This window comes from Salmo salar, chromosome ssa07, assembly GCF_905237065.1.
Source record: "Salmo salar chromosome ssa07, Ssal_v3.1, whole genome shotgun sequence".
Taxonomy (NCBI): Eukaryota; Metazoa; Chordata; class Actinopteri; order Salmoniformes; family Salmonidae; genus Salmo; species Salmo salar.
Genome location: NC_059448.1, coordinates 30,649,150 through 30,917,984, shown reverse-complemented (window position 1 = coordinate 30,917,984; position 268,835 = coordinate 30,649,150). Strand labels below are relative to the sequence as shown.

The 268,835-nt window shown below is 42.5% G+C and overlaps 2 protein-coding genes and 1 long non-coding RNA gene across 3 annotated transcripts; 1 reads left to right on the top strand and 2 right to left on the bottom strand.

Moving 5' to 3' along the window:
* Positions 1 to 61,233: 61,233 nt before the first annotated feature.
* On the bottom strand, positions 61,234 to 143,497 carry tnfsf10l (TNF superfamily member 10, like). Its single transcript, XM_014207390.2, has 6 exons — positions 143,006 to 143,497; positions 112,422 to 112,571; positions 68,744 to 68,780; positions 68,335 to 68,442; positions 65,662 to 65,825; positions 61,234 to 63,659 (listed from the first exon to the last, which is right to left on the bottom strand). Exons 1-6 carry the CDS (start codon positions 143,228 to 143,230, stop codon positions 63,369 to 63,371), a joined length of 975 nt encoding a protein of 324 aa, XP_014062865.1. The 5' UTR covers positions 143,231 to 143,497; the 3' UTR covers positions 61,234 to 63,368.
* On the top strand, positions 140,196 to 141,011 carry LOC106609049 (uncharacterized). The gene is made up of 3 exons (XR_001329626.2): positions 140,196 to 140,284; positions 140,557 to 140,643; positions 140,920 to 141,011. It is a non-coding gene; the product is annotated as an uncharacterized lncRNA (long non-coding RNA).
* An 18,749-nt stretch (positions 143,498 to 162,246) lies between the features above and the next one.
* si:dkey-171c9.3 (uncharacterized) lies at positions 162,247 to 167,285 on the bottom strand. The gene is made up of 2 exons (XM_014207446.2): positions 167,197 to 167,285; positions 162,247 to 164,088 (listed from the first exon to the last, which is right to left on the bottom strand). Exons 1-2 carry the CDS (start codon positions 167,197 to 167,199, stop codon positions 162,748 to 162,750), a joined length of 1,344 nt encoding a protein of 447 aa, XP_014062921.2. The 5' UTR covers positions 167,200 to 167,285; the 3' UTR covers positions 162,247 to 162,747.
* Between the last annotated feature and the right edge of the window lie 101,550 nt (positions 167,286 to 268,835).

Below are 268,835 nucleotides of genomic sequence, written 5' to 3'. Positions count from 1 at the left end.
TTTTTTGTACTGGCCCCCCGTGGGAATCGAACCCACAACCCTGGCATTGCACACACCATGCTCTACCAACTGAGCCACAGGTGTGCACACACACACTCACACAGATACACACACAGTGCCTTCGAAAAGTATTCAGACCCCTTGACTTTTTCCACTTTTTGTTACGTTACAGCCTTATTCTTAAATGTATTAAATAAGAAAAAATCCTTAGCAATCTACACACCATTCCCCATAATGACATTTATCAAAATTAAAAACAGAAATACCTTATTTATGTAAGTATTCAGACCCTTTGCTATGAGACTCGAAGTCCACCTGTGGTAAATTCAATTGATTGGACATGATTTGGAAAGGCACACTCCTGTCTATATAAGGTCCCACAGTTGACAGTGCATGTCAGAGCAAAAACCAAGCCATGAGGTTGAAGGAATTGTCCGTAGAGCTCCGAGACAGGATTGTGTCGAGGCACAGATCTGGGGAAGGGTACGAAAAAATGTCTCAAGGTCCTCAAGAACACAGAGGCCTCCATCATTCTTAAATGGAAGGAGTTCGAAACCAACAAGACTCTTCCTAGGGCCAAACTGAGGAACTGGGGGAGAAGGGCCTTGCCCAGGGAGGTGACCAAGATCCCATTGGTCACTCTGACAGACCTCTAGAGTTCCTCTGTGGAGAGGAACTCCATCCCTGCAGCACTCCACCAATCAGACAGAAGCCACTCCTCAGTGAAGGCACATGACAGCCCACTTGGAGTTTATCAAAAGGCACCTGAAGACTCTCAGACCATGAGAATCAAGATTCTCTGGTCTGATGAAACCAAGATTGAACTCTTTGTGCTGAATGCCAAGCGTGATATCTGGAGGAAACCTGGCGCCATCCCTGGTGGTGGCAGCATCATGCTGTGGAGATGTTTTTCAGCGGCAGGGACTGAGAGACTAGTCAGGATCGAGGGAAATATGAACGGCACAAATTACAGAGAGATCCTTGATGAAAACCTGCTCCAGAGCGCTCAGGACCTCAGACTGGGGGCGAAGGTTCACCTTCCAAAAGGAAAACGACCCTAAGCACACAGCCAAGACAACGGAGGAGTGGCTTCAGGACAGATCTCTGGCTGGACCACTCAAGATGTCCTTGAGTGGTCCAGCCAAAGCCCGGACTTGAATACGATCGAACATCTCTGGAGAGATCCCCATCCAAATGGGAGGAACTCCCCAAATACAGGTGTGCCAAGCTTGTAGCGTCATACCCAAGAAGACGCAAGGCTGTAATCGCTGCCAAAGGTGCTTCAACAATGTATTGAGTAAAGCGTCTGAATACTTATGTAAATGTGATATTTCATTTATTTATTTATTATTTGCAAAAATGTCTAAAAAACTGTTTTTTGCTTTGTCATTATGAGTTATTTTGGGTAGATTGAGGGGAAAAAACTATTTCATCTATTTTAGAATAAGGCTGCAACGTAACAAAATGTGGAAAAAGTCAAGAGGTCTGAATACTTTCGGAATGCACTGTACGTGTGTATGTATTTACTTATTTTTTTACATTTTTGTTTACTGTATTCCCTACATAGTGCACTACTGGAAACGATGGGTTGGGACCAATTAAGGGGTTCCAAGCTTCCACACAAGTAATCCAAACTTCCACAAGTAAAAAGATATCCACTTAGTCATGCATTGATGTCAATGGGAAACTTAAGTGAAAATGTTACTCTTCGGTGGAGGTTAGGATTCACTGCTAATTCTAGACTTATACTGCTGTGTATTTTCTGATATGTATTTTTTATTAGATTTATTGCAAAAATCTTTCAGTAAAAGACAAGTGAGACGAGTACCATAATTAATAATACTATTTTAAACTACCGTGTGTTTAAGAATCGGGATATGTGTAGTGTCTGTGTGTGTTCATGGGTGGTGATTTATTTTATGTCCTGTTAGGTAAAGCTTTGTTTGTTTCATTTAGTAACATTTCATTCACTTTGGAGTAATAGTTAGGTAAACAGAGCGGAAATGAAGAATAGCAGGAGAAAGAGGGAATGAGAAACTGTGTGAGTGTGTGTGTGTGTGTCTGTGCGAGTGTAATAGTTAGGTAAACAGTGCATACAGCAAATGGAGGGTAACATATGAGCTGCGGATAGCGAAGGATAGTGAAGTGAAGGATAGCAGGAGAGAAAGAAAGAGCCAGACAGTTCTGTGTGTGTGTGTGGGGGGGGGGGGGGGGGGCATGAACGTGAAGAAGCACCATTAGAGTAACAGGGTGTGCATTCCAGAGTTCAACCCAATTCTGCTCTTCTTGGCTAAAGAGAGAGAGAGAGAGAGAGAGAGAAACAAATAAATAAAAAAGAGGGATAAAAGAAAGCATTCCCCCCTGGACAAGTTTGACCCTTTATGGGAGGCAAGGTGGATAAATATTTATATTTTCTAAAATGTGGGCAGGTGATGGAGTGGAGCAAGAGAAAGGGAGGTAGAAGAGGAAAGAGATAAAATGAGATGAATGAAGGAGGGAGAAAAAGCTGATTACACATCCATGGACACAGACATGAACCAGGCCTCGTGCACACTGTCTCTCGCTACCTCCCTTTTTCTTCTACTCCTCACCTATCTTAAGAAAGAAAGAAAAACAAAGAAACACTAAACAGACCAAAGACTCCTATGCAGGGACCACCAGACCATGGGAGAAGCTCAGTTGCATTTCCTTGACTCCTCGAGTCCTCTCTCCCGCCTCCTTCTCAAAACCCATTGAATGACAAAGTCTTAATTCCCCAATGAGTTTTGAGATGTAGGCAAGGAGAGAGGATGTGCGGAGTCAAGAAAATGCAATTGAGATTCTCCTCATGACCACAGAAGAAGAAGCCTACCATTCCCACAAGGTGTCACTATGTAGCTTCTCTTACATTAAGAATGTGAATCAACAGCTATATTGGTACTAGCAGTACATATATGTTCGGTATTACAGTTTCTTGAAGAAAAGTTGTCATGTTATCATATTCTCTGAGGTCATATTCAATACAGTGGAATAGATTATTAAATGCACATCAATAAATAATAATAAGGTCTACTAAATTACAGGCTAGATGTGCCATTGACAATAGCATAATCAAATGTTATTTATAACAAGCATTTGCCAACAATTGTTTGCATGTTTGTTGTAAACCAGATACCGTGAAGAACTAACCTAATGTACTGACAAGATCCCTTTAGTTGACCTGACTAGACTAGAGGATCACAGATAACCCAATCTGTTCCACTAACCCAATTCCTGCAGTTTAGCTCTGTCATTGGCTGTCTTTTCTGGCTGCTTGGAAACTGTCACAAAGACATCGGTGTCATGTTCATTAGAAACCAAACAGAAGAGAACAGGCTGAAACAGGGAGGGATTTACCTTAACCTGTGCAACAAGAAATGCAAAAAAGAAAGCAGACATTGAATATCCCTTTGAGCATTTTGAAGTTATTAATTACACTTTGGATGGTTTATCAATAAACCCAGTCACTACAAAAATACAGGCATCCTTCCTAACTCAGTTGCCTGAGAGGAAGGAAACTGCTCAGGGATTTGACCATTTGGCAAACGGTGACTTTAAAACAGTTACAGAGTTTAATAGCTGTGATAGGTTAGTATCCATCCTCAGTTTTCTCCTAACTGACAGAGTGAAAAGAAGGACACCTGTAAACCAGTGGTAAAAAAAAGTACTCAATTGTCATACTTGAGTAAAAGTAAAGATACCTAATAGAAAATGGCTCAAGTAAAAGTCACCCAGCAAAATACTATTTGAGTAAAAGTTTTAAATGTACTTAAGTACAGTGGTGTAAAAACGAATCAATTGTCATACTTGAGCAAAAGTAAAAAAAGTTCAAGTAAATGTTATATATCAAATTCCTTGTATTAAGCAAACCAGATTACTTAATTTTTTTAAACATTTTTTTATTTTATTTACGGACATCCAGGGGCACATACAACAACACTCAGACATAATTTACAAACACAATATTTGTGTTTGTACTTCCGCCAGATCAGAGGCAGTAGGGATTTTGTTACATTACAGCCTTATTCTAAAATGGATTAAATAAAAAACATCCTCAGCAATCTACACACAATACCCCATAATGAGAGCAAAAACAAGTTTTTAGACATTTTTGCAAATACATACCTTATTTACATAACTTTCAGACCCTTTGTTATGAGACTTGAAATTGAGCTCAGGTGCTTCCTGTTTCCATTGATCATTCTTGAGATGTTTCTACACCTTGATTAGAGTCCACCTGTGGTAAATTCAATTGATTTGACATGATTTGAAAAGGCACACACCTGTCTATATAAGGTCCCACATTTGACAGTGCATGTCAGAGCAAAAACCAAGCCATGAGATCGAAAGAATTGTCCATAGAGCTCCGAGACAGGATTGTGTCGAGGCACAGATCCGGGGAAGGTTACGAAAAAATTTCTGCAGCATTGAAGGTACCCAACAACACAGTGGCCTCCATCATTCTAAAATGGAAGAAGTTTGCAACCACCAAGACTCTTCTTAGAGCTGGCCAACCCCTGCCAAACTGAGCAATCCGGATAGAAGAGACTTGGTCAGGGAGGTGACCAAGAACCCAATGGTCACTCTGACAGAGCTCCAGAGTTCCTCTATGGAGATGGAAGAACCTTCCAGAAGGACAACCATCTCTGCAGCTCTCCACATATCAGGCCTTTATGGTAGAATGGCCAAACGGAAGCCATTCCTCAGTAAAAGGCACATGACAGCCCGCTTGAAGTTTGCCAAAAGGCACATAAAGACTCTTAGAACATGAGAAACAAGATTCTCTGGTCTGATGAAACTGGTCTGATGCTTCAATATATCCACAAAATGTTCCGCCTCATGATGCCATCTATTTTGTGAAGTGCACCAGTCCCTCCTGCAGCAAAGCACCCCCACAACATGATGCTGCCACCCCCGTGATTCACGGTTGGGATGGTGTTCTTCAGCTTGAAAGCCTCCCCCTTTTTCCTCCAAACATAATGATGGTCATTATGGCCAAACAGTTCTATTTTTGTTTCATCAGACCAGAGGACATTTCTCCAAAAAGTACGATCTTTGTCCCCATGTGCAGCTGCAAACCGTAGTCTGGCTTTTTTATGGTGGTTTTGCAGTAGTGGCTTCTTCCTTGCTGAGCGGCCTTTCAGGTTATGGCGATATAGGACTCATTTTACTGTGGATATAGATACTTTTGTACCTGTTTCCTCCAGCATCTTCACAAGGTTCTTTGCTGTTGTTCCGGGATTGATTTGCATTTTTCGCAGCAAAGTACGTTCATCTCTAGGAGACAGAACGCATCTCCTTCCTGATCGGTATGATGGCTGCGTGGTCCCATGGTGTTTAGACTTGCACACTATTGTGTGTTCAGATGAACGTGGTATATTCAGGCGTTTGGAAATTGCTCCCAAGGATGAACCAGACTTGTGGAGGTCTACAATTTTTTTTCTGAGGTCTTGGCTGATTTCTTTTGATTTTCCCATGATGTCAAGCAAAAAGAGGCACTGAGTTTGAAGGAAGGCCTTGAAATACATCCACAGGTACACCTCCAATTGACTCAAATTATGTCAATTAGCCCATCCGAAGCTTCTAAAGCCATGACATAATTTTCTGGAATTTTCCAAGCTGTTTAAAGGTACAGTCATTTTTGTGTATATATGCTTCAGATCCACTGGAATCCACAGTGAATTAATTATTAGTGAAATAATCTGTCTGTAACAATCTGTCTGTAACAAACAATTGTTGGAAAAATTACTTGTGTCATGCACAAAGTAGATGTCCTAACCGACTTGCCAAAACTAGTTTGTTAACAAGAAATTTGTGGAGTGGTTGAAAAATGAGTTTTAATGACTCCAACCTAAGTGTATGTATACTTCCGACTTCAACTGTAAATACACAGGGCATAATGGGGAAGATGGGCGACACCTGGAGGGGAGGTAGAGACAAGCAGAAAGACAAGTGAAGCAGATCAGGGCGTGACAATTCCAATACATTATTTTGATACATTGTAAAAAGTGTGGTATTTTCCCACAATCTACCCCAGCCAGGTGCAAATTGGGGGAGGGACAAAAAAAGAAATAGCTTTGCATGTGTGACTCCTTACCACAATCAATCAGTAAGGCAAAAATTATCTCTGCTCAGAGGGCCTTAGAAATAACCCTGGGCCCAACGTTACTGTTGATAAACAGCTTATGCCATTTTGGGGCAGCTGCCCCTTCACGTAGTATCAATCAGTGAAATGTATTTATAAAGCCCTTCTTACATCAGCTGATGTCACAAAGTGCTGTACAGAAACCCAGCCCAAAACCCCAAACAGCAAGCAATGCAGGTGTAGAAGCACGGTGGCTAGGGAAAAACTGGGTACAGCAAGGAGTCAGGTAGTAGTCAGGCCAGGTAGTCTTGAGGCATGGTCTTAGGGCTCAAGTCCTCTGAGAGAGAGAAAGAAAGAAAGAAAGAAAGAAAGAAAGAAAGAAAGAAAGAAAGAAAGAAAGAAAGAAAGAAAGAAAGAAAGAAAGAAAGAAAGAAAGAAAGAAAGAAAGAAAGAAAGAAAGAAAGAAAGAAAGAGAAAGAGAGAGAGAAAAAAGAGATACCATCTACATACTGTCTAAACCTGCAAAATATGGAATCAAGATCTGGGCTGCCTGTGATGCTGCTTCAGCATATGCGTGGAACTTGTGTGTACGGGGAAGCCTTGTCTTTTTTTTGTCATCAAATCCCTGCCAAAAGTCAGGTGATCTAAGTGCTTCCAAATATGTATTTGCAGGTCGGCCATATCTGGCATGTTTGTGCATATCTATGTGCAAATCTTTATGGCAGTCATTTTACTTAAGGCCCTCGATTTACAAATACAAATCAAAAGGTGTTTGTTTGTGGACAGTGAATTGCATTTGTGGATAGCGATTTACATTTGTGGAAAGTGATTTACATTTGTGGAAAGGGATTTACATTTGTGGATTGGTGATTTACATTTGTGGATTGGTGATTTACATTTGCGAATACATTTGGCATGATATTGACCCCATAGAGGAGAGCCAACCAGTAACAGCACAGCCCTCTTCATTATCGACGCATTGTGCCAACAATCTCAAAGAGCCATTCCATACTCTGAAGTCGGGAGGACTTCGATAGTTAGGTGTTTGCCAGACTAATGATTAACTGCAATGTAATTGTTTGTCTGGCTACAACATAACACAATTTTAAGTCATATGGGGCAGTCTTACAAGCATTAGAAACAGCATTGAGTGTGAATACAGTGGCAACATGTGGATCTGAGCAAGTATGATGTCATTAGTGTTTGTGGATATGTATGTAAATGTTAAGTTGTCTATTGTTTTGTCAATGTATGTTTTTGTTTATTGTCCCCCAAAAATAAAATGATAATAATATTTTAAAAAGTAATTGTTTGTCTGCTTTACTACAGATTGCTCAGGACTTCTACATGTTAAACTCGGTCTGCTCGAGGAAACTCACTGATAACTGGATAGCGGTCTTCAAGGACAAAAAACTTTGCTTCTCCAGCCGAGAGAAGCAGGCCCAAGATCTTTTCTTTGAAGTGCAGGTAGTTGACCCTGCTGGTGATGCCTCAGATGCTCCTAATTTTTTTTGCCTGAAATAATCAAGTTATTAACTAAATATTATTCTCTCCAGATACACAAGGTGCAGTGGCGACCGGTCATTCAGGTCAGGTGGGGCTGTTTTGAGCCCCACCTTTTTAGCTAAAGATAATTGTAAAAAAAAGTATTATAAAATTGGGTTTGCCTTTTTGCATGTTATTTTGGCATTAGTACGTGTCACATATCAGTTTGCAAACAATGTAAATAATGTTTAATAATCATTGAGTTAATAAAGCCACACACAAACTTGGTCTCTTTTTTGATTTCTTGAGTAAGGCAGCTCCAAAATGCAGGTGTTTCAGCCTAGCTTAGTTCTTTCTGTGGTGGTGGGGCAGCCAGCAGAAAATACTGAGTGTTGGGGTTGGTAAAGTTCTCTAGTTGCACCGTGATTTGGTCATTGTTCTGTCACTTATGGGGACACTACGTCACCGCCAAATCTAGGGGTAGAGCTAAAAAATTCATGCCCCTTGTGTGTATCAGTACCATTTCTCGCATAAATAATTTTAACGACACAAAAGATCCCACTGTGAGGAAACGAATACTGTCTGTTGGCATTTATAGAATTGTACTGGCGTTTCATGTTTCCATCAGTCCGGTTGTGACATTTTTCATGTGTCAGGTAATTCATCCGCATGAAATGGTTGGATGGAAATGTGGTTGGTGTTGTGTAACTGAAGATTTGGCCATCAAACTTTCAGTATATTTTGTTATGAATTTGTGCCTGCTTTTTGCTTACACTACAGAATGTGGCTCATTTGCCTTTAGTTAAACTACTGAAGTGCGTTTTAGTACACTTTCATTCTAGCACAACAATTTATTTTAAATAGAAAATGTTATATTTTGGGGATTGTGTAAAGTGCTTTACGAATGAAACACAGTTATTTCTTAAGTACTGACAGTCATTAGTCCATGTCCTTAGTAGAGTGACCTTCAAATGTCATATTTTACACTTGTTCTCTGTCTAACAATGTTTTAACTCGACCCAAATGTAGACTATTATTGTATGGCAAAACAGCATGATGTGTGTGTGCTGTCACCTAAGATATCTGAAGTGTGTCAGTGAATGTCAATATCTATTGATTAGCTCTGGCACTGTCTGATAGACAGATCTGTGTTAATACAGACAGTATTAATACACAGTATTAATACTGACAGTGTCACACACATGTTTGTTTTTCTCAGATTGCAATCTAAGTGTGCTAATCAAGTTCAGCCTGAGGCTTTAATCTGATGTTTGGAGTGTTTGGTTCATTAAATAATATACAGTATATACATTTTAATAATCATTCCTATCTTATGAAATCTTATCTTGTGAAATAACACATACATAGACAATAGGGCTTTGTTTCAATGTGCTATTTAAAAAAAGTATATATTAAGTCTTTGACGTGCTGATATGTACTGTATGTTCTGAAATGCAGGCAATGCAAATACATTATTTGAAATTCTTGATTGTGTAGGAAAGGGAGAGGTGGGGTGGTAGAGAAAGCAAATATATGACACTGAAAATAACCCAAGGTTTACATAAAACATTACTCAGTTGATGGGTCAGTCCCCCAACCCAATGTGCTGGGTTTATGTCACAACCCAACACACTGGTTTGTTTTAACCCAGCCATATACTCTAATTTACCCAGCAGTTGGGTCATGTGCTCAACGCAAGTGGTGGGTTAGAAGAACAACCCATACCCACTGAGTTGAATTAACCCAATGCTATATTTGTCCAATATTGACCCAGCGCTGGGTTGTCCAAATTACCCAAATTGGGTTAGCAATTTTTAAGAAGCAATAATTAATTTTGGAAAAATAATATGAATTGCCATATTAGGCATAACAAAATATCTACCTATTAAGAGGTTTTCAGTATCCTAACTGTGTTTGTTTTGTTTTCTGATTGTTTCAGGGCAGGCATTCAACTGGCTTTGGATGAAGGATTTCCAATAGGCCACCATCTCCAAAGTTCACTCAAAATGGCAATAGTTCTGAACTGGGTTCGATTTAGTTGTTGTTGTTTTAATTACTTATATGTTTCTAATTATTTTAAACTTCCATTGGTTTAAATCTATTGCTCAGTTATCACTTGGCTCATGTAAATAACTATGTAGTTGTACTTTTAAACATCCTAAGGTCAACATCCCCATAGTGTTCACATTTCTCTCATGTAAATGATTGTTGCTACATAAAAAGATTAAACATTTTATTTGGGAAATATCCAGTCTTTGCTAATGATTTCAAGTTGTATTGAATTTATTTTGATCTGTTAAGACATTGAATACATGTTGTTTAGTATATTTACTAAATTTAGTATGTTTAGCTTTTTCTCTGTGAAGTAAGTTGAAGTTATGTGATTTGGTTTCTGTAAATACATTTCAATGTTAACACACAGTAACCAGAAACATGATCTAATTTGCATATTCATACCGAGTTTGCAGCAAATTTGCAGCAAACAGTAGAATGTTCGCCACAAATGTCCTAAAATTGTTTGCCAGAAATTCACAAGTTTCACAGTTTTCCACAACTAATTTTGAAAACATGAGCTTGCTGCTAAATTTGCGGCAAATTGGCCAAAGGTTTGCCACAACTGTTGTCAGAAGCCAGTTTTTTCGGTAAGAGTTGGGAAAGTTGTCCTAGTCACTGTTGGCCAGGGTCGGGTTTTCGAAACTAAGCATTCAGTTACTGTACTGACCATGTCTTTTCCCCTGTTTTGCCTGTAGGGTGTGGCAGCAAACATAGTCAACTATCTAATGTTCATGTTCTGGGCTCTACTGTTCCCTTTCCTGGCTGTTATATTGGTCCGGGCCTTTGCATCTTACGCCTGCGGATCAGGAATACCAGAGGTGTGCGCACAAATGAATGGTACACACACATGCACGCACACACACACGCACAAACACACACACAGTCACTGAACTATGTTCTGGCTAAGGAGTAAGCTCACTCCGAGGACTATCAACTTCCAAAGTGAAAACCTACGTTTTAGTTCAGGGGTTAACCCCTGGTCGGGCTACATCCAGCGAAAAATCCTATCCCATTAGCATAACAAAATGTAATAATTTTTTCTTTTCATTTTTTTTTCTAATTATATCGTTTTATAGATACACCTCTCCTGAATCGAACCACGTTGTCCGATTTCAAAAAGGCTTTACAGCAAAAGCAAAACATTAGATTATGTTAGAGGAATATATCGTAAAAGTAGCCACATAGCCATTTTCCGACCAACCCCATGCATCACAAATAACCAAAAAACAGCTAAATGCAGCACTAACCTTTGACAATCTTCATCAGATGACACACCTAGGACATCATGTTACACAATACATGCATTCTTTTGTTCGATAAAGTTCATATTTATATATAAAAACAGCATTTTACATCGGCGCGTAACGTTGACTAACTATTTTCCCTCAAATGCATCCGGTGAAACAGCGCTACAATTTACTAAATTACTATTCGAAAACATTTTTAAAATGTAATATTGTCATTCTAAGATTTATAGATGAATATCTCTTGAAAGCACCTGTAATGCCAGATTTAAAAATAACTTTACTGGGTAATCACACTTTGCGATAAAAGGGGATGCGATACTCAGAACAATAGGCTAGCAATACAGGTCAGTGCCATCTTGGAACAATCGCATATCAAATCTAGTCTTGTATACTATTGTCAATAATCCCTTACCTTTGATTATCTTCATCCTTAGGCAATTCCAGGAATCCCAGGTCCACAACAAATGTATTTTCGTTCGAAAAAGTTCATCCTTTATGTTCCAATAGCTTGTTGTTGTTAGCGCGTTCTGAAGGCTGCACCAAAAGCTCCGTCGGCCGCGGGACTACTCTTTCAACAAAATGCATTTTTTTCTTATTTATGTTCGTTCAAACATGTCAAACGTTGTATAACAAAAATCTTTAGGGCCTTTTTCAACCAGAGCTCCAATAAGATTCAAGGGGGACGATTGCATTGTCTTTATAAACGTTTCGAAAGGGGAGGGTAGCCAGGGGCGCTGGCGTCATAATGGTGATGGCCCTCCTCATGTGACCACGTTCCACAGCGTGTCATTCAGGCAGTTTTCACAGTAGGAGACTCAAACCACTTTGTAAAGACTGGGGACATCTAGTGGAAGCAATAGGAAGTGCTCAATGAACCATTGCTCACGGTGTGATTTATAGACAACGAGATGAAGTTGAGTCCGCAATTCAGAATTCCACTTCCTGTTTCGATCTGTCTCGGGGTTTTGACTGCCATATGAGTTCTGTTATACTCACAGACACCATTCAAACAGTTTTAGAAACTTTAGGGTGTTTTCTATCCACAAGTATTAATTATATGCATATCCTAGCTTCTGAGTTTGAGTAGGAGGCCGTTTAAAATGGGCACAATTTTTTTTCAAAAAGCGCTGTAGCGCCCCCTATCCTAGGCGACCGTCAAGAGGTTAACACTGTTGCATTTAACTTCTTAGTGATCCCTTTGCGCGCCAATCCCGTTAACGGGATTGATTTGACAACACCCAGTGAAATAGCAGCGCGCAAACTTCATAAATCATACAAGTGTTATACATCGGTTTAAAGCTGAACTTCTTGTTAATCCAGCCACAGTGTCAGATTTCAAAAAGGCTTTACAGCGAAAGCAAACCATGCTATTATCTGAGGACAGCGCCGAGCACACAAACACATGAAAATCATAATTCAACCCGCCAGGCACGACACACAACTCATAAATAACGATATAATTCATGCCTTACCTTTGAAGATCTTCTTCTGTTGGCACTCCAATATATCCATTAAACATCACAAATGGTCCTTTTGTTCGATAAATTCTGTCGTTATATCCCCAAAATGTCCATTTATTTAGCGCGTTTGATTCAGAAAATACACCGGTTACCTAGCGCAACATGACTACAAAGTATCTAATAAGTTACCTGTAAATGCTGTCCAAACATTTCAAACAACTTTCCTAATCCAACTTTAGGAACTTTAAACGTAAATAATCGATAAAATTTAAGATGGAATAAACTGTGTTCAATACCGGACGAAAACAAAGTGGAGCGAGCTTTCAGGTCGCACGCCCCAACCACAGCAGTACACTTGGCTATCCACCCAGATAGGAAATGGCAACTTCTTCATTTCTCAAAGGAAAAACATCAACCAATTTCTAAAGACTGTTGACATCTAGTGGAAGCGATAGGAACTGCAAGTGACCTCAATAAATTTTTTCCTGGATGGTTTGTCCTCGGGGTTTCGCCTGCCAAATAAGTTCTGTTATACTCACAGACATAATTTTAACAGTTTTAGAAACTGTAGAGTGGTGTCTATCAAAATCCACCAATTATATGCATATCCTAGCTTCTGGACCTGAGTAGCAGGCAGATTACTTTGCGCACACTTTCATCCGGACTTGAAAATAGTGCCCCCTAGCTTTTGGCAAAAATGTTTATTTATTTATTGTATTACTCTTTCACTTCTGCTTCCTACAGTCTCATCGATGTTCATCCAACTCTATTTAAAGCCAGACCCTGAACTCTGTTCTTTCTACTTTATGGGGGCCCATAGGATAAATGTAGTAAACTATATAGGGAATAGGGTGTCATTTGGGATTCACACAGTTTGTTTTGGAGTCAAGACTATATCTCTGTTTTTGGAGCTGTCACTGGCTTGTATTGTCCTTTGGAATTTGGCTAAAACACTTTCTGCCACAATCACTAGCAGACACACACACTAGCATACTGACGCTGGCAAAAACACTGTCCTATAATATCTGTTTGGCATAGTCAGATCTGTTCATTGTTTGGGCAGAGCACAATACACACACAGTTCTAGACCCACAAGAATAGCAAACAGAACCACTGGCAGATGGAGCTACGGCTGTATATCATTCATTAAAAAAAATTTATGTACCAATCACAGACTGCAGCTTTAGGAGTCCCATTGAAGTTCACTAAAAACATCTAACTGAGGGAACAACATTGTGAAAGCTTAGTCAAAGGTCCCATATTGAGAGGATAGGTTTACAACCATCATTGATACGTTGGAATTGTATTGCAATCACACCAGCTGAAGTAGATGAGCACATTTACATCTCTGAGTTACTGTAAAACTCTATGGCTTGGCTGTGCTTTTGGCTTAGTGTGTTAGCCTAGAACATGCTACAATATTATATCTGCAGTCATTGTTTTGTTGAAGAAGGATAGAGAAAAAAATAACTACGGTCACTTTCTGTTTACATCCATCCAAAACAGGCAGAGCCCCACCTGTTTTGAGCCCCATATTTTTAGCAAAATATGTTTTGGATGGATGGAGTAAACAGAAAGTGACCGTAGTTATTTTTCTCTCTATCCTTCTTCAACAAAACAATGACTGCAGATATATACACTGCTCAAAAAATAAAGGGAACACTATAATAACACATCCTAGCCTCTCTAGGGTAGGGGGCAGTATTTGCACGGCTGGATAAAAAAACGTACCCGATTTAATCTGGTTATTACTACTGCCCAGAAACTAGAATATGCATATAATTGTTTGATTTGGATAGAAAACACCCTAAAGTTTCTAAAACTGTTTGAATGGTGACCACAAGAACTTGTGAATTCAATATAGACTTTAATACAGAGTAGCAAAGCCGAGCCCTTTCATAAAAGGACCCTATTACACACGTAACAGAGCCAAGCCCCTCCATGGAAAAGACTAAATTCTCATATTACAGAGTCCTATCTTTATAGGATTCTGTCTTTGCATAACGTATAGAGTCCCCTCCCTCTATATAAAAATAGCTTCCCTTGACCGTTCTTTACCATTATCTCTCCATATCAGTTTTTGCTTGTTAACGCCCACATCTGACAGCTGTATAGGTTATAATGCTAGCAGCGCCTCCTCATGTGGTACAAAAATAATGCATGCACTGCATGCTCATGTGTGGTCCTCTTGCCGCCATCCTTTTCTCTGTGCCCCTTTGTCTGACTATCTTGAATGTATTTGGGGCCCTTTCTGCATAACTCAAGGAGAGTTGTCAGGTCGCTATGCCTCCCACCGTGGCCTGTTGCTCTATTGGAACCAGATGTCATCTTCTCCTCCTATAGCCAATGTATTTATGTTCTTTCTCCTTCAGCACAGCTGCTTATCTCCCACATAAATCCCTCCTCTGGGACTAATTAGTCCCACACCAAAACAATACCTAAATAAAAGCAACAAGGATGGAGGCAAAATGATAACAATACACACACAGAATAATGAACATTGAACGAAATGTGAAATAAAGCATAGACATATACTGGACCAAACATCTCCAATCCATATACAATGGAAAGAAATAAAAGATCCAATACAAAGTAAAATCAAACTGAAAATACAATGTAAAAGCATTAGCATGTAATACATAGCCTTCCCTGAGGTTATCTCAGTTATTTAAAACATAAAGAAAATAAGAAAACCGTTATAAAGTCATTCTAAATACGACACTTAAACAAGATCCTTCCTTGCAGACACCTCTGTAACAACAGTGAAATCACAAATGAAAACACCTGCTAAAGGACTAAGGACATGGTCCATGGACACTTGTAACCGGAATTTCCCCATTTTACCCACAAGTTTAAGTATACAAAATTCAGAAGTTCTAACTTAATTTATCCCTTGTCAAAGGTAGAAAGGAAATAGACAATACACTCCATAGTAAATGATTACCAGGTTATACATATTGCATCAGTCCAGTTTTCAATCAAGCACATAATAATCAGGAGCTTTACTAAAACAGGAAACCCTTGAACACAACCATGGGTTCATTGTCCTTAACCTCTTGTCACAATCCCTTCAGTTTGGTCATAGCTAAAGGAAAAGTTCCATCTAGTACATTGTTATTATTAGGTGTTATCCAAAGAAATATTGATTCAAAACCTGACTTAACCTCATCTCTTGGTTTGTATTCATCAGGAACTCCTCTCACCTGTCCAATCGCATCTAGATATACCTTGGGATCTGATTCATAGGCTTCCCTTACTCTATGCTTTACAGACTCATCCTGCTGTGATTTAATGATAGACACCTGTTGTGTTACTCTAATCAAGGCACAGTCCAGCCTTCTGGTAAAACATTCAAGAGTTTGTTCTGCCCACACATCCCGAAACTATCAGCTATACTTCTGTCCTGATTCTTTAATATTGCAAGAGATAGTGTTACTTGAGTTATATTACCACATGTACCTTTGTGATCCATAATCATTCCTTTATCATCAAATGTACTAACTCCTGCAGTTTCTAACACCCAAATAGTTTAACAATTAACTGTAGTGTTTCTCACATCTATCCCATTATCTCCATAGCTGTAGAAACATTCATATCTACTTTTTACAATAGTAAACCTATCATTATGAGGACCATTTAGTTCAGTTCTTAAGTCATATGTTGCACATTCATGTTCTCCCAACATATTTTTGTTTAATTCACTTCTACCTTTAGTGCTACCTAATGCCAAGCTGCATTCTATGGTACACAAAGGTATTTTTGAGCAGTATATATACACTGCTCCAAAAAATAAAGAGAACACTTAAACAACACAATGTAACTCCAAGTCAATCACACTTCTGTGAAATCAAACTGTCCACTTAGGAAGCAACACTGATCAATACATTTCACATGCTGTTGTGCAAATGGAATAGACAACAGGTGGAAATTATAGGCAATTAGCAAGACACCCCCAATAAAGGAGTGGTTCTGCAGGTGGTGACCACAGACCACTTCTCAGTTCCTATGCTTCCTGGCTGATGTTTTGGTCACTTTTGAATGCTGGCGGTGCTTTCACTCTAGTGGTAGCATGAGACGAAGTCTACAACCCACACAAGTGGCTCAGGTAGTGCAGCTCATCCAGGATGGCATATCAATGCGAGCTGTGGCAAAAAGGTTTGCTGTGTCTGTCAGCGTAGTGTCCAGAGCATGGAGGCGCTACCAGGAGACCAGGCCAGTACATCAGGAGATGTGGAGGAGGCCGTAGGAGGGCAACAACTCAGCAGCAGGACCGCTACCTCCGCCTTTGTGCAAGGAGGAGCAGGAGGAGCACTGCCAGAGCCCTGCAAAATGACATCCAGCAGGCCACAAATGTGCATGTGTCTGCTCAAACGGTCAGAAACAGAGTCCATGAGGGTGGTATGAGGGCCCGACGTCCACAGGTGGGGGTTGTGCATACAGCCCAACACCGTACAGGACGTTTGGCATTTGCCAGAGAACACCAAGATTGGCAAATTCGCCACTGGCGCCCTGTGCTCTTCACAGATGAAAGCAGGATCACACTGAGCACATGTGAGAGAGTCTGAAGACGCCGTGGAGAACGTTCTGCTGCCTGCAACATCCTCCAGCATGACCGGTTTGGCAGTGGGTCAGTCATGGTGTGGGGTGACATTTCTTTGGGGGGCCGCACAGCCCGCGATGTGCTCGCCAGAGGTAGCCTGACTGCCATTAGGTACCGAGATGAGATCCTCAGACCCCTTGTGAGACCATATGCTGGTGCGGTTGGCCCTGGGTTCCTCCTAATGCAAGACAATGCTAGACCTCATGTGGCTGGAGTGTGTCAGCAGTTCCTGCAAGAGGAAGGCATTGATGCTATGGACTGGCTCGCCCATTCCCCAGACCTGAATCCAATTGAGCACATCTAGGACATCATGTCTCGCTCCATCCACCAATGCCACGTTGCACCACAGACTGTCCAGGAGTTGGCGGATGCTTTAGTCCAGGTCTGGGAGGAGATCCTTCAGGAGACCATCCGCCACCTCATCAGGAGCATGCCCAGGCGTTGTAGGGAGGTCATACAGGCACGTGGAGGCCACACACACTACTGATCCTCGTTTTGACTTGTTTTAAGGACATTACATCAAAGTTGGATCAGCCTGTAGTGTGGTTTTCCACTTTAATTTTGAGTGTGACTCCAAATCCAGACCTCCATGGGTTGATAAATTGGATTTCCATTGATTATTTTTGTGTGATTTTGTTGTCAGCACATTCAACTATGTAAAGAAAAAAGTATTTAATAAGATTATTTCATTCATTCAGATCTAGGATGTGTTATTTTAGTGTTCCCTTTATTTTTTTGAGCAGTGTATAACAATTGGGGGCTTGCCTGTTTTGCACGTTATTTTGGCATTAATACGTGTCACATATCAGTTTGCAAATAATGTAAAATAAATAATAAATCATTCAATTATTAAAGCTGCATACACACATGATCTCTTTTTTGTTTTCTTGAGTAAGGCATCTCCAAAATGTAGGTGTTTCAGCCTAGCTCAGTACTTTCTGTGGTGGGGGGGGGGAGCCAGCAGAAAATAGGAGCATTGCGCCATGATTGGCTCAGTGTTCTGTCGCTCCTGTGGACAGTACGTCATCGTCAAGTTTAAGTCCTTAGTAAGGGTAGACATCCAAAATGTCAGCCCTTTGGGTCCTGCCATAGAGTTATAGTACAAGTGCCCTTCCAAGAAGGCTCAAGGTCATTGGTCACAGATCAAATGATGTCAAATCACATTATATGTACAGTTGCATTGATTGGACTGATCATGTAAACATCTTACTTTCAAAGTCTTAGCTAGCCGTCATCATCATGAATCAAGTCGACTATCTACTGGAATCGAGTCGACTGTCTACTCCTTTTTAATCCTTGTCATATGAAGAGAAATAATGAATAGAAAATGTAGATAAAACATATCGGTGCTCATCGGCCATTGGACATAAAGATTACATAACAAGTTGGAAATCTCAAATTGAATCAGTGGCTGAATGCAAGAATTGCAAAGCAACCACTAACATTAGCCTGCTATTCAATGGGGTGGCCACCATAAATCCAGAGAATGCCAGACTTTAATGACAAAGTTTGATAACAAAATTTGCCCATAAAGGACTGCATCACCACCTTCACAAAGTGCGTCCAAAGGGTAGGCAGAGGTGGGACCCAGCACCTCTCCTAAGGGCCATAACCCTCCCAGTCAACCAGGTGCTGGAACCCCCTGCTCCGAAGTCGAACCTTCAGGAGACGCTTCATCATATTAGCCGGTTGGCCATTGATGAGATGGGGAGAGCGGTTGGCCTGGAAGCAGGAGACAAAGGGCTGTGAGACATAGGTTTGACTCTGGACACATGTATATGAAGGGTACGGGGCAACAGAAGACAAACAGCAGAGGGGCTAATAATCTTGGAGATGGGAAATGGGCCGATAAACTGGAGGGAAAGTTTGTGGGATTCCACCCGGAAGGGCAGATCCTGGGTGGATAGCCATACCTTCTGCCTAAGATGATACCGGGGAGCCAGGGTCCGATGTCATCAATACCTGGAGATGGTCTTGAGGAGGGCCGACCGGGCTCTCCTCCAGGTACGACGACAGTGGAGGACAAACATCTGGGCAGAAGGTACGCCGACCTCTTCCTCCTGCTTGGGGAAGAGTGGGGACTGATACCTAGGGAACACTCAAATGGAGATAGGTCCGTGGCAGAGCAGGGAAGGGTGTTGCAGGCGTATTCAACCCACACCACCTGCTGGCTCTAGAAGGTGGGGTTGGCGGAGACCAGGCAGCGCAGAGTAGTCTCAAGATCCTGGTTGGCTCGCTCCGACTGGCCATTGGACTGGGGGTGGAATCCAGAGGACAGGCTGGCCGATGACCCAATGAGGGTGTGGGACAGGCAGTGGTTGCAGAAGGAGCCGGAGCTTGCCGAGGGGTCTTTTTCTGAGCACTGACTTTGCAGGCAAAGACAAACGCAGCGACATTCGGAACCATCGTAGGCCACCAAAAGCATTGTTGCACTAAGGCCAGGGTCCAACGGGAGCCTGGGTGGCAGGCAAGCCTGGAGGAATAGGCCCACTACAGGACCGCAGAGCGGACAGTGTCAGGCACAAACATCCGATTATTAGGGCCCCACCCAGGGTTCGGCTGGGATTGCTACGCCTCCTGGACCTGTTTCCCTATACCCCAGTTGAGTGCCGTCACCAGGCACGAGGTGGGAAGGATGGTCTCGGGCTCCAGTGAGGTACCAGTGGGGCTATAGTGGCGGGACAGTGCATCTGGCTTGACATTCTTGGATCCTGGCCGGTATGAGAGGGAGAAGTTGAACCGTGTGAACAGCAGGTTCCATCTGGCTTGCCTGGAGTTGAGGCGCTTGGCGGTGCGGAGATACTCCAGGTTCTTGTGGTTGGTCTACACAATGAATGGATGTTCCGCCCCCTTAACCAGTGCGCTCCTTTCCTCCAATGCCATCTTCACCGCAAGAAGCTCACGATTCCCCACATTGTAGTTATTTTCCGTGGCATTGAGGTGGTGGGAGAAGAAGGCATAGGGATGTAGCTTGAGGTCCAGGGCAGAACGCTGGGACAGGACCACTCCGACATCGAAAGCATAGGCCTCCACCATGAACTGATGGGAAGGGTCCAGATGAACCAAGATGGGAGCTGTGGTGAAGCGATGTTTGAGGTCCTGGAATGCCTGATCAGCAGCTGGAGACCATGTAAACAAAACCTTGGGTGAGGTGTGTGCGGACAGGGGGGAAGCTAGGGTGCTAGAAGTTGGTGAACCCCAAGAAGCATTGCAGCTGCACCCTGGAAGTAGGCTGGGGCCAATCCACCACTGCTCTCACCTTCCCGGGATCCATTTGCACACTCCCTGCGGCGATGATGAAACCCAGAAAAGGGATGGTGGAACGATGGAACTCGCACTTCTCTGCTTTTACAAACAGCTGGTTCTCCAGGAGGCATTGGAGAACCTGTTGGACGTGGAGCACATGTTCTTGGGTGGAACAGGAAAAGATGATGATGATGTCATCTTGGTAGACAAAGATGAACTGGTTCAACATGTCGTGGAGAACATCATTGACCAGAGCCTGGAACACAGCAGGGGCGTTGGTAAGGCCAAATGGCATGACCAGATACTCGTAGTGACTGCTGGCCATGGTGATGGCAGTCTTCCACTCGTCCCCTTCCCATATCTGCACCAGGTGGAAGCTCGAAGACGAGGGCACACTGAGCTAGGAACGCCCGACAGGTGCTCGACTCTCCATTGAAGCATTCCGGAGGAGGTAAGAGGGGCTCCCGAGAAGGTGGGGTGACCGATGAGATGTCGCTGCTAGCAGCTGAGGAGCTGTGTGGTTGCCAACGTGGTAGGCGGCCTCCCAGACAACCCGTGGAATTGCTCCAGCAAACTGGCCAATGCCCAGTAACGTTTGGACCCCCTCCACAAGGCCACAAAGAAATTCCTTGTGCCTACCGATGGTGGCTCCTTGGGTGGAGATGGCGTTGCGCAGCTGGCCCGGGTCTGCTGGGTCAGTCATGGCCAGTTCGTACTATCAGGAATCAAGGTAAGACCCAGATGCAGACACGTCAAATTAACACTGGTTTAACTTCTTATGTGCAGGTGGACGGTAGCGTCCCACCTGGCCAACATCCGGTGAAATTGCAGAGCGCGAAATTCCAAAGTACTAAATTCAAATATTTTACATTCTTGAAAATATATGTGTTATACATCAAAATAAATCTTAACTTCTTGTTAATCCAGCCGCTGTGTCAGATTTCAAAAAGGCTTTACAGCGAAAGTACACCATGCGATTATCTGAGGACAGCGCCCCACATACAAACACATGAAAATCATTTTTCAACCAGGCAGGTGCGACACAAAAGTCGGTAATAGCGATATAATTAATGCCTTACCTTTGAAGATCTTCTTGTGTTGGCACTCCAAAATCTCCCAGAAACATCACAAATGGTCCTTTTGTTCGATAATATCCTTCTTTATGTCCCAAAAATGTCAATTTATTTGTCGCGTTTGATTCAGAAATACACCGGTTTCAACTCGCCCAACATGCCTAAAAAGTATCTAATAAGTTACCTGTAAACTTGGTCCAAACATTTCAAACAACTTTCCTAATCCAACCTCAGGTACCCTAAAACGTAAATAATTGATCAAATTTAAGACGGAATAAACTGTTTCTAATACCGGATAAAAACACTGTGGAGCGCGTTCCTGTTCACCCGCACCAAAACAGTAGAGTCCACCTGGAGTGACACTTACAATGAATAGGACTACTTCTTCATTTCTCAAAAGAAAAACATCGAACAATTTCTAAAGACTGTTGATATCTAGTGGAAGCCATAGGAACTGGAAAATCTGGAAAATCCTATGACGTCTTTTTTTCCCTGGATGGTTTGTCCTCAGGGTTTCGCCTGCCAAATCAGTTATTTTATACTCACAGTTTTAGAAACGTGACTGTTTTCTATCCAAATCTACTGGGCCTGAGTAACAGGTCGTTTACTTTGGGCACGCTTTTCATCCGGATGTCAAAATACTGCCCCCTACCCAAGAGAGGTTCATTATCTAACAGGGGTAGGCAATAGACTGACCCCAAGGCAAGCAGGGGTCAGTAAACCAGTAAACCAGAGGTGGGGCAACAGTACCGGACAGCAGGCAGGCTCAGGGTCAGCAGAGGTCAATAATCCAGAGGTGGGGCAAAGGTACAGGTCGGCAGGCGGGCTCAGAGTCAGGACAGGCAAGTGTCAAAACCAGGAGGGCGAGAAAAAGAGAGACTGGGAAAAGCAGGAGCTGAGAACAGAAACGCTGGTTGACTCGACAAACAAGACGAGCTGGCAATGGACAAACAAAACACAGGTATAAATACACAGGGGATATTGGGGAAGATGGGCGACACCTGGAGGGGGGTGGAGACAATCACAAGGACAGGTGAAACAGATCAGGGTGTGACAATAATATGCAAGGGAGATATGTATACTGTAGCTAAGAAAGTAATACTAACTGTATGTTGTGCAGTAAGCTGTTAGTAGCCCATGTGCCTCACCCTAATAATTTGGTCTATTTTCACCAACGCGGTATTGTAAACACATCGTTCATGGCCAGTGTGTGCTTGTTTTGACAACTTTTTGTGTACAGCTTTGACAGTGCTACCGATAGTAGTGGTGACGCTTGTTTTGCACGTGCAAATTCAGCACACACAACATTCTACAATAGAATTGTGTTATTTGACGTGTCAAATTAAAAGCCTATTTAGTGTGTCAAATCATGTTATATGATTTGTATCTTTTTTTGACATGCAAAGACCCAAACGGCGTTCAATGTGTCTCACCCTAATAATTTGGTCTATTTTCACTTCTTAATTTTGCCTACTGTTTTAATTTGGTGGTGAACATGTAGCCTATTACCTGTTTTAGAGAAACGTAATCATTGAATATTGTAAAAGCTGTCATTGTCTGTTTATATGCCCCCTTTACTTATGCTACGGTTCTGACTTGTTGTACACTGTAAGAACGGCCCATGTTCTGAATTCTGTTGCTGAACATTTAAGATTTTCGTAACAAATAGTTATATAGACTACATCTGTTGTCGCTCGCTCTCTCATTAATGTCGTAATCAAAATTACGGATTGCCTCTTATCCACTTGTCGTCCCCTTATGCCATAGTTTGTAAATCTCAATTGTCAGTAGAAACCACATTTGTTTAAGCAAATCTGCCATATCAGCTATGCTTTTTTAAAAGGCAGTAACTGGGGCTGAATTAACTGTTTCGCTGCCAGACAAGGCTCTTCTGAAAGCCAGGTGTAGCAGTGATAAGGTGTTGGGACTGCAGTTGGGTCTCTGCTGTTGGGACAGGTTTATGTAGGCCCTAACAGTTTGTGGGCACCGTTTGTCACATAGTGCAATTATTGTATTGTTTAGTGTTGTGTTGTGTAGTGGCTTTGATGGCATGCATCCCACATTTTTATTTTTTTGCCCCACCAAGATTTGCATGCTAAAATCGTCACTGGTTATAGCCTTATTCTAAAATGGATACACTTTTTAAAAATACTCAGCAATCTACATACAACACCCCATAATGACAAAGCGAAAACAGGTTTTAAGAAATGCTTGCATATTTATAAAAAAATATATATATATACCTGGGGTGATAGAGTCCGCCCCTGGAGAGCAACAGCCCTTGAAGATGACCCTGTCATGGTGGTTTAACACCATCTGTTCCATGGCAAAACAGAAATACCTTATTACATAATTATTCAGACCCTTTGCTATGAGGCTTGAAATTGAGCTCTGGTGCATCCTGTTTCCATTGATCATCCTTGAGATGTTTCTACAACTTGATTGGAGTCCACCTGTGGTAATTTTAATTGATTGGACATGGTTTGGAAAGGCACACACCTGTGTATATAAGGTCCCACAGTTGACAGTGCATGTCAGAGCAAAAACCAAGAGATATGGTCAAATGAATTGTCTGTAGAGCTCCAGGACAGGATTGTGTTGAGGCACAGATCTGGGGAAGGATACCAGTATTGAATGTCCCCAAGAACGTAGTGGCCTCCATCATTCTTAAAGGGAAGAAGTTTGGAACCACCAAGACTCTTCCTAGAGCTGGCCGCCGGGCCAAACTGAGCAATTGGGGGAGAAAGGCTTTGGTCAGAGAGGTGACCAAGAACACAATGGTCACTCTGACAGATCTCTAGAGTTCCTCTGTGGAGATGGGAGAATCTTCCAGAGGGACATCCTTCTCAGCTGCACTTCCCCAAATCAGACCTTTAAGGTAGAGTGGCCAGACAGAAGCCACTTCTCAGTAAAAGGCACATGACAGCCCGCTTGGAGTTTGCCAAAAGGCACCTAAAGAAGGTCTGATGAAACCAAGATTGAACTCTTTGGCCTGAATGCCAAGCGTCACATCTGGAGGAAACCTGGCACCATCCCTACGGTAAAGCATGGTGGTGGCAGCATCATGCTGTGGGGATGTTTTTCAGTGGCAAGGACTGGGAGACTAGTCAGGATCGAGGTAAAGCTGAACAAAGTAAAGTACAGTGAGATCCTTGATGAAAACCTGCTCCAGAGCGCTCAGGACCTCAGACTGGGATGAAGGTTCACCCTCCAACAGGACAACGACCCTCAGCACACAGCCAAGATAACGTTTGAGTGGCATCGGGACAAGTCTCTGGATGTCCTCGAGTGGCCCAGCCAGAGCCTGGACTTGAACCCGATCGAACATCTCTGGAGAGACCTGAAAAATAGCTGAGCAGCAACAGTCCCCATCCAACCTGACAGAGCTTGAGAGGATCTGCAGAGAAGAATGGGAGGAACTCCCCAAATACAGATGTGCCAAGCTTGTAGTATCATTCCCACGAAGACTTGATGCTGTAATCGCTGCCAAAGGTGCTTCAACAAAGTACTGAGGAAAGGGTCTGAATACTTACGTAAATGTTTATTTTTATGTTGGGTTTTTTTATGTAAAAAAAAAAGTTTTTTACATTTGCAAAAATTTCTAAAAACCTGTTTTTGCTTTGACATGGGGTATTGTGTGTAGGTTGATGAGAAAAAAAGCAATTTAATACATTGTTGCATAAGGCTGTAGCGTATTTTATTTTGTTGTTGAAAAAGTCAAGCGGTCTGAATACTTTCCAAAGGGACTGTATATACAAAAGTGGACACTACTTCAAATTAGTAGATTTGGCTATTTCAGCCACACCCGTTGCTGACAGATGTATAAAATCGAACACACAACCATGCAATCTCCATAGACAAACACTGGCAGTAGAATAGCCTTACTAAAGAGATCTGTGACTTTCAACATGGCATCATCATAGGATGCCACCTTTCCAACAAGTCAGTTCATAAAATGTCTGCCCTGCTAGAGCTGCCCCGGTCAACTGTGCTATTATTGTGAAGTGGAAACATCTAGGAGCAACGACGGCTCAGCCACAAAATGGTAGTTCACACAAGCTCACAGAACGGGACCGGTGAGTGCTGAAGCGCGTAGCGTGTAAGGATCGTCTGTCTTCGGTTGTAACACTCACTACCGAGTTCCAAACTGCCTCTGGAAACTACGTCAGCACAAGAACTGTTCGTCAGGAGCTCCATGAAATGGCTGCACAGAAGTCTAAGATCACCATGCACAATGCCAAGCGTCGACTGGAGTGGTGTAAAGCTCTCCGCCATTGGACTCTGGAGTAGTGGAAACGCGTTCTCTGGAGTGATGCATCATGCTTCGCCATCTGTCAGTCTGACGGACTAATCTGGTTTTGGCGGATGCCAGGAGAACACTACCTGCCCGAATGCATAGTGCCAACTTGAAAGTTTGGTGGAGGAGGAATAATGGTCTGGGGCTGTTTATCAGGGTTTGGGCTAGGTCCCTTAGTTCCAATGAAGGGAAACCTTAATGCTACACCATACAATGGCATTCTAGACGATTCTGTGCTTCCAACTTTGTGGCAACAGTTTGGGGAAGGCCCTTTCCTGTTTCACCATGACAATTCCCCCATGCACAAAGCGAGATTCACCCTAACCCTAACCCAAAAGGGGGACCAACTCCATACTAATGCCCATGATTTTGGAATTAAATGTTTGACGAGCAGGTGTCCACATACTTTTGGTCAAGTAATGTAGTTAGATAAATCTGACTTGAATTACTCTGTCTTTTCAGGGCTGAGTCTGGGCAAGGAAGGCCCCCTGGTCCATGTAGCATGCTGCAGTGCTAACATCCTCTGTCACTTGTTCACCAAGTACAGACAGAATGAAGCTAAATGACGAGATGAGAGGTGGAAATAATGGGGAGGGAGGAAAAGGTAAAGGGAGACTGGGAGGGGGATGTTGGGGAGGAGGAGAGGATAAATGGAACTAGGAGAGATGGAGATTTATATGCATCTCAACAGCAATGATCTCCTGTTATTTTTTTGCATATCCTTCATATCCTGAGTGGCGCAGCGGTCTAATGCACTGCATCGTATCGCAGTGCTAGAGGCGTCACTGCAGACCCGGGTTTGAGGGTTTGGCCGGGGAAGGCCGTTATTGTAAATAAGAATTTGATCTTGCCTAGTTAAATAAAGGTTAAATAGGTTATCATGTCAACCACAACAAAAAATATGGTGTCATATATACTGATCATACTCCTGCTCTATATGTTTGTGTAATGAACGGCTATGTCTCTTGCTGTTTGTGTTGTCTGCAGCTGCATCAGTGGGTGTGTCTGTAACCTTTGGAGCGCTCATTGGAGCCGTTCTCTTCAGTCTGGAGGAGGTACGTGATATGGGACTATTTAGCGAGACCAGTAAGAAACAGACCAAATACTTTAAGCGTTTGCTTTAGCCTGCCTGAAGATTTGCAGTTTTGTAACTATTTCACTGCTTCCATTTCTCCAGGCAAACTCAACCAAACCCAGATAAAGTATTTGAGATTAAATAGTATTTGAACCCAGGTCTGGTAAAGAAGTCAACAATTAAAGGGATAATTAGACATTTTGGCAATTTAGACCTTTTTTCTACATACCCGAGTCAGATTGTCTGTGTGCACTATGAAGGAAGTTGAAGGAAGTTTCTGGAGCCATTGCTAACTAGCATTAGCGCAATGACTGGAAGTCTACAGGAGCAGCTAGCATGCTTTACTGATCTCTCTGAAGAACCTGTTGAGGTTGTTCTTCGCTACGTTGGTGGCAGCCTTCGCTCTGCTCCATCAATCCTTTCAGGCCTAATTATTATTATAATAATGACTATTAATATTATTATTATTATTATTATTGTTGTTGTTTTGTCATGGTTTTGTCTTGTTTCTGTTTTGTTTTACCGATAACAGGCAGTTGGTGTTATTCTATTTAGAGTTCCATACTCCCTGGAACTCGTCCCCTTTGTCCTGCTGGATATATTTGATGGCCTCTGGGAGGCGCTCTTCATCAAGGCTAATATCACATGGTGCCGAAGACGTGAGTAGTGGACTGTCGTTCTTTTTCAGATAGAGAGGGAGAGAGAAAGAGAGAATGACACAGAGAGAGAGTGTGTCTCTATACTTATTTTACTTGTAATGAATGACCCTCTCTGTTTTTCTCCTGTTTTGATTGTCTAAGTAACTGATTGATTGGTTGATTAATTGATTAACACAATTATTAAGTAATTGATGAACTTACTGACTGATTGACTTCCTCCAATCCCCCCTCATCTTCCCAGGAAATAACACTCGTCCTGGCCACTACCCGGTGCTAGAGGTCCTGGTTGTAAATGGAGCTACAGCCCCACTATCCTTCCCTAATAGGTAGTAGTTATAATGTGTGCCAGTATAACATGTACTAATGCACTACCAGTGTGAAATAGCACACACATACTGTATACACATTATAAACAATTTGCTGATGTTGGGTTACCAAGTAGCTTTTATTAATGAATAAAACTAAAAACAAACTTCAGTTACACCTGCTTTGGCCTGGATTTGTCAATATATAGTTCATACATGCATAATCTATGAGCAGAATTACTCTCTTACTGCAATTATCCACAAAATCTGTAGTTTGACCTATTTCTGGAAGCTGTGCGATGCCATTTAACCTACATGTTCCCTCACGTGGGCCAGCCACCCAGCAATTTGAGTTTCAGCCAATGAGCTTCAACCCCCTCGCCATTTGAGTGACAGTTAGCAAGATGCACACACAGCAAAGTGAGCTCAATAACGTGGTGCACATATCTGTACATACAGTGCCTTCGGAAAGTATTCAGACATTTTGTTACGTTACAGCTTTATTCAAACATTTCCCTCATCAATCCACACACAATACCCCATAATGATAAAGCAAAAACTTAAATTTTATTGTTACTAATTTATATATTTAAAAAAAATTAGACCCTTTACTCAGTACTTCGTTGAAGAACCTTTTAGCGATTACAGCATCGAGTCTTCTTTGGTACGCTACAAGCTTGGCACACCTGTATTTGGGCAGTTTCTCCCATTCTTCTATGAAAATCCTCTCAAGCTCTGTCAGATTGGATGAAGAGCGTTGCTGCACAGGTATTTTCAGGTCTCTCGAGAGATGTTCGATCAGGTTCAAGTCCGGGCTCTGGCTGTCCCAGTCTGAGGTCCTGAGCGCTCTGGAGCAGGTTTTCATCAAGGATAGCTCTATACTTTGCTCTGTTCATCTTTACCTCAATCCTGACAACTCTCCCAGTCCCTTATGCTGCCACCAATATGCTTCACCGTAGGGATAGTGCCATGTTTCCTACAGTCGTGACGCACAGCATTCAGGCCAAAGAGTTCAATCTTGGTTTCATCAGACCAGAGATTCTTGTTTCTCATGGTCTCAGAGTCTTCAAGTGCCTTTTGGCAAACTCCAACTGGGTTGTCATGTGCCTTTTACTGAGGAGTGGCTTCCGTCTGGCCACTCTACCATAAAGGCAGGCCTTTTTGGTGGAGTGCTGCAGAGATGGTGGTCCTTCTGGACGGTTCTCCCATCTCCATAGACGAACTCTAGAGCTCTGTCAGAGTGATTATCGGATTCTTGGTCACCTCCCTGAACAAGACACTTCTCCCCCGATTGCTCAATTTTGCTGTGCGGCCAGCTCTAGGAAGTCTTGGTGGTTCCAAACTTCTTCCATTTAAGAATGATGGAGGCCACTGTATTCCTGGGGTCTTTCAATGCTGCAGAAATGTTTTGGAACCCTTCCCCAGATCTGTGCCTCGACACAATCCTGTCTCGGAGCTCTACAGAAAATTCATTTGACTTCATGGCTTGGTTTTTGCTCTGACATGCACTGTCAACTGTGGAACCTTATATAGACAGGTGTGTGCCTTTCCAAATCATGTCCAATCAATTGAATTTACCACAGGTGGACTCCAATCAAGTTGTAGAAACATCTCAAGGATGATCAATGGAAACAGGATGCACCAGAGCTCAAGTCCGCGTCTCATAGCAAAGGGTCTGAATACTTATGTAATAAGGTATTTCTGTTTTGCCATGGAACAGATGGTGTTAAACCACCCTGACAGGGTCATCTTCAAGGGCTGTTGCTCTCCAGGGGTGGACTCTATCACCCCAGGGTTGAATGACATGGTGGGGGCTGCTGCATGTTTGGGTAAGGAGATCACTAAATGGCCATGATGGGAGGGTCAACAGGGTTGAGCTTAGGGATAGGTGTATGGTTGGAGTTAGTAGGGATGTGCATCATTCCCTTTCAAGACGATTCAATATGTATCTCGATACCTGGACTCTGAAACAACACAGGAAGAATACGTTTTTGTTTGAAACGATTCGGGTCGATTCGGTTTGATTAGAGGAACGAATTTTGTTTGATGCAATTCAATGGATTAGCATTTGTTGATGCACTAACACATGATGCGCCCTACATGGTCAGACCCTCCCTTGGTAGTGCTCAGGAGGGTATGAGTGTAAGGACGGTGGAGGGGATGGTAGCAGACACAGGATTCGTCCTGGTGGTCTCACAGGAATCTCAGAGACTAGTAGTCTTTGTACTGAGGAGGGTCCTGGTCATATCTCTGGGGTGGGGGGTGTGTGAGATGCAGAACCAACTATCTCATTATTTTTCTTTCTCACAGTAACCATTCTCTCTGCTACTCACCCATTGTTTGTCTGTCTCTTTTTGTTGGTCTCTGTATCTCTGTCTGTCTCTCTCTCCTTCGCTCATTGTGTCTATGTTTGCTTTGTGTTTGCCAATCACTGGCACAGGTGATGTGTGTGTTTGCCAATGGACATGTTTGACAATGAGGTGTGAGGCAATGTTGTGAGCAATGTTGGACTGTGTGGCTGATCTGTACTTGTTAACGTGTGTCTGTTAATTTGTAATCTTCAGCCATGTGTGTCCGTGAGGCCCATTACAAATCAGTATCTGTTTGCATATCGCTGTGTGTATGTACTTTAGTTGTATGCATCTATGATGAAATCCTCCCCACTTTCTCTACATCCTCCTTCCCCACGTTCCCACCTCCATCCCCCCTCCCTCTCCTTCCCCTTTTAGACAAGGCTCGCATGCGACAGGAGGTGGTGGTCAGTGCCTCGTTTAATGTTCTTCAAGGAACACGTGCCCCCTCCGGACCCCCCCCGGGCCCCCTCCGGACCCCCTGTTGTCAAACTGAGGGGTAAGGTCTCACTCACATGGATAGTATGTTATATAATATTATGTTTAAAATATGTTATATTTCAATAGGTATCCTGGACCTTAGTCCCTTCCCAGTGACAGACCATACCCCCATGGAGACAGCTGTGGACATCTTCAGGAAGCTGGGACTCAGCCAGTGACTGGTCACACATAACGGGTGAGTAGGGGAGAGGGTGTGTGTGGGTCAGGGTTGGGGTCAAATCAATTTAAATTCACTCAATTCAGGAAGTAAGCGGAAATTCTAATGTACATTTTTCTCAATGCTTCTCCATGAGCAAAATTTTGCATTTGAACTTCAGTTGGGACTGAACTGAAATGGAATTGACCCCAACTCTGGTGTGTTTACTGTAGCAAGTTTGGTTTGAAAGAGCCTAATGGGGAGAGAGCAAAACGGAGAACAGCTTGATGGCAAGGAGGGTTGTTTCTCAGAACCTCAGATAACTGAATAGAATGATGCTCTGTAATCACCAAAACATTCCATTCTATTGTCTTTACAACATACGAGATTCCATGAAAAATTACTGGTCTTGGTGGTTTCAAACTTCTTCCATTTAAGAATGATGGAGGCCACTGTGTTCTTGGGGACCTTCAATGCTGCAGAAATGTTTTGGTATCCTTCCCTAGATCTGTGCCTCAACACAATCCTGTCTCAGAGCTCTACGGACAATTCCTTCGACCTCATGGCTTGGTTTTTGCTCTGACGTGCACTGTTAACTGTGGAACCTTGTATAGACAAGTGTGTACTTTCCAAATCATGTCCAATCAATTGAATTTACCACAGTGTACTCCAATCAAGTTGTAGAAACAATGATGATCAATGGAAACAGGATGCACCTGAGCTCAATTTCGAGTCTCATAGCGAACGGCATTTTTTTTTATATTTTTAATACATTTGTTTACATTTCTAATACCTGTTTTTGCTTTGTCGTTGTGGGGTATTGTGTGTAGATTGATGAGGATTTTTTTGAATGTAATATATTTTAGAATAAGGCTGTAACGTAATAAAAAGTACTTTCTGAAGCCACTGTATGTAAGAATGCTGTTCTTTGACTATAGCTCAGCCTTCAACACCACAGCTCCCTCCAAGCTCATCATTAAACTCAGGGCCCTGGGTCTGAACCTCGCCCTGTGCAACTGGGTCCTGGACTTCATGACGGGCCGCCCCCCAGGTCGTTAAGGTAGGAAACAACACCTCCACAACCCAAGTGTGCACGCCTCCAACTCAATCATCAAGTTTGCAGATGACACAACAGTAGTAGCCCTGATTACCAACAATGACGAGACAGCCTACAGGGAGGAGGGCCCTGGTGGAGTGGTGCCAGGAAAATAACCTCTCCCTCAACGTCAACAAAATGAAGGAGCTGATCGTGGACTTCAGGAAACAGCAGAGGGAGCGCGCCCCTATCCACATCGACAGGACCGTAGTAGAGAAGGTGAAAACAACAGAGCCTCTTCAAACTCAAGAGGACATCAACCACCCGAGCCATGGCCTGTTCACCCCGCTATCATCCAGAGGGTGAGCCAGTACAGGTGCATCAAAGATGGGACCGAGAGACTGAGAAACAGCTTCAATCTCAAGGCCATCAGACTGTTAAATAGCCATCACTAGCTGGCTTCCGCCCGGTTACTCAACCCTGCACCTTAGAGGCTGCTGCCCTATGTAAATAGACATGGAATCACTGGTCACTTTAATAATGACACTCTAGTCACTTTAATAATGTTTACATACCGCTTTACTCATTTCATATGTATATACTGTACTCTATCCTACTGTATTTTAGTCAATGCCACTCCGACATTGCTCGTCCTAATGTTGATATATTTCTAAATTCCATTCTTTTACTTTGAATTTGTGTGTATTGTTGTGAATTATTAGATACTATTGCACTGTTGGAGATAGGAACACAATAATTTTGCTACACCCGCAATAACATCTGCTCTCTCTATATATGTGTGACCAATACAATTTGATATGGCCGTTGTTGGCAAAAAAGCATCATTAAATTGTTGCCAGCAGCACAGTTACAGTCACCAACAATCTGGATAACATGAAAACAACCTAACCAGCTCTGCTAGAGTGAGTGAAATGGTCAGAGGTGTTCTCTCATTTGTGTCTGGAAGTAGCTAGCAAGCCCAGTTAGCTTGGGTGCTTGACAGCAGTTCAGAAGTCTCAGATCAACCCTTCTCCTCGGCCAGAGCGTCCAGTGCGCTCTGACCGCTCCGATAGCGAAACGCTATGAATTTACGAACAGACAATCTGAAAACGCTCTGAATTTACGAACGCCAAGAGAGCACTCTGAGCGCACTCTGGCACTCCAGATTGAGTTTACGAACACACCCATAGACTGAGCAGCTGAATCCAGGTAAAAGCTATGATCCCTTGTTGATGTCACCTGTTAAATCCACTTCAATCAGAGTAGATGAAGGGGAGGGGACAGGTTAAAGAAGGCTTTTTAAGCATTGAGACATGGATTGTGTATGTGTGCCATTCAAAGCTCGAATGGGCAAGACAAGACAAATATATAATTATTTAAGTGCCGGGGTATGGTAGCAGGTGCCAGGTGCACCGGTTTGAGTATGTTAAGAACTGCAACGCTGCTGTGTTTTTCAAGCTCAACAGTTTCCCATGTGTATCAAGAATGGTCCACCACCCAAAGGACATCCAGACAACTTGACACAAGTGTGGGAAGCATTGGCGTCAACATGGGCTAGCATCCCCGTGGAATGCTTTTGACACCTTGTAGTCCATGCCCCGACGAATTGAGGGCAAAAGTGAGTGCAACTCAATATTCGTGTTCCTAATGTTTTGTACACTTGTATTTTGTCTATTTGTCTCTCTCAGAACATCAATAGATACATTTAGGGTATACAATAGAAAAGGAAAAGTGTGTGTTTGTGTGCGCGTCTGTGTGTCTGTGTGTCTGTGTGTATGCGTGTCTGCGTGTGTGTGAATACATCCTCATCTCCATTCCCAGAGAATGAGTGACAGTGAACATCCCTCTCTCCTCTCCTCCCTCCATCCCTCCATCTAAACAACATCATAGCCTGATTAGAGAGAGGGTGGAGTCTGTCAACAGAACAGAATCTTCACTACACACACACACACACACACACACACACACACACACACACACACACACACACACACACACACACACACACACACACACACACACACACACACACACACACACACACACACACACACACACACACACACACACACACACACACACACACACACACTTAGACCCGGAAACCTTGTATGGTGATGTCAGTGTGTATTGTTTGGTTGTCTAGTAGGATGGCTCTTGTTGATTTGAACACAAAACCAGACCTTTGAATTGGATACAAGTTTCCTCTCTTTCATAAAGATCTCTCTTATGTGCAATTTAAAACTCTCTCTTTCCCTCTATCTCCACCTCTCTCTTCCACCCGTCCCACTCTCTCATCACCCTCTCTCAGGATGTTGTTGGGAATCATCACTAAGAAGGACATTCTGAAGCACATGGCACAGATGGCCAACAGAGACCCACACTCCATCCTCTTCAACTGACCTCCTCTCCTACTTCCATATCATGCACTCCTCTATGGGACTAGAAAGAGGATGACTGGCTAATTAAGACTGTCTCCATACTCTTCAACTGAGCTCCTCTCCTCCTTCCATCCCTCATGCACTTCTCTATGGGACTGGGAAGAGGACACCCACCATTTTGGACACCTCCTTTCCTCTGTCTCCTTGCATCCCGCCATCTCTCCTTTAATCCACTGCCCCATGGGAATGAGAAGAGGACACCATCCCCATAGGAGCGAAGATACATGAAGACTGTCTTGCTGCCCTAATAAAAGTGGGGACTCTCAAGGGAGGGAAGGAGAGATTGTGGAAAAAGAAGTGGCTACAGACAGAAGATATCATAATGGCAAATCATGATGGAATATTTATGATGCATTGATACCACTGACACAGACAGGATGGGAAAATGAGGGGAAAGAGAAGGGTAGGGATAAGAAGGGTGAGGAGAGGTGGTGGGAAAGGGCTGACTTAAGTGTTACTGATATTAGCCACAGTTAGAAACATAGCCCCAAGCTAGCTTCCTCTACCCTCAGGGAAGGGATAGGTTGGGAAAAGAGGATTCAGATACTTGCGCACACAAACAAACACACACCAAAGACTCTCTGGCTGCCTGGGAACTACTCCGAGACATATTCAACAGACTGCGAGAGCTGCAATATCGCACACACACAGAGAGAGAGACAGGCCAACGCTGTAAACACCAATCTGTGCCTTCTTCAGGAATTTATTAGACAGATGTCTATGGTCATAATCTCTGTGAGAAGGTATATTTAAGGTATCTTTAACAAGCAAGAAGTGTGTGTGGGTTGGGGGCGGAGGTGTGTGTGTGTGTACGGACTGTGTGTCAAAGTGTTGTGTGTGTGTGTGTGTATGCATGTGTCTAAGTGTGTGTGTGCAAGTGTGTGCTGAAGTAAAGCTAGAACACAAAAGGGAAACATCAGTTTAGTATTCCTCCTAAAATAGTCCCCATTACTGCATAGGTATGTTTCCATGACAACCTTGTTGCCTTCGTCAATTTGATACGCAACAGGCGTGGGAAAAGGATGACAACACACACACACACACACACACACACACACACACACACACACACACACACACACACACACACACACACACACACACACACACACACACACACACACACACACACACACACTCACAAACTGTCCGGTTATTTGAATACAATGCAGTTAATTACAGGTGACTTCCACAACTACAACAGAATGCTAGAGAGCTAAACGGACACAAAGAGACTTCACATGGTGATCAGGTTACTGACCTGCTCAGATTCACACATTCCTCAAACACTTACTTGTTGGAAGACACACACAGGGACACACACGTGTGCGTGTGTTTGTGTCTGCGCATATGTGTCCTCAGGTGTGGGAGTATTTTACAAAAAGTGAAAGATTGCCAATATGGAACAGTTTCTGAGTTGAAAGATTTGACATTAAGGAAGTTCACACCCATGTTCCAAGTTAGTCAAGTTGTCAGTTTAACCTTGTCAGTTTAAATTGTTTGTCAAGTTGCCGATTTAATATGGTCAGTTTAAATTAGTCAAGTTGTCGGTTTAACCTTGTCAGGAATCTCGTGGTCTTTTCTCTTCTCTTTTTCTGATCCTTAAATCTTTTTTGAATTGTGAATCAAATGGGAATCAATTCTAAATCGAATTGTAATGAAATGGAACCCAACAAACTGTAGTGCAGTTCTTTGATCCAACGACTAAGGGTTACTCGTGCACATACACATAGACGCAGTATTGCTGTACTGAAGGTACTGTTAGTAAGGTAGAGGTCTCACAAAACTGTGTGTGTGTGAGAGCTGGGGTGTCAGTGTGTGTGTGTGTCGATGAGTTCTTGTGATGTCTTGTGTTTATAATCAACAATGTTATCGGATTATCTCATAATCGTATCCTTATGTTCTTGTAGGAAAAACCATTTTAATCACATCTTTCATATCAAATCAAATTTATTTATATAGCCCTTCGTACATCAGCTGATATCTCAAAGTGCTGTACAGAAACCCAGCCTAAAACCCCAAACAGCAAGCAATGCATGTGAAAGAAGCACGGTGGCTAGGAAAAACTCCCTAGGAAAAACTCCCTAGAAAGGCCAAAAACCTAGGAAGAAACCTAGAGAGGAACCAGGCTATGAGGGGTGGCCAGTCCTCTTCTGGCTGTGCCGGGTGGATATTATAACAGAACATGGTCAAGATGTTAAAATGTTCATAAATGACCAGCATGGTCAAATAATAATAATCATAGTAGTTGTCGAGGGTGCAACAAGCACGTCCGGTGAACAGGTCAGGGTTCCATAGCCGCAGGCAGAACAGTTGAAACTGGATCAGCAGCACGGCCAGGTGGACTGGGAACAGCAAGGAGTCATCATGCCAGGTAGTCCTGAGGCATGGTCCTAGGGCTCAGGTCCTCCGAGAGAAAGAAAGAAAGAGAGAAAGAGAGAATTAGAGAGAGCATATTTAAATTCACACAGGACACCGGATAAGACGAGAAATACTCCAGATGTAACAGACTGACCATAGCCCCCCGACACATAAACTACTGCAGCATAAATACTGGAGGCTGAGACAGGAGGGATCAGAAGACACTGTGGCCCCATCCGATGATACCCCCGGACAGAGCCAAACAGGCAGGATATAACCCCACCCACTTTTCCAAAGCACAGCCCCCACACCACCATATATTCACTGTTTCCTTTTTATTATGGCATTATTGCCGTCATTCATCAGTTTATCCACCCATCACTCCCACATGCTCACTTCCATCTTGGTATGTGTCCCAAATGGCACCATATTCACTATATAGTGCACTACTTTTGACCAGGACCCATAGGGAAGTAGTGCAGCATGTAGCGAATAGGCTGCTATTTGGGACGCAAGCCCTGGTCACTCCTTTTTATTGTCATCCCTCTATCCACCCATTCAATCTGTTTATTCCCCCATCTTCCTCATCATCACATCATGACATAAAGACACAAGGAGTTTGTTTTGGCACCTGCTGTGATTCTCATGCTGTACTTGTCCACTCATTTCTCTCTCCATCTTAATGTGATTCTCATGTTCACTGTTCTTGGACACTCATTTTATCACTAAATCTCACACTCACCCATTCCTCCATCCATCCTATCCTCTATTCTTTTGTTCTCTCAGTCTCTGTCCTCAGACAACTCTCTCTCTTCCGTACTGTCCCCACCGTCCCTCTCTCTCTTCCGTCCGAAGCGACAAAACATTCCAAAGATGATTTCTCTCTCTCTCTCTCTCTCTCTCTCTCTCTCTCTCTCTCTCTCTCTCTCTCTCTCTCTCTCTCTCTCTCTCTCTCTCTCTCTCTCTCTCTCTCTCTCTCTCTCTCTCTCTCTCTCTCTCTCTCTCTCTCTCTCTCTCTCTCTCTCTCTCTCTCCCCCTTGGAACTGGAAGTGCAATAAGATAAAGGGTTGGGTAAGGTTTTGAGCGGGGCACTGGACAGTTTTTTCCTTCTCTCACTGTAGGGGCCACTTCCTCTGCTACTGCCAACCTTTGTGTGCTTGGCTGGGGTTTAAAGCCTTATCATTGAGACGGATCACTGAGACTGTGCTTACAATGAGCACCTCCATACTTCCTAAAAACCTTATCAGAAGTTTAATGATTTTTCATTCTGAATGTGGAATGTTGCATTGTTTTCATGCCCTATGAGGTATTCCAAAATTCCGTGTCCCTCCCAGAATTACAAAAGAGTCCAAATTCCTCTGAAGTCTGGGCAATGTGCTCGTTGCACTCGTATTGTTCTGTGTGTGTGTGTGTGTCTGTGTGTGTGTGTCTCTGTCTCTGTCTCTGTCTCTGTCTGAGCCACACACACACAGTTGTCTGGCCCCAGTTGGTCTATCCAGGATGTTGTTGGTTTGTTTCCTAGACCTGGCCACAGACAGAGGGTGTAGGGGGTGAGGAGGGGTGTGGGCTCCAGTCTTAGAAAGCCAATTTCCTGACTGGCCCTTAGAACAACAGAGAACTCTATAGACTAATAACACTGGAGAGAATGGAGAGAATGTCAACGTTGCAGATACGAAAAAGTGTGTGCGTGTGTATATGAGAGAGAGGTGTGTGTGTGTGTGGCAGGATGGGAGGTGGTGGAAAAAAAGGGGGATTAAAAGAGGGATTAGTCCTTGTTCACACTCCTTAGAAAATAATGAACGAGGGAGGAGGGAAAAGAGAACGGTTAGTCAAACAAGACCCTAAGACTCACATAGCCTTCACTGGTCACCTCAATCATACCACAAGTGTGGGCATAGAAATTGAATGATGCGGTTCAATGTCTTACATGTAATTGACATGCCTTGATTGAACTCTGTGGATCATGTAATTGTTTCACTAATTGTAATTATCTCAACGTTGATCAGAAGTAAGAACTCCTAATGGCCAGTTGGAGTTAAGCATTATACAGAACAATACGAATAATTTACCTAAACCACTTGGCTGTAAGTTCTAGAACTTGGCCATATTTTAGAACTGACCTAAACACTGCTGGGGAACTCTATTTGGCCCCATCCAAGAGGACCACATGCGCGCTTACACATGCAAACACACACGCACGCACGCACACACACACGTTATGATTTTTTTTGCAGGATGTAACACATCATACGAAATGGATGACGTAGTACACAATTGGATGACGTAGTATACACAAAAAAGGGACCAGTTTTGGCATGTGAGACCCACTTTAAAAACTACTGGCTGAAATTATACAAAAGTTCTGGAGCATCACTTCAAGATTCGATTTAGCTGGCCCTGGTGGACGGAGATTGCACCAGGTGAAAAGTGATTGCATTTGTTTTTAAATCGGGCTAACTCCCGGGTGTGAGCCAGGTGCCACGTTCAAAGCCCACGTCAAAGTCGATTCAAAACAAGGTGAGGTATGTCAAGCACGTGGAGTAATGATTTAGAATGCAAGTGTTCACATACAAAAGTTGTTTGCTCTTGATAATAACACATGTGTGATCAACTGACTCGATTTGGTCTTATGTAGCAAAATTTGAAATAGTTTTTTTTTTACATTGGATAAAAGTAGAGAATCAGAGCTAGAAAATGGTATAATCATACACTATACACACACAATGGGAAAGAAATTGTGCTTTGAAAGTTGATGAACTTGTAACCCCACTTTTGAGAAAATGGCCCTTGAATGTTTTGGTACACCTACTGGAGAGCTCTTTGTTTACACCCATTCAGCATCGTTCAAACCCTCTTAAGCCTTAGTCCCACCCATCTCTTTAAGGATTCACATGCGAGGCCATGTGCTAAACAGACCTTGGACATCACATTACCGTCTCTGGTAAACACGCACTATATCAAATAAAATCAACATTTATTTGTCACATGCACAGGATACAGAAGGTGTAAACGGTACAGTGAAATTGTTACTTGCATAATGTAGTCTTGTTTAGCCGTGAGTTTTTTTGTAAAGCTAACTAGCTAAACAATGAACCACAATCCAAACTCATAACATTACTACCCTGCATGAATCTGCAGGTACCTAACCAACTAGGTTCAATGTTAGCTAGCTAGCTAACATTAGGCTATAACTAGCAATGCAAATAGTTCTGAGATATGAATACTATTACTATACAGATCATAGCGAGCCAGCCAGCTAACATTAGCTAGTTAGCTAACAGTACGCTTTAACTTGCAATGAAAACAGCTTTGACAAAATTTGAAACATTTAATTTTTGAAAATGTAACTCACTAGACTCTCTTACATGGATGAACGCTTCTCCCTCTGTCACGTATGCTATGGTTGCACTTAGTTTAAAGATGTACTGCGGAGAAAGGTGTTTCATATAACAGTATGTTCTCTTTTTGACTCCCTCCACATATTTGCAATCAAACGGCAGAATTTTCTCCATCTCCTTAGCTATCATACTCTGCTTCCACCGGGCTTTCCAGTGATTTTGTCACTCGGCCCTCCAGAAAGTGGAGAGCAACACTTCTGCAGTTCTTTGTGATGTCTTTCAAAAAAGCCACGTTAGAAAGGATTACCAACACATACTGAGCAGCTCATGTTATAGACAGAAGCGGGCTACATGGCAGACCAATCCGAACTCATCTCGGAATGACCAGCCCATCCATTAGCTCAGGTAAGGCTAGCGGAAAGGTTCCTGCCTCTCCTGTCAAGTAGTGACGCGTGACATATGCCTTGTTTCCTGAAATGAGTCACATGTACTTTTAAAAGTAAAACTAGTTTGAAAATCTGAACATAGACACTTCCGTTCAAAAGTTTTGGGTAACTTAGAAATATCCTTGTTTTTTAAAGAAAAGCACCTTTTTGTCCATTAAAATAACATCAAATTGATCATAAATACAGTGTAGACATTGTTAATGTTGTAAATGCCTATTGTATCTGGAAACGGCAGATTTTTTGTGGAATATCTACTGTACATAGATGTACAGAGGCCCATTATCAGCAACCATCACTCCTGTGTTCCAATGGCACGTTGTGATGGCTAATCCAAGTTTATCATTTTAAAAGGCTAATTGATCATTAGAAAACCCTTTTGCAATTATTTTAGCACAGATGAAAACTGCTTTGCTGATTAAAGAAGCAGACTAGTTGAGTATCTGGAGCATCAGCATTTGTGGGTTCGATTACAGGCTCAAAATGGCCAGAAACAAAGAACTTTCTTCTGAAACTCGTCAGTCTATTCTTGTTCTGAGAAATGAAGGATATTCCATGTGAGAAATTGCCTAGAAACTGAAGATCTCGTACAACGCTGTGTACTACTCCCTTCACAGAACTGCGCAAACTGTCTCTCACCAGATTAGAAAGAGAAGTGGGAGGCCCCGATGCACAACTGAGCAAGAGGACAAGTACATTAGTGTCTAGTTTGAGAAACAGATGCCTCACAAGTCCTCAACTGGCAGCTTCATTTAATAGTATCTGTAAAACACCAGTCTCAATGTCAACAGGGAAGTGGCGACTCCGGGATGCTGGCCAGCAAGACAGAGTTGCAAAGAAAAATCCATATCTCAGACTGGCCAATAAAATAAAAGATTAAGATGGGCAAAAGAACACAGACACCGGACAGAGGAAGATTGGAAAAAAAGTGTTATGGACAGACAAATCTAAGTTTGAGGTGTTCGGATCTCAAAGAAGAACATTTGTGAGACACAAAAAATGAAAAGATGCTGGAGGAGTGCTTGACGCCATCTGTCAAGCATGGTGGAGGCAATGTGAAGGTCTGGGGGTGCTTTGGTGGTGGTAAAGTGGGAGATTTGTACAGGGTAAAAGGGATCTTGAAGAAGCAAGGCTATCATTCCATTTTGCAACGCCATGCCAAACCTGTGGACGGAGCTTAATTGAAGCCAATTTCCTCCTCCAACAGGACAATGACCCAAAGCACAGCTCCAAATTATGCAAGAACTATTTAGGGCAGAAGCAGTCAGCTGGTATTCTGTCTATAATGGAATGGCCAGCACAGTCACCGGATCTCAACCCTGAGCTGTTGTGGGAGCAGCTTGACTGTATGGTACGCAATTTAGTGCTCATCAAGACAATCCAATTTGTGGGAGGTGCTTCAGGAAGCATGGGGTGAAGTCCCTTCAGATTACCAAATTGACAACTAGAATGCCAAAGGTCTGCAAGGCTGTAATTGCTGCAAATGGACGAAAGCAAAGTTTGAAGGACACAGTTATTATTTCAATTAAAAATAATTATTTATAACCTTGTCAACGTCTTGACTATATTTCTTATTCATTTTGCAACTCACTTCATGTATTTTTACGGAAAACATGGACATTTCTAAGTGACCCCAAACTTTTGAACTAGTGTGTATGTATTTATATATATCCATTGATTATTGTCTATTAAACTGAGTGTGGTTACCTTTCTCCAGGCCCATCCCTCAGCTTTTTACCAAAACAGAGGCAGGGCGAACATTTTGTTATTGTTTCATCTGTGGATTTGCCCTTTAAACAGCTGCATATTATCAAGATATCAAAGTGTCACCAACAAAAAGGTAAACAAAATGCCTACAGCAAATGCAGCATATGGCATTCATTTTTCACATGTAAATAGCACTTTTCAGTAGTGATCAAAGCATGCCATTCCATGATTGCAGCGTTTGTTTTTCAACTTGAATCAATGAGCCCAATCAGTCCTCCATGACAACAAAATCCTAAACAACAGAGTAGGGCTGGCTAATAAGTCCTTAGTTTTGGGGCTATGGTCAGGTAAAACAATTTGGCTCATCTATACTTCTGTCACACCCTGATCTATTTCACCTGTCCTTGTGATTGTCTCCACCTCCTCCAGGTGTCGCTTATTTTCCCTGGTGTATTTATCCCTGTGTTTCCTGTCTCTCTGTCCCAGTTTGTCTTGTATGTTCAAGTCAACCAGCGATAAAATGTATCACTTTGATCTTCATCAGATGGCACTCATAGGACTTCATGTTACACAATACATGTATGTTTTGTTCGATAAAGTTCAAAATCTCAGTTTACATTGGCGCGTTATGTTCAGTAATGTTGTGCCTTGAAAACATCCGGCGAATTTGCAGAGAGCCACATCAATATACAGAAATACTCATAAACTTTGATGAAAGATACAAGTGTTATGCATAGTATTAAAGATAAACTACTCCTTAATGCAACCGCTGTGTCAGATTTCAAAAAGCTTTACGGCAAAAGCACACCATGCTGCAAATGGACGACACCATCTGAGTACAGCGCTCAGCCACCAAAACAAGCCATACAGATACTCGCCATGTTGTGGAGTCAGTAAAAGTCAGAAATTGCATTATAAATATTCACTTACCTTTGATGATCTTCATCGGAATGCACTCCCAGGAATCCCAGTTCCACAATAAATGTTTGTTTTGTTCGATAAAGTTAATCTTTTTGTCCAAATACCTCCTTTTTGTTTGCACGTTCAGTTCACTAATCCAAATGCACAAGACGAAAAGTCAAAAAAGTTCCATTACAGTTTGTAGAAACATGTCAAACGATGTATAGAATCAATCTTTAGGATGTTTTTTTTATCATAAATCTTCAATAATATTCCAACCGGACAATTCCTTTGTCTTTAAAAATGAAAGGGAACGCAGCTCGCTCGCAAGACTTAGCTCATGGCATTCTGCCCGACCCCTGATTCAAACAGCTCTTATTCTCTCCCCCTTCACAGTAGAAGCCTGAAACAATGTTCTAAAGACTGTTGACATCTAGTGGAAGCCTTAGGAAGTGCAATATGACCCCATTTACACTTTATATTGATAGGCAATCACTTGAAAAACTACAAACTTCAGATTTCCCACTTCCTGGTTGGATCTTTCTCAGGTTTCCGCCTGCCATATAAGTTCTGTTATACTCACAGACATCATTCAAACAGTTTTAGAAACTTCAGAGTGTTTTCTATCCTAATCTACTAATTATATGCATATTCTAGTTTCTGGGCCTGAGTAACATGCAATTTACTCTGGGCACGCTTTTCATCCAAACTTCCCAATGCTGCCCCCTATCCCTAAAGAGTTTTAATAAACCATCTCCTGTGTCTGCATCTGGGTCTCGCCTTGTGCCCTTATAACTTCCATATTTCAAAGTCCTATTCTTGAAGATCAAGGGGTATAAGATTTATTGGAAAGACTGGAATTCTGATATACTTTGGTTTCTAATGTAAAGATATAATTTAATCGTATTATTATATGTAGTAGAAAGCGATGGGTTAGAAGAAGCCTACATAACCAACCCATAAAGTAAAGTGTAACATCTATATATGGCCAGCTATGTAAACTTTAACATTGATTTATGCTCCAATAGATGTCGTTCAATTGGTAACATACATTTTTGTCTTCTAATGCATTTTAGGGGGAAAGTCATCTAACACCAACTGAACGTAATCAGATTACGTTACTGAGTTTGGGTATTCCAAAAATTACGTTACTGATTACAATTTTGGACAGGGAGCTAATAACAATAATGGATTACTTTTAGAAAGTGACCTACCCAACCCTGTATTTTGTAGAGAGTTGTGTTTACTGTTTTGCAAAATAAAAAATGTGTAGATTTTTATTGTATGTGAGAGCAATGAGCAATTACTTAGTTTTGCTAAAAATAATACTATCGTGCTCATTAGGTTATGATGGAGATCAAGTCGACCCCAGTTTTATTAAAAGTGTCTTAGCAACCGAGAAAAATTGTAACCATTCCATCAATCAAATGTCCCACAGTTATGAGGCAAAGGTGTGGGCACACACACGACTCGAATTACACAAATTCCTTCAGCACATTGGACTCATAAACACTGACTGAGGGACCAATAGGAATGTGTGTCATTCGAGTCACAAGGCCAGGGTGGAATCCTCTCTCCCTCTAACCATGACTTATAGGACCAGTCTATACAGGCCAGGGTCAGTACTCTAATACATGGTTTCCCTCTCTCCACCTCCCTTCTTCCCTCTCTCCTCTACTACAGTATAGGACTTTAGTAATTTATTTGGCTTCCCTCTCTGCTCTCCATACTGCGCCTGTGTAACAGAAGTGGTTTGAACCCAGTGAAATAAAGCAAAAACAAGAAGCTGAGAGACAAAACCAAAGTTAGGGTGGCAATTACAATGTGTTGTAGCTGGCTTCAAAAGTGGAAAACCGTCTACCCCGGGCAGCCTTGCGTGCCAGCCTCTACTAGGTCAACCCTGAAAGACAGATTGTCCACATCAATAGGACATCCTGGTTTAAATAAAGTTGATATCTTAATATTGGATTTGTTATGTGAGGTATCCTGCCGTTTGTATCTGTTTCTACTTTTGTACTAAAACAAATACATACCAGCAGCCAAACCAGATGATGGTCGAGTCTCCACAAGTTCAAAGCGGACAAATGTTACAATACATATTGGTTTGATACATACTGCATGCCACGCACACACTTGAGTTCAAAGCAGACAAAAGGTTTGATACTGGTTTGATACATACAGTACATCTAATGCAGCCATGAAAATAGACAGAATACTATTTATAATATCATTGGTTGCAGAGCAACTGTGGGTGTGTCCCAAATGGCACCCCACCTGTAACTGCTGCATAGATCATGGAATCATATGGACATTGGGCTTTACACATCACAGTTCTAAGGGGAGAATATTATTTTATACATAGAAAATATATTTTATACATAGAGTACGTAGCCTTAGCCATACATACATGAGGGATACACTTTCCTACATTTGGTCAGGCATGGGAACCGTCAGAACACCATTTGTATCATGGCAGGCAGCAATGGAACCAATTGAATAGTCCCAACCTAACTTCTCCCATCTCAATCAAATGGGCGAGGTTGCTCAAAGGCCTACTTAAAAGAAAACAACATTTGAACCTGTGAAGGACTGGAAGGGCTTAGACAACATAATTGACAACACACTGGCCCTCACTTCACGCCTTTGACTGATGAGAATTCAGTTTGGTAGAAAAAGACTGGTAAACCCAGCTAACAATTCTAGGAAAAGAAAATGTTTTCGTAATGTTACCTGTAATGTTACCCTGATGTTTGAGGGTCCAGTTTTCCGTTTAGTTATGGGAACATTCCATGTTATCAAAAATCTTCTGAGAACCTATTTAGCACGTTTTGGTGTTAGAGTTAGAAACATTTCCTTAAATGTCAAACACAACTTACCCAGAATGTGGTTACCATGTTCTCAGAATATCCTATATTAACTTCTGGACACGTTTCATAAGACGCTGCAAGAACATTTGTGTGTCCAGGTTTCAGAGAGTTAGGCGAATATTTCATCAATGTCACACCAAACATACACAGAAAATGGTTGCTATGTTCTCCAAATATAAGATACTGTTCTAGACAAGTTTCATTGGAACGTTGCAAGAACATTCCTGTGATCAAAGAAGTTTTTAAACATAGGACATTCTGTCATGGTCCCCTGGAGGTTTTTGTCTAGTTCCCAGCTTGCTCCGGGGAACCTCCCTAAAGACATTTTTAAGACGTCGCCTGATGGTCCCAAAGAAGCGCTCTCCTCCCAAAAAATGTTCATTACACATTACCCCTTGCTACTGTTGCTGAGCCTATTAAGGTTCTGATTGGTGAACCAGTGATCCATTCACAACTCTTTGTTTGTTGGCAAGGTTAGCGACCCCAGGAAAATACCCTTGAGGTTAGAAACCTGGAGTTGTGTGTGTGTGTGTGTGTGTGTGTGCCAGATACATTAATACATCATAAATCGTTATTATTCCCGCCGTCATTTTTCATGTGGTATTGATATGATTGATATGATGAGATGTTTACGATAGGAGCGAGAGGTCAGTGGTTAGAGCCCTCGTCAGAATATTCTCCAACGGTTTGGCCTGTTGGCATGACTCTGACCGGTTGACCACAGTGGGCCGGCTGAGATCACTGGATTGGCGTCACCAGGCATTTGCTTCTTTATCTTTCCATTCTCAATTTTGTCCACATCATTTCAGGAAAAGCGCAACCAACTAAAACATCCAATGCGTGCTTCCCCACCAAATGATGACAATCTGTGGCATTTAGGAAGACTAAATTGGTCTTGTTCCAAAACGCATCCTTCCTCCCTTTATTGAAGTAACCACTGAATTGATATGACCACTGATCTGATATCAGTCAATCAGTCAATCAAATGTATTTATAAAGCCCTTCTTACATCAGTTGATGTCACAAAGTGCCTCTACAGAAACCCAGCCTAAAACCCCAAACAGCAAACAAAGCAGGTGTAGAAGCACGGTGGCTAGGAAAAACTCCCTAGAAAGGCCAGAACCTAGGATGAAACCTAGACAGGAACCAGGCTATGAGGGGTGGCCAGTCCTCTTCTGGCTGTGCCGGGTGGAGATTATAACAGAACATGGCCAAGATGTTCATAGATGACCAGCATGATCAAATAATAATAATCACAGTGGTTGTTGAAGGTTCAACAGGTCAGCACCTCCGGAGTAAATGTCAGTTGGCTTTTCATAGCCGATCATTCAGAGTATCTCTACCGCTCCTGCTGTCTCTAGAGAGCAGGTCTGAAACAGCAGGTCTGGGACAGGTAGCACGTCCAGTGAACAGGTCAGAGTTCCATAGCCGCAGGCAGAACAGTTGAAACTGGAGCAGCAGCACGGCCAGGTGGACTGGGGACAGCAAGAAGTCATCAGGCCAGGTAGCCCTGAGGCATGGTCCTAGGTCCTCTGAGAGAAAGAAAGAAAGAGAGAATTAGAGAAAGCATACTTACATTCACACAGGACACCAGATAAGGCAGGAGAAATACTCCAGATATAACAGACTGACCCTAGCCCCCGACACATAAACTACTGCAGCGTAAATACTGAAGGCTGAGACAGGAGGGGTCGGGAGACACTGTGGCCCCGTCCGACGATACCTCCGGACAGGGTCAAACAGGCAGGATATAACCCCACCCACTTTGCCAAAGCACAGCCCCCGCACCACTAGAGGGATATTTTCAACCACCAACTTACCACCCTGAGACAAGGCCGAGTATAGCCCACAAAGATCTCCGCCACAGCACAACCCAAGGGGGGTGTCAACCCAGACAGGAAGATCACGTCAGTGACTCAACCCACTCAAGTGACGGACCCCTCCCAGGGACGGCACAGCAGAGCACCAGCAAGCCAGTGACTCGGCCCCTGTAATAGGGTTAGAGGCAGAGAATCCCAGTGGAGAGCGGGGAACCAGCCAGGCAGAGACCGCAAGGGTGGTTCGTTGCTCCAGTGCCTTTCCGTTCACCTTCACACTCCTGGGCCAGACTACACTCAATCATAGGACCTACTGAAGAGATGAGTCTCCAATAAAGACTTAAAGTTTGAGACCATGTCTGCATCTCTCACATGGATAGGCAGACCATTCCATAAAAATGGAGCACTATAGAAGAAAGCCCTGCCTCCAGCTGTTTGCTTAGAAATTCTAGGGACAGTAAGGAGGCCTGCGTCTTGTGACCATAGCATACGGCAGGACCAAATCGGAAAGATAGGTAGGAGGAAGCCTATGTAATGCTTTGTAGGTTAGCAGTAAAACCTTGAAATCAGCCCTTGCTTAACCTCTTGCTTAACCTTAACCTCTGCGTCTTGTGACCATAGCATACGGCAGGACCAAATCGGAAAGATAGGTAGGAGGAAGCCTATGTAATGCTTTGTAGGTTTGCAGTAAAACCTTGAAATCAGCCCTTCGTTCCGCTAGCGGAACACCTGCTCCAATATCCAATGATAGGCGTGGCGCGAATTACAAATTCCTCAAAAATACAAAAACTTCAATTTTTCAAACATATCACTATTTTACAGCATTTTAAAGACAAGACTCTCCTTTATCTAACCACACTGTCCAATTTCAAAAAGTCTTTACAGCGAAAGCAAAACATCAGACACCCATTTTTCAAGCTAGCATATAATGTCACAAAAAACAAAACCACAGCTAAATCCAGCACTAACCTTTGATGATCTTCATCAGATGACACGCCTAGGACATTATGTTATACAATACATGCATGTTTTGTTCAATCAAGTTCATATTTATATCAAAAACCAGCTTTTTACATTAGCATGTGATGTTCAGAACTAGCATTCCCACCAAACACTTCCGGTGAATTTACTAAATTACTCACGATAAACGTTCACAAAAAACATAACAATTATTTTAAGAATTATAGATACAGAACTCCTTTGTGCAATCGAGGTGTCCGATTTTAAAATAGCTTTTCGGTGAAAGCACATTTTGCAATATTCTGAGTAGATAGCCCAGCCATCACGGCTAGCTATTTTGACACCCACCAAGTTTAGCCCTGACCAAACTCCGATTTACTATTAGAAAAGTTTGATTACCTTTGGTGTTCTTCGTCAGAATGCACTCCCAGGACTGCTACTTCAATAACAAATGTTGGTTTGGTTCAAAATAATCCATCGTTATATCCAAATAGCGGCGTTTTGTTCGTGCGTTCAAGACACTATCCGAAGTGTAAATAAGGGTCACGCGCACGACGCATTTTGTGACATAAAAATTCTAAATATTCCATTACCGTACATCGAAGCATGTCAACCGCTGTTTAAAATCAATTTTTATGCCATTTTTCTTGTAAAAAAGCGATAATATTCCGACCGGGAGTGGTGGTTTTCGTTCAAAGACGAAAGAATAAAAACATGGAGTCGACTCGTGCACGAGCCTCAGTCTCATAGTACTCTGACCGGCCACTATCCAAACGCGCTAATGTTTTTCAGCCAGGGCCTGCAAAGCCACGATTCAGCTTTTTGCCGCCTTCTGAGAGCCCATGGGAGCCGTAGGAAGTGTCACGTAACAGCAGAGATCCCCTGTTTTGGATAGAGATAATCAAGAAGGCCAGGGAATTGTCAGACAGGGTACTTCCTGTACGGAATCTTCTCAGGTTTTGGCCTGCCAAATGAGTTCTGTTATACTCACAGACACCATTCAAACAGTTTTAGAAACTTTGGAGTGTTTTCTATCCAAAGCTAATAATTATATGCATATTTCTGGGCAGGAGTAATAATCAGATTAAATCGGGTACGTTTTTTATCCGGCCGTGAAAATACTGCCCCCTAGCCATAACAGGTTAACAGGAAGCCAGTGTAGAGAGGCTAGCACTGGAGTAATATGATACAATTTTTCGGTTCAAGTCAAGATTCTTGCAGCCATGTTTAGCACTAACTGAAGTTTATTTTGTGCTTTTTCCGGGTAGCCGGAAAGTAGAGCATTGCAGTAGTCTAACCTAGAAGTGACAAAAGCATGGATACATTTTTCAGCATAATTTTTGGACAGAAAGTTTCTGATTTTTGCAACGTTATGTAGATGGAAAAAAGCTGTCCTTGAAACTGTCTTGATATGTTCGTCAAAAGAGAGATCAGGGTCCAGACTAACGCCGAGGTCCTTCACAGTTTTATTTTAGACGACTGTACATCCATCAAGATTAATTGTCAGATTCAACAGAAGATCTCTTTGTTTCTTGGGACCTAGAACAAGCATCTCTGAGTTTAAAAGTAGAACATTTGCCGCCATCCACTTCCTTATGTCTGAAACATAGGCTTCCAGGGAGGGCAATTTTGGGGCTTCACCATGTTTCATCGAAATGCACAGCTGTGTGTCATCCGCATAGCAGTGAAATTTAACATGATGTTTCCGAATGACTTCACCAAGAGGTAAAATATATAGTGAAAACAATAGTGGTCCTAAAACGGAGCCTTGAGGAACACCGAAATTTACAGTTGACTTGTCAGAGGACAAACCATCCACTGAAACAAACAGATATCTTTCTGACAGATAAGATCTAAACCAGGCCAGAACTTGTCCGTGTAGACCAATTTGGGTTTCCAATCTCTCCAAAAGAATGTGGTGATCGATAGCTTCAAAAGCATTACTAAAGTCTAGGAGCACGAGGACAGATGCAGAGCCTCGGTCTGATGCCAATTGTGTAAGGTCAGTGTTAGGGAAGGATGGAAAGACGCAGTTTTTTAACTTTTTGATCAGACCACGGGGCACCACAGAGCAACAGCTGAATGGTATCACTAGGTGGAGATGACTCAATGTTGAAACACAACACATCTTCGGTTGGCATGCTCACTGTCTACTCCTTATCTCTGGTCTCTCATAAAACATTTTTGCATAATGATTCTTAGTGAGATCACCATGGTTACATAAAGATAGATAAATACAGAAATGTAATATCATGAAAGTACATTGTCAGCAGATGAGGTGAGTTTGTCAAATAATCTTTGAAAATACTTTGAGAACCAGAGGGGTCCAATACTACAAAGCAGGATCAACGCATGAGCCAGCTAATTTGCTTAAATATTCTGAAATAACAGTTTTTTAAAGATAAGTTTGAAATGAGCATGGTCTAATTGACTCAACAACTGAAAACACATCAAAAAGGACCAAGGCACTCTTCATATAATTCATTAAAATTTCAAACTAAAAACAAATATCTCATTTTGGATTTCTTAATTAAATCAGAAACTCTATAGTTATTTCTGGTTGTTTATCAATATAAGCTGGCTAAGGCCTCGATTCAATCAGATCAAATTAAATAAAAATCTATAAAATGTGTCACATGTTTCGTAAACAACATGTGTAGACCAACAGTGAAATGCTTACTTATGGGCCCTCCCCAACAAAGCAAAGAGAAAAATATAAAAATAATTGAAAAATTTTGGAATAAATACATAATGAGTAACAATAATTTGTCTATATACACGGGGTACCAGTACAGAGTCGATATGCAGCAGTACACGGTAATTGAGGTAGATATGTAAGTATTGGTCAAGGTAAATTAACTAGGCAACAGGATAGATAAACAGTAGCAGCAGCTTATGTGTTGAGTCAAAAGAGTTACTGCAAAAAGGGTAGAATTGGCAGGCTGACTGCTAGGAAGGTCCACCAGAGCTGTTGCCAGAGAATTGAATGTTAATTTCTCTACCATAACCCGCCTCCAACGTTGTTTTAAAGAATTTGGCAGTACGTCCAACCGGCCTCACAACCGCAGACCATGTGTAACCATGCCAGCCCAGGACCTTCTTCACCTGAGACCAGCCACCCGGAGAGCTGATGAAACTATGGGTTTTCACAATTGAAAAATGTCTGCACAAACTGTCAGAAACCGTCTAAGGGAAACTCATCTGCTTGCTCGTCGTCCTCGCCAGGGTCTTGATCTGACTGCAGTTCGGCGTCCTAACTGACTTCAGTTGGCAAATGCTTCACTTCGATGGCTACTGGCATTCTGGTTTCAACTGTACCGGGCAGATGGCATCGTGTGGGAGAGCGGTTTGCTGATGTCAACATTGTGAACAGAGTGCCCCATGGTGGCACTGAATTTGAATTTGAATGCACAGAGATACTGTGGTGTGATCCTGAGTCCCATTGTCGTGCCATTCATCTGCCGTCAACACCTTATGTTTCAGCATGGCCCCATGTTACAAGGATCTGTGCACAATTCCTGGAAGCTGAAAATGTCCCAGTTCTTCCATGGCCTGCAAAATCACCAGATATGTCACCCATTGAGCGTGTTTGAGATGCTCTCAATCGACGTGCACAGCAGCGTTTTCCAGTTCCCGCCAATATCCAGCAACATCGCACAGCCATTGAAAATGAGTGGGACAACATTCCACAGACTACAATCAACAGCCTGATCAACTCTATGCGAAGGAGATGTGTCGCGCTGCATGAGGCAAATGGTGGTCACAACAGATACTGACTGGTTTTCTGATCCACGCCCCTACCAACAAATGCATATCTGTATTTCCAGTCATGTGAAGTCCATAGATTAGTGCCAAATGTATTTATTTCAATTTGTATTTGTATTTATTATGGATCCCCATTAGCTGCTGCCAAAGCAACTTGCTTGTTCCATAAGGTGTTTTTTTATCTGTTTTTTTTATCTAATTTTACTGCTTGCATCAGTTACTTGATGTGGAATAGAGTTCATGTAGTCATGGCTCTATGTAGTACTGTGTGCCTCCCATAGTCTGTTCTGGACTTGTGGCATGTCTTCTGGGGTATGCATGGGTGTCTGAGCTGTATGCCAGAAGTTTTGACAGACAGCTCGGTGCATTCAACATGTCAATACCTCTCATAGATAAAAGTAGTGATGAAGTCAATCTCTCCTCCACTTTGACGCAGGAGAGATTGACATGCATATTATTAATATTAGCTCTCTGTGTACATCCAAGGGCCAGCCGTGCTGCCCTGTTCTGAGCCAATTGCAATTTTCCTAAGTCCTTTTTTGTGGCACCTGACCACACGACTGAACAGAAGTCAAGGTGCGTCAAAACTAGGACCTGCCTTGTTGATAGTGTTGTTAAGAAGGCACGGCATCGCTTTATTATAGACAGACTTCTCCCCATCTTAGCTACTACTGCATCAATATGTTTTGACCATGACAGTTTACAATCTAGGGTTACTCCAAGCAGTTTAGTCAAATAATTTCCGCGTTATTTATTACAAGATATAGTTGAGGTTAGGGTTTAGTGAGTGTTTTGTTCCAAATACAATACTTTTAGTTTTATAAGTATTTAGGGCTAACTTAGGGCCACCCACTTTGAAACTAACTGCAACTCTTTGTCAGTCATTTCAGTCGCTGTAGTAGCTGACGTGTATAGTGTTGAGTCATCCCCACACATAGACACTCTGGCTTTACTCAAAGTCAGTGGCATGTCGTTAGTAAAAATGTAAAAAAGCAAGGGGTCTAAACAGCTGCCCTAGGGAATTACTGATTCTAACTGGATTAAATTTGAGAGGCTTCTATTAAAGAACAGCCTCTGTGTTGTGTAGACAACTCTTTATCCACATTATAGCAGGGGGTGTAAAGCCATAACACATACATTTTTCCAGCAGCAGACTATGATCAATAATGTCAAAAGCTGCACTGAAGTCTAACAAGACAGCCCCCACAATTATTTTATCATCAATTTCTCCCAGCCAATCATCAGTAATTTGTGTAAGTGCTGTGCTTGTTGAGTGTCTTTCCCTATAAGCGTGCTGAAATTCTGTTGTCAATTTGTTTACTGTAAAATAGCATTGTATCTGGTCAAACACAATTTCCAGAAGTTTACTAAGGGTTGGTAACAGGCTGATTGGTTGGCTATTTGAGCCAGTAAAGGGGGCTTTACTCTTCTTGGGTAGTGGATTGACTTTAGCTTCCCTCCAGGCCTGAGGGCACACGCTCTCTAGTAGGCTAAAATTGAATATGTGGCAAATAGGAGTGGCGTTATCGTCTGCTATTATCCTCAGTAATTTTCCATCCAGATTGTCAGACCCCGGTGGCTTGTCATTGTTGATAGACAATAATAATTGTTTAACCTCTTCCACACTGACTTTACGGAATTCAAAAGTACAATATTTCTGTTTCATAAGTTGGTCTGATATACTTGGATGTGTAGTGTCAGCGTTTGTAGCTGGCATGTCATCCCTAAGTTTGCTTATCTTGCCAATGAAAAAGTAATTAAAGTAGTTGCCAATATCAGTGGGCTTTGTGATAAATGAGCCATCTGATTCAATGAATGGAGCCGAGCTGGATTTTTTCCCAAAAATGTAATTTAAGGTGCACCAAAGCTTTTTACTATCATTATTTATATAATTTATCTTTGTTTCATAGTATAGTTTATTTTTATTTAGTTTAGTCACATGATTTCTTAATTTGCAGTACATTTGCCAATCAGTTGGTCTGCCAGACTTAATTGCCATACCTTTTGCCTCATCCCTCTCAACCATACCATTTTTCAATTCCTCATCAAACCAAGGGGATTTAACACGTTTTACAGTCATTTTCTTAATGGGTGTGTGCTTGTTAGTAACTGGAATAAGTAGTTTCATGAATGCGTCAAGTGTAGTGTCTGGTTGCTCCTCATTACACACCACAGACCAGCAAATATTCTTTACATCATCAACATATGAATCACTACAAAACTTATTGTATAACCTCTTATACACTATATTAGGCCCAGCCTTTGGAACTTTGGTTTCCTAGATATGGCTATTATATTGGGATCACTACATCCTATGGATTTGGATACTGCTTTAACACAAATTTCTGCAGCATTAGTAAAGATGTGATCAATACATGTTGATGATTTAGTTCCTGTGTTGTTTGTAACTACCCTGGTAGTTTGACTGACAACCTGATCCAGGTTGTAGGCACTGGTTACAGTTTTACGTTTTTTCTTGAGTGGGTAGCTTAATGATAGCCAGTCAATATTTAAATCAGCCAGAAAATATACTTCTCTGTTGATATCACATACATTATCATGCATTTCATACATTATCCAGATACTGACTGTTAGCACTTGGTGGTCTATAGTAGCTTCCCACAAGAATGGGATTTTGGTGAGGCAGATGAACCTGTAGCCATACTATTTGACATTAGATCGTCCCTAAGCTTACTGGAATGTGGTTCTGAATATAGACCGCAACACCGCCACCGTTGACCATTTCTGTCTTTCGGTAAAAGTTATTAACCATGTATTGCTACCACTGTATCATCGAAGGTATTATCAAAGTGAGTTTCAAAGATAGTCAGAATAGGAATGTCATCTGTTAAAAGCAAGTTATTGACTTCATGGACCTTGTTTCTTAGGCTACATATGTTAATATGGGCTATTTTTAGCACTTTTCTGGGTTGCTTAATTGTTTTTAATGCTTTACTGGGAAGCTTATCAGTGGTAGACCTACTCATGTTATTTACATCATTGGAGCTGATGGTGAGCTGCATAAAGTGGTCTTCCTACCAGTGCACACCGCTAACAGTGTAACTCTGGTTTATAGGCTCATGATTACTGCTGTAGAATAAACAGATGTATTCGGTGCAATTAGGGGTGCATACATTTAATTACTTCCATTGTGTTTGCCAATGCCTCTAAGACCCCTAAGATCATGTACTTGACTTCTCCTTATATGAACTGTAACTCAGTAAAATCTTTGAAATTGTTGCATGTTCCGTTTATATTTTTGTTCAGTGTATTTAGCAGTCTTATGGCTTGGGGGTAAAAGCTGTTCAGGGTCCTGTTGGTTCATGACTTGGTGCAGAGATCGTTAACCTATGTTTGGAGGTGTTGGAGGTTTAACTGCGGTATGAGCTGACAAATAGGTGAGCGGCTGCTCGTGTGTGTCACAAACCACTCCCTTCCATATGACTGCTACTGCGTTAGAAGCTCAAAACGGCAATCGAAGGTTCATTGCATCCAATGGCTACCGATAAAGTAACACAAGGAGCTGCTTGTGGATTTGACAGCTCTAACAGAGTTCCACCTCCGACACCACCAAAACATCGACTATGCGGCTGTGAGCAAGTGTGGATCTGATTAGAATCTAGTCTTAACTAATTGATCCGGTTTTGTAGTATACCACTCTGGTAATAAGGAATCCAATCCATTACAGTATTACCATTATTCAGCACTTTATTTAACACACATTTAACATCATAGTCAAAGGAACATCAGAATACAATGTATACACGTTCCACAAGTGGCCTATCATTATCAAACGAGTTAAAACAGAAAAACATTTGTAAAGGAGTGTAGGAAAGGATAGGATTGTTTCCCAAATGGCACACCATTTTTTATTTAGTGCACTTCTTTTGATCAGGCCAATAGTGGCCTGGTCAGAAGTTGCACACATTGTAGGGAATAGAGTGCGATTCGGGACACAGTTTAGGAGAGAACGTATGGTTGAAGCATGTAAAAAAAAGAAGAAAAAAAAGGAAACAATACACCTTTTGTTCTGAGAATGTGCCCTTTGGTTTTATAATGGTTTTCTCCTCTCTCTGTTTCTCTTATACACACCACAGAGAGAGAGAGATTGACACACAGAGAGCGCAGTATAGCTATGTAGAATAAGATCTCAGTCTTTATCACATTTCACACCCATCCCTTACACATGCAGCTACTACACCTCTCTCAACACCCATGCGTACACGCACGCACACCTAGAGTTCACTGAACCATATTCCCATGAAAAAAAAAAAAACTCTAATTTTACAACTGAACTGTTACAATATACTCTGTATCTTTTTCAAGGACAGGGAGAGACTTTGAAAGTAACCAACATAGTATCTGGCAGTGATTACATTTATGATTATAGTGTATCAATTCAGGCTTTCAAAGGCATATTTACATATAAAAACACACACAGGACCCAAGGTGCAAATCTTCTATAATGGGTATTCCCAAACTGAATTGAGAGACGAGCTTAAAGTTTTCCTAACTGACCATAATTTTCACTTGTCTGACCGCTGTCATGATGACGAGTTTCTCACACGACTGGCCTATCTGGGTGATGTTTTTTCTCGCCTGAATGATCTGAATCTAGGATTACAGGGACTCTCTGCAACTATATTCAATGTGCGGGACCAAATTGAGGCTATGATTAAGAAGTTGGAGCTCTTCTCTGTCTTTATTAAGAAGGACAACACACAGGTCTTTCCATCATTGTATGATTTTTTAGTGTGAACTCAAGCTTACGGACAATGTCAAATGTGATACAGCAAAGCAGCTGAGTGAATTGGGTGTGCAATTATGCAGGTACTTTCCTGAAACGGATGACAGAAACAACTGGATTCGTTATCCCTTTCATGTCCTGCCTCCAGTCCACTTACCGACATCTGAACAAAAGAGCCTCATTGAAATTGCAACAAGCGGTTCTGCGACAATTGAATTTAATCAGAAGCCACTGACATATTTCTGGATTGGGCTGCGCTTAGAGTATCCTGCCTTTTGAAATCGTGCTGTTAAGACACTGATGCCCTTTGCAACCACGTAACTGTGAGAGTGGATTCCCTCACTAGCATGAAAACTAAATACAGGCACAGACTGTGTAGAAAATGATTTAAGACAGACTCTCTCCAATACAACCCAACATTGCAGAGTTATGCACATCCTTTCAAGCACACCCTTCTCATTAACCTGTTGTGAGTTATTCACAATTTTCGGTGAACAAATAAGGTTTTATATGTAAAGAGCAAAATTATTGATTATTATTATTATTTGTGCCCTGTTCCTAAAAAGAGCTCTTTGTCACTTCCCACAAGCCGGGTTGTGACAAAAACTCACACTCATTCTTATGTTTAAATATGTATCACATAGTGTGTGTGTGGTAGGCTTACAATGATGGCAAAAAAACAACATTTGAAAGTGCGCTGACCCTGGTGCTAGAGGGGGTATGTAGCTGGAGGTTGTTTGAAGGGGTACGGGACTATAAAAAGTTTGGGAACCATTGTTCTATAACACAAAAAATTTCATATTCACATAACCAACATGCTACAACGTAGAGAAATTGAATTTGCTGGACTGAATATGTATGTAATAAACGTACAGCTCCAATGTGTGTGTGTGTGTGTGTGTCACAATTGTCGTATTGATGAGACCAAAACGCAGCAGGTATGTGTATGCTCATCTTGACGTTTTAATAAATTCAAAATGAACACAAAAGTAACAAAAAAGAACGAACGATCAACAAAAGTCTGGTAAGGCACAAGGCTAAACACAGAACAATCTCCCACAAATGACAAACAAACACACCCTAATATATGGGACTCTCAATCAAAGGCAAATAGACAACACCTGCCTTCAACTGAGAGTCCCAACCCCAATTAACCAAACATAGAAACAGACACACTAGACTAAACATAGAATACATGAAAATCAAACAGTGCCCAAAACCCCCGGAATACTTAAATCAAATGCCCCTTCAACAAACACACCCCCCGAACCACATAAAACTAATACCCTCTGCCACGTCCTGACCAAACTACAATGACAATTAACCCTTATACTGGCCAGGACGTGACAGTACCCCCCCCTAAAGGTGCTAACCCTGGAAGCACCTGAAGAATAACAAAACCCCAAATAACAACAAAAAAATCCCCCTAAACTAAAGGGAGGGAAGGGAGGGTGGCTGCCGTCACCGACGGCACTTGTGCTACACCCCCCCTCCCCAACCCACCTATGCAGGTGGTGGTTCAGGCTCCGGCCTATTGTCCTCCAGAGTGCCGACCGACCCGATCAGCCTCGGACCGTAGGCAGACTTCCCCTGCTCCGGATCACGGGCAGACCTCCACCTCTCCACCCTGTATGCAGACTCAGCATTTAAACAGTTAATCTCTTTAAGTTCTGAATTGTCAGGCTTACTCAGTTCAAGGTTGCTGCTAGACTCCCTTGGGTTTTGGTCATCGGCAAACTCTGGGCCGATGGGCCACTCTGGCTGATCCTGGCCGATGGGGCACTCTGGCAGCTCCGGGCAGTCTGGCCACTCTGGCAGCTCCGGGCAGTCTGGCCACTCTGGCAGCTCCGGGCAGTCTGGCCGCTCTGGCAGCTCCGGGCAGTCTGGCCGCTCTGGCATCTCCGGGCAGTCTGGCCGCTCTGGCATCTCCGGGCAGTCTGGCCGCTCTGGCATCTCCGGGCAGTCTGGCCACTCTGGCAGCTCCGGGCAGTCTGGCCACTCTGGCAGCTCCGGGCAGTCTGGCCACTCTGGCAGCTCCGGGCAGTCTGGCCACTCTGGCAGCTCCGGGCAGTCTGGCAGCTCCGGGCAGTCTGGCCACTCTGGCAGCTCCGGGCAGTCTGGCCACTCTGGCAGCTCCGGGCAGTCTGGCCGCTCTGGCATCTCCGGGCAGTCTGGCATCTCCGGGCAGTCTGGCAGCTCCGGGCAGTCTGGCAGCTCCGGGCAGTCTGGCAGCTCCGGGCAGTCTGGCAGCTCCGGGCAGTCTGGCAGCTCCGGGCAGTCTGGCAGCTCCGGGCAGTCTGGCCGCTCCGGGCAGTCTGGCCGCTCCGGGCAGTCTGGCCGCTCTGGCAGCTCCGGGCAGTCTGGCCGCTCTGGCAGCTCCGGGCAGTCTGGCCGCTCTGGCGGCTCCTGACTGACTGGCGGCTCCTGACTGACGGGCGGCTCCTGACTGACGGGCGGCTCTGGCGGCTCCTGACTGACGGGCGGCTCTGGCGGCTCCTGACTGACCGGCGGCTCCTGAATGATGGGCGGCTCTGGCGGCTCCTGACTGACGGGCGGCTCTGGCGGCTCCTGACTGACGGGCGGCTCTGGCGGCTCCTGACTGACGGGCGGCTCTGGCGACTCCTGACTGACGGGCGGCTCTGGCGACTCCTGACTGACGGGCGGCTCTGGCGACTCCTGACTGACGGGCGGCTCTGGCGACTCCTGACTGACGGGCGGCTCTGGCGACTCCTGACTGACGGGCGGCTCTGGCGACTCTTGACTGACGGGCGGCTCTGGCGACTCTTGACTGACGGGCGGCTCTGGCGACTCTTGACTGACGGGCGGCTCTGGCGACTCTTGACTGACGGGCAGCCCTGGCGATGTCGGACTGGGATGACGCACTTGAAGCCTGGTGCGTGATGCTGGTACTGGACGTACCAGACTGGGAACACGTACCTCCAGGCTAGTGCGGGGAGCTGGCCTGGGGCTCCATTCTTGCCCCGCAAAACTGCCCTTGTGCCCCCCCCAAAAAAAATTATTGGGGCTGCCTCTCGAATTTCCTAAACTCTTCCATCGCCCTGGAAACGCTCCTCCTTAACTCGGCCCATGTCCATCCTTCCTCCTCGTTCCTCTGCTGCTTGGTCCTGGTTTGGTGGGAGATTCTGTCACAGTTGTCGTCGGTAAAGGAGGACCAAAACGCAGCAGGTATGTGTATGCTCATCTTGACGTTTATTATCTCAGAATGAACATACAAAAATAACAAAAAAAGAACAAACGATCAACAAAACAGTCTGGTAAGGCACAAGGCTAAACACAGAACAATCTCCCACAAATGACAAACACAAACACACCCTAATATATGGAACTCTCAATCAAAGGCAAATAGACAACACCTGCCTTCAACTGAGAGTCCCAACCCCAATTAACCAAACATAGAAACAGACACACTAGACTAAACATAGAATACATGAAAATCAAACAGTGCCCAAAAACCCCGGAATACTTAAATCAAATGCCCCTTCAACAAACACACCACCCCGAACCACATAAAACGAATACCCTCTGCCACGTCCTGACCAAACTACAATGACAATTAACCCTTATACTGGCCAGGACGTGACAGTGTGTGTGTGTGTGTGTGGTGGTGTTGTATCTAAGCCTAAAGGTCCATGTTCATAACTGTTGTCAGATTGTGTGTTGGGAAACCTTGTGTGTGTTGTACTACACTGTATGAAACTGAACTACAATGATATATCAACCCAAAGAGGAAATCTATAGAGGAACAGAACATGCTGGGGAACAATGTATCTATAACATACTCTGTCTTGTTTACGGTTGCAAAATTACAGTTACTTTCCCAAATTCTCAGGTTTTCCAAAAAAGACGTGTTTGGGGTCCTGTGTGGCTGTGTTGGTAAAACATTGACGCTAGTAATACCAGGGTAATGGGTTTTATTCCCGTTGGAGCTACTAATAGGAATATGTAGCAGGTTGACATGAGTCTTGTCCTGGAGGCAGGTCATAGTATGTTACGATTCCCGGGTTTCCTACTTATTCCCTCCTAATTCTAGCAATCTTCCAACATTTTGGGAAAGTTATCGGAATGAACTTAACTGGCAGGTGCCTTGGTACCGTTAGTGGGGTGTAGTGTTTTTTTGGGTCTCCTTACGATATTTTTGCAACTAGTAGGAGTGTCTATGTATGAGCGAGGGTCCAGTGAGAAACAAATGTTGGAAGTGACAGGATTAAAACAGCAACCAAACTAATAAAGATGGCTGTCACACTTGTGAAAAATAAATAAAAAATGATGGTTCACTTGGTGTCTCCACCCTCTCCCTCAACTTTACACAGTATAATAACTATACAGATGGAGGCTCTTAATTTGCAGTGCAGGACATTTCTAAATTGTTGTGTATTTGAGGTTTAAAAAGGCTTCTGAAGTTTGTAATTTCCACTTTGAAATTTCAGACTTGATTTTCCCTTACGAAAAATGTATCAACCCCCACAAAAATGTCCATGAATTATAATATAATTATAATAATTCACATTTCCTGTTGCTGCAGGATTATGTTCCTGCTGTAGCAAACTGGATCAAATTAAGATCCTACATCTGTACATACACTATAAACACAGATACAACCCACCACAGATTCTCTGAAGCAGAGGTTAAATTGTACGTCACCCAGCTTTGTGTGTGTGTGTGTGTGTATATGTGTAAGAGAGAGAGAGTGTGTGGACGTGTGGGTTGCATGTGCTGCGGAGTCCCTATCATGTGAATGTCTATGCATTTGAATGTGTTGCGTGTTCTGCGGTGTCCCTCTTGTGTGTCTGTGTGTTTTTCTGCATGTGTCTCGTGTCTGGTGTGTCTGACTGTGTGTGTGGGTGTATTTCGTGTTCCTCTTTGAGAGAGAGAAAGTATTTGTGTGTGTGTCTGTGTGTGTATTGTGTGTGCCTCTTTGAGAGACAGAAAGTGTTTGTGTGTGTTGCATGTTTCTCTGTAAAACAAAGAATACAAAGCTGGCAGGCGCACCCCCAAACAAGCCCTGCTGTATATTTGTTTAACCTTTCCTCCGAGACAACCACGGAGCCAATGAACACTGAAGACACACACACACACACACACACACACACACACACACACACACACACACACACACACACACACACACACACACACACACACACACACACAGCCTCCGCTTGTGCACTTACAATTACCAGACGACAAAGGGAGGTGTTGTGTGTGTCTCAGAGAGAGAAGTGAAGTGTGTCTGTAGGGCAGGGAGCAGTGCTGTGCTGTGTATGGTTTGTGTTTAGATTAATGTGTGTTTACTTTCTGCCGATTGTTGCTGACTGGCATGGGCTTAAAGTAGGTCCGACAGTGGGTGTGTGTGTATGTGTTTCCCGGCATCAGTATGCTGTTCCACAGGTTACATTGGACAGACAGGTGAAGACCAGAGAGATTCCAGAGAGAGAGAGAGAGATTTCAGAGAGAGAGAGCAAGAGAGAAAGAAAGACAGAGCAAGAGAGACAAAGTTTATTTAAGAGACTGGTAGGGCCGCATACCCCTCTTTTGCGCACTCTCTCTATGTCCTTTCTTTGTACTGTCTGTTCCATTCCTCTGCCCTTTCCTTATCCTCCTCTTCTTCTCCTTTATCCAATCCATAACTGTGTTCAACAGTGTCCAATGTCGTTTAAACAACAACGAAACAGAGTCCTCTTCCAATCTGTCGTACATCCAAAGTTTAAAAGTCCTGCAGCAAGCAAAAGTCATCCACTCTTCTTCTTTCTCTAAATGGTCTTGTATACAACATATTAGTAATTTTTCTAATTTCCCAAACTGCCAAATGTCCAGTTAGAACCCTTGGAACAGACAGTCAACTTCACAGAACTAGAATGATTAGAATATAATTGATTCTAGTTCTGTGCTCAACTCCTTTCTATACAGTCAGTATGTAATGTATGTATAAATGGCACAGATACAGTGAGCATACTGCACCAGTCTTGGCTATCACATCATCACATTTATTTCTTTGTCCTTTTTTTCTGCTACCGTTCTGTTCCATAGTTCCACAGTTCCACATTATATGATGTGAATTATAAAGCAATACATTCTTCTGTCTTTTGATTCTCTGTGTCCATCCAATGTTTTCAGGTTCATAACTCCCTCCTTCACATGTAGAATCTACAGATCTATTTACAATTCACTTTGGAAAGAACGGGGGAGTTAGTCCTTGGGGTCTCAACCTTCCCTCCTTCTCTCCTCTAATCCCTCCTTTCACCCCCTTTCCTCACTCTGGCAATGTCCTCACCCTGCCTCCGTTCCTCACCCTCTCCTTTTCATCCCACCCCATACCCTCTTCTGGCAGTGGTCTCCCCTATCTCTCCCCTCCATCTCCCCCTCCATCCATCTTTACAGATCCAAACGGAACGCCCCAAAATAACTTGATGACTCCTCTGCATGAACCATGGTGGGGGAAGAGACTGAGACGAAGAGCTCATCCCCGGCCCTCAGCTCAAACAGCCCTCCCTGGTAGACAGAGTGGAGGGCGTACTCTGCCTCTGGGGCCCAACACTTAGTGCCTACGCCCTTCAACAGCTGGATGGGCCGCAGGTAGGACGTCTTCTTGTAGACACACTGGACCAGCTGGTGACTGGCTGTTGGCTGGTCCCCTTCAGTGGGCGATGGGTAGCGAAAGTAGACCTAGGGATGGAGGGACGAGGGAGGGAGGGAGGGATGGAGGGAGAGAGATATACATATTACTCAGCGTGATAAAATGAATTATGATATGATTATAATGCAGTAGAAGACTTGTCTTAAGGATGTATCACCACTTAATAGTCTTATTATGATCGCATTTGATGCTCACTATATTAAAAAAAAACTTTGAGTCTCATACCTGGTCCCACAATTATACAGTGCCTTGCAAAAGTATTCATCCCCCTTGGCATTTTTCCTACTTTGTTGCATTACAACCTGTAATTTAAATAGATTTTTATTTGGATTTCATGTAATGGACATACACAAAATAGTCCAAATTGGTGAAGTGAAATGAAAGTGAAATCACCCCCTTTGCTATCAAACCCATAAATAAGATCTGGTGCAACCAATTACCTTCAAAAGTCACATAATTAGTTAAATAAAGTCCACCTGTGTGCAATATAAGTGTCACATGATCTCAGTATATATACTTGTTCTGAAAGGCCCCAGAGTCACTACTAACACTACTAAGCAAAGGGCACCACGAAGCAAGCGGCACCATGAAGACCAAGGAGCTCTCCAAACAGGTCAGGGAAAAAGTACAGATCAGGGTTGGGTTATAAAAAAATATCTGAAACTTTGAACATCCCATGGAGCACCATTAAATCCATTATTAATAAATGGAAAGAATACGGCACCACAACAAACCTGCCAAGAGAGGGCTGCCCACGAAAACTCATAGACCAGGCAAGGAGGGCATTAATCAGAGAGGCAACAAAGAGACCAAAGATAACCCTGAAGGAGCTGCAAAGCTCCACAGCGGAGATTGGAGAATCTGTCCATAGGACCACTTTAAGCCGTACACTCCACAGAGCTGGGCTTTACGGAAGAGTGGCCAGAAAAAAGGCATTGTCTAAAAGCATGTGGGAGACTCTCCGAAACATATGGAAGAAGGTACTCTGGTCAGATGAGACTAAAATTGAGCTATTTGACCATCAAGGAAAACACTATGTCTGGTGCAAACCCAACACCTCTCATCACCCAGAGAACCCCATCCCCACAGTGAAGCATGGTGGTGGCAGCATCATGCTGGGGGGGATGTTTTTCATCAGCAGGGACTGGGAAACTGGTCAGAATTGAAGGAATGATGAATGGTGCTAAATACAGGGAAATTCTTGAGGGAAACCTGTTTCAGTCTTCCAGAGATTTGAGACTGGGATGTAGGTTCACCTTCCAGCAGGACAATGACCTTAAGCATACTGCTAAAGCAACACTCGAGTGGTTTTAGGGGAAACATTTAAATGTCTTGGAATGGCCTAGTCAAAGCCCAGACCTCAATCCAATTGAGAATCTGTGGTATGACTTAAAGATTGCTGTACACCAGCGGAACCCATCCAACTTGAAGGAGCTGGAGCAGTTTTGCCTTGAAGAATGGGCAAAAATCCAAGTGGCTAGATTTGCCAAGCTTATAGAGACTTACTGCAAAAGGTGGCTCTACAAAGTATTGCCTTTGAGGGGGGAGGGGGGTAAATAGTTATGCATGCTTAAGTTCTGTTTTTTTGTCTTATTACTTGTTTGTTTCACAAGAAAAAATATTTTGCATCTTCAAAGTGGTAGGCATGTTGTATAAATCAAATGATACAAACCCCCCAAAAATACATTTTAATTCCAGGTTGTAAAGGCAACAAAATAGAAAAAATACCAAGGGGGGGTGAATATTTTCGCAAGCCACTGTACATGCACTGTGTGAATTGGAAATGTGTTTTTTGCATATCCCAACTCTCCTTGGGACAATCTCGGAGAGTGGGGTCAACGAAAGGGTCAGCCATTATCAATGGCAACCTTGGAGCAATTAGAGTGAAGTGCCTTGCTCAAGGATACGTCGGCAGATTTGTCACCTTGTCGGTTTGGGGATTCAAACTAGCTACCTTTACTTGCCCAATGTTCTAAACGCTAGTCTACCTGCCGCCCTTATACAGTATACTTCAATGTCAAATGTGTTTACCTGAGAGTACATGTAGTAACGCCCATCCTGGGGCACACGCAGCCTCCCATTGGCTAAGGTCATGTTGTAAAGGTGGGCTCCGAAGCTCTGATTGGTCCATGAGCGGACTGGGTGGCGACATGATTGGTGGAGGTCGGGCTGCGGGGTGGGATACACGGGAGACCCTGTTGGAGAGAGAGAGTGTGCGCAAGAGAGAGAGCGAGGAAAGGAGAAAAATGGGCAGCAGCGGGCACAGAGAAAAAAACGATGCGAGGGTGAAACGGAGGGAGAGGCAGAAAAGAAGGGAGCATAGGAGGAGTAACCAAACAGACAAGTAATATTCCTGCAGGAAAATCTATATCAGTTAAGTGTGAATGTGTCCCAAATGGCACACTATTCCCTATTAAGTCCTATTGGCCCTTTATAAGGTACACCTATTTATTAAAGGGTCGGACCCCCCTTTGCCTCCAGAACAGCCTGAATTCTTCATGGCATGGATTCTACAAGGTGTAGTTCAAACATTACTCAATTGGTATCAAGGGACCTAACATGTCCCAGGAGAACATTCCCCGCACCATTACACCACCGCCACCAGCCTGTACCATTAACACCAGGCAGGATGGGACCATGAACTCATGCTGCTTACGCCAAATCCTGACTCTGCCATCAGCATGACACAACAGGAACCAGGTTTCATCGCCTCCTAAATTGTCCAGAGTTGGTGATCGCGTACCCACTGAAACAGCTTGTTCTTGTTCTTAGCTGATAAATGTGGAAGCCGGTGTGGTCGTCCGCTGCAATAGTCCATCCGTGACAAGGACCGACGGAGTTGTGCGTTCCGAGATGCTGCTCTGCCCACCACTGTTGTACTGCACCGTTACTTGCCTGTTTGTGGCCCGCCTGTTAGCTTGCATGATTCATGCCATTCTCCTTCGAGCTCCCTCATCAATGAGCTGTTTTCACTGCCACTGACTGGATGTTTTTTTTTCTCCAGACCCCTTGACTTTTTCCAAATTTTGTTATGGTACAGCCTTATTCTAAAATGGATTCAATTGTTTCCCCCCCCAACCTTATCAATCTGCACACAATAGCCAATAATGAAATAGCAAAAACAGTTTTTTTTGTGCAAATGTATTAAAAATAAAAAACAGAAGTACCTTATTAACACAAGTATTCAGACCCTTTGCTATGAGACTCGAAATGGAGCTCAGGTGCATCCTGTTTCCATTGATCATCCTTGAGATGTTTTTACAACTTGATTGGAGCCCACCTGTGGTAATTAAATTGATTGGACATGATTTGGAAAGGCACACACTTGTCTATATAAGGTCCCACAGTTGAGCAAAAACCAAGGCATGAGTTCGAAGGAATTGTCCGAAGAGCTTCGAGACAGGATTGTGTTTTTGATTTGCATTATGTGGTATTGTTTGTAAATTGATGAGGGAAAAAAACGATTCAATACATTTTAGAATAAGCCTGTAACGTAACAAAATGTGGAAAAAGTCAAGGGCTCTGATGCAAGATGTCTTTAATTTGAACAAACTGATTCCTAATGTTCCTATTTGTTAAACCAAACAAATGCGCTTGCATGGATGCACACACAAACACACACACATTCATAGCCCTTTGAAGTGTGTGTAAGTGTGCATGCACGCCTGCGTGCGTGTATGCATGTGTACATTCCTGTAATGTCTCCTAGGGCTTTTTGGCTGGTCTGGAATGGACTTCCTTATTGCCTTACAAGAAGAGCCAGGAGTTTTGCCAAGACAGGAGACCTTCCAGATCAGGATAAACTTCTGGCACTCATAAGGAATTAAAGTGACTTATTTCCTTATGAGAAAACTTGACTCCCTCTCTTCCTCCTGACTGTTTTTTTTTATTTTTTATTTAACCTTTATTTAACTAGGCAAGTCAGTTAAGAACAAATTCTTATTTACAATGACGGCCTTGGAAAATTTTTTTACCTCGTCAGCTCAGGGATTTCATCTAGAATACTTTCGGTTAATGGCCCAACGCTCTAACCACTAGGCTACCTGCCGCCCCTGTTGCCTAGCAAAGAGACAGGCCTTGGCCTGGATGGCTAGAGGGAGAGAGGGAGAGAGGGAGAGAGGGAGGGAGAGAGAGAGAGAGAGAGAGAGAGAGAGACCGTGCCCTGAAGAGCAGTGGATGCTGCTAAGGGGAGGACGGCTCATAATAATGGCTGGAATGGAGTAAATGGAATGGTGAAAAACAGATGAAAACCATGTGTTTGATACCATTCCATTTACTCCCTTCCAGACATTATTAAGAGCTGTCCTCCACTCAGCAGCCTCCACTGCTTTAGAGCTGATGGTAATAACACCAGAAACGCAGGCCAAACCTGACTACAACCTGCTGTAGCATTTCAAATAATTTCCCATAAATAGCCTACTATTTGAAAGTATTTTCAAATACTTACTTCTAATACTATTTCTAAATACCTGGGTTAAATCCTTTGGAGTGTATTTGAGTATTTTCAAATACTTTCCAATTGTATTTCCAAATACATTCAAATATTAAACTAGCTGTCTTTTCAAACAACAAATATCTAAATTACAAATGTAAAAGTAACTGAAAAGTAAATAGAAAAGTAATTGAAATACCTTAAATAGTATTTGAACCCAGGTCTGGTACACACACTAGCACAGACAGAGAGACACACACACACACTCTCACCTTGAGTGCTGCTGTCTCTGAGGGTCAGGTGGGCTGACGGCCGCTGGGGCACAGAGGTAGCGAACTTTGAGCCCGAAGTGTTGAAGGTGTGAGGTAACGTTCTCGCATCTGACAGAGAGAGACGCATAAACATGACATCATCATCATTACCATCATCACCACCACTATCGAGGTCATGACAGATAAAGACAAAATGTAGTTCCAGATTCAACACCACGATAGGGGGTATACATGTACTGCATGTATAGATAGTTTTGTCATTGTTTTTTTTTGTCACACAATAGGTCATGCAGGTAGAGTATGATAGGAGATAGGTATTCCGGTTGATAGAGTTTTAATTGTTGTCATTGTTACTGAGCGTCACACAACGGTCATACAGACAGGTACAGTATTTGAGAGATTGACTCACCTTGAAATGTCTGTTTTGAGATTATGTTCTCTGTCACCTATAAAATTAAGATAAAGATGTCGTATGAGAACAGTTGGCATTGGTGCTGGCAGAGACTAGATCAGCATCATTATCTTTATGATAGAAACTTCCAAAGTATAGACATCGAAAGTAAAAAAAAAACAACCAGCATCATCATTATCCCCATCTTCATCACTATCAGTCACGTGCTGAGGTTAAGTTTCTCCCTTATGCCGTTTCACTGGCATGTACTGTAGTCTTGACTTACTCAAACTTAAGACACTGATACAGTCAAGCTTTCATTTCATAACACACTCCATCTCGCTCTCTTTCACTCCTTCTCAAATCCCTTACTCCTTTGACGGAGGTTTGGTGGGTACGTGCGAAAGATAAACAAACAAAATAAAAAGATCCAAGAAGAGATATCACTTATTTGTTGGGCAGAGTGTGTTTGTGGGATAGATTCAAGATGCATTGCTGAAGTTCTGCTCCGGGCATAAAGATATTGTAGGAAAACGTCTCAGGAAAGCCCGTGTGATGGTATTTACACAATGCATGTAGGCAGTGGAAAGACGGATATAGACATTGTGGGAGAACATAGCAGGAAAGCCAGTGTGATGGTATTTACACAAAACATGCTGACAATTGGCAGCAACAACCAGTGATATTTCAAACTGTACTCTGTACTTTGTGTACGGTATGTGTATATAGCCTTGTTACTGTTATGTTATTGTGTTACATTTAGAATTTTTTACTTTAGTTTATTTGGTAAATATTTTCTTAACTCTTCTTGAACTGCACTGTTAAAACCTCTATGGGCTAGGTGGGACGCAAGCGTCCCACCCGTGGTGCACTCCATCAACAGCAGGTGCATTTCAAGAGCGGCAAATTTGAATCCAAATAAATGTCAAAATTCAAATTTTTCAAACATACAACTATTTTACACCCTTTGAAAGATAAACATCTCCTTAATCTAACCACGTTTTACGATTTCAAAAAGGTTTTACGGCGAAAGCATAAATTTAGAGTATGTTAGGACAGTACATTTACAAGAGTTGTGTGTAATGTTTTGTCAATTCAAAGACAGGGTCACCAAAACCATAAAACCAGCTAAAATGATGCACTAACCTTTTACAATCTCCATCAGATGACACTCCTAGGACATTATGTTAGACAATGCATGCATTTTTAGTTCTATCAAGTTCATATTTATATCCAAAAACAGCGTTTTACTATGACATTGATGATGAGGAAATCGTTTCCCTCCAATAACCGGCAGTCAAGTCAGCAACACAAATTAAATAATTAAAATTAGAAAACATTGGTAAAATATTATATTGTCATTTAAAGAATTATAGATTTACATCTCTTGAATGCAATCAACTTGCCAGATTTAAAAATAACCTTACTGGGAAATCACACTTTGCAATAATCTGAGCACTGCGCCCAGAAAAATAAGCGTTGCGATACAGACAAGCCGTCATGTTGGGGAGATCTAAAATCAAAAATACTATGTAAATAATCCATTACCTTTGATTCTCTTCATCAGATGTCACTTCCAGGTATCACAGGTCCATAACGAATGTAGTTTTGTTCAAAAAAGCTCATCATTTATGTCCAAAAATCTCCGTCTTGTTAGCACATGATCTAAGCCCGCCGGACTTCACTTCATGAACGAGGGGAAAAAATATATTTCCGTTCGTTCAAACATGTCAAACGTTGTATAGCATAAATCATTAGGGCCTTTTTTAACCAGAACATGAATAATATTCAAGGTGGACGAATGCATTCTCTTTTATAACGTATTGGAACGAGGGTACCCAACATGAACTCGCGCGCCAGGTGTCTAATGGGCCATCATCGTTCCATGGCTCTTGTTCGGTCAGATCTCCCTCCAGAAGACTCAAAACACTTTGTAAAGGCTGGTGACATCTAGTGGAAGCAATAGGAAGTGCCAAAATATTCCTTAGCCCCTGTGTTTTTCAATGGCATAGGTTTAAAGGTAATACAACACATCAGGTATCCACTTCCTGTCAGAAAATGTCTCAGGGTTTTGCCTGCCAAATGAGTTCTGTTATACTCACAGACACCATTCAAACAGTTTTAGAAACTTTAGAGTGTTTTCTATCCATATATAATAAGTATATGCATATTCTAGTTACTGGGTAGGATTAGTAACCAGATTAAATCGGGTACATTTTTTTATCCAGCCGTGCAAATACTGCCCCCTAGCCCTAACAGGTTTTAAGGGCCTGTAAGTAAGCATTTCAAGGTAAGTTCGGTGCCGTTGACAAATAATGTTTGATTTGATTTGTTGTTAGAAAGACCCTGTTCTCTGTCTGTCCGTCTATGTACACTACCGTTCAAAAGTTTGGGATCACTTAAAAATGTCTTTGAAAGAAAAAATATTTTTTTGACCATTTAAATAACATCAAATTGATCAGAAATACAGTGTAGACATTTTTAATGTTGTAAATTACCTTTGTAGCTGGAAACAATAGGCGCACAGAGGCGCACAGAGGCCCATTATTAGAAACCACCACCCCTGTGTTCCAATGGCACGTTGTGTTACCTAATCCAAGTGTATCATTATAAAAGGCTAATAGATCATTAGAAAACCCTTTTGCAATTATGATAGCACAGCTGAAAACTGTTGTTCTGATTCAAGAAGCAATAAAACTGGCCTTCGTTAGACTGGTTGAGTATCTGGAGCATCAGCATTTGTGGGTTCGATTACAGGCTTAAAATGTCCAGAAACAAAAAACTTTCTTCTGAAACTCATCAGACTTTTCTTGTTCTGAGAAATGAAGGCTATTCCATGTGAGACATTGCCAAGGAACTGAAGATCTCATACAACGCTGTGCACTACTCCCTTCACAGAACAGCGCAAACTGGCTCTAACCAGAATACAAAGAGGAGTGGGAGGCCCCGGTGCACAACTGAACAAGAGGACAAGTACATTAGAGTGTCTAGCTTGAGAAACAGACGCCTCACAAGTCCTCAACTGGCAGCTTCATTAAATAGTACCCGTAAAATACCAGTCTCAAAGTCAACAGTGAAGAGGTGACTCTGGGATGCTGGCCTTCTAGGCAGAGTTCCTCTATCCAGTGTCTGTGTTCTTTTGCCCATCTTATTCTTTTCTCTTTATTGGCCAGTCTGAGATATGGCTTTTTCTTTGCAACTCTGCCTAGAAGGCCAGCATCCAAGAGTCGCCTCTTCACTGTTGACGTTGAGACTGGTGTTTTGCGGGAAGAACAAACAGGACAATGACCCCAAGCATATAACCAAAGCAACGTTGGAATGGCTTCAGAACAATGTGATGGTCCCATGTTTCATGGAACTAACACTTTACATGTTGCGTTTATATTTTTGTTCAGTGTATGTTAGTTCAGCTATACGCCCAAATGTTGAGCAAACTCACAATCCTATTGCAACTGGTTACCTTACAGTTGTACGTTGAGTAAACTTCAATGCTATTTTGTTGAGAAAACTCACAATCCTATTGCTGCTGGTTGCTTTACAATTGTACATTGATAACATTTTATTTTACAGTGCACGCATACATACACAAAACACACACACACACAAGACAATTGCTTTCACATTGCAGTTTTGGTTTATAGCGCGAAGATCTGTGTTCTAAATGTGACCAGGGTTAAAGATTGAGCACCGACTGCAACCATAACAGTAAAACCACCAGCTGCAATAACAACAACAAACAAACAAAGTCTTCAACCTTTCACCCTTTTTACAGAGGCCCTAGTACAGTACAGACCCTGTAGAGAACGAACTGAGACACAGGGTCCTGATTCACTTAAAGGGATAGTGCAAGATTTTCAGACGAACTCGGATACCATTTTTATATCTCTGCATCCAAGATAAAGGAAGTTAAACGTAGTTTCGCGAGTCAATGCTAACTAGCGTTAGCGCAATGACTGGAAATCTCTGGACGCAGAGACCTAAAAATGGTATCCACGAGTTCATCTGACTAGGGAAGTAGATAGAGGGCTTCAATGCCAAAATCTTGACCTATCCCTTTAAAGTTCTTAAGAACGAATTTGAAAAAGTTCTTAAGATGATTCTGCACAGAGCCTTACTGGGCCAGTAATCAAACTAGGTGTGCTGATCTAGGATAAGTCCCCCCCCCCCCATGTAATCTTATTAATTACGATCTATGAGGGCCAAACTGATCCTAGATCAGCAGAACTACACCGTCATGCTTCGTGAATATGGCCACTGATATCAGAAAAAGCAGATAAACAGGGTCTTGATTCACTAAACATTCTTAAGAAGGAATTTGAGAAAGTTCTTACGATTTTGTGTACGTACTTCATAACTTCCTTAAGAACTTATTTGCGTTTTTTTTGTTACGAAGCTTCTTGGATTTTTTTCTCTAGAATGTTTTACTGAATCCATGCCCTCGTTATTCACTGGAAAAGATAGTGAAAAGGAAAGAAGGAAAGAGGGAAAACAAGGGGAGAGGGAAAGAGGGAAAGACAAGTATGCACATGAACAAGTATTAGGCCTACTCTGGGAGCTTAGAAGAAGATTGAAACCCAATCCTTTAATATGTGTGTGTGGTGCAGGTCTGGGCCAGTCTAAGCTCTCCATAGCTATGTGGTGCAGAAAGGGAAACTTATCTTGCCATAATCTACTCAAATAAGTTACCGTTTCTCAGTTCCTTCAGCAGGGCTGATGATTAATATGTAACTTATATCTCATTTAAGAGACAGATATAGAAATATGATAGATAGAATGAACATGGTCTGAGTGATATACACATCTGGATCTATGGAACGGACAGGGAACCTTATCTAGGTCTGATCTAATCTAATAAGTTACTGTTTTCCCGTTCTTTCAGCAGGAGTTAACATTAATAAGTAACTTATACCTCCTGTAAGACAGTTCTAGAAATACAGTAGAATGGTCACAGTCTGAGTGATATACAGATCTGAGCTAGTGGTCTTAAAGTGGGTGAATCTTAACTAGTACTAATATACTCGAAGAAGTTACCATTTCTGTCTTTCAGCACGGCCAATGCTGTAATAAGTAATTTATACCCTCCTATAGGTATAGAATAGAAATATAGTATATTGAATTTGTATTTGTATTTATTATTGATTCCCATTAGCTGCTGCCAAGGAAGTTGACAAATATTACAATATTACAAACATTACAATACATTCAGAACAGATTTCACAACACACTAAGTGTGTTCCCTCAGGCCCCTACTCCACTATCAAATATCTACAACACAAAATCCATGTGTACTTGTGTATAGTGCGTCTGTTATCATGTGTGTGTATGCATGTGTCTGTGTGTAGGTTTGTGTTGCTTCACAGTCCCCGCTGTTCAATAAGGTGTATTTTTATCTGTTTTTTTAAATCTGATTCTACTGCTTGCATCAGTTACCTGATGTGGAATAGAGTTCCATGTAGTCATGGCTATATGGAGTACTGTGCTCCTCCCATAGTTTGTTCTGGACTGTGAAGAGACCTCTGGTGGCATGTCATGTGGAGTATGCATGGGTGTCTGAGCTGTGTGCCAGTCGTTTAAAATGACAGCTCTGTGCTTTCAACATGTCAATACCTCTCACAAATACAAGTAGTGATGAAGTCAACCTCTCCTCCACTTTGAGCCAGGAGAGATTGATGTGCATATTATTAATGTTTGCTCTCTCTGTACATCCAAGGGCCATCTGAGCCAATTGTAATATTCTAAAGTCCCTCCTTGTGGCACCTTTTATTTATTTTTATTTCACATTTATTTAACCAGGTAGGCCAATTGAGAACAAGTTCTCATTTACAACTGCGACCTGGGTAAGATAAAGCAAAGCAGTGCGACAAAAAACAACACAGATTTACACATGGGATAAACAAACGTACAGTCAATAATGCTATAGAAAAATATTTATACAGTGTGTGCAAATTAAGTAAGGAGGTAAGGCAATAAATAGGCCAAAAGTGGCAAAGTAATTACAATTTAGAAATTTACACTGGAGTGATATATGTGCAGATGAGCATATGCACGTAGAAATACTGGTGTGCAAATGAGCAGAAAAACAAAAACAAATATGGGGATGACGCCTTGATAAGTTCCTTTCCTGAGGATGGCTCACCTCTCACAGTTCTGGGTGACTTTAACCTCCCCACGTCTACCTTTGACTCATTCCTCTCTGCCTCCTTCTTTCCACTCCTCTCCTCTTTTGACCTCACCCTCTCACCTTCCCCCCCTACTCACAAGGCAGGCAATACGCTTGACCTCATCTTTACTAGATGCTGTTCTTCCACTAATCTCATTGCAACTCCCCTCCAAGTCTCCGACCACTACCTTGTATCCTTTTCCCTCTCGCTCTCATCCAACACTTCTCACTCTGCCCCTACTCGGATGGTATTGCGCCGTCCCAACCTTCGCTCTCTCTCTCCCGCTACTCTCTCCTCTTCCATCCTATCATCTCTTCCCTCTGCTCAAACCTTCTCCAACCTATCTCCTGATTCTGCCTCCTCAACCCTCCTCTCCTCCCTCTCTGCATCCTTTGATTTCCTCTGTCCCCTATCCTCCAGGCCGGCTCGGTCCTCCCCTCCTGCTCCGTGGCTCGACGACTCACTGCGAGCTCACAGAACAGGGCTCCGAGCAGCCGAGCGGAAATGGAGGAAAACTCGCCTCCCCTGCGGACCTGGCATCCTTTCACTCCCTCCTCTCTACATTTTCCTCTTCTGTCTCTGCTGCTAAAGCCACTTTCTACCACTCTAAACTCCAAGCATCTGCCTCTAACCCTAGGAAGCTCTTTGCTACCTTCTCCTCCCTCCTGAATCCTCCTCCCCCTCCCCCCCCTCCTCACTCTCTGCGGATGACTTCGTCAACCATTTTGAAAAGAAGGTTGACGACATCCGATCCTCGTTGCTAAGTCAAACGACACCGCTGGTCCTGCTCACACTGCCCTACCCTGTGCTTTGACCTCTTTCTCCCCTCTCTCTCCAGATGAAATCTCGCGTCTTGTGACGGCCGGCCGCCCAACAACCTGCCCACTTGACCCTATCCCCTCCTCTCTTCTCCAGACCATTTCCGGAGACCTTCTCCCCTACCTCACCTCGCTCATCAACTCATCCTTGACCGCTGGCTACGTCCCTTCCGTCTTCAAGAGAGCGAGAGTTGCACCCCTTCTGAAAAAAACCTACACTCGATCCCTCCGATGTCAACAACTACAGACCAGTATCCCTTCTTTCCTTTCTCTCCAAAACTCTTGAACGTGCCGTCCTTGGCCAGCTCTCTTGCTATCTCTCTCAGAATGACCTTCTTGATCCTAATCAGTCAGGTTTCAAGACTGGGCATTCAACTGAGACTGCTCTTCTCTGTGTCACGGAGGCTCTCCGCACTGCTAAAGCTAACTCTCTCTCCTCTGCTCTCATCCTTCTAGACCTATCTGCTGCCTTTGATACTGTGAACCATCAGATCCTCCTCTCCACCCTCTCCGAGCTGGGCATCTCCGGCGCGGCCCACGCTTGGATTGCGTCCTACCTGACAGGTCGCTCCTACCAGGTGGCGTGGCGAGAATCTGTCTCCGCACCACGTGCTCTCACCACTGGTGTCCCCCAGGGCTCTGTTCTAGGCCCTCTCCTATTCTCGCTATACACCAAGTCACTTGGCTCTGTCATATCCTCACATGGTCTCTCATATCATTGCTATGCAGATGACACACAATTAATCTTCTCCTTTCCCCCTTCTGACAACCAGGTGGCGAATCGCATCTCTGCATGTCTGGCAGACATATCAGTGTGGATGACGGATCACCACCTCAAGCTGAACCTCGGCAAGACGGAGCTGCTCTTCCTCCCGGGGAAGGACTGCCCGTTCCATGATCTCGCCATCACGGTTGACAACTCCCTTGTGTCCTCCTCCCAGAGTGCTAAGAGCCTCGGCGTGACCCTGGACAACACCCTGTCGTTCTCCACTAACATCAAGGCGGTGACCCAATCCTGTAGGTTCATGCTCTACAACATTCGCAGAGTACGACCCTGCCTCACACAGGAAGCGGCGCAGGTCCTAATCCAGGCACTTGTCATCTCCCGTCTGGATTACTGCAACTCGTTGTTGGCTGGGCTCCCTGCCTGTGCCATTAAACCCCTACAACTCATCCAGAACGCCGCAGCCCGTCTGGTGTTCAACCTTCCCAAGTTCTCTCACGTCACCCCGCTCCTCCGCTCTCTCCACTGGCTTCCAGTCGAAGCTCGCATCCGCTACAAGACCATGGTGCTTGCCTACAGAGCTGTGAGGGGAACGGCACCTCCGTACCTTCAGGCTCTGATCAGGCCCTACACCCAAACAAGGGCACTGCGTTCATCCACCTCTGGCCTGCTCGCCTCCCTACCTCTGAGGCAGCACAGTTCCCACTCAGCCCAGTCAAAACTGTTCGCTGCTCTGGCACCCCAATGGTGGAACAAGCTCCCTTACGACGCCAGGACAGTGGAGTCAATCACCACCTTCCGGAGACACCTGAAACCCCACCTCTTTAAGGAATACCTGGGATAGGATAAAGTAATCCTTCTAACCCCCCCCTTAAAAGATTTAGATGCACTATTGTAAAGTGGTTGTTCCACCGGATATTATAAGGTGAATGCACCAATTTGTAAGTCGCTCTGGATAAGAGCGTCTGCTATATGACTTAAATGTAAATGTATATGTAGGTAGGTCGTTGGTTGGTTGGATGGGCTATTTACAGATGGGCTGTGTACAGCTGCCGCGATCGGTAAGCTGCTCTGACAGCTGACGCTTAAAGTTAGTGAGGGAGAAATAAGCCTTCAACTTCAGTGATTTTTGCAATTCGTTCCAGTTATTGGCAGAAGAGAACTGGAAGGAAAGGTGGCCAAAGAAGTGTTGGCTTTGGGATGACCAGTGAAATATACCTGCTGGAGCGCATGAATCAAAGAATCTCCAGCAGCCAGAGCGGCATCATTGATATATACAGAGAAAAGAGTTGAACCCTGTGGCACCCCCATAGAGACTGCCAGAGGTCCGGACAACAGGCCCTCCGATTTGACACACTGAACTGTATCTGTGAAGTAGTTAGTGAACCAGGCGAGGCAGTCATTTGAGAAACCAAGGCTGTTGAGTCTGCCGATAAGAATGTGGTGATTGACAGAGTCGAAGGCCTTGGCCAGGTCGATGAAGACGGCTGCACAGTACTGTCTTTTATTGATGGCGGTTATGATATCGTTTAGGACCTTGAGCGTGGCTGAGGTGCATCCGTGACCAGCTCGGAAACCAGATTGCATAGCGGAGAACGTACGATGGGATTCGAAATGGTCGGTGCTCTGTTTGCTCACTTGGCTTTCGAAGACTTTATAAAGGCAGGGCAGGAAGGATATAGGTCTGTAACAGTTTGGGTCTAGAGTGTCTCCTCCTTTGAAGAGGGGGATGACCGTGGCCGCTTTCCAATCCTTAGGAATCTCACATGATACGAAAGAGAGGTTGAACAGACTAGTAATAAGGGTTGCAACAATGGTGACTGATCATTTTAGGAAGAGAGGGTCCAGATTGTCTAGCCCAGCTGATTTGTAGGGATCCAGATTTTGCATCTCTTTCAGAACATCAGCTGTCTGGATTTTGGTGAAGAAGACCCGGGGGGGGGAGAGCTGTTGGCCGGGGTTGGAGTAGCCAGGTGGAAAGCATGGCCAGCCGTTGAGAAATGCTTATTGAAATTCTCGATTATCGTGGATTTATCAGTGGTGACCGTGTTTCCTAGTCTCAGTGCAGTGGGCAGTTGGGAGGAGGTACTCTTATTCTTCATGGACTTTACAGTGTCCCAAAACCTTTTGGAATTAGTGCTGCAGGATGCAAACTTCTGTTTGAAAAAGCTAGCCTTTGCTTTCCTAACTGACTGTGTGTATTGGTTCCTGACTTCCATGAAAAGTTGCATATCGTGAGGACTATTCGAAGCTAGTGCAGTACACCACAGGGTGTTTTTGTGCTGTTCAAGGGCAGTCAAGTCTGGAGTGAACCAAGTGCTATATCTGTTCTTAGTTCTACATTTTTTGAAAGGGGCATGCTTATTTCTAATGGTGAGGAAAGCACTTTTAAAGAACAACCAGGCATCCTCTACTGACGGGATGAGGTCAATATCCTTCCAGGATACCCGGGCCAGGTCGATTAGAAAGGCCTGCTTGCTGAAGTGTTTTAGGGAGCATTTGACAGTGATGAGGGATGGTTGTTTTACCGCGGACCCATGAAGGACGCAGGCAATGAGGCAGTGATCACTGTGATCTAGAACTAGAACCAAAAAATGTGATCATATTACTCCAGTGCTAGCCTCCCTACACTGGCTTCCTGTTAAGGCAAGGGCTGATTTCAAGGTTTTACTGCTAACCTACAAAGCATTACATGGGCTTGCTCCTACCTATCTTTCCGATTTGGTCCTGCCGTACATACCTACACGTACGCTACGGTCACAAGACGCAGGCCTCCTAATTGTCCCTAGAATTTCTAAGCAAACGGCTGGAGGTAGGGCTTTCTCCTATAGAGCTCCATTTTTATGGAATGGTCTGCCTACCAATGTGAGAGACGCAGACTCAGTCTCAACCTTTAAGTCTTTACTGAAGACTTATCTCTTCAGTAGGTCCTATGATTAAGTATAGTCTGGCCCAGGAGTGTGAAGGTGAACGGAAAGGCTGGAGCAACGAACCGCCCTTGCTGTCTCTGCCTTGCCGGTTCCCCTATTTCCACTGGGATTCTCTGCCTCTAACCCTTTTACAGAGGCTGAGTCACTGGCCTACTGGTGTTCTTCCATGCCGTCCATGGGAGGGGTGCGTCACTTGAGTGGGTTGAGTCACTGACGTGGTCTTCCTGTCTGGGTTGGCGCCCCCCCCCTTGGGTTGTGCCATGGCGGAGATCGTTGTGGGCTATACTCGGCCTTGTCTTAGGACGGTAAGTTGGTGGTTGGAGACATCCCTCTAGTGGTGTGGGGGCTGTGCTTTGGCAAAGTGGGTGGGGTTATATCCTGCCTGTTTGGCCCTGTCCGGGGTATCATCGGATGGGGCCACAGTGTCTTCTGATCCCTCCTGTCTCAGCCTCCAGTATTTATGCTGCAGTAGTTTATGTGTCGGGGGCTAGGGTCAGTCTGTTACATCTGGAGTATTTCTCTTGTCTTATCCGGTGTCCTGTGTGTATTTAAATATGCTCTCTCTAATTCTCTCTTTCTCTCTTCGTCTCTAGAGGACCTGAGCCCTAGGACCATGCCTCAGGACTACCTGGTATGATGACTCCTTGCTGTCCCCAGTCCACCTGGCCGTGCTGCTGCTCCAGTTTCAACTGTTCTGCCTGCGGCTATGGAACCCTGACCTGTTCACCGGACGTGCTTGTTGCACCCTCGACAACTACTATGATTATTATTATTTGACCATGCTGGTCATTTATGAACATTTTAACTAACATTTTGACCATATTCTGTTATAATATCCACCCTGCACAGCCAGAAGAGGACTGGCCACCCCTCATAGCCTGGTTCCTCTCTAGGTTTCTTCCTAGGTTTTTGGCCTTTCTAGGGAGTTTTTCCTAGGGAGTTTTTCCTAGCCACCGTGCTTCTTTCACATGCTTTGCTTGCTGTTTGGGGTTTTAGGCTGGGTTTCTGTACAGCACTTTGAGAATATCAGCTGATGTACGAAGGGCTATATAAAAATACATTTGATTTTGATTTTGATCCTGGTTGAAAACAGCAGAGGTGTATTTAGAGGGCAAGTTGGTCAGGATGATATCTATGAGGGTGCCCATGTTTATGGATTTGGGGTTGTACCTGGTAGGTTCCTTGATAATTTGTGTGAGATTGAGAGCATCTAGCTTAGATTGTAGGACGGCCGGGGTGTTAAGCATATCCCTTGGCCTCCCGGGTGGTGCAGTGGTCTAAGGCACTGCATTGCAGTGCTAGCTGTGCCACCAGAGACTCTGGGTTCGAGCCCAGGCTCTGTCGCAGCCGGCCGCGACCGGGAGGTCCATGGGGCGGCGAAAAAAATAAATAAAAAAAGCATATCCCAATTTAGGTCACCTAGTTGTACGAACTCTGACGATAGATGGGGGGGTGGGGCAATCAATTCACATATGGTGTCCAGGGCACAGCTGGGAGCTGAGGGGGGTCTATAACAAGCGGCAACAGGGAGGGACTTATTTCTGGAGAGATGGATCTTTAAAAGTAGAAGTTCAAACTCTTTGGGCATAGACTTGGATAGTATGACAGAACTCTGCAGGCTCTCTTTACAGTAGATTGCAATTCCGTCCCCTTTAGCAGTTCTGTCTTGACGGAAAATGTAATTGGGGATGGAAATTTCCACATTTTTGGTGGCCTTCCTAAGCCAGGATTCAGACACGGCTAGGACATCAGGGTTGGTGGAGTGTGCTAAAGCAGTGAATAAAGCAAACTTAGGGAGGAGGCTTCTGATGTTAACATGCACAAATCCAAGGCTTTTACGGTTGCAGAAGTCAACAAATGACAGTGCCTGGGGACACACAGGGCCTGGGTTAACCTCTACATCACCAGAGGAACAGAGGAGTAGGATGAGGGTACGGCTACAGGCTATAAGAACTGGTCGTCTAGTGCTTTGGGAACAGAGAATAAAAGGAGCAGATTTCTGGGCGTGGTAGGATAGATTCAGGGCATAGTGTACAGAGAAGGGTATGGTAGGGTGCGAGTACAGTGGGGGTAAACCTAGGCATTGAGTGACAATGAGAGAGGTTGCATCTCTGGCGGCGCCAGTTAATTAAGCTACAGTACCTGCCTTGGGACCTGCTTTGTTGATCGTGCTGTTAAAAACCTCACTATTTTCACCTCCGGATGAAAAGCGTGCCTAAAGTAAACTGCCTGCTACTCAGGCCCAGAAGCTAGGATATGCATATAATTGGTAGATTTGGATAGAAAACACTCTAAAGTTTCCAAAACTGTTAAAATAATGTCTTTGAGTATAACAGAACTGATATGGCAGGCGAAAACCTGAAAGAAATCCATCCAGGAAGTCTGATTTTTTTATGTTTGTAGTTTTCTATTGAATGCCATTGCAGTATCCATTGACTTAGGACTCAAATTGCACTTCCTATGGCTTCCACTAGATGTCAACAGTCTTTAGAAATTGTTTCAGGCTTGTATTCTGAAAAATGAGGGAGTAAGACCACTTTGAATGAGTGGACACTGCAGTGTCCCAGAGGTTTTCATGCGCACGACCGAGAGCACGCCTTTCTTGTTTTCCTTTTATATTGACGAAGCTATTGTCCGGTTGAAATGTTATTGATTATTATGACTAAAAACAACCTGAGGATTGATTATAAACATCATTTTACATGTTTCTACGAACTTTACTGATACTTTTGGATTTTTCGTCTGTCTGTTTTGACTGCCTTTGAACCTGTAGATTACTGAACAAAACGGAGGTTTTTGGATATAAAGAGGGACTTTATCGAACATTTATTGAGTAAATAGGAGTCTTGTGAGTGCAACCATATGAAGATCATCAAAGGTACGTGATTAATTTTATCACTATTTCTGACTTGTGTAACTCCTCTACTTGGCTGGTAACTGTTTGTAATGATTTGTCTGCTGGGCGCTGTTCTCAGATAATCGCATAGTATGCTTTCGCCGTAAAGCCTTTTTGAAATCTGACACCGTGGTTGGATTAACAAGAATTTTTATAATGAGAATTTCTCTTTTTGTATTTGGCGCTCTGCAATTTCACTGGATGTTGGCCAGGTGGGACGCTACCGTCCCAGGTACCCATATGATTAAGAAGGTAGAGCTGCGCTTTATTATGGACAGACTTCTCCCCATCTTAGTTACTGTTGTATCAATGTGTTGTGACCATGCCAGTTTACAATCGAGGGTTACTACAAGCAGTTTAGTCACCTCAACTTGTTCAATTTCCACATTATTTATTACAAGATTTAGGGTTTTGTGAAAGATTTGTCCCAAATAGAATGCTTTTAGTTTTTGAAATATTTAGGACTAACATTCCTTGCCACCCATTCTGAAACTAACTGCAGCTCTTTGTTAAGTGTTGCAGTCATTTCAGTCGCTGTAGTAGCTGATGTGTTGAGACACACTGGCTTTGCTCAAAGTGGCATGTTGTTAGTAAAAATGTTGTTTGACCCTTCCAGAACAACCACCTTGTTCACAAACATAGAATCATTCACAGCCTAAAATATCTCAAATTCATTCTATAATTTTTTCTATGATTTCAGACAGTCACAAACACAACATGGTATTGCCTCTATTGTGACTTTTTCTCTGTAGGACACTGTGGAGCAATCACAGCCATAGACTTCACGCCTGACATCCAATCTCATGATAACCCCTATACTGGAGTTTCCAGTCCTCTATATGCTTCACCTGCATTCATGGGCCAGGGAGGGGCAAGACAGTGCTGAAGCCCTCTTTAGAATAGGCATAGCACCTCTTTAGAATAGGCATAGCACCAGCAAAAAACAATCTATAACACATCCTACCCTAAATTGTTTGTATTTATTGGAGGTATTGCCTAAGAAACAAACAACTCCTCTACATTATTCACTGTTATATCACATTGGCAGGCACTCACTGGCCTGTCCAGCAGCCAAAGTGTGAGTGTGTGTGTGTGCACGTACACACATTTACCTGTCCAGCAACCAGACTTGAATTATCAATCCCTGGATGAGCCGCTCCATATAAACACAATCCATTAAAAGACATTCCTTAATCAAAAGTGGTGCTTTACAAAGGGAATAGGGTGCCATTTGGAACACATCCTATGATAAAAGTTTGTAAATATCTCACCTCTTAAAGTTTAGGATAAACTTGTCCAGAGTTCACAGTTTGACAATCTTCTGGTTCTACATGTTATATGTTTACTATGAATGTCATACACTGAATAATAAGTATACTAGATCAGCATACCAAATGGCACCCAATTTCCCAATATAGTGCACTACTTTTGACCAGAGCCCTATAAGCCTTGGTCAAACGTAGTGCATTAAATAGGGCATAGAGTCCTGTTTACTATGACTGTCATACACTGCTCAAAAAAATAAAGGGAACACTAAAATAACACATGCTAGATCTGAATGAATGAAATAATCTTACTAAATACTTTTTTCTTTACATAGTTGAATGTGCTGACAACAAAATCACACAAAAATAATCAATGGAAATCCAATTTATCAACCCATGGAGGTCTGGATTTGGAGTCACACTCAAAATTAAAGTGGAAAACCACACTACAGGCTGATCCAACATTGATGTAATGTCCTTAAAACCTGTCAAAATGAGGCTCAGTAGTGTGTGTGGCCTCCACGTGCCTGTATGACCTCCCTACAACGCCTGGGCGTGCTCCTGATGAGGTGGCGGATGGTCTCCTGAGGGATCTCCTCCCAGACCTGGACTAAAGCATCCGCCAACTCCTGGACAGTCTGTGGTGCAACGTGGCGTTGGTGGATGGAGCGAGACATGATGTCCCAGATGTGCTCAATTGGATTCAGGTCTGGGGAATGGGCGGGCCAGTCCATAGCATCAATGCCTTCCTCTTGCAGGAACTGCTGACACACTCCAGCCACATGAGGTCTAGCATTGTCTTGCATTAGGAGGAACCCAGGGCCAACCGCACCAGCATATGGTCTCACAAGGGGTCTGAGGATCTCATGTCGGTACCTAATGGCAGTCAGGCTACCTCTGGCGAGCACATGGAGGGCTGTGCGGCCCCCCAAAGAAATGCCACCCCACACCATGACTGACCCACCGCCAAACCGGTCATGCTGGAGGATGTTGCAGGCAGCAGAACGTTCTCCACGGCGTCTCCAGACTCTGTCACGTCTGTCACATGTGCTCAGTGTGAACCTGCTTTCATCTGTGAAGAGCACAGGGCACCAGTGGCGAATTTGCCAATCTTGGTGTTCTCTGGCAAATGCCAAACATCCTGCACGGTGTTGGGCTGTAAGCACAACCCCCACCTGTGGACGTCGGGCCCTCATACCACCCTCATGGAGTCTGTTTCTGACCGTTTGAGCAGACACATGCACATTTGTGGCCTGCTGGAGGTCATTTTGCAGGGCTCTGGCAGTGCTCCTCCTGCTCCTCCTTGCACAAAGGCGGAGGTAGCGGTCCTGCTGCTGGGTTGTTGCCCTCCTACGGCCTCCTCCATGTCTCCTGATGTACTGGCCTGTCTCCTGGTAGCGCCTCCATGCTCTGGACACTACGCTGACAGACACAGCAAACCTTCTTGCCACAGCTCGCATTGATGTGCCATCCTGGATGAGCTGCACTACCTGAGCCACTTGTGTGGGTTGTAGACTCCGTCTCATGCTACCACTAGAGTGAAAGCACCGCCAGCATTCAAAAGTGACCAAAACATCAGCCAGGAAGCATAGGAACTGAGAAGTGGTCTGTGGTCACCACCTGCAGAAACACTCCTTTATTGGTGGTGTCTTGCTAATTGCCTATAATTTCCACCTGTTGTCTATTCCATTTGCACAACAGCATGTGAAATTTATTGTCAATCAGTGTTGCTTCCTAAGTGGACAGTTTGATTTCACAGAAGTGTGATTGACTTGGAGTTACATTGTGTTGTTTAAGTGTTCCCTTTATTTTTTTGAGCAGTGTATATTCATGCTGTTTCACATGTGTACTTAGAGGAACAAAAGTTAATATATGCCACCTATACAACAACATAGGCCTATATATCCTTTAAGCAGGGTTCATACAGACATTGGGAAGTCAAATTCAAGGACTTTTTCAAGCACTTAATTGTATTTTTCAAGGACCGAAATGTTATACAATTGTATAATTTATATAATAGTACATATAATGCCTAATATAGAACCCCTCCCTAATAATAATATTTTTTATTTTTTTTATACCTTTAATTTAACTAGGCAAGTCAGTTAAGAACAAATTCTCATTTTACAATGACTTTAAGACGCCAACACTTTTTTAGGCCTTGCCATTGTATTGATATTGTAATTATTATTACATTATAAAATATGTGAGAATAATGTGGACATTGCCTGACTAAATAGGATGCATGCGTGGTAATTTTTCAGTAGCCTATGTGGCCGACGCAGGCAGAGATAAGCCATGGATAACGGTAGCATTAATCTCACCATCACTGTTTTTATAATGAGAAGGTGACCAAAAACCAGCTTTGTTTTTTAATGGAAGTATTTGTATGAAAAGCCCAGTTGAAGCCAATATTAGATGTTGTCGTGCTCATAATAACAGCACATGCTTTTACCGCAAAAAGAGCAGCACAACACACTTCAGTTAAAGCGGCAGGAAACAAACAAAAGTGGCCACATCTCTCACAAAAATCGCGGATAATTGTAAGGGAGCAGGAGAACAGAAATTGGCTACAATAATTACAATAACTTTTCAAGCACCAAATTGAATAAATATTTGATTTTCAAGGTAGGCCTATTCCAGTACTTGATTTTCTGAGCTCCAAATTCAAGTTCATCTAGGCTACTTCAAGCCCCTTGTATTGTTTAAAATTGCTGTTTGTTGTCATTACATCCAGAATAATTAATAGGAATGGCTTTGTATGTTGTGCAATAGTCTATCCTATACCCTATTGCTCACAGTAGACTCGGTGTCCAATCCGAGGCACAAAAACGTATTAAAACATTAACTCAATACCTTGACGCTTTCTTTGTTAAATCTAATGAGACCCTGCTGTAAATCAAGCAGACAACAGATGATCTTATAATAAAAAGCATGAGCTGGCGCACACCCACAAAAAAGTTGATAGAGGTGCTGACTAATGGCGAGTAAACGGTATGCTATAAAAATAAAAAAATATAGTCACACTATATACAAGCTCCCAGTTATTTATTGGGTAACCACCAACGTTTCGGCATCACTGTGTCTTCTTCAGGTTGAAGAAGGCACAATGATGAAGAAGGCACAGTGATGCCAAAATGTAATTACTGGAAGCTTTTATGTAGTGTGTGTGACTTTATTTATTGTTATTGCAAACAACAGATGATCAACATTAATTCGCTAGGGATATTAGATACAACGTGGATCCAGGCACAACTGTCTTCAATGGGGTACCGAATGAGACACCAATATATTCTGAACATTAAATCATGAACACCTTTTTTTCCAGCACTTGGCCTGTTGTTGCATCGCAGGCGCTATCACAACAGCTGTTGTTCACTTGACTGTCATTTGGAAAATTCCTTCCAGGATCAGATGATGATGCGTAAAAATATAATGGCGTAACTAATCAGCTGGACACCAAATGGCATCCAACAAGTAGTATGTATAATTATTGAAGAACCACGTTAACGACAGTGTCGATTTAGGTTTTACGTATCAAGGTATGGTGACCCAGTTAGAAAAATTCATTTTTGCAATGCATACATTGTTTTGGATTTGTGTGCCCATGAAAACAGTTTTCACCCAATAACATAAGGATACAGGAAATTATATGTAGTTACACTGCATTTCTGGGATTTCTACACCAAAAAAACTGTAGGACAGCTAGATCCAGGATTCTTACATGGTTCAAGTTTAATGGCTAATTTAACTGGTTAATGCTTAATATATGATATAAAGTAATTGCCATAAATGCAAGGACAGAAAAGTAATGTTTTATGTCACACAATTTTTGGACAAATCTGTCAAGACACCAACCATGATAAAGGGTTAAACATAGGTTTTAAATCAACTTGTGAATTTTATTGAAAATAGCAATGATCCATCCTTATATCTTAATGTAATGACATGAAAACAATTGGCAGATTACTATCAATGACTTACCAACAGCTGTAACAAGTTGTCCAGTGTAGGGAATCTTCACTGGTACCTTAGCTTATAGAAAGACCCATGTAAAATGAGTGCACAAAACATTATGAACACCTGCTCTTTCCACGACATAGCTTTTACCTGGATTTACCTGGATTCACCTGGTCAGTCTATGATCCTTTATTGATGTCACTTCTTAAATCCACTTCAAATCCGCGTAAATGAAGGTGAGGAGACAGGTTAAAGAAAGATTTTTAAGCCCTGAGACAATTGAGACATGGATTGTGTATGTGTGACATTCAGAGGGTGAATGGGCAAAACAAAATATTTAAGTACCTGGTATTGGTATTTAAGTGCTTGGTATGGGTATGGTAGTAGGTGCCAGGTGTACCGGTTTGTGTCAAGAACTACAACGCTACTGTGTTTTTCACACTCACTGAGTAGATGCAGTTTACTCAGTGTGTGTGTGCGTGGTACTCAGTGTGTTCCTATGTGTGGTGTACTCAGTGTGTGTGCGCGCATGTGTTCCTACGTGCAATACTCTGTCCTCTCCACTGCACCGTAACCTAAGTATGTAACCTGACTCTCAGACATACCAACTCTGACTGAGCTGCTGCACATTGTTGGCAGAGAGAGAAAGAGAGAGGGCGGAGAGAGACCAGTTTACAGTACACAGCAATACTACCACCACAACCCCGCCATACCAACTTGACCTTAGCTACTTTATTAACCAGCCTCCGTCTCTCCCTTTCCCTCTCTCCGTTTCTACACACTCTGCTTCCTTGTTCTTTCTCTCTGTCCCTATAACTCTACCTTTTTTCACTCTCTCTCAAGCTCTCTCTCTCCCTCTCAATCATTCCATTATTTTATTTTCCTCTTCCAAACAGTCTGCTTTGTTCACAGGTTATGGAGCAAGACCCCCGTAGCACGCTCCACTCCAAGATAATAATTTTCCCCCTTTATTTCTTCCTCTCTTTTTTTCTCCTTTTTTCGCTTTTTTTAAAAGACACAATGGGCAAACAGACAGACAGACAACTCCGAACTGGGTGGAACGCAAACCTTGACCCAGGACGGAGACAGGGATGGCGGGAGCAAGGGACGATGGAGGGACGGATGGAGAGCAAAGAGAGGGGTAGACACTAGACAAACAGATGCCTTTTGTGACCCCCCACACCTGGCTGTCATTCGTTATTCATTTTTAACCCTGTTGAATATAGCCCACTTTGTTGGTACACATCACGTCCCATACCTCCTCATCCTCGGGCAGGTGTTGAAGGGAGGGAAGGAAGAAAATAACACAAAGAGCACGCTGTTGTATTCGGCGAATGTGACAAATAGAAATTTGATTTGATGAGTGTGTGCATGTGTGCTCTTTGATGTGTTAGATGGTTAAGCAATGTATCTACAGTAACCAAGATCTAGACAAAATCTATCTACAGTTACTACATATTCCCCTCTATTTACTTCCTTCCCTCCCTACAACCCATGCCCGAGGACAAGAAACTTCCGAAATTAACCAGCAATTTGTGTGTGTGTGTGTGTGTGTGTGTGGGGGGGGGTTAAAAGAAAGGATTGGAATGAGGAAGAGGGAGGGAGGGCGGACAAAACGAGCCATTGAGACTGGGCAGCGGAAGAGGGGATAGTGAGGATTATCTACAACGTTTGGAGAAGGCTAGCTGAGGAGGGGGGTCACGTATAACACACATGCAAGGAGCAGAGGAGAGATGGATAAATTAACAATTTGGATGACTATGGATCAGATGAGTGGAGGAGAGAAGGAGAAAGGAGAGGAGGATGGATGAGATACGAGGATGACTATGGGTCAGATGAGTGGAGAAGAGGGGGAGAAAGGAGAGGGGGATGAATGAGAAGGACTATGAGTGCTGTATGGTCTCCTTGTCTCTAAGGTGTTAATAATAGATTATACCAGCCATGTCTGGTTAAAGCCACATGTGCCTAAGAGATTAGAATGAATGAAGGAACACCAGTGTTCTCTTCAAGTTGACCTGACATACTTGTTCCCTTCAAGTAAAAAAAAATAAAAATCAACTTATTTAACCAGATAGGCCACTTGAGAACAAGTTCTCATTTTCAACTGCCAACTGGCCAAGATAAAGCAAAGCAGTGTGACACAAACAACACAGAGTTATACATGGAATAAACAATCGTACAGTCAATAACACAATAGAATAAAATCTATATACAGTGTGTGCAAATTAGGTAAGATTAGGGAGTTAAGGCAATAAATAGGCCGTAGTGGCAAAGTAATTACAATTTAGCAATTAATCACTGGAGTGATAGATGTGCAGAAGATGATCTTGCAAGTAGAGATACTGGGGTGCAAAGGAGCAAAAAAAAACAAAAAAACAATATGGGGATGAGGTAGTTGGATGGGCTATTTACAGATGGACTATGTATAGGTGCAGTGATCTGTGAGCTGCTCTGACAGGTGATGCTTAAAGTTAGTGAAGGAGATATGAGTCTCCAGCTTCTGTGATTTTTGCAATTCGTTCCAGTCATTGGCAGCAGAGAACTGGAAGGAAAGGCGGCCAAAGGAGGAATAGGCTTTGGGGATGACCAGTGAATTATACCTGCTGGAGTGCATGCTACGGGTGGGTGCTGCTATGGTGACCAGAGAGCTGAGATAAGGCAGGGCTTTACCTAGCAAATACTTATAGATGACCTGGAGTCAGTGGGTTTGGCGACGAATATGAAGCGAGGGCCAGCCAATGAGAGCATACAGGTCGCAGTGGTGGGTAGTATATGGGGCTTTAGTGAGAAAACAGATGGCACTGTGATAGACTGTATCCAATTTGCTGAGTAAAGTGTTGGAGGCTATTTTATAAATGACATCGCTGAAGTCAAGGATCAGTAGGATAGTCCGTTTTACGAGGGTATGTTTGGCAGCATGAGTGAATGATGCTTTGTTGCGAAATAGGAAGCCGATTCAGATTTTGGATTGGAGATGCATGATGTGAGTCTGGAAGGAGAGTTTACAGTCTAACCAGACACCTAGGTATTTGTAATTGTCCACATATTCTAAGTCGGAACCGTCTAGAGTAGTGATGCTGGACGGGCGGGCAGGTGCGGGCAGCGATCGGTTGAAGAGCATGCATTTAGTTTTACTTGCATTTAAGAGCAGTTGGAGGCCACAGCAGGAGAGTTGAAGCTCGTCTGGGAGTTAGTTAACACAGTGTCCAAAGAAGGGACAGAAGTATACAGAATGGTATCATCTGCATAGAGGTGGATCAAAGAATCACCAGCAGCAAGAGCGACATCATTGATGTATACAGAGAAAAGAGTCGGCCCGAGAATTGAACCCTGTGGCACCCCCATAGAGACTGCCAGAGGTCTGGACAACAAGCCCTCCGATTTGACACACTGAACTCTATCTGAGAAGTAGTTGGTGAACCAGGCGAGGCAGTCATTTGAGAAACCAAGACTGTTGAGTCTGCCGATAAGAATGTGGTGATTGACAGAGTCGAAAGCCTTGGCCAGGTCATTGAAGACGGCTGCAGGGTACTGTCTTTTATCGATGGCGGTTATGATATCGTTTAGGACCTTGAGCGTGGCTGAGGTGCACCCGTGACCAGCTCGGAAACCAGATTACATAGCAGAGAAGGTACAGTGGGATTCGAAATGGTCGGTGATCTGTTTGTTAACTTGGCTTTCGAAGACCTTAGAAAGGCAGGGTAGGATAGATATAGGTCTGTAACAGTTTGGGTCTAGAGTGTCTCCCCCTTTGAAGAGGGGGAATTTGACAATTTGTTTATCTTCAAGTTGACCTAACTTGTTCCCTTCTAGTTGACATTACTGTACTCTTTACAGTGAAGCATCAGTGTCACTGCCCTTTAGTAGCTCCCATGGAGGGTGTCTAGCAATGGAGCATTGGTCTTTAATGGTCTCCAACCCTGGTACAGGAGAGCTACTGTATGCAGGCTTACACTGGCACATCTGATTCAGCTAAACAACTAATCGTCAGGAGCACAAAAAGGTTTCAACCTTTTGGTCTTATCTAAGGCTATAGGACTTCCGTTTACATTCCTAAGCACTAATGCATACATGCCATCACTAATCCCTCTCCTGCCTTCTCTAAGTTTTCCTCCCCTCCCTCTCCTTCTCCATACACTCTCCTCTCCCTCTGTTTCAGCCATCTCTTTTCAGAAATGTGTAATCTCTCTAGTTCAAGCCACTATCCCCACCTGCTTCAAGATTTCCACTAGCATCCCAGTGCCCAAGAAAGGGAAAGTAACTCAACTGAATCACTACTAACCTATAGCACTCACCTCTGTTATCATGAAGTGCTTCGAGAGGCTAGTCAAAGATCACATCACCTCCTCCCTCCCTGACACACTTGACCCTCTCCAATTTGCCTATCGCCCTTACAGACCAACTGACGACGCAATCGCCATTGCACAATGCCCTCACCCTTCTGGAAAAAAGGAATGCATATGTGAGGATGCTGTTCATCGACTACAGCTCAGCCTTTAATAACATAGTACCCTCTAAGCTCACCACAAAGCTCATGGCCCTGGGTCTGAACTCCCTATGCAACTGGGTCCTGAACTGCCACCAGGTGGTGAAGATAGGCAACATTATCTCCTCGACACTGATTCTCAACCCAGGGCCCCACAAGGGTGCGTCCTCAGTCCACTCCTGTATACCCACGACTGTGTGGCCTCATTCAGTTCCAACTCCATCATCAAATTCAGAGTTCCAACTCCATCAAATTCGCTGATGACCTGAAAGTTGTAGGCCTGATTACCAACAACGACGAGGCGGCCTACAGGGAGGAGGTAGGCACTCTGACGGCATGGTGCCAGGTAAACAACCTGTCCCTCAACATCAGCAAAACAAAGTAGTGGATTGTGGCCTTCAGGAGGAACCAGGCTGGGCACGCGCCATCCTCATCAACAGGGAGACAGTCAAAAACTTAAAGTTCCTTGGCTACACAACTCCAAGCAGCTGAAATGGTCAAATTACAAGGACACTGTGGTGAAGCAGGCATGACAGCGACTCTTCAACCTCAGGATGCTGAAGAAACTCTGCCTGTCCCAACGGGCCCTCAGTGTTCTACAGGCGCAACATTGAGAGCATACGGTCGGGCTGCATCACAGCCAACTCCATCGCCGCGGATCGCAAGGCACTACAGTGGGTGGTACGCTCAGCCGAACGCACCATTGAGTGCACACTGACTGTCCTCCAGGACACCACCAATATTTTATTTATATAATTATTTAATATTACATGTATTGCTTTAATTTCATTTTGACCTTCATTGTTGGAGCGTGGACCTTAAGATGTTCCCTGTAATTACACCTGCAACCCTGTACATGTGACTATTCAAATTATAATCTAATAGCTCTCGTTCTCTCCCTCTGCTTCAGCCCTCTCTCCATACCCCACATCTGGAACCACAAAAAAGGTGTTACATCTAACACACACAGGAGGTCCAGCGGACACGAAAAACACTGTCCCCTTTCTTTTGTTGTCTCCATTCCTCTATTTCTCTCCATTCCTTAGTCTTCCTCTCTTTCCCCTCTATTCCACTCTCTCTCCTTCCCTCCATTCCGCTCTGTTCCTCTCCATACAGTAAATAAGTCTGTGTTCCACGGTCAGGAATTCGACTACGTCATAGAAACTTACTCTCTCTCCCAGTGATAATAACTACCAGGTGTGTCCGCTACATGTTCTAAAGAATGGAATGCCTTCGTGAAAAGTAGGTTGAGTCTTTTCTTTCTCTTTTTTCCTTTTCAATTTCCCTCCTCTGTTCTTCTCCCTCTCTCTCGCTCTTCCATCATTCCCAGACTCTTCCATTTATCTCTCCTCTCCTCTTTTCATCCATCAATCTCTTTTATTTAACTTATCTCCATTGATTAACCTCCCTCCATTCTCTACCACCTTTCTTCATCTATCACTCACTTTTCTTTTTCTCTACCCTGCCTCTCCATCATCAAGTACGAGGACAGATTTTTAATTGCGTTATTCATCGTTGTGGCAATAGGCCTAACCAATCACAGCATTCCGTGGATCTATGTTAATACACTTCATGTCTCCGAGTGTGATTGTGTGTGCCCGCAGTGTGTGTTTGTGTGCGCGCGTATATGTATGTGTGTATAGTATTTGTGTGTGTGTTGTTGTCCATGTGTTTCACATTAGGATCTAGAATGCCTCTGTCTCTGCTGACAGATAATGGACTACAGCCGCTCTCAATTAGCACACAGATTTGATGACCCACTGGGAGTGTGTGTGTGGGCGTATGTGGGAGAACCCCAAAATACTTTCTTACAGACAGAGAGAGAGAGAGAGAGAGAGAGTGTGTCTATAGGAAAGGCAATGCATTACACCGTGTCTTAATGACAGCTATCGAGAGTTCAAGCTAAAGGGCGTATGTGTGATTGTGTGCATCCACTTGCTCAATCGCTCGAATGTGTATCTTGGATAGGGAGATATAATATATTCCATATTAACAGTGGCTATGTGAGGGCTCTAGCAAAACGGTTTGGTTAAAGCTAGGCCAGTTTTTCAGCTCAAGTGTTTTATACAAAGACAGAATCTAACACAGACCAGCCAAAGCTCCACAGAAAACCATTGGCACTCATTAGCCTGAGTATTTTCATGCAAGAACACGGAGCAGAAAGAGCAAGCCAAGTGCTGGGTTTGGCTTACGCTACCCTAATGTTAGCCATATAGCCTAACACTTGTTAACCCTAATTGAAAAAAAAAAAGCCTTGCCCTAGTTGCATAGAACATTAAGTGTTTCCCTTAAGGATTTACCTTAAGGAATAATTTTCCCTTACCTTAGGGAATTGTTTAAAGTGGAACTGACAAGAGTTTTAGCAACATAAAATCTGTTCATATACACACAGGTAGAATAGGACACTTTTTATTTAAAAAAATTGACAAGCGAACACTTAGATGGTCATTTTCAAAAAAAATTCATAGAATGTTTGGGAATGACTTATAGTAAGGCATTTGTGAAAATTCAACATGCAATGTAGAGTAGGAAAGCGGCCATGCGTTTGGACAATTAATAGACACTGCAGTAAATAAAACCTAACAAACTTGTCCAGGACCGGAGTCTAAGCAGACATAGCCAATCAGAGCTACAGTAGGCCTATATGCAAATAAGCCATTTGCCACAATGGCCTGAAATCAATCATTTGAACTGGAATGTGTGTTTACAGGCAGTAGCAACAGTTTGAATTCAGCTCATTAGAACGCATTTGCCAAAAGCCACCTTCATGGATATCAGCAAATATGTGAATACTACGGGTGCCATCTTACGTGTGGGAACTTCACAGTTCTATTGATCATACAACCGGGAAAAGGTAGGCTCTCTCCCCCTCAGCTACCTATAAACATCAACTACGAGATCACCAACTAATGCTAGACAGAGAGAGGTAAGCTAAAATCTAACCAGGGAACATTAGATAAATCCACTCAAACATTTTAAACCGAAGTCAGAGTGCAACATTTTCATAGCGTAGCTAGGACTATTGCATGTACACTTTCGCCCGCTGCATGCTGTAAATGGGACAAACGAAAGCAGCGTAATTTAAGTTAAATTCACAGATGCGCATCAGGCTGTAAGTTCATATAGTAGATGACTCAACTGTTGACTCATTTATACTCGCTTGTGTGTTCTATTCGGCCTGCGAGGCCTTGTGTTTGACACGTGTGCTAGCCTATTAGCCATGTTATGACTGACTTGTGATCATTGCCCTTGCTAGTTTGATTGTATTGACATCCCCAGCCTTAGTTACAGTCGTCCATTTTTCTTCAAAATATTGAGTCATTGAAACTGAAACGGTGCATCCCGAATGGGTGGAGGCAGCAAACAATGTACAAGGCCAGCTGTGATTTACAACCTGATAGCAATATTTTTGTGACAACCAAGAAATGTATTGGTGAATTAAACTCAGCAAAAGAAGAAACGTCCTCTCACTGTCAACTGCGTTTATGTTCAGAAAACTTAACATGTGTAAATATTTGTATGAACATAACAAGATTCAACAACTGAGACAAACTGAACAAGTTCCACAGACATGTGACTAACAGAAATTGAATAATGTGTCCGTGAACAAAGGGGGGGGGGTCAAAATCAAAAGTAACAGTCAGTATCTGGTGTGGCCACCAGCTGCATTATGTACTGCAGCGCATCTCCTCCTCATGGACTGCACCAGATTTGCCAGTTCTTGCTGTGAAATGTTACCCCACTCTTCAGCCAAGGCACATGTAAGTTCCTGGACACACCACACCATGACGGACCCTCCACCTCCAAATCGATCCCGCTCCAGAGTACAGGCCTCGGTGTAATGCTCATTCCTTCGACGCTAAACGCAAATCCGACCATCACCACCTGGTAAGACAAAACCGCGACTCGTCAGTGAAGAGCACTTTTTGCCAGCCCTGTCTGGTCCAGCAATGGTGGGTTTGTGCCCATAGGCAACGTTCTTGCCGGGGATGTCTGGTGAGGAGCTGCCTTACAACAGACCTACAAGCCCTCAGTCCAGTCTCTCTCAGCCTATTGTGGACAGTCTGAGCACTGATGGAGGGATTGTACGTTCCTGGTGTAACTCGGGCAGTTGTTGTTGCCATCCTGTACCTGTCCCGCAGGTGTGATGTTCGGATGTACTGATCCTGTGCAGGCATTGTTACATGTGGTCTGCCACTGCGAGGACAATCAGCTGTCCATCCTGTCTCCCTGTAGCGCTGTCTTAGGCCCCTCACAGTACCGACATTGCAATGTATTGCCCTGGCCACATCTGCAGTCCTCATGCCTCCTTGCAGCATGCCTGAGGAACGTTCACGCAGATTAGCAGGGACCCTGGGCATCTTTCTTTTGGTGTTTTTCAGAGTCAGTAGAAAGGCCTCTTTTGTGTCCTAAATCTTCATAACTGTGACCTTAATTGCCTACCGTCTGTAAGCTGTTAGTGTCTTAACGACCGTTCCACAGGTACATGTTCATTAATTGTTTATGGTTCATTGAACAAGCTTAGGAAACAGTGTTTAAACCCTTTACAATGAAGATCTGTGAAGTTATTTGGATTTTTACAAATTATCTTTTAAAGACAGGGTCCAGAAAAAGGGACGTTTCTTTTCTTGCTGAGTTTATATTAATCATGTATTGAACTGCATCCATCTATTCTGCCAACAATGCCTTACTGTACGTCATGGAATTTTTTGTTAAATAGAACCTATTTTTAAAACCTCTTATGAAGTTAGTTTTGAAGCATAAACTGGGAATTTGATATTTTTAACAAATATTATAAATTTCTGTTTCATATCTGCAAAGTAGTTAACATGCTGTCAGTTCCACTTTAAGGGCGTTGCACAGAGCCCCTAAACGTTCCTTAGGTAAGGGCATAATGTCAAAAGTGCATAATGTCAAATGTGCATAAAGATGGCAGAACTCAGATATGACATTGTTTTGGCACGATCCAGTGAGTTTGTAAACTACGGTGCGCGACATGGTTCAATGTGCTAATAAATCAGCACAAAATAACGTTTCGGTTTTTCACATTGCCTGGATCTTGAAGCTAAAATTGGGATCATGTGTTCTCAGCTAATATCCTTATAAAAAAATAGTAATGGAGAGCAATGTACAATACAGTTTTCAAGAGGGGAAGTAATATTTTACAAGTATCTACTTTTCTTCTCCAAGAACTTGGGCTACAATACAGTGGGTGCAGTCAGGCAGATGGTCATTCTGAATGAGACATTGTGTAGCCTCAGGGGGTTCGCTTTGGACAAGCTCAGTCTCATACATCCCCAATCCAAGTCAATTAACAGGCACATACATTCACATGCACACTCGTGCATGCACAAACAAATATATACATGCACACTATCCAAGTAAATTTACACCACAAGAAATAAGACATTCCATTTCTATTACAACTGGCGACAGGACTGGCGATAAGACAATTGTATAATTGTGGTGGAACGGTGACTGTCAGAGTGTGTGTCTGTATTGAAGTGGAGAAGTAAGGAAATGAGGGGGATGCAGAAATAATCAGACACCAACACAGATGAGGAATGCCTGTGGTGGTGTCTGTGTTAAGGTAGTGTGTGGTACAGACTATGACTCATCATTAAACTTACTGACTCAGTAGAAATCAAGGTAATCTGAACCAAAAGCAGACCTATGTGACCCAGGGTCCATATGTATCAAGCACCTGATTAGGACTGCTGATCTAGGATATGGTGGTCCTGCCTGCCATGTAATGTTATTCATTGTGATCTAAAAGGCAAAACGGATCTCCGATACAGATGGCCCGAGATCTATGTGACTCATTGTACTACCAGAGATGGCTGATTTAGGTTGTGTTGATCTATGATGGTCAGACTCTGTGAATGGTGCCCCATATTTTAGGGGCAAGCGAGCTCAACTGAGTGTGTGGTTACGTGTGTATGTGTGGCTTTTGACTGTGTGTGCACGCGTGTTCACATGTACATGTTACATGGGTGTTAAAAACCCCATTAAATGGAAGACACCATATAGCTTTATGAAGGATCCCTAAACATGACAGACGGAACTAAATCCAAACACTTTAACCCAATGCTGTCAAACCCAATGCTCTCCTCACAGTAAATTTGCGATCTGATTTTTAACAGTGTTAAATGTAACACTTTCTTAGAAATTATATGTGACCATTTCATACAGTGTGAAACTAATACTTTTCAAAGTGTTGATAAACCAACACCCCAAGAGTCTTGGGTACATAATACCATGGGTGTTACAAATTTCAAATCATTGATGATGCTGTTACACTTTCTCAGTGTTAGGGAATCAAAAAATGTGGTGTTACAGTAACTTTTTTCGGGGGTGTTGTTTTAACAGAGGTACCAGTACCACCCATGACTATGTTTGCTAGTGACAGAGACATGATTGTTGCATTCGATGGCTTTCAACCTGTAGCCTTAACCAAGTGAGTGCCTAAGTGAATATTTTATCATAAATATTTTATTTATGACAATACATTTTTTTTTTTTTTTTTTTACAATACTATACTTTGACAGCCAGCTTTACCCTAACACAGTTGTTTGAAACTTCTGGTTTGCAGGCCACATCAGCAAGTCACATTATATTGGCTGACAAAGTGTTATATAATTCCTATTGGAATCCAGCCAGAGTTAGGATAGCCAACAATTGGAACTTTAAACACCCGCAACTGCAGTTAGAATGACTGCCAAGGTTGGAAAGATTTATAAATAAGACTACCTAATAGGCTTGGGCAGTATCCAGATTGTCATACCTATATACCAACCTTGTGCCATACCAGGATATGCGGTAATACTGGCACTGAACACAAGGGGCGCTGTTTTCGAACTCCACTGATAGCATTGCTATCCTTCGGATTACAGAGTAACAAGTACATGTAACATCTCATAAAGAATGCTAACTAAATGCTAACGAGCGCATTGCAAACATTTTGTACAGTTTCTGACCTAAACTATAGAAATATACAAGTAATTCAAAACACAGTTTGCTGCATGCATAAATAAAAATTTGCCAGAAAGGCTCCTGATCCAGGAGCGGATTCTTTGCTGTTATCAAGCGAATGCTTAATTTTGGAAGACGCTAACCCTTAGCTAGAAAGCTAACTAGCTACTAAATTAGCAAACCAAATGCACAACTGCAAAGCATTTAGTACATTTTAGACAGTTAACTTAATAGCTATAAAATATCTATATGGCAAACATTTAGTTGTGAATTCCATACTGTATTTAGATCACCTGGCGCATGCTGCACAACAATGAGTGACTCAGAAGGCTCCGGTCTCTCGCCTTTGTGTGCTTGTAAACAAACACCACATGACTGGGGACTACTTTAAGCTTCATAATAACGTGAACGGTGAAATGAAGAACGCAATGTTCTTTATCTCCTAACGTATTGCACAACTAGACTGCAGGTATTTACTTAAAGTACCTACAAATATTCCAATTTATTTAAAAAACTTCAAAGAAATCATTTCAATGGTATTGAAAAACCATCCCGTGGCTTTTTCCAAATACCCCGGTATACCGTATATACTTTCGTAATAGTTTCTGAATGCACTGTATATATTTACACTCCGGACTCTGACATTGCTGGTCCTAACATTTCTATATTTCTTAATTCCATTCTTTTACTTATTGTCACGTCCTGACCAGTATAAGGGGTTATTTGTTATTGTAGTTTGGTCAGGACGTGGCAGGGGTGTGTTTGTTTAGAGTATTTTGGGGTTTGTTTAGAGTGTTTCGGGGTTTGTTGGGTTATGTTCTTGTTAGTCTATTTCTATGTTAGTTCTAGTATGTCTATGTGGTGTTTGTTGGGTTGACCTTCAATTGGAAGCAGCTGCTCCTAGTTGCTTCTAATTGAAGGTCCTATTTAAGAGGGGTGTTTTTCTATGGGATTTTGTGGGTAGTTGTTCTTTGTATAGCTGTAAGCCTTACAGGACTGTTTATCGTTGTTGTTTTTTGTATACGTGTGTTTTGTTTTGGTTTTCCTTCTTTCTACCTAATAAAAAGATGAGTATACACACTCCCGTTGCGTTTTGGTCCAATCCATACGAAGCCCGTGACACTTATAGATTTGTGTGTACTGTTAGATATTACTGCACTGTTGGAGCTAGAAAAACAAGCATTTCACTACACCAGCAGTAACATCTGCAAAATACAAAGCACGTGTATGTGACCAATAACAGTTGATTTATGTGATAATGAGGTCCCTCTCATTTCGTTTTCAAAATCAAAGAGTTAACGTAAATTAACTCAACACAGTCGAGTTAGTGGTGATTCCACTGTGATTCAAATAACACTTCATTTATTCACTGCAGGTGGTGTCGATGTCAATCCCACTGGTGGAAACCCCACTAGAATCAACACTCAGATACAACACTCAAAAACACTTTTTACCCTAACACTTAGATTTAACACCAGTAAATTTGCTGTGCTCTCACACAGAATGGAATGTATGTAGAGGACCTTCATGCTGACAGCCAGTGGAATGTTCCCTGAACACCAGTGTTATTCAAATAAATAGTGGATTGGTCTGAGTCAGCCAATCTGCACCTAGTATTTGGCTCGTCAGTTGTACAATGTATAATTTAGAACTATTTACCGCTTCAATGTCACACACACAAACACACACACACACGGGGCACATTGGCTTCCTCAGACCAATCCACTATTTATTTGTAGAACACAGGTGTGAATCTATATGATTATTTACAGTCCTTCGACTTGGCCACACAATAGAACTCTGGCGTGATAGAATTCAAAAATATAATTTTTTTACAGGTGATGACAAAGGCATAAAATGAATGCCAAGCGTCAGATCTGGAGGAAACCTGGCACCATCCCTACAGTGAAGCATGGTGGTGGGAGCATCATGCTGTGGGGATATTTTCAATGACAGGGAATGGGAGACTACTCAGGATCAAGGGAAAGATGAACGGAGAAAAGTACAGAGAGATCCTTGATGAAATCCTGCTCCAGAGCGCTCAGGACCTCGGAAGGTGAACATTTGCCCTAGTCAACAACCCTAAGCACACAGCCAAGACAACGCAGGAGTTGCTTCGGGACAAGTCTCTGAATATCCTTGAGTCACCCAGACAAAGTACAGACTTGAACCCGATCAAACATCCCTGGACAGACCTGAAAATATCTGTGCAGCGACACTCCCCATCCAGCCTGACAGCGCTTAAGAGGATCTGCAGAGAAGAATGGGAGAAACTCCCCAAATACAGGTGTGCCAAGCTTGTAGCGTCATACCTAAGAAAACTCGAGGCTGTAATTGCTGCCAAAGGTTCTTCAACAAAGTACTGAGTAAAGAGTCTGAATACTTATGTAAATGTGTTATTTCTGGGGGGGGGGGGTTCAAACATTTCTAAAACCTGTTTTTACTTTGTCATTATGGGGTATTGTGTGTAGATTGATAAGAAAAAACATTTTAGATTCATTTTAGAACAAGTCTGTAAACTAACAAAATGTGGAAAAAGTGAAGGGGTCACACCTACTCATACTTTCCAAATGCACTGTACCAAGGTATATTGCTTTTGAATATGGAATGTCCTCTTATCTAACCATTCTATTGGCTGTGCTAGCTATTGGGATGTCCATACACGTAAGCCTTTTGGCAAAAGTAGTACATGATCTATTATAAACTGGGTGACTCGAGCCCTGAATGCTGATTGGGTATGACAAAATATTACCTTTTCTCTTCTAATTACATTGATAACCAGTTTATAATGGCAATAAGGCACCTCAGGGGTTTGTGGTATACAGTATGGCCAATATACCACAGCTAAGGGCTGTATCCAGGTACTCCGCGTTGCATCGTGCTTAAGAACAGCCCTTAGCCGTGGTATATTGGCCATATACCACAACCCCTTGGGCCTTATTGCTTAAATATCTACTGTAGGGATAGGGGGCATAGCCTATATCTGTGAGGTCTTATCTTAGAGATGTATGCCTTGATGCCCTTGGCCAGTTTGATGCAGGGCCCCATCTAGGGAATAAGGTGTGTCTGTGTTCGTCTTACCTTAGATGTACAGTACCAGTCAAAAGTTTGGACACACCTACTCATTCAAGGGTTTTCTTTATTTTTACTATTTTCTACATTGTAGTCAAAACTATGAAATAACACATATGTAATCATGTAGTAACAAAAAAAAAGTGTTAAACAAATAAAAATATATTTGAGATTCTTCAAAGTAGACACCCTTTGCCTTAATGACAGCTTTGCACACTCTTGGCATTCTCTCAACCAGATCATGAGGTAGTTACCTGGAATGCATTTCAATTAACATTTATGTGTTGTTCGGGTCTGTGGGACCAATTTTCAATGTTTACTAAAGTAAAAAGGTTTTTTCAACCTGAGACACATTGGCCTTGGCTCATTTTCTGTGAATAACATGTAAAATAACACATCGTCATTGAGTGCACACTGTGCACCCCCCTAAATATTTACATTACATATGTGGTGTCCGGGTCCACTGGACGGAAATAAAAGTAATAAAAGTGTGGAAAAGTGTGTAGGTGAAAACAAGTAAAAATTAAACAAAAAGGTTTTCTGTGTGCCTTCACTCTTGTCTTCCTCCTCTCTGGGGCCTGCTGTTTCAACATAGCACCAATAACCTGTCTCACTCCCTGCCTGTCTGCCTGTCTCCCGCTTTTCTCGCTCTCACTTTACCCTTTGTAGTGTGTGAAATTACACAAATGTCTTGCGGGAACCTGCACACTTATTACAATACATTATTTCGATACATTGTAAAAAATTCTGTATTTCCCACACTCTACCCCAGCCAGGTGCAAATTGGGGGAGGGACAAAACAAATAAATACTTTGCATGTGTGGCTCCTTACGACAATCAATCGGTATGGCAAAAAAGAATCTCTGCTCAGAGGGCCTGAGAAATATTTTTGCAAAGAGAGAAGCTAGTGTGGAAGGAGCGTGTCCTACTTCGGAAGATGAAGAATTTTCAGAATATGAGGATCACGTCTCTGTCAATTCGGAGTCTGACAGTGAGTTGGAAGAAGAGGAAGAGATTGACACTCAGCCAACCCCAGGACCTCCCCGTCAGCAGTGAGCCCCAGGACCAGCCTCATTTACATGCATACTTTGGGGTTCAAATCAAATCAAACTTTATTTGTCACATGCGCCAAATACAACAGGTGTAGACCATACAGTAAAATGCTTACTTAACCAACAATTAAGTTTTAAGAAAATCCCTAAAAGATGAGAATAACAAATAATTAAAGAGCAGCAGTAAATAACAATAGCGGGGCTATATACAGGGGGTAACGGTACAGAGTCAATGTGTCAATGTGCAGGGGGCACCAGTGTCGAAGTACTTGAGGTAATTATGTACATGTAGGTAGAGTTATTAAAGTGACTATGCATAGATAATAACAGAGAGCAGCAGCAGCGTAAAAGGGGGGGGGCAATGCAAATAGTCTGGGCAACCATTTGATTATAATCTTCATCCGGCACAGCCAGAAAAGGACTAGCCACCCCTCATAGCCTGGTTCCTCTCTAGATTTCTTCCTAGGTTTTGGCCTTTCTAGGAAGTTTTTCCTAGCCACCGTGCTTCTACAGCTGCATTGCTTGCTGTTTGGGGTTTTAGGCTGGGTTTCTGTAGAGCACTTTGATATATCAGCTGATGTAAGAAGGGCTATATAAATTAATTTGATATGATTAGCTGTTCAGGAGTCATGGCTTGGGGGTAGAAGCTATTCAGAAGCCTCTTGGACCTAGACTTTGGCGCTCCGGTACCGCTTGCAGTGCAGTAGCAGAGAGAACAGTTTATGACTAGGGTGGCTGGAGTCTGACAATTTTTAGGGCCTTACTCTGTCACCACCTGGTATAGAGGTCCTGGATGGAAGAAAGCTTGGCCCCAGTGATGTACTGGGCCGAACGCACTACCCTCTGTAGTGCCTCGCGGTCGGACGCCGAGCAGTTGCCATACCATGCAGTGATGCAACCCATCAGGATGCTCTCGATGGTTCAGCTGTAAAACCTTTTGAGGATCTGACGACCCATGCCAAATCTTTTCAGTCTCCTGAAGAGGAATAGGTTTAACTTGTGTGCTTGGACCATGTACGTTTGTTGGTGATGTGGACGCCAAGGCACTTGAAGCTCTCAACCTTCTCCATTACAGCCCTGTCGATGAGAATGGGGGCGTGCTTGGTTCTCCTTTTTCTGTAGTCCACAATCATCTCCTTTGTCTTGATCATGTTGAGGGCGAGGTTGTTGTCCTTGCACCACATGGTCAGGTCTCTGACCTCCACTCTACAGGCCGTCTCATCGTTGTCGGAGATCAGGCCTACCACTGTTGTGTCATCGGCAAACTGAATGATGGTGTTGGAGTCGTGCCTGCCCGTGCAGTCATGAGTGAACAGGGAATACAGGAGAGGACTGAGCACGCACCCCTGAGGGGCCCCCGTGTTGAGGATCAGCGTGGTGGATGTGTTGTTACAGTGAGGGAAAAAAGTATTTGATCCCCTGCTGATGTTGTACGTTTGCCCACTGACAAAGAAAAGATCCATCTATAATTTTAATGGTAGGTTTATTTGAACAGTGAGAGACAGAATAACAACAAAAAATCTAGAAAAACACATTGATTTGCATTTTAATGAGGGAAATAAGTATTTGACCCCCTCTCAATCAGAAAGATTTCTGGCTCCCAGGTGTCTTTTATACAGGTAACGAGCTGAGATTAGGAGCACACTCTTAAAGGGAGTGCTCTTAATCTCAGTTTGTTACCTGTATAAAAGACACCTTTCCACAGAAGCAATCAATCAATCAGATTCCAAACTCTCCACCATGGCCAAGACCAAAGACCTCTCCAAGGATGTCAGGGACACGATTGTAGACCTACACAAGGCTGGAATGGGCCACAAGACCATCGCCAAGCAGCTTGGTGAGAAGGTGACAACAGTTGGTGCGATTATTCGCAAATGGAAGAAACACAAAATAACTGTCAATCTCCCTCGGTCTGGGGCTCCATGCAAGATCTCACCTCATGGTGTTGCAATGATCATGAGAACGGTGAGGAATCAGCCCAGAACTACACGAGAGGATCTTGTCAATGATCTCAACGCAGCTGGGACCATAGTCACCAAGAAAACAATTGGTAACACACTACGCCGTGAAGGACTGAAATCATGCAGTGCCCGCAAGGTCTCCCTTATCAAGAAAGCACATATACCTGCCCGTCTGAAGTTTGCCAATGAACATCTGAATGATTCAGAGGGCAACTGGGTGAAAGTGTTGTGGTCAGATGAGACCAAAATGGAGCTCTTTGGCATCAACTCAACTCGCCGTGTTTGGAGGAGAGGGTATGCTGCCTATGACCCCAAGGACACCATCCCCACCGTCAAACATGGAGGTGGAAACATTATGCTTTGGGGGTATTTTTCTGCTAAGGGGACAGGACAACTTCACCGCATCAAAGGACGATGGACGGGGCCATGTACCGTCATGTCTTAGGTGAGAACCTTCTTCCCTCAGCCAGGGCATTAAAAATGCGTCGTACAAAATAAGCAGGGGATCAAATACTTTTTTCCCTCACTGTACCTACCCTTAGCACATGGGGGTGGCCTGTCAGGAAGTCCAGGATCCAGTTGCAGAGGGAGGTGTTTAGTCACAGGGTCCTTAGCTTAGTGATGAGCTTTGAAGGCAGTATGGTGTTGAACGCTGAGCTGTAGTCAATGATTAGCCTTCTCACATACGTGTTCCTTTTCTCCAGGTGGGAATGGGCAGTGTGGAGTGCAAAAGAGATTGCATCATCTGTGGATCTGTTGGGGCGGTATGCAAATTGGAGTGGGTCTAGGGTTTCTGGGATAATGGTGTTGTGAGCCATGACCAGCCTTTCAAAAAATGTCAGGGCTGCAGATATGAGTGCTACGGGTCGGTAGTCATTTAGGGAGGTTAGCTTGGTGTTCTTGGGCACAGGAACTATGGTGGTCTGCTAGAAACATGCTGGTATTACAGACTCAGATGGGGAGAGTTTGAAGATGTCAGTGAAGACACTTGCTAATTGGTCAGCACATGCTCGGAGTACACGTACTGGTAATCCGTCTGGCCCAGCGGCCTTGTGAATGTTGTCCGGTTTTAAAGGTCTTACATCGGCTGCGGAAAGCGTGATCACACAGTCGTCCGGAGCAGCTGATGCTCTCATGCATGTTTTAGTGTTACTTGCCTCGAAGCAAGCATAGAAGTTATTTAGCTCGTCTGGTAGGCTCGTGTTACTGAGCAGCTCTTGGCGCTGCTTCCATTTGTAATCTGTAACAGTTTGCAAGCCCTGCCACATCCGACGAGCGTCAGAGCCGGTGTAGTAAGATTCTATCTTAGTCCTGTATTGACGCTTTTCCTGTTTGATGGTTCGTCGGAGGGCATAGCAGGCTTTCTTATAAGTTTCCAGGTTAGAGTCCTGCTCCTTGAAAGCGACAGCTCTCTCCCTTTAGCTCAGTGTTAATGTTGCCTGTTGCCTTCTGGGGTATGTACGTACAGTCACGATGTCCTCGATGTACTTATTAATGAAGCCAGTGACTGATGTGGTGTACTCCTCAATACCATTGGAAGAATCCCGAAACATATTCCAGTCTGTGCAAGCAAAACAGTCCTGTAGTTTAGAATCTGCTTCATCTGACCACTTGTTTTATATACAGAGTCACTGGTGCTTCCTGCTTTCATTTTTGCTTGTAAGCAGGAATCAGGAGGACAGAGTTATGGTCAGATTTGCCAAATGGAGGGCGAGGGAGAGCTTTGTATGCATCTCTGTGTGTGGAATAAAGGTGGTCTAGAATTGCTTTCCCTCTGGTTGCACATTTAACATGCTGGTAGAAATGAGGTAAAACTGATTTACGTTTCCCTGCATTAAAGTCCCCGGCCACTAGGAGCGCCGCCTCTGGATAAGCGTTTTCCTGTTTGCTTGTGGCGGAATACAGCTCATTGAGTACGGTTTTAGTCCCTGGCTCGGTCTGTGGTGGTATGTAGACAGCAAGAAAAATACAGATGAAAACTCTCTAGATAGATAGTGTGGTCTACAGCTTATCATGAGATACTCTACCTCAGGTGAGCAAAACCTTGAGGCTTCCTTGGATATCGTGCACCAGCAATTGTTTACAAATATGCATAGCCCCCGCCCCGTGTCTTACCAGAGGCTGCTGTTCTGTCTTGCCGATAGAGTGTATAACCCACCAGCGTTATGTTCTTAATGTCTTCCTTCAGACACGACTTGGTGAAACATAAGATATTACAGTTTTAATGTCCCGTTGGTAGGATATACGTGCTTTCAGTTTGTCACATTTATTTTCAAGCGATTGAACATCAGCTAGCAGAACGGAAGGCATGGGCAGATTAGCAACTCGTCGCCTGATCCTCACAAGGCATCCTGATCTCTTTCCGCAAAACCTACGTTTCCTTTTCCGGCGAATTACGGGGGATCTGGGCCTGGTCGGGAGTCCGCAGTACAGTTGAAGTCGGACGTTTACATACACCTTAGCCAAATACATTTAAAAACTCAGTTTTTCACAATTCCTGACATTTAATCCAAGTAAAAATTCCCTGTCTTAGGTCAGTTAAGATTACCACTTTATTTTAAGAATGTGTAATGTCAGAATAAAAGTAGAGAGTGATTTATTTCAGCTTTTATTTCTTTCATCACATTCCCAGTGGGTCAGAAGTTTACATACACTCAATTAGTATTTGGTAGCATTTCCTTTAAATTGTTTACCTTGGGTCAAACGTTTTGGGTAGCCTTCCACAAGCTCCCCACAATAAGTTGGATGATTTTTTTCCGATTCCTCCTGACAGAGCTGGGGTAACTGAGTCAGGTTTGTAGGCCTCCTTGCTCGCACACGCTTTTTCAGTTCTGCCCACACATTTTCTATAGGATTGAGGTCAGGGCTTTATGGTGGCCACTCCAATACCTTGACTTTGTTGTCCTTAAGCCATTTTTCCACAATTTGGCTTGCAAGTATGCTTGGGGTCATTGTCCATTTGGAAAACCCATTTGCAACCAAGATTTAACTTCCTGACTGATGTCTTGAGATGTTGCTTCAATATATCCACATCATTTTCTTACCTCATAATGCAATCTATTTTGTGAAGTGCACCAGTCCCTCCTGCAGCAAAGCACCCCCACAACATGATGCTTCCACCCCGTACTTCACAGTTGGGATGGTGTTCTTCGGCTTGCAAGCATCCCCCTTTTTCCTCCAAACATAACGATGGTCATTATGGCCAAACAGTTCTATTTTTGTTTCATCAGACCAGAGGACATTTCTCCAAAAAGTATGATCTTTGTCCCCATGTGCAGTTGCAAATCGTAGTCTCGCTTTTTTATGGCGGTTTTGGAGCAGTGGCTTCTTCCTTGCTGAGCAGCCTTTCAGGTTATGTCAATATAGGACTCGTTTTACTGTGGATATAGATACTTTTGTACCTGTTTCCTCCAGCATCTTCACAAGGCCCTTTACTGTTGTTCTTGGATTGATTTGAACTTTTCACGCCAAAGTACATTCTTCTCTAGGAGACAGAACGCACCTCCTTCCTGAGTGGTATGATGGCTGTGTGGTCCCATGGTGTTTATACTTGCATACTATTGTTTGTACAGATGAACGTGGTACCTTCAGGCATATGGAAATTCCTCCCAAGGATGAACCAGACTTGGAGGTCTACAATGGGTTTTTTCTGAGGTCTTGGCTGATTTCTTTTGATTTTCCCATGATGTCAAGCAAAGAAACACTGACATTTGAAGGTAGGCCTTGAAATACATCCACAGGTACACCTCCAATTGACTCAAATTATGTCAATTAGCCTATCAGGAGCTTCTAAAGCCATGACATCATTTTCTGGAATTTTCCAAGCTGTTTAAAGGCACAGTCAACTTAGTGTATGTAAACGTCTGACCCACTGGAATTGTGATACAGTGAATTATAAGTAAAATAATCTGTCTGTAAACAATTGTTGGAAAAATTAATTGTCCTAACCGAATTTCCAAAACTATAGTTTGTTAAGAAATTGGTGGAGTGGTTGAAAAACGAGTTTTAATGACTCCAACCTAAGTGTATGTAAACTTCCAACTTCAACTGTATATCCCTCGCATCCTACTCATTGAAGAACTCCGTCTAATTTGAGGTGAGTGATCCAACTTCTGATGTCCAGAAGCTCTTTTCGGTCATAAGAGACGGTAGCAGCAACATTATGTACAAAACAAATTACGAACAACAGAAAAAAACTAAATAGCAAGGTTGGTTATGAGCCGATATGACAGCAGCCCTACCCTCCGGCGCCATCTTGTATTCTTATCCTTGCTGGTGTTTTCAGATCCAATGGGGAATCCACAGAATCCTTGTGGGATGCAGCAACTGGCAGAGAACTTTTCTGTGCAACAATGTCTCTGGAAACTTCCACATTACTTCCAGGATTATCCGATTCGATAACCGAGACACCAGATCAGCTTGGCGGCAGAGAGACAAGCTAGCTGCAATCAGGTCAGTGTGGGAAAAGTGGGTGGACCACCTTGCCCTGTTTTACAACCTTGGGCCCAACATTACTGTTGAAGAGCAGCTTATGCCATTTAGTGGCCGCTGCCCCTTCAGGCAGAACATACCGTCTAAACCTGCAAAATATGGAATCAAGATCTGGGCTGCCTGTGATGCTGCTTCATCATATGCGTGGAACTTGCAAGTGTATACGGGAAAGCCAGATGGAGGAGCCCCTGAGAAATACCAAGGGATGCCGGTAGTCCTGGACATGACACAGGGACTCCGTGTCCAGAACATCACATGCAATAACTGTTTTACTTCGCACAAGCTGGGACAGGAGCTCCTCAAGAAGAAGCTGACAATGGTAGGAACCATACAAAAAAACAAGACAGAGCTCCCACCTCAGCTGTTGAATACACGGAACAGGTCTAATAATTCCTCTAAGTTTGTGTTCACAGCCTACACGTCCCTAGTGTGCAGCATACCAAAAAAAAAGGCAAACGTGGTAGTCATGAGCACGCTGCATAGGAATGGGAGAATCTGTGCCCGGGAACATAAAAAAAAACAGAATTCATAATGATTAAAATGTCACAAAAGGAGGGGTGGATAATTTAGACAAGCTGGTGACTGGCTACAGCTGCAAAAGAAGAATCCTACGCTGGCCACTTGTGATATTCTTCAATATCTTGGACATCTCGACATACAACGCGTTTGTCATCTGGATGGCGTTGAACCCAGATTGGAGCAGAGGGAAGCTCCAGAGAAGATGGCTCATTCTCGATGAGCTGGGCAAGGCATTGGTAAGACCTCAAATCCACAGGCAACATATCCCAAGGACCCCAGCTTCTGCAGCCATCGTGAGGAGGATTCAGGTGCCCCATCTGCCCGACCCATAGAAACAACACCTCCAATACCGGAAGAAAGTGTGGGTGATATTGTTGCATGTGTGTGTGTCTGACTCTCTTACCTTGGCCTGCAGTAACTATACATGTGCGTGAGATGTTAGTAAAATTCCTGAAGTGTTTTCATCATTCTAGATTGTAGCAACAACAAGAAGCGCTGTGATGTGTGTGGACCCAAGAATCCCAGGAAGACAGTACACATGCATCAAGTGCAAGAAATACATTTGTAACACACACAGTAAAAAAAAAAACTCTGTCCCTCATGTGGTGTGTAGACAGGCCTTAATTTGTGTCCAATGGGGCTCATTTATCATTTCCATAAAATACTGTATGTAAAATGTGTCCTTCCGGTTTGTTCAGTTCCAAGCAATAAACATCAATAGTGATGAAAATACTTGTTTAATTTATATTTGTTCAAGATAAACATGATTTATTCTACCGATTTCTTGAGCATAAGTTTTTTAATTTTAAATAAATTAATAGCACCTATTATTGATAAATGTGATCTAGCAGAGGTAAATGGCAAATATTAACCATGTATGCTGTCTATATTGCTTGTAATTGATATCAGTCAACATCTCAGTATTTTTACGTAAATCGTTATGGCTGTATTGTTTTAAAAACCCAATAATGTTGTGGGTCCATCAGACACATGAACATTGGGTAATTAACAAAAACATGGAAAACACACAAGAGTTTTAACAGGTGTGCCTTGATAAAAGTTAATTTGTCGAATTCCTTTCCTTCTTGATGCGTTTGAGCCAATCAGTTGTGTTGTGACAAGGTAGGGGTGGTATACAAACGATAGCCCTATCTGGTAAAAGACCAAGTCCATATTAGGGCAAGAACAGCTCAAATAAGCAAAGTCATGAAGGTCAGTCAATGCGGGAAATTCCAATAACTTTGAACGTTTCTTCAAGTGCAGTCAAAAACCATCAAGCAGTATGGTGAAATTGGCTCTCATGAGGACCGCCACAGGAAAGAAAGACCCAGAGTTACCACTGCAGCAGAAGATACGATCATTAGACTTACCAGCCTCAGAAATTGCAGCCCAAATAAATGCTTCACAAAATTCAAGTAACAGACATCAACATTAACTGTTCAGAGGAGACCACGTGAATCAGGCCTTCATGGTCGATTTGCTGCAAAGAAACCACTACTAAAGGACCAATAAGAAGAAGAGACTTGCTTGGGCCAAGAAACACGAGCAATGGACATTAGACCAGTGGAAATATGTCCTTTGGTCTGATGAGTCCAAATTTGAGATTTTTGGTTCCAACAGCCGTGTCTTTGTGAGAAGCAGAGTAGGTGAACGGATTATCTCTGCATGTGTGGTTCCCACCGTGAAGCACGGAGGAGGAGGTGTGATGGTGCTTTGCTGGTGACACTGTCTGTGATTTATTTAGAATTCAAGGCAAACTTTAGCAGCATGGATACCACAGATTTATGCATTGATATGTCATCCCATCTGGTTTGTGCTTAGTGGGACTATCCTTTGCTTTTCAACAGGACAATGACCCATCACACATCCAGGATGTGTAAGAGCTATTTGACCTGGAAGGAGAGTGATGGAGTGCTGGCCTCCACAATCACCCGACTTCAACCCAATTTAGATGGTTTGGGATGAGTTGGACCGCATAGTTAAGGAAAAGCAGCCAACATGTGCTCAGCATATGTGGGAATTCCTTCAAGAATGTTGGAAAAGCATTCCAGGTGAAGCTGGTTGAGGGAATGCAGAGTGTGCAAAGCTGTCATCAAGACAAAATGTAGCTATTTGAGGAATCTCAAATATATTTTGATTTGTTTAACACTTTTTTGGTTACTACTTGATTCCATATGTGTTATTTCATAGTTGTAAATGTCTTCTCTATTATTCTACAATGTAGAAAATAGTAAAAATAAAGAAAAATCCTTGAATGAGTAGATGTGTCCAAACTTTTGACTGGTACTGTAGGTCTTGATGCCATCAGCCAGTTTTATGCAGGGTCGTATTGTAGTGCACTATCTAGGGAATACGTTGCCATTGAGCCCTACATCTGTGTTCTTCTTACCTTAGAGATGTAGGCCTTGATGCCCTCGGCCAGTTTGATGCAGGGCTCTCCAAACAGCTGAGCCAGGTTCTCTGGGATGTCTTGGTCTTTATCCAGAGCATTTAACAGACTGAGACACTTCAGCTCCTCTGTTACACCCTGGCTACGCACCTACAGGGAGGAGAGAATAGGAAAACTTGGGTTACGAGAGATAGTATAAGTGTACGTAGCAGTAACAAAGCATTCAGCAGACTGATACACTTCAACTGCTCTGTAATGCCCTGGCGATACATTTTTTTATTTTTTATTTAACCTTTAACTAGGCAAGTCAGTTAAGAACAAATTCTTATTTACAATGATGGCCTAGGAACAGTGGGTTGTTGCCTTGTTCAGAGGCAGAATGACAGATTTTTACCTTGTCAGCTCGGGGATTCGATCTAGCAACCTTTCGGTTACTGGCCCAACGCACTAACCACTAGGCTACCTGCCGCCCCAGCTTTGCTGGTGACACTGTCTGTGATTTATTTAGAATTCAAGGCAAACTTTAGCAGCATGGCTACCACAGTATTCTGCAGCGATACGCCATCCCATCTGATTTGCGCTTAGTGGGACTATCATTTGCTTTTCAACAGGACAATGACCCATCACACATCCAGGCTGTGTAAGGGCTATTTAACCTGGAATGCGATGCGATGCATCTACAGGGAGCAGAGAATAGAAAAGACTTAGCGTGACATAAAGCCATATAAGCAATGCATAGAGTGATATAAAGCATTCAACAGACAGAAACTTTAGCTCCTCTGTTACGCCCTGGCTACGCACCTACAGGGAAGGGGACAGGGAAAACATATTTTAGGAGAGGTAGTGTAAGTGTTATAAGTGTGACATATGGCATTCATAGGCACTTTGAATGTCACAATCAATGAGCGATTGCGTCAATGGTGGCAGACCAACAGCAAGATGAGAACAAGATCGGTCATTTTATGAATGTTAGTGCTTTCTAGAGGTCGACCGACTATGATTTTTCAACGCCGATACCGATACCGATTATTGGAGGACCCAAAACCCCTGTACCGATTAATCTGACGTTTTTTTTGCATGTATTTATTTATTTGTAATAATGACAATTAAAACAATACTGAATGAACACTTATTTTAACTTAATATAATACATCAATAAAATCAATTTAGCCTCAAATAAATAATGAAACATGTTTAATTTGATTTGAATAATGCAAAAACAAAGTGTTGGAGAAGAAAGTAAAAGTACAATATGTGCCATGTAAAAAAGCTAACATTTAAGTTCCTTGCTCAGAACATATGAAAGCTGGTGGTTCCTTTTAACATGAGTCTTCAATATTCCCAGGTAAGATGTTTTAGGTTGTAGTTATAATAGGAATTATAGGACTATTTCTCTCTATACGATTTGTATTTCATATACCTTTGACTATTGGATGTTCTTATAGGCACTTTAGTATTGCCAGTGTAACAGTATAGCTTCCGTCCCTCTCCTCGCTCCTACCTGGGCTCCAACCAGGAACACATCGACAACAGCCACCCTCGAAGCAGCGTTACCCATGTAGAGCAAGTGACGTTTGAAACGCTATTAGCGCGCACCCCGCTAACTAGCTAGCCATTTCACATCGGTTACACCAGCCTCATCTTGGGAGTTGATAGGCTTGAAGTCATAAACAACGCAATGCATTGCGAAGGGCTGCTGGCAAAACGCACGAAAGTGCTGTTTGATTGAATGCTTACGAGCCTGCTGCTGCCTACCATCGCTCAGTCAGACTGTTCTATCAAATCATAGACTTAATTATAACACACAGAAACACGAGCCTTAGGTCATTAATATGGTCGAATCCGGAAACTATCATCTCGAAAACGAAACGTTATTCCTGTTACATTGCACAACCTTCAGTGTTATGTCATAATTACGTAAAATTCTGACAAATTACCCAAAGTGTTGCATATACCCTGACTGCGTGCAATGAACGCAAAATGACACAATTTCACCTGGTTAATATTGCCTGCTAACCTGGATTTCATTTAGCTAAATATGCAGGTTTAAAAATATATACTTCTGTGTATTGATTTTAAGAAAGGCATTGATGTTTATGGTTAGGTACAGTCGTGCAACGATTGTGTTTTTTTCGCAAATGCGCTTTTGTTAAGAAAGGCATTGATGTTTATGGTTGGAGCAACGTGTACCTAAGCGATTATATGCAACGAAGGACAGGCTAAATAAAGTTGTAATATCATCAACCATGTGTAGTTAACGAGTGATTATGATTGATTGATTGTTTTTTATAAGATACGTTTAATGCTATCTAGCAACTTACCTTGGCTTCTTACTGCATTCGCGTAACCTCGTGGAGTGCAATGTAAAGCAGGTGGTTAGAGCGTTTGACTAGTTAACCGTAAGGTTGCAAGATTGAATCCCTGAGCTGACAAGGTAAAAATCTGTCTTTCTGCCCCTGAACAAGGCAGTTAACCCACCGTTCCTAGGCCGTCATTGAAAATAAGAATATGTTCTTAACTGACTTGCCTAGTTAAATAAAGGTAAAAAATACAATTAAATTTTTTTTAAATCGGCCAAATCGGCGTCCAAAAATACTTATTTCCGATTGTTATGAAAACTTGAAATCGGCCCTAATTTAATCGGCCATTCCGATTAATCTGTCGACGTCTAGTGCTTTCATTACGTCTGGAATGTGTCATCCTTAATAACAGTTTCAATGACATTCACAGACTGCTTAACTAGCGGTTGTCAAGGTTGTCTAAAGGATCGGACCAAAGTGCAGCATGGTTGTAGTTCCACAAATTTATTATTCCGTGAAACGTTGCAATACACAAATAACTTGAATAACAAAAGCAACAAACCGTGACGCAGAGAGAAATAAACACTTCTCAAAAGAAAACAACCCACAAACACCAGTGGAAAAAACCCCTACTTAAATATGATCTCCAATTAGAGACAACGAGGACCGGCTGCCTCTAATTGGAGATCATCCCAAAAAACCCAACATAGAAACCTAGAATAACCACAGAAATAGATAACATAGAAAACCACCCAAAAACACCCCGTCACGCCCTGACCTACTCTACTATAGAAAATGACATCTTACAAGGGTCAGGACGTGATAGGTGGGTGGGCATTCTATGTTTTTGTTTTCTATGTTTTGGCCAGGTATGGTTTCCAATCAGAGGCAGCTGTCTATCGTTGTCTCTAATTAGAAGCCATACTTAGGCAGCCTGTTTTCCTGTGTTGGTGTGGGTAGTTGTTTTCCGTTTTGTTAGTATACCTGACGGAACTGTTGGCTGTCGTTTTGTTGTTTTTTGTTTAAGTGTTTTCATTAAAGTAAAGTATGAGCACTCTACATGCTGCTCCTTGGTCCCCTTGATATGACCCTCGTTACAGCGGTTTGATTCTCCTGGAATGAACTCGAACATACACCCAGATCCCCAGATATCTAATAGGCCAATAAACCAACCACTCCTCCAGGGCACACAGGAAATACTCAGATTTCTCTCTTTTCTTGCTCTCTTTTTGTCTTTCTCTCCATCTGAGACTCAGACTCTTTCTATCCCCCACTCAGATCCCTGCAGTTAATTTCTGTATTACGTTTGAGTCTGTGTGTAATTGAGTGTGTGTGTAATTTGGGGCCAGGGGTACGGAACCGGTTGGCCTTTAACAAGGCCCAACAGTTGCTTTCTTCACATTCTCTCAGACATACTGTTGACGTTTGAATGGTTCTCCATCCACCTAATAAAGGGGGAGTGAGGGAGGAGAGGGGGGACATAGGAGTGATTCCTCACGAAACCCAGTCAACAAAAGAAAGACCTATGGATTATATTTAATGAAAATTCGCCAAATCATGATTAGTCCTTGTTGACATATATACTGTATCTAAACCCATAATTGAGGAATAATTTATAAAAGGCCTTTCCAGGACTCCATAATGTTTCATCTGTTTTGATTTCAAGAAAACTTTTTTTACATTAATTTGACACGTACCAAAACAGGGTGTGATCATTCTACAGTGGACCCTACAGCGTACACTCAAACCAGAGTGACTAGAATGTATTAAGAACGTCCAGCTTCAATTGACACAACAGTCAACGTTTGAGCTGGCAACACTGTTTTTTACAAACATTTGGCACAAACAGTCCTTACAAATGTGACCAGTTTATTTTTGGATGCAATGTTCAGACATCCACAGAAGTGGCGACAGCATAACACAATCATCCAAACCGGAAAATGTAGGCCACATTAGTCCTAGCGCTAACTGAGGAAAGATTGACCTAACACAAGCAGTCATATTCAACTAACTCTCGGCTGACAGAAATCACAATATTAATTAGACAATAGAAATTACGGGTGAGCTTACCATTGATCGAAAATTTCATAAAAAACTCTTTCCAAAAATCGAAAGTAATCCGATGGGTAGTTTGTGGACACTGCCATGTTTAATTTTTCTGGTCAACCAAAGATAAGACTAGATGAGTTTGATCTGTTTGCAGTATGCATGTTGAAGGGGGTGTGTCGTCTACCATCACTCACTTACCATCATTCACTTCCGGAAGTTTACTCGAAAGATGAGTGAACCATCCCTCACCTCATTTTGTTATAACATCTTGGGTTTGACAAACGTTTACGTGACAACCAGAATGCATTGTTTAATGTCAACAAACATTGCGCCCCATATACCTGGCATATAGCTTAGTATTAGCTCATCATAATCAGTACAACCTTCAAAAAAGTATTTTACACACATCAAATGTGTCCATTACAATCTATGCATGAATAGGAATGCATGATTTGGCACCAGAACTTGAAAACGTAAATACATTATGAAAACAGTAAATACAGTTGAAGCCAGAAGTTTACATACACTTAGGTTGAAGTCATTAAAACTCATTTTGCAACCACTCCACAACTTTTTTCTTAACAAACTATAGTTTTGGCAACTTGGTTAGGACATCTACTTTGTGCATGACAAGTAATTTTTCCAACAATTGTTTACAGACCGATTATTTTACTTAAAATTCACTGTGGGTCAGACGTTTACATACACTAAGTTGACTGTGCCTTTAAACAGCTTGGAAAATTCCAGAAAATGATGTCATGGCTTTAGAAGATTCTGATAGGCGAATTTACATAATTTGAGTCAATTGGAGGTGTACCTGTGGATGTATTTCAAGGCCTACCTTCAAACTCAGTGCCTCTTTGCTTGACATCATGGGAAAATCAAAAGAAATCAGCCAAGACCTGAGAAAATAAATTGTAGACCTTCACAAGTCTGGTTCATCCTTGGGAGCAATTTCCAAACACCTGAAGGTACCACGTACATCTGTACAAACAATAGTACGCAAGTATAAACACCATGGGACAACGCAGCCATCATACCGCTCAGGAAGGAGACGCATTCTGTCTCCTAGAAATGAACATACTTTGCTGTGAAAAGTGCAAATCACTCCCAGAACAACAGCAAACGACCTTGTGAAGATCCTGGAGGAAACAGGTACAAAAGTATCTATATCCATAGTAAAACGAGTCCTATATTGACACAACCTGAAAGGCCGCTCAGCAAGGAAGAAGCCACTGCTCCAAAACCGCCATAAAAAAGCCAGACTACGGTTTGCAACTGCACATGGGGACAAAGATCATACTTTTTGGAGAAATGTCCTCTGGTCTGATGAAACATAAATAGAACTGTTTGGCCATAATGGCCATTGTTATGTTTGGAGGAAAAAGGGGGAGGCTTGCAAGCCGAAGAACTCCATCCCAACCGTGAAGCATGGAGATGGCAGCATCATGTTGTGGGGGTGCTTTGCTGCATGAGGGACTGGTGCACTTCACAAAATAGATGGCATCATGAGAAGGAAAATGATGTGGATATATTGAAGCAACATCTCAAGACATCAGTCAGGAAGTTAAAGCTTGATCACAAATGGGTCTTCCAAATGGACAATGACCCTAAGCATACTTCCAAAGTTGTGGCAAAATGGCTTAAGGACAACAAAGTCAAGGTATTGGAGAGGCCATCAGAAAGCCCTGACCTCAATCCTATAGAACATTTGTGGGCAGAACTGAAAAAGCGTGTGCGAGCAAGGAGTTCTACAAACCTGACTCCGTTACACCAGCTCTGTCAGGAGGAATGGGCCAAAATTCACCTAACTTATTGTGTGAAGCTTGTGGAAGGCTACCCGAAACGTTTGACCCAAGTTAAACAATTTAAAGGCAATGCTACCAAATACACTCAATTAGTATGTAAACTTCTGACCCACTGGGAATGTGATGAAAGAAATAGAAGCTGAAATAAACCACTCTCTACTATTATTCTGACATTTCACATTCTTAAAATGACGTGGTGATCCTAACAGACCTAAGACAGGGAATTTTTACTAGGATTAAATGTCAGGAATTGTGAAAAACTGAGTTTAAATGCATTTGGCTAAGGTGTATGTAAACGTCCGACTTCAACTGTATATTATGATCCACACATATATACGGTATGCTACAATCAAAACGACAAGACGATATACAGAAAATAAAGGACTTACTTTGATTGGAATGCACACATGTACAAAGTTATTATTTGTAAGGACAAAAATGAAGGCAATGCAAGCGCCAGCCAGAAAATGTGCCAGGGGGAAAAAGTTTGTGCTAGATTGTGTAAATGTCTGCATACTTGATATGGGGAAAGACTAGGGAGGTGCTTGGGCTCTCATCGAAAAGAGTCAAGCCTCAAACAAATTGTCCACAACAGTGAAATGGGCTACATCTATTTGAAATAATGAGGAGGCGGAACATACCTGAATTCAAACTGTTGTTAGAAAATAAAACTTGTTGTAAAATAATTTCAAATTGACAAGTTTAAATATAGCCTATAGATAATTTGCAGGCAGCGTGTGTCTTGGTTTGAGGGCAGGGTGGGTTAACGTTCATGTTGCGTAACAATCACATTTTGGAACAGTGAGTGCATTCTGACATCACGTTAGAGATATTTGGAACTCACACGTGAAAAGGTTCATTTATGAATATGAAATATATAAACATAAATATAGAAAACATACCATTTGGATTTGGCAAAATTATCAATATATTGTTGAACATAATATACTCTATGGACATATCAATGTTCCAGAGTGGGATCTCTGCTAGTTTTAAAGTTATGGCCCATTTTATATAGAGAAATTGGTATATTAGGCAATGTATCCAATCACAGCCCTCCTTTTACTTGCATCATTGCACATTCTGTAAATCACCAGCAGAGGGCGGACATTTTGAATCCATTTTCACATTCACTCTGTTGGTAATGCTTACTTAAAGTTTCATATGACACAAATGTTTGCTATGTAGCACTTACAGACTAAATACTATGGAGTCTTAAAAGAGGCCTGGGTAAGGCCAAAATGTCATAAATATGCCAACTTTGATCAATTATTTCTCCTTTTAGATACAAATGTCAAATACATGTCAACAATGCTTTCTCCAATGGACTATTCTATGGATTACATTTTCTGAAAATCCTCAAAATCATGGTCTTATTTGTCTGTGTTTCATGAGGAATCACTAGTATAAAACAAAATTCTGGCACATTCTACTTACGGGAAGTGTCTGGGTCTTCCAAAACAGTGGCTGGCTGCGCCTCAATCCAATATTGCCAGACATGGGGTGCGTCTCCATACTCTTGACAGTAGCATCCGCTCATCTCTTTTCCTTAGTCTAAAACGTTGTTAAAGTGCATGACTAATTTGTAAAAATAGAAGAGCGATTGCTTTTTAAAATATTTCACCATATTGCTGTGTTTTCAGATGAGTGTTAATGTAGAAGAGGAGACGAGGAAAAGGAAGCCACGTTAGACTATTGAGATGCACCCTATGTCTGGCTGGACTGCTGACTTTGCATTGTCTTTGTGATATCAGTGAGAGTTGATGTTTCGTGCATGAGTGTGCATGGCATGAAAAAGTAAAAGTGGGTTATTGGTGTCTTTGTAGGCCTTCGCCAAATGATTTGTTATTAAGGGGTATTAGTTTTGACAGGACTAGTTAGGGAGTGGTAGGATTGGTGTGTGTGAGTCCAAACCTCATTATTATAATAGAGATAATATCTACTTGAGGGCACTGGAGAGATAATGGGATAATTAAAAAGTCTTAAAGTACAGTTATTTTAACAGATGTTTACAGCAGGGGAGTGGAGACTGCAGTGTGTGCAAGTGTGTGTGTGTAATCCTTCCCTCCCATTAGATAAACCCCTATTACAGGATTAATATGTCATTAACTCTTCCCATAGCCAGGTAGAGGGGTCAGAGAGGACAGGAACACACACAAATCGACAAAGCCCCACAGATCTCAGGAACGCCATCAAGGAAGTGGGGAACAATGTAGCAGTGTTACCTCCGGACTCCCAGACACCAGGCACTGGCCATGGCCCAGTGTGTGTGTGTTCACAACGCAGGATTTTTACCAAGTCTTATTTCAGGTGATTATGGAAGAGAAGCCAGCCATGCAACTCAAAGCCGGGCCCAGAGACCTGGACTGTGTGTGTGTGAGGGAGTGTGTCTGTGTGTGTCATGCATGTGTCTATGTTTACGTGCTTCTGTACATTACATTTTGTAAGTGTGTAAGTGTGTTTCACCCCTCCCTACACTGTTAGTACAAGAGCGCAAAGGAGGAAAAGGAGGGAGGAAAAAGAGGAGTGTAGGAGTTCAGCCATGCTGTAGGGCAGGCATCATCAACTAGATTCAGCCTCGGACTGATTATTTTCTTGAGCTTATGGTCAGGTGGCTGGAACAGAACTACAAATAATTTGTAGACTGCAAATTGAACGCAAGAAGCACAAACAGACATATTTGACTAAAACAATCATTTCAAACCTGATGATGGCCCATGTTAACTCCAATGCTGCCCACAGTTGTGTCAAGTTGTCTGGATGTCCTTTGGGTGGTGGACCATTCTGGATCTGTCATTATCATTTAAACCAAGTCTAGGAAGAGGCAGATCTGTTCTATGTGTTATTTCAATGATTCCCTTGCTGATCTCATGGTCTGTTTGGCGTTGCCACAAATGTTAAGGTCAGCAGTTATGGTAATCTGATCCTACATCAGAACAACATGGGGCTTCAGTTCAGCCAACTAACAGACAGAACCCGCTGCTTCCTGGGTTCCGTCCCAGGGTTCCACTTCCATCTATGACTCATCGCATTCTACTGTGTCCAAAATCGCTCATGCATCCAAGTGGCTACTGCCTTCAAACGCCGAGCGCGTCCAAGACGCTAATGTTGTCACTAACCTCTGACCTCTCATCTGAACCTCCTGCTAAAGAACACAAGAGCTAGGATCATTTTCATAGAACAGCCTGAAGCCACTGGATTCTCTGTCATGGAGGAGTGAGAGGGAAAATAAGTTTTAGGGAGATGAGGCAAAAAGGGGTTAAAGAGAGATTGGGAAGATAAAAAAAAATAGGGAAGAGGTGAGGGAGGGGTTAGGGAAAGGGGAGAGAAGACAGAAGGGAGTGAGAGCAGAGAGAGGAGAAGGAAGAGAGGCGACAAAGAGGTTAGGAAAGAGGGGAGAGGACAGCGGAGAAGGGAGTTGAAGGGATAGAATACAGAAAGGAGAACGAAGAAGGGGGAAAAGGAGGGTAAAGAGAAATATAGGCCTCGAGTCGGGGAGAGAGAGAGAAGAGAGAATGCGAGAGAGGAGAAAAAGAGGGGAATGTTCTTCCAGTAGCTTTAATTAATAGCTATAGAAATGAGAGTTGACTGTGGGACAGGAGGGTCCAATTTATGAAAGGTTAAAGGTAAATTAAAGGTTAAAGAACTTCCATCCAAAATACTTCTAATCATATAAAGAATTCAGTAAAACCATTATTTAAATGTGTTTCTCTCTGTTGCTCTTTTTCTCCTTCTCCCTCTATCCCCACCTCTTTCTCCATACCCAACTCCCCCCCCCTCAGCCTCTCTCTCCCTCCCCATCTCTCAGTTTCTCTAGCCCTCCCTCTCCCCTCGTATCTGTCTCTCTCCCTCCCGTCTTTCTCTCCCTCCCCATCTCTTTCCCTATACCTCCCCGTCTCTACTTCCCTTCCCCCTCTTTCCATCCCTCAGTCTTTCTCCTCTCCCCCTCCCTCCCACCTCTCTCTCTGTCTCTCTCCCCCCATCTTTCCCCCTCCAGTCTCTCTTTCTACCTCCCCTGTCTCTCCCTCTCCATCTCCCCATCTCTTTCTCTCTCCCCCTCCCCAGTCTTTCTCCTCTCCCCGTCTCCCTCCCACGTCTCTCTCTCTGTCTCTCTCCCTCCCCATCACTCTCTGTCTCTCCCCCATCTCTTCATCTCTCCGTCTCTCTCTCTCCCGTCTCTATGTCTCTCCCTCCACCCGTGTCTCTTTGTCCTTCCCCATCTACCTCTCTCCCTCCACCGGTCTCTAAGTCTCCCCTCCCCCCAGTCTCTCTCTCTGTCTCTCCCTTCCTCCCTGTCTCTCTCTTCCTACCCCTGCTCTCCATCGCTCCCTCCCCGCCTCTCTCTCTCTCTCCCCCGACTCTCAGTATCTCCTTCCCCTGGCTCTCCATCCCTGTCTCTCAGTCTCTCCATCCCTGTCTCTCCGTCTCCCTCTCTCCATTCTCCGTCTATCCATCCCCCGTATCTCCCTCTCTCCCCCGGCTCTCAGTATCTCCTTCCCCTGGCTCTCCATCCCTGTCTCTCAGTCTCTCCATCCCTGTCTCTCCGTCCCTGTCTCTCCGTCTCCCTCTCTCCATTCCCCGTCTATCCATCCCCCGTATCTCCCTCTCCCCCGTCTCTCCCTCTCCTGTCTCTCTCCTTCCCCCCCATCTCTTTCTGTCTCTCGCTCTCATCCCGTCTCTCTCGGTCTCTCCCCATCATTCTGTGTCTCTCCCTCCCCATGTCTCTCCCTTCCAACATCTCCCTCCTTCCCTGCCCCCTGCAACTCTCTATCCCTCGCCCCGTCTCTCTCTTGCTCTCCCTCCCCATCTCGCTCTCCACCCTCGTCTCTCTCCCCCTCATCTCTCTCTCCCCCTCGTCTCTCTCCCTGCCCCCATCTTTCTGTCTCCCTCTCTCCATTCCCAGTCTATCCATCCCCCAGTCTCTCCCTCTCCCCCGTCTCTCTCTCTCTCCCCGTCTCTCTCCTTCGCCCCGTCTCTCGCTCTCCATCCAGTCTCTCTCGGTCTCTCCCCATCACTCTGTCTCTACCTCACCCAGTCTCTCCCTTCCACCGTCTCTCTCCCTGATCTCTCTCCCTCCCTGCTCCTCTGTCCCTCGCCCAGTCTCTCTCTTGCTCTCCCTCCCCGTCTCCCTCTCGCTCCCTCCCCCTGCAACTCTCTGTCACTCGCCCCGTCTCTCTTGCTCTCCCTCCCCCGTCTCCCTCTTGCTCTCCCTCCCCGGCTCCCTCTCCCTCCCTGCAACTCTGTCCCTCGCCCTGTCTCCCTCTCTCTCTCCCTTCCCCATCTTGCTCTCCCTCCCCCGTCTCGCTCTCCCTCCCTCCCCGTCTCTCTCTCCATCCCCCAATCGCTCTCTTCCGTCTCTCTCTCCCACGTCTCTCTCCCACGTCTCTCTCTCTCACGTCTATATCTCTCTCTCTCTCCCACGTCTCTCTCTCTCCCCCCGCCTCCGTCTCTCGCCCTCCCATCTCTCCCCCCTCCCTCCGTCTCTCTCCCTCCCCCTCCGTTTCTCTCTCTCCCTCATCATCTGTCTCTCCCTCCCCCGTGTCGTTCTGTCCCTCCCCGTCTATAGCCATCTCCCTCCCTCCATCTCTGTCTCTCCCTCTCCCCGTGTCTCTGTCCCTCCTCATGTCTCACTCCCTCCCTGTCTCTCTCCCTCCCACCCACGTCTCTCTCCCTCTTTCCTCCAGTTTCTCATTCCCTTCAACGTCTCCCTCCATCTCTCTCTCTACCACCGTCTTTCTCTGTCTCTTCCCCCATCCCTCTCCCTCCCCTAGTCTCTCCCACTCTCCCTCCCCCAGTCTCCCCCCCAGTCTCTCCCACTCTCCGTCTCTCCCGAGTGGCCAGCGGTCTAACGCGTGGCATCTCATTGCTAGAGGCGTCACTACAGACCCTGGTTCGATTCCAGGCTGTAACACAACCAGCCGTGATTGGGAGTCCCATAGGGCGGCACACAATTGTCCCAGCGTCTCTCTCCCCTACCGTCTATCTCCCTCTCGCTCTCCCCCTCTGCCCATCTCGCTGCCCCTCCCTGTCACATGCAGTTTAACGCGTCCCAAATGGTACTCTACTCCCTATAAAGCACATTACTTTTGACCAAGGGGACATAGGGTGTGCGCACGCATGTTTGCGTGTGTTTCCGTCTCCGTATATTTGTAGTACACGCTGACATAATCTATAGCAGTGACACTATCCTCTCTTCTTCCCGCTCATTTGTTGACTGATCTTGACCTATTGCTCTCACCATTTCCTTTTCTGCTCTTTACTTCCCCCTCCTCCCTCCTTTTTTCATCTCTCTCCCCCTCCCACCTGTCTCCCTCTCTTCTGATAGAGAAAATAAGTTCTATGGTCAACAAAAATGCCTATAACCATCCCTGGAAGATCCGCTCTATTTATAAACGCACAAAAACTGTATATAAAAAGTTTGGCGTTATGCAAGTCAGTTGCACAACACTCATTGTCAGGAGAGAATGAATTGAGAGAGAGAGAGGGTAGAAAGAGAGAGGGGGGAGAGAGAGCGGAAAGATGGATAGAGAGAGAGACAGAGAGGGAGATAAGTGAGAAGGAAAGAGAGAGTGTGTGTACTTTGGCAGAAGGGAATGTGTGTGAGGTTTATATTAGTAGCTTTGAGGGAAATTTCATGCATTGTGCTATTAAGATAAACCGCTAAAAGATTTGTATATATACACACATATATACTCACACACTAATCTTATACTATAGGAGACAATTAAAGAGAAGTATGTTGATATTTCCAAAGTCTTTCCCAACAGTGTTTTGTATCCAATCCAAGCACACGGAGTTGGCATAGCAGAAATTATGTCTGCGTCTCGTCCAAGGAACTTAAATTTATATTTTTTCCCCTCTCTGTCTCTCTTTCTCCAACTCCCTCTCTCTCCTTCTCCCTTTCTGCTGGAACGAGCATAGCCTTGCATTTTTTGTATTTTTTTTGTTTGACCTTTACTTAACCAGGTAGGCAAGTTGAGAACAAGTTCTCATTTACAATTGCGACCTGGCCAAGATAAAGCAAGCAGTTTGACACATACAACAACACAGTGTTACACATGGAGTAAAACAAAAATACAGTCAATAATATAGTAGAAAAATAAGTCGAAATACAATGTGCGCAAATGAGGTGAGATAAGGGAGGTAAAGGCAAAAAAGACCATGATGGCGAAGTAAATACAATATAGCAAGTAAAACACTGGAATGGTAGATTTGCAGTGGAAGAAAGTGCAAAGTAGAAATAGAAATAATGGGGTGCAAAGGAGCTAAATAAATAAATACAGTAGGGGAAGAGGTAGTTGTTTGGGCTAAATTATAGATGGGCTATGTACAGGTGCAGTAATCTGTGAGCTGCTCTGACAGCTGGTGCTTAAAGCTAGTGAGGGAGATAAGTGTTTCCAGTTTTAGAGATTTTTGTAGTTCGTTCCAGTCATTGGCAGCAGAGAACTGGAAGGAGAGGTGGCCGAAGGAGGAATTGGCTTTGGGGGTGACCAGAGAGATGCTGGAGCGCGTGCTACAGGTGGGTGCTGCTATGGTGACCAGCGAGCTGAGATAAGGGGGGACTTAACCTAGCAGGGTCTTGTAGATGACCTGGAGCCAGTGGGTTTGGCGACGAGTATGAAGCGAGGGCCAGCCAACGAGAGCGTACAGGTCGCAGTGGTGGGTAGTATATGGGGCTTTGGTGACAAAACGGATGGCATTGTGATAAGACTGCATCCAGTTTATTGAGTAGGGTATTGGAGGCTATTTTGTAAATGACATCGCCGAAGTCGAGGATCAGTAGGATGGTCAGTTTTACGAGGGTATGTTTGGCAGCATGAGTGAAAGATGCTTTGTTGCGAAATAGGAAGCCAATTCTAGATGTAACTTTTGATTGGAGATGTTTGATGTGAGTCTGGGAGGAGAGTTTACAGTCTAACCAGACACCTAGGTATTTGTAGTTGTCCACACATTCTAAGTCAGAACCGTCCAGAGTAGTGATGCTGGACGGGCGGGCAGGTGCAGGCAGCGATCGGTTGAAGAGCATGCATTTAGTTTTACTTGTATTTAAGAGCAGTTGGAGGCCACGGAAGGAGAGTTGTATGGCATTGAAGCTCGTCTGGAGGGTAGTTAACCCTTTCACACGTACCATCACACAGGGTGTGATCGTTCTACAGTGGTCCCTGAAGCGTATGATCACACCCCATGTGATTAGAACACTCATTTAGAACGGCCAGTTTCGAATGACGCAACAATCAGCATTTGAGCTGGCCACACTTTTTTCAGAAACTATTTACACAAACACAGTCCTTACAAAGTTATGTCCAGAATGTTAGCAGTTTATTTTTGAATGCAATGTTCAGATATTCACAGAAGTGTATATAGCACAACACGATCATCCTAACCGGAAAAATGTAGTCTACATTTGTCCTAGCGCTAACTGAGGAAAGATTGACCCAACACAAGCAGTCATATTTTCTAACTCTCGGCTGACATTAACTACAATATGAATTAGCTAATAGCAATTACTATGTATAATTAATCACATCAAGGGTGAGCTCACCATTGATCTAAATAATTAGGTAAAACACTTTCTAGAAATTGAAAGTAATCCGTTGATTAGTTTCAGCGCGCAGCCATGCATTCTTTCCTCACAGAAACCGAAGATAATAAGAGAAGACAAGATGAGTTTGGTCTGTTTATAGTATGCTTGTTGAAGGGGTGTGTCATCTACTGTCGTTCACATCCCACCATTCATTTCCAGAAGTCCTCAAAAAATGAGTGAACTCTTACTCTCCTCATTTTGTTATAACATCTTTGGTCAAACAGATGATTACGTGAAACCCAGAATGCATTGTATGTCAACAAACATGGCTCCATACACATAGCTGGAATTAGCTTAGCTCATCATAATCAGTACAACCTTCAAAACATTATTTTACACACATACTATGCGCCCATTACAATTTATGCAAAAATCGGAACGCATGATTTATCACAGGTAATTGAAAAACGTGAATAAAATACTAAATATATCAATAATACCACACAAAACATTTTCTGATAGTGATTTATTGATACAAATGGCGCGTGCAGGCAGTCAATCACGGTAACCTCCCAATCTGAGCCATTCAGTGTTGTTGTAACAATCACATTCTGGAATGAAGAGAACGTTCGAACATCACGTGCATAAAAAAAACTCACGCTGGGGCGACCGTTAGAGATATTTGGAACTCACACGTGAAAGGGTTAACACAGTGTCCAAAGAAGGGCCAGAAGTATACAGAATGGTGTTGTCTGCGTAGAGGTGGATCAGAGACTCACCAGCACCAAGAGCGACATCATTGATGTATACAGAGAAAAGAGTCGGCCCAAGAATTGAACCCTGTGGCACCCACATAGAGACTGCCAGAGGCCCGGACAACAGGCCCTCCGATTTGACACACTGAACTCTATCATCAATTAGACACTACATTATAGAGGTTTGTCTGTATCAGCATGATATTGACCTGTCTAGTGTTAACGTTTACTCTGTTTAAATCAATACGCAAAATCAATTACACTACCGGTCAAAAGCTTAAGAACACCTACTCATTCAAGAGTTTTTCTTTATTTTTACTATTTTCTACATTGTGGAATAATAGTGAAGACATCAAAACTATAAAATAAAAAAAGTGTTAAATCAAAATATATTTTGAGAGTCTTCAAATATCCAACCTTTGCCTTGATGACAGCTTTGCATACTCTTTGCATTCTCTCAACCAGCTTCATGAGGTAGTCACCTGGAATGCATTTCAATTAACAGGTGCCAATAACTTTGAAAGTTTCTTCAAGTGCAGTCGCAAAAACCATCAAGCGCTACGATGCAACTGGCTCTCATGATGACCGCCACAGGAATTGAAGACCCAGAGTTACCTCTGCTGCGAAGGATAAGTTCATTAGAGTTAGCAGCCTCAGAAATGGCAGCCCAAATAAATGCTTCATAGAGTTCAAGTAACAGACACATCTCAACATCAACTGTTCAAAGGAGACTGTGTGAATCAGGCCTTCATGGTCGAATTGCTGCAAAGAAACCACTACTAAAGGACACCAATAAAAAGAGACTTGCTTGGGCCAAGAAAGACGAACAATGGACATTAGACCGGTGGAAATTTGTCCTTTGGTCTGATGAGTCCAAATTTGAGATTTTTGGTTCCAACCGCTGTGTCTTTGTGAGACGCTATGTGGGTGAACGGATGATCTCTGCATGTGTATTTCCCACCGTAAAGCATGGAGGAGGTGTGATGGTGTGGGGGTGCTTTGCTGGTTACACGGTCAGTGATTTATTTAGAATTCAAGGCACACTTAACCAGCATGGCTACCACAGCATTCTGCAGCGATACGCCATCACCCCTGGTTTGGGCTTAGTGGGACTATCATTTGTTTTTCAACAGGACAATGACCCAACACACCTCCAGGCTGTGTAAGGGCTATTTTACCAAGAAGGAGAGTGATGGAGTGCTGCATCAGATGACCTGGCCTCCACAATCCCCCAACCTCAGCCAAATTGGGATGGTTTGGGATGAGACGGACCGCAGAGTGGAGGAAAAGCAGCCAACAAGTGCTCAGCATATGTGGGAATGCCTTCAAGACTGTTGGAAAAGCATTCCAGGTGAAGCTGGTTGAGAGAATTCCAAGAGTGTGCAAAGCTGTCATCAAGGCAAAGGGTGGCTATTTGAAGAATCTCAAACATATTTTGACGTGTTTAACACTTTTTTGGTTACTACACATGATTCCATATGTGTTATTTCATAGTTTTGATGTCTTCACTAATAAAGAAAAAGCCTTGAATGAGTAGGTGTTCTACAACTTTTGACCGGTAGTGTAGGTTATATCCCCTTCATGCTCACTTGGAGAAAACATGGAAGCCCCTGTTGTTCCGGATGACTGTGTGATCTCACTCTCCATGGGATGTAAGCAAAACTTTTAAATCATGTTAACATTTGCAAGGCCTCCGGGCTAGATGGAATACCAGGACCGGCCCGTTCGCAGAGCATGCAAGGACCAACTGGCAAGTGTCTTCACAGACATTTTCAATCTTTCCTTGTCCCAGTCTATAATCCCAACATGTTTCAAGGTGACCACCATTGTCCCTGTTCCCAAGAACTCCAAGGTAACATGCCTATATCGCCTTGTAGCACTCACATCTGTAATTATGAAGTGTTTTAAAAGGCTGGTCATGACACACATCAACACCATCATCTCAGACACCCTGGGCCTACTCCAATTCGCATACCGCCCCAACAGACGGTGCAATCTTAATTGCACATCACACTGCCCTCTCCCACCTGGACAAGAGGGAAAATAACTATGTGAGAATTAGGCTTGGGCGGTATACCGTATATATCATAAACCGAGGGTGTTTGGAAAAAGCCACAGGATGGTTATTCAATACTGTCACTTTCAAAACTACTTCTTAGAATTGTATCAATACATTTGAATATTTGTAGCTACCTTTTTAAGTTAATACCTGCAGTCAACTTGTGCAATATGTTAGGAGATGAAGCAGATTGAGTTCTTCATTTCACCAGTGTAACGGCGTTGGTAGTCGTGGTGTTAGGAATGAGGCGCAGGAAGCAACGAGCACAGGGAGTGTTGTTTTTTAATAACACTTTGAGAGAAAAAACAAAGTTCCCAAACACAGGGGAATAAATATAAGGTATGACAATGCCAAGCCGACACGAACTAGACAGTCGAATACAACAATTAATCCCGCACGACAAGGAGCGGGCCAGCTAAACTAAATAGCCCCTCTAATGGCTAATTGACCACAGGTGTCTAAAATAAAAAAAGGGGAAAAGCAAAAGGGAATCGGTGGCAGCTAATAGGCCGGTGACGACGACCGCCGAGCGCCACCCGAGCAGGAGGGGGTGCCACCGTCGGTGGGAATCGTGACAACCAGTCACATTATTTTACATTATGAAGCTTACCGTAGTTCCCCAGAACAGTTGAGCCTGTCACGCATTTATTTCTAAATAGCACAACGGGAGAAAGCGAGAGCCGGTGAATCCATACCTTCTATATCTATCGGCGAGTCTCTGTTGTGTGGCGCACATGAGGTGATGAAGTTACAATTGTATTCAATTCACTACAAAATGTTTGCAATCCGATATCTTACAATGGCTTTCTGTCAGAAGTCAAAGAGCTCTGGATGAGTTCCGTACAGCTGCCATTTTTCCCCGTTTTTTTCTTTGTGTACACATGCAGCTCTTCCTTCAGAAAAGCATGCATCACAACTATGTTAATTTGAACAATTTCTTTAGTTCAGTAGCTACTAGCTATGCTTGATTCACTTTATGTGCTTGATTTTCCTGTCTTTGCAATTAGTTTATGGCCATTTTTGCTTGTTAGCATTTAGTCAACAATATCTATGTGATTTCGCTATTAGTTTGTGCAAATGTTTATAGCATTCTCGTAAGAGAGGCCCAATGGGCATTTCTTACTTTTTTAATCGCCCCCTTGTGTGCTATGCCGGTAATACCGTAAATCCCGGAACGAGAGGAGAATATTATTGTAACATGAAAATATGGTTACCTCCCAGGCCTAGTAAGAATGCTGTTCATAGACTACAGCTCAGCGTCCAACACCATAGTCCCCTCCAAGCTCATCCCCAAGCTCGGGACCCTGGGACTGAACACTCCCCTCTGCAACTGCATCCTGAACTTCCTGACGGGCCCAGGTGGTGTGGGTAGACAACAACACCTCTGCCAAGCTGACCCTCAACACAGGGGCCTCTCAGGGGTGTGAGCTTAGTCTCCTCCTGTACTCCCTGTACACCCACGACTGTGTGGCCATACACAATTCTAATACCATCATCAAGTTTACTGACAACACGACAGTGGTAGGCCGGATCACTGATGGCGATGAGACAGCCTACAGGGAGGAAGTCAGAATTGCCAGTGTTGTGCCAGGACAGTCACTCTCCCAATGTCCGTAAGACCAAGGAGCTGATCATAAACTACAGGAACTATGCAAATAGTCTGGGTAGCCATTTCATTAGATGTTCAGGAGTCTTATGGCTTGGGGGTAGAAGCTGTTTAGAAGCCTCTTGAACCTAGACTTGGCGCTCTGGTTCCCGTTGCCGTGCGGTAGCTACGTTGCCGTGCGGTAGCTAAGAGAGAACATTCTATGACTAGGGTGGCTGGAGTGTTTGACAATTTTTAGGGCCTTCCTCTGACACCGCCTGGTATAGAGGTCCTTGATTGCAGGAAGCTTGGCCCCGGTGATGTACTGGGCCATACACACTACCCTCTGAAGTGCCTTGCGGTCAGAGGCCGAGCAGTTGCCATACCAGGCAGTGATGCAACCAGTCAGGATGCTCTCGATGGTGCAGCTGTAGAAAATTGAGGATCTGAGGACCCATGACAAATCTTTTCAGTCTCCTGAGGGGGAATAGGTTTTGTCGTGCCCTCGTCAAAACTGACTTGGTGTGCTTGGACCATGTTAGTTTGTTGGGGATGTGAACGCAAAGGATCTTGAAGCTCTCAACCTGCTCCACTACAGCCCCGTCAATGAGAATGTGGCGTGTCTTGATCACGTTGAGGGAGAGGTTGTTGTCCTTGCACCACACTGTCAGATCTCTGACCTCCTCCCTATAGGCTGTCTTGTCATTGTCGGTCATCAGGCCTACCACTGTTGTGTCATCGGCAAACATAATGATGGTGTTGAAGTCGTGCCTGCCCGTGCAGTCATGAGTGAACAGGGAATACAGGAGGGGACTGAACACGCACCCCTGAGAGGCCCCTGTGTTGAGGATCAGCGTGGCGGATTTGTTGTTACCTACCCTTGCCACCTGGGGGCAGCCCGTCAGGAAGTCCAGGATCCAGTTGCAGAGGGAGGTGTTTAGTGACAGGGTCCTTAGGTTAGTGATGAGTTATGGTGTTGAACGCTGAGCTGTAGTCAATGAATAGCATTCTCACATAGGTGTTCCTTTTCTCCAGGTGGGAAAGGGCAGTGTGGAGCGCATTAGAGATTGCATCAGCTATGGATCTTTTGGGGCAGTATGCAAATTGGAATGGGTCTAGGGTTTCTGGTATAATGGTGTTGATGTGAGCCATGACCAGCCTTTCAAAGCTCTTCATGGATACAAACTTGAGTGCTACGGGTCGGTAGTCATTTAGGCAGGTTACCTTATTGTTCTTAGGCACAGGGACTATGGTGGTCTGATTGAAACATGTTAGTATTACAGACTCAGACAGGGGGGTTGAAAATGTCAGTGAAGACACTTGCCAGTTGGTCAGCGCATATTCAGAGTCCTGGTAATTCGTCTGGCCCTGCGGCCATGTGAATGTTGACCTGTTTAAAGGTCTTACTCACATTGGCAGCGGAGAGCGTGATCACACAGTCGCCTGGAACAGCTGATGCTCTCATGCCTGTTTCAGTGTTACTTGCCTCGAAGCGAGCATAGAAGTTATTTAGCTCGTCTGGTAGGCTCGTGTCACTGGACAGCTCTTGGCTGTGCTTCCCTTTGTAGTCTGTAATAGTTTGCAAGCCCTGCCACATCCGACGAGTGTCAGAGCCGATGTGGTACAAGTCGATCTTAGCCCTGTATTGATGCTTTGCTTGTTTGATGGTTCATCGGAGGGCATAGCGGGATTTCTTATAAGTTTCCAGGTTAGAGTCCCGCTCCTTGAAACGGCAGCTCTACCCTTTAGCTCAGTGTGGATGTTGCCTGTAATCCATGGCTTCTGGTTGAGGTATGTACATACAGTCAATGTGGGGACGACGTCATCGATGCACTTATTGATGAAGCCAGTGACTGATGTGGTGTACTCCTCAATGCCATCGGAAGAATCCCAGAACATATTCCAGTCTGTGCTAGCAAAACAGTCCTGTTGTTTAGCATCTGCTTCATCTGACCACTTTTCTATTGACAAGTCACTGGTGCATCCTGCTATCATTTTTGCTTGTAAGGAGTAATCAGGAAGATAGAATTAGGGTCAGATTGGGCAAATGGAGGGTGAGGGAGAGCTTTGTACGCATCTCTGTGTGTGGAGTAAAGGTGGCCCAGAGTTTTTTCCCTCTGGTTGCACATTTAACATGCTGATAGAAATTAGTTAAAACTGATTTAAGTTTCCCTGCAGTAAAGTCCCCAGCCACTAGCAGTGCCGCCTCTGGAAGACCCTTTTCCTGTTTGCTTATGGCAGTATACAGCTCATTGAGTGCGGTCTTATGCCAGCATTGGTCTGTGGTGGTATGTAGACAGCTATGAAAAATACAGATGAAAACTCTAGGTAGATAGAGTATCTCATGATAAGCTGTAGACCACACTACCTCAGGCGAGCAAAACCTCAAGACCTCCTTAGATATCGTGCACACTAAGCGCACACTCTCAACATCTAAACAAGTTCAAGTCGAGCACTCATTTAAGAGTAAGACAACTCAAAGGCGAAATCCATTAATGCCACAATAATGGAATTCAATACCCTTGACAATCAACAGTGTTCTGTCGTGGATGACGTTGGCTTTCGCCGACTGGTCGAGCCCCAGTACACACTATTTTTCAGATGTTGCCCAACCGGAGTTATACAGTATTGTTGAAACTCACATCCATGAGCGTCACTGTTATTAGCTTCACGACTGACATTTAGACCAGCGATGTCAGCCCCATGAGCATTATGAGTCTGACAGCACAGTGAGTCTGACAGCACATACTGAGGAAAGCTCAAGAATGTGCTGGTTCTCATACCGCTGCTGCCATTTCAATGGCATTTGAGAACATGTTTGAAACATGAACACTCCTAGCTCCATTCGAACAACTGACTCAACTGTGTCTTCAGCAGATGGGATACCCTGTCATGGCATCAAAACGCCTGCTAAACAAAATTGCCAACACAGACCGTGAGGTTAAAACTTACAAAAGTACTCGAGGCTATGAACAAGCGATTCGGTGACATGCTCTCTGAACCTCTTTACTGTGTCGCCACCATGCTCGATGCTAGATACAAGGACCGCTACTTCGATGCAGACAAGAAACGGGGTTTATGTGAAATGTTACATACACAGCTGGACAAGATGGAAATGGACACAGTGACAGTGCGCACCGAGGAAGAGAGGCCTCAGACAGACAGATATGAAACTTTACTGTTTGACATGCATGATGAAATCCTGGTTGAGAATGACACGACTGAACAAATTAACAACGACACAGCACAGCAAGTAAGTGAAAGAAATAGGTTTTGATTATGTTTTACTGGTAATGGGGATCTACGTAAATGCCAACCAAATAACTTTTTGGTCAGTGTGTGTGTGTGTGTAAAACTTTTATTTAACCCAGGCAAGTCAGTTAAGAACAAATTCTTATTCACAATGACGGCCTACCCCAGCCAAACCCGGACGTCCCTGGGCCAATTGTGCGTCGCCCTACGGCACTCCCAATCACGGCCAGATGTGACACAGCCTGGATTCGAGCCAAGGACTGTAGTGAAGCCTCTTGCACTGAGATGCAGTGCCTTAGACCGCTGTGTCCATGTGTGTGTGTTAACTATTTACTGTACTAGAATGCTTAAAAGGCCACTAAAATGTAAAAAATTGGTCATCGGTATAGTTTTTTTTTTTGCCAAGGAAAGTATTACATATCGGTATCGGCCAAAAATGTAATATCAGTGCATCACTAGCAAATGTTGCATTGATTCAATCACAATTGCCACAGAAAAGGGTTGTTAGTGTTAACTAACAGGGAAAACTCTAGAAAGTTAAGTGAAGTTCAAACTCGTCCTTCTCTCCGTGGGCTGATTGTTCCCACTAAACTGTGCAAGTACTTTGCTCACAAGCTTATACAGTTGAAGTCGGAAGTTTACATACACCTTAGCCAAATACATTTAAACTCAGTTTTCACAATTCCTGACATCTAATCAGAGTAAAAATTCCCTGTCTTAAGTCTGTAAGGATCACCACTTTATTTTAAGAATGTGTAATGTCAGAATAATAGTAGAGAGAATGATTTATTTCAGCTTGTATTTCTTTCATCACATTCCCAGTGGGTCAGAAATTTGCATACACTCAATTAGTATTTGGTAGCATTGCCTTTAAATTGTTTAACTTGGGTCAAACGTTTCAGGTAGCCTTCCACAAGCTCCCCACAATAAGTTGGGTGAATGTTGGCCCTATCCCCCTGACAGCGCTGGTGTAACTGAGTCGGGTTTGTAGGCCTCCTTGCTCGCACACACTTTTTCGAATTTTCCATAGGATTGAGGTTAGGGCTTTGTGATGGCCACTCCAATACCTTGACTTTGTTGTCTTTAAGCCATTTTGCCGCAACTTTGGAAGTATGCTGGGCGTCATTGTCCATTTGGAAGACCCATTTGCGACCAAGCTTTAACTTCCTGACTGATGTCTTGAGATGTTGCTTCAATATATCCACATAATTTTCCTTACTCATGAAGCCATCTATTTTGAGAAGTGCACCAGTCCCTCCTGCAGCAAAGCACCCCCACAACATGATGCTGCCACCCCCGTGCTTCACGGTTGGGATGGTGTTCTTCGGCTTGCAAGCTTCCCCCTTTTTCCTCTAAACATAACAATGGTCATTATGGCCAAACAGTTCTATTTTTGTTTCATCAGACCAGAGGACATTTCTCCAAAAACGATGATCTTTGTCCCCATATGCAGTTGCAAACCGTAGTCTGGCTTTTTTAAGGCGGTTTTGGAGCAGAGGCTTCTTCCTTGCTGAGCGGCCTTTCAGTTTATGTTGATACAGGACTCGTTTTACTGTAGCCCATCAGAAGCTTCTAAAGCCATGACATAATTTTCTGGAATTTTCCAAGCTGTTTAAAGGCACAGTCAACTTAGTACACTTCTGACCCACTGGAATAGTGATTCAGTGAAATATAAGTGAAATAATCTGTCTGTAAACAATTGTTGCAAAAATTACTTGGGTCATGCACAAAGTTGATGTCCTAACCAACTTTCCAAAACTATAGTTTGTTAACCTGTTGGGGATCTTATCCCGATATCGGGATTCATTGTCAAGAGACCACGGCGGGAAATTCAAAAACTGCAAGAATCTAATAATTTCAATTTCTCAAACAATCAACTATTTCTCACAATTTGAAAGATAAACATCTCCTAAATCCAACCACATTGTCCGATTTCAAAGAGGCTTTACGGCGAAAGCATAAAGTTAGGTTATGTTAGGAGAGTACATTGAAAATAGCTGTGTGTAATGTTTTGTCAATTCAAAGACAGGCGTCACCATAAGCGGAGTGGTTGAAAAACGAGTTTTAATGATGCCAACCTAACCTCTTACATCTAGACGTTCCGCTAGCAGAACACCTGCTCCAATATCCAATGATGGGCATGGCGCGAAATACAAACTCCTCTAAAATCCGAAAACTTCAATTTTTCAAACATATGACTATTTTACAGCATTTTAAAGACAAGACTCTCGTTAATCTAACCACACTGTCCGATTTCAAAAAGGCTTTACAGCGAAAGCAAAACATTACATTATGTCAGCAGAGTACCCAGCCAGAAATAATCAGACACCCATTTTTCAAGCTAGCATATAATGTCACAAAAAACAAAACCACAGCTAAATGCAGCACTAACCTTTGATGATCTTCATCAGATGACACACCTAGGACATTATGTTATACAATGCATGCATGTTTTGTTCAATCAAGTTCATATTTATATCAAAAACCAGCTTTTTTACATTAGCATGTGACGTTCAGAACTAGCATACCCCCCGCAAACATCCGGTGAATTTACTAAATTACTCACGATAAACGTTCACAAAAAACAAAACAATTATTTTAAGAATTATAGATACAGAACTCCTCTATGCACTCGATATGTCCGATTTTAAAATAGCTTTTCGGTGAAAGCACATTTTCAATATTCTCAGTAGATAGCCCAGCCATCACGGCTAGCCATTTAGACACCGACCAAGTTTAGCCCTGACCAAACTCCGATTTACTATTACAAAAGTTTGATTACCTTTGTTGTCTTCGTCAGAATGCACTCCCAGGACTGCTACTTCAATAACAAATGTTGGTTTGGTCCAAAATAATCCATCGTTATATCCAAATAGCAGCGTTTTGTTCGTGCGTTCTAGACACTATCCGAAGTGTAAATAAGGGTTACGAGCATGGCGCAATTCGTGACAAAAGATTTCTAAATATTCCATTACCGGACTTCGAAGCATGTCAACCGCTGTTTAAAATCAATTTTTATGCAATTTTTCTCGTAAAAAAGCGATAATATTCCGACCAGGAATCTGCATTTAGGTAAACAGAGGAAAGAAAACAAAGCATTCTGTCGACGCAGGCACGAGCCTGAGTCTCACAGTACTGTAACCAGCCACTACCCAAACGCGCTACTTTGTTTCAACCAGAGCCTGCAAAGCCACGATTCAGCTTTTTGCCGGCTTCTGAGAGACCATGTGAGCCGTAGGAAGTGTCACGTAACAGCAGAGATCCTTTGTAATGGATAGAGATGGCAAAGAAGGCCAAGAAATGGTCAGACAGGGTACTTCCTGTACAGAATCTTCTCAGGTTTTGGCCTGCCAAATGAGTTCTGTTATACTCACAGACACCATTCAAACAGTTTTAGAAACTTTGGAGTGCGTTCTATCCAAAGCTAATAATTATATGCATATTCTAGTTTCTGGGCAGGAGTAATAGTCAGATTAAATCGGGTACGTTTTTTATCCGGCTGTGAAAATACTGCCCCCTATCCATAACAGGCTAAGTGTATGTAAACTTCTGACTTCAACTATATATATATAAAACATAATATGTGATCCGTTTCAAGAAGCTAGGCCAATGTCGCACGTCACTACTACACAGGAGAGGCATTTGAAAGTTTTTCCAGAATTACCTTCTGGAACATGTGAACTTTCATGTGCCTTAATAACAAATGTGTATGCCATCTGTAAATACGAATAAAATTGTTAAATTACGAGCCTAGTTTCCAGGAAAAAGTCAGGAACCTTCCCGCTAACCGTGATTGACTGAGATAAAGGATGGGCTGGACATGTCAAGAGATTAGTTCAGGTTGGTCTGCCATGTAGCACGCTTCTGTCTATAACATGTTAAATATATAGTGTTAGCAATGGAGAACTGCAAAAGTGTTGCTACTGCTCTCAACAATATTGCTGCCCTGAAGATCAGTGGGAACAAATTGTGATGGTCTACTTTCTGCACACGATCAGTGTGAACCGGGATGACTTGACACAACGGCCAAACAATTTTTAGCTAGCTACAAACCAAATGGAAAAGACACGCTCCCGTGAAGTGTTCATCCATGTATACAGGTAAGACTAACTATATTTTCAGATATTATAAGTTCCTAATTTTGTCAGAAAGTCGTTTTCATTGTAAGTTAAAGCGTACTGTTAGCTAGCAAGTGAACTGTTAGCTAACAAGCAATCTGTGTAGTAATCTTATTTGTATCTCAAACAGCCATTTGTATTGCTAGTTATAGCCTTATGGCTAAGCCCGCTACGCTCCGATAACACTGTCAAACTAAGAATTGATGATATAACTAGCAATCAAAAAGAAACTGAGGAACGACTCAAACTCCCCACCTTATGCTCTCCAAATGGATGTTAGCTGTGAGGGCCAAGATACACTGACTTTTGTTTGCTACATGTCGGGGGTGCTATTCACGAAGACATATTGTTCTGTCTCACGATTCCCGAGCAAGAAACGGCACGTACGAGGTACGCACTGTTAACCACGCCTCCTGACTTTGAGAATTTCCGATGCAACATGCATCAAGCACACTCATCTCAGTAGTGGTGGTGAGATAATTTCTCTTATGTCAGACTAATTTGCAATTGAATGTCATAGCCCCACATAAGTATATGATGGTGAATTGAGAATACAATCAGAAGTACAGTTAGAATGTTTTGCAATTGACTGCGATAACCTTTTTTATTGGGGCTAACATTCGCTGTTAATTACATAATTTATTTTCACGTGGTTGGGCTCGCGAGAAAGTTCTTGTATCAAAATGGGGTCGTAGGCCCAAAAAGTTTGGGAACCCCTGGGTTAGTGTTAGGTTTAGAATAGGGCTTAGGGTAAGGGTTAGGTTTAAGTTTAGGGTTAGAAAAGGGTTAAGGTTAGGGTTAGTAGATAGACTATCAGTAACATTTCAACTAGCTATCTGTAGATGCTCTATGAAAAGGCAACCTTATGCTGTTATTGGGCTATGTAGCCTATACTCTTAGAAAATATTGTTATTTTGGGGTTCTATATAGAACCCTTTGGCTCTTTGGATGATATTAAAGATCACTAAAAAAGGTTATACATTTATTTACCCCATGAGGGCAAAGAACCTTGAGCGTTTTAACCCTACCCCAGAGTGTGATGTGGAGCGGACATCCGACACCTTAACTCTCTATGGCAGGGGGAGATCGAATTTGTATTTTACAAAATTGTTACCGAGGTCAGAGTGTCAAACAGCAAGGTTCATAGAGAAAGGTTCATACAAACCTGCACTGTTGCAAACTAAGTGCTAGCTAGGAGCAAGAGGAAATAATGTGTTTAATAAAAACACTCCTATAAACACATGATTTCCTCTTGCTTTAAAATAAATACAAATTAAGGGGTTCTATACAGAACCTTTGATCATTTCAAATTTTAACTGCCCTTCAGAATTAAAAACCAACTGCCATTAAAGCATGAAGACGCACGAGGAAGGTGGTTGAACATGCAAATAGACTATTTTTCAATTTATTAAGGTAAACAAAGTTGATTATTTAATTCAAATATATGAAGCCAAAGTCATGTGATGAACTATGGGCTAGATAGATAAAGTTGTATTAGAATTTGTGCACCGTTTGTAAGCTAGCTAGCTAGCTGAAAAAGCTAGGCTACTTTAATAAACCACTTTACAAGCTAGCTAGCTTACAAATAAATATACTTTTTAAATTATGGAATATGAAAAATAGAGCTACAGACCCAGCCTGACATTGGAAATTAGCTAATTGTTCATTTTATTTGAGTATTTCAGTGAGGGGACTATTTTCTTGTAGTCAAAGAAGACTGTTGCTGACCTTTGTTGAAATTACGTGATGGCCAGTGGGCTGACTGAGAGGAGGTATGTATCTAAATGATTTATTAGTAAAGTATTATATATGCTATAATAAGTCTGTGATTCAATAGCCTAGTTAATCATGAATTGGCTTTTAACACACTATGTTTTGCTCAGTCTGGCAGTAACCCAACTATCAGAGGCAGAGGATCTCTTTTGGCTGCTGCTGACAACAGCTGGATGCAAATTGCTCTTCTACATCATAATAATATGTCTACGTAGCATTTTATCTTCATTTTGGCATATTAATTCATGTTTCTGCTCCTTTCTTCATATTCTCAGGAACCAGCCAGGCAACCACCCAAAATGTACTGTTCCATAAAGAAGTCAGTCAGAGTTGTTACCAAGATTGACATGGGCCATCATTCAAACAAAGGGATGCCGCCCAGGCCACCAGAGCATACTTCCAAACTATGTTTGCATATAGCGAAAATAAAATCGCAAAAATATGCTGGTCTTTTTCTCCATTATTTAACAGTTTATTCTATTATATTCTTAGCTAAAAAAAAGTAGTAGCCTTAATTCATAAATTACACCATACAGGGTTCCAGAGTACCAGTCAAAAGTTTAGACACACCTACTCATTCAAGGGTTTTTCTTTGTTTTTACATTGTAGAATAACATATATGGAATCACGTAATAACCAAAAAAGTGTTCAAATCTTCAAAGTAGACACCCTTTGACTCAGTGACAGCTTTGCACACTCTTGGCATTCTCTCAACCAGCTTCACCTGGAATGCTTTTCCAACAGTCTTGTTGGCTGCCTTTCCTCCACTCTGCGGTCCGACTCATCCCAAACCATCTCAATTGGGTTGAGGTCGGGTGATTGTGGAGGCCAGGTCATCTGATGCACCACTCCATCACTCTCCTTCTTGGTTAAATAGCCTTTACAGAGCCTGGAGGTGTGTTGGGTCATTGTCCTGTTGAAAAACAAATGATAGAAATACTAAGCACAAACCAGATGGGATGGCGTATCGCTGCAGAATGCTGTGGTAGCCATGCTGGTTAAGTGTGCCTTGAATTCTAAATAAATCACAGACAGTGTCACCAGCAAAGCAACTTGACACCATCTCACCTCCTCCTCCATGCTTCACGGTGAGAACCATATGCAAAGATCATCCGTTCACCTACTCTGCTTCTCACAAAGACACGGCGGTTGGAGAGGACAGATTTCCACCGGTCTAATGTCCATTGCTCGTGTTTTTTGGCCCAAGCAAGTCTTTTTTTCTTAATGGTGTCCTTTAGTAGTGGTTTCTTTGCAGCAATTTGACCATGAAGGCCTGACTCACACAGTCTCCTCTGAACAGTTGATGTTGAGATGTGTCTAACTAGAACTGTGAAGCATTTATTTGGGCTGCAGATAGTTGCCGATTTCTGAGGCTGGTAACTCTAATGAACTTATCCTCTGCAGCAGAGGTAACTCTGGCTCTTCTTTTCCTGTGGCGGTCCTCATGAGATTCAGTTTCATCATAGCGCTTGATGATTTTTGTGACTGCACTTTAAGAAACTTTCAAAGTTCTTGAAATTTTCCAGATTGACTGACCTTCATGTCTTAAAGTAATAATGGACTGTCATTTCTCTTTGTTTATTTGAGCTGTTCTTGCCATAATATGGACTCTGTCTTTACCAAATAGGGCTATCTTCATTATACCAACCCTACCATGTCACAGTACAACTGATTGGCTCAAACGTATTAAGATGGAAAGAAATTCCACAAATTAACTTTTAACAAGGCACATCTGTTAATTGAAATGCATTCCAGTTGACTACCTCATGAAGCTGGCTGAGAGAACGCCAAGAGTGTGCAAAGCTGTCATCAAGGCGAAGGGTGGCTACTTTGAATAATCTAAAATATATTTTGATTTGTTTAACACTTTTTTGGATGCTACATTATTGCATGTGTTATTTCATAGTTTTTACGATTATTCTACATGTAGAAAATAGTAAAAATAAAGAAAAACCCTTGAACGAGTACATGTGGCCAAACTATTGACTGGTACTATTTATTTATTTATTTGCTCAGAAAACGTGGGGGCTAAATAAAACCACAAATAATGTGTAAGGCTACGCCAGGGTTCCACAACTGTTAGATTATTGATGAACAATCTAACACAAACAACATGGTTGGCCGCTATTGTCACAGGCGACATTCCAGTTAACATTTTCGGTCACACGATTTCCTAAAACTTTGTTAAATAGTGCATAAAGTTCGTCCACAACAGTGTTGGAATATCATCAGGCACGTCTCGTCATGAAACTTTATTCAAGTGTTCGTTAAACTCAAACTGCACTGCTGCTGCGGCCAACCCAACACTCTCCTCTCTCCCTCTTCCTTCTCCAATCCACTGAACAAAAAACAATTCCTTACCTGTGATACTGACATATTCAGGTACACGAAAAGTCCGGTGGTCGAGGCAATCTGTAGAACGATCACCACAATCACCACCATTGCGATCCACATCTTGGATGGCGCGGCATCGCGACGCGTGTTTACCGCAGCCGCCGTGGCCGGGACCATCATATACGTTGTGGATTCGCTGCTGATGCTTCTGAAGTAATCCTGCTGCTGCTGAAGGCTGTTCGGCGTGGCCATGGTAGCATTCCCGACACATGAGTATCCGTCAAAAACAACAACGAAGTCAAGGACGGGACGTGTATATTAAATCAATGTCCTGGCTACATGAGCGTGTCTCCTGCTTTTCGAGTCGGAAAGAGCCCCTTCAATGAATTTAGCGTGGGAGGAGGAGTGTAACCACTCCAGTCGTTTATCCTATTCCCCTCTGCCCCGAAGATTTGAGAGAAAGTTGACTGGGGTAACCACGTTCCAATCCTGCACACAGAGAGTGTGCGCAACCTGCCTCCCCTCTAGTTCCTTCAAGACAGAGATGCGTGCGTGATGTTAACCTCTCAGTTACCTCCTGAGAGAGTCCACCGCCACTGCACTGACCAGAATAGGACAAATATTTAGCCAAAACTCTAGAAAACTGAGCCTTGATTAAATATTTGAACTTTCCCTTGGCAATTCTATTTTATTGTTAGTATGGCTATGGAAATGTGTATTTGAAATGAATGGTTATTTTATTTTATCATGAAAAATTTAAACCTAACTAAAGTGTTTTTCATCTAACTTATATTTATTATTAAGAATAGATTACATTTGTGAAACTAAAAGGGAATCATTTATGGTAAAATAAACAACTTTCATCTCAAACACAAACTCCCAATGAAGATGCATTAAGTTGCATTTGAAATGACTGTAAAAGAAGCAGATAGATGTGAACAGATAAGTGACTGCTATTAGCGTTGTAAATATGTCTATCTTTATTAATAATCTTGATTTCCTTTCCGTCTCTCCCACTTTCTGTCTCTCGTCTCTACAGCTGTGTCATCATGTGTGAGCCAAGGGGACAACTGCTTGTCTCATTGCTCCATGAGTGTATGCTCTATATTGAGATGGGAGACAGATTGTGGGGGAGACTGGTTTTTGGACCCCGCCAGACAGACAGCCCTGATACTGAGGACCTCTCCCCCTCACACCCTCAAACTTTGTTATACGACCAACTGACCGAATGGAGCCCTGGGAGAAAGGGAGTAGCCTAGGTTTATGAATAAATCATCCCCAGACACAGACACAGACTAATCTAAGGTCAGTTGTTTTGGGTGTTTTCTCTCCCAAATAGTTTGGCACAAGTACTTTGATTCTTACACTTCATAGTAGCGCACAGATGTGTGGTGATCCCTTTTCCAAACAAGTATGGCAGGCCTATTCCTCTCTACCTCTCCAAATGAGTATGACATCTCCTTCTCATAATACCTGGAAGCAGGGGAAGGAAAGCCCTGTCGCTTTTATGCTCCCATTCCGGTAAAGAGGTGAAACCACAGGTCTGCTCCTGATGTCAAAGGAGAAAAAAACTCTTCACAGAGATGTTCAACATGGTTGCGTTGATGAGCAACAATAAACCAATCAGACATTCATATGACAGAGCTGGCCGCAATCATTTGATTCAAATGATAGGGGGACTCCAAAAAAAAGTGTTTGAACCAATGACCTACAGAGATAAAATGATATACAGTATATGTCTCTGAGCGACAAATGTACCTTTTCTTGAGTCAGGCTTTTAATGTATACCCACTGAGCACAGACGTCAATTCAACGTCTATTCCTTGTTGGTTCATTTCATTGAAATGACGTGGAAACAACGTTGATTCAACAAGTTTGTGCCCAGTGGGTAGTGTAGTGATAGCCTATCTACTGTGCAACTGGGACTGCACAAAATTATCAATGTATGTAATCCACATGTGTTACTATTCAGACAAAAAGGAGTGTGTGTGTGTTCAAACTGTATTTCACCTGTAAACTGCCTGGATGGAAAAATAGGTGATTGCAAAGTTAAACAAACCATACAACTCTATGCACGAGGTACAGATGCAAAGTTTGGTAACAAAATGACGGCCCAAACAGCACAAACCTTCATTGTTACCGAACTTTGCATATGCACTGTTCTTCAAGTAAATGTGTTTTTGTAACATTTTCTGTGGAAATTATTAAAGGTAGTCCTTGTGCATAGAGTTCTATGATTTGTTGAACTTTGCAATCATGCGTTTTTGTTTGACATACATTTTAAAGGGTAAAATCTGAGTCTCAGTATCACTCTGTTACTGTGGAATTGCCCAGCAGATCTCTCACTCACTCACTCACTCACTCACTCACCACTCACTCACTCACTCACTCACTCACTCACTCACTCACTCACTCACTCACACACACACACACACACACACACACACACACACAACACACACATACACACACACACACACACACCTTGCCGTGAAGACTACTCTTCTGAAACTCTGTGCATGTATCCATCCATCTAAACCTGGGCTCTTTGTATATATATTTTGCATGTGTGTATGTTTCTGCCTATGTGTGTATGTTCCTGTCCATATTGTGTCCCGCGGAAGGGCTGCCCGTGGCCAAATGTGGGAGGCAAAAGTTCACAATCTACATTCCTGCCATGTTAGATATCTGAGCTGGGGGAATACATCAGACACACACGCACTCACGCATATGCGCACGCGCGCAGGCAGGCAGGCAGGCAGAAACACACCTCAGCCAAACATGCGTACACACACACAAAAACATACCTTAGCCACACACACACACCGGACGCACACACACACACAGTGCCGTTTCTAGGCATAACCGACATAAGCAGCTGCCCCGCTAGGGGGCCCCCAACTCAAAAAGTATGTTCAGCTTACTGTTAGTTAGTACAGTAGAATACACCACGTGCAATTTAGAAATTTGCTAGTGCATCAGTAGTTTTCCTCTTTTTACTGTATGTCAGTCACTGACAGTCACTCAATTAGCCCATGTCAGCACTTTATAGATTGCTAGGTAAATTAGTCTAGCCAGCAATCTAAACCTTCTAGTAATCATGGCTGAATTACTGACCAGACACACAAGGCATGTGCCCAGGGACCCTGACCTCTAGGGGGCCCCCATTGATTTTGTTAGTCACTCTCACTGCTATATCATATGAACATGGCATGCACAATATATACAGAAGTATGTGAAAACCCCTTCAAATTAGTGGATTTGGCTATTTTAGCCACACCCGTTGCTGACAGGTGTATAAAATCGACCACACAGTCATGCAATCTCCATTGGCAGTAGAATGGCCTTACTGGAGAGCTCAGTGACTTTCGACGTGGCAATATCATAGGATGCCACTTTTCCAACAAATCAGTTCTTCAAATTTATGCCCTGCTAGAGCTGCCACGGTCAACTGTAAGTGCTGTTATTGTGAGGTGGAAATGTCTAGGAGCAACAACGGCTCAGCAGTGAAGTGGTAGGCCACACAAGCACACAGAATGGGGACCACCGAGTGCTGAAGCACATAGCGCATAAAAATCTTCTGTCCTCGGTTCCAACTCTCACTACCGAGTTCCAAACTGCCTCTGGAAGAAATGTCAGCACAATAACTGTTCGTATTGAGCTTCATGAAATGGGTTTCCATGGCCGAGCAGCTGCACACAAGCCTAAGATCACTATGCGCAATGCCAAGCGTCGGCCGGAGTGGTGTAAAGCTCGCCGCCAATGGACTCTGGAGTAGTGGAAAAGCATTCTCTGGAGTGATGACTCACGCTTCACCATCTGGCTGTCCAATGGACGAATCTGAGTTTGTGGATGCCAGAAGAATGCTACCTGCCCCAATGCATAGTGCCAACTGTAAAGTTTGGTGGAGGAGGAATAATAGTATGTTTCTGGCTAGGCCCCTTAGTTCCAGTGAAAGGAAATAATTGTATATATTTTTTTAACCATTTTCTCCCCAATTTCATGATATACAATTGGTAGTTACAGTCTTGTCCCATCGCTGCAAATCACGTACGGACTAGGGAGAGGCAAAGATCAAGAGCCATGCGTCCTCCAGAACACGACCCTGCCAAGCCGCACTGCTTCTTGACACACTACGCGCTTACCCCGGAAGCCAGCCGCACCAATGTGTCAGAAGAAACACTGTACAACTGGTGACTGTGTCAGCATGCATGCTCCCGTCCCACCACAGGAGTCGCTAGAGTGCAATGGGACAAGGATATCCCGGCCGGCTATAGCTAGGTTGCAATGGAGCCCGCTTTGCCTGGAATAGCTAACGAATGTTTCCAGCGCTGTAGAAGCTGTGTTTATTACGCACTTGTCCAGGACAGTATTAACAATCCGAAAGTTCCAATGCGGCTATGCTTAAAACACAAGTCTCAATTCTGTGCAAATTTATGGAGAAAAATGTTTGTCTTTCTCAACGCTGCCTTGTCATCTGTCCCTATCTGAATGGCCTGTGCTACCTGGAACTTGCCTGCCAAGGAAACCGAAGGCAGCAGCATGCTGCTAAGCAGACGGGAGTAACTGCAAGAGGTTCGGAGCTGCACCGGTGCCTGATCTACCTGCGCCTTCATCATATCAAAAATCAAATCAAATTTTATTTGTCACATACACATGGTTAGCAGATGTTAATGCGAGAGTAGCGGAATGCTTGTGCTTCTAGTTCCGACCGTGCAGTAATATCTAACAAGTAATCTAACAATTTCACAACTACCTTATACACAGAAGTGTAAAGGAATGAATAAGAATATCTACATAAAAATATATGGATGAGCGATTGCCAAACGGCATAGGCAAGATGCAGTAGATGGTATAGAGTACAGTATATACATATGAGATGAGTGATCAGATGAGTAATGTAGGGTATGTAAACATTATATAAAGTGGCATTGTTTAAAGTGGCTAGTGATACATTTATTACATCCAAATTTTAATAATTAAAGTGGCTAGAGATGAGTCAGTATGTTGGCAGCAGCCACTCAATGTTAGTGATGGCTGTTTAACAGTCTGATGGCCTTGAGATAGAAGCTGTTTTTCAGTCTCTCGGTCCCAGCTTTGATGCACCTGTACTGACCTTGCCTTCTGGATGATAACGGGGTGAACAGGCAGTGGCTCGGGTGGTTGTTGTCCTTGATGATCTTTTTGGCCTTCTTGTGACACCGGGTGGTGTCCTGGAGGGCAGGTAGTTTGCCCCGGTGATGCGTTGTGCAGACCTCACTACCCTCTGGAGAGTCTTACGGTTGTGGGCGGAGCAGTTGCCGTACCAGGCAGTGATACAGCCCGACAGGATGCTCTCGATTGTGCATCTGTAAAAGTTTGTGAGTGTTTTTGGTGACAAGCCGAATTTCTTCAGCCTCCTGAGGTTGGAGAGGCGCTGTTGCGCCTTATTCACAACGCTGTCTGTGTGGGTGGACCATTTCAGTTTGTCCGTGATGTGTACGCCGAGGAACTTAAAACTTTCCACCTTCTCCACTACTGTCCCGTCAATGTGGATAGGGGGCTGCTCCCTCTGTTGTTTCCTGAAGTCCACGATCATCTCCTTTGTTTTGTTGACATTGAGTGTGAGGTTATTTTCTTGACACCACACTCCGAGGGCCCTCACCTCCTCCTTGTAGGCCGTCTCGTCTTTGGTAATCAAGCCTACCACTCGTCTGCAAACTTGATGATTGAGTTGGAGGCATGCCACGCAGTCATGCGTGAACAGGAAGTACAGGAGAGGGCTGAGAACGCATCCTTGTGGGGTCCCAGTGTTGAGGATCAGCGGGGTGGAGATGTTGTTTCCTACCCTCACCACCTGAGAGCGGCCTGTCAGGAAGTCCAGGACCCAGTTGCACAAGGCGGGGTCGAGACCCAGGGTCTCGAGCTTAATGACGAGTTTGGAGGGTACTATGGTGTTACATGCTGAGCTGTAGTCTATGAACAACATTCTTACATAGGTATTCCTCTTGTCCAGATGGGTTAGGTTAGTGTGCAGTGTGATTGCGATTGTGTCTTCTGTGGACCTATTGGGGCGGTAAGCAAATTGGAGTGGGTCTAGGGTGTCAGGTAGGGTGGAGGTGATATGGTCCTTGACTAATCTCTCAAAGCACTTCATGATGACAGAAGTGAGTGCTACGGGGTGATAGTCATTTAGCTCAGTTACCTTAGCTTTCTTGGGAACAGGAACAATGGTGGCCCTCTTAATTAAAGCATGTGGGAACCGCAGACTGGGATAAGGATTCATTGAATATGTCCATAAACACACCAGCCAGCTAGTCTGCGCATGCTCCGAGGACGCGGCTAGAGATCCCATCTGGGCCTGCAGCCTTGTGAGTGTTAACACCTTTAAATATTTTACTCATGTTGGCTGCAGTGAAGGAGAGCCCACAGGTTTTGGTAGCGGGCCGTGTCGGTGGCACTGTATTGTCCTCAAAGCGAGCAAAGAAGTTGTTTAGTTTGTCTGGGAGCAAGACATTGGGGTCCGCGACGGGGCTGGTTTTCTTTTTGTAGTCCGTGATTGACTGTAGACCCTGTCACATACCTCTCGTGTTTGAGCCGTTGAATTGCGACTCTACTTTGTCTCTATACTTATGCTTAGCTTGTTTGAATGGCTTGTGGAGGGAATAGCTACACTGCTTGTATTCGGTCATGTTTCCGGTCGCCTTGCCCTGATTAAAAGCCGTGGTTCGCGCTTTCAGTTTTGCGCGAATGCTACCATCAATCCACGGTTTCTGGTTGGGGAATATTTTAATAGTCGCTGTGGGTACAACATCACTGATGCACTTGCTAATAAACTCGCTCACCGAATCAGCGTATTCATCAATGTTATTGTCCGACGCTATGCAGAACATATCCCAGTCCACGTGATCGAAGCAATCTTGAAGCGTGGAATCCGATTGGTCGGACCAGCATTAAACAGACCTGAGCACAGACGTTTCCTGTTTTAGTTTCTGCCCATAGGCTGGGAGCAACAAAATGAGGTCGTGGTCAGATTTTCCTAAAGGAGGGCAGGGGAGGGCTTTGTATGCGTCGCGGAACTTTGAATAACAATGATCCAGGGTTTTGCCAGCCCGGGTCGCGCATTCGATATGCTGATATAATTTAGGGAGCCTTGTTTTCAGATTAGCCTTGGTAAAATCCCCAGCTACAATAAATGCAGCCTCAGGATATGTGGTTTCCAGTTTACATAGAGTCCAATGAAGTTCTTTCAGGGCCGTTGATGTGTCTGCTTGGGGAGGATACACACGACTGTGATTATAATCGAAGAGAATTCTCTTGGTAGATAATGCGGTCAGCATTTGATTGTATGGAATTCTAGGTCAGGTGAACAAAACTACTTAAGTTCCTGTATGTTGTTATGATCACACCATGTCTCGTTAATCATAAGGCTTTCTTCTTACCAGAAAGATGTTTGTTTCTGTCGGCGCGATGCGTGAAGAAACCAGGTGGCTGTACCGACTCTGATAATGTATCCCGAGTGAGCCATGTTTCCGTGAAACAAAGAACGTTACAATCTCTGATGTCTCTCTGGAAGGCAACCTTTACTCGGACTTCATCTACCTTGTTGTCAAGAGACTGGACATTGGCGAGTTGTATACTCGGGAGCGGTGCGCGATGTGCCCGTCCACGGAGCCTGACCAGAAGACCGCTCCGTCTGCCCTTTCTGCGCCGCCATTGTTTATGGGTCGCCGGTTCAGGAAAGTCGTATTCCTGGTCGTAATGTTGGTGAATTGACGTTGCTCTTATATCCAATAGTTCCTTCCGGCTGTATGTAATAAAACTTAAGATTTCCGGGGGTACCAATGTAAGAAATCATACATAAAAAAAACGAAAAACTGCATATTGTCCTAGGAATCTCTGTCGGCGCCGGAAGTTGCTGGGATTGCCTGTGTCTGCGATGGCGGTGCTGACTCCGACTCCAACTCCAGCAGAGGCTTCGTTGTCGGGTTCGGCTCTTTTTCCTCTCTCTGGATCTGACGGGGCACTGCCTGCTGTGGGAGGTCTGGACCTTTCGCCGGGAGCAGCGTGCATACACTTTCCTGCTTCTAGTGGGCCCGTGAAAAACTCAACTAAATGTGTAAGGGGTGGGACTGGGCGGATTTCGCCATTCCCTTCTCTGGCAGTTGTATTGGGCAATTCAATACTGAGAAATGTCTTAGTCCCTGAAGCAAAAACGTTATGCTATACAGGAGCATCAGTACAGGACATCAATAAGCTGCTCCCAAACATTTTAAACCAGCATCAGGAAACTAAATCTATCATAGTTCATGTTCGATGCAATGACATTATGAAGGGCAGCTCATAACAGCTGAAGATGGATTTTAAATTACTGATTGGGTAACTATTTGACCCTCAACAAACGCCCCATAATATCTGGCCCTCTGCCCTCCCTAAATCGTGGCATTGAATGGTTCAGCAGACTTTTAGCACTCCATAACTGGCTATGAGACTATTGCAGCTCTGTAAGTTTTTAATTTATGGACAATGTTGATACCTTCTGGAAACAAAGCTCGATCCTTTCACAGCATTATAAGGCTGCGTGGAGACAGTGACTTGTCAATGACCTAAACCCAGCTCATTTAATCCCTACCATTGTGTTGCTGAGTTACATAATGCTTCAGCAACTGTACGTTATCCCAGGGGCATTGGAAGACACAATGTAAGTAGCCTAATTTATGTCCCTCTTTCTGCCCTGAATGCCTCTGCTGATCCCACAGCTACTGTGTGCAGTGTGCCTATGAACCAGAGTGATACTGTTAGCGCTGAGGCAATGTGCCCTAGCAGGAAGTCCACCATGTGCAGCTCACCCTGCACCAACATAAATAACAGGAACATGTCTACCTCTGCTATGCTTCCCAATAAAGCTATACAAATAATCAAGCATCCCAGAAAAGTGCTAAAATTAGCCCAATTTAACATATAGTACCAGCCAAAAGTTTGGACACACCTACTCATTCAAGAGTTTTTCTTTATTTTTACTATTTTTTATATTGAAGAATAATAGTGAAGACATCAAAACTATGAAATAACACATATGGAAACATGTAGTAACCCAAAAAGTATTAACCTGTTATGGCTAGGGGGCAGTATTTTCACAGCCGGATAAAAAACGTACCCGATTTAATCTGATTATTACTCCTGCCCAGAAACTAGAATATGCATATAATTATTAGCTTTGGATAGAAAACACTCCAAAGTTTCTAAAACTGTTTGAATGGTGTCTGTGAGTATAACAGAACTCATTTGGCAGGCCAAAACCTGAGAAGATTCCATGCAGGAAGTGGCCTGTCTGACAATTTATTGCCCTGCTTGATTATCTCTATCCATTACAGAGGATCTCTGCTGTTACGTGACACTTCCTACGGCTCCCATGGGCTCTCAGAAGGCGGAAAAAAGCTGAATTGTGGCTTTGCAGGCTCTGGTTGAAAAAAAGTAGCGCGTTTGGGTAGTGGCTGGTTACAGTACTGTGAGACTCAGGCTCGTGCCCGCGTCAACAGAATGCTTTGTTTTCTTTCGTCTGTTTACCTAAACGCAGATTCCCGGTCGGAATATTATCGCTTTTTTACGAGAAAAATGGCATAAAAATGTATTTTAAACAGCGGTTGACATGCTTCGAAGTACGGTAATGGAATATTTAGAAATCTTTTGTCACGAATTGCGCCATGCTCGTGACCCTTATTTACACTTCAGATAGTGTCTTGAACGCACGAACAAAACGCCGCTATTTGGATATAACGATGGATTATTTTGGACCAAACCAACATTTGTTATTGAAGTAGCAGTCCTGGGAGTGCATTCTGACGAAGACAACAAAGGTAATCAAACTTTTGTAATAGTAAATCGGAGTTTGGTCAGGGCTAAACTTGGTCGGTGTCTAAATGGCTAGCCGTGATGGCTGGGCTATCTACTGAGAATATTGCAAAATGTGCTTTCACCGAAAAGCTATTTTAAAATCGGACACCTCGATTGCACAAAGGAGTTCTGTATCTATAATTCTTAAAATAATTGTTTTGTTTTTGGTGAACGTTTATTCTGAGTAATTTAGTAAATTCACCGGATGTTTGCGGGGGGTATGCTAGTTCTGAACGTCACATGCTAATGTAAAAAAGCTGGTTTTTGATATAAATATGAACTTGATTGAACAAAACATGCATGTATTGTATAACCTCTAAGGGCAACAGCCAGTTGAATCCTGTGGCGCGATTTTCAAAACCTTTGAAATGCTATTACTTCAATTTCTCAAACATATGACTATTTTACAGCTATTTAAAGACAAGACTCTCGTTAATCTAACCACACTGTCCGATTTCAAAAAGCCTTTACAACGAAAGCAAAACATTAGATTATGTCAGCAGAGTACCAAGCCAGAAATAATCAGACACCCATTTTTCAAGCTAGCATATAATATCACAAAAACCCAGAAGACAGCTAAATGCAGCACTAACCTTTGATGATCTTCATCAGATGACAACCCTAGGACATTATGTTATACAATACATGCATGTTTTGTTCAATCAAGTTCATATTTATATCAAAAACCAGCTTTTTACATTAGCATGTGACGTTCAGAACTAGCATACCCCCGCAAACTTCCGGGGAATTCTCTAACAATTTACTAAATTACTCACGATAACCGTTCACAAAAAGCATAACAATTATTTTAAGAATTATAGATACAGAACTCCTCTATGCACTCGATATGTCCGATTTTAAAATAGCTTTTTGGTGAAAGCACATTTTGCAATATTCTAAGTACATAGCCCAGCCATCACGGGCTAGCTATTTAGACACCCGGCAAGTTCAGCACTCACCAATATCAGATTTACTATTATAAAAGTTTGATTACCTTTTGTTGTCTTCGTCAGAATGCACTCCCAGGACTGCTACTTCAATAACAAATGTTGGTTTGGTCCAAAATAATCCATCGTTATATCCGAATAGCGGCGTTTTGTTCGTGCGTCCCAGACACTATCTGAAATGGTAAATCAGGGTCGTGCGCATGGCGCAATTCGTGACAAAAAAAATCTAAATATTCCATTACCGTACTTCGAAGCATGTCAACCGCTGTTTAAAATCCATTTTTATGCCATTTTCTCGTAAAAAAGCGATAATATTCCGACCGGGAATGTCCATTTAGCTAAACAGAGGAAAGAAAACACAGCTTTCGGTCGACGCGGGCACGAGCCTGAGTCTCACAATACTGTAACCAGCCACTACCCAAACGCGCTACTTTTTTCCAGCCAGAGCCTGCAAAGCCACGATTCAGCATTTTACCGCCTTCTGAGAGCCTATGGCAGCCGTAGGAAGTGTCACGGGACAGCTAAGATCCTCACTCTTCAATAAACAGAGACAAGAAGAACGACACCTTGTCAGACAGGCCACTTCCTGCATGAAATCTTCTCAGGTTTTTGCCTGCCATATGAGTTCTGTTATACTCACAAACACCATTCAAACAGTTTTAGAAACTTTAGGGTGTTTTCTATCCAAAGCCAATAATTATATGCATATTGTAGTTACTGGGCAGGAGTAGTAACCAGATTAAATCGGGTACGTTTTTTATCCAGCCGTGTCAATACTGCCCCCTATCCCCAACAGGATAACATAATGTCCTAGGGTTGTCATCTGATGAAGATCATCAAAGGTTAGTGCTGCCTTTAGCTGTGGTTTTGTTTTTTGTGACATTATATGCTCGCTTGAAAAATGGGTGTCTGATTATTTCCTGCTGGGTACTCTGCTGACATAATCTAATGTTTTGTTTTCGCTGTAAAGCCTTTTTGAAATCGGACAGTGTGGTTAGATTAACGAGAGTCTTGTCTTTAAAATGCTGTAAAATAGTCATATGTTTGAAAAATGGAAGTTTTCGGATTTTAGAGGAGTTTGTATTTCGCGCCACGCCCGTCATTGGATATTGGAGCAGGTGTTCCGCTAGCGGAACGTCTAGATGTAAGAGGTTAAACAAATTCTTCAAAGTAGCCATGATTAACAACTCATGGTGTAATTGTGATAACATACAGGAACTCAAGTCCTTTTGTTCACCTGACGTAGAATACCTCACAATCAAGTGCAGACCGTATTATCTCCTAAGAGAATTTTCTTCAGTTATCGTCACAGCCGTGTATATCATCCCTCAAGTCGTTACCACGACAGCCCTCAAAGAACCACATCTCCTGAGGCCGAATTAATTGTAGCTGGGGATTTAAAAAAAGCAAATTTGATGAAAGGCCTGCCGAAGATCTATCAACACATTGACTGTAGCTCTCACGCTGCTAAAACACTCGACCACTGCTACTCCAACTTCCGGGATCCCTACAAGGTCCTATCCCGCTATCCTTTCAGCAAATCTGATCACAACTCAATTTTGCTCCACCCTTCCTACAGGCAGAAACTCAAACAGGAAGTACCCATTCTAAGGACTATTCAACGCTGGTCTGACCAATCAGAATCTATGCTTCAAGGTTGTTTTGATTACGTGGACTGGGATATGTTCTGGGTAGCCTCCGAGAATAATATCGACATATACACTGATACGGTGACTGAGTTTCTCAGGAAGTGTATAGGAGATGTCATACCCACTGTGACTAATAAAACCTACCCTAACCAGAAATAATGGATAGATGGCAGCATTCACACAAAACTGAAAGTGCGAACCATCGCATTTAACAATGGCAAGGTGAATGGGAATATGGCCGAATACAAACAGTGTAGTTATTCCCTCCGTAAGGCAATCAAACAGGCAAAACGTCAGTATAGAGACAGAGTGGAGTCGCAATTCAACAGCTCAGACACGAGACGTATGTGGCAGGGTCTACAGACAATCACGTAAAACAAAGGGAAAATCCGACGTCTTGCTTCCAGACAAGCTAAACACATTCTTCGCCCGCTTTGAGGATAGCACAGTGCCACCAACATGGCCCGCTACCAAGGACTGTGGGTTCTCCTTCTCTGTGGCCAATGTGAGTAAGACATTTAAGCGTGTTAACCCTCGCAAGGCTGCCGGCCCAGATGGGATCCCTCGCTCGTCCTTAGAGCATGCACAGGCTGGAGTGTTTACGGGCATATTCAATCTCTCCCTATCCCAGTCTACTGTCCCCACATGCTTCAAGAGTTTGTCCACTATTGTTCCTGTACCCAAGAAGGCAAAGGTAATTGAACTAAATGACTATCGCCCGTAGCACTCACCTCTGTCATCATGAAGTGCTTTGAGAGACTAGTCAAGTATCATATCAACTCCACCTTACCTGACACCCTAGACCCAGTCCAATTTGCTTACCGCCCCAATAGATCCACGGAAGATATAACCGCCATTGCACTGCACACTGCCCTATCCCACCCGGAAAAGAGGAATACCTATGTAAGAATGCTTTTCATTGACTGTATCTCAGAATTCAATACATAGTACATTCCAAGCTCATCACTAAACTTGAGGCCCTGGGTCTGAACCCTGCTCTGTGCAACTGGATCCTGGGCTTTCTGATGGGCCGCCCCAGGTTCTGAAGATAGGGAAAAACCCCTCCACTTCGCTGATACTCAACACTGGGGCCCCACAAGGATGTGTGCTCAGCCCTCTCCTGTACTGCCTGTTTGCCCATGACTGCGTGGCCTCGCATGCCTCCAATTCAATCATCTGATTACCGACAATGATGAGATAGCCTACAGGATGGAGGTGAGTGCCCTGGGAGTGTGGTGCCAGGAAAATAACCTCTCACCCAATGTCAACAAAATAAAGGAGCTGATCAAGGACTTCAGGAAATAGCAGAGGGAGCACCCCCCTTTCCACATCGACGGGACCGCAGTGGAGATGGTAGAAAGCTCCAAGTTCGTCTGCGTACATATCACTGACAAACTGAAATGGTCCACCCACACAGACAGTGTGGTGAAGAAGGCGCTACTGCACCTCTTCAACCTCAGGAGGCTGAAAAAATGTGGCTTGGCACCTAAAACCCTCACAAACTTCTACAGATGCACAATTGAGAGCATCCTGTCGGGCTGCATCACTGCTTGGGGCGGCAGCGTAGCCTAGTGGTTAGAGCGTTGGACTAGTAACTGAAAGGTGCAAGATCGAATCTCCAAGCTGACAAGGTACAAAATCTGTCGTTTTGCCCCTGACCAAGGCAGTTAACCCACTTCCTAGGCCGTCATTGAAAATAAGAATTTGATCTTAACTGACTTGCCTAGCTAAATAAAGGTAAAATAAAAAAAGGCAACTGCACCGCCTGCAACCGCAGGGCTCTCCAGAGGGTGGTGTGGTCTGCCCAACGCATCACTGGGGGAAAACTACTTGTCCTCCAGGACACCTACAGCACCCGATGTCACAGGAAGGCCAAAACGATCATCAAGGCCAACAACCACCTGAGCCAATGCATGTTCACCCCGCTATCATCCAGAAGGCGAGGTCAGTACAGGTGCATCCAAGCTGGGACCGAGAGACTGAAAAACATCAGACTGTGAAATTCTGTTACTTAGCCATCACTAGCACATTAGAGACTGCTGCCTTATATACATAGACTTAAAATCACTGGCCACTTTAATAATGGAAAACTAGTCACTTCAATAATGTTTACAAATTTTGCATTACTCATCTCATATGTATATGTAACCGATGTGAAATGGCTAGTTAGTTAGCGGTGGTGCGCGCTAATAGCGTTTCAATCGGTGACGTCACCCGCTCTGAGACTTGAAGTAGGGTTGCCCCTTGCGTTGCAAGGGCCGCGGCTTTTGTGGCGCGATGGGTAACGATGCTTCGTGGGGTGTCAGTTGTTGATGTGTGCAAGGGTCCCTGGTTCGAGCCCGGGTTGGGGCGAAGAGAGGGACGGAACCTACACTGTTACATTGATGCTGTTGACCCGGATCGTTGGTTGCTGCGGAAAAAGAGGAGGTCAAAAGGGGGGTGAGTGTAACCGATGTGAAATGGCTAGTTAGTTAGCGGATGGTGCGCGCTAATAGCGTTTCAATCGGTGACGTCACCCGCTCTGAGACTTGAAGTAGGGTTGCCCCTTGCGTTGCAAGGGCCGTGGCTTTTGTGGCGCGATGGGTAACGATGCTTCGTGGGGTGTCAGTTGTTGATGTGTGCAAGGGTCCCTGGTTCGAGCCCGGGTTGGGGCGAAGAGAGGGACGGAACCTACACTGTTACATTGATGCTGTTGACCCGGATCATTGGTTGCTGCGGAAAAAGAGGAGGTCAAAAGGGGGGTGAGTGTAACCGATGTGAAATGGCTAGTTAGTTAGCGGTGGTGCGCGCTAATAGCGTTTCAATCGGTGACGTCACCCGCTCTGAGACTTGAAGTAGGGTTGCCCCTTGCGTTGCAAGGGCAGCGGCTTTTGTGGCGCGATGGGTAACGATGCTTCGTGGGGTGTCAGTTGTTGATGTGTGCAAGGGTCCCTGGTTCGAGCCCGGGTTGGGGCGAAGAGAGGGACGGAACCTACACTGTTACATATATATTGTTTTCTATCCTATTCTACTGTATCTTAGTCTATGCGCTCTGACATTGCTCACCCAAATATTTATATATTCTTAATTCCATTCCTTTACTTTAGATTTATGTGTATTGTTTGGAAATTGTTAGATATTACTGTTAGATATTACGGCATTGTTAGAGCTAGAAACACAGCCACTCCTCCATTTCAGCACGCTCCCCACTGGGTCTGCGCCACACCAAACGACGGGCATCACAAACACCACGAATTTTCAACTTCCAATACTCCACGTCCACACTTAAGACTACCCCAGAAATCACTCCTTTCAATGGTGCCCCTATTCCTTAGAGCAAAGCAAAAAACAGATATTGACCCAAGATGTGTGACACGAAGCGCCTGCTACTTCTGGTCAGAAGAAACACAAACAAATATCACAAGTCCACTACAGGTTACCTGAACTGATTCAACTGCAACCCATTAGTTTGAATTTCACACTAAAATCACTTGTTTTTCTAGTCAGAGTTTTCTTGTCGTCTCAATATGCCTCCCTTTCTCCACCCAAATACACACACACACACACACACACACACACACACACACACACACACACACACACACACACACACACACACACACACACACACACACACACACACACACACACCTAACACAAGCTCACCAGAGAAAAAAAACACACACACTGACCTCATCCTTACTCCCACTCTCTCCCAGGACCGGGTGAAGAAATCATAAGCCAGGGGGCTTCTTTTTTTTGTAGAAGTGGGGAGTATTTTCCTGGCATGGTTTAGATCCACTAGTAGAATCTATGCCAAGGTGCATTGAAGCTGTTTTGGCAGCTTGTTGTGGCGCAACACCCTTTTAAGACACTTTATGTTGTTTTCTTAATTTTGGCAGATACCTGTATGTGCTTGTAATAAAACTTAATCCACAGTTATTTTTGACCCTCTGTGGCTAGATTATTCTCTTTGTGTAACGGGGTGAGTGACTGGTTGCCGGGAAGTCAGGCGCAGGAGAGCAGAGATGGGTGATAACAGGAGAACTTTAATATACACCCTGGCCCAAAGGCACAGGCGAGGCAGCACAAAGCACAACCATGGTAACATGAACTGGATTAAAGAAAACAAACAAACCTAGCGCAAGCCAGCCTGTAGCGTAACACCCTACACAAAGAACAATTCCACACACAGACATGGGGGAAACAGAGGGTAATATACATTTAGTCTGATTAGGGAATGTGAACCAGGTGTGCGGGAAAACAAGACAAAACAAATGGAAAATGAAAGGTGGAGCGGCGATGGCTAGAAGACCGGTGACTTCGACCGCCGAACGCCGCCCGAACAAGGAGAGGGACCGACTTCGGCGGAAGTCGTGACACTTTGGTTTATTTTGAACATTGAGATCGTGCTCCTGTGGTTGGATAAAAAATGTATTATAATACAGTATATTTGGGCCCAGTACATGCTTGGGCCCAGGCACTGACTCATACAATTCACCAGTCACATATTTATTAAGCATTTTGTATTTACTGTTATTAACCTTTCCACATGTACCAACACACCTGTGTGATCATTCTACAGCGGTCCTTGTAGCATACGATCAAACCGGTGTGATTAGAAAGCGTATTTAGAACGTCCAGTTTCGAATGACGCAACAATCAGAATTTGAGCTGGCCACAGTTTTTTCAGAAACAGTTTGCACAAACACAGTCCTTAACAAAGTTATGTCCAGAATGTGAACAGTTTATTTTTGGATGCAATGTTCAGACATTCACAGAAGTAGCTACAACATAACACAATCATCCAAACTGGAAAAATGTAAACTACATTTGTCCTAGCGCTAACTGAGGAAATATTGATATATCACAAGCGGTCATGTATTTATAACTCTCGGCTGACATAAACTACAATATGAATTAGCTAATAGTAATTACTATTTATAATTAATCACATCATGGGTGAGCGAAATAATTGAGTAGAACACTTTCTAGAAATCAAAAGTAATCCGATGATGGGTAGTTTGTGCGCTCTGCCATGCTTGTTTTTTTTTGCATCAACCAAAGATAATCAGAGGAGACAAGATGAGATTGGTCTGTTTATAGTATGCATATTGAAGGGAGGGAAATGGACTACTTCTATGTGAATTAATGAAGAAGCAAATATTGTCAATTTTCTCTTTCAGTTAAAGTGCACTAGGTTCAAGTGCATGACAACATTGTCTGACCATTAACTCTAACCTTATGGCAGAGAATATTGTCAGTAAACAATTATACATTAACAATGCATTCTTCATTTTGGGTTTAGGTTATAGCCCATGTACATCAACCTCATCGGTTCTGACAATACTAGCATGTCATTTTGACCACTAACTCCAACCTTGTGGCAATATCATCAGAAGTTAGCCAATTTAAAGTGTCTTCTTAATTAGGTCTATAGCTCTTGTAAACAAACCTAATCCTAATTGTGGGTTAAGGTTGTGTCATATATATACTGCTCAAAAAAATAAAGGGAACACTTAAACAACACATCCTAGATCTGAATGAAATAAATAATCTTATTAAATACTTTTTTCTTTACATAGTTGAATGTGCTGACAACAAAATCACACAAAAATAATCATTGGAAATCCAATTCATCAACCCATGGAGGTATAGATTTGGAGTCACACTCAAAATTAAAGTGGAAAACCACACTACAGGCTGATCCAACTTTGATGTAATGTCCTTAAAACAAGTAAAAATGAGGCTCAGTAGTGTGTGTGGCCTCCACGTGCCTGTATGACCTCCCTACAATGCCTGGGCATGCTCCTGATGAGGTGGCGGATGGCCTCCTGAGGGATCTCCTTCCAGACCTGGACTAAAGCATCCGCCAACTCCTGGACAGTCTGTGGTGCAACGTGGCGTTGGTGGATGGAGCGAGACATGATGTCCCAGATGTGCTCAATTGGATTCAGGTCTGGGGAATGGGCGGGCCAGTCCATAGCATCAATGCCTTCCTCTTGCAGGAACTGCTGACACACTCCAGCCACATGAGGTCTAGCATTGTCTTGCATTAGGAGGAACCCAGGGCCAACCGCACCTGCATATGGTCTCACAAGGGGTCTGAGGATCTCATCTCGGTACCTAATGGCAGTCAGGCTACCTCTGGCGAGCACAAGGGGGGTTGTGCGGCCCCCCAAAGAAATGCCACCCCACACCATGACTGACCCACCGCCAAACCGGTCATGCTGGAGGATGTTGCAGGCAGCAGAACGTTCTCCACGGCGTCTCCAGACTCTGTCACATCTGTCACGTGCTCAGTGTGAACCTGCTTTCATCTGTGAAGAGCACAGGGTGCCAGTGGCGAATTTGCCAATCTTGGTGTTCTCTGGCAAATGCCAAACGTCCTGCACGGTGTCGGGCTGTAAGCACAGCCCCCACCTGTGGACGTTGGGCCCTCATACCACCCTCATAGAGTCTGTTTCTGACCGTTTGAGCAGACACATGCACATTTGTTGCCTGCTGGAGCTCATTTTGCAGGGCTCTGGCAGTGCTCCTCCTGCTGCTCCTTGCACAAAGGCGGAGGTAGCGGTCCTGCTGCTGGGTTGTTGCCCTTCTACGGCCTCCTCCATATCTCCTGATGTACTGGCCTGTCTCCTGGTAGCGCCTCCATGCTCTGGACACTACGCTGACAGACACAGCAAACCTTCTTGCCACAGCTCGCATTGATGTGCCATCCTGGATGAGCTGCACTACCTGAGCCACTTGTGTGGGTTGTAGACTCCGTCTCATGCTACCACTAGAGTGAAAGCACCGCCAGCATTCAAAAGTGACCAAAACATCAGCCAGGAAGCATAGGAACTGAGAAGTGGTCTGTGGTCCCCACCTGCAGAACCACTCCTTTATTGTGGGTGTCTTGGTAATTGCCTATAATTTCCACCTGTTTTCTATTCCATTTGCACAACAGCATGTGACATTTATTGTCAATCAGTGTTGCTTCCTAAGTGGACAGTTTGATTTCACAGAAGTGTGATTGACTTGGAGTTACATTGTGTTGTTTAAGTGTTCCCTTTATTTTTTGAGCAGTGTATATCAAGCTCATCAGTTTTGACATTACCAACTGTTTTCCAACTACAACACTTTCTTCAGGAGCTGACTATTACTCTAATGGTGCACTCTTGGGGTCAGTTATTTTTTCTTTACCACCAGGCCGTCCAACACAGTCCAACCAGCCTGGAAAACTACACATATTCGATTAGGGTGTAATTTGGGATGCAACCCTGGAGAGCTACATACACTGCTTCCTGGAGGCTTCCATTACACAACACCTCACCACAGCTCAGGCCAAGTCTTCAGGATAGGATTGACTGATTACAGAGGTTGGCGAGTGGGCTGGAGGGTGGGCTGTGTTGGTGGTCAGATCCAGATCCATCTCATTGGTTTTGGGTGAACAAAGTTGGACTCTGGATGACTGGTTGGGATTGGTTGGATAGGGATAGACAATTAGATGAGCCTCTTGGTCCACTGGATTTGGTTCCCTTCTCCCTGTCTGCTCCTGCCGGAGAACCAGGGAGTCATGGAGAGAGGCTGCCTTCTGCTCTTCCCATCCCAGGGAGAGTGCATCTGAGACCAGCCTTCCAACGTACTTCCTCAGCCTCACCTCACTCATGGAGGATGTGATGATTTGATCAACCATTTGATCACATATCAGAGAGAGGTCGTCAATATTTGTCATGTTATTTGTCATCCAGGTGGTGATCTCATCAGAGAGTGCATCCACATATAGTGCATCCACATATGCCATCAGCTTGGCTCTCCTTCCGTGGGGTCCTCGCTCTTCATAACCGTCCGTCAAAATACCTGTTGGTAAATCAAACGCTTCCTCTTCTTTCCAAACCTCCTCTCTCTCAGAACACTCTAGAGAAAGAGAGCTCAACAGACGCCCCATGAAATCCTCCCCCTCCCGGGTGTCCTCGACCTCCCCCACATTCTCCAATGCGAGCCCTCCCTCTCTGTGCTTTTCCTTAGGGGTAGGGGGAGGGGGCGAGGGGAGGAACTCTTTAGCCAAACCCCCCTTTAGTTTTTGGGTAAAGCTAGCCCTGCTCTGGACCATCTCTGGGAAAAGAGGTGTGGTTGGGGGGGCATCTGGGTAGTCCAGTGATCCCACTGTAGGAAGCCCCGACTGGGGTAAGAAGGAGCAGTAGGAATGGGTGTGCTTGGAGGGTTGTGAAGTGGAGGTGGATGATCCAGAGCTGTGGGACTTGATGGTCACATTGGGATTATATTGAGGTTTCTCACCATTGCCACTCATCTCTGTGTGCATATGAACCTCCCCATGTTTTGTATTGTGTAGTTCCTGCTCCCTTCTATCTGAGGATGGGCTGGGGTTGGAATATGACCTAGATCTTGTATTAGACCAAAATATCTCACTTCTAATTGCTTCCTTCAAGGCAGCTGTGATGGCCAGAGAGGCTAACTTCTCAGCCAGTCTCTCCTGGACTGGAGGACACCCGGATGAGGACTCGTATGTAGCTGAGTATATTATGTCTTCAGCCATGGTGTGGGCAAAACCGTGAATGGTTCTTTCATTGTCTGGGCTGGGATCTAGAACCTTCAGGCCCACACTTTCTGGACTGGGTTCTGGAACATTCTGGACCCCATTCAATACCTCCATTGGAACCTATTAATAAAAAATAAAAACCCAAAAGACACATTTAGTTTGAGTTTATTGTACACATTTGGGAGCTAAGAGCTGTATTGTGGTACACAGTTACATTATTTGTTATTTATTTTGACTTCAAGTTCAGGGAGGTAAAGTACTAAAATAAAAATACTTTAAAGTACTACTTAAATAGTTTTTTGGGGTATCTGTAGTTTTGTTTACTACTTATATTTTTGACAACTTTTACTTCACTACATTCCTAAATAAAATAATGTACATTTTACTCCATACATTTTCCCTGACACCCAAAAGTACTCATTTTGATTCCTTAGCAGGACAGGAAAATGGTCAAATTCACACACTTATCAAGAGAACATCCATGGATATCCCTACTGCCTTTTGATCTGGCGGACTCACTAAACACAAATGCTTAATTTGTAAATTGTGTTGGAGTATGCCCCTGGCTATCTGTAGATTACTTCTTTTTTTTAAATGTGTTGTTTGGTTTGCTTAAGTAGTAATTTGAAATTATTTTTACTTTTACCAGGTGAATTTCACTTTTGCTTGAGTCATTTTCTATTAAGGTATCTTTACTTTTACTCAAGTATGACAATTGGATACTTTTTCCACCACTGTTCAAGTTGAAGTTTATGCTGTCTGTGTGTTCCTGTGTTTCTAACGTCACAGACTTCAGTAGGGTTGGGAAAATTCAGTGGTCGGAAACCACAGCCAGTGTATGTGTGTATGAGTGTTGTGCGTGAAAAAGACAGAGGTTGGAAACCCACAGCGAGCCAGCCAATCACCACAGCTGTCAAGGTTCCAGGAAGTTATTGGGTCACATGACAGACTGACAGGAATTGCAGTTTTATTTAGATCAGAGATGAAAGAGAAACCGTTTGGCTTTGTTCTTCAGTCTTTTACTGTGGTTGAATGTCTGACTTCATAAGAGCTTCTATGATACCTTGTAAAGCCAATACCTACTCTCTCTGCCTTCGCATGCTCTACAATATTAGGCTACTACAAGAAAGTGAGAATAAAGATTTACAAAGTTAGACTAGAAGACCTTTATTATCCCAAACTTGGGAAATTCGATTGGCATTTTAAGCTTCACAACATCACCAAGTACGTTTAGATAACTATGAATACTAGGAAACATTTCACAACACTTACAAGTACAAAAAAAACGATTAAAACGCTATTGGCTTTCTCACTGCTATAACACATAATTGAACTGGCACAAAGTCAGGGCGTTTATTCCTGTCTATGTTATTACAGAGAACTGACCTGAAACCCAGGATGTGTTTTGATAGATGATGGAAGTGTGTGTGTGTGTTGGAGAATTTGACAGATGTAATACAGCCCAATAAAGGATAGTTCACAGTGGCAACAGTGTGTCAGGGTGTTCTAATGGATAACTGTATCCACATGTGAAATGTATTTGGTTTGAATGTGTGTGCAGTGGAGGCTCCTCAGAGGAGGAAGGGGAGGACCCATCCTCCTCAATGAATTTCATAAAAACAAAAAGTTATACTTTTTAGATAAACTATACTAAATATATTCCCATGTCACCAAATAATATTTAAAAACACAGTGTTTTGCAATGAAGGTCTACAGTAGCCTCAACAGCACTCCGTAGGGTAGCACCATGGTGTAGCCGGAGGACAGCTAGCTTCCGTCCTCCTCTGGGTACATTGACTTCAATACAAAACCTAGGATCTCACCCCCTTCCATAACTTACACAGTAATTATGACAACTTCTGGATGATGTCCTCCAAGATATCAGAGCCCTTGCAGCATGAACTGACATGTTGTCCATGCAATCAAAGGATCAGAGAATTCATTTTTTATATTATTTTATTTAACCTTTATTTAACTCGGCAAGTCAGTTAAGAACAAAGTCCTATTTACAATGACAGCCTACCCCGGGCAATGCTGGGCCTATTGTGCACCGCCCAATGAGACTCCCAATCACGGCCAATTGTGATACAGCCTGGAATTGAACTAGGGTCTGTAGTGATGTCTCTAGGACTGAGATGCAGTGCCTTAGACCGATGCACCACTCAGGAGTCCTATGAATCTAGTACTGAAAGCATAAGCTAGCTAGCACTGCAGTGCATAAAATGTGGTGAGTAGTTGACTTAAAGAGAGAGAAAGACAATACTTGAAGTTTTGAACAAATACATTTTTTCATTTCTTTTCACTTTCAGTTTCACTTACTTAGCTAGCAAATGCAGATAGATAGTTTAGCATACATATTGAAAAATAAAATGATTTTATCCTAATACAATGTTTTGTTTAAAAAGTAAAGTACTTCGTAAAGATAATTATGCTGTTGACCTTAACAAGGGCCACAGGATCAGTGGAAGCAAAATATCCCCATAACATCAAAGATGCACCACCACATTTTACCGTAAGTTTGAGGTCATTTTGTGCAACAGCATCATGAACCTTACCAAGTACCCGGACATTTTAACCAAAAAGCTGGTTACCTCTGCCAGGAGGCTGACACTTGGCTGCTAGTGGATCTTCCCGCAAAGCAATAAATGCAAGCACTAATCAAAATCCACAAAAAAATTGTTAATTGACCACAAAATCAACATTTCAGTCTCTGGACTTGACCCCATTTAAAATGTGGTTTGAATTGAAAAGGGCAGTCCATAATAGCTAACAAAGGATTTTAAGGATCTGGAAAGATTCTGTATGGAGGAATGGTCTAAGATCCCTCCCAACATGTTCTCCAACCTCATAAAACAATTTTAGAAAAAGGCTGTGTCATTATCCTCACCATTGAAGACTGTTATTGAAGAAAGGGGTGCCAATAATTTGTATTACTTTTTTTTATTTTGTATTACTTGTTAAGAAAAATCTCTTTCTTTGAGAAATTGTATTAGCATAAAACAATAGAATTTTCTTTTTCTGAGCATCCAATATAACTCAGTATTTGTATTTCTTTTATACTGTCTTTTTGCTTATCTTTATCAAGGGTGCAAAAAATTATGGACCTGACTGTACATGATTTCTATAAATAAAGGATAGATAAATTAAGAGATTGGAGAAGAGACTAGTTCTAGAGAAGAGACAGTAAAGATAGTAAAGAAAAGCTTTTTAGGCCTGTAGGCTACTCACCATTTTCTATCTGCGAAAGAAGCGTCAGGCAAGAGAAGACAAGACAGGTTTGCTGTAGCTGAGATGCAAATGGCCATGATGAGGAAATAGATATACTGTTATGAGCATATACTCACTTCCTGTGTGTGTAATATGAGACGGAGATATGAGAGAGAGTGAAAGCGAGATATTAAAAGGTCAAATGGTTATAGTGTGTTGTAATTTATGTTACCCTTTCTTTCTAATGCAAAATAATTATAGCACATGAAAATAGGACTAGGCCTGCCAATTTGTTAAAAGAATCCTAGGGACTTTTTGTAATATGAATTTGACTTTCAAATAGGAGTGTTTCAACAGTAAAAAAAAATATTTGGGTGAACTTTTTGTCTGTTGTAAACAAGCTAAATCTAGCTTGCTAACCTCATTTGGAACGTGCCTCCTGCAAATCACACTCACATAAATTGAAACTGTTCAATAGTGAAATGGTTGAATTGTTTTTATAGGTCAAAACAAAGACAGTACAGTATGAATATAGGCAGAAACTGCTTTTCCAAAAGAGTGGAGCTTGTCCGAAGTAATTTTGAGTTTTCTCATGTCGATTAACTCATGACATTCCTGGATTACTCATAACACTTATAAAGTCAGATTTAATCAACAAATATTGTAGTCAGTTAAAAAAGGGTTAAGGGTGCAAGACTGTGTAGGTAAATATCTGTCCGTCTTGGCAAAATCACCATGTAATGCTTGTTGTAGGGGATATCATGGCGACGTTGACTATCTAAACTCATGCGCAGAAACACGGCATTGGGTCTAACGGTCGTTGTGCAGGCCGTCAAATCAAAGGCACTCCTTCAATATGAAGTTGTTTTTGAAGAAAACATGTTCAGCTACTTAAGACATTGGCTCAAATCTAGGTTGAGGCTTTAGATTTTGAGAAAATTAACAACTAAGGAATAATTTTTCAGTTCTCTCTTTGACTTCTCAAACCCTAAACCACGGCCTGGTCTGCTTGATCTGTTTCGCAAGCCATCCCAGAAGTCTCATGATGTTGTCCCTCTGTGTTTAGAAATTCTGTGGTTATAATCAGAGCAGAACTCTTGCAAAAATAAACTCAATGAGTTCCTATGGGTTTATTTTGGACCCTAAGCTTGTGCTACCTTCCTGCCTTTGAGACAACGGCTCCGATTGTTAGGGCAGAGACATGAGCATCATTATATACAGATTTCTGTTAATTAAAATTATATTTTCAGAAATATGCTATGTAGACCAAGCGCCTCTCCGACATTTAGAATATGGAGCCACTTCGGCTCTATTCATGGTTTTCTATCTGCAACGTATGCAACTGAACGTGGCCCTGATCTTGTAAAAGAAAGCAAAACCAGAGACAGTACAGTCCTGTTGCAAAATGTATTATGCAGAACTCCCACAAACGCTGCCTGCAGGAAACTACTACTACCGAATTTCGTAAGAATGCAAAAACCTCAACAAACACCAGCAAGCTCCAATTGGTTGCTAAAAGTAAAAAAATTCTTAAGGCTCCGCCACCTAACGAGCATCATAGCTGAGCACTGATAGGCTAACTAGCAACAAATTTCAACCAATCAAAGTGCGCTTGTTTGAAATGAAAAAGCGTTGCGGTAGCTTTTAATAAAGAATAACATCAAGACGAAGCAGTTGCTTTATAAGTGGAAGGCACTGTTGAGCGATACATCCCAAGCGGTTCGTGCTGATTGTACGGAGATTGTGACAGCCGGTTAAATGGCATCCCTTGAGAAAGCAAGAACAAGATGTACGTCAGGAGAAGTGCAGTATTATCATTTAGGAGACGTATACTTGGAATACGGAGGAGGAATGGAGGGAAAAAGAGAGGCAGAGGAGGTCTAAGAGTGAGAGGGAGGGAGACAGTGAGCTTGAGTCAGTGAAAAATGGCAGAAAAAAGGTAGATGGTTCGTTAAAGAAGAATGGTAGAAAGTGTCAGCAGAGTGATTTCAAGACAGGAGGGGAAATGGAAGTGAATGAGGGCAAAGTATTGGTGTTGGTAGGTGTGGTGAAGTTCTCGGAGCCCGAGGCTTGCACCGAGGGTCAGGATAAAGATGAGTCTGTGACAGTAGGACTGACATTTTGGGAAAAAGTGGATCCTTGCCTTTTAGCTGATCCATTTGTTGTGTCAGGGTTGGTGAAAACAGAGTTGGATACTGTGGAATCAGTGAGGGTAACCAGAAGTGGTCTTGTGATAATTGTTTGTGTTTCTGCTGGTCAGAGGGAGAAGGCGCTCGGCATTAAACAAACAGGGGCAAGAAATGTGAACAGTTTCGCTCTCAAGAAAAGGGTGCCGTTGAAACGAGTGATTACTGGGGTAGCAGTAAATGTAAAAGTTGACCAACTGAAGGGGAAGATTCCCGGTGTTTGTGATGACCGTCGTTTGGTGCAACGCAGACAGGGTGGCGAGAGTGGTGAAACAGAAGAGTCATTGTCTGTTCTTTTGAGTTTTGATGTTGAGTCTTTGCCTGACAAAGGCATGTTTGGTTATATAAGTTATCCTGTACGAGCTTTTGTGCCGAATACATTACGTTGTTACAGGTGTCAAGCTTATGGGCATGTGGTAGCAGTGTGTAGGAGGGAGGTTCCTAGCTGTGAGAAGTGTGCAGAAGGGCATGAGACAAAGGAATGTGTAGCATTGCAGAAAGTAGTGGTACAGTGAGGGAAAAAGTACTTGATCACCTGCTGATTTTGTACGTTTGCCCACTGACAAAGAAATGATCAGTCTATAATTTTAATGGTAGGTTTATTTGTTCAGTGAGAGACATAATAACAACAAAAAAATCCAGAAAAACGCATATCAAAAATTGTATAAATTGATTTGCATTTTAATGAGGGAAATAAGTATTTGACCCCCTCTCAATCAGAAAGATTTCTGTCTCCCAGGTGTCTTTTATACAGGTAACGAGCTGAGATTAGGAGCACACTCTTAAAGGGAGTGCTCCTAATCTCAGTTTGTTACCTGTATAAAAGTCACCTGTCCACCGAAGCAATCAATCAATCAGATTCCAAACTCTCCACCATGACCAAGACCAAAGAGCTCTCCAAGGATGTCAGGGACAAGATTGTAGACCTACACAAGGCTGGAATGGGCTACAAGACCATCGCCAAGCAGCTTGGTGAGAAGGTGACAACAGTTGGTGCGATTATTCGCAAATGGAAGAAACACAAAAGAACTGTCAATCTCCCTTGGCCTGGGGCTCCATGCACGATCTCACCTCGTGGAGTTGCAATTATCATGAGAACGGTGAGGAATTAGCCCAGAACTACACGAGAGGATCTTGTCAATGATCTCAACGCAGCTGGGACCATAGTCACCAAGAAAACATTTGGTAACACACTACGCTGTGAAGGACTGAAATCCTGCAGCGCCCGCAAGGTCCCCCTGCTCAAGAAAGCACATATACATGCCCGTTTGAAGTTTGCCAATGAACATCTGAATGATTCAGAGGACAACAGGGTGAAAGTGTTGTGGTCAGATGAGACCAAAATGGAGCTCTTTGGCATCAACTCAACTCGCCGTGTTTGGAGGAGGAGGACTGCTGCCTATGACCCCAAGAACACCATCCCCACCGTCAAACATGGAGGTGGAAACATTATGCTTTGGGGGTGTTTTTCTGCTAAGGGGACAGGACAACTTCACCGCATCAAAGTGACGATGAACAGGCAAATGTACCGTCAAATCTTGGGTGAGAACCTCCTTCCCTCAGCCAGGGCATTGAAAATGAGTCGTGGATGGGTATTCCAGCATGACAATGACCCAAAACACACGGCCAAGGCAACAAAGGAGTGGCTCAAGAAGAAGCACATTAAGGTCCTTGAGTGGCCTAGCCAGTCTCCAGACCTTAATCCCATAGAAAATCTGTGGAGGGAGCTGAAGGTTTGAGTTGCCAAACGTCAGCCTCGAAACCTTAATGACTTGGAGAAGATCTGCAAAGAAGAGTGGGACAAAATCCTTCCTGAGATGTGTGCAAACCCGGTGGCCAACTACAAGAAACGTCTGACCTCTGTGATTGCCAACAAGGGTTTTGCCACCAAGTACTAAGTCATGTTTTGCAGAGGGGTCAAATACTTATTTCCCTCATTAAAATGCAAATCATTTTATAACATTTTGACATGTGTTTTTCTGTTGTTATTCTGTCTCTCACTGTTCAAATAAACCTACCATTAAAATTATAGACTGAACATTTATTTGTCAGTAGGCAAACATACAAAATCAGCAGGGGATCAAATACTTTTTTCCCTCACTGTAAATGGCTGAACTGATGCATTGCAAACATACAGGACAGACAGAGAGAAATTAATTAATTCACACAACTCCTGCTGTAGATACTGGTGTGAGTGATGTATTTATTGCCATTTTGTGTGTTCTAGCTAGTGTGACCGTGCATGATTTCAACATATCCATCCGTGCTGATATTGAAATGTAACTGTTCCACAAAACTGTGTGAAGGATAAATGTATATGCATTATGATAAATTAAGGTGTTCCATTTGCAGGTGTTCTAATGACATTTCCATATTTAAACTATCAACATTTCTGATAAGTGCAGTTCAAACGGCAAAGGAAAGAGTCACATCACATTGGAATTTTATCTTGATAAATCCAACGCATCAAAGGAATATTGTCCATAAATCAAAACTAACATTTAGGCAGCTATACAAAACAAAATGTAAACCATTTTTAATTACAGGTTGTGCTGATAGAAGAAAAAATAGGTTTGCGACCTAACAGCTGGTGAGCACATCGGAGAAATGTAATACTGTTTAGAACAGAGAGAGGCCTATGGTGTCACCTGAGCTAACAGCGGCTAAATTCTTAGAGTTATTGTATAGACTTCACTGAGGAGGAAGTGAATGTCATAAAAAAAAATTAAATAGAGAAACATTCAAAAGTTATTTTTGTACTAAAAATATATTCACGTCACCAAATAATTGATTAAACGGAAGCAAACAGAACAAAACGGGCCTAAACATACCTGAATTTGTCCAATAGAAACTTGTTTGCAACAGTGGGACTAATGATTACACCCTAGACTAACTAGATGCAGACAAGAGTGTGCAAGGCGGTATCAACGTCAATGTCTGTCATCTTCATTGCTCAAATTTCTCTTGACCTATGCAGCTACATTGTAGACTTTCATTCATGGGCTAGGTCGTAGAAACCTCATGATGGGTGTAGGGAACATTTTAGTGTCAAGTAGTAACCTAAACCTATTGATGTTACTTTGAGCTGGGTAAATGGAATATGAATGACAGTCATCCGATATTCTGTAATAGAAATAAGGCCATGCTCATACAAAAATTATTGTCCTCCTTTATCGTAAACGGCACCGCCTGCCACCGATGAAAAAGAGAATATACAGTGTGGTTTGGCTATGCGGGTAGGGTAGTCTACATGATGAGATTATTATGTGTAAGAGCGAGAATATTTGTATTTGTTAAAACGGCAGTCAAGCATCAATCATCATGTCACCAGAATAAGACACTCAATATTTATTGGAAAGGTGCATCAAGATCACTGTGCACCTTCACCACACTGTTAAATTCATCATAACTTATTTCATCAGTAGCCTAATAAACTGCATAGTTTCCTGAGTTATAGTCGGAGGACCACACACCATAACATCGCGTGGCTCCAAGTTTATTTCGATATGACGGTTATAATATCAAGTAGGGCTCACCCCATTTAGTCGACTGGTTGATTGTTTGGTCAATAAACTAGTGGTCTACCGAGATTTGTTTGAGTCGAGCAGTGGCAAATATATAAAAAATATATATATATGGCACGCGAGACATGTCTGATTCTCGACTTTCTGAGTGGACTAATCCATTGTGGAGGCCGCAGGGTTGTCACACCAGCATCACCAGTAGTACATTTACCGTTAATTCCCATAATTTCTAATCTACAATGCCTGTTTGGTTACAGTAATTTCTGTTAATTTACAGTCTTATAGTTGTCATTGTAGGAGTGGACACGTTGTTTGCAGAGCGCACGACCTAGGCTACGCTTGTGAGAAAACGTTTTGGTTTATTTCATTCCATTTATGACTTGTCAATTTATTAATTGTCTTTTGTTTGCAGAGCTCCTGTCAATCTTGAGTAAGGACATGCACCTGATTACACATATAGAAGTAGGAATAGTCTACCTGGCCTGCACGCAAATGTAGGCCTATAAGTGAGCCCATTTGGGGAACTGATACTAAACTCAGCAAAAAAAGAAATGTCCTCTCACTGTCAACTGCGTTTTTTTTCAGCAAACTTAACATGTGTAAATATTTGTATGAACATAACAAGATTCAACAGCTGGACATAAACTGGACAAGTTCCACAGACATGTGACTAACAAAAATTGAATAATGTGTCCCTGAACAAAGGGGGGGGGGTCAAAATCAAAAGTAACAGTCAATATCTGGTGTGGCCACCAGCTGCATTAAGTACTGCAGTGCATCTCCTCCTCATGGACTGCACCAGATTTGCCAGTTCTTGCTTTGAGATGTTACCCCACTCTTCCACCAAGGCACCTACAAGTTCCCGGACATTTCTGGGGGGCATGGCCCTAGCCCTCACCCTGCAATCTAAAAGGTCCCAGACGTGCTGAATGGGATTGAGATCCGTGCTCTTCGCTGGCCATGGCAGAACACTGACATTCCTGTCTTGCAGGAAATCATGCACAGAACGAGCAATATGGCTGGTGGCATTGTCATGCTGGAGGGTCATGTCAGGATAAGCCTGCAGCAAGGGTACCACATGAGGGAGGAGGATATCTTCCCTGTAACACACAGCGTTGAGATTGCCTGCAATGACAACAAGCTCAGTCCGATGATGCTGTGACACACCGCCCCATTCCTTCGACGATAAATGCAAATCCGACCATCACCCCTGGTAAGACAAAAGCGCGACTCGTCAGTGAAGAGCACTTTTTTCCAGTCCTGTCTGGTCCAGCGATGGTGGGTTTGTGCCCATAGGCGACGTTGTTGCAGGTGATGTCTGGTGAGGACCTTCCTTACAACAGGCCTACAAGCCCTCAGTCCAGCCTCTCTCAGCCTATTGTGGACAGTCTGAGCACTGATGGAGGGATTGTGCATTCCTGGTGTAACTCGGTCAGTTGTTGTTGCCATCCTGTACCTGTCCCTTAGGTGTGATGTTCGGATGTACTGATCCTGTGCAGGTGTTGTTACACATGGTCTGCCGCTGCGAGGATGATCAGCTGTCCTTCCTGACTCCCTGTAGCGCTGTCTTAGGCGTCTCACAGTACAGACATTGCAATTTATTGCCCTGGCCACATCTTCAGTCCTCCTGCCTCCTTGCAGCATGCCTAAGGCACGTTCACGCAGATGAGCAGGGATCCTGGTTATCTTTCTTTAGGTGTTTTTCAGTCAGTACTAAGTTTTCATAACTGTGACCTTAATTGCCTACCGTCTGTAAGTTGTTAGGGTCTTAACCACTGTTCCACAGGTGCATGTTCATTAATTGATTATGGTTCATTGAACAAGCATGAGAAACGGTGTTTAAACCCTTTACAGTGAAGATCTGTGAAGTTATTTGGATTTTACGAAATATCTCTGAAAGACAGGGTCCTGAAAAACAGAAGTTTCTTTTTTTGCTGAGTTTAGCTATGTATCTCGCAAAATTGTAGGCATGACAGAAGATAGGATTCCAAACAGATGAAAATAACAGTTATTGGCTATCCATCTAGCTAGCTAAGTTTACTAGCTAACAGTGAGAACAAACAATAATGTATAAATGTACTGTCGCAAATCTCAAACTGATGAACTGGTTTTACTCTAAAATATTAGCCTAAGCATGCCTGATAGATATGGCTTTACCTAGAAACTGTCTGCCTACATACCTGGGCACATTTGTTCAGTCTGGTCACTGTTCAAAGGTTGAGGGTTAAGACATTTTTTTCTAGATATTGTTCTAAATGTAATTTCTGTGTCTGTGCACATGTATGCATGTTCAACTATTCTAAACCTAAAGTAATGTCATGCTGGCACTGTTCAACTGTTGTTCAAACTATACAATAGAGTATAACTTATTATGTCATCATTGTGTCTGTCATCATGACATGCAACACTTTGATGTGGACAACCATTTTGCTTGATCCATGAGATAAGACATGAAATAGACAAGATGGCGGCGTAACCTTTGTTGGATTACTTCATGGAGCAAAAACATTTATTTTAATAATGGAGCATTTTCTAAATTCAAACTGACCCCTGCAACTGGACATGCACATTTTACGAGTCTCCTGTTTCCACAAATCAGGGACGAAGACAATATTGGCAATGTTGATCTCAAATTCTCTGTGCAACACCAAACAGTACCTATCCTGGAGCTCCCAGTAATGGATACCAAAAATATCAATCACATTATCTGGTGTTACAATCTGTAGCTACAGTTCTCTGCACTTTACTACACCCGAGGCACACTCAGACCCACTAAACTGTACTACACTGTTCATACTTTCTTTTTTTGGTGTTATTTTAACCATATAAAATTTTGGTTGAATAACCAGTTCTCTTTCTGAGTTAGCATTAAATAGTGTACGCTCTCCTGTATTTTAGATTTTGACAAATAAACATTCTTTGGATATACTGTATCTGAATATCTAACATCTCTTTGATGCTACAGAGCCCTGTACAGCTTATATAAATATATTCTATGGATCTATAAAGGCAGACAACTTGTGAAGATTGATAGTAAATATCCATATTCATGTTATGGCGGTTCTACATCAGGGGTGTCATACTCATCCCATATAGGGCATAGTGCCTGCTGGTTTTTGTTTTTTCCTTTCATTTAAGACCTAGACAACCAGGTGAGGGGAGTTCCTTACTAATTAGTGACCTTAATTAATCAATCAAGTACAAGGGAAGAGCAAAAACCCGCAGATGCTCGGTCCTCCGTGGAATGAGTTTGAGACATGTTCTACATGGTCTTATGCTGAGCCACACTGGCTGCGTTTACACAGGCAGCCCAATTCTGATATGTTTTCCACTAATTGGTCTTTTAACCAATCACATCCGATATTTTTCATAACTGATTTGATTAGTGAAAAGACCAATCAGTGAAAAAAAGAACCCAATTTGGCTGCCTGTGTAAACGCAACCATAGTCCTTCATCCGACTTTGGTACACTTGCAATGGTGTTTGACATGGTGGACTGTGGAAGCTGAGACTCTTTGTGCTTGTGGCGAATAGTCTTGTCCTAACTGCGGTGTATGGCCAGCTGGATAAGACTGCCGGAAGTGATGTAGGGCTCGTAGACCTCTTGTAGAATATTTGCTGGTACTGCACGACTCCTGTAAAGACATGGTTGTGGTGTTACCATTTGACACTTTTTATAGAAGGGACGTAGGGAAAAATGCCTTTGTTGGTAAAGAACCTAAGATTGGGACCTAAGTGTTTAAAGACAGACTAGTGTATTGTTTAGGGACATTGAGTGACATTGGGAGCTGCTTTTGAGAGAAGGTCAGTCATCAAAGGGAATTTGATTTATTTAACCTTTATTTAACTAGGCAAATCAGTTACGAACAAATTCTTATTGACAATGAAGGCCTACCAAAAGGCCTCCTACAGGGACGGGGGCTGGGATAAAAATAAATAAATAAAATGTAAAATAGGACAAAACACACATCACGACAAGAGAGACAACACAACATTAAGAGAGACTTAAGACAACAACATAGCAAGGCAGCAACACATGACAACACAGCATGGTAACAACACAACATGACAACAACATTGTACCAACACAACATGGTAGCAGCACAAAAAAATTGTACAAACATTACTGGGCACAGACAACAGCAAAAAGGGCAAGAAGGTAGAGACAACAATACATCACGCAAAGCAGCCACAACTGTCAGTAAGAGTTTCCATGATTGAGTCTTTGAATGAAGAGATTGAGATAAAACTGTAAAAATATCAATGTGATGTATTTTTCTTCTTGGCGTTTTAAAGTAAAAAATACCTTCATACTAAGCATTACTCATTCAGTTCCAGGTTGGATGGTGTTTTCGGGTTTCTGTTTGTTTGCCAGAGCATTTGCTGTACAGCTTGGAAATAATAATCCTTGGGTGTAGGAAGCATTCCAGGTAATTCCGTCAAAAATAAGGTTGTAGGTTTGGAGTTTTGATTTGGAGTGAAGGTTATGTTGTTTAGGGTAGCATCCTGCATATGTCCCTGCCAAAAAAATCAAAGTTTGTCTAACTCTTAATCTATTTTTTTAAAACATGCTGAAAAATCTGTTCATGACCTCTCCCTCCCTCCCTAATTACCAGAGTGGGCTGGGGGGCTGCAGAAGGTATGAAAAGTGTTAGGAGGGCATGTATTGTTGTGTATGGGGGATTGAGGAGAAATGGCACCTTTCAATCGTTCTCATTCACAACAATACGTTTACTGTCTCTAAGCACAACCCTGCACAACCAAAACCCCCTTCCTCATCTCAAAACCTCCCCCAGCCTATTGACTTCGACAGATAATTGTTGTCAATAGAAGCCCTGAGCAGGGGATTTTTGTCGACATTTCTTTGTATTGTGTTTTGAGAATCGTCAGAGAAGATTCTCAACAAGATTGTTGAGCAGCCTCTAAGGTGCAGGGTTGAGTAATCGGGTGGTGGCCGGCTAGTGATGGCTATTTAACAGTGTGATGGCCTTGAGATAGAAGCTGTTTTTCAGTCTCTCAGTCCCAGCTTTGATGCACATGTAGAGACCTCGCCTTCTGGATGGTAGTTGGCTGAACAGGCCGTGGCTAGGGTGGTTGATGTCCTTGATTATATTTTTGGCCTTCCTGTGACATCAGATGCTGTAGGTATCCTGGAGGGCAGGCAGTGTGCCCAGAGTGATGGGTTGGGCAGACCGCACCACCCTCTGGAGAGCCCTGCAGTGGTGAAGTTGCCATACCAGGTAGTGATACAGCCCAACAGGATGCTCACAATTGTGCATCTGTAAAAGTTTGTGAGGGTCTTAGGGGCAAAGCCACATTTCTTCAGCCTCCTGAGGTTGAAGAGGAGCTGTAGCGCCTTCTTCACCACACTGGCTGTGGGTGGATAATTTCAGATTGTCAGTGATGTGTATGCCCAGGAACTTAAAGCTTTCCACCTTCTCCACTGTGGTCCCGTCGATGTGGATAGAGGCGTGCTCCCTCTGCTGTTTCCAGAAGTCCACGATCAGCTCCTTCATTTTGTTGACGTTGAGGGAGAGGTTATTTTCCTGGCACCACTCCACCAGGGCTCTCACCTCCTCCCTGTAGGCTGTCTCATCATTGTTGGTCATCAATGATGAGTTGGAGGCTTACGTAGTCATGCAGTCATTGGTGAACAGGGATTACAGGAGGGGGCTGAGCACGCACCTTTGTGTGGCCCCTGTGTTGAGGATCAGTGAAGTGGAGGTGTTGTTTCCTACCTTCACCACCTGGGGGCGGCCCGTCAGGAAGTCCAGGACCCAGTTGCACAGGGCGGAGTTCAGACCCAGGGCCCAGAGCTTAATGATGAGCTTGGAGGGTACTATGGTGTTGACAGCTGAGCTATAGTCAATGAACAGCATTCTTACATAGGTATTCCTCTTGTCCAGATGGGATAGGGCAGTGTGCAGTGCGATGGTGATTGCATTGTCTCCGGATCTATTTTGGCGGTATGCAAAAAGGGGTCTAGGGTGTAAGGTAGAGGTGATATGATCCTTAATCAGCCTCTCAAAGTACTTCATTATGACAGAAGTGAGTGCTACGTGGCGATAGTCATTTATTTAAGTTATCTTTGCTTTCTTGGGTACAGGAACATTGGTGGACATCTTGAAGCAAGTGGGGACAGCATACTGGGATAGGGAGATATTGAATATCTGTAAACACTCCAGCCAGCTGGTATCCATGCTATGAGGACATGGCTGGTGATGCCGCCTGGGCCGGTAGCCTTACAAGAGTTTACACACTTCACCTCTTGGGGCTATGTGGGACGCTAGCGTGCCACCCGTGGTGCACCCTATCAACAGCAGGTGCATTTCAAGAGCGGCAAATTTGAAACCAAATAAATGTCAAAATTCAAATTTTTCAAACATACAACTATCTTACACCCTTTGAAAGATAAACATCTCGTTAATCTAACCACGTTGTCCGATTTCAAAAAGGTTTTACGGCAAAAGCATAAAGTTAGATTATGTTAGGAGAGTACATTGACAATAGCTGTGTGTAATGTTTTGTCAATTCAAAGACAGGGTCACCAAAACCATAAAACCAGCTAAAATGATGCACTAACCTTTTACAATCTCCATCAGATGACACTCCTAGGACATTATGTTAGACAATGCATGCATTTTTAGTTCTATCAAGTTCATATTTATATCCAAAAACAGCGTTTTACTATGGCATTGATGTTGAGGAAATCGTTTCCCTCCAATAACCAGCAGTCAAGTCAGCACCACAAATTAAATAATTAAAATTAGAAAACATTGGTAAAATATTATATTGTCATTTAAAGAATTATAGATTTACATATCTTGAACGCAATCAACTTGCCAGATTTAAAAATAACCTTACTGGGAAATCACACTTTGCAATAATCTGAGCACTGCGCCCAGAAAAATATGCTTTGCTATACAGACAAACGGCCATGTTAGAGAGATCTAAAATCGAAAATACGATGTAAATAATCCATTACCTTTGATTCTCTTCATCAGATGTCACTTCCAGGTATCACAGGTCCATAACGAATGTAGTTTTGTTCAAAAAAGCTCATCATTTATATCCAAAAAGATCCGTGTTGTTAGCACATGATCTAAGCCAGCCGGACTTCTCGTCATGAACGAGGGGAAAAACTATATTTACGTTCGTTCAAACATGTCAAACGTTGTATAGCATAAATCATTAGGGCCTTTTTTAACCAGAACATGAATAATATTCAAGGTGGACGAATGCATTCTCTTTTAAAACGTTTTGGAACGAGGGTACCCAACATGACCTCGCGCGCCAGAGTCTAATCGGCCATCACCGTTCCAAGGCTCTTGTTCGGTCAGATCTCATAGTAGAAGATTCAAAACACTTTGTAAAGGCTGGTGACATCTAGTGGAAGCAATAGGAAGTGCCAAAACATTAATCAGCCCCTGTGTGTTTCAATGGCATAGGCTTAAAGGTAATTCAACACATCAGGTATCCACTTCCTGTCAGAAAATGTCTCAGGGTTTTGCCTGCCAAATGAGTTCTGTTATACTCACAGACACCATTCAAACAGTTTTAGAAACTTTAGGGTGTTTTCTATCCATATATAATAAGTATATGCATATTCTAGTTACTGGGTAGGATTAGTAACCAGATTAAATCGGGTACATGTTTTTATCCAGCCGTGAAAATACTGCCCCCTAGCCCCAACAGGTTAAATGTCTTACTCACGTCGGTTATGGAGAATGAGAGTCCACAGTCCTTGGAAGCGGGACGCGTCAGTGGCACTGTGTTATCCTCAAAGTGGGCGAAAAAGGTATTCAGCTTATCCGGGAGCAAGACGTCAAAGTCCAGTGTAGTTCCTTGAGTGCCGTCGTGGTATCGGCTTGAGGAGGAATATACACGGCTGTGACTATAACCAAAGATAATTGTCTTTGAGGTAATACGGTCTGCATTTGATTGTGAGGTATTCTAGGTCAGGTGAACAAAAGGACTAGAGTTTCTGTACGTTACCATAATCACACCATGAGTACTTAATCATAAAACATACACCACCACGTTTCTTCTTCCTGGATAGTTCTTTATTCCTCTCTGCGCGATATACTGAGAAGCCAGCTGGTTGTATGAACAGGGACAGTATATCCGGAGAGAGCCATGATTCTGTGAAACAGAGTATGCTACAGTCCCTAATGTCTCTCTGGAAGGAGATCCTCGCCGAGCTCGTCTACTTTATTGTCCAGAAACGGAACATTAGCGCGTAATATACTCAGAAGCGGTAGATGGTGTGCACGCTTCCTGAGTTGGACTAGAAGTCCACTCCGAATATCTCTTCTCCACCAGTGGCGTCTTGGAGCAACCTCTGGGATAAGTTCAATTGCCCTGGGGGGTACGAAAAAAAGGGTCCAATTTGGGAATGTTTTATTCCTGGTCGTAATACTGGTGATTTACCGCCGCTCTGATATCCAAAAGTTATTTCCGGCTGTATGTAATAACACAAAAACATTCTGGGCTAATAATGTAAGAAATGACAAAAAAAAAAACGAATCTGTAAATAAACAAACCCTCTAAGAGTGCTTTGGACGCTGAGGCAGAGATGGAGCAGGAACAACCCATTGCCTCTCCCACGGATGATGCCAATGTCACATCTGTCGTCAGGAATGGACCAAGGCGCAGCGGGTTGCGTGCTCATCATTGTTATTTGTTAGAGAACACGAAAAAAACAAAGAAACACGACAGTACAACAGTCTTGCAGGCTATACTAAAATCAATGCAAAAACAACTACCCACCAAACCCAAACCAAACACACACCTAATTATAGGACTCTCAATCAGAGGCAACTAGAAACACCTGCCTCCAATTGAGAGTCCAACACCCAAACCTAAACATAGAAAACTAAACTAGACAGAACGTAGAAATACATTCAAAAACACAAACCCTCTGCCACATCCTGACCAAAACTAATACAATTACTCCCTCTGCTGGTCAGGACGTGACAGCCAATCATGGCGATCACAACAATAACAAAGGAAGAAGAAAGGTGGTGACTTTTGGCCCCCTTAAACCGGTATCAATATCAAAACCACAATTCCCATATTGGTTGGAATCTAGCCTTTACACTGCTATTCCATTGAGCCAAAGCCTACCAGTACTCTCTGCATTGTTGGCAAGAGCCCGGAAGTTAGCATTTCACTGCTAGTCCACACCTGTCGTTTACGAAGCATGTGACAAATACAATTTGATGGCACCTAAGTCCTTTCCATGATGACAACTGTGTATCACTGGCAGACAGCGTAAATTCAAATGGCCCCTTGGCCTTTGGGCTACAAAGGGCATTAACGTTTAAGAGAGTTACAAAACAATATCATAATAGAGTGGAAAATTACACAGCTAATCTTTTCATACGTAATAACTGATACTAAACACAGATATTAAGCGCAATGAAACTGTTTGCATCTCAGAACAGTCCCCCATTAACCTGCCAGTTTCTAAGAAATACACACAAAATATGAAAATACGATTAACTAAAGGATTAGTTTGTTCGGCTGAGTGGCAAATGGGCTGAATCAAGCGCCGATTGAGCATTGTCTTTTGTAGCCTCCAAAGACAAAAGTTTGATGATCTGAGTTGGTGAGCCATTTTCTCTATGCCTGGTGGCATAAAGTCCATCAACAGGACACAGATATCAACAGCCTGAGGAAGGAGGAGAATATGGTCAGAGGGAGAGTTACTGGGTGATAAGGGGTTTCCCCAGGCATGTGTGTACTAAAAATATATTGCATGGGAATGATAGTGAGCAGAGTACATCTTTGAAAGTCAGACACAACTAGAAAGATAAAATGCATGCATACATTCACCGTGTCTAACATTTTGAGCAAAAAACACGAATCATCAGAATCATCACACTCCCTTTGACATCTTCATGCTATCTACTGTTAACACTAGCAGAGGAAGAATGCGTACCATGGCCAAGTCAAGTGCGGTCTGTACCTCCTGCTTCTTCATGGTAGGGTCGTCTCTGTAGGCCAGCAGTAGAGCACACAAGGTGGAGTACGGCCCTTCTGAGCCGCCTCGTGGAGAGGGCTGAAGGGTCACTTGTCTGTGGTGTTCACATGTGTTGAACTTGATCAGAAGGGTCGCAATGTCCACGTGCTGTAGAGGAGAAACAGAGTAGAGGAGTGACAGAGGAGAAAAGAGAGGACTGTAGAGACAGAGGAGTGACCGAGAGGAGTGAGAGAATTTAACCTCATCATGACTTACCCAAAGCCTGATGCCATCCAAGCTGTTACACATAATAGTGTACAGAATATTTCTTCTCTTGATGGGAAAACTATTGTAAAAGATTACTTTGAATAGCCATAATCAATTAAAGAGGTACAGGGAGCTCTTTAGCCTATATTCTGGAATCATTTTCAGCATGGGCTCCGGTAACAACACATTTGCTTTTCACAATCCAATGAGTGCACTGCATGGTGTATTGGGAAAGGGGTGTGACATCTTCAGTTGTTATCTTTCTTCTCAAATCTGGTGGACATAAAACAATAGAGGTAAGATAGATAACGATTTTGAGACATGTATTGTAGTATTTTCATATTTTAGTATACACTGTTCATATTACTGCAAAGTTCCGGTTATTTTTCTATGCATATATGTGTGAATCTGTAACGAAGACACAAGGTGTCAGGAAGCACGTGCAGTTGGTGAGTTTAATAACAAACACATGAAGATATACAAAACTTGAGAAGCATACTGGGCATGAAAACAAAACCAATACTCCCTGAAGACTGAGGCTACTGAAGGCTAAATAAAGGGGAAGCATTCAAGGTACTGATGAAGTCCAGGTGTGCATAATGATGGGGAGCAGGTGTGTGTAATGATGGTTGCCAGGTGTGCGTAATGTGGGTTTTTGTAGGCCAGCGACGTCGAGCACTGGAGCTCGAGTAGGCGTGACAGAAATGTCAACAGAGCACTAAGCACACCCCAAGCTTTTTAATGTCAAAGACTTTTACATTTAATTCAGCTCTTGTCATGCTAATTTAGCTATTTGCGACCCACAGAAAACAACATGGAAGCCTAGCCTTCTACTAGCATAAGTCCAGCCCTAGTTGACTTGAAAACATGAAAGTGAAGATCATAATTTAAAAAGATGACAGATTTACCAGAAAAAGAAGAACATGATCCTCCTTGGAATAGCATTTAGTGCAGTTAAATCCTGAACAAGCCAGGTTTGCCCTTGCTATCAAAACTGTATCCAAAGGAATCCAAAGAACAAACACTGGAAAGTGGCGCAATCAGACCAGAAAAAAGGCTTTGATAGCTTTTCTATCAGCCTGTAGGGAGGAAGGAGGCTTATTTTTCCTGCAGAGTGCAATGACCATATCATGTTCTCTCTCTGGTTCTCTACACAGGATTGTGACATAAAAATCAACTGCCGGTAGCAACTCAATTATCCTCAACATTGTCTGTGTGCAATATTTTATTAATCGTTTAAAAATATACTTCTGGTGAAATTGAAGCAAGTATTGGTACATGATCGTGTTCAGAATCTTTTTTGTATATCCATGAATTTGGACCATGAAGATCACCAAGATCACCATACTCCCATTGGCTATAATCCTGTTTCATAGAAACAATTGCCTCCAGTACCAGCCTTGAACATGAAATCCTCAATGTGAGGGGGCAGTCATTCTCCCCTGGATTCCAGCACCACCATAACTTTCACAAATACTGAGACCATTCTTGTCAGTCTTTTTCAACTAGCTAGTACACAGTGACACCTACTGATATGAACTGGTAGTGCAGGTTAGAATAGTGCGCAATAGAATGAGTGACATTCAATAAGATCTACTTCATGAAAAGGGGGATATTATTTTCACTGAAAATGTTGAAAGTATTTGATTAAATGATCGAAAATATGGATTTTACAGGCAATCCGTTCCTACAGTGAGTGCCAAGGAACCAACCTCTGGTAGGCCAGAAGGAGACCAGGACAAAGGTTAGTGGTGTTATGACTTACACATAAATCAAACATTGTTACAAAGTCTACTGTATGTAGTGTTAAATGCAACTCAGCTTACATAAAGCTTACAGAATGAATAATTGCAGAAGAGCACTGTAATAGGTTTTATGACATAAAATTAAGACTTTTCTACATTGAAACCTGTCTGTCTTTTTTATTTTTCAAGTCTACTGCTTAACATTGTGTGTGTATATGTGAAAAGAATATTTAAGGACATTGTAAGCATTCTTTGCATAACGCTCAGCCCTGCTACACTTAACTACTGAGTATGCTGTCCATTGAAGTTGTTTTCTCTGGCTCTTTTGATATCAGATTCAGAATGAAAATAAAACAAGGTTTGTGGTAGTTTTAAAGGGGTTGATCCACCTTAGACCAGGAGTGTTTACAATTCACATGGCCCGACAAGAAAAAACCCAGCCCTATAGTCATAGCCTACGAACAGGACCCAGAGTTTTACCTGACCAGGTCATGAGATCAGAAAAAACTCCAGGACCCAGAAAAGACACCTATGATATAAAAAAGTGTCTCGACCCTTCTATAACATGCCATTTACATAACAATTTTTGATATGGTTGTAAAAAAGCAAAGTTCTCCTTTAACCGTCAAATGTTTTCTGTTTTAACAATCTGAATCCTTACCTACAGTACTTTCACTTCACCCATAAGCATGTATCCCCCCTGGACAAACGTTGAATACTGAAGTGAGACTGTGAGATCTTGTTGAATCCCATGCTGTTACTATTTGACACAATAAAGCTTGTTGTTATAGACAGGCTGGCCTGATGTCACACTGGTCTAGAGCACATACACACACACACACACACACACACACACACACACACACACACACACACACACACACACACACACACACACACACACACACACACACGCACAGACATACACACACACACACACACACACAGTGATCTGTAGTCTCAATATAGCTGGCAAAATACATTTGTTGTTAAGCTGAGTTGAAATTAACAGAGTGAAAGTTGGTACAGAGAGAAGGGTGATTAAGGCTGGTTGTGATTAATCAATTTAATTATGAATTAATCGAGTAATCCATTTTTTTATAGTTCAGTGTGTCCCGAGGCCTTCATTGTGAAAGAAAAAGGCCATATTGAGGCAACTCACATTTGAGGCACAGACTGACAGGTTTTGAAGTAATTCATTTTCTTTTGTCTATGAAACACAGAGGAAAGTTGACAGCATCACATGTTTATTTTGGTATACTCTAAAAAAGAGTGAACGCTTGTTTCTTGACATTGAAGAGAACATTCCATGTCAAATAATGACACTGGCACAAAGCGCATTTTACTTTTTTAATTAGCGTTCATCAGTATTTTTTTGTCTTCTTAACATGAACGTTGTCGTATTGTCATCTTGTCTAGATTGATTTGGTGGAGATTGTTTCTTCCTTTTTCATCAGGATTTAACCCTATCAGTCCCAAGAAAAAATCTGATTTTCATTTATCTGACTTTCATTTATCTGCATGTTATGTTTAACCTCACAATTAAGTATTTCACAATTTTCTTTTCAGGACAACCAGGGCTATTAGTAGAACACAATTTCACATAAACAGTTGCCTTCATGAGTTTTATTGAGAAATGTCAATAGATTCATGTAGTAACCAAAAAAGTGTCAAACAAATCAAAATATATTTTATATTTGAGATTATTAAAGTAGCCACCCTTTGCCTTGATGACAGCTTTGCACACTCTTGGAATTCTCTCAACCAGCTTCACCTGGAATGCTTTTTTTTCATTGTCCTGTTGAAAAACAAATTATAGTCCCATTAAGCGCAAACCAGATGGGATGGCGTTTCGCTGCAAAATGTTGTGGTAGCCATGTTGGTTAAGTGTGCCTTGAATTCTAAATAAATCACTTACAGTGTCACCAGAAAAGCACACCCACACCATCACACCTCCTCCTCCATGCTTCACGATGGGAACCACATATGTGTTCAACTACTCTGCGTCTCACAAAGACACGGCAGTTGGAATCAAAAATCTCAAATTTGGTCTCATCAGAACAAAGGACACATTTTCACAGGTCTAAGGTCCATTGCTCATGTTTCTTGGCCCAAGCAAGTCTATTCTTCTTACTGGTGTCCTTTAGTAGTGTTTTTTTTGCAGCAATTCTACCATGGAGGTCTTATTCAAGCAGTCTCCTTTGAACAGTTGATTTTGAGATGTGTCTGTTCCTTCAACTCTGTGAAGCATTTATTTGGGCTGCAATTTCTGAGGCTGGTAACTCTAATGAACTTATCCTCTGCAGCAGAAGTAACTCTGGGTCTTCCTTTCCTGTGGGTCTTCCTTTCCTCATGAGAGCCAGTTTCATCATAGCACTTGATGGTTTTTGCGACTGCACATGAAGAAACTTTTAAAGTTCTTGAAATGTTCTGGATTGACTTTCATGTCTTAAAGTAATGATGGACTGTTGTTTCTCTTTGCTTATTTGAGCTTTTCTTGCCATAATATGGACTTGGTCTTTTTCCAAATAGGGCTATCTTCTGCATGCCATCCATACTTCGTCACAACACAACTGACTGTCTCAAACGCAATAAGAAGGAAAGAAAGGCACACCTGTTAATTGAAATCTGTCATCAAGGCAAATAGTGGCTACTTTTAATAATCTCAAATATAAAATATATTTAACCTCTCTTGGGTAGTATTTTGATGTCTGGATGAAGAAGGTGCCCAGAGTAAACTGCCTGCTACTCAGTCCCAGAAGCTAAGATATGCATATTATTAGGAGATCTGGATAGAAAACACTCTGAAGTTTCTAGAACTGTTTGAATGATGTCTGTGAGTATAACAGAACTCATATGGCAGGCAAAAACCTGAGAAAAAATCCAACCAGGAAGTGTGGAAATCTGAGGTTTGTAGTTTTTCAAGTGTTTCCCTATCCAATATACAGTGTCTGTGGGGTCATTTTGCACCTCTTAAGGCTTCCACTAGACGTCATCAGTCTTTAGAACGTTGTTTCATGCTTCTACTTTGAATGGGGAGAGAATAAGAGCATATGGAGTCAGATGACTGAGAAAATGACATGAGCTCAGTGGTGCGCACTCACGTGAGAGTTAGCTGTGTTCCTTTTCTTTTTTGAAGACAAAGGAATCGTCCGGTTGGAATATTATGGAAGATTTATGATAAAAACATCCTAAAGATTGATTCTATACATCGTTTGACATGTTTCTATGAACTGTAATATAACTTTTTTACTTTTCGTCTGACCTCACTGCGCGAGCACAGTGGATTTGGATTACTCGACTGAACGCGCGAACAAAATGGAGGTATTTGGACATAAAGGATGGACTTTATCGAAACAAATTAACATTTATTGTGGAACTGGAATGCTATTTCTTTGTTTTGTTGACTCCACAAACTGTCCTAACATAATCTAATGTTATGCTGTCGCCGTAAAGCCTTTTTGAAATCGGACAATGTGGTTGGATTAACAAGAAGTGTTTCTTTAAAATGGGATATAATAGTTGTATGTTTGAGAAATTTGAATTATGATATTTTTGTTGTTTTGTAATTTGGCGCCCTGCTATTTCACTGGCTGTTGAATAGTGTGTCCCGCTAGCGTCCCACATACCCCAGAGAGGTTAACACTATTTTGGTTACTACATGATTCCATATGTGTTATTTCATAGTTTTGATGTCTTCACTATTATTCTACAATGTAGAAAATAGTAAAAAAATTAGAAAAACCCTGGAATGAGTAGGTGTGTCAAAACTTTTGACTGGTACTGTATATATATATATATATTAATGGATTATGTTTTAAATGCTTATAAAAGTGTGGTAAATTATAGCAGCACAAAGGAAATGGACCGTTCTGGGCCGCTCAAAGGTGCACTCAGTCAGAACTTCTGAACTTCTGGGTCTGCTCTAGTCTCCTCCCAATGAGTCTCTCCAATGAGTTTCTCGCATGTGAGACTAGAACTGCTGTATCAGGTACAGATGGCGATAAAGCAAACAGCAAATTTTAATTAACTTGTAAATAAATAATCATAACAGTCATGGGAGCATGGGACCTGATAAACTGGACAACTACATCCAACAAGAGTCGAAGTTAAGAATGATACACTAGCTAGAACCTTCCCATTGCGGATCTGGCAGGACAAAAACAATGAGCAATATTGTTTCCCCCAATGTAGCCTGGACAATAGAACAAGTAAAAATTCACCCAAGGCTGAAAAACTGCCAAAGAATGTTGGCTGAGCTTGAACACTTGCTTGAGGCCATAGCAAATTAATTGAAACCAACCTTTTCTTCTGACTGGAGTGAATTCCATTTTCCTTCAATGGCACCAAAAAATGTCTCCCTTTTTATTTGGCCACTACAATCTGTTCTTAGGATGAAACTGAAAAATTAAATATTGTGTAGAAAGTAAACATCCGCACCTCGATACTGTTAAATGAGCTTACATCTGCGTAACGAGGAAGTAGGGAAAAAAGTGCAATTCCTGACTATTTCTGATCTAGTGATCAATGACAGCAGAGTATGCTGCCCAACCTTATATAATTACAAAGAATTGTTTATTCTGATTAAAATGTCTGACATACACATTGTGAGATATTTGGCGAAATAGACTAGCATGCCTCTCCATAGGAAACCAATGGACAGGGCTCAGAGTTCCATGGACAAAAGGTTTTTCGCGGCTAGCAGTTGATAACAATGGAGTACGCTGTCCAGCCTTGAATAATTAGAAAGAGGAGATTCTCCAGATTTAAAAGGTGTCTGACTTGAAAAACCTTAAATATAGACATTGTGAGATATTTGGCTAAATTAACAGACATGTGGTTGAAAAATTTTCCAGAAGGAAACAACAGGGCAGACTCAAAGTTCCAAATAGTAATGTGTAATTTCTGACATTTTACATTTTAGTCATTTAGCAGACACTCTTATCCAGAGAGATTTACAGTAGTGAATGCATACATTACATACAATTTCATACATTTTTTTTTCTGTGCTGGCCCCCCGTGGGAATCGAACCCACAACCCTGGCGTTGCAAACACCATGCTCTACCAACTGAGCTACAGGGAAGGCTGTTTTATAGGCTAGCATTTGATGACAGCAGAGCTCACTGCCTAGCCTTACATCCTGACAAAGAAGAGATTCAGTAGTTCTTCCTGTAAAAGTTGTGCCATACTGCAGCACACCTTGCGGGCTGCCGCAGAATTCTACGGCACGTTATTTAATTGTCAGCCATTGTTGCCATTAATGCTAGTTAGTGCTAGTTTGACCACCAGAGGGCATCTTTGAGAAGCATTTGACAGTCTTTAATATTGTCTGTACTGGAGAATTTAAAACCTTTTTTTGTAAGAACATAGTATATGAGATTGATTTTAAGAAATTTTGCTTAATAAATTTGCTTAATATTATGGTGTTTCTATTCCAAGAATAACGAAACCCTCAGGGTTTCCGTTAGGAAAATATGGCGCTGTACAACGTGACCAGTCGGGAGTAGGCTACGGTACTGAGCAAAATAATACAAACATTTCCACAACCCAACCTCGGGCGAGAGCCGAAGCCACCCTCCCAGCCCGAACCCCGCGCTGAGGGAAGGGATAATGTTAATTGTATTTTTTGATCACAGAAACAATGAGAAAATATGGAAAAATAAATAAATAATGAAATGTTAATTATATAAAGCAGCCCGCATAATCATCTGCCAGAGAGTAGCCACAATCGGCCTGAGCCCCAAGTAATACATTTGGACCGGATAACTCACACCGGAATCGGCCCGAGCCCAATCATCATCAAGAGATATGTTGGACCATATGTCAGAGAGACGTTTTTGGGACCACATCGTGTCTATTGTCCTGCTGAAAGCCCTTGTGAAAATATGTTTTCAAAAGGCCTCCAGGGCCAGCAAAGAAGTTCCTTACTTTTCCCCCCTATTTGCCTCTTCCATTTATTCCCATAGTAATTCGTTATGGTTTGCGTTGCAAATGAGGGCATAATCTGGGTCAAGAATCCAGCAGAGTAAGTAGACCTTTATGTAGTAAAATAAAGGTTAAATCAAAAAATAAGAATAAGACCTACAACACTTTTAACAGTACATTATTCAACACTAGTGAGACTCATGTCGCCTACGGTTGGTTTACAGTATTGGGTTCGATTCCCAGGGGGGCCAGTACAAAAAAAAATGCATGAAATTGTATGAAATGTATGCATTCACTACTGTAAGTCGCTCTGGATAAGAGCGTCTGCTAAATGACTAAAATGTAAAATGTCAGAAATTCTACAACTTGATTGGAGTCCACCTGTGGTAAATTCAATTGATTGGACATGATTTGGAAAGGCACACAACTGTCTATATAAGGTCCCACAGTTGACAGTGCATGTTGGAGAAAAAGACAAGCCATTAAGGATCGAAGGAATTGTCCGTAGAGCTCCGAGACAGGATTGTGTCGAGGCACAGAACTGGGGAAGGGTACTGCAGCATTGAAGGTCCCCAAGAACACAGTGGCCTCCATCATTCTTAAATGGAAGAAGTTTGGAACCTCCAAGACTCTTCCTAGAGCTGGCTGTCTGGCCAAACTGAGTAATCGGGGGAAAACGTCCTTGGTCAGGGAGGTGACCATGAACCCAATGGTCACTCTGACAGAGCTCTAGAGTTCCTCTGTGGAGATGGGAGAACCTTCCAGAAGGACAACCGTCTCTGCAGCACTTCCCCAATCAGGCCTTTGTGGTAGAGTGGGAAGATGGAAGCCACTCCTCAGTAAAAGGCACATGACAGACCGCAAAGGCACCTAAAGACTCTCAGACCATGCGAAACAAGATTCTCTGGTCTGATGAAACCATGCTTGAACTCTTTGGCCTGAATGCCAAGCGTCAAGTCTGGAGGAAACCTGTCACCACTCCTACAGTGAAGCATGGTGGTGGCAGCATCATGCTGTGGGGATGTTTTTCAGCGGCAGGGACTGGGAGACTAGTCAGGATCAAGGCAAAGATGAACAGAGCAAAGTACAGAGAGATCCTTGATGAAAACCTGCTCCAGAGCGCTCAGGACTGGGGCGAAGGTTCACCTTCCAACAGGACAACAACCCTAAGCACACAGCCAAAACAATGCAGGAGTGGCTTCGGGACAAGTCTCTGAATGTCCTTGAGTGGCCCAGCCAGAGCCCGGACTTGAACCGAATCGCAAACATTTCTAAAAACCTGTTTTTGCTTTACAATTTAATCAGTTTTAGAATAAGGCTGTAATGTAACAAAATGTGGAAAAAGTCAAGGGGTCTGAATACTTTCTGAAGGCACTGTAATTGCAGGAAATGTGCTTTAAAACTGCACTATTGTCTCTCAGCTCCACACAAACTGTGTAGAATTGCTGGAAATTATATAAAAAATTCAACTTTTTCTCAACGCTGCCAAGATAACTTCCTGCCCAATAGGCTTTGTTCGAGTTTACATTTCCTCTACCATTGACTGTGGGGAGGTCAAAATAATGAAACTGTCTACAAAATCTATTAACCTATTTAATCCCATCAGTCACAATAGCGACCGTGAAAAACATTTTCAGTTATAAGGCTCAAAGAATTTGACCGAATGATGTATCAATGTATTTCCAGCAAATATTGGGTAAAGGGTCTCAATGGGTCTCAATGAAATATGTGCTGTGTCACATGTTTAGTGTATATTGTCACATGACCAGAGCTGTTTACTTCCTGGTTGCACCATGAGAAGAGGATGGCTGCATCAAAGCTCCCAAACAAAAGGTTAGTAAAGTATGTTAACATAAAGATAAGACAAAGACTTTTCATACACATCATCTTTAAGGTGTCTAGTATTGATATATGCATTTACAATTACTCAACTTTGTTCAGTGTGGTTATAGAATGAGTTAACATGTTGACGGCAACAATAGTGACCGGCGGGATAACACAGTGCATCTAGCTATACACATACATAGTTCTTGTTCTACCAAACCTACTCTGTTCTTTCTTTTAGTTTCACTTTGAGTAAAGTTTTGGATATGTTTGATCTACAGTGAGGGAAAAAAGTATTTGACCCCCTGCTGATTTTGTACGTTTGCCAACTGGGTTTATTTGAACCGTGAGAGACAGAATAACAACAAAAAAATCCAGAAAAAAACACATGTCGAAAATGTTACAAAATGATTTGCATTTTATTGAGGGAAGTAAGTATTTGACCCCTCTGCAAAACATGACTTAGTACTTGGTGGCAAAACCCTTGTTGGCAATCACAGAGGTCAGACGTTTCTTGTAGTTGGCCACCACAGATTTTTTTATGGGATTCAGTCTAACACACAACGACGATACTACGACGTATCCAATTTACCATCAGCTAGGCCACTCCAGGACCTTAATGTGCTTCTTCTTGAGCCACTCCTTTGTTGCCTTGGCCATGTGTTTTGGGTCATTGTCATGCTGGAATACCCATCCACGACCCATTTTCAATGCCCTGACTGAGGGAAGGAGGTTCTCACCCAAGATTTGACGGTACATTTGCCTGTTCATCGTCCCTTTGATGCGGTGAAGTTGTCCTGTCCCCTTAGCAGAAAAACACCACCAAAGCATAATGTTTCCACCTCCATGTTTGACGGTGGGGATGGTGTCCTTGGGGTCATAGGCAGCATTCCTCCTCCTCCAAACACGGCGAGTTGAGTTGATGCCAAAGAGCTCCATTTTGGTCTCATCTGACCACAACACTTTCACCCAGTTGTCCTCTGAATCATTCAGATGTTCATTGGCAAACTTCAGATGGGCATGTATATGTGCTTTCTTGAGCAGGGGGTCCTTGCGGGCGCTGCACGGTTTCAGTCCTGCACGGCGTAGTGTGTTACCAATTGTTTTCATGGTGACTATGGTCCCAGCTGCCTTGAGATCATTGACAAGATCCTCCCGTGTAGTTCTGGGCTGATTCCTCACCGTTCTCATGATCATTGCAACTCCACAAGGTGAGATCTTGCATGGAGCCCCAGGCCGAGGGAGATTGACAGTTCTTTTGTGTTTCGGGGCACCACGAAAGAGTGTTTATAGAGCTGTTATCTTCCGAATAAACTCATAAAGACCTAGTAATATTTGACATCAATAGCAGTCAATATTAATCGTCACCTTATTTCAGTCTCATCTGAAAATTGTAACTTCTTCACGAACCCTGGCTAACAAGTTGAATCAGCAATACAAAATTGGGTTTAATTATTTATTTACTAAATACCTAACTAATCACACAGAATTACATGTACACAGAATGCAAATTATGTCATACAGAAAACGTCACTGGTGGACGGAGACGACATGACGTCTGCTTACACAAAGGAAAGGGGGTTGGGTTTGAGTGAAAGAGCGGGAAGACTGAGGAACAAAGGGAGAAGCTCTGCTATCATAAATACAGTATCTTATGCATTCTAAAATTACCGCCCATTTGGAAAAGGGAAATGCAATAAATATTTACTCTGAGCTGAGCTGTAGGTTGGTCGTAGATGCTGGTCGTGTTGGCCAACAGAGATATTCCTGTCCTCGGAAGAATGGCACTGATGGTAAATTGGATACGTCGTAGTATCGTCGTTGTGTGTTAGACTGAATACGTCGTCCGTCCTTTCCTAGCCCACGTTTACAGCTGCTGTTGCTAACTCAATGGCTAGGATGTCTCACTTCTTTAGTGAATAGGAGCTCAAAGTTCATACCATTCACAACCAAAGCTCACGCTGAGGTTGGCTTAGTTCTGTAGGTGACATGTTAGTCCTTTTAACGTATGGGACCTTCATCCTCACGTCCTTGGAACAGAAGGTTACATTTTCTTCAAGGGCTTATATAGTGGAGGGAGAGAAGGGTGTGTTTCATAGTTTATAACCCATGTCTCTTCACAGGGGCGGGCCACTGATTGAGCAGGGCTCTGACCTTATGAAAACCTGATTCTCTCATTTGGAAGCTAAAATTACATTTAATCTTTTCACAAATACATTCATATTCAAACATTTAAATTGCACAACAATTCCATGTGAATCTGATAACTAGAATGTGTAGACTTTCCCAGATACAGTTTATGTCGTCCTGTCATCAGTCATAATGTCTCAGATGACAACCGAACTCATATTCATTAAGTACCAACGCAAATTTTCAACTGGTTCTTTACCAAAATATGGTTCCTTTCCCCCCACTTGTTTGATGTTCCCAGACTCTCCATATTTAACAAAGGATATTCAAGAGTCCTTCAGTAGAGTCAGAGAGAGAGGGAAGGGAGAAAGGTATTTATGGGGGGGGGGTCATAAACCTTACCCACAGGCCAACATCATGACACAGGTAACAAACTGAGATTAGGAGCACTCCCTTTAAGAGTGTGCTCCTAATCTCAGCTCGTTACCTGTATAAAAGACACCTGGGAGACAGAAATCTTTCTGATTGAGAGGTGGTCAAATACTTATTTCCCTCATTAAAATGCAAATCAATTTATAACATTTTTGACATGCGTTTTTCTGGATTTTTTTGTTGTTATTCTGTCTCTCACTGTTCAAATAAACCTACCATTAAAATTATAGACTGATCATTTCTTTGTCAGTGTGCAAACGTCCAAAATCAGCAGGGGATCAAATACTTTTTCCCTCACTGTATGGGGCATAGAAATCCGAAGTGGGTGACCAGCAGAGATAGGTGGGATGGGCTGAGGGAAGCTGAGGGTTGGGATGTGGAATTGGAGAGAGTGGAGTTGCTGGGCGGGGGATAGAATGACGGTCAAAGATAAAAGTAAAACAATAAAGTCAAAATAAAACATAACAAAAAGTATGTTTGAATGACACTGAGGGACAGTGTTCTTACAGCTAATGCAGGTTTGCCTGAGGCTGATGCCGTGCAGGTGTTTGTACACATGCATATACACACTCTCATTCAAATGCTCACGTGCACATACACACACGTAAATAGTGCGTTACATGCACTCAACATAATCAGTTGGCCTTGCTGTTAGGATTTTTGTTATTCTGTCTCACACTGTTCAAATAAACCTACCATTAAAATTATAGACTTATCATTTCTTTGTCAGTGGGCAAACGTACAAAATCAGCAGGGGATCAAATACTTTTTTCCCCTCACTGTAGGTGACCGCCCAGACAAGGCACGCAACTTTACAGTTATCCCTCAAAATGAGAAAGATGTTGTCCTCAGTGATTGTGATAGCGATGGGTCAGATATGGTCAATGAGGGGGAGACAGGCCATTTGCCATTCAGGCTGTTGAATGCATATGCTGAACCTATGCAAACAGATCATGACAGGAACAACGTTATCAGTGATGATTACCTACCCTTGAACCCCCTCCACTGTTGATAATGAAGAGCCAAGTCCCTCTACCCGCCAGAGGGTCCGGTCAGAAGAGCCAAGGGTCTCCACAAGCCATTGGGGCCAGCCAGAAGAGCCAAGGGCAAAGCTGCAGGTGGTCAAAAATAAAGATTGAGTGTCCAAACGATTGAAGAGGCCTGCCACCGCTGTGATTCCAAAACACATAGTATACAGCCCAAATGCTGCAGAATGTGTAAAACAAAGCTGCCCCAACCCAATGGATGTTTTCCTACTAATGTATCCACCCACGCTAAGAGAGCTCACCATTGAAATGTCCAACCTCTACTCCACCCAGACCAAGGACAAGCAACTGTATCTGAGTATGGATGAGCTCCTTACATTCTATGGGATCCTTATCACATCTGGGTACAGCTCTGTTCCAAGAAGACACATGTACTGGTCACTTGACAGTGATGTACACAATTAAAGCATTTCAGATGCAATGCGGATGAATCGCTTTGATTAAATAATAGCCTCAGTTCATGTGGTTGACAACACAAAGATCACAGACGACTCATTTTTTAAGGTTAGGCCCATCTTCTCTGAGCTCAATCAGTCATACAAAGTTATGCCATTTCAGGAATGGCTCAGTGGATGAGAGCATGATCCGATACTATGGCCGACATGGATGTAAGCAATTCATAAGAGGTAAACCAATCCGTTTTGGTTACAAGCTATGGAACCTTGCCTCATCTAGTGGTTACATGTATCACATGGAGCCAAATGGTGGATCCCACACTCTCCTCCCGGAGACTGGGTTGGGTCAGGGACCCGGTGTCATTCTTGGTCTTGCAGAGCAATCTCAGCTGCCTCAGGGTTGTAAGTTCCTTCATGACAACCTCTTCACTTCGCTTGCACTCCTTGATGAAATGACAAAAAGAGGATATGGGAGCTCTGGAACGATGAGGCAAAATCGTCTGTTTGATGTCCCATTCAAGCCACAGAAAGACTTCATGAAGTTACCCCGGGGAACCTCTGAGCTTCTGAACCAAGGAGACAAGTTGCTGGTCCGTTGGAAAGACAATAACATTGTCACAGTGGCAACAAACATGGAGGAGAAATACAGTGAGACCTCTGTCAAGAGATGGAACAAGGAGCAACGTGCATTTGAGAACGTGCCAGTCCCACAACCAAAATGCATCAACCGATTGTCACAGGCGTCGTATTGAAGAGACCAAGGTGCAGCGTGTTGAGTGCTCATCTTTTACTTTTAATGAAAGCACTTCACAAAGAAAAACAAACGAACGACAGCCAAACAGTTCTGTCAGGTATACTAACAAACTAAGCAGAAAGCAACCACCCACAAAACCCAAAGGAAAACAGGCTGCCTAAGTATGGCTTCCAATCAGAGACAACGAAAGACACCTGCCTCTGATTGGAAACCATACTCGGCCAAACATGGAAAACGAAACATAGAAATAGAAAACTAGAACAAATTCCCCTAGAAACAAACAAACCCCAAAACACACAAAACAACCCCCCTGCCACGCCCTGACCATTCTACTATGGCAAATGAACCTTTTCACTGGTCAGGACGTGACACCGATACAATGAGCACATGGTGGTGTTGACCTTCACAACCTACAGGTTTCAAAATACCATATCTCGATCAGGTCTAAGAAGTGGTGGTGGCCCATCTTTGCATGGTCTCTCAACAGTGTACTCGTAAACAGCCATTTCGTTTACAGAGACGTTATGGGTGGGACCATCGACCTGCTCACCTTCTCACGGATAGTAGCACACGGATAGTCTCTTATGCAAAAGTTTGGCACAAAACCACTGAGCTACGGAAGGAGATCTCTACTGGCTGCTACTGTTGAAGATCAGGCAAGATATGACAAAGCTTCTCACTTGCCAATCCACACGATGCACCGGTTCCAGAGATGTCGTCATTGTGACAAACACACTACCTATGCATGTGAGAAATGCAAAGCGCCACTGCACATTGAGTGCTTCAAGATATACCATGGACAGTAGAAAAGAAGATAAGAGTGAATGAAAAAGGGCTGAAAAAGCCAATAAAATAAAAATAGAAAAGTCAATAAAGGGTGAGGAGAAGCAGTACAATGGACTCTATGAAGAAAAGAAAAGTTGACGAAAAAGGGAAAAAGACAATCAAAATGACTGAAATGTTTTTGGAAAAGTATGTGTATATATATCATTTCATTTTGTTCAGTGTAGGCCTCTACTTGAATGCATATTCTACATGTTACCTTATGTTCAATGTAAATGAATCACACGACTGCTATACAGTTGTTAGTGAATGTTGCACTAAAATGTCACAATGACAATGTTACTATGAATATGGCACTAAAGTTCAAATGTTACAATAAAGTTACAATATAGGTTGCACTAAAGTAACAATGTTACAGTGTATGTAAGTGCAAGTAAGGTAACAATCTTGAAATACGTTGATGTGTGTTGTTTTTTTTGTCTTTGATCTCAGTATTCATATCGGTGTTGTATAAGGGTTTTTGATATGTAAAATAGTCACACTAGAATGTGATGGGGTATCCTAGGGGCAATGCTGGGGACTGCCCATGACACAGTTTAAAATGTTTTAATAACTGGGCTGGGATATATCAGAATTTTGATGACTGCATAGGAGAAATATGTTAATTCAGTATACATCACATTATCCCACCGGTCACAATTGTGACTGACCATAAAACACACCTTTTCACCTACTTTTCCATGAAAATTGAAAAAAATAATGATTGATTATTTCAAAGGGTTACTAATGACACATGATTTGGATATTTTCATGTCTGGGGAAAATTCCGGATGAAATGGGTTAATTGTAAAATCTTGATTACTTTTACTTTCCTATTAACTTTCACCTGGTGCTAACATATGATCTAGTTCCCTGGGTTGCTGGTTTGCCCATAGCATAACCCCGGAGTTATGCTATATCCCCATAAAGAGGTCAGGACTAACTAATCAGCATCAAGATGAGAAGTAGTAGAGAGATGATGTATACAACTGATGGGATCAGTTTATTGGTTAGAATGAGATGGCAAAACAGGAGAATACATTATGGACCGTTCTTATTCATATGGCTGTGAACCCCATCTATACACCCTGATCCTGAATTCAGTAAACCAGTCTATATGCCCTCAACCATAGATCCAGTAAACCAGTCTATACCGCCCTCATTCCGCCTCTCATGTAGTGCCCCCCCCCCCAGTTCTTAAGGTGTAGCTTTATGAGCTTTATCCCATGGGTGCTATATCAACCCAATGTACCGAGTCTCCTATTTTATTGTTTTGTTCTGATCGTATCATCATTGTACAGGTAACTGACAAAATAAAGGTCACACCAACATAAAGTGTCTTAATCGGGTGTTGGGCCACCACGAGCCAGAATAGCTTGAATGGACCTTGGCATAGATTCTACAAGTGTCTGGAACTCTATTGGAGGAATGCGACACCATTCTCCAGAATGTCCCATAAGTGTTGGGTTGAGATCTGGTGACAGACGGCCATGGCATATGGTTTACATTGTTTTCATGCTCATCAAACCATTCAGTGACAACTCGTGCCCTCTGGATGGGGGCATTGTCATCTGATGGGGACATAGCTTGGTAGCCAAAATAATGGCCTGCCCATTTTTATACAGGAACTACACCTGTGTGGATGCACCTGCTTTCAATATACACTGAACAAAAATATGAACCACAACATGCAACAATTTCAAAGATTTTACTGAGTTACAGTTATAAGGAAATCAGTCAATTGAATTTAAGTCATTAGACCCTAATCTATGGATTTCACATGACTGGGAATACAGATATGCATCTGTTGTATCAGAAAATCAGTCAGTGTCTGGTGTGACCACCATTTGCATCATGCAGCGCGACACATCTACTTTGCAGAGAGTTGATCAAACTAATGTTCGTGGCCCGTTGAATGTTGTCCCACTCCTCTTAAATGGCTGTGCGAAGTTGCTGGATATTGGTGGAAACTGGAACACAATGTCGTACACATCGATCCAGAGCATGGTTGTTTGTAATTTTGTCTTGCCTTTTAATCATTATATGTGTTATTGGTTTTACCATCGAGGACCAATTTGGAAACAAGCGTTATAATTAAAACTTTCAAGTAATATCCTCTGGGTCCACATTGTACATTTTGTTATAAATGCCTGTTACCCAAAATAAATTCCATTCATTAATATGCAGGGCATGGAAGAACTGGGACATTTTCAGCTTCCAGGAATTATGTACAGATCCTTGTGACATGCTGGAACAGGAGGTGATGGCGGTGGATGAATGGCACGACAATGGGCCTCAGGATCTCATCACGGCATCTCTGTGCATTCAAATCATATTTTATTTGTCACATGCCACGAATACAGCAGGTGTAGACCTTACAGTGAAATGCTAACTTACAAGCTTATTAACCAACAATGCCGTTTTAAGAAAAATAAGTCTTGAAGAAAGTATTTACTAAAATAAACTTAAGTAAAACATATCCAAATAACAATTCATTAAAGAGCAACAATAAAATAACATTAGTTAGTCTATATACAGGGGATACCGGTAGAGTCAAAGTGCGGGGGCACAGGTTAGTCGAGGTAATTGAGGTAATATGTACTTGTAGGTAGAGGTAAAGTGACTATGCATGGATAATAAACAGAGAGTAGCAGCAGCATAAAAATGGGGGTGGGGGGGCAAAGCAAATAGTCCGAGTAGCCATTTGATTAGCTGTTAAGGAGACTTATGGCTTGGGTTAGAAGCTATTAAGAAGCCTTTTGGACCTAGACTTGGTGCTCCGGTACCACTTGCCATGCTGTAGCAGAGAGAACAGTCTATGACTGGGGTGGCTGGGCCATCCTCTGACACCACCTGGTACAGACATCCTGGATTTCAGGAAGCTTGGCCCCAGTGATGTACTGGTCCGTATGCACTACCCTCTGTAGTGCCTTGCGGTCGGAGGCCAAGCAGTTGCCATACCAGGCGGTGATACAACCAGTCAGGATGCTCTCGATGGTGCAGCTGTAGAACTTTTTGAGGATATGAGCACCCATGACAAATCTTTTCAGTCTCCTGAGGGGGAATAGCTGTTGTCGTGGACTCTTCACGACTGTCTTGGTGTGTTTGGACCATGATAGTTTGTTGGTGATGTGGACACCAAGGAACTTGAAGCTCTCAACCTGCTCCACTACAGCCCCTTCGATGAGAATGGTACTCCACAACCGTCTCCTTTGTCTTGATCACGTTGAGGGAGAGGTTGTTATCCTGGCACCACACTGCCAAGTATCCTACTTTCTCCTTATAGGCTGTCTCATTGTTGTTTGTGATCAGACCTACCACTGTTGTGTCATCTGCAAACTTGGGGCGGAAGGTAGCCTAGTGGTTAGAAAGGTTGCAAGATCGAATCCATGAGCCGACAAGGTAAAAATCTGTCATTCTGCCCCTGAACAAGGCAGTTAACCCACTGTTCCTAGGACGTCATTGATAATAAGAATGTGTTCTTAACTGACATACATAGTTAAATAAAGGTCAAATAAAATAATAAAATGATGGTGTTGGAGTTGTGCTTGGCCATGCAGTCACGGGTGAACAGGGAGTACAGGAGGGGACTCAGCACACACCCCTTAGGGGCCTTCGTGTTGAGGATCAGCGTGGAAGATATGTTGTTCCCTACCCTTACCACCTGGGGGAGGCCCGTCAGGAAGTTCAGAATCCAGTTGCGGAGGGAGGTGTTTAGTCTCAGGGTCCTTAGCTTAGTGATGAGCTTTGAGGACGCTATGGTATTGAACGCTGAGCTGTAGTCAATGAATAGTATTCTCACGTAGGTGTTCCTTTTGTCCAGGTGGGAAAGGCCAGTGTGGAATGCAATAGAGATTGCATCATCTATGGATCTGTTGAGGCATTATGCAAATTGGAATGGGTCTAGGGATTCTGGGATAATGGTGTTGATGTGAGCCATGACCAGCCTTTCAAAACACTTCATGGCTACTGACGTGAGGGCTACAGGTCGGTAGATATTTAGGCAGGTTACCTTGGTGTTCTTTGGAACTTGGACTATGGTGATCTGCTTGAAACATGTTGGTATTGCAGACTTGGTCAGGGACAGGTTGAAAATATCAGTGAAGATCCTTGTCAAGATACCTGTTCAAATTGCCATTGATAAAATGCAATTGTGTTCGCTGCACACAGCTTATGCCTGCCCATACCATCACCCCACCTCCACCATGGGGCACTCTTTTCACAACGTTGACATCAGCAAACCGCTCCCCCACACGACGCCATACACGCTGTCTGCCATCTACCTTGTATAGTTGAAACTGGGATTAATCCGTGAAGAGCACACTTCTCCAGCGTTTCAGTAGCCATCGAAGGTGAGCATTTGCACACTAAAGTCGATTAAGATGCAGAACTGCAGTCAGGTCAAGACCCTGGTGAGGACGACAAGCATGTAGATGAGCTTCCCTGAGACGTTTTCTGACAGTTTGTGCAGAAATTCTTTGGTTGTGCAAACCCACAGTTTCATCAGCTGTCCGGGTGGCTGGTGTCAGACCATCCCACAGGTGAAGATGCCGTATGTGGATGTCCTGGGCTGGCGTAGTTAGACGTGGTCTGTGGTTATGAGGCCGGTTGGACGTACTGCCAAGTTCTCTAAAACGACGTTGGTAGAGAAATGATCATTCAATTCTCTGGCAACAGCTCTGGTTGACATTCCTGCTGTCAGCATGCCAATTGCACGTTCCCTCAAAACTTGAGACATCTGTGGCATTGTGCTTTGTGACAACACAGAGTGGCCTTTTATTGTCCGCAGCACCTGTGTAATGTTCATGCTGTTTAATCAGCTTCTTCATATGCCACACCTGTCAGGTGGATGAATTATCTTGGCAAAGTAGAAATGCTAACAAACAGTGATGTAAAGAAATGTGTGCACAACATTTGATAGAAATAAGCTTTCTGTGTGTGTGGAACATTTCTGGGATCTTTTATTTCAGCTCATGAAACATGGGACCAACACTTCACATGATGCGTTTATATTTTTGTTCAATATGCTACTTATCCCTCATTTACTCAAGTGTTTGCATCATTTTGCCAGTTACCTGTAAGTGCTTCTTTAACTCTGTTTCTGCCCTTTTGTCTACTGGGCCTTGAGAGTCCTGCAGAGGACCTCACAGCATTACTCCCCCATGCAAGTGGCGGACTTGGACCAGAAATCGGCTCTGGCATTTCTGACACATCAGACCATTTTTTTCCTATAGGCCCCCGTACTGGACAATTCTTCTCATTAAGGCCGCCATTATAAGCCAAATAATGATCGTGAAGCCATCATTTAGACAGGCCCACTGGGCATTTGATTGCCCAAACTGCCCTATAACAAGAACATTTCTCCTCCCTTTCCCTGTGCCTCTAAATGGATAAACCAACATTCCCATTAAAAATCTATGTGATTTCATTTACTTATTCAGTACAACCCCAGTGTTCAAATGCAACTTCCTCATCTCATAGAAAAACAATTTAATCTTGAACAACTCCAGGACGCAGGGTTTTATTAGGTAATCCCCATGATGCCACAACACATGCACGCATGCATGTACAGAGGCAGGGCACACTCACAGCATCCTGTCCGACATAACCTTGTCATATTTCAGCAGAATTCTCTCTCTCTAGAAAGGATGGATGAGGTTGTTGCTGTCATGTCGCCGCCGGCTGGCCATACATTAGCCTCTTACAGCTCCTTAAGTATTGACAATTTCAGAAAAAATATGTGCCCATATTAAACTGCCTCCTACTCAAACTCAGAAGCTAGGATATGCATATTATTAGTAGATTTGGATAGAAAACACTCTGAAGTTTCTAAAACCGTTTGAATGGTGTCTGAGTATAACAGAACTCATATGGCAAGCAAAAACCTGAGAGAAATCCTACCAGGAAGTGGAAATCTGGATGCATGGGCTCTCTTCAAGTCATTTCCAATTGAATACACAGTGACGTAGTGATAATTGTGATGTCAACAGTCTTTACAAAGTTGTTTGAGTCGTCTACGATGAACAGAGACCGAATGAGAAGGTGGGGAAGTTGGTGAGGCAGGGAATGACATCACTTCATTGGCGCGCGTCACGAGGGTGGATCCTCCGTTCCAAAACATTTTTCAAGACACAGGAACCGTCTGATTGAAATATTACTGAATCTTCACGTTCTAAAGGCCCTAAAGATTGATGTTTTACAATGTTTGACATGTTTGAACGAACGTAAATATATATTTTTTTAAACTTTTCGTCGTGACATTGTCCGCGCGCTTCCTACATTTGGAGTAGCTTACTGAACGCGCGAACAACAAGGAGTTATTTGGACATAAATTATGGACTTTATTGAACCAAACAACATTTGTTGTGGACCTGGAATGCCTGGAAGTACCTTCTGATGAAGATCATCAAAGGTAAGGGAATATTTCTAATGCAATTTATGATTTTAGATGACTCCAAGATGGCGGCTATCTGTATAGCCTAGTGTATTTTTCTGAGCTCAGTACTCAGATTATTGCAAAGAGTGCTTTCCTCGTGAAGCTTTTTTAAAATCTTTCATAGCGTTTGCATAAAGGAGATGTTCATCTATAATTCTTTGAATGACAGTTACATTTTTTATCAACGTTTATGACAAGTATTTTTGTAAATTGTGGCGCTGATTCACCGGCAGTATTTGAGGGGAAATATTTTCTGAACGTCACGCGCCGATGTAAAATGCTGTTTTTATATATAAATATGAACTTTATCGAACAAAAAATGCATGTATTGTGTAACATGATGTCCTAGGAGTGTCATCTGATGAAGATCGTCAAAGGTTAGTGCTGCATTTAGCTGTGTTTTGGGTATTTGTGATGCATGCTAGTTGCTTGGAAAATGGCTGTGTGGTTATTTGTGTCGATGTACTCTCCTAACTTAATGTAATGTTTTGCTTTTGCTGTAAAGCTTTTTTGAAATCGGACAACGTGGTTCGATTCAGGAGAAGTGTATCTATAAAATGGTGTAAAATAGTCCTATGTTTGAGAAATAGAAATTATTAGATTTAGTTTTGAATATGGCGCTCTGATTTTTCACTGGCTGTTGATCCCGCTAATGGGATTGATGTCGTAAGAGGTTTTCATCTCATGGGCTGTGTGTGTGTGTGTGTGTGTGTGTGTGTGTGTGTGTGTGTGTGTGTGTGTGTGTGTTGTGAGCAAAAGAGACAGACAGACAGACAGACAGACAGACAGACAGACAGACAGACAGACAGACAGACAGACAGACAGACAGACAGACAGACAGACAGACAGACGTGTGCATGCAAGTGTGTCTGCATGCGTGTGTGTAATCATGTTTGGATAGACTGAATGCCAGATTAACATATTCATTGCAGGATATACCCTGTTATCAGGGGTTAATAGAGTTTTGATTGCAGAAAACAGTTTGTATGATTAACACTGCATTAAACATTTCACCCCCACACAAACCTATGACCACTATGGCTGGGCGATATATTATCTAATAAGGTATACCCGTATGGATCCATATACCGGTATGTATTTTTACAATACCGTCTATAAAGGTATTTTGGTATAGTGCTAAATAAATCGAAGTTCACTGTCAGTTTTATCCTAGTTCGATTGAGTTTAAAACAAACAGAATGAAGAAAGGACATTGAAACCAGTTAGAAATCATTTGTTGTCATCATAGGGTCATGTACTAAAATATATTTAAAACTTTCATTATTCAGAAACATTAAATACCGTCATACCATCAAAAATAAGAACATTATTGTGATATGATATTTGTTTTATTGTCACATACACCGGACAGGTTATAGTGAAATGTGTTTGTTTTACTGGGTCAGCAATAATGGATGGTCAAGGGCACATCAACAGGTTTTTCAGCTTGTTGGCTCCAGTATTTGAACGAGAGACATTTCAGTTACTGGCCCAACGCTCTAACCGCTAGGCTACCTGTGGCCACCAAGAAAATACTAGTGTCTCAATTCATAGAATAACATATAATTGACACACTATATAATTGATTCCAATGGGTTTCATTCACCCCCAATCCTTGCCCACAAACACACATTGCTGTCAGAATGTATAAAACAAAATGTATGGCTAGCTTGGCAAAGAAAGCAACATTTCTCGAATGATGAAATTCGTGCTTAAAAAGCATAGCGTAAAGTGTTTCACATTTCTTTTGAATACAGTTTTCTAAAGGCAATGTTTTTCGATTTGTAATCACATCAAAAGCTGACCATTTTGAAGACATTACTGTAATGCCTACTCCCGCTCCCTCTCTCCAGCGCTCGACGTCACTGGTCTACTAACCACCGTCCATGGCAACAATCATCACGCACACCTGTTCCCCATCATTACTCACACCTGGTCATCATTATCTCCTTGATTACTCCCCCTTTATTTAGCCCTCAGTTGACAGCAGTCACTGGGTAATATTGTTTTCTCTCACATTCTGTATGCCTCTCATCTTTTTTCTTGCTTCGAGTCATTATTAAACTCACCTTCTGCTGCTGCTTCCTGGCGTATTACATTTCAATTACTCAGTTCAGTCAGAGGGCTGGGAGCTGTGATCTCTGAGTGCTTTATTAAATTGAAAAATGTAATTCTTTAAGAGCTGAAGAGAAAAGTAATTTGCACAGCTAAATTGGTCATGTGGAGTCTGACTCCCTGTCGTGTGTGTGCCGAGTGAACTCAACGGGAGTTATTTCTCTATAAAGTGTTACCGTTCATTTCCTTCCTTAATTTATTTTCCTTTCCTTACTTAAAGAAAACCTTGGAAAGTGGGCTTTCGGGTATTTTTATTGCTTTTCTTTATGTAAAAAAGTTGTTTTCTTGTCAGTTATGAAATTATATTACCTTAAGCAATTTGTTATGACCCCATTGGGATTTCAAAAGGCTGGTTTTCAGTTGGTCAATCGACATGTCTGTAGACAGTTATCGCAGTGACATCAAACTTGTCTTTGTCGTTCTGTGAAAGTATGAACACAAAAAAAACTGTCTGCATGACCTCAGCAGCCAGGTGATCCAAATAGCATAATTGTTGTATTTTAACACCAATAAACCAATGCAGCTAAAGCCATGCAGCTAAAAGCAACTTTCTAAACAATGTTTTGTTTTATTTCTGGCTTGTTGGTTAGCTAGCTAGCTGGCTAGCCAGTTTTAATAATGACCAGAACATAGCTGACAGTAGCTAGGTTTCCATCCAATTTGCGACAGATTGTCATGAAAATATGAACATTTCCCCACCAGAAGTGTGTTTCCATCAGACATAACAAACACTTTTGAACCGAATACAAAAATGTGTTGTCATTGCATTTTCCACTCTAACTGTTGTGATAAATGGCAAACATGCTCTCTAGACAACAGATCATTGATAAACTGTTCACTGGACAGGTTAGGTTATATGATGACATTGATAAGAGCAAGATCATTTTTATTTGTTAATTGGCAGCTAAGCACCAATCATCATTGCACCAGCACACAAACTGTATTGGAAAGGAGCATCAAGCTTATCACTATGCACTTTCATCACACTGTAGCCTACTGTAAACTGTACACACTTTTCCAACTCGCAATGGGAGGACACCACATGCAACATAGCATTCCGACTGCAAATTTACTTCCACATGATGGTTATTCTACAGTGCCTTGCAAAAGTATTCATCCCCCTTGGCGTTTTTCCTATTTTGTTACATTACAACCTGTAATTTAAATGTATTTTTATTTGGATTTCATGTAATGGACATCCACAAAATAGGACAAATTGGTGAAGTGAAATGAAAATAATAACTTGCTCCAAAAAAAAAAAAGGTAAAAGTGGTGCGTGCATATGTATTCACCCCCTTTGCTATGAAGCCCCTAAATAAGATCTGGTGCAACCAATTACCTTCAGAAGTTACATAATTAGTTAAATAAAGTCCACCTGTGTGCAATCTAAGTGTCAAATGATCTCAGTATATATACACCTGTTCCGAACGGCCCCAGAGTCTGCAACACAACTAAGCAAGGGGCACCACAAAGCAAGCGGCACCATGAAGACCAAGGAGCACTCTAAACAGGTCAGGGAAAAAGTTGTGGGAGAAGTACAGATCAGGGTTTTGTTATAAAAAATATCAGAAACTTTGAACATTCCACGGAGCACCATTAAATCCATTATTAAAAATGGAAAGAATATGGCACCACAACAAACCTGCCAAGAGAGGGCCACCCACCAAAACTCACAGACCAGGCAAGGAGGGCATTAATCCGAGAGGCAACAAAGAGACCAAAGATAACCCTGAAGGAGCTGCAAAGCTCCACAGCGGAGATTGGAGTATCTGTCCATAAGACCACTTTAAGCCGTACACTCCACAGAGTTGGGCTTTACGGAAGAGTGGCCAGAAAATAAGTCATTAATTAAAGAAAAAAATAAGCAAACACGTTTGGTGTTTGCCAAAAGGCATGTGGGCACTCCCCAAACATATAGAAGAAGGTACTCTGGTCAGATAAGACTAAACTTGAGCTTTTTGGCCATCAAGGAAAACGCTATGTCTGGTGCAAATCCAACACCTCTCATCACCCCTCTCATCACCCCGAGAACACCATGTTTTTCCATCAGCAGGGAGTGGGAAACTGGTTATAATTGAAGGAATGATGGATGGCGCTAAATACAGGGAAATTCTTGAGGGAAACCTGTTTCAGTCTTCCAGAGATTTGATACAGGATGGAGGTTCACTTTCCAGCAGGACAATGACCCGAAGCATACTGCTAAAGCAACACTCAAGTGGTTTTAGGGTAAACATTTAAATGTCTTGGAATGGCCTAGTGAGAATCTGTGGTACGACAAAGATTGCTGTACACCAGCAGAACCCATCCAACTTGAAGGAGCTGGAGCAGTTTTGCCTTAAGTAATGGAAAAAATCCCAGTGGCTAGATGTGCCAAGCTTATAGAGCTATACCCCAAGAGCCTTGCAGCTGTAATTGCTGCAAAACATGGCACTACAAAGTATTGACGTTGGGGAGTGAATAGTTATGCACACTCAAGTTTTCTGTTTTTTTGTCATATTTCTTGTTTGTTTCACAATAAAAAAATGTTTTCATTTTCAAAGTGGTAGCCATGTTGTGTAAATCAAATGATACAAACCCCCCAAAAATCTATTTTAATTCCAGGTTGTAAGGCAACAAAATAGGACAAATGCCAAGGGGTTGAATACTTTCACAAGCCACTGTATCAACAATAGTCCAATAAATCGTTACCACCACATTTCTTCGCATAATTAATTTTGCAGACACAATAAGATCCAACCATGTCGAATAAACAAATTGTCTGTCGACATTTATAAAATTGTACTTCCTGTTTCTGTTACACTTGTCGTGATTTTGTTTTATACATCATTTACATGCATAAAAACTGTGGATGGAAACATGGTAGGATTGGTAGGTCCCCAGCGGGATGGTTGAGCTAACGTAGGCTAATGCGATTAGCATGAGGTTGTAAGTAACAAGAACATTTCCCAGGACAAAGACATATCTGATATTGTCAGAAAGCTTAAATTCTTGTTAATCTCACTGCACTGTCCAATTTACAGTAGCTATTACAGTGAAAGAATACCATGCTATTGTTTGAGGAGAGTGCACAGTTTTGAACATGAAATTTGGGCAGTCTTGATACAAAATTCTGAACAGAAATGCAATGGTTCATTTGATCAGCCTATGACTTTGCACATACACTGCTGCCATCTAGTGGCCAATATCTAAATTGCACCTGGGCTGGAATAATACATTATGGTCTTTCTCTTGCATTTCCAAGATGATGGTACATAAAAAATACCCAAAAACATTTGATTTTTTTCTTTGTATTATTTTTTACCGATCTAATGTGTTATATTCACCTACATTCCTTTCACATTTCCACAATCTTCAAAGTGTTTCCTTTCAAATGGTACCAAAAAAATGTGTATCCTTGCTTCAGGGCCTGAGCTACAGGCAGTTAGATTTGGGTATGTCATTTTAGGCAAAAATTAGAAAGTAAAAAAAAAAAAAAAGTGTGATAGTGTGAAGAGTAATGGTACAGAAGGACTTACAATGGGGTGAGCAGGTTGTTAATATGGTAATGAAGAACAAAAAAATGTATCCTTTGCTGCCTCAAAATATTCAGTGTGTCAGAAGTAGACCTGGTGAACATTTACACCGGTTACATTCGCTCTACCCCTGGAATACTCAACGATGGTCCTCAATGATGTCACCATTGCCCTTGATTCTAAGCAATGTTGTGCTGATATTTTTATTGACTAGGCGAAGCTTTTGATACGGTAGACCATTCCATTCTTGTGGGCCGGTTAAGGAGTATTGGTGTCTCTGAGGGGTCTTTGGCCTGGTTTGCTAACTACCTCTCTCAAAGAGTGCAGTGTATAAAGTCAGAACATCTGCTTGCTCAGCCACTGCCTGTCACCAAGGGTGTACCCAAAGGCTCGATCCTATTTACATCAACAACAAAGCTCAGGTAGTAGGAAGCTCTCTCATCCATTTCTATGCAGATGATAGTCTTATACTCAGCTGGCCCCTCCCCGGATTTTGTGTTAAATGCTCTACAACAAAGCTTTCTTAGTGTCCAACAAGCTTTCTCTGCCCTTAACCTTGTTCTGTGGTTTGGTAAGAAGAATGCCCCTCTCCCCACAGGTGTGATTACTACCTCTGAGGGTTTAGAGCTTGAGGTAGTCACCTCATACAAGTACTTGGGAGCATGGCTAGACGGTACACTGTCCTTCTCTCAGCACATATAAAAGCTGCAGACTAAAGTTGAATCTAGACTTGGTTTCCTCTATTGTAATAGCTCCTCCTTCACCCCAGCTGCCAAACTAACCCTGATTCAGATGACCATCCTACCCATGCTAGATTACGGAGATGTAATTTATAGATTGGCAGGTAAGGGTCCTCTCGAGCGACTAGATGTTCTTACCATTCGGCCATCAGATTTTCCACCAATGCTCCTTATAGGACACATCCCTGCACTCTATACTCTTCTGTAAACTGGTCATCTCTGTATACCTGTCGCAAGACCTACTGGTTGATGCTTATTTATAAAACCCTCTTAGGCCTCACTCCCCCCTATCTGAGATACCTACTGCAGCCCTCATCTTCCTCATACAATACCCGTTCTGCCAGTCACATGTGCTCATATTTTACTTTAATGAAAACACTAAATCAAAACAACAAAAACGACCGTCAACAGTTCCGTCAGGTTACAAGGAACAAAACAGAAAACAACTACCCACAAACCCCAAAGGAAAACAGGCTGCCTAAGTATGGCTTCCAATCAGAGACAACGAAAGACACCTGCCTCTGATTGGAAACCATACCCGGCCAAACATGGAAAAACAACATATAGAAATAGAAAACTAGAACGCTCCCACATAGAAACAGAAAACCCCAAAACCCACACAATACAACCCCCTGCCACGCCCTGACCATTACTATGGCAAATGACCTCTTTACCTGGTCAGGACGTGACAGTAGTGTTGTGGTGTCTCTCTTGTTGGGATGAATGTTTTGTCCTAGATTTTTTTTAGATGCATGCCAGCAAAGGCACTACACAACACAACACGACACTAAGCAATACATTAATTGCACTAACAAACTGTTAAGGCCTACAGTACATAAAGTTGTCCCAACAGCGCAGCGTTCCTTTCAGCACCATGGAGTAAATTCTTACCACCTCTACAGCTGGTTATCAGCGGAGCCTCGCCTGGCAGAGAATCACTTCATTCAGCCTAATTTACTACCTTTTAAAAAATCATGGCTGATATGGCTGAGTTACATGAACAAATGTGGTTTCTATTGACTCCTTGTGGATTTCTGTAAGTCGATAAGAAGTACATTCTCCTTCAATAATAACAAAAGCCAACATGAGTTCTGACTTTTGAACCATACACAATCATAAAATGTATGTTCAGTAAATTCATAATGTTTGTTTTTATATCATTAACACTTAGCTCTAAGTATAAGCAAGTGCATGCAAACGAGCTGGGACGAGTTAGGCCTATTCGTTCAGCATTTTCAAAATGGACACCGACAGAAATTCTGATAGATGTTAGTACAGATAAATTCAGCAAGATGTTGAGGCCTTAACTTTACTCTTCTTTAAGTCAGAGAGAGAGAGAGAGAGAGAGAGAGAGAGAGAGAGAGAGAGAGAGAGAGAGAGAGAGAGAGAGAGAGAGAGGGGGGGGGGGGGGGGGAGGGGGGGGGGGGAGAGAGAGAGAGAGAGAGAGAGAGAGAGAGAGAGAGAGAGTTAGCCTACATTCAAAGTATTTTAATACACACATTATAATACACAAATAAAGCAAAATAATTACATTATTCCACCATTGACTAATGAGCAACCAGGGTCAACGTTCTGCTCAAGGGAACGTCGACAGATCTCAAAAACGGGGATCCGACCTAGCGATCCATCAGCCACCGGCCCAAGCTCCCAACCGCCAGGCCACCAGCCCTCCAACACCCCCCCCCCCCAAAGTTCCCCAAGAGCTGCCCCTCAAGTGTCTGAGACCCCCCAAAGTCCCCCCCACCCAAGAAATGTTTTTATAAAAAATGCCATTACCCACCCCCAAGACCCCCACCAATGCACCAACAACCAACAAAATTAACAAAGGAGAAAAAATATTAAGACAAAGGAAAACAGAAAACAACCACGTCAAAAAACAAAAGACATCAAGGACAACAAAAATCCTAACAGCAAGGCCAACTGATTATGTTGAGTGCATGTATGGCACTATTTACGTGTGTGTATGTGCTCGTGAGCATTTGAATGAGAGTGTGTGTATATGCATGTGTACAAACACCTGCACGACATCAGCCTCAGGCAAACCTGCATTAGCTGTAAGAACACTGTCCCTCAGTGTCATTCAAACATACTTTTTGTTATGTTTTATTAAGACTTTATTGTTTTACTTTTATCTTTGACCGTCATTCTATCCCCCGCCCAGCAACTCCACTCTCTCCAATTCCACATCCCAACCCTCAGCTTCCCTCAGCCCATCCCACCTATCTCTGCTGGCCACCCACTTCGGATTTCTATGCCCCATACAGTGAGGGAAAAAGTATTTGATCCCCTGCTGATTTTGGACGTTTGCCCACTGACAAAGAAATGATCAGTCTATAATTTTAATGGTAGGTTTATTTGAACAGTGAGAGACAGAATAACAACAATTAAAAATACTCATAATAAACATTGACAAAATACTAGTCGTAAACCTTGGCTGGGTATTTTCTACACAACGCACAGTATGTAAAAATCATGTACATGAACTGAGCAAAAATAGAAACATCCCTTTTTCCAGGACCCTGTCTTTCAAAGATAATTCATAAAAATCTAAATGACTTCACAGATCTTAATTGAAAAGGGTTTAAACACTGTTTCCCATGCTTGTTCAATGAACCACAAACAATGAACATGCACCTGTGGAACGGTCATTAAAACCTGTTGGGGCTAGGGGGCAGTATTGAGAATTTTGAAAAAAATATGTGCCAATTTTTAACTGCCTCCTACACCAACTCAGAAGCTAGGATATGCATATTATTAACAGATTTGGATAGAAAACACTCTGAATTTTCTAAAACTGTTTGAATGGTGTCTGTAAGTATAACAAAACTCATATGGCAGGCAAAAACCTGAGAAAAATATAACCAGGAAATGAGAATTTTGTGGCTGTACTATTTTCGAGTCATTGCTAATAGATCACACAGTGACAAAGGATTCATTTCGCACTTCCTACGGCTTCCACTAGATGTCAACGATCTTTATAAAGTTGTTTGAAGCGTCTATGATGAACAGAGACCAGATGACAAGGAAGAGATGTTGACGTCCCTGGGATGTCGTCACTTCATTATTGTGCGCACCTGCGCATTCATGTGAGTTCATGTGAGGCGAGACATTTTTCAAAAACGTTTTTCAAGACACAGGAGAGGTCGGGTTGAAACATTACTGATGTTTCACGTTAAAAATGGCCCTAAAGATTGATGCTAAACAACGTTTGACATGTTTGAACGAACGTAAATAGATAATTTTTTTACTTTTCGTCGTGACTTCCCCTTCCCGCCCTACTTTTGAGTAGCCTACCGAAGCGCTAACAACATGGAACAACTTGGAGTTATTTGGACATAAATTATGAACTTTGTCGAAAGAAACCACATTTGTTGTGGACCTGGGATTCCTGGAAGTGCCAATGGATGAAGATAATCAAATGTATGGGATTATTGACAATAGTATTATTGATATTAGATGGTTACAAGATGGTGCTAACCTGTATATCCTAGCCTATTGTTCTTAGCACAGCACCCCGTTTATTGCAAAGTGTGATTTCCCAGTAAAGTTATTTTGAAATCTGGCAATGCAGTAGTATTTACGAAATGTTAAACTATAATTCTTTGAATGACAATATTATAATTTACCAATGTTTTTGAATAGTAATTCTGTAAATTGTAACGTTGATTCACCGGAAGCATTTGAGGGGAAAAAAATTCTGAATTTCACCGCTACTGTAAAATGCTGTTTTTGGATATAAATATGAACTTGATGGAACAAAAAATGCATGTATTGTATAACATAATGTCCTAGGAGTGTCATCTGAGGAAGATTGTCAAAGGTTAGTGCATAATTTTAGCTGGTTATCTGCTTTTGGTGACGCCTGTCTTTGAATTGACAAAACATTACACACAGCTATTTTCAATGTACTCTCCTAACATAACCTAACTTTATGCTTTCGCCGTAAAGCCTCTTTGAAATCGGACAATGTGGTTGGATTTAGGAGATGTTTATCTTTCAAATGGTGAAAAATAGTTGATTGTTTGAGAAATTGAAATTATTAGATTCTTGCAGGTGTGAATTTCCCGCCATGGTCTCTTGACAATAAATCCCAATACCGGGATCAGATCCCCGACACTAACAGCTTACAGACGGAAGGCAATTAAGGTCACAGTTATGAAAAGTTAGGACACTGAAGAGGCCTTTCTACTGACTCTGAAAAACACCAAAAGAAAGATGCCCAGGGTCCCTGCTCATCTCCGTGAATGTGCCTTAGGCATGCTGCAAGAAGGCATGAGGACTGCAGATGTGGCCAGGGCAATAAATTGCAATGTCCGTACTGTGAGATGCCTAAGACAGCACTACAGGGAGACAGGACGGACAGCTGATCGTCCTCGCAGTGGCAGACCATGTGTAACAACACCTGCACAGGATCGGTACAACCGAACATCACACCTAAGGGACAGGTACAGGATGGCAACAACAACTGTCCGAGATACACCAGGAACGCACAATCCCTCCATCAGTGCTCAAACTGTCCGCAATAGACTGAGAGAGGCTGGACTGAGGGCTTGTAGGCCTGTTGTAAGGCAGGTCCTCACCAGACATCACCGGCAACAAATTCGCCTATGGGCACAAACCCACCGTCGCTGGATCAGACAGGACTGGCAAAAAGTGCTCTTCACTGACGAGTCGCGGTTTTGTCTCACCAGGGGTGATGGTCGGATTTATGTTTATTGTTGAAGGAATGAGCGTTACACCGAGGCCTGTACTCTGGAGCGTGATCAATTTGGAGGTGGAGGGTCCGTCATGGTCTGGGACAGTGTGTATAGCATCATTGGACTGAGCTTGTTGTCATTGCAGGCAATTTCAACGCTGTGTGTTACAGTGTGATACCCTTCCTGCAGGCTCATCCTGACATGACCCTCCAGCATGACAATGCCACCAGCCACACTGCTTGTTCTGTGCCTGATTTCCTGCAAGACAGGAATGTCAGTGTTCTGCCATGAGCAGCGAAGAGCCCGGATCTCAATCCCATTGAGGCCGTCTGGGACCTGTTGAGTCGGAGGGTGAGGGCTAGGGCCATTCCCCCCAGAAATGTCCGGGAACTTGCAGGTGCCTTGGTGGAAGAGTGGGGTAACATCTCACAAGAAGAACTGGCAAATCTGGTGCAGTCCATGAGGAGGAGATGCACTGCAGTACTTAATGCAGCTGGTGGCCACACCAGAAACTGACTGTTACTTTTCATTTTGACCTCCCCTCCCCTTTGTTCAGTGGCACGAGATTCAACAACTGAGACATAAACTGAACAAGTTCCACAGACATGTGACTAATAGAAATGGAATTCCATTTCTGTTTGTCACATGTCTGTGGAACTTGTTCAGTTTATGTCTCAGTTGTTGAATGTTGTTATGTTCATACAAATATTTACACATGTAAAGTTTGATGAAAATTAACGCAGTTGACAGTGAGAGGACGTTTCTTTCTTTGCTGAGTTTGTAATGAGAGATATCTCTGTGTCAAATAATAGTTCTGCAGGAGGGGTGAAGTCAGATGCAGGAGACTCAGGTACGTGAAACACGTAGTTACTTTAATGAAGAAAAAACAAGTCCAAAATATCAAGCCGACAAGGCCAGGGAAAAATTTTCCAACAAAGGAAGACTAACACAGTCTTCTGAATATAATGGGACGCAGCCCAGCAACCCTAACGCCAAAACGCTAAAATATAAATGGACCAGAAAATAAATCCCCCCCAACCTACAATAACAGACACGAAACAATCCCGCACAACCACAAACACAAAACAGACAGACTAAATACCCGACTAATTACTAAACACAAAACAGGTGCTACCCTAACCAGACATTACCAAACGAAAACAGAAAAGGAAATCGGTGGCAGCTAATAGGCCGGCGACAACGACCGCTGAGCGCCGCCCGAACGGGTAGAGGCGCCACCTGTGGACGTTATGACACTCTGTAGAACCCTGATCCATTGTAACCTGATCATTACAGGCCAGTCATGAATGACACCAGAAACAGGCTACTTAACCTGTTAGGGCTAGGGGGCAGTATTTACACGGCCGGATAAAAAACGTACCCGATTTAATCTGGTTATTACTACTGCCCAGAAACTAGAATATGCATATAATTATTGGCTTTGGATAGAAAACACCCTAAAGTTTCTAAAACTGTTTGAATGGTATCTGTGAGTATAACAGAAGTCATATGGCAGGCAAAAACCTGAGAAGATTCTGTACAGGAAGTACCCTCTCTGACCATTTCTTGGGCTTCTTGGCTCTGTTTATTGAAGACTGGGGATCTTTGCTGTAACGTGACACTTCCTACGGCTCCCATAGGCTCTCAGAACCCGGGAAAAAGCTGAATGATGTAATTCCAGCCCCTGGCTGAAAAACATTAGCGCCTTTGGTAAGTGGTCTATCAGAGGACAATCAGACTGAGGTGCGTGCACGGGGCGACACCATGTTTTTATTTTCTCTCTCTTTGTACTAAAACACGATTTCCCGGTCGGAATATTATCGCTTTTTTACAAGAAAAATGGCATAAAAATAGATTTTAAACAGCGGTTGACATGCTTTGAAGTACGGTAATGGAATATTTAGACATTTTTTGTCACGAAACGCGTCGGGCGCGTCACCCTTCTTTACCCTTTCGGATAGTGTCTTGAACGCACGAACAAAACGCCGCTATTTGGATATAACTATGGATTATTTTGAACCAAACCAACATTTGTTATTGAAGTAGAAGTCCTGGGAGTGCATTCTGACGAAGAACAGCAATGGTAATAAAAATGTTCTTATAGTAAATCTGACTTTGGTGAGGGCTAAACTTGTTGGGTGTCTAAATAGCTAGCCCTGTGATGCCGGGCTATCTACTTAGAATATTGCAAAATGTGCTTTCACCGAAAAGCTATTTTAAAATGGGACATAGCGAGTACATAGAGGAGTTCTGTATTTATAATTTTTTTAATAATTGTTATGTTTTTTTGTGAACGTTTATCGTGAGTAATTTAGTAAATTCACCGGAAGTTTGCGGGGGGTATGCTAGTTCTGAACGTCACATGCTAATGTAAAAAGCTGGTTTTTGATATAAATATGAACTTGATTGAACAAAACATGCATGTATTGTATAACATAATGTCCTAAGATTGTCACCTGATGAAGATCATCAAAGGTTAGTGCTGCATTTAGCTGTGATTTGGGTTTATGTGACATTATATGCTAGCTTGAAAAATGGGTGTCTGATTATTTCTGGCTGGGTACTCTGCTGACATAATCTAATGTTTTGCTTTCGTTGTAAAGCCTTTTTGAAATCGGACAGTGTGGTTAGATTAACGAGAGTCTTGTCTTTAAAATGGTGTAAAATAGTCATATGTTTGAGAAATTGAAGTAATAGCATTTCTAAGGTATTTGAATAACGCGCCACGGGATTCCACTGGCTGTTACGTAGGTGGGACGAAATCGTCCCACTGGCCCTAGAGAAGTTAATTGGTCTATTGATTCTGTATCCTCACAACAAAATCTGCAGAGCTTTAATTATTGAAAGCCCCAAATATGCAACATTGTGTTGGTGGCAAGAATTCTATATAATAATATTTGCTGAAAAGCACGAAGCCTTGATTCATTTTATATATCAACTCATACACCCTGTACCATGGAATCAGTACGTAAAAAATATTTTGCATTCTGTATGGCACAAATGTCAACATCCTGGTCCTCAAATGAAACTGGTATACTTTCCAATTTATGTTATTTTCATTCCTCCGCCAGTTTTTGTCCTCCTGCTGCCACCTGCCTCCTCCATTTTTGGGGTAATGCTGTAATCAATTGCTTGTAATCATTCTGATTTTAATAGCTAGCATTTCGATGGCCATAATGAATAGATATGGTGACAGCGGACACCCTTGTTTAACTTCTATGGGCTAGGTGGGACGCGTCCCACCTGCGGAACACAGCCAGTGAAATATCAGGGCGGAAAATTCCAAAACAACAAAATGTCATAGTTCTACTTTCTCAGACATACGACTATTTTACACCATTTTAAAGATACACTTCTCATTAATCTAACCACATTGTCCGATTTCAAAAATGCTTTACAGCGAAAGCAAAACATTAGATTATGTTAGGAGAGTACATAGACAAAAATAATCACACAGCCATTTTCCAAGCAAGGATATGTGTCAATAAAACCCAAAACACAGCGAAATGAAGCACTAACCTTTGACGATCTTCATCAGATGACACTCCTAGGACATTATGTTACACAATACATGTATGTTTTGTTCGATAAAGTTCATATTTATATCCAAAAACAGCATTTTACATTGGCGCGTGATATTCAGAAAATGTATTCCCACCAAAACGGCCGGTGAATGCACATCAATTTACAAAAATACTCATAATAAACGTTGACAAAATACATAACAATTATTTTAAGAATTATAGATAGACTACTCCTTTATGCAACCACTGTGTCAGATTTTAAAATAGCTTTATGGAGAAAGCACATTTTTCAATATTCTGAGTACATAGATCAGGCATCAAGGTGAGCTATTCAGACACACGCCAAATTCGGGGTAACCTAAACTCAGAATTAGTATTAGAAATATTGTATTACCTTTGCTGATCTTCGTCAGAATGCACTCCCAGGACTGCTACTTCCACAATAAATGTGGTTTTTGTTCCAAATAATCCATATTTATGTCCAAATACCTCTGTTTTGTTTGTGCGTACAGATCACTTATCCAAAGGTGTAATGTGCGAGCGCGGAACGAGAGACGAAAAGTAAAAATTTTCCATTACCATACTTAGAAGCATGTCAAACGCTGTTTAAAATCAATCTTTATGGTATTGTTAACGTAAAATTGCGATAATATTCCAACCGGACAATAGCATATTCATTCAAAAAGAAAAAGGAGGGGCATATCCAATCCCTTTGTTGCCAGGCAGACCACTCAGTAACTGAGCTCCTATTATCTGCCCAGTGACAGGAAAATGCTCAAACCACTTTCTGAAGGCTTTAGACAGCCAATGGAAGCCTTAGGAAGTGCAACGTCACCCCACAGACACTGGAGCTTCGATAGAGAATCAAAAGAAGAACTACAATTCTGACTTTTCACTTCCTGCTTGGATTCTTCTCAGGTTTTTGCCTGCCATATGAGTTCTGTTATACTCACAGACACCATTCAAACTGTTTTAGAAACATCAGAGTGGTTTCTATCCAAATCTACTAATAATATGCATATTATAGTTTCTGGGCCAGAGTAGTAACCTGTTTAAATTGGGTACGTTTTTCATCCGGTCGTGAAAATACTGCCCCCTAGGCCAGACAGGTTAACCTGTTATGGATAGGGGGCAGTATTTTCACAGCCGGATAAAAAACGTACCCGATTTAATCTGATTATTACTCCTGCCCAGAAACTAGAATATGCATATAATTATTAGCTTTGGATAGAAAACACTCCAAAGTTTCTAAAACTGTTTTAATGGTGTCTGTGAGTATAACAGAACTCATTTGGCAGGCCAAAACCTGAGAAGATTCTGTACAGGAAGTACCCTGTCTGACCATTTCTTGGCCTTCTTTGTCATCTCTATCCATTACAAAGGATCTCTGCTGTTACGTGACACTTCCTACGGCTTCCATGGGCGCTCAGAGCCCGGGAAAAAGCTTAAAATCAATTTTTATGCCATGTTTCTCGTAAAAAAGCGATAATATTCCGACCGGGCATCTGCGTTTAGGTAAAAAGACGAAAGAAAATAAAGCATGGGGTCGACTCGGGCACGGGCTTGAGTCTCACAGTACTGTGAGCAGCCACTATCCAAACACGCTACTTTTTTTCAGCCAGAGATTGCAAAGCCACGATTCAGCTTTTTGCCGCCTTCTGAGAGCCCATGGGAGCCGTAGGAAGTGTCACGTAACAGCAGAGATCCCCTGTAATGGATAGAGATAATCAAGAAGGGCAAGAAATTGTCAGACAGGGCACTTCCTGCGTGGAATCTTCTCAGGTTTTGGCCTGCCAAATGAGTTCTGTTCTTTAAAAAAAGTACATGTATATTATAATGTTACCTAAGACCTTCACAAACACATCCAAATAATACTTTTTTCGATAGAATACTTAAAATGTATTTATTAGACTGTTAGAATGTTGATGTCCAAAAGACGAGTCCTTAGTTTCAAGGTGTTAAAAACCTTCTTGTGAAAGTAATTAGTCACACCTCATGAGAAAGAGATGAAGGTAGAAGAAAAAAGGGAGGGAGGTAGAGAAAAAGGACGGGGGTCAGGGAGATTCTATATTTTAATCTTACTTTAACAATCGTGAGCACTGGAGCAAGAGGCACGCATAGGGAGTGAGAGAGAAGAAAGAGAGAGAAAAGGGGTGAGTGAGACAGAGATAGAGTTCAAGTTAAATTACCACCCTCATTACCGTTGACTTCTCCAACGCATTTGACAATATCGACCACACCATCAGCACTGAGCACATAATCCAACTGGGTGTCAGACATGCCTTCACTGCATGGCTCTGCAGTTTTGTGACTGGCTGCAAACAGCAGCTACCAAGACAGCCTCTTAGACTGGCAGGTGCTAACGGGAGGTGTGGCTCAAGGAATTCTTCTAGGCCCTCTCATCTTCCTAGCAGTCATTGACCGTGCAGCCCTGGATAGACAGTACAGTATTACAAAAAAGGTGTTATCTAGAACCAATAAGGCTTCTTCGACTCTCCCCATAGGAGAACCCTTTGAAGAACCCTTTTTGGTTCCATCTCAATTTGGTTGAGGTCGGGGAATGTGGAGGCCAGGTCATCTGATGTAGCACTCCATCACTCTTCTTCGTGGTCAAATAGCCCTTAAACAGCCTGGAGGTCTGTTGGGTCATTGTCCTGTTGAAAAACGAATTATAGTCCCTATTCTATATTTATTTAGGCTTTTAAAATCGGACATATCGAGTGCATAGAGGAGTTCTGTATCTATAATTCTTAAAATGATTGTTATGCTTTTTGTGAACGTTTATCGTGAGTAATTTAGTAAATTGTTGGTAAATTCCCCGGAAGTTTGCGGGGGGGTATGCTAGTTCTGAACGTCACATGCTAATGTAAAAAGCTGGTTTTTGATATAAATATGAACTTGATTGAACAAAACATGCATGTATTGTATAGCCTGTTAGGGCTAGGGGGCAGTATTGACACGGCTGGATAAAAAACGTACCCGATTTAATCTGGTTACTACTCCTGCCCAGTAACTAGAATATGCATATAATTATTGGCTTTGGATAGAAAACACCCTAAAGTTTCTAAAACTGTTTGAATGGTGTCTGTGAGTATAACAGAACTCATATGGCAGGCAAAAACGTGAGAAGATTTCATGCAGGAAGTGGCCTGTCTGACAAGGTGTCGTTCTTCTTGTCTCTGTTTATTGAAGAGTGAGGATCTTAGCTATAACGTGACACTTCCTACGGCTGCCATAGGCTCTCAGAAGGCGGCAAAACGCTGAATCGTGGCTTTGCAGGCTCTGGCTGAAAAAAAGTAGCGCGTTTGGGTAGTGGCTGGTTACAGTACTGTGAGACTCAGGCTCGTGCCCGCGTCGACCGAAAGCTTTCTCTTCCTTTGTCTGTTTACCTAAAAGGATATTCCCGGTCGAAATATTATCGCTTTTTTACGAGAAAAATTGCATAAAAATGGATTTTAAACAGCGGTTGACATGCTTCGAAGTACGGTAATGGAATATTTCAATTTTTGTTCTTGTCACGAATTGCGCCATGCGCACAACCCTTATTTACCATTCGGATAGTGTCTGGAACGCACGAACAAAACGCCGCTATTCGGATATAACGATGGATTATTTTGGACCAAACCAACATTTGTTATTGAAGTAGAAGTCCTGGGAGTGCATTCTGACGAAGACAACAAAAGGTAATCAAACTTTTGTAATAGTAAATCTGATATTGGTGAGTGCTAAACTTGCCGGGTGTCTAAATAGCTAGCCCGTGATGGCTGGGCTATGTACTTAGAATATTGCAAAATGTGCTTTCACCAAAAAGCTATTTTAAAATCGGACATATCGAGTGCATAGAGGAGTTCTGTATCTATAATTCTTAAAATAATTGTTATGCTTTTTGTGAACGTTTATCGTGAGTAATTTAGTAAATTGTTAGCAAATTCCTCCGGAAGTTTGCGGGGGGAATGCTAGTTCTGAACGTCACATGCTAATGTAAAAGCTGGTTTTTGATATAAATATGAACTTGATTGAACAAAACATGCATGTATTGTATAACATAATGTCCTAGGGTTGTCATCTGATGAAGATCATCAAAGGTTAGTGCTGCATTTAGCTGTGATTTGGGTTTATGTGACATTATATGCTAGCTTGAAAAATGGGTGTCTGATTATTTCTGGCTTGGTACTCTGCTGACATAATGTAATGTTTTGCTTTCGTTGTAAAGCCTTTTTGAAATCAGACAGTGTGGTTAGATTAACGAGAGTCTTGTCTTTAAAATGGTGTAAAATAGTCATATGTTTGAGAAATTGAAGTAATAGGATTTTTAAGGTATTTGAAAATCGCGCCACTGGATTAGACTGGCTGTTGCGTAGGTGGGACGAATTCGTCCTGCCTAGCCCAGAGAGGATAACATAATGTCCTAGGGTTGTCATCTGATGAAGATCATCAAAGGTTAGTGCTACATTTAGCTGTGGTTTGGGTTTATGTGACATTATATGCTAGCTTGAAAAATGGGTGTCTGATTATTTCTGGCTGGGTACTCTGCTGACATAATCTAATGTTTTGCTTTCGTTGTAAAGCCTTTTTGAAATCGGACAGTGTGGTTAGATTAACGAGAGTCTTGTCTTTAAAATGGTGTAAAATAGTCATATGTTTGAGAAATTGAAGTAATAGCATTTCTAAGGTATTTGAAAATCGCGCCACAGGATTCAACTGGCTGTTACGTAGGTGGGACGATTTGGTGCCACCTAGCCCAGAGAGGTTAAACAAATCAAAATATATTTTAATTTCTTCAAAGTAGCCCCCCTTGAAAACAGCTTTGCACACTCTTGGCATTCTCTCAACCAGCTTCATGAGGAATGTTTTTCCAAACGTCCCACATATGCTGAGCACTTGTTGGCTGCTTTTCCTTCACTCTGAAACCATCTCAATTGGGTTGAAGTTGGGAGATTGTGGAGACCAGGTCAACTGATGCAGCACCCCATCACTCTCCTTAGTCAAATAGCCCTTACACAGCCGGGAGGTGTGTTTTGGGTCATTGTCCTGTTGAAAAACAAATCACAAACCAGATGGGATGGCGTATCGTATGCTGTGGTAGCCATGTTGGTTAAGTGTGCCTTGAATTCTGAATAAATCAATGACAGTGTCACAAGCAAAGCACCCCCACACCATCACACCTCCTCCATACTTCACGGTGGGAACCACACATGCCGGAGATCATCCGTTCACCTACTATGCGTCTCACAAAGACACGGTGGTTGGATCCAAATAGTACCCGCAAAATAGTACCCGCAAATTACCAGTCTCAACGTCAACAGTGAAGAGGTGACTCCGGGATGCTGGTCTTCCAGACAGAGTTCCTCTGTCCGGTGTCTGTGTTCTTTTGCCCATCTTAATCTTTTCTTTTTTGGCCAATCAGAGATATAGCTTTTTCTTTGCAACTCTGCCTATAAGGCCAGCATCCCGGAGTCGCCTCTTCACTGTTGACGTTGAGACTGGTGTTTTGCGGGTGCTATTTAATGAAGCTGCCAGTTGAGGACTTGTGAGGCGTCTGTTTCTCAAACTTGACACTCTAATGTACTTGTCCTCTTGCTCAGTTGTGCACCGGGGCCTCCCACTCCTCTTTCTATTCTGGTTAAAGCCAGATTGCGCTGCTCTGTGAAGGTAGTAGTACATAGCGTTGTACGAGATCTTCAGTTTCTTGGCAATTTCTCGCATGGAATAGCCTTCAATTCTCAGAACAAGAATAGACTGACGAGTTTCAGAAGATAGTCTTTGTTTCTGGCCATTTTGAGCCTGTAATCGAACCCACAAATGCTGATGCTCCAGATACTCAACTAGTCTAAAGAAGGCCAGTTTGATTGCTTCTTTAACCTGTTGGGTCTAGGGGGCAGCATTTGCACGTCTGGATAAAAATTTTTTACCCGATTTAATCTGGTTACTAATCCTACCCAGTAACTTCAATATGCATATACTTATTATATATGGATAGAAAACACTCTAAAGTTTCCAAAACTGTTTGAATGGTGTCTGTGAGTATAACAGAACTCATTTGGCAGGCAAAACCCTGAGACATTTTCTGACAGGAAGTGGATACCTGATGTGTTGTATTGACTTTAAACCTATCCCATTGAAAAACACAGGGGTTTAGGAATATTTTGGCACTTCCTATTGCTTCCACTAGATGTCACCAGCCTTTACAAAGTGTTTTGAGTCTTCTGGAGGGAGATCTGACCGAACAAGAGCCATGGAACGATGATGGCCCATTAGACACCTTGCGCGCGAAGTTGATGTTGGGTACCCTCGTTCCAATACGTTATAAAAGAGTATGCATTCGTCCACCTTGAATATTATTCATGTTCTGGTTAAAAAGGCCCTAATGATTTATGCTATACAACGTTTGACATGTTTGAACGAACGGAAATATATTTTTTCCCCTCGTTCATGACGAGAAGTCCGGCTGGCTTACATCATGTGCTAACGAGACGGAGATTTTGGACATAAATGATGAGCTTTTTTGAACAAAACTACATTCGTTATGGACCTGTGATACCTGGAAGTGACATCTGATGAAGAGAATCAAAGGTAATGGATTATTTACATAGTATTTTCGATTTTAGATCTCCCCAACATGACGTCTAGTCTGTATCGCAACGCGTATTTTCTGGGCGCAGTGCTCAGATTATTGCAAAGTGTGATTTCCCAGTAAGGTTATTTTTAAATCTGGCAAGTTGATTGCGTTCAAAAGATGTAAATCTATAATTCTTTAAATGACAATATAATATTTTACCAATGTTTTCTAATTTTAATTATTTAATTTGTGACGCTGACTTGACTGCCGGTTATTGGAGGGAAACGATTTCCTCAACATCAATGCCATAGTAAAACGCTGTTTTTGGATATAAATATCAACTTGATAGAACTAAAAATGCATGCATTGTCTAACATAATGTCCTAGGAGTGTCATCTGATGGAGATTGTAAAAGGTTAGTGTATCATTTTAGCTGGTTTTATGGTTTTGGTGACCCTGTCTTTGACTTGACAAAACATTACACACAACTCTTGTAAATGTACTGTCCTAACATACTCTAAATTTATGCTTTACCGTGAAACCTTTTTGAAATCGTAAAACGTGGTTAGATTAAGGAGATGTTTATCTTTCAAATGGTGTAACATAGTTGTATTTTTGAAAAATTTGAATTTTGACATTTATTTGGATTCAAATTTGCCGCTCTTGAAATGCACCTGCTGTTGATGGAGTGCACCACGGGTGGCACGCTAGCGTCCCACCTAGCCCCAAGAGGTTAACAGGACAACAGTTTTCAGCTGTGCTAACATATTTGCAAAAGGGTTTTCTAATGATCAATTAGTCTTTTAAAATGATACACTTAGATTAGCTAACACAACGTGCCATTGGAACACAGGATTGCCGATAATGGGCCTCTGTACACCTACGTAGATATTCCATAAAAAGAATAATCAGTTTCCAGCTACAATAGTCATTTACAACATTAACAATGTCTACACTGTATTATTTCTGATCAATTTGTTGTTATTTTAACGAACAAAAAATGTGTTTTCCTTTAAAAAACAAGGACATTTCTAAATGACCCCAACATCAACTGTTCAGAGGAGACTGTATGAATTTGGTCTGGAGTCCAAATTTGAGATTTTTGGTTGCGACCGCCGTGTCTTTGTGAGTCGCGGTGTGGATGAACAGATGATCCCCACATGTGTATTTCCCACCGTAAAGCATAGAGGAGGAGGTGTTATGGTGTGGGGATGCTTTGCTGGTGACACTGTCTGTGATTTATTTACAATTCAAGACACACTGAACCAGCTTGGCTACCACAGTATTCTGCAACGATACACCATCCCGTCTGGTTTGGGCCTAATCCAATGGCACGTTGTGTTAGCTAATCTAAGTGTATAATTTTAAAAGACTAATTGATCATTAGAAAACCCTTTTGCAAATATGTTAGCACAGCTGAAAACTGTTGTCCTGTTAAAGAAGCAATCAAACTGGCCTTCTTTAGACTAGTTGAGTATCTGGAGCATCAGCATTACAGGCTCAAAATGGCCAGAAACAAAGACTATCTTCTGAAACTCGTCAGTCTATTCTTGTTCTGAGAATTGAAGGCTATTCCATGCGAGAAATTGCCAAGAAACTGAAGATCTCGTACAACGCTATGTACTACTACCTTCGCAGAGCAGCGCAATCTGGCTTTAACCAGAATAGAAAGAGGAGTGGGAGGCCCCGGTGCACAACTGAGCAAGAGGACAAGTACATTAGAGTGTCAAGTTTGAGAAACAGACGCCTCACAAGTCCTCAACTGGCAGCTTCATTAAATAGCACCCGCAAAACACCAGTCTCAACGTCAACAGTGAAGAGGCGACTCCGGGATGCTGGCCTTATAGGCAGAGTTGCAAAGAAAAAGCTATATCTCTGATTGGCCAAAAAAGAAAAGATTAAGATGGGCAAAAGAACACAGACACCGGACAGAGGAACTCTGTCTGGAAGACCAGCATCCCGGAGTCACCTCTTCACTGTTGACGTTGAGACTGGTAATTTGCGGGTACTATTTTGCGGGTACTATTTGGATCCAACCACCGTGTCTTTGTGAGACGCATAGTAGGTGAACGGATGATCTCCGGCATGTGTGGTTCCCACCGTGAAGTATGGAGGAGGTGTGATGGTGTGGGGGTGCTTTGCTTGTGACACTGTCATTGATTTATTCAGAATTCAAGGCACACTTAACCAACATGGCTACCACAGCATACGATACGCCATCCCATCTGGTTTGTGATTTGTTTTTCAACAGGACAATGACCCAAAACACACCTCCCGGCTGTGTAAGGGCTATTTGACTAAGGAGAGTGATGGAGTGCTGCATCAGTTGACCTGGTCTCCACAATCTCCCAACTTCAACCCAATTGAGATGGTTTCAGAGTGAAGGAAAAGCAGCCAACAAGTGCTCAGCATATGTGGGACGTTTGGAAAAACATTCCTCATGAAGCTGGTTGAGAGAATGCCAAGAGTGTGCAAAGCTGTTTTCAAGGGAGGCTACTTTGAAGAATCTAAAATATATTTTGATTTGTTTAACACTGTTTTGGTTACTACATGATTCCATATGTGTTATTTCATAGTTTTGATGTCTTCACTGTTATTCTACAATGATGAAAATAGTAAAAATAAAGAAAAAACCATTAAATGTGTAGGTTTGTCCAAACTTTTGACTGGTACTGTGTATATATATGCTGCTCAAAAAAATAAAGGGAACACTTAAACAACACAATGTAACTCCAGGTCAATCACACTTCTGTGAAATCAAACTGTCCACTTAGGAGGCAACACTGATTGACAATACATTTCACATGCTGTTGTGCAAATGGAATAGACACCAGGTGGAAATTATAGGCAATAAGCAAGACACCCCCAATAAAGGAGTGGTTCTGCAGGTGGAGACCACAGACCACTTCTCAGTTCCTATGCTTCCTGGCTGATGTTTTGGTCACTTTTGAATGCTGGCGGTGCTTTCACTCTAGTGGTAGCATGAGACGGAGTCTACAACCCACACAAGTGGCTCAGGTAGTGCAGCTCATCCAGGATGGCACATCAATGCGAGCTGTGGCGAGAAGGTTTGCTGTGTCTGTCAGCGTGGTGTCCAGAGCATGGAGGCGCTACCAGGAGACAGGCCAGTACATCAGGAGACGTGGGGGAGGCCGTAGGAGGGCAACAACCCAGCAGCGGGACCGCTACCTCCGCCTTTGTGCAAGGAGGAGCAGGAGGAGCACTGCCAGAGCCCTGCAAAATTACCTCCAGCAGGCCACAAATGTGCATGTGTCTGCTCAAACGGTCAGCAACAGACTCCATGAGGGTGGTATGAGGGCCCGACATCCACAGGTGGGGGTTGTGCTTACAGCCCAACACCATGCAGGACGTTTGGCATTTGCCAGAGAACACAAAGATTGGCAAATTCGCCACTGGCGCCCTGTGCTCTTCACAGATGAAAGCAGGTTCACACTGAGCATGTGACAGACGTGACAGAGTCTGGAGACGCCGTGGAGAACGTTCTGCTGCCTGCAACATCCTCCAGCATGACCGGTTTGGCGGTGGGTCAGTCATGGTGTGGGGTGGCATTTCTTTGGGGGGCCGCACAGCCCTCCATGTGCTCACCAGAGGTAGCCTGACTGCCATTAGGTACCGAGACGAGATCCTCAGACCCCTTGTGAGACCATATGCTGGTGTGGTTGGCCCTGGGTTCCTCCTAATGCAAGACAATGCTAGACCTCATGTGGCTGGAGTGTGTCAGCAGTTCCTGCAAGAGGAAGGCATTGATGCTATGGACTGGCCCGCCAGTTCCCCAGACCTGAATCCAATTGAGCACATCTGGAACATCATGTCTCGCTCCATCCACCAACGCTTGCACCACAGACTGTCCAGGAGTTGGCGGATGCTTTAGTCCAGGTCTGGGAGCAGATCCCGCAGGAGACCATCCACCACCTCATCAGGAGCATGCCCAGGCGTTGTAGGGAGGTCATACAGGCACGTGGAGGCCAAACACTCCTGAGCCTAATTTTGACTTGTTTTAAGGACATTTCATCAAAGTTAGATCAGCCTGTAGTGTGGTTTCCCACTTTAATTTTGAGTGTGACTCCAAATCCAGACCTCCATGGGTTGATAAATTTGATTTCCATTGATTATTTTTGTGTGATTTTGTTGTCAGCACAACTATGTAAAGAAAAAAAGTATTTAATAAGATTATTTCATTCATTCAGATCTAGGGTGTGTTGTTTAAGTGTTCCCTTTATTTTTTGAGCAGTGTATATAAAGATAATTTCCAGTGTCTGTGTTTATACTTTAATAAAGGTGAATCAACACTTACTACATTCATTTTTGAACTCATAAATTATTGATATCTACCCATTGATTCAGAAAATAATATAAATTATAAATGCCTCATGAGCTTAGTTCAACTGTCATTCTCTATCAGAACCCAAATACAAGCTTGTTTTATTCCAATGTTTGTAAAAAAAAAAAACACTGTAAAGCCTCAAAACATGGTTAAAACTATCATTTTTATACAATGGATGGTCAGTCCTTGCATTCATAACTCTGTCTATAAATTTTAGTGGTTACATTTCTCCAGCCCCACCCCAGCTTTTTACCAAAACAGTGTCCACTTTGTTATTGTTTCAACTGCTGATTGCCGCTTTCAGGTGGTGTTACTTTGGCAGATAATGTTACCCATCTTAAGTGTTTTTTTATCATTAACTTAATATATGGTGTTTTTGGTTTACGGGTATATGGACCATTGTGACATTGTTATGCGGCTTGCAAGTTATAAAACAAACTAACACATATTTTATATTTGGCAATTCTGAGTAATTACTGCTTCAGTAAGGAATACTATACATGTATTCGGTGACTTTGACTATAGAAACTTGTTGACGGTATGATCAACAAATTGTTTATGGTACTGGTAAATATTTCCAATAGATGGCAGCACAAGACCACGACTAACATTTCTGAAGATCAGTTCACAGTGGATACACCATTCCCCCCCCTTCCCTTCACCCTTGAATGCTTTTTTCTGTCACTTTTCACACTGCTAACGCAAGAGGAAGGCATGAAACATAATTTTAGCATATTACTGTGAATTACTATAATGAGGATTCATGTTTATTATTACCTGTTTTTATGCTCATGTTTTGAAATTATACTTGATAACTATTTCAATAACGATTATCAATATTTCTGAACATTAATTCAGTCACCTCTGGTCGAGAAAAATGTATTTTCCTAGTACATTCATTGTCAAATTCATTAACCAGCATCAAACCGCTCTGCCTTCTTTTGTCTTTTCTATTCCGAGGCTGTTTACTCTCACTGTCATATGAGATATTAAGATACATTTTATAATGCATATGTACTAGGGTTGAGGTTAGCACATCTGACTGGTGATTTTTTTGGAACGGGTTTCAATACCTGCTATAGTTATTATTTTTTCCTCTCCCAAAAGAAACACAGGCCTAATACTATATATATATATATATATATGTTGACGGTATATATATATATATATATATACAGCAATTAAAAGTCTTACGCTTCCATCAATTGGAAATATTTAGCAATTATAAGTTATTAATTCACACAAATATATTGGTGAGGCAGCTATGAAATAAAGTGTATTTTTCTTATTAATTCCCGAAATCAGTCTCAAACCTGCACCACCTATCCCATGCCAATTGCTGGACTTTCACATAAAGGTTACTAGGTCACGCCCAGTTCCAACCACATTTGAAAAATAAAACAAGTGTGGTTTGTTTATCAAGTTAGGGGTTAGGGTTAAGTCTAAAATAGGTTATATGTAGGGTTAGGATTTCTGTATAGCACTTTGTGACATCTGCTGATGTAAAAAGGGCTTTGTAAATATATTTGATTGATTGTTAGGTTTAGGGTTTTTAAGGCAAAAAACAGTATGACTTTATAGCTCTCTTGCGCTTCCCTGTGGCCTTCTTGGGGTACTACATACCTCATACACCACACTTGCTAAACTCATAATCTGAGGTAGCAACTGCGTCAGATCTAAAAATCAATGAGCTAGACCTATCCATTTGGTTTACTACTCCATGAACCTGCGCAGCATTCGCTCAATTCAATGCCTACGAATGAACAGATTGACGCATATCAAATTACCTAGCAGCTATTTAGAAGCAACAAATTGTAAAAAAAAAGGTTATTTCTTAATAATAAAATGTCTTCAGGCTGTTTAAATCAGCCAAATCTTGAAAAAGAGGACAGGGACATGCGTTTTGTTTAGGATTTACACCTTTTTCTGAAAAGGAAATATGGTTACCATGACCAGAAAATGTTAAATGTTTGATGGCTATGCGCCAGCAATCGCAAGCACTGTGGGTACCACAACGTGTACCCAGGTAAACAGTGAGCCTGCGCACCAAGTAGTAGTAGCAGTAGCAGTAGCAGTAGCAGTAGCAGTAGCAGTAGCAGTAAGCAGTATCAACAATAAGTTACCTGAGGTAAGCCTACAAGGTTAATGCGGACAGTTCTCATTGCCAACAATAGCAAAGCTGGCATTGTGACGCGGAACAATAGGCTGAGAATCGACCAGGCTGAGAATCGAATAGGCTGAGAAAACGCCAGTTTTTTTCACGATTAGTTCAAAACTGCGGCAAGCAGATGGGAGAGATGGTAATATTATGAAACTGGGCTACAGGGTGGATGAAATGAACTAGTTTTTATCAGAAAAAGAGTTGTTAAAAATGTAATGTGTCCAGCCTACTAGCTAGCCATACAGACAACCAGCTAACTAGCCACCAAAATGAAGGCTAGATTAATTAGCTTTTATCTGTTGGGTTTAGGTCATGGTTTGCCATGTTTGCTAGGTGCAGATATTCATAGTCTATACATTGCCTTGTTTTCGCATTATTTGACAGCTTAGCTGTTGTGTTAGGGTAGATGCCTGAGCAGTAGAGCTCATATGAGTTGAATATTTGTTTACATAGCCAGCCAGGGTTGCTAGGTCAAGCTAAAATGTCTAGCCCAATGACCACTCAAAACCTGCACAAAAGGCCTGAATATTTTTTTTTCCACAGCAAGAGACGAGTTGCTTTTCCATGAAGTTAATGAGCCAATTAAAAGGGAATATCATAGTAACTTGAAACAACGTCAGAAGCAAAATATGGGTTTAATAATTATTGCAAGCTATAACATGACGTAATAAAGAAACTCACCTGATGATTTGCACAAGGGGGTATGGTATATGGCCAATATAATACGTCTAAGGGCTGTTCTTGACGCAATGCGGAGTGCTTGGATACAGCCATTAGCCGTGGAATATTGGCCATATACCACAAACACTGCGGGCGCCTTATTGCTATTATAAATTGGTTACGAACGTAATTAGAACAGTAAAAAGTATTGTTTTGTCATACACGTGCTAAACTCAGCAAAAAAAGAAACATCCCTTTTTCAGCACCCTGTCTTTCAAAGATAATTCATAAAAATCCAAAGAACTTCACAGATCTTCATTTTAAAGGGTTTAACCTGTTATTGCTAGGGGGCAGTATTTTCACTGCCGGATAAAAAAACGTACCCTATTTAATCTGATTATTACTCCTGCCCAGAAACTAGAATATGCATATAATTATTAGCTTTGGATAGAAAACACTCCAAAGTTTCTAAAACTGTATGAATGGTGTCTGTGAGTATAACAGAACTCATTTGGCAGGCCAAAACCTGAGAAGATTCCATGCAGGAAGTGCCCTGTCTGACAATTTCTTGCCCTTCTTGATTATCTCTATCCAATACAGGGGATCTCTGCTGTTACGTGACACTTCCTACGGCTCCCATGGGCTCTCAGAAGGCGGCAAAAAGCTGAATCGTGGCTTTGCAGGCTCTGGCTGAAAAACATTAGCGCATTTGGATAGTGGCTGCTCACAGTACTGTGAGACTCAGGCTCGTGCACGAGTTGACTCCATGTTTTATCTTTGAATGAAAACCACCACTCCCGGTCGGAATATTATCGCTTTTTTACGAGAAAAATTGCATAAAAATTGATTTTAAACAGCGGTTGACATGCTTCGAAGTACGGTAATGGAATATTTAGAAATTATTTGTTACGAAATGCGTCGTGCGCGTGACCCTTCGTCACCCTTGGATAGTGTCTTGAACGCACGAACAAAATGCCGCTATTTGGATATAACAATGGATTATTTTGAACCAAACCAACATTTGTTATTGAAGTAGCAGTCCTGGGAGTGCATTCTGACGAAGAACACCAAAGGTAATCAAACTTTTCTCATAGTAAATCTGACTTTGGTGAGGGCTAAACTTGCTGGGTGTCTAAATAGCTAGCCCTGTGATGCCGGGCTATGTACTCAGAATATTGCAAAATGTGCTTTCACCGAAAAGCTATTTTAAAATCGGACACCTCGATTGCACAAAGGAGTTCTGTATCTATAATTCTTAAAATAATTGTTATGTTTTTTGTGAACGTTTATCGTGAGTAATTTAGTAAATTCACCGGAAGTGTTTGGTGGGAATGCTAGTTCTGAACGTCACATGCTAATGTAAAAAGCTGGTTTTTGATATAAATATGATCTTGATTGAACAAAACATGCATGTATTGTATAACATAATGTCCTAGGGTTGTCATCTGATGAAGATCATCAAAGGTTAGTGCTGCATTTAGCTGTGGTTTTGTTTTTGTGACATTATGTGCTAGCTTGAAAAATGGGTGTCTGATTATTTCTGGCTGGGTACTCTGCTGACATAATCTAATGTTTTGCTTTCGCTGTAAAGCCTTTTTGAAATCGGACAGTGTGGTTAGATAAAGGAGAGTCTTGTCTTTAAAATGCTGTAAAATAGTCATATGTTTGAAAAATTGAAGTTTTTGAATTTTTGAGGAATTTGTAATTCGCGCCACGCCTATCATTGGATATTGGAGCAGGTGTTCCGCTAGCGGAACGTCTAGATGTAAGAGGTTAAACACTGTTTCCCATGCTTGTTCAATGAACCATAAACAATTAATGAACATGCAGCTGTGGAACGGTCGTTAAGACACTAACAGCTCATAGACGTTAGGCAATTAAGTTATGAAAACTTAGGACATAAAGAGGCCTTTCCACTGACTCTGAAAAACACCAAAAGAAAGATGCCCAGGTTCCCTGCTCATCTGTGTAAACGTGCTTTAGGCATGCTGCAAGTAGGCATGAGGACTGCAGATGTGGCCAGGGCAATAAATTGCCATGTCTGTACTGTGAGACGCCTAAGACAACACTACAGGGAGACAGGACGGACAGCTGATCGTCCTCGCAGTGGCAGACCATGTGTAACAACGCCTGCACAGGATCGGTACATCCGAACATCACACCTGCGGGACAGGTACAGGATGGTAACAACAACTGCCCGAGTTACACCAGAAATGCACAATCCCTCCATCAGTGCTCAGACTGTCCGCAATAGACTGAGAGAGGCTGGACTGAGGGCTTGTAGGCCTGTTGTAAGGCAGATCCTCACCAGACATCACTGGGAAAACAACATCGCCTATGGGCACAAACCCACCGTCGCTGGATCAGACAGGACTGAAAAAAAGTGCTCTTCACTGACGAATCGCGGTTTTGTCTCACCAGGGGTGATGGTCGGATTCGCGTCTACCGTCGAAGGAATGAGCGTTACACCGAGGCCTGTACTCTGGAGCGGGATTCATTTGGAGGTGGAGGGTCCGTCATGGTCTGGGGCGGTGTGTCACAGCATCATCGGACTGAGCTTGTTGTCATTGCAGGCAATCTCAACGTTGTGCATTATAGGGAAGACATCCTCCTCCCTCATGTGGTACCCTTCCTGCAGGCTCATCCTGACATGACCCTCCAGCATGACAATGCCACCAGCCATACTGCTTGTTCTGTGCGTGATTTCCTGCAAGACAGTAATGTGTTCAGCCATGGCCAGCAAACAGCCCAGATCTCAATCCCATTGAGCACGTCTGGGACCTGTTGGATCAGAGGGTGAGGGCTTGGGCCATTCCCCCCAGAAATGTCTGGGAACTTGCAGGTGCCTTGGTGGAATAGTGGGGTAACATCTCACAGCAAGAACTGGCACATCTAGTGCAGTCCATGAGGAGGAGATGATCTGCAGTACTTAATGCAGCTGGTGGCCACACCAGAAACTGACTGTTACTTTTGATTTTGACCTCCCCTCCCCTTTGTTCAGTGGCACGAGATTCAACAACTGAGACATAAACTGAACAAGTTCCACAGACATGTGACTAATAGAAATGGAATTCCATTTCTGTTTGTCACATGTCTGTGGAACTTGTTCAGTTTATGTCTCAGTTGTTGAATCTTGTTATGTTCATACAAATATTTACACATGTTAAGTTTGCTGAAAATAAACGCAGTTGACAGTGAGAGGACGTGTCTTTTTTTGCTGAGTTTATATGGTCTGATATACCACAGCGTTCAGCCAATCAGCATTCAGGGCTCGAATCAGGTTTGTAAATGAGAATAAATCTCCTTTGCACATGTTCATAACTATAGACAAATCCGATAGGAGAATTTGAGTGATGAAAGTTGGACAGAGGATCTAAAAAAAAACAAATGTTATGGCTATTTTCTGGCAATTGTGCTGTTGTTATGTGCCAAATGTTAAGACGACAAATGATCAATTTGTGAGATTGACTTGTCATTTCAATAGGCATAGGCTAAAGACAAAAAGCTGGGTTTATGATTGTAATTCAATTTTGCTATGGTTTACTTCGATAAAGGCAGTGATAACCCGTGATTGGCCTACATCTTTTTTTCAGATAATCTACAGTAGCCTAGACAAGATGTAGGCAAGATGTAAACTGAACGATTTAGCAGCTTGCTTAGTTCAAATTAACAGACTAATTTATTCAACATGAATAGCGAGGCGATTAAGAGGTAAGAAGTGTTTGTGTTTCCCAATAGCCTCAGGCTACTGAGGATCAGGTCATAATTTCAATCACTGAATTAAATATTAATAATATGTATATGAACTGAATATGCTTGTCAACAACAGTCAATGTTTATTTTTTGAATTTGTTTGTCGCCTAGTCTGACCACTGTTACCGTCAATCTAATGCGTTCTAACAACTGATCGGCAATTGCGAAAGGGCTTTGATAATTTCCAATTAAATTAACTAAACATGTCCATTAACAATTGCATAATAACACAAGGTTACGACAACAACAACAAACTGAAGTTACAGGCTATTTAAAATATATATATATATATTTATTTAATTGCCTATTAAAGCAAGTCAAATGAAACTAGTTCAGACAGAACAAACCGTTCAGTAAGGGAGAGGAATGGTTAAAAAACAAATCTCACTTAAAGGGAATGTTTTTGATTATGTGGGAGGGGAGAGCTTAAGGGAAGGATAGAAGGAAGGAGAGGTTGTAGCCTTGTGTTATTATACAAATATGAATGGACATGTTTAGTTAATTGGAAATTATTGGTTTGCCAGCTCCAGCTACGCTACACAAGTGGCACAAATTGATTTGCAATGAATCCAGTGATATTATAATTTCAGCAAATGTATTGTATCGAATGGTAGAATAATGAGACTCGAAATTGAGCTCAGGTACATCCTGTTTCCATTGGTCATCCTTGAGATGTTTCTACAACTTGATAGGTGTCCACCTGTGTTAAATTCAATTGATTGGACATGATTTGTAAAGGCACACACCTGTCTATATAAAGTCCCACAGTTGACAGTGCATGTCAGAACAAAACCCAAGCCATGAGGTTGAAGGAATTGTCCATAGAGCTCCAAGACAGGATTGTGTCGAGGTACAGATCTGGGGCAGGGTACCAAACAATTTCAGCAGCATTGAAGTTCCCCAAAACACAGTGGCCTCCATCATTCTTAAATAGAAGAAGTTTGTAACCACCAAGACTCTTCAAAGAGCTGGCCGCCCGGCCAAACTGAGCAATCGGGGGAGAAGGACCTTCGCCAGGGAGGTGACCAAGAACCCACTGGTTACTCTGACAGAGCTCCAGAGTTCCTCTGTGGAGATGAGAGAACCTTCCAGATGGACAACCATCTCTGCAGCACTCCACCAATTAGGCCTTTATGGTAGAGTGGCCAGATGGAAGCCACTCCTCAATACAAGGCACATGACAGCCCGGTTGGAGTTTGCCAAAAAGCACCTAAAGGACTCTCAGACCATGAGAAACAAGATTCTCTGGTCTGATGGAACCTTAATTAAACTCTTTGCCTGAATGCCAAGCTTCACGTCTGGAGGAAACCTGGCACCATCCCTACGGTGAAGCTTGGTGGTGGCAGCATCATGCTGTGGGGATGTTTTTCAGCGCAGGGACTGCGAGACTAGTCAGGATTGAGGGAAAAATGAATGGAGCAAAGTACAGAGAGATCATTGATAGAAATCTACTCTAGAGCACTCAAGACCTCAGACTGGGGCGAAGGTTCACCTTCCAACAGTACAACAAACCTAAGCAGACAGCCAAGAGGATGGGATGTCCTTGCGTGGTCTCTGAATGTCCTTGAGTGGCCCAGCCAGAGCCTGGACTTGAACCCAATCGAACATCTCTGGAGAGACCTGAAAATAGCTGTGCAGCGACGCTCCCCATCCAACCTGACAAAGCTTGAGAGGATCTGCAGAGAAGAATGGGAGAAACTCCCCAAATACAGGTGTGCCAAGCTTGTAGCGTCATACCCAAGAAGTCTTGAGGATGTAATCACTGCCAAAGGTGTTTCAACAAAGTACTGAGTAAAGGGTCTGAATACTTGTGTAAATGCAATATTTAAATGTTTTGGTCTGTCATTATGAGGTATTGTGTGTAGACAGATGAGAAAAAGAAACGTAATCTATTTTAAAATAAGGCTGTAACGTAACAAAATGTGGAAAATGTTAAGGGGTCTGAATACTTTCCGAATGACTGTACATTAATAGGCTACTTGATGGCCAATTGAGGCAAATGTATCATTCTTCACATTTAGCCTAATGGCAGTTTCATTGAGGACTTTTCCCCATAAAAAGAACCACAGGAGGGAGTTCTTCCATTTCAAATTTCCATTAGTGCAGCCCCCAAGACCCAAGAACTGAGCATGCATAAAGCTCATAATGCTTGATTCTGTTTCTTTAAGCAGTCAACATTAGAATGCAGTTTAAACCAGCTCAGAGCAAATGTATGTAGTGCGCCCATAGTTCTTTTCCCCAGTGCTTTGTCTCCATTATGTCTTGATGTGCATCAGTTCTAACATATTCATATGTTTTATGGAAAATGGGTTGGAAAATGGGTTGGATAAATAGCCTACCTACAACTGGTAAAAAGTTGTCATAACGTGCGTTTGCTGCTCTCTCCTGACTCAACTAATAGATGTAGTTCTCTCTCAACACACACATACCCTCCGGCCCTTACCACTACTCACTCAGCAATAGCCTGCCTCACTGTCTGACAGTCAGCAGCAGTCACAGTGAAATATATATATTTTTAAGAGAAATGCCATGGCGGCCACGGTGCAACTTAGAAATAGCCCAAAAAAAAACAACCCACAACAAATACATTTTCACCCGCAACATTGTTGTCAAAGTAGCCCAATTTTTCCAGAAAACTGCTAACATGGCAACTGTAGCCAGATAACAAGACGCTTCTTTTGTCATGTTTCTACCGATGCAATTTATTTGGAAACCGTCCCAGCTTCATAACTAATCAGCTAACATTGGCAAGCTCTGTAGTTAGTCTGTCAGGCAAGAAAGCAAGAGTTGATTGGGAGAGGGAGCGAGAGAGAGAGAGAGAGGGAGAGAGAGAAAGACGAATGGGAGGCGTGTAACTGTTTCACACAATTTATTACGGAAAACCCTTATTAGGAAGAGAGTATGTGTATAGAAGAGAGAGACAGTGGGAGAGATAGAGATTATGTTCCTTGTGACCGACCGGCTCGAATCGGTCTTATCTAGTAAAATTGAAAGTGTTTCATACATTGGATAAAAGTACAGACTCAGAGCTAGAAGATGGTATATCATACACTACAGCTGATGAACAATGGGGAAGTAATTCTGCTTTGAAAATTGATAAACTTGTAACCTCACTTTTGAGAAAATGACCCTTGAATGTTTGGTACACCTACTGGAGAGCTGGTCTTTGTCTACACCCATTCAGCATTGATCACACCCTCTTAAGCTTTAGCACCACCCATCTCTTTAAGGATTCACATGTGAGGCCATGTACTTAACAACCAAAGATTTCAAGACTAAAGGCTGGTTTATACTACGAGTGTGTTCGTCAATGTAATCTGGAGTGCCAGAGTGTGCTCTTGGCGTTCATAAACTCAGAGCGTTGTCAGATTGTCTGTTCGTAAATTCAGAGCGTTTTGATCTCAGAGCGTTCAGAGCGCACACTGCACACTCTGGCCGAGGTGTAGGGTTGATCCAACCTAACAACAGCAGTCAAGCACCCAAGCTAACGTTGGCTAGATTGCTAGCTACATCCAGACACAAATGAGAGAAAAGCTCACTGTGACCATTCTACTCACCTTAGCAGAGCTGGTAAGGATGTTTTATATATTAGCCAGAGTGTTGGGGACTGAAACTGTCAATTATGCTTTTTTGCCAATGTTTACTGACACCGGCCATATTCAACGGGTGTTGAGCGTTAGTAAATTTCTCAGCTATTCTGCACTCTGGCACACAGACGAGAGTGCTCTGAAATCAGAGTACATAGCTGGTAAATTCGCTCGGGCTACGTCTATCGACAGCTATCGCGGTTACATCATGAACATTCTATTGAAATGGTTACTTGCATAGTGGAGTCTTTTGTTTCGACATGTACAGTGGCTTGTGAAAGTATTCACCACCTATTTTGTTGCCTTACAACCTGGAATTAAAATAGATTTTTGGGGGTTTGTATCATTTGATTTACACAACATGCCTACCACTTTGAAGATGCAATTTTTTTAAATTGTGAATCAAATAAACTTGAGCGCGCATAACTATTCATGGGGAATGTTTCTATAAACTCGGCACATCTAGCCACTGGGACTTTTGCCCATTCTTCAAGGCAAAACTGCTCCAACTTTTTCAAGTTGGATGGGTTCTGCTGGTGTACAGCAATCTTTAAGTCATACCACAGATTCTCAATTGGATTGAGGTCTGGGCTTTGACTAGGCCATTCCAAGACATTTAAATGTTTCCCTTAAACCACTCGAGTGTTGCTTTAGCAGTATGCTTAGGGTCATTGTCCTGCTGGAAGGTGAACCTCCGTCCCAGTCTCAAATCTCTGGAAGACTGAAACAGGTTTCCCTCAAGAATTACACTGTATTTAGCGCCATCCATCATTCCTTCAATTCTGACCAGTTTCCTAGTCCCTGCCGATGAAAAACATCCCCACAGCATGATGCTGCCACCACCATGCTTCACTGTGGGGATGGTGTTCTCGGGGTGATGAGAGGTGTTGGGTTTACGGAGACGTTTTCCTTGATGGCTACAAAGCTCAATTTTAGTCTCATCTAACCAGAGTACCTTCTTCCATATGTTTGGGGAGTCTCCCACATGCCTTTTGGCAAACCCCAAATGTGTTTGCTTATTTTTTCCTTTAAGCAATGGCTTTTTTCTGGCCACTCTTCCGTAAAGCCCAGCTCTGTGGAGTGTACAGTTTAAAGTGGTCTTATGGACAGATACTCCAATTTCCGCTGTGAAGCTTTGCAGCTCCTTCACAGTTATCTTTGGTATCTTTGTTGCCTCTCTGATTAATGACCTCCTTGCCTGGTCTGTGAGTTTTGGTGGGCGGCCCTTTCTTGGCAGGTTTGTTGTGGTGCCATATTCTTTCAATTTTTTATAATGGATGTAATGGTGTTCTGTGGAATGTTCAAAGTTTCTGAACTTTTTTTAGAACCCAACCCTGATCTGTACTTCTCCACAACTTTGTCCCTGACCTGTTTGGAGAGCTCCTTTGTGTGAGAGTGCCACTTGCTTGGTGGTGCCCCTTGCTTAGTTGTGTTGCAGACTCTGGGGCCTTTCAGAACAGGTGTATATATACTGAGATCATGTGACACTTAGATTGCACACAGGTGGACTTTATTTAACCCTTTCACACGTACAATCACACGGGGTGTGATCGTTCTACAGTGGTCCCTGAAGCGTACGATCACACCCCGTGTGATTAGAACACTCATTTAGAACACTCATTTAGAATGGCCAGTTTCGAATGACGCAACAATCAACATTTGAGCTGGCCACACTTTTTTCAGAAACTATTTACACAAACACAGTCTTTACAAAGTTATGTCCAGAATGTGAGCAGTTTATTTTTGGATGCAATGTTCAGATATTCACAGAAGTATCTATAGCATAACACAATCATCCTAACCGGAAAAATGTAGGCTACATTTGTCCTAGCGCTGAGGAAAGATTGACGCAACACAAGCGGTCATATTTTCTAACTATCGGCTGACATAAACTACACTATGAATTAGCTAATAGCAATTACTATGTACAATTAATCACATCACGGGTGAGCTCACCGTTGATCAAAATAATTGAGTAAAACACTTTCTAGAAATCGAAAGTAATCCGACGATTAGTTTCAGCGCGCAGCCATGCTTTTTTACCTCACAGAAACCAAAGATAAGATGAGATGAGTTGTTGAAGGGGTGTGGTCTACCATCATTCACATCCCACATTCACTTCCTGAAGTTCTCAAAAAATGAGTGAACCCTTACTCACCTCATTTTGTTATAGCATCTTTGGTCCGATAGACGATCAAGTGAAACCCAGAATGCATTGCATGTCCACAAACATGGCTCCATACACAAAGCTGGAATTAGCTTAGCTCATCATAATCAGTACAACCTTCAAAACATTATTTTACACACATACTATGCGCCCTTTACAATTTATGCAAAAATCGGAACGCATGGTTTATCACGGGTAATTGAAAAACGTAAATAAAATAGTAAATATATCAATAATACCACACAAAACATTTTCTGATAGTGATTTATTGATACAAATTGCGCGTTTAGGCAGTCAATCACGGTAACCTCTCACTCCCACTCTGAGCCATTCAGTGTTGTTGTTTATGTAACAATTACATCCTGGAATGGAGAGAACGTTTGAACATCACGTGCATAAAAAAACTCACGCTGGGGCGACCGTTAGAGATATTTGGAACTCACACGTGAAAGGGTTAACTAATTATGTGACTTCTGAATGTAATTGGTTGCACCAGATATTATTTAGGGGCTTCATAGAAAAGGGGGTGAATACATATGCACAAATTACTTTTCCGTTAATTATTTTTTAGAATTTTTCTAAACATGTTATTTTTTTTTCATTTCACTTCACCAATTTGGACTATTTTGTGTATGTCCATTACATGAAATCCAAATAAAAATCCACTTAAATGACAGGTTGAAATGTAACAAAATAGAAAAAACGGCAAAGGGGATGAATACTTTTGCAAGGCACTGTAGCTAGCTAGCTAAACAATAAACCCTAATCCCAACTCATTATGTTAAATGACGTTACCCTGCATGAATCTGCAGGTAGCTAACCAACCAGGTTTATTGTTAACTAGCTAACATTAGGCTATAACTAGCAATGCGAATGGCTCTGAGATACAGATCATACACGTAATATTAGCTAGCGAGCCAGCCAGCTAACATTAGCTAGCTAACTAACAAAACACTTTAACTTGAAACGAAAATGACTTTTTGACAAAATTAGAAACGTGTGAAATCTGAAAATGTAGCTAGCTAGACAATCTTACCCAGCTACATGAATGGACGCTTCTCCCTCTCTGTCACGTATGCCATGGTTGCCCTTAGTTTGAAGATGTAATCCGGAGACAGGTGTTTTATACAACAGCCTTCTGTGTGTTCTTTTTTCAACTCCATCTGCATATTTGCAATCATACGCCAGAATCTTCTCCATCTCCTTAGCTATCATACTCTAATTCCAATGATTTCAAAACTCGGTCCTCCAGAAATTGGAGAGCACTTTTGCAGTTCTACCATGTGATATCTTCAAAAAAAAGGCGCGCTAGAAAGGATTACCTGCACATACTGACCAGTTCAAGTTATTGGCAGACCAATCCGAACTCATATCTCGGCATGTCCAGCCCACTCATTCTCTCAGCCAATCATGGCTAGCGGGAAGGTTGCTATCTTTTTAATTGGCTAAAACAACTAGGCTCTTAATTACCAATTTTATTCATATTTACAGATGGCATACCCGTTTGTTATTAAGGCACATGAAAATTCACAAGTTCCAGATGGCATTTCTGCCAAAAAATGCATTTTGATAAAAAAAATAAAGTTTATGTTCAAATGACTCTCCTGTGAAGTAGTGACGTGCAACATATTCCTAGTTTCCAGAAATGAGTCACAATTTTATCCTATCTGTTGTTCCTCTCCCTCTGTAACTCCGTTCCTCTAGGTCAGTGAAGTGAGGGAAGTGATGTGGAGAGTCAGGGCTCAGCAGCAAAAGGCAGGGAGGAAGAGGAGTTAAAGATGATTGGAGGGATAGAGATGTGGAGCAAGGAGGGAGGAGTGGAGCAAGAGGAGAGTGGAGGGAGAGAGAAAGAGGAGAGTGAAGTGGAGAAAAAGGAACATGATAGCATGAGAGAGAGGAGGAGGAAGAGGGAGAGGATGAAGCAGAGGGAGAGGAGGAGGAAGAGGGAGGGGAAGAGGAAGAGCACACCTCAGTGTGTCTACCCCAAGTCCCACCATTCACCCTGAAAGTCCAGGGGTTTTGGAGTTGTTTTTAAAAGTGGTAGGAACTTATATCTGTTCCAGAGCTTGTAATGGATTACAACTAGAAAATGGGCGGGTTGACCATCTTGACCAACTGAGGAGCTATTACAATGTTGGACGTACAGGCAGAAAACGGTGGAAGTGTGTGTTTTGGGGGATGGTCAACATCGCCATCGTAAATGCGTTCATTGTGTGGGGGACCCTGCAAAGGCCCTTTCCCAGGAACCGCAGGCTCAGTCCGTGAAGGCATTAAAAATGCAGTTTGTATATTCACTTTGTATTGTGGCAGGAAGAGAAGAGCCAAGAATGTGGCACCAGGGCATGTGGACCGAGTTGTAACTCATTTGAAAGCAGGTGTAGTTTGAAGGGTGCAAGAGTGGGTGTGTGGTGCGCATCTGGAGGGGACGCAGGGCAAAGAGTGGGAGATGTGTAGAAACCTCCTTTGGGTGCTCTACATGTTCTGTGCTACTTTTCAGGATGGGGCAGTGCTTCCAGAAATTCCATGACTTGTTGTAGACTAAATGAAAACACCAAAGTGATAGTGTGAAATACAGTATGAATTTGTCCTACAGATATGTTATTGTCTCTGAACAGTTGTTTTGTATGTTCTCTCTTTATCTGTCTCTATCGAATAATTGTTGCATTCACTGAATTGTTGTCTACTATAGTAGGTTACTATTTCCACATTTTGTGTCAGGCCTGGTCTATACTAAATCTTAATGAGAGAGGTTTCCTACATTTTGAAATAGTATCTATCAAATCAAATCAAATAAAATGTATTTATATAGCGCTTCTTACATCAGCTGATATCTCAGCCTAAAACCCCAAACAGCAAGCAATGCAGGTGTAGAAGCACGGTGGCTAGGAAAAACTCCCTGGAAAGGCCAAAACCTAGGAAGAAATTTAGAGAGGAACCAGGCTATGAGGGGTGGCCAGTCCTCTTCTGGCTGTGCCGGGTGGAGATTATAACAGAACATGGCCAAGATGTTCAAATGTTCATAAATGACCACCATGGTCAAATAATAATAATCACAGTAGTTGTCGAGGGTGCAACAAGTCAGCACCTCAAAAGTAAATGTCAGTTGGCTTTTCACAGCCGATCATTGAGAGTATCTCTACCGCTCCTGCTGTCTATAGAGAGTTGAAAACAGCAGGTCTGGGACAGGTAGAACGTCCGGTGAACAGGTCAGGGTTCCATAGCTGCAGGCAGAACAGTTGAAACTGGAGCAGCAGCATGGCCAGGTGGACTGGGGACAGCAAGGAGTCATCATGTCAGGTAGTCCTGAGGCATGGTCCTAGGGCTCAGGTCCTCCGAGAGAAAGAAAGAAAGAAAGAAAGAAAGAAAGAATTAGAGAGAGCATACTTAAATTCACACAGGACACCGGATAAGACGGGAGAAATACTCCAGATATAACAGACTGACACTAGCCCCCCCACACATAAACTACTGCAGCATAAATACTGGAGGCTGAGACAGGAGGGGTCAGGAGACACTGTGGCCCCATCCGATGATACCCCCGGACAGGGCCAAACAGGAAGGATATAACCCCACCCACTTTGCCAAAGCACAGCCCCCACACCACTAGAGGGATATCTTCAACCAACAACTTACCATCCTGAGACAAGGCCGAGTATAGCCCACAAAGATCTCCGCCACGGCACAACCCTAGGCCTTCCCTGTAGCTCAGTTGGTAGAGCATGGTGTTTGCAACGCCAGGGTTGTGGGTTCAATTCCCACGGGGGGCCAGCACAGAAAAAAATGTATGAAATTGTATGAAATGTATGCGTTCACTACTGTAAGTCGCTCTGGATAAGAGCGTCTGCTAAATGACTAAAATGTAAATGTAACCCAAGGGGGGGGCGCTAACCTAGACAGGAAGACCACGTCAGTGACTCAACCCACTCAAGTGACGCACCCCTCCTAGGGACAGCATGGAAGAACACCAATAAGCCAGTGACTCAGCCTCTGTAATAGGGTTAGAGGCGGAGAATCCCAGTGGAGAGAGGGGAACCGGCCAGGCAGAGACAGCAAGGGCGGTTCGTTGCTCCAGAGCCTTTCCGTTCACCTTCACACTCCTGGGCCAGACTACACTCAATCATAGGACCCAATGAAGTGATGAGTCTTCAGTAAAGACTTAAAGGTTGAGACCGACTCTGCATCTCTCACATGGGTAGGCAGACCATTCCATAAAAATGGAGCTCTATAGGAGAAAGCCCTGCCTCCAGCTGTTTGCTTAGATATTCTAGGGACAATTAGGAGGCCTGCGTCTTGTGACCGTAGCGTACGGGGTAGGAGCAAGCCCATGTAATGCTTTGTAGGTTAGCAGTAAAACCTTGAAATCAGCCCTTGCCTTAACAGGAAGCCAGTGTAGGGAGGCTAGCACTGGAGTAATATGATAACATTTTTTGGTTCTCGTCAGGATTCTAGCAGCCGTATTTAGCACTAACTGAAGTTTATTTAGTGCTTTATCCGGGTAGCCGGAAAGTAGAGCATTGCAGTAGTCCAACCTAGAAGTAACAAAAGCATGGATACATTTTTCTGCATCATTTGTGGACAGAAAGTTTCTGATTTTTGCAATGTTACGTAGATGGAAAAAAGCTGCCCTTGAAACAGTCTTGATATGTTCCTCAAAAGAGAGATCAGGGTCCAGAGTAACGCCGAGGTCCTTCACAGTTTTATTTGAGACGACTATACAACCATCAAGATTAATTGTCAGATTTAACAGAAGGTCTCTTTGTTTCTTGGGACTTTGAATAAGCATCTCTGTTTTGTCCGAGTTTAAAAGAAAGTTTGCATCCATCCACTTCCTTATGTCTGATACACAGGCTTCTAGCAAGGGCAATTTTGGGGCTTCACCATGTTTCATTGAAATGTACAGCTGTGCATAGCAGTGAAATTTAACATTATGTTTTCGAATGACATCCTCAAGAGGTAAAATATATAGTGAAAACAATAGTGGTCCTAAAACGGAACCTTGAGGAACACCGAAATGTACAGTTGATTTGTCAGAGGACAAACCATTCACAGAGACAAACTGATATCTTCCCGACAGATAAGATCTAAACCAGGCCAGAACTTGTCCGTGTAGACCAATTTGGATTTCCAATCTCTCCAAAAGAATGTGGTGATTGATGGTATCAAAAGCAGCACCAAGATCTAGGAGCACGAGGACAGATGCAGAGCCTCGGTCTGACATCATGAAAAGGTCATTTACCACCTTCACAAGTGCAGTGTCAGTGCTATGGTGGGGTCTAAAACCAGACTGAAGCGTTTCGTATACATTGTTTGTCTTCAGGAAGGCAGTGAGTTGCTGCGCAACAGCTTTTTCAACATTTTTTTGAGAGGAATGGAAGATTCGATATAGGCCAATAGTTTTTTTAATATTTTCTGGGTCAAGGTTTGGCTTTTTCAAGAGAGGCTTTATTACTGCCACTTTTAGTAAGTTTGGTACACATCCAGTGGATAGAGAGACATTTATTATGTTCAACATAGGAGGGCCAAGCACAGGAAGCAGCTCTTTCAGTAGTTTAGTTGGAATTGGGTCCAGTATGCAGCTTGAAGGTTTAGAGGCCATGATTATTTTCATCATTGTGTCAAGAGATATAGTACTAAAACACTTTAGTGTCTCCCTTGATCCTAGGTCCTGGCAGAGTTGTGCAGACTCAGGACAACGGAGCTTTGGAGGAATACGTAGATTTAACCTGTTAGGGACAGACATTCCGCTATAAAAATAATCACACAGCCATTTTCAAAGCAAGCATATATGTCACAAAAACCAAAACCACAGCTAAATGCAGCACTAACCTTTGATGATCTTCATCAGATGACACTCCTAGGACATTATGTTATACAATACATGCATGTTTTGTTCAATCAAGTTCATATTTATATCAAAAACCAGCTTTTTACATTAGCATGTGATGTTCAGAACTAGCATACCCACCGCAAACATCCGGTGAATTTATTACTAAATTACTCACGATAAACGTTGACAAACAACATAACAATTATTTTAAGAATTATAGATACAGAACTCCTTTATGCAATCGCGGTGTCAGATTTTAAAATAGCTTTTCGGCGAAAGCACATTTTGCAATATTCTGAGTACATAGCCCGGCCATCATGGCTAGCTAATTTGACACCCACCAAGTTTGGCCCTCACTAAACTCAGATTTACTATAAGAAAAATTGGATTACCTTTGCTGTTCTTCGTCAGAATGCACTCCCAGGACTTCTACTTCAACAACAAATGTTGTTTTGCTTCCAAATAATCCATAGTTATATTCAAATACCTCCGTTTTGTTCGTGCGTTCAGGTCACAATCCGAAGGGTGACGCGCGAGCGCATTTTGTGACAAGAAATCTCGGAAGACTAGTCGGAAGACTTCCAGTTTGGTGTGGCGCCATTTCCGTTCCAATTTTCTGGAAGCTTGCTTCAGAGCTTGTGTATTTTTTTGTATACCAGGGAGCTAGTTTCTTATGACAAATGTTTTTAGGGGTACAACTGCATCTAGGGTATTGCACAAAGTTAAATTGAGTTCCTCAGTTAGGTGGTTGATGATTTTTGTCCTCTGATGTCCTTGGGTAGGCAGAGGGAGTCTGGAAGGGCATCAAGGAATCTTTGGGTTGTCTGAGAATTTATAGCACAACTTTTGATGCTCCTTGGTTGGGGTCTGAGGAGATTATTTGTTGCGATTGCAAACGTAATAAAATGGTGGTCCAATAGTCCAGGATTATGAGGAAAAACATTAAGATCAACAACATTTATTCCACGGGACAAAACTAGATTCAGAGTATGACTGTGGCAGTGAGTAGGTCCAGAGACATGTTGGACAAACCCCACTGAGTCGATGATGGCTCCAAAAGCCTTTTGGAGTGGGTCTGTGGACTTTTCCATGTGAATATTAAAGTCACCAAAAATTTGAATATTATCTGCTGTGACTACAATGTCCGATAGGAATTCAGGGAACTCAGTGAGGAATGCTGTATATGGCCCAGGATGCCTGTAAACAGTAGCTATAAAAAGTGATTGAGTAGGCTGCATAGATTTCATGACTAGAAGCTCAAAAGACGAAAACGTCGTTGTTGTTTTTTTTGTAAATTGAAATTTGCTATCGTAAATGTTAGCAACACCTCCGCCTTTGCGGGATGCACGGGGGATATGGTCACTAGTGTAACCAGGATGTGAGGCCTCATTTAACACAGTAAATTCATCAGGCTTAAGCCATGTTTCAGTCAGGCCAATCACATCAAGATTATGATCAGTGATTAGTTAATTGAATATAACTGCCTTTGAAGTGAGGGATCTAACATTAAGTAGCCCTATTTTGAGATGTGAGGTATCACGATCTCTTTCAATAATGGCAGGAATGGAGGAGGTCTTTATTCTAGTGAGATTGCTAAGGCGAACACCGCCATGTTTAGTTTTGCCCAACCTAGGTTGAGGCACAGACACGGTCTCAATGGGGATAGCTGAGCTGACTACACTGACTGTGCTAGTGGCAGACTCCACTAAGCTGGCAGGCTGGCTAACAGCCTGCTGCCTGGCCTGCACCCTATTTCACTGTGGAGCTAGGGGAGTTAGAGCCCTGTCTATGTTCGTAGATAAGATGAGAGCGCCCCTCCAGCTAGGATGGAGTTCGTCACTCCTCAACAGGCCAGGCTTGGTCCTGTTTGTGGGTGAGTCCCAGAAAGAGGGCCAATTATCTACAAATTCTATCTTTTGGGAGGGGCAGAAAACAGTTTTCAACCAGCGATTGAGTTGTGAGACTCTGCTGTAGAGCACATCACTCCCCCTAACTGGGAGGGGGCCAGAGACAATTACTCGATGCTGACACATCTTTCTAGCTGATTTACACGCTGAAGCTATGTTGCGCTTGGTGACCTCTGACTGTTTCATCCTAACATCATTGGTGCCGACGTAGATAACAATATATCTATACTCTCTACACTCGCCAGTTTTAGCTTTAGCCAGCGCCATCTTCAGATTAGCCTTAACGTTGGTAGCCCTGCCCCCTGGTAAACAGTGTATGGTCGCTGGATGATTTGCTTTAAGTCTAATACTGCGGGTAATGGAGTCGCCAATGACTAGCGTTTTCAATTTGTCAGAGCTAACGGTGGGAAGCTTCGGTGTCTCAGACCCCGGAACGGGAGGAGTAGAGACCAGAGAAGGCTCGGCCTCTGACTCCGACTCGCTGCTTAATTGGGAGAACCGGTTGAAAGTTTCTGTCGGCTGAATGAGCGACACCGGTTGAGCATTCCTACAGCATTTCCCTCCAGAAGCCATGAGAAAGTTGTCCGGCTGCGGGGACCGTGCGAGGGGATTTATACTAACGTTACTATCTGTACTTACTGGTGGCACAGACGCTGTTTCATCCTTTCCTACAGTGAAATTACCCTTGCCTAATGATTGCGTCTGAAGCTGGGCTTGCAGCACAGCTATCCTCGCCGTAAGACGATCGTTCTCCTGTATATTATGAGTACAGCGACTGCAATTAGAAGGCATCATGTTAATGTTACTTAGCTTCAGCTGTTGGAAGTCCTGACGAACCATGCCCAGATAAAACGTCCAGAGTGAAAAAGTTGAATCAAAAAAAGTTGAGTGAGGGAAAAACTAAAAATAAACGTTAATTAAAAAGTAAAAACCGTAAAGTTGTCAGGTAGCAAAGTAAGGTTGGCAACAAAAACGCACAGCAGCACGTAAACAAGTCTGCAAGTTGTGACCGGAAAAAAAGAAGGAGAAGGTCACTATAGGATACACTGTAGTACTCGCTCTTACGGTCTGCTTAAAGCTGCACACTCTACACAGGAAACAGGATGTGTAGTCCACTGTTTGGCTCTCGTTGATTTGCATTTTTACTTTGTTACAGAAGTAAGAATCATTGTCAATCCAATAGCCTACTTTGTGTGTGTTTTGAAATACTTTCTGAATATTGTCCTCTGGTCACATTTTGGATAATTGTATTAATTTATATGTAAATAATATTTGGTAAATAATATTTGGTACATTTTGAGTGTGTAATTTAGTCAAATTTACTACAATTGAAATACTCTAGGGTTTTTTGTTGTGTTGAGTGTTTTTATATAGTTAGTGTCTGTACACAATGGAAGACAAAATTTGTGTTATTCCTATTGACATTAATGTGGTGTCATTAAATAAGAGGTTGTACTCTTTAAAACTAGGCTTACTAATTGTAATTTGTTCTTTGTTTTGAGTTATGTCTGTTTGTTTGAAATGTGTGAGAAAATGAGCTTCATCTTGAAAATGTTCAGTAATCTACAGCAGAATTCTAGAATTATATTGGGGTCTAAAGGGTTAAGAGATTGATGGGAGGGGTTGAGTGGAGCTGAATAATGGGACCAAAAACAAGATAGCTAACATAAAATATACTGTGTCCGTAAAATGTATTTAGGTTCAGAACTTTTGTGAAACAGAACAGTTAAAAATATATGGCAAATAGAAATCAAACTGGAGGGTCTTCAGAGATAGATTAGAGGGATTGAGGGTAGCTGAAGGATTGGAATAAAAACAAACAAAAGATAACTATTGTAAAATACATTGTGTCTGTAAAATGTATATAGTATGTAGAAGGCTAAGTGTTGTTTTCCAATAGTTTACTCAAATTAGGGGAGGTATGGTACGGTTAGGGGAAAATAATGAAGGAAAATATATTTAAAAAATATATATATACAGTACCAGTCAGAAGTTTAGACACAACTACTCATTCCTGGGTTTTTCTTTATATTTACTATTTTCTACATTGTAGAATAATAGTGAAAACATGAAAACTATGAAATAACACATATGGAATCATGTATCAACCAAAAACGTTTTAAACAAATCAAAATATATTTTATATTTGAGATTCTTCAAAGTAGCCACACTTAGGCTAGATGACATCTTTGCACACTCTTGGCATAAAATAAAAAATAAATAAATAAAATCGCAAAAGGCCACACGTTTTGCTGCGATAATTACGAACTGTGGTATTCGCCTAACAGATACCGGAGCTTATCAAAATTTGATTTGTTTTCTGTCCAGACGCTGTCCTTGTTTTGTTTCATGTCTGTTATTTATGAAATATTCACTCCCTGTACTTGCTTCTCGTCTCCCAGTGTCTGTCCTCACATTATACTCGTGTCGAAAAGGCATGTAGCAGTGGTCAAGAGTTGAATTTCCACAAGTTAGACAGCAGTACACAGCGTTGTACGAGATCTTCAGTTTCTTGGCAATTTCTCGCATAGAATAGCCTTAATTTCTCAGAACAAGAATAGACTGACGAGTTTCAGAAGAAAGGAATAGAGAGAGTTTTGTTGATGCTGAGAATAGAATGTATTTGTTTTTAAATAACATTCTTAAAACATTCTCAGAACGTTACTAAAATGTTCTTGGGGTTTTTCTGGAAAGTTTTCTTAATGTTCTCTGAAAAATAGTATAATATGACTTTAAATAGAACCATGAGGAAACTTGTAGGAAACGCTTTGCTGAACTACTGAAATTCCCACAGAAGTACGTTGTTTCATAACGTTCTCTGAACTATTTGAGAACATTCCCAATGTCAAACCAGTTGGAGAATGTTCCTAGAACATTATCAACATTGAAGTTAAATGTAACCATACTTGAACTTCTAGGAAACGTTCTGTTAAAGTAAAGAAAGACCAAGACAATAATGTGCTGTTAATGTTCCAAAACCAAACAACTATCCTGCACCGTTCCCAGAAAGTTGTGGGAAGGTTGTTTGCAAAATAACCATAGGACAACCACGCTCTCACCAAGCTCTAAGAAACATATGGTTCTCAGAACATTCTGTGCTTGGTGTGGTCAATGGGTAACCATTTGATAAACTACAGTATTTAGCAGTCTTATGGATTGGAGTTAAAAGCTGTCTCAAAGCCTGTTGGTCCAAGAGCCGATGCTCCGGTACCGTTTACCAAATGGTAGTAAAGCGAACGGTCTATGGCTTGGGTGGATGAAGTCAGAGAATTTGGGCTGTCTGCAACACCCTCTGTAATTTTTTGCGGCCGAGAGCGGTGCAGTTGCATACCAAACGGTGATGCAGCCAGTCAAGGTGCTTTAGAGGCTGTAGCACTTTTTGAGGATCTGAGGGCCTATGCTAAATCTTTTCAGCTTCGTTATGGGTAAGAGGCGCTGTCATGCCCTCTACATGACTGTGTGGGTGTGTGTGCCATGTTAAATCCTTAGTGGTGTTGACACTGTGGTGGTTAATTTATGTATTATCAAATGAGGAGAGACGAACTTATCACACAAGTCAGAGTTATACTTTAAGCACCAGCTGTCAGAGCAGCTCACAGATCACTGCACCTGTACATAGCCCATCTGTAAACAGCCCATCTATCTACCTACCTCATCCCCATACTGTATTTATTTATTTATTTATCTCGCTCCTTTGCACCCCAGTATCTCTACTTGCACATTCATCTTCTGCACATCTACCATTCCAGTGTTTAATTGCTATATTGTAATTACTTCGCCACCATGGCCTATTTATTGCCTTAACTTACCTCATTTGCACTCACTGTATATAGACTTTTTGTTTTCTTTTGTTCTACTGTATTATTGACTGCATGTTTTGTTTATTACATGTGTAACTCTGTGTTGTATGTGTCGAATTGCTACGCTTTATCTTGGCCAGGTCGCAGTTGCAAATGAGAATTTGTTCTCAACTAGTCTACCTGGTTAAATAAAGGTGAAATAAAAATAAAAAAATACTAAAACTGAATTTTTATTAGTGAGAGCTTTGCAATAGCGATGGCTGGTCGACGAATCACCGCCTCTGATGATCCGTTGAGAGCCTCGAGACAAAAGTACAAAGCTATTTTATAGCCAAGATACACCACTTTCAATCTACATGATGAACAACAGATATATAGAATGGGTTACATGGTTAAGATTTGTATGAAAGATACCTATAATACATAGCAGACAATATCTGCTGTGTCAACAGTTTTCATTGTATAGAGACCAGTGTCTGGCCCTCCGACTCCAAACTGGAACCATCTCTCCCTGGTACGGTATAGAACAGGAACATCAACTCATGCTCTGGAATGCTCTTTAGGTTTTATCACCCAAAAGACATCGGAAATCTCCTCTGTCAGTGTTATCTCCCAGAGGCCCATCCTCAGTAGAACACACACACAATAGTTAAGAATACTCTATTCTGTTGAGAAAAAAAACATTTGATGCAATAAAAGTATTATAACATAATCTTGCAAGTTTCCTCTCACAACACTAAGGAACTTGAAGCTCTCAACCCTATCCACTACTGGCCCGTTGATGTGGATGCTCACCCCCCTGTTTCCTGTAGTCCACGATTAGCTCCTTGGTCTGACGTTGAGGGAGAGGCTTTTCCTGGCACCACACTGCCAGGTCTCTGACCTCAACTGTGTGCTTGTGTGTGTTCAGCCGTGTCTGTTTGCGTATGACAGATTAGTAAGCGGGTGGAGCGCAGAGGAGCACTCACCAAGAGTTGTGGGCTGAGACACTTGAGACAGGCGCTATACAATCACACCATGAAGCTTATCAAACACAAAACCACTGCTCTCATGAAAATGTTGTGCAAAATGTAGGCTAATCCTGTGGTTACTAAGAGAAGTTGAAAGCCATGAGGATTTGCACTCAGGCTAGACTGGAAGGTGGCCGGTGCATAGGAGAAAAAATATATCTGTAGAGTTCAAAAGGTACTTACACTCAAAATCATGAAAAAAAATAACCCAAGGAGGCTGAGATGCAAAACTAGCCTGAGCGAAAACTCTCATACTGGCTTCTACGTACATTTTGGGGGGATTTTGGTGCAGCCTAAGACTAATTTTGCAGAGATCTCCAGCTTGACTGTAAATTGTGTTCTTTTACAGAAAAATGCATTGATACTATCCTTTTTCTGAGCCATTGGACCCTCAATGCTTCATCTGTGACTACTGATGATGTCACCCACAAACTCAAGTTCCAACCCAAAAGAAGTCTTAAGACACTTTCATGGTTCCACTCTCAGTGATTATGTGCGCGACAAAATAATACAGAGAGGACTCCACATACAGAAGGAGCCTACAGTTGGCTGACATAACCAGGAGTTTTGACCTAAATGGTGTGGGATATTTAAGAAGGCTTCTCTGGACCTAAATGTCCTAGTCATTGACCTCACACAGAAGGAACTCACTAGTATGCAGACAGAAAATAGAAGAACGAGAACAGAAACTGAAATTCTCCATATGCAAAACTGACAACGAAGGAATACCGACAAGAACATTTAAGAGGGACGCTGTCGACTACAGAGATGGTAAGGTCTATCCTTGGCTCACCAAACCCAAAACCACCTCCTCAACCTAGTGTCACGGCTGTTCGAATGATTGGACCAAAATGCAGCGTCGGGTTCGTTCCACATATTTATTAAACGTGAAACTGAATGCAATACACTTAAATACTTGAAAACACAAAAACAACAAACCGTGACGCAGAGAAGAAAACACACTACTCAAAATATAATCACCCACAAAACACCAGTGGGACAAACATCAACTTAAATATGGCCTCCAATTAGAGACAACGACAACCGGCTGCCTCTAATTGGAGGTCATGCCAAACAAAAACTAACCTAGAAATACAAAACTAGAAACTAAACATAGAAATACAAAAACGGACAAACACCCCCTGTCACGCCCTGACCTACTCTACCATAGATAATAACAACTTACTATGGTAAGGACGAGACACCTAGAGTGGAATCAGACTCTGATGGGTGGCTAGTCCTCCTCTGGCTGTGCCAGGTGGTGATTATAAGAGTACATGGCCATTAAGGCCAGATTGTTCTTCAAGATGTTCAAACGTTCATAGATGACCAGCAGGGGCAAATAATAATCACAGTGGTTGTAGAGGGTGCAACAGGTCAGTACCTCAGGAGTAAATGTCAGTTGGCTTTTTATAACCGAGCATTCAGAGATCGAGAACAGCAGGTGCGATAGAGAGAAAGAGAGAGAGGATGGGGGGGTGAGTCGAAAATAGTAAATCCGGGACAAGGTAGCCAACCGGTGAACAGGTCAGGTTTTCATAACCTTAGGCAGAACAGTTGGAACTGGAGCAGCAGCACAGCCAGGTGGACTTGGGACAGCCAAGAGTCATCAGGCCAGGTAGTCATTGATTTCACATTTGTTCGTTTCTGTAAATAACTTGGCTATTGGCACATTTTGCAAGCTTGTGGAGAGAGATGTTGATACAACTTTGTTGCTAATGACAAGAAAAAATATGCTTCCAACTGCAGTAAAACACAAAAAAGAAATGCTTCATTATATCTCCAAAAATCTTAACCTTATCTTCAAGAGCTGTCATAAGGGAGGGGGATTGACATGCATGAATAGATCTTACTATGACGGAGAAATCCAGAGACAATTGTCTGACACTGACTCCTGTAAAATCAAAGGTCACCGACTCTACCTGTGTGTTCAAAACTGTAATTGATTATTTTCTCAGCAGAGCTCATGACGCAGACTACCTGACTGACAAACAGCAGGGGTACCTCATCAACAAGCGGTCCAACATGGACGTTATGTACAGTTGAAGTCGGAAGTTTATATACACCTTAGCCAAATACATTTAAACTCAGTTTTTCACAATTCCTGACATTTAATCTTAGTAAAATGGCCATGTCTTAGGTCAGTTAGAATCACCACTTTATTTTAAGAATGTGAAATGTCAGAATAATAGTAGAGAGAATGATTTATTTCAGCTTTTATTTATTTCATCACATTCTCAGTGGGTCAGAAGTTTACATACACTCAATTAGTATTTGGTAGCATTGGCTTTAAATTGTTTAACTAGGGTCAAATGTTTCGGGTAGCCTTCCACAAGCTTTAACTTCCTGACTGATGTCTTGAGATGTTGCTTCAATATAACCACATCATTTTCCTTCCTCATGACGCCATCTATTTTGTGAAGTGTACAAAGTCCCTCCTGCAGCAAAACACGCCCACAACATGATGCTGCCATCCCCGTGCTTCACGGTTGGGATGGTGTTCTTCGGCTTGCAAGCCTCCCCCTTTTTACTCCAAACATAACGATGGTTATTATGGCCAAACAGTTCTATTTTTGTTTCATCAGACGAGATGTCCCCATGTGCAGTTGCAAAACGTAGTGTGGCTTTTTATGACAGTTTTGGAGCAGTGGCTTCTTCCTTGCTGAGCGGCCTTTCAGGTTGTCGATATAGGACTCGTTTTACTGTGGATAGAGATACTTTTGTACCTGTTTCCTCCATCATCTTCACAAGGTCGTTTGCTGTTGTTCTGGGATTGTTTTGCACTTTTCGCACCAAAGTACGTTCATCTCTAGGAGACACAACGCGTCTCCTTCCTGAGCGGTATGACCGCTGCGTGGTTCCATGGTGTTTATACTTCCGTACTATTGTTTGTACAGATGAACACGGTACCTTCAGGCGTTTGGAAATTGCTCCCATGGATGAACCAGACTTGTGGAGGTCTACAATTTTCTTTTTGTGGTCATGGCTGATTTCTTTAGATTTTCCCATGATATCAAACAAAGAGGCACTGAGTTTGAAGGTAGGCCTTGAAATACATCCACAGGTACACCTCCAATTGACTCAAATGATGTCAATTTGCCTATCAGAAGCTTCTAAAGCCATGACATAATTTTCTGTTTTTTTCCAAGCTGTTTAACCTCTTACATCTAGACGTTCCGCTAGCGGAACACCTGCTCCAATATCCAATGATAGGCGTGGCGCGAATTACAAATTCCTCAAAAATACAAAAACTTCCATTTTTCAAACATATGACTATTTTACAGAATTTTAAAGACAAGACTCTCCTTTATCTAACCACACTGTCCAATTTCAAAAAGGCTTTACAGCGAAAGCAAAACATTAGATTATGTCAGCAGAGTACCCAGCCAGAAATAATCAGACACTCATTTTTCAAGCTAGCATATAATGTCACAAAAAACAAAACCACAGCTAAATGCAGCACTAACCTTTGATGATCTTCATCAGATGGCACACCTAGGACATTATGTTATACAATACATGCATGATTTGTTCAATCAAGTTCATACTTATATAAAAAAACAGCTTTTTACATTAGCATGTGACGTTCAGAACTAGCATACCCCCCGCAAACCTCCGGTGAATTTACTAAATTAGTCACGATAAATGTTCACAAAAAACATAACAATTATTTAAAGAATTATAGATACAGAACTCCTTTGTGCAATCGAGGTGTCCGATTTTAAAATAGCTTTTCGGTGAAAGCACATTTTGCAATATTCTGAGTAGATAGCCCAGCCATCACGGCTAGCTATTTAGACACCCACCAAGTTTAGCCCTGACCAAACTCCGATTTACTATTAGAAAAGTTTGATTACCTTTGGTGTTCTTCGTGAGAATGCACTCCCAGGACTGCTACTTCAATAACAAATGTTGGTTTGGTTCAAAATAATCCATTGTTATATCCAAATAGCGGCGTTTTGTTTGTGCGTTCAAGACACTATCCGAAGTGTAAATAAGGGTCACAAGCACGACGCATTTCGTGACAAAAGATTTCTAAATATTCCATTACCCTACTTCGAAGCATGTCAACCGCTGTTTAAAATCAATTTTTATGCAATTTTTCTCGTAAAAAAGCGATAATATTCCGACCGGGAAAGCGTGTATACGTACAAAGAGAGAGAAAATAAAAGCATGGGATCCCCTCGTGCACGAGCCTGAGTCTCACAGTACTGTGACCAGCCACTATCCAAACGCGCTACTTTTTTTCAGCCAGAGCCTGCAAAGCAACGATTCAGCTTTTTGCCGCCTTCTGAGAGCCCATGGGAGCCGTAGGAAGTGTCACGTAACAGCAGAGATCCCCTGTAATGGATAGAGATAATCAAGAAGGGCAAGAAATGGTCAGACAGGGCACTTCCTGTAAGGAATCTTCTCAGGTTTTGGCCTGCCAAATTAGTTCTGTTATACTCACAGACACCATTCAAACAGTTTTAGAAACTTTGGAGTGTTTTCTATCCAAAGCTAATAATTATATGCATATTCTGGGCAGGAGTAATAATCAGATTAAATCCGGTACGTTTTTTATCCAGCTGTGAAAATACTGCCCCCTAGCCATAACAGGTTAAAGGCACAGTCAACTTAGTGTATGTAAACTTCTGACCCACTGGAATTATGATAAGTGAAATAATCTGTATGTGAACAATTGTTGGAAAAATTACTTGTGTCATGCACAAAGTAGATGTCCTAACCGACTTGCCAAAACTATAGTTTGTTAACAAGAAATTTGTGGAGTGGTTGAAAAGCGACCGACTTCAACTGTAGGTTCCAATATTTAAATTGGAAACATTTCCGCGGAGTCAAATAAAATCTGTGAATTAATTTGTAGTGTATTAATTGATTATTACAATTGTGGGAGGACATTGGGATAAATCTGACCTTTGATCTGATGAGTCCAAATTTGAGATTTTTGGTTCCAACCGCTGTGTCTTTGTGAGACGCAGAGTAGGTGAACGGATTATCTTTGCATGTGTGGTTTCCACCATGAAGCATGGAGGAGGAGGTGTAATGGTGTGGGGGTGCTTTGCTGTTGACACTGATTTATTTAGAATTCAAGGAACACTTAACCAGTATGGCAACCACAGCATTCTGCAGCGATACGCCATCCCATATGGTTTGCGCTTATTGGGACTATCATTTGTTTTTCATCAGGACAAATGAACCAACACACCTCCGGGCTGTGTAAGTGTTATTACATCAAGAAGAAGAGTGATGGAGTGCTGCATCAGATGACCTGGCCTCCACAATCACCAGACCTCAACCCAATTGAGATGGTTTGGGATTAGATGGACCTCAAAGTGAACTAAAAGCAGCCACCAAGTTCTCAGCATATGTGGGAACTCCTCCAAGACTGTTAGAAAAGCATTCCAGGTAAAGCTGGTTGAGAGAATGCCAAGAGTGTGCAAAGCTTTCATCAAGGCAAAGGGTGGCTACTTTGAGGAATCTAAAATATAACATATAGTTTGATTTGTTTAACACCAATTTGGCTACTACATGATTCCATGTGTGTTATTTCATAGTTTTGATGTCTTCACAATTATTCTACAATGTATTATGTCCAAACTATTGACTGGTACTGTTGATTGGATTCAAAGCCTCCACTTGTGTTCTGGTTCACTCAGTGAGTGGGTGGAGAAAGAGTGGTTGACTCCATGGGACTCCATAAATGTGCATAGCGGTTCTTACCTGTAAAAAAAAACTAAAAAACATTATACATGTTTTAATTATACATTTATTTTTAGATCATTAAAGGATAATAAACCTTCATGATTAATTATGACCGAGAGTTTATGAATTCCTTGTTCATTGTTGAAAATTAATAGGTTTCCCTCCCAAAGGTAGGGAGTTATTTCTAAATATTAGTGTTTGGGTATGCCATTGCACTTTCCAGTTACTCAGTTATTCGATTTTTTGCCAGGTCTGTATTAAGTGGGCGATAACCTATCCAAACTGAGTATGGCAAAACTTAGGAGATAATGCAGAGAATAGTACATCTTTCAATGTAAATGGTGACACTATATTTTCCTCTATTTTTAATCAAGGGAGACATTTTTCTTGATCAAACGATTTCTTAAGCAGGCAGAGCACTGGAGACAAAGCATATAACTTGAAGTTCGGTAAACCTAGACCCGAAGACCTTTGGGTTACCGGAGTGTAGTCATTTTAATCATAGGATGTTTCCCTCTCCATATAAAATGCAAGACTGAACATTGCATATTTTCCTAGTACACTAATGGCATGGGCAAAGGAAGCATGCCTGTATAGAACAATCATGTTGATCCAGTTGAAACAGAATCATTACAAAAGAGACTGAAACACCTATATGACAGAGAGACACGTATGCATCTGCACATGAGAAGATACGTGAGAAGATACAAGCGGTGAGATTACAATTGCAAGCAGCAAACAACTGACCCAGAGAAACTTACAAATATGGAGAGCACACTATTGACATTCAAGACTTACCTGGAGCAGTACATCAGAGCGAGGAAGATTAAGAAGTTTGAGCACCACTCCAATGACTATGAACAGAATGAGATGTATTTGTGGAAAGGGAATCCCCGGCGAGGCCGTAAACAGATGCTCAGTGACGTCAAAGACTGCCCAAAACAGGTTACCCTACTTTCACACTCAAGTGCATCTTCTCTTGATGTAGATTCAGATTACAGATATGATTCCCATTGAAGTGGATATTTTTTAGGACGAAAGCAAGGGGGAAGAGGATACCCTCAATGGCCCAACAGGAGTCAGCAGCATCATGGACATGGAAGAAGAACAGAGGAGCAAGGCCACTATTGGACAAGCATTTTTTACATTTATATTTTAGTAATTTAGCAGACACTCTTATCCAGAGCAACTTACAGTAGTGAATGCATACATTTCATACATCTTTCTCTGTACTGGTCCCCCGTGGGAATCGAACCCACAACCCTGGCGTTGCAAACACCATGCTCTACCAACTGAGCCACACGAGAAGCCGGCAGAATGCCTGAGTGTGATTAACCTTTCTTCAGGTCCGATCACCATTTCATGTGAGTTGGCCTTGAGTAAGGGCTTATGTTTCATCCCGACTGCATCATGTAATGACTTTGACACCACAACAGAGTTTCAGAAATTATTTCGTACATTGAGACTTAGGGAATTATTTTGTCCCATAAATAATAAGAGTCCAAAATGTGTATGTGCCAAGTATGGGTGAGATGAGTGTTCAGACTATGGGTGACAAAATAGAGAATGACATTTCCCACAGAAAAAATAACCCTTTTTGAGCCATATCCACCTTTTGTCCGCCGAGATACAGAAATCCCTCCCTATAAACATATTGCAGATTGGTGGAAAAGATGTGTCTCAGATTTTGAATAAGAAAAGAGAATACAGAGTCTACAATAATCTCCATAAAGAACAGGGACAAGCATTGGATGATTTAAAAAATGATTCCACTTTGATAGTGCGTAATGCTGAAAAATGGGGAGCTGTGGCGTTTTTAGATCCGGGGACAATTGAACAACACCACTTTCTATCAGAAATTGTCACGTGACCCCATACCACTGTTCAAAGATGAGACTCATTTCAAGCTGAAGTCTCTTGTGGAAAGTGGAGACATTATGCAAAAAGAATATGAGTTCATGAAAGTAGACTATCCAATCAGGAGCGTTATTCATGCCTTACCAAAAATCCCAAAAACAATTGGATAAGCCAACAAGGAGACCTATTGTGGCCTCTATTGGCTCATTGACTGAACATTTCTGTTTTTGTAGATTTCTTTCTAAATCCCACTGTGGTGTAGCTCCCTGCATATGTACTCAATTCTATGGACATGATTAACACCCTCAAGACAATGCACAATATCAATTGGGAGATGCTTATGGCTTGCTTTGATGTTGAATCCCTGTATACTAATATCCCCCATCAGGGTGGCCTAAAGCCATGGGACACTATCTTAGTCAATGACCCACTGGCACAATCCCTAGTACTAAGTGTATAGTTGAACTTACTGAGATTGTTCTGACTAAGAACTTTTTCATGTTTGAAAATGACATGTTCATTATCCTGTTGGGGCTAGGGGGCAGTATTGAGAATTTTGAAAAAAATATGTGCCCATTTTTAACTGCCTCCTACACCAACTCAGAAGCTAGAATATGCATATTATTGTTCAGGTTTGGATAGAAAACACTCAGAATTTTCTAAAACTGTTTGAATGGTGTCTGTAAGTATAACAGAACTCATATGGCAGTCAAAACCCTGAGACAAATTCTGACAGGAAGTGGATACCTGATGTGTTGAATTACCTTTAAGCCTATGCCATTGAAACACACAGGGGCGTATTAAACTTTGAGCACTTCCTATGGCTTCCACTAGATGTCACCAGTCTTTACAAAGTGTTTTGAGTCTTATACTGTGAGATCTGACCGAACAAGAGCCTTGGAACGGTGGTGGCCGATTAGACTCCGGCGCGCAAGTTCATGTTGGGTACTCTCGTTCCAATACGTTTTAAAAGAGAATGCAATCATCCGCCTTGAATATTATTCATGTTCTGGTTAAAAAAGGCACTAATGATTTATGCTATACAACGTTTGACATGTTTGAACGAACGTAAATATTTTTTTCCCCCTCGTTTATGAAGACAAGTCCGGCGGGCATAGATCATGTGCTAACAACACGGAGCTTTTTGGACATAAATTATGAGCTTTTTCGAACAAAACTACATTTGTTATGGACCTGGGATTCCTGGAAGTGACATCTGATGAAGAGAATCAAAGGTAATGGATTATTTACATAGTATTTTCGATTTTAGATCTCTCCAACATATTTTTCTGGCCGCAGTGCTCAGATTATTGCAAAGTGGGATTTCCCAGTAAGGTTATTTTTAAATCTGGCAATCCGGTTGCGTTAAATTCTTTGAATGACAATATAATATTTTACCAATGTTTTCGAATAGTAATTATTTAATTTGTTGCGCTCAGTGACTGGCGGTTATTGGAGGGAAACGATTTCCTCAACATCAACGCCATAGTAAAACGCTGGTTTTGGATATAAATATGAACTTGATAGAACAAAAAATGCATGTATTGTCTAACATAATGTCCTAGGAGTGTCATCTGATGGAGATTGTCAAAGGTTAGTGCATAATTTTAGCTGGTTTTCTGCTTTTGGTGACGCCTGTCTTTGAATTGACAAAACATTACACACAGCTATTGTCAATGTACTCTCCTAACATAATCTAACTTTATGCTTTCGCCGTAAAGCCTTTTTGAAATCGGACAACGTGGTTAGATTAAGGAGATGTTTATCTTTCAAAGGGTGTAAGATAGTTGTATGTTTGAGAAATTTGAATTATGACATTTAATTGTTTTCAAATTTGGCGCTCTTGATATTTCACCTGTTGTTGATAGGGTGTACCAGGGGTGGGACGCTTGCGTCCCACATAGCCCATAGAGGTTAAACAGAACGCAACTGCTATGGGTAGTAAAATGGAACCGAATTATGCCAATCTGTATGTGGGGTTGAGTAGAATGTGATTTTCAGCCCTAACAATCCATTCTTGCGCCATATCAGACTCTGGAAATGCTTCATTAATGACGTATTCCTTCTATTCCAGGGCACAGCAGAGAAACATCATCGATTCCTCTCCATCAATACAAGCAGTGAACATTTGAAATTCACCCTCACCTTTGATGCGCATGAAACATGTTTTCTTGACATTTTGATTAAAGGGGGGGGGGTTTTAACACGGATCTATTCAGGAAGCCGACGGACAGGAAATCCCTGTTCCGCGGAGACAGTTTCCACCCTACACCCCTAAAAAAGAGCCTCCCATTAGCCAATGCAGTTGCATTCACAGGATTTGTAGTACACAGAGTGACTATGACAAACAAGCCGACTACACTGTCACATCTTGAGCACTGATCCACAAATGGAAAAGACATTTAAAGAACCCCAGCGGGTACTCTTCAGACGCGCCCCCAACATCAGTCAAATAGTGGTGAGGTCTGATGCTTCCTTTGAAGATACTACTGTCACACCCTGACCATAGAGAGAGCCTTTTTTATTCTCTATTTTGGTTAGGTCGGGGCGTGACTAGGGGGGGTGTTCCTATCTAGGTGTTTTGTTTCTATGTTGGCCTGGTATGGTTCCCAATCAGAGGCAGCTGTTTATAGTTGTCTCTGATTGGGGATCATATTTAGGCAGCCATTTCCCCACTGTATTTTGTGGGATCTTGTTTCTGTGTAGTTGCCTGTGAGCACTGCATGAACGTCACTGGTCGTGTATTCGTTATTGTTTTTTGTGCGGTTCACATAATAAAAAAAGATGTTGAACCGATTTCACACTGTGCTTTGGTCTGAGTATGCTTACAATGACGATTGTGACAACTACGTGGCACTGGTAGTATCTTTCCAGACAATGTGCCGGACGGTAACTATAGATGTGGCGGATGTACCCAGTGTAACTTTACGAACAAATGCACAATATTCAATCACCCTATTACGAGCAAGGCCATTAAGATTAAGGGCAGAATTACATGTTCCACAAAAAATGTGATAAACCTGATCAAGTGTATTTGTGGTCTATGCTATGTAGGAAAAATGAAACAAGCTCTGAAAACAAGGATAGCAGAACACAGGAGTAATATCAGGACCCTTGACCAGAGAAACCCTGTGCCTGCGCATTTCATGGAGGCTCGTCACAACATTAGCTCTTTGAGATACATTTGCATTGAGCATGTTAAGACTCCTAGGAGTGGGGGGATAGTGATAATCTATTATTGAGAAGATAATTGTATTGGATTCACCATTTGTGTACCATGTCTCCTAAAGGTTTGATATCCTGTTATGGCTAGGGGGCAGTATTTTCACGGCCGGATAAAAAACGTACCCGATTTAATCTGATTATTACTCCTGCCCAGAAACTAGAATATGCATATAATTATTAGCTTTGGATAGAAAACACTCCAAAGTTCCTAAAACTGTTTGAATGGTGTCTGTGAGTATAACAGAACTCATTTGGCAGGCCAAAACCTGAGAAGATTCCTTACAGGAAGTGCCCTGTCTGACCATTTCTTGCCCTTCTTGATTATCTCTATCCAATACAGGGGATCTCTGCTGTTACGTGACACTTCCTACGGCTCCCATGGGCTCTCAGAAGGCGGCAAAAAGCTGAATCGTGGCTTTGCAGGCTCTGGCTAGCGGAACACCTGCTCCAATATCCAATGATGGGCGTGGCGCGAAATACAAACTCCTCTAAAATCCGAAAACTTGAATTTTTCAAACATATGACTATTTTACAGCATTTTAAAGACAAGACTCTCGTTAATCTAACCACACTGTCCGATTTCAAAAAGGCTTTACAGCGAAAGCAAAACATTAGATTATGTCAGCAGAGTACCCAGCCAGAAACAATCAGACACCCATTTTTCAAGCTAGCATATAATGTCACAAAAAACAATACCACAGCTAAATGCAGCACTAACCTTTGATGATCTTCATCAGATGACAACCCTAGGACATTATGTTATACAATGCATGCATGTTTTGTTCAATCAAGTTCATATTTATATCAAAAACCAGCTTTTTTACATTAGCATGTGACGTTCAGAACTAGCATACCCCCCGGCAAACCTCCGGTGAATTTACTAAATTACTCACGATAAACGTTCACAAAAAACACAACAATTATTTTAAGAATTATAGATACAGAACTCCTCTATGCACTCGATATGTCCAATTTTAAAATAGCTTTTCGGTGAAAGCACATTTTGCAATATTCTCAGTAGATAGCCCAGCCATCACGGCTAGCCATTTAGACACCGACCAAGTTTAGCCCTGACCAAACTCCGATTTACTATTACAAAAGTTTGATTACCTTTGTTGTCTTCGTCAGAATGCACTCCCAGGACTGCTACTTCAATAACAAATGTTGGTTTGGTCCAAAATAATCCATCGTTATATCCAAATAGCAGCGTTTTGTTCGTGCGTTCAAGACACTATCCCAAGTGTAAATAAGGGTCACGAGCATGGCGCAATTCGTGACAAAAGATTTCTAAATATTCCATTACCGTAATTCGAAGCATGTCAACCGCTGTTTAAAATCAATTTTTATGCAATTTTTCTTATAAAAAAGCGATAATATTCCGACCGGGAATCTGTGTTTAGGTAAACAGAGGAAAGAAAACAAAGCATTCGGTCGACGCTGGCACGCGCCTGAGTCTCACAGTACTGTAACCAGCCACTACCCAAACGCGCTACTTTTTTTCAACCAGAGCCTGCAAAGCCACGATTCAGCTTTTTGCCGCCTTCTGAGAGCCTATGGGAGCTGTAGGAAGTGTCACGTTATAGCAGAGATCCTCAGTCTTCAATAAACAGAGGCAAGAAGAACAACACCTTGTCAGACAGGCCACTTCCTGCATGAAATCTTCTCAGGTTTTGGCCTGCCAAATGAGTTCTGTTATACTCACAGACACCATTCAAACAGTTTTAGAAACTTTGGAGTGTTTTCTATCCAAAGCTAATAATTATATGCATATTCTAGTTTCTGGGCAGGAGTAATAATCAGATTAAATCGGGTACGTTTTTTATCCGGCTGTGAAAATACTGCCCCCTAGCCATAACAGGTTAACAGTGTGCAGGCCTTCTTGTTCTTTACTAGTATTCTTTATTAGCTCAGCACCTATGTTTTTAAGGATGTGCGTTTGACCACAATATTTTCAAAGGAAGCATGCCACTCTGGTCTGGTGGAAGTGTGGCCACTCTCCACAGCCGACTGGCCGGTGCTCAGCACGGTTCCATCCTCGAAGGGGTTCCCCCTTCCCTGGAGAAGGGAGCTGTTCTCGACCCAACCAACCAGCCATGGAGATATGTCACTCGCCGTGGAAGTAGAAGACAATGTCCTCTGACAGTCTCCTTGGAGATGTTGAGCCTGGACACAGACCAGAAACAGCTTTTCCGCCCTGGATCCAGAGGTTCCAGCACCTTCTAACTTGGGGGCTTCCCATTCAAGATCGGATCTGGAGGTACCTGCATCTTCGTCCTCTGTTCTGTCTCCCTCTCCGATTACTTCTACCTCGGGTTCAGATCCTCGGAGCTCCCACCCTCATGAGACCATGAGGCTGCCTGAGAGACCGGCTCATTTAACATCGCAGCTCTATGGTGAGAAACATCTCGGTTCCCAAAGCAAAAACCCTGTGCTACCCAGGAAAACAAGTACAGGACATTACAAGGCTGCTTCCGACTGTTCCACGACAGATGTTGGGAGCTGACACTGTTATAGTCCATGTGGGGTCAAACAACATCAGGAGGGCTAGCTCGGACCATCTGAATAGGGATTTTAAGAAATGAATTTAGCATGAAAAGACAAGAAAAAGACAATCATTTCAGGTCCAATACCATCATTGATTAAGCAGGCTACTGGCCTTACACATCTGGCTAAAATATTATTGTAGCTCTGCTGGAGTCATTAGATAACTTTGACACGTTCTGGAAACAGAATATACTCTACAGGAATGACGGAGTCCATCTAAATCATCTTGGCTACTGGACATTACCTATCAGTGACCCAAGACCACCTTAGCTAATCCCTACCATTGTCACAATGAGTCGTCATAATTCTGCATTAAATGTAAGTAACTTAATTTATGTCCCCCTAATTGCCCTGAATACTTTTGTTAATCCTACAGCTATTGGATGCAATAATCATGAGCCAATGAATCAGAGTTACACTGTGCCCTAGTAGGAAGACCACTTTGGGCAGCTCACCCTGCACTATCAAGTCTGCCTCTGATAACTTCCCAGTAAAGAATTAACCTCTTGGGGCTAG

What these genes read in the sequence shown, in the direction of transcription:
- tnfsf10l (XM_014207390.2), bottom strand. Translation starts at nt 143,230, where the DNA reads ATGGCCACGCCGAACAGCCTTCAGCAGCAGCAGGATTACTTCAGAAGC. An exon ending in TCAAGGCCTACATCTCTAAG is followed by an intron (nt 68,781 to 112,421) that starts GTAAGAAGAACA and finishes TTAATTTTATAG; the next exon opens with GTGACAGAGAACATAATCTC. An exon ending in GTTACTACATGTACTCTCAG is followed by an intron (nt 63,660 to 65,661) that starts GTAAACACATTT and finishes CTCCATCCCTAG; the next exon opens with GTCTACTTTCGCTACCCATC.